General features: G+C 36.7%; 25 protein-coding genes and 3 long non-coding RNA genes across 64 annotated transcripts in view; 16 read left to right on the top strand and 12 right to left on the bottom strand.

The window, feature by feature from the left end:
- Positions 1-10,417: 10,417 nt before the first annotated feature.
- Positions 10,418-33,180, top strand: LOC115631967 (myosin heavy chain, muscle). 30 transcript variants are annotated; one of them, XM_030528862.1, is made up of 19 exons: positions 10,418-10,556; positions 11,450-11,748; positions 12,350-12,493; positions 13,398-13,778; positions 13,852-13,915; positions 13,993-14,091; positions 16,431-16,534; positions 17,700-18,107; positions 18,915-19,085; positions 20,136-20,725; positions 21,900-22,017; positions 24,132-24,395; positions 26,336-26,545; positions 26,841-27,727; positions 28,316-28,394; positions 28,694-29,869; positions 29,944-30,849; positions 31,582-31,645; positions 32,288-33,177. In XM_030528862.1, the coding sequence occupies exons 2-18, from the start codon at positions 11,545-11,547 to the stop codon at positions 31,624-31,626; spliced, it is 5,850 nt and encodes a 1,949-aa protein (XP_030384722.1). In that variant the 5' UTR covers positions 10,418-10,556; positions 11,450-11,544; the 3' UTR covers positions 31,627-31,645; positions 32,288-33,177. The 30 variants fall into 30 exon arrangements, with proteins under 30 accessions (XP_030384722.1, XP_030384725.1, XP_030384724.1 ...); XM_030528865.1 differs by lacking the exon at positions 28,316-28,394 and adding an exon at positions 27,874-27,952; XM_030528864.1 differs by lacking the exons at positions 16,431-16,534; positions 21,900-22,017 and adding exons at positions 14,335-14,438; positions 23,417-23,534.
- Positions 33,066-35,765, bottom strand: LOC115631969 (cytochrome b5-related protein). The gene is made up of 3 exons (XM_030528867.1): positions 35,352-35,765; positions 34,912-35,294; positions 33,066-33,767 (listed from the first exon to the last, which is right to left on the bottom strand). The coding sequence occupies exons 1-3, from the start codon at positions 35,763-35,765 to the stop codon at positions 33,254-33,256; spliced, it is 1,311 nt and encodes a 436-aa protein (XP_030384727.1). The 3' UTR covers positions 33,066-33,253.
- A 1,836-nt stretch (positions 35,766-37,601) lies between these two features.
- On the top strand, positions 37,602-39,956 carry LOC115631594 (cytochrome b5-related protein). The gene is made up of 4 exons (XM_030528395.1): positions 37,602-37,872; positions 37,934-38,264; positions 38,323-38,705; positions 39,314-39,956. The coding sequence occupies exons 1-4, from the start codon at positions 37,778-37,780 to the stop codon at positions 39,825-39,827; spliced, it is 1,323 nt and encodes a 440-aa protein (XP_030384255.1). The 5' UTR covers positions 37,602-37,777; the 3' UTR covers positions 39,828-39,956.
- A 1,350-nt stretch (positions 39,957-41,306) lies between these two features.
- Positions 41,307-42,858, top strand: LOC115631238 (UDP-glucuronosyltransferase 1-6-like). Its single transcript, XM_030527947.1, has 2 exons — positions 41,307-41,878; positions 41,952-42,858. Exons 1-2 carry the CDS (start codon positions 41,316-41,318, stop codon positions 42,856-42,858), a joined length of 1,470 nt encoding a protein of 489 aa, XP_030383807.1. The 5' UTR covers positions 41,307-41,315.
- Positions 42,859-44,803: 1,945 nt separating this feature from the next.
- LOC115631298 (UDP-glucuronosyltransferase 2B13-like) lies at positions 44,804-47,494 on the top strand. Its single transcript, XM_030528013.1, has 3 exons — positions 44,804-45,479; positions 45,540-45,714; positions 46,614-47,494. The coding sequence occupies exons 1-3, from the start codon at positions 44,812-44,814 to the stop codon at positions 47,337-47,339; spliced, it is 1,569 nt and encodes a 522-aa protein (XP_030383873.1). The 5' UTR covers positions 44,804-44,811; the 3' UTR covers positions 47,340-47,494.
- A 100-nt stretch (positions 47,495-47,594) lies between these two features.
- LOC115631236 (UDP-glucuronosyltransferase 1-6-like) lies at positions 47,595-49,289 on the top strand. Its single transcript, XM_030527944.1, has 3 exons — positions 47,595-48,268; positions 48,332-48,506; positions 48,564-49,289. The coding sequence occupies exons 1-3, from the start codon at positions 47,595-47,597 to the stop codon at positions 49,287-49,289; spliced, it is 1,575 nt and encodes a 524-aa protein (XP_030383804.1).
- Positions 49,290-50,618: 1,329 nt separating this feature from the next.
- On the top strand, positions 50,619-52,904 carry LOC115631233 (UDP-glucuronosyltransferase). The gene is made up of 2 exons (XM_030527942.1): positions 50,619-51,313; positions 51,941-52,904. Exons 1-2 carry the CDS (start codon positions 50,619-50,621, stop codon positions 52,902-52,904), a joined length of 1,659 nt encoding a protein of 552 aa, XP_030383802.1.
- Positions 52,905-56,349: 3,445 nt separating this feature from the next.
- On the top strand, positions 56,350-58,194 carry LOC115631016 (UDP-glucuronosyltransferase 2B15-like). The gene is made up of 3 exons (XM_030527628.1): positions 56,350-57,079; positions 57,148-57,322; positions 57,385-58,194. The coding sequence occupies exons 1-3, from the start codon at positions 56,373-56,375 to the stop codon at positions 58,129-58,131; spliced, it is 1,629 nt and encodes a 542-aa protein (XP_030383488.1). The 5' UTR covers positions 56,350-56,372; the 3' UTR covers positions 58,132-58,194.
- A 1,861-nt stretch (positions 58,195-60,055) lies between these two features.
- Positions 60,056-92,028, bottom strand: LOC115631890 (trans-1,2-dihydrobenzene-1,2-diol dehydrogenase). The gene is made up of 4 exons (XM_030528739.1): positions 91,856-92,028; positions 61,928-62,278; positions 60,649-61,175; positions 60,056-60,596 (listed from the first exon to the last, which is right to left on the bottom strand). Exons 1-4 carry the CDS (start codon positions 91,932-91,934, stop codon positions 60,213-60,215), a joined length of 1,341 nt encoding a protein of 446 aa, XP_030384599.1. The 5' UTR covers positions 91,935-92,028; the 3' UTR covers positions 60,056-60,212.
- Positions 74,388-82,827, top strand: LOC115631169. The gene is made up of 6 exons (XM_030527859.1): positions 74,388-74,412; positions 76,065-76,334; positions 78,121-78,282; positions 80,366-80,699; positions 80,745-81,992; positions 82,119-82,827. The coding sequence occupies exons 1-6, from the start codon at positions 74,388-74,390 to the stop codon at positions 82,825-82,827; spliced, it is 2,748 nt and encodes a 915-aa protein (XP_030383719.1).
- Positions 84,435-97,682, top strand: LOC115631889 (diacylglycerol O-acyltransferase 1). The gene is made up of 10 exons (XM_030528738.1): positions 84,435-84,631; positions 90,709-91,114; positions 91,375-91,503; positions 91,569-91,660; positions 91,715-91,767; positions 96,115-96,223; positions 96,278-96,421; positions 96,481-96,794; positions 96,849-97,121; positions 97,191-97,682. The coding sequence occupies exons 2-10, from the start codon at positions 90,750-90,752 to the stop codon at positions 97,425-97,427; spliced, it is 1,716 nt and encodes a 571-aa protein (XP_030384598.1). The 5' UTR covers positions 84,435-84,631; positions 90,709-90,749; the 3' UTR covers positions 97,428-97,682.
- Positions 92,313-95,939, bottom strand: LOC115631888 (exportin-2). The gene is made up of 7 exons (XM_030528737.1): positions 95,704-95,939; positions 94,735-95,594; positions 94,193-94,676; positions 93,831-94,133; positions 93,616-93,772; positions 93,259-93,559; positions 92,313-93,202 (listed from the first exon to the last, which is right to left on the bottom strand). Exons 1-7 carry the CDS (start codon positions 95,786-95,788, stop codon positions 92,450-92,452), a joined length of 2,943 nt encoding a protein of 980 aa, XP_030384597.1. The 5' UTR covers positions 95,789-95,939; the 3' UTR covers positions 92,313-92,449.
- A 162-nt stretch (positions 97,683-97,844) lies between the features above and the next one.
- Positions 97,845-102,291, top strand: LOC115631887 (aspartate--tRNA ligase, mitochondrial). The gene is made up of 8 exons (XM_030528736.1): positions 97,845-98,001; positions 98,249-98,423; positions 98,478-98,667; positions 98,736-99,233; positions 99,303-99,571; positions 99,644-100,951; positions 101,028-101,156; positions 101,215-102,291. Exons 3-8 carry the CDS (start codon positions 98,481-98,483, stop codon positions 102,025-102,027), a joined length of 3,204 nt encoding a protein of 1,067 aa, XP_030384596.1. The 5' UTR covers positions 97,845-98,001; positions 98,249-98,423; positions 98,478-98,480; the 3' UTR covers positions 102,028-102,291.
- A 739-nt stretch (positions 102,292-103,030) lies between these two features.
- On the bottom strand, positions 103,031-105,845 carry LOC115631232 (pancreatic triacylglycerol lipase). Its single transcript, XM_030527941.1, has 3 exons — positions 105,413-105,845; positions 103,725-104,156; positions 103,031-103,670 (listed from the first exon to the last, which is right to left on the bottom strand). The coding sequence occupies exons 1-3, from the start codon at positions 105,843-105,845 to the stop codon at positions 103,057-103,059; spliced, it is 1,479 nt and encodes a 492-aa protein (XP_030383801.1). The 3' UTR covers positions 103,031-103,056.
- A 5,263-nt stretch (positions 105,846-111,108) lies between these two features.
- Positions 111,109-116,375, top strand: LOC115631775. 2 transcript variants are annotated; one of them, XR_003996231.1, is made up of 5 exons: positions 111,109-111,202; positions 111,789-111,937; positions 113,378-113,712; positions 115,852-115,948; positions 116,014-116,375. It is a non-coding gene; the product is annotated as an uncharacterized LOC115631775 (long non-coding RNA). The 2 variants fall into 2 exon arrangements; XR_003996232.1 differs by lacking the exons at positions 111,109-111,202; positions 111,789-111,937 and adding an exon at positions 113,212-113,297.
- Positions 116,376-117,574: 1,199 nt separating this feature from the next.
- On the bottom strand, positions 117,575-127,549 carry LOC115631506 (inactive hydroxysteroid dehydrogenase-like protein 1). 4 transcript variants are annotated; one of them, XM_030528267.1, is made up of 6 exons: positions 126,999-127,549; positions 124,450-124,663; positions 121,327-121,449; positions 121,157-121,267; positions 118,652-119,100; positions 117,575-117,790 (listed from the first exon to the last, which is right to left on the bottom strand). In XM_030528267.1, the coding sequence occupies exons 2-6, from the start codon at positions 124,625-124,627 to the stop codon at positions 117,677-117,679; spliced, it is 975 nt and encodes a 324-aa protein (XP_030384127.1). In that variant the 5' UTR covers positions 124,628-124,663; positions 126,999-127,549; the 3' UTR covers positions 117,575-117,676. The 4 variants fall into 4 exon arrangements, with proteins under 4 accessions (XP_030384127.1, XP_030384126.1, XP_030384129.1 ...); XM_030528266.1 differs by having other exon boundaries at positions 127,073-127,549; XM_030528269.1 differs by lacking the exon at positions 126,999-127,549 and adding an exon at positions 125,477-125,533.
- A 337-nt stretch (positions 127,550-127,886) lies between these two features.
- On the bottom strand, positions 127,887-129,828 carry LOC115631429 (hydroxysteroid dehydrogenase-like protein 1). The gene is made up of 3 exons (XM_030528161.1): positions 129,477-129,828; positions 128,647-128,757; positions 127,887-128,574 (listed from the first exon to the last, which is right to left on the bottom strand). Exons 1-3 carry the CDS (start codon positions 129,742-129,744, stop codon positions 128,009-128,011), a joined length of 945 nt encoding a protein of 314 aa, XP_030384021.1. The 5' UTR covers positions 129,745-129,828; the 3' UTR covers positions 127,887-128,008.
- A 14,444-nt stretch (positions 129,829-144,272) lies between these two features.
- LOC115630968 lies at positions 144,273-162,661 on the top strand. Its single transcript, XR_003996205.1, has 2 exons — positions 144,273-145,912; positions 161,706-162,661. It is a non-coding gene; the product is annotated as an uncharacterized LOC115630968 (long non-coding RNA).
- LOC115630967 (mitochondrial pyruvate carrier 2-like) lies at positions 162,662-163,297 on the bottom strand. The gene is made up of 2 exons (XM_030527546.1): positions 163,075-163,297; positions 162,662-163,014 (listed from the first exon to the last, which is right to left on the bottom strand). The coding sequence occupies exons 1-2, from the start codon at positions 163,219-163,221 to the stop codon at positions 162,739-162,741; spliced, it is 423 nt and encodes a 140-aa protein (XP_030383406.1). The 5' UTR covers positions 163,222-163,297; the 3' UTR covers positions 162,662-162,738.
- A 567-nt stretch (positions 163,298-163,864) lies between these two features.
- On the top strand, positions 163,865-166,112 carry LOC115631129. The gene is made up of 3 exons (XM_030527795.1): positions 163,865-164,192; positions 164,446-164,517; positions 165,657-166,112. Exons 1-3 carry the CDS (start codon positions 163,869-163,871, stop codon positions 166,074-166,076), a joined length of 816 nt encoding a protein of 271 aa, XP_030383655.1. The 5' UTR covers positions 163,865-163,868; the 3' UTR covers positions 166,077-166,112.
- Positions 164,666-165,341, bottom strand: LOC115631130 (mitochondrial pyruvate carrier 2-like). Its single transcript, XM_030527796.1, has 3 exons — positions 165,202-165,341; positions 165,106-165,146; positions 164,666-165,041 (listed from the first exon to the last, which is right to left on the bottom strand). The coding sequence occupies exons 1-3, from the start codon at positions 165,281-165,283 to the stop codon at positions 164,772-164,774; spliced, it is 393 nt and encodes a 130-aa protein (XP_030383656.1). The 5' UTR covers positions 165,284-165,341; the 3' UTR covers positions 164,666-164,771.
- LOC115631128 (carbohydrate sulfotransferase 11) lies at positions 166,065-172,881 on the top strand. The gene is made up of 3 exons (XM_030527794.1): positions 166,065-166,488; positions 171,949-172,420; positions 172,485-172,881. Exons 1-3 carry the CDS (start codon positions 166,201-166,203, stop codon positions 172,712-172,714), a joined length of 990 nt encoding a protein of 329 aa, XP_030383654.1. The 5' UTR covers positions 166,065-166,200; the 3' UTR covers positions 172,715-172,881.
- A 1,107-nt stretch (positions 172,882-173,988) lies between these two features.
- On the top strand, positions 173,989-175,387 carry LOC115631783. Its single transcript, XR_003996235.1, has 4 exons — positions 173,989-174,031; positions 174,095-174,288; positions 174,344-175,170; positions 175,234-175,387. It is a non-coding gene; the product is annotated as an uncharacterized LOC115631783 (long non-coding RNA).
- Positions 175,388-175,889: 502 nt separating this feature from the next.
- Positions 175,890-176,576, bottom strand: LOC115631742 (electron transfer flavoprotein regulatory factor 1). Its single transcript, XM_030528581.1, has 2 exons — positions 176,441-176,576; positions 175,890-176,353 (listed from the first exon to the last, which is right to left on the bottom strand). Exons 1-2 carry the CDS (start codon positions 176,480-176,482, stop codon positions 176,147-176,149), a joined length of 249 nt encoding a protein of 82 aa, XP_030384441.1. The 5' UTR covers positions 176,483-176,576; the 3' UTR covers positions 175,890-176,146.
- Positions 176,577-176,619: 43 nt separating this feature from the next.
- Positions 176,620-177,431, top strand: LOC115631614 (histidine triad nucleotide-binding protein 1). Its single transcript, XM_030528418.1, has 3 exons — positions 176,620-176,749; positions 176,812-176,953; positions 177,060-177,431. The coding sequence occupies exons 1-3, from the start codon at positions 176,700-176,702 to the stop codon at positions 177,327-177,329; spliced, it is 462 nt and encodes a 153-aa protein (XP_030384278.1). The 5' UTR covers positions 176,620-176,699; the 3' UTR covers positions 177,330-177,431.
- Positions 177,375-178,261, bottom strand: LOC115631613 (rab-like protein 3). Its single transcript, XM_030528417.1, has 2 exons — positions 178,179-178,261; positions 177,375-178,117 (listed from the first exon to the last, which is right to left on the bottom strand). The coding sequence occupies exons 1-2, from the start codon at positions 178,237-178,239 to the stop codon at positions 177,450-177,452; spliced, it is 729 nt and encodes a 242-aa protein (XP_030384277.1). The 5' UTR covers positions 178,240-178,261; the 3' UTR covers positions 177,375-177,449.
- Positions 178,262-181,058: 2,797 nt separating this feature from the next.
- Positions 181,059-207,861, bottom strand: LOC115630991 (synaptotagmin 1). Of its 4 annotated transcripts, none has more exons than XM_030527577.1 (11): positions 207,812-207,861; positions 206,315-206,593; positions 197,380-197,640; positions 197,063-197,322; positions 196,910-197,005; positions 195,797-195,991; positions 195,555-195,731; positions 188,271-188,385; positions 186,861-186,994; positions 183,600-183,831; positions 181,059-183,543 (listed from the first exon to the last, which is right to left on the bottom strand). In XM_030527577.1, exons 3-10 carry the CDS (start codon positions 197,609-197,611, stop codon positions 183,625-183,627), a joined length of 1,416 nt encoding a protein of 471 aa, XP_030383437.1. In that variant the 5' UTR covers positions 197,612-197,640; positions 206,315-206,593; positions 207,812-207,861; the 3' UTR covers positions 181,059-183,543; positions 183,600-183,624. The 4 variants fall into 4 exon arrangements, with proteins under 4 accessions (XP_030383437.1, XP_030383440.1, XP_030383438.1 ...); XM_030527580.1 differs by having other exon boundaries at positions 188,271-188,379; XM_030527578.1 differs by having other exon boundaries at positions 196,910-196,999.
- A 20,924-nt stretch (positions 207,862-228,785) lies between these two features.
- The window catches only part of LOC115631645, a 3,979-nt gene continuing 3,074 nt past the window's right edge, over positions 228,786-229,690 (bottom strand). Inside the window, exon 4 of the mRNA XM_030528456.1 lies at positions 228,786-229,690. This exon is cut by the window's right edge and continues 175 nt beyond it. Within this exon, the coding sequence (XP_030384316.1) occupies positions 229,426-229,690 (265 nt within the window). The 3' untranslated portion in view covers positions 228,786-229,425.

Below are 229,690 nucleotides of genomic sequence, written 5' to 3'. Positions count from 1 at the left end.
CAGAAGCAGACCATTTGACGAACTGCTTGTCTTTACTCAGCTGCCCATTGCTAAAGACACAACGGATTTTGCACGCCAGCTTATAGAGATATAGGAGAGAGAGAAAGAGTGTGAGAGAGAGAGAGAGAGAGAAAGAGTGTGTATATCTAGTAAATTTTAGATATAAGAAATTTGAAATAGCCACAGGCACGCCACATACACGGTACAAGCAATGCCTGCTGCCACGTATTTGTGTGAACTTCTTCGCAACTAAATAGCTTTTGTTTTAATTTTAGCACACAGCCGTGTCTATATTAAACGCATATGAATGTTATTTAGATATTTGGTATATAAAGCACTCTATGTGCTATCCATACTATAACACACACACACACCAACACACACCAACACACACCAACACACACTCTCACACATAAACATTTTGTTTATAACTCGGCCCAGCATCCATGCCCATCCACACCACTGAATAGAAGTGCTTATTTTATGGAGCGTTCTGGCCCAATACATGACCCATATAGGCTGTTATACATACAGAAAATGTCTTTTACCTGGGCCCCCGTTTTTCTAAAGTTTTCTCCGTCTGTTTCTTTTGGAGTATCGAGAATGTTTTATAAATACATTTTTAGCATATTACGCTGTACATGTACATGGGTATATGATAATAAATTTAGTGAAAAATATTTTTTTTTGCAGTATATACTGAGTCATTTAAATATTGTCTATAGCTGCTGCCTGTGATTAATAAATGTACGCAGAGGCGTCGTCAGCAGGTGCAGGCATATGCGTTACACCTGTGTGGAAATTTTTGTAATTTTTTGCCGCCCATTGGTTCTAATTTCTCTGCGTTGCAAAATAATCATTTTATTTTTCATTTTCACTCATCATTAATAAATGTCTGGCTGTCCAATACGTATAGACATCGATTATTGAATTTTTGTGCATTTATCTATAAACATACATATACACGTATATACTTATGTAAGTCTATATGCACTCGTACCTGCAATATTATGTGCAAATGGTGTGTGTAAATAATTTTGGCCGACTTGCTATACTCGCGAACGGCGGCTGGCTATAATGTAGCCAACTTAATTGGGTGACAAATGCTTACAGAAATAATTTTAATGCTCCACACATCAATGACTAATATTAAATGATTCGATTTTATTGGCCAATTTATAAGCAATGCACATATAGTACATACTTATACATATAGTGTATGCATTTGAAGATATTTGAATTATGTGCGTGCGCTTTTCAATTGAGCCAGAGCCATTTATCATTAATGTCTAGCACTATGTCTGAGTTGAGCTGGACGTATCATTAAAAATTTCAGGAAATTCTCGAGACTTTCATGAATATTGAAAATACAGTAAGACATTGATTGTGTCATATATATTTCTATTCAATTCTCTTAATTGGCCTAAAGATTGTTGTAGTAGAATAACCTAATATTATTGTTATTTTTAAAGACTTTTGACTTCTGACTTCTGCTGCTTGGTTTGGGTGGCCAGGCTGCTAAGCTACTGGCGTACTTTTTTTTAAAATAATAGTCGACCATTAAAACAGACTACTTGACAGTTTTCTCGCCTGAGCACAAGTTTCTACGATGCTCTTTTTTTTGTTAATTAAACATGATGGATGGAAGAATAGCGGCTTCGTCCAGGGTCCTGCTGTTTGACAATATAAGCACATTATCTTCCCCTAACGCGTATTCTATGTGTACCACAAAATAATTGCAAAATATGGCCCCTTTTTTGGTGCAATATATATTATTATTAAGATTATTATATCCAAAGAGAGGACTATCCGCTGTGAAATAACATACAAGTAGTTTAGGTTTTTTTTAATGCATTTTAAATATGACCTTTCTCTTTCCCTGCTCTTTCCCAATAAACTGTGCACACATTTTTTATCAAGCTAAATCGTTCAGTAAGTTTGACTTAAATAAGCTTCTCAAGTTATATTTAACATCATATTTTTTAAAGTAATATTTTGTTACTAATCGTTAAAGTAAGTTAAGTAAGAAAATGAAATCAAATTTCCACACCCTTAAACATGTAAAAAAAAGCAGGCCTAAAGTTGATAATTTTTAATTTATTGTAATTAAGAACATGATTTTTTTGTAATCCTCTCATATTCGGCCAATTATTTTCAAAAGTCTGGGGTGTTATTAAAAATAAAAGAATCGTTTAATGCCATTAAACACCACTAGATAAGATAAGACGTATCTAAAAAATGAATAGAATTTAATAAGCGCGCCGATCTTCGTATACCCTGTACTAGCTTTTTTCGTATCATAGTTAAATAAAATGAATTTGTTGCACCAACTGTTCCCATTCAATATAAATTTGGTTTACACCCATTTTAATGTTACTTCTTGAGATATTTTGAAAATCGTTTCAATACCAAATTTCGTTAAGATATTTTCATTAATAAAAAAAGTTTTGGGTATTTATAGCGACTAATGGCTGCCATGTGATATATTGCACTAATTCTGATGAAACTGCATATTATAATAAGGTATTATATAACTCTTAAAAATACAAAGGGACCTAAAATTATTAAATGTCATGAAATAAAAGAAATGATAGCCAGTTTCAACATCAATAACTCATATTTATAGATGCAGAAGAGCTTAAATAAATGTTCAACCAGGAACAATATGTTATATTTTATAAATGTCTTTTTGAATTTTCTAATCGAAAATAATATAATTTCTTGGCATCCCATTGATTTAATGAACATTTTTCGCATTCCGGCGACTCAGTTTCTTTTCAACTAAATTAGGAGTAATCTGTCATTTTTGATGCAGAATATGTGGCATTTGGCAAATAGTTCTCGTCCTTATCGTATCAGATTTAAAATTTATGATGGACAGCTGTAAAAGCTCCTAAAAATGTTTCCTTGTTAATTTTATAAGCATTTTATTGTTCTGCAGACAATAGAACCGGATACTGGGCGCGCTAGAAAGCCTTTAAGTGGATGCCCCATTGTCAAAGTCTTACATAAAACATGTCGCAATTCAGGAAGTATTCATTCAATTTGTCATTTTAACGTTATTTACGGGAGAGCGCACAGCATGCAGCAGAGTCCGCCACATCGGTGCTATACCATATACCTGGTAACAGATTTGCGCAAGCCAGCGCAAGACCGAAAAGTATTTTACCCGAAATTATTCGCAATGAAAATGTGCGATTTTCACGAAAAATGCATTTGTGAGGAGCGCGCACGAGAGATGCGCCAGAGTGTGCGACGTTGACCGACGCCGTGGCTGACGATGGATATTTTTATATCGACAATTTGGATAAGTTCCAATGCATTTAGACTAGAGTTATCTATAGAATATGTATTTTGGTCACGGTTGCCACTTTTTAAATATTTTATGTACCAAGTGATGATACAATTCAGTAGCGATTTTGCGACACTTTCGAGAATGTTCGGCAATAAGTCACTGATTTATGAGGGGGGGTTTTAAGTAAGCAAAAGAATAGCTTAACAACAAATTGGAATATCTTTATATGCACTAGCAAAAGATTTACCTTGTTGCCTAGGCAGGACTTAGCCCATGAAGTTCAGTAAAGTGAAATAAAAACATCATAAGTTAATTAATTTGTAATGATTAGATCGAAATCAGAATTGAAATATAATTGAAAGTGTCTTTAACATAACAAATAAAAAGGAGGAGTACAGGGACATATCAGTCGAAGTTAGTTAAGAGTCTTTCATTGTACAACTATCAAAGTTCCAGTATTGGAAGTAAATTGATTTTGCACAAGAGAACGTTATAGCACAAAACAAAAACGATTGCCTTATATGTGTTGTTAAAACTAGAATTTTCTGTACATACAATATATATTTAAAAATTTAAAGGTATTTGTCGCTATTTATGTTATTGTTCAACAAAAAACAAATCATTTTTTTAGAAAAGGCGTTTTAGCAGATTCGTAATAAAAATATTACTTAATTAATCCAAAAACTTAATCAATATTTTGAAAAGTTATGCCTCAATAGGTACTTAATTCATTTAATTTAAATAGCTTTGAAAATTGGGTTAAAACTACGTCTTTGAAATATCAGCCAAATGTAGATTTTGACACTATTTATGGCAGCTCTAAATAAATGTATAATGAATGAATTTATAAAGCATAATTATTTAAATCTATATAGTTTGTGTTCGCCAGTGATCGTGCCGTTTCGGCTGAAAAAAATCCGGGCCCTGCCCAGCTCTACATAGTATGAACACAAGGAACTCGAAGAATAAATATTAGAACTAGAATCTTCAAACATGTGTTAGTTATTTTTTTATTTTTTATTTATTATTATTTCATTAACAAAACCTGGCTTGTCGACATAAATTAAAAAATGTACAATACGCTATAATTTCAACTTAAACTGTAAGAAAGTCGAAAAAATAGTCTAGGAAGTCGAGAAAATTCTGCAACCCAGCTATAACTCGCACAATTCTAAAATGTGTTCTCCAAATTTGGAAATGTTTTGTACACATAAGGCTAAAATCAAAACCGATTTAAATGTATGCAATTGAAAAGATTGATATTTATTGTTGGTATTAAGTATTAATAATTTTAAAATTGAATACCTAATTATTAATGCTATTCATATTTCATATATACTCTTGCATTGTGTTTGGGTTTTTTTTACTTCACCATCAAGGTTCATCCATGATATATAGCAAATCTGTTTTTCTGAACATCAATGTGACGGTATCTTATGGTCATGAAGGCAACTTGCTCCCGACTATTGCAGAACTCCTTCTTTCTTTCCTAGTTGTTCTCATTAGCCGCCTAACTAATTTTATGAGCATGCAGAATATTTTTCTCTGTTCTGTGTGCCATTTCTTTTCCCATATGCCACATGCGAATCGTTTCGAATGCCATTTAGTGTGTCTTGGCATGCGTGTGCATGCATTGCTGGCGTCGAGGGGCGTGGGGGTAGGGGCAGGCGCAGGGGTTGGTGGTATACATTGGTAGTATGTAAATACTCATGCTAGCTACCTACATACTAATACTACATACTATCCGAGTACATCAACGACAGCAGCTGAAATAGCCCATTGCTTGCAATAATTGTTGCTGTTGGCTGTTGGTGCCCCATGTGTCCCACACCCGCCCAGAAATCTCTATGGGACTATGCCAAACATCTTGACACTAAAATGCAAAATTGCTTTGCGTCAATGACTCAAAACAGAAAATCTTCTCTTTATTTTCAATTTTCGTGCAAAAAGAAGAACAGCACAATAAAGAAAATAAATTAGAACACGAGCACACATTACGAGTGTACGAGTGTATATGGCTTTGATTTGCTTTGAGATACATTTTTACTGCCGCTGTTAATGGTACTTGAATTGGCCAGGACTCGGCATACTTGTAGCTATATCTTTAACACGATCTGTTGCAGAATGGCTGCAAAGATGAACCGAAATCATCCATGCTAAGCCTCATACTAATACCACACATTATAGGTATATTATTTATGGCCACTAAATGCCTTTGTTCGCCGCCTAAAGCATGTATAGAGCCATCAAATACCTACTATATAACTATATGGGTAACTTATTGCCTGCTTGCATAAAACTTTTGTCAAAACACACATATTTTTCATGCAAAAGATTTTCGATGAGATTTCAAATTTGTGCAAATTTTTCTTCAAATAGTATTCGATGTGTTGCTTTTGCTGTTGTTGCTGTTTCATTTGCCTTTTGGCTTTAGCGTGAAATTCTTTTTGACAATGTCCGAGATTGTGTTTCAGCAGGGCACACACATTCGTGTCCGAATAGGTTTTTCAATAATAATTTAACGAATACACGCCAACCATTTTATAAAATCTGCCGCTGGGCTTTTCATGGCAAGCCAAAAAATATGTTTTCGAAAAATAAAAGAAAGAGAAAATAAAAGCAAAGCATTTCTGAATTTTTCGCGTTTTGGTTTATAAATTTTCACAAAGATTCAGTCGGCATTGTGTGGGTGTCAGGCACGATAGGCACTGGGTGGGTACTGGGCACAAAACACACAGGCGTAGATTACCGGATTGTTACATCTTGGAAAAGTATCAATAACAGACCCCTTTTATACCAGCGCCCTCGCCTAACGCCTGAAGACAGACAAGTTTTCAATATTCTGGTTGGCTGCTTGGCTGCCTGGCACGTTGTAGAAAAGCAAATAAAATTTATATAATATATATGTATGAGTATGAGGCACATAACAATTCGTTTGTCTTGTTTTTTGATCGCATAATTATTTATATATTGCTTAAACAATTTAAGCATTTTCTCTAATCATTATAACAGACATGTATAGTATGTATGTGTATGTGAGAGTATCCTTTGGTGGGTGGCGACACTTGTGCTCATTTCTTTGCAAGGCATTTTGTAAATTTGCCAAGCAGCTAGAAATTATGAATATTATTTATGTCGGCATTTGACAATTTTGTTTGCAAGACACTAAAAATATGTCTTGCAATTTTTGTGGCATTTATCATAATTTCTTTGTCAGCGCTTTTGACACCGATGCATTAAAATAGTGTGTTAGCTATCCGGAATGTTTGATTAATTTGACATTTTGTTTGTAGAATTTTCTCGCGATAAAGCCTAACTAAAAGCCGAAATTTATTACAATGCAGCAGCGTTTCATAATACGAGTATGCATCGCAAAGCTGACAAACATTTCGCCACCGTGCTACGCATCTATCAGATACGAGTACATTTGTATATTTTAGCCTTGAAACATGCGTTGCATTTCTCTGAAGGACGCCGACAACGTTAATTTGATTTGGCATTTCACAACTATTTCTGCATGTGTGTGTCTGTGTGTGTGTGTATTTTCAACAACCTCTCTTTGGCGTCTGTGGGCAATTTTGTTTTCCCCCTTTGCCTGTGCCATCAATGTTTTGAAGTTCAGATAAATTTTCGATTTGTTTTTTTATCTTTAACATAAAATAGACGCCAAGCGAATTGCTTTGACAAATACTTTGTAAGCAGCATGTAAAGCGGGCATGCAGAAAATGTTTGCTGACCGAAAATACTAAAATCATGCTATAAAGAACGATTTATATATACTTAAGTAGCTAATCGGTAGTCGGTATTTGGAGTTGGTATAAGAGAAGAGAGAGAGAGTTAGTTATCCTTGATCTAATAGTATATTGTTTAAAGTCTTGCAGAAGACTCTCTGTAGTCTATTTCAGTCTTTTACAATCAAATATTGTTAATTTTCAAATAATAAAATAATTTTGGAGACCTTTATGTTACGATTTTTAAATATTTAATTTGGCTCTATATTGAAGATCCATTTATGAACATTTTTGTTAATTCAAATTGAAAATATTTTAGCTAGTTTTTGCAGAAACTCTATCATTTTTAAAATTAGTCTACTCTGTAGTCTACTTTAGTTTTTTACAATCAAATATTGTTAACTTTAAAATAATAAAATGTTACGATTTTGAAATATTTAATTTGACTCTATACTAATGATCCTTTTTATGAACATTTTCGTAAATTCAACTTCAAGATATTTTAGCTTGTTTTTGCAGAAACTCTATAATTTTTTTAAATTATAGCAGCCCTATGAGAAAAGCCTTATGCCTGTTGTGCCGAGTTCATTGGCATGCCCATGCCCGTCCGATTCACTGATTAAAGTGATGACTAGATATAGAACAGCTGTTGCCATAAATTGTGCCGCCACTCAATTGCAGATGGCAGCGAGTAGAAGAGGCCTTGCTTATCAGCTGATCCATACACTGATAGTTAGCCATGACGTGTCTGAAGTAAATTGATCGCTAGAATATGGGGCTGGGGCTAGGAAGCTAGGAAGACACTGGCTAGCTGGTGCCTTGTGGTCAACGTGCCGTGCCAACATGCCGTCGAATCGAGCTGCTTTGATCAGAAACGCCCCCGAACCGGTGTGGCGTGAAATCAAATTGGCATTGAGGAGGCGAAAAATGATCACTGAGCACAAGACAAATAAATAAATAAAAAAAAAAGCTAAACTAAATGAAATGAAATGAAATGATATGTGAAATAAGTAAGAGCGCAAAGCATAGAAACTATAGGTAGTAGTATGTATTAGCACCTAGCGAGATAATAAAAACAACGACAACAAGATGTGCGTGCCTGTGATTTTCACAAGGATTTTCCACCTAACCAGTCGAGTTTGTCATTGAAATGGGCGCACGTACACACCCACACAGGCATGCGTACATATAGTATGTGTGTGTGTCTGTCTGTATGTGTGTGAGAGAGCGTGTGCCGTTTTCATGCGATCGGCAAAGAGCTTTTGCGAGCACTCTCTCCCTCGCTCTCCCAATTATATGTTGATCCTGCTGCTGTGTCATGCCGTTGGCGATTGCATCATAGTGTGCTCACACACACACACACACACACACGCACGCACATATATATAAATATATATATATATATATACCTTTGTGCTTGTGTGTGTGCGTGTTAGTGAGATATCAGCTATGCCCACTTGCTGTGGCAACAACGACAACATGAAGCTGCTTGCTAGACCGAAAAAGGGAGCAAGAAAATCAGAAACGTAATGAAAACAGCCACCCAGCGCATGGCCCCTCACGCACACTCACACATACACACGAGCATGCACACACACACACACACGCACATCTAGATTGCGGAGACGCAGTCACGATCGTGCCCGAGAGCTTTTCACGATTCACCCAACACAGACCCCATGGGTATCAAGTTGCCTCGTATAAAAGGCAAGTTTACCGGTTGCACGGTTCAGAACGGCTTTCGAGCGCGTAAGTGCAACACCTTTGATGTTCGATTTGATTTTTGGATATACACCCAGCTATATAGCAGCAGCCTGAACAGCAGCCGCAGCCGCAGCCGCAGCACCAGCCGCAGTGTAAAAGAGACAGCCTCCACTAAAAATCAGAAAAAATTTGACCTTTTGTTCTACAAAAGAAAAAAAGGCAAAAAGAAAAATCCAAAATTCGATAATAATTTTATAAACCGATAAAAGTGCCTGTGTGTATTTGTGTGGTGAACTACAAGAAAAAAAGAAAGAAAGTATTGCAGCAGAGTCCTGTGGCAGGACCTTAGCAAACTATAAACTATATGCAATGAAAACTGTTTTTGAAAAGTGCTAACCGATAAAGAGTGATATGGATTACGCATGAGCTATAAAAATCGCACGTAACATAACTACTGGATTATATCGACACGAAAACCGAAACGCTTTCAACTGGATTATAACTAACCCCATTTATACCATCAGTCAGCTACTATGCTAACCTTGCAAATGTCTTTCATGTGGGTCGCGTAAAGCTATGCCAGACAACTCGCAAAATAAAGGCAATAATATAGGAAGAGATAGGAAGAAAGTAGAAAATATAGAGTTATTTTCAAATGTTTCGACAATAAAAAAGGAAATAAAATGATCTTTTCACATTTCGATTTTGATCAAGTAAACTGTTCTAAACTTTCTAAATGAAAGATAATCCATTTAACATTCCATTTTCTATCATAAAATTTCAATATACTTTCAAGTTATCAAGCACTTTAGTCATATTCCAAAGTTTCAAAAATTCTATCAAGTGAAAAGGCAAAAGTATTTTTTAAGCTTATTGAACAACAATTTAAAGTTAATTTAATTATATTTAAATCTATTCAAAAGTAACGTTTTTTCGATGAAACATAGATCAAGTTATGTGTAGGGCCTGCAATAGAATTTGTAAATCTAAAGAAACTTGAAAATATTACGTTATTTTTGAAAGAATAAGAAATATTAAAATTTCCTTTAAAGTAGTAAAGAAAAACCACCCAGCAAGTAAAGATTTCGTTACAAAACGGCTATAAACCCGATTTGCTGTCTTGCTTGCGTAAAATATTTGAATTAGATAGGGACAGCGATATTCTGGCAGCTATTACTTCATCAAACACGTCTGTCTGCACAAAAGAAAATGCTGTAATAGCATTTCAAATTACTATTAGATGATTTCATACATGAATACCTGTAGCCAAAATATGCGTACACAACACACAGTGTCTCTGGCTAGCCAAGCAAATTTCTTCACATATACATCAGCGAAATATTTCGAATATGTTTTAAAAATAACCACACACATGCGCTAGAAAGAGAGCCACACACAGATATACAATACATATATCTATAGTATATAGTATATAGAAAAGGCATGTGGCAGTGTGAGAAGCATTAAGGAAAAAGCTCACCACATCACATACATATATAATGTAGTGAAATATTAGTGTGTATGTGTATATATATGTAAGGTGGTATGTGTGTGTGTTTAGTTTCGAAATAATTTCGAGAATTTTAAAAATAACGCATTCGTTGAAAGTTCGTTTATGCTTGTCCTTGTTGTTGCTGTTGTTTTAGCCGTCGTTGTCGTTTTGCCCGATTGTCGAAAATATCGCAACGGTATACGGAACGTGCTATATGCGATCATTGCGATCTCGCAACTCGGTCGTTTTAGAACAGCGATAAAGTCTCGAACGCTTGCTTGACCATATCACAAAACTAACTCTTGAGAATATCTGAACCGCACTTGAAGACGAAGTGAGTGATAGTGTTATTATGAGAAACATAAAATTATAAAAATAATGATTCAATTAATTCATAATTCGTTTAAAAAAAAATCAAGTAAATAATTCAATAAATCAAATGTTGCATTTAGCGGTTTCCGGCAATTTCGTTCAACGTGCGCGCTAGAAAATCTTTGGCTTATGTAACGCAAAAATATTTTTCGCAGAATTTTGCTCATTCACGACAAACAACGGGACCATAAATTGTATTGAAGAATTTCAAATTACGTAACAATACCAACGCCCTATATTCACATATACACGTATAGTACATATGTATGTGTGTATGCAGACTATAGACGCAGTCACGCAAGCTGCCATACATACATATATACGCCATCTACATATACATATGCATATACGAGCACATACGTGTATATAGGTGGTGATCTATATTTAGGAAACATCCCACACTCACTTGTTGTTATTGTTGTTGATATTACTTGTGTGTTTACAAAAGCTAAATCCCGATTAACTATTGAAAAGTGTACAAAATGCCAGACAATATTCGAAGAAAAATTCAAATAAAAAACGACCTACGTAGCGTATGCGCAATACACACACACACACACACACATGCCTACATACATATATCCGGTTACTGAATTTCGAAAGTCAAGCGGAAATAAAAATGCACATATTTGGTAAAAAGGCAATGGAGCGAATAAAAGCCAAAACAGATGAAAGAATATATTATTGTGGAAAATTTAAAAGAAAAGAAAATAGAAAATAAATACACTGACGGTGCCTGCGGCTGGTGTTGCTCGAAATGGGTCAAAAGTTTAATAAAAAAAATATCCAAAAATACAAAATTTGTGTTGTCTGCTGAACTCATCTTTAACTTAAATTTTTTTTGTTTTCTTGCAGGGAAGTTTTGGGCTCACACGACGCGATTAACACAAGAATTTTAAAAGTCCCAATTTATTTCTCGAGTTTTAAGTTAAAAGCGAAATTTAATCAAGATGCCGAAGCCAGCTCCAAACCTTGAGGATGAAGATCCCACCCCATACTTGTTCGTGTCTTTGGAGCAAAGACGTATCGATCAATCGAAGCCCTATGACTCGAAGAAGAACTGTTGGGTGCCCGACGAGAAGGAGGGCTATCTCCTTGGTGAGATCAAGGCGACCAAGGGTGATATCGTCTCTGTTGGCTTGCCCGGTGGAGAGGTAATGCAATGGCCAAAAAAAAGAAAACAACAACAATGAAATCAATAGCACATCGAATTGTTTTTAATATATTTAAAAGACTTAAGCTGGCTGCATGCATAAAAAGTATGCGCTGGGGTCAACAATTTGTGAATTCGATTTTGGTACTACAAGATCTGATTGACAAATTTGTTGCTGCGGCGTTACTTGTGCAGCTCTGGAAGTCTTTAGAATGTAGCACATCCTATGCTAAATACAACTACAATCATTTAATCATTCGCACACGACTAGGTAAAAGATTTCAAATCCGAGAAGGTGGAAAAAGTTAATCCACCAAAATTCGAAAAAATTGAAGATATGGCTGACATGACCGTGCTGAACACACCTTGCGTGCTGCACAACTTGCGCCAACGTTACTATGCTAAGCTTATCTACGTAAGTGTCCACAGCAAGAGTATCACTAATATTTGGGTTTCTTTTGGTCTCTTTTCTCCATAAAAAAACAAAAAAACAAACGCTAACCACGTCTAACCAACCAAATATTAAATATAACAACAACAACAACAACAAATATAAAATTGGGTGAAAATGGGTCGACAAACAAAACTAATAAAACGACTAGTCGCGAGACTTCAAGAAAGATCAGCTCCAGCAAGTGAACCCTCCAAAATACGAAAAAGCCGAGGATATGTCTAACTTGACATACCTTAACGATGCCTCTGTGCTCCATAACTTGAGACAGAGATACTACCACAAGCTCATCTACGTAAGTAACTGCCGCACCGGTATGGCAAAAAAGATCAGCGTTCTATGTTCTACCCCGCTTCACGTACATGTAACACTCACCCAATATTTCGATACATAGTATGTTGTCAAAATTTAGAAACATTATGCAGCTATTTAAACTATATATTTGTGCTTTTTATCACCAACAAAAAACTTATGCACAATTGTAGAATAGCCTAACTGCTTTCTAGTAGTTTATCAAAATATTTTTGGCATATGTATCTCTCATTCATATGTGTGGATCATCTAGCTCTTTATTTAACCCATGCTAAAACACATACCTATTGTACTGTTTGCACTAACTTGGCTTCTACTAAACAATTCAGCCGTCCAGTCAGATGAACATAATACTGGAATGAAACGGTTTCAAGCACCAATACACAAAAATATACCACCACCACCACAACCAGAACAATGGCAAAATATCGTATCACATCAACGTGGATGCTGAGCTGAATTCTCAAAACTCCAAAAAAATAAATTAAAACAAACATCATGCAAATCAACACAAGTCATTACTCTCCCCAAAACACAAAAACCAACAAAACTTTCAACAAGTATCCAACACACACATACCTACATATCCATAGTAGTTAGAGTTTCCTATAATCAACGAACACCAAAAACTGGTAGACCACCCAATCACAAAACGAAAAAAAAAACAAAAACGAAATACAACAAAAATGTAACTAACCAAATATTCCAAAAACTTTATGTAGATCTGGTTCTGAAAAGTAAAACAGTACATGTAAACTTTTTGGACCCTTCTACTGGAGCTAACATATTGGCTAACAAGAACAACTGCAACTGCAATTGTATGTATGATTAATTTTTCACTTTTCCACTCCTTTCAAACACAAAAAAAAAAAATGCTCGGAATGTAGACCTACTCTGGTCTTTTCTGCGTTGCCATCAATCCTTACAAGCGCTACCCTGTGTATACCAACCGTTGCGCTAAGATGTACCGTGGCAAGCGCCGTAATGAAGTGCCACCCCATATTTTCGCCATTTCTGACGGTGCCTACGTCGACATGTTGACCAACCACGTGAATCAATCTATGTTGATTACCGGTGAGTCTGGTGCTGGTAAGACTGAGAACACGAAGAAGGTCATTGCGTACTTCGCCACTGTTGGCGCTTCGTCGAAGAAGGATGAGTCGCAGAAGAACAAGGGTTCCCTGGAAGATCAGGTTGTGCAAACTAACCCTGTGCTTGAAGCTTTCGGTAACGCCAAGACCGTGCGTAACGATAACTCTTCTCGTTTCGTAAGTATTCCTAAAACCCCTTAACACCTTCGACCATATGATACTAACTATCTGCAATTTTGTACCTTCCCAGGGTAAATTCATCCGTATCCATTTCGGCCCAACTGGTAAACTGGCTGGTGCTGATATTGAGACCTGTAAGTATTAGTTATCTAATTTGAAAAATTCTTTTCGAACTTGTACTGAACTACTTCTACTCTTTGTTCTACTACAGATCTGTTGGAGAAGGCTCGTGTCATCTCTCAGCAATCTCTGGAGCGCTCTTACCACATCTTCTACCAGATCATGTCTGGTTCCGTGGCCGGTGTTAAAGGTATATACATAAAAGCATACAATATCATCAACCATATATACTCATTATATATCCCAATGGGACACCGAATATTGGATCCCATTATAATTATTTAGTATTTCTAGCAGTGGGTTAGGTTCTTCACACACACACACACACAGATACACATACAAAGCACTCACTCAAACACACACACACACACACACACATACAAAATTCTTAACGTATTTAAAAAAAATTTATTTACTTTCCACACACACTTAGCCACCTGTCTCTTGACCGATAACATCTACGATTACCATATTGTCTCCCAGGGCAAGGTTACTGTGCCCAGTATCGATGATGCTGAGGAGTTCTCCCTAACAGATGTAATTTGCCCATTCAAGTTCTACGTTTTGATTGTTTTTTAATTGTATTTGGTTAAACTACTAGACTTCGTAATATCTTATTATTGAGTAATTATTTGGTTAACTCTTGCTAGCTTATAGCGTATCTATATGGTATCGTTTCTGTAGGCCACACGTATATCGCTTTCAATGGCTACAACATGTTCCAAATTCGCCAAAAAACCATCCAAAAATACGGAAAATTGGAATATGGCAAATGAAAACAAAAGCTTTGTAGTAGCATACCATAATCAGCGATCATTCCCAACACGATCATAATGATTTTAACCCTCACCCTCGCACCTTGATTAACATTTTCAAATGGTCAACCATTATTAAATGTGCAATTCTCTACCTTTTCCATATATGCCACACCCGTATCATATACACATATCGTATATAAATAAATGTTGATCCCATATATCGTATATAAAGATTATTGCCTGCTTTCGAACAACATTTACGATTATCGCATTGTCTCGCAAGGCAAAACAACCATACCCAGTGTTAATGATGCCGAAGAGTGGGTCGCAGTGGATGTAAGACCATACAGAACCTGGTTACTAATATCCAACAAATTTTAACCAACCTACTCGTACGCTGACTCAAGGTGTCTTCTAATCACTACTCATGCTGATAATGGTGTTGTATCGAGTTTCGCAAAGAAGCTCCCTCAAAAAAAAAAAAAAAAAAATCCACCACACTCACAATTATTGTTCCTTCAATGTCTGACATTCCCTAATCAATACCTGAAGATATATACGTGTACTCATACATTTATTCCTCACATCGATGTGCTAATTTCGAAATCAAATCAAAATTCAGAAAGCTTATCTAGTCTGCAAATATCAATGCCGATTGCCTTTTTGTACTAATTGCGAAACTAAAACCTAACCCTAATACCAATACCTACTAAATCTAAAATTGATATAGCAATAGGAATTCCAGGGTTTAGTTGAGGGACCAGTCATAAATCACAGAAACACATACATAAGAATTGCGTTTTGAATTTTTTTCGGATTTCGGAGTAAACCTATACCATTTATTTACACTCATAAAACTAGAGATGACATTTCTTACCCAACATATCGGTGACTATCCTGGCATATGTCAGGGTAAAACGCGGATACCCGGTGTCAACGATGGTGAAGAATTTGAGTTAACTGATGTAAGTTGTTGTGCAGGTGCAGAACGAAAAAAAAAAAAAGAATCCCGAATTGAAATTCCCAACAACAAGTACTATTGTATAATATTTAAAATCTATTTTCTATCTTTTTTTTATATATGTACACCAAAGTTGAAGTTGTTTGAGTTGAAACAAACACACATACACACTCTCTCGCTCTTTCCAACTCTTTATCACTCTATCCAACTCTCTCTTTCTCTCTCTTTGTAGCTCTCTCTTTAACTGAGCTAAAGTTTTATGTAGCTAAGCTATAAATCTTGTATATACAGTTAACTTTCAATTGTTATTCCGGAATTTTATTGAGTTACTGCGCTCTCTTTCTGTATTTCTCTCCTGTTCTCTCGCGCTCTTTTTGCAGCTGTTGTCACCGCAGTAGTTTGCACCTTCCCAGTTACCTTTTATACATACACTAGCCCAAAGCGCTGGGAGCTGGATATCTCTATGATTGACCTAGCCAAGGACTTACTAAAGAAGTTCCAATTCATTTTCATAATTGACACCGGGTAGTTTGAAATGTTTATGTAATGAAATGCCATAGGTTTTTGAGAGAAGCCCGCTCCTGGCCTAGCAATTGCACCTGGTTGTACCTCTCTATATGGAGGCGCCCCAACACATAGCACAAGCCACATTGCACACACAAATGTACACACACGCACACACACACAGCAACACGCAACACACAATTCTACAAATACCAAGTCAAGTTCTCAATCCCTGTCATACCTAGACTAGTCCGTAAGTTCTTTTTTTTCGCTAAACCAAAAAACCTTCTCTCCGACTATATGTAGACATGTGCTTCCTCTCTGATAACATTTACGACTACTATAACGTATCCCAGGGTAAAGTTACTGTACCCAACATGGATGACGGTGAGGAATTCCAGCTTGCAGATGTAAGTGCCAACAGCTCGAGACGTACACCATTAATAAATATGGGGTACTCTCTCCGACCTTCGACGCATGCAAATGCGTCCGTACCTACCACACTGCCGAACTACACCCAACACACCCACAGCATTTTATGATTTCAATATATATATATTTTTTTAGTTACCCAGACCTAGTACTTCGTCTCTCTTTCGCTAGTACTTAGTCTCTCTGTGTTTTTTGGAATGCGCCTAGACTATATGTACTTCGTATTTTGTGTTTGAACAAAAACTTTGCCCATCGGCTCTAGCCCAATTAGATTTAAACAAAACAAAACAAAAAAGTACAAAAGTATGCATAATATACGAATGTTTGACTGAACTTTTAAGCCCGATTTTGCAGACCGAGTGACGTTGTGACTATTGTTATCGACAGTATCACATATTTGAATTGTGTTAAGCTTGCTGGAATGTGTATGCATTAAGAGTTATGTACAACTATATAAATATGTATATGTATCACCTGGATAGTGTGATTTGTACCAGAAAGCTAAATACGTAAGCGTAGCGTACAAATCCCTGATAGTTTTGTAAATGTATTACAATACCTTTGCATTGATAACGGCCCCACATCGACTTGAGAGCCGTGCAGGTTAAATGACTTCGCCAACAAAAAAAAAAAAAAAAAAAAAAAAAAAAACAAATTGTCTTTTATATATACTTGTAAAGCACGCACGTTCCCTGGAAACCCCTGTTTCATATTTGTCTCCGGTCTTGTTAGTTTGTAAGTGAACGATCCCGGCAATCCACGCTCTCTGTACATGTGTGCGTTTTCTATCGATTCCGGAATACTTAAGCTACAATTAAAATTATGATTCTGTGTACAAAATCTTGGTAAAAAAAAAAAACAAAACCTGTCTTGCTGTGTATCTAGTAAAATATCTAGGATTACTAATCAACTGCTTTTGAAATGCTCTGCCGTAACTGTTAAGATCGTAATGTAGTCGATTGGTTTGTGCATGTCCTGCATGTTTTATTAGTCATGTAAGCTACACTCAACAACAAACGTAAAAGCCGCTATAATATACAACAAATATAATGCTTAAAAAAATGACTACTAATCGCTACTAGTCAAAAGGAACGTAACTAATTTGTGCATATCTTAATCTCATTGTAACGATTCGATCTATAGCAAGCCTTCGACATCTTGGGCTTCACCAAGGAAGAGAAGGAGAATGTGTACAGGATCACCGCCGCTGTCATGCACATGGGTGGCATGAAGTTCAAGCAACGTGGTCGCGAGGAGCAGGCTGAGCAGGATGGTGAAGAGGAGGGTGGTCGCGTGTCGAAGTTGTTCGGCTGCGACACCGCTGAGTTGTACAAGAACTTGTTGAAGCCCCGCATCAAGGTCGGTAACGAGTTCGTCACCCAGGGTCGTAACGTCCAACAGGTCACCAACTCCATCGGTGCTCTGTGCAAGGGTGTCTTCGATCGTCTCTTCAAATGGTTGGTCAAGAAGTGTAACGAGACTCTGGATACCAAGCAGAAGCGTCAGCACTTTATTGGTGTACTGGATATTGCTGGTTTTGAAATCTTCGACGTGAGTATTAACGGACTGGGAACTTGGACTTGAGTCAGCAGTCTGGGACATATAGGGTCAGATACCCATTATATAGTACTTTACCCTTTATAGTCGCAGCTGTGGGCTACTGCTGGTAATAGTCGCCAAAGCACCAGAGGTGTTGGGGCTGGCCTATTGCCAGTGACGAGCTAACACGTCTCTCTACAGTTGGGGGTCACTTCACTTGGGTGGTTGATCAGCAGGGTCTGAACAGGTGCACCAATTCGCACATAAAACACTACCTTTTGCCCGTTTTTAATGTTTGATAAATCCATTACTATAACTTGTATATATGCTATTCCCAAATTAGTACAACGGCTTCGAGCAATTGTGTATTAACTTCACCAATGAGAAATTGCAACAGTTCTTTAACCATATCATGTTCGTCATGGAACAAGAGGAATACAAGAAGGAGGGTATTAACTGGGACTTTATCGATTTCGGTATGGACTTGCTGGCTTGTATCGATCTGATTGAAAAGGTGCTAAGGCTTGCAATAGTCAATACATGTATTCAATGTTCCGTGTCAGTGATATGTTTATTTTTGCACCAATTATGTTCTTAGCATCCTAGTTAAGTAAGGCTGGTAAATGGGAAGTTGAAGAATATTCGAAACACATGTACAGGTAACATTTTGTATGATATGTTAAACGAAACACCCATTTTATGTATTTTGGGCAACCCCTGGCACCGTCCCCATTATTGAGAAACCTTAGCACACAAATCACACGAGTTTGTTTTAAATGTTCACCTTTCTCTGCACCTTTCCCCAATCAACACAATTAGTACAACGGTTTCGAGCAGCTGTGTATTAACTTCACCAACGAGAAGTTGCAACAATTCTTCAACCATCACATGTTCGTTTTGGAGCAAGAAGAATACAAGAAAGAAGGTATTGAATGGGCCTTCATCGATTTCGGTATGGACTTGTTGGCCTGTATCGATTTGATTGAAAAGGTTCGTCTCGGTTCCGTAACAAGATCGCACAGCTCTCTAGCCCTAAGTTAATTTGTTATTTTTGCTATGCCAAAGGAATTGTGAAACGTACCGATTGAGAAATCATCTAGAACTGATGAACTCTATAGCGTACTACACATGCCTACTATATTATAGTTCACACTTATATTTATATATAAGCTATATATACATACTATATCTATATATATTTTACCGTCATACTACTTTGCATTTTAAGCAGAAGGGCGCCTATAAGCGTTATTTGCTCAGACCCACCCAACTTCTTTCTTCGATCAAAGACGGTTCCAAGCGTGTTCAAATACACACGACCCCTCCGTCAGAAAGCGAACCCACGTAACTAACCGAAAGACACACATATCCACACAAACCACAATATGCATCTGACTAACCTAAGATAAATGTTAAATATTGTTCTGTTTCCGGCAAATATAGTACAACGGTTTCGAACAATTGTGCATCAATTTCACTAACGAAAAATTGCAACAATTCTTCAACCATCACATGTTCGTTTTGGAACAAGAAGAATACCAACGTGAAGGCATCGAATGGACTTTCATTGATTTCGGCATGGATCTGCAATTGTGTATTGATTTAATTGAAAAGGTACAGGGCCAGGGCCATAACTGTCTACTAAACAGATAGCCAACTGACCACAAGATAATACACAATTGCAACAAAATCACAAAAACAAAAAAAAATTACCTCAAAAAAATCTGATCTAAAATGCACCTCAATATAATAACATAGTCGTAAGAATGCCTGTCTAAAACATCAGCTACTTAAACTAACGCAGCAAAAGAAAAGAACAACTAACGAGTGGTAAGTCATATATGCTGTACTAATGTATGTAGAATTAATGTCTAGTTTTAGTTCAGCGATATGTTGCTTGTAAACAAAACAAAACAAAAAAAAAAAAACATAGAAAACTACTTCCCTCTATAATGCGTGCTTGTTACTAAAAAATGATGGCATATGAGACGAGAGTCATATTAACGAGATTATTTTGTTTTTCTTTCTTGTCATGAACAGCCTATGGGTATCTTGTCCATCCTTGAAGAAGAGTCTATGTTCCCCAAGGCCACTGATCAGACCTTCTCTGAGAAGTTGACCAACACTCACTTGGGCAAGTCGGCGCCATTCCAGAAGCCCAAGCCACCAAAGCCCGGCCAGCAAGCCGCCCACTTCGCCATTGGTCATTACGCTGGTGTTGTATCCTATAACATCACCGGTTGGTTGGAGAAGAACAAGGATCCCCTGAACGACACTGTTGTCGATCAGTTCAAGAAGTCGCAGAACAAACTGCTCATCGAAATCTTCGCTGATCATGCTGGTCAGTCTGGTGGCGGTGAACAGGCTAAGGGCGGTCGTGGCAAGAAGGGTGGTGGCTTCGCTACCGTCTCATCGGCCTACAAGGAGCAGTTGAACAGCTTGATGACCACTCTGCGCTCGACACAGCCTCACTTCGTCCGTTGCATCATTCCCAATGAAATGAAACAGCCCGGCATGGTTGATGCTCACTTGGTTATGCACCAGCTGACTTGTAACGGTGTGCTTGAAGGTATCCGTATTTGCCGTAAAGGTTTCCCCAACAGAATGGTCTACCCCGATTTCAAGATGCGGTAAGTATGGTGGGGTCTATTATTTATTGGGTTAACACCACCATAGCACATAAATACAATATACAAGTATACTATATATATAATCTGTATATTTAAAGACATAGTCATAGTCAGTTAGTTATTTATTCTCACTTTAGTTCACTTTAGTTCAGCACATCGTCTGTACATACACAACACTACTGGGCTCTCTATCTCTCTATTATTCTATTTTATCTAACGTATTAACTTGAACTTTTATATCTCCGAAAACAAACAACAACAACAAAATGATATCAACTCTAGTTACATGATTTTGGCACCTGCTATCATGGCAGCTGAAAAACAGGCAAAGAATGCCGCCAGCAAGTGTTTGGAAGCGGTCGGATTGGATCCCGACATGTATCGTATTGGCCACACTAAGGCACGCATACCAATTCCATATGATATTTGCTGAGTTTTTAGTGTAGTGTACCACATGTCCAATCCAAATGTATAATCACATTAGTGTACTCGTACCATTGTACCACCAGCCAAAATTTCCAACTCCAACTGTATGTTTGCGCCCATGTTTTTTTTTATTTTTTTTTTTGTTGTTCTCCATACTCGTATATATATATATGTATCTATCTAGAAGTGTCTCTCATATCCAGCCATGATGTTGTATAGTGTAGGTGTGTGCCCAGTCCATGGGCTAAACAGAGCTTAGGGAATGCTAAAGCATGACTGATTACAACCTATTCACATTGTATATGCATCAACAGGTATCAGATCTTGAACCCTCGTGACATTAAGGGCATTGAGGATCCCAAGAAATGCAGCAAGATTTTGCTTGAGTCCACGGAACTGAACGATGATCTCTATCGTCTGGGTCATACCAAGGCATGATTGAAATTAAATACTCTTTGCAATTGGCTATTTCAAATTCGAAATTCTTCGTCGAACACTTTTGAGATTGAGTGGATGGCTCAAGTATTCGTAGTAGTATATAATAGTGAATGCTCAGTCAATAATTCGGTTTGGGGTGCTGGTTAAATGCCCATGCACAGGCACCCAGCACCCATCCAGTACATCAAACACAATATACACAGCCACACCAATTACAAAAAAAAAAACAGCAACTACATTCAAAAGAGTGGTCCAAAAAGCGAACTACACTTATATTCGGGTTTGTTTAAATTGCACTCTCATTTTGCAGCTATCAAATTTTGAATCCAGCTGGTATTGTTGGCGTCGATGATGCCAAGAAGTGTGGCGCTATTATTTTGGAATCCACATCCTTGGATCCCGATATGTATCGTATTGGACACACTAAGGCATAGTCTTGTTCCACAAAACTTTTGAATTATGCATTTGCGTACCTCTTTTCTTTTCTTTCTTTAAATCCCCAAGTAGTTTTTTTCTCTATCTATCTATTATCTACTTATATCCCAATACATTTGAGCGTGCACCGTTGTACTTGGTGTAACGCCCCTTCATTTACACAGCTCCTCCACTATATATCTATACAGAACAAAAATACTTCTATTTCAATAAGCTGCCTACAAAATGTGTATCAGCTGTATGAACGAAACGTTTTGAGCATTTTGGGTGCCCGTACGAAACAAAAATAAAACTTAGCTAGGGGCGCCATTATACCCTGAACGATATGAAAATCCCCCTTACACACACACACACACACACACATGCACACCTCCCTACAACAACAACCAAACATTTTTGTAGCATGGGTTGCCAATTCAGCAATTTTCAGCACGTATCCGTATGAAGTTCGAGTTCCAGTAGTTATTTTGGTATTTCGTTATCACAGGAACCAAACGTAAATAATCCTAGATATAAGCTAGTTATACTAATTATATATTTAAGCTATGAATTGTAGTTAGACACACAGACATCATTATGTTTCTTATGTTCTTTCTTCATGCATATACACATATATACTTACTATATGTTAAACGTGTACAACATATAGCTACCAAATCCTGAACCCAAAGGGTATCAAGGGTATTGAAGATCCCAAGAAATGCACGAAAATTCTCATCGAATCGACCGAGTTGAACGATGATCAATATCGTTTGGGTAACACAAAGGCACGCAACATTTTTCTATACAATTTTGCAAAAAGCAAAGCGCCTTAACTATTCAATACTTCAAAAAACACACACTTGGTCTATGGCTCCAAAAACAGATGCCCACAAACCACATACATCCATTTAGACACATACACACACCGGTACACACACGCACACACACACATTGCCACGCAGGCTGCTCCCAAACTCAACATAAAGTCTTGATATGCAGTGTGTGAGCAATGTGCGCATGATATTCTCTCTTTCTCTCTATATATCTATTTTTACTTCTCCACATCTACGTTGCAACATGTACACAAAAATCCCATACAAGGACACTGTACTTTCCAACACCATCCACATAAATATGAATCCTTTTCAACGAAGGTATCCCCCCATCCTACATCCAGTTGATATTCGCAAACATTTCGTTTCGTAGTAGTGACTAAATTAGTTGATAGTCGTATATAACCCTATTCTATTTTATATATTTTAAGTTGTAGTAACTAATTTTAGTTGATATGTTAGCACGTTCTACACAATATATACTATACTATACAAGTATATACACATACCCATCTACTAATTACTTATTTAACACTCTTGACAATAATGCAACCATTCAAACTACCAACCCATACAGCTACAAGATCATGTGCCCAAAACTATTGGTGGGCGTTGACAAAGACAAAAAGGCCACTGATATTATAATTAAGTTTATCGATTTACCCGAAGATCAATACCGTCTGGGTAACACTAAGGTATATGAGAGACAATATACTTTTAGTAGCGACAAACGCTTGCTGCACGCACCATCAACTAATGCTTCCTGAATGCCGATGCTGATGCTGGGGCTACTCTTAACTTGGCTCTGCCTAAATCAAGTCCAATAGTTGTTAGTACACGATTCTGGACATGATTTAGGCCTGGCCTAGTCAGTCTACCCGTACAGCATTTGCTTTATATGTGTTCTAGCTTAGACTACGTATATGTGTTTCATTTGCATTTAAGTGTGAAACCCTCATCATTTATTCATTCATACATACTCGTTTTCGTACTCTATATGTTGTTTGTGTTTGTATTTCTTTCCGTTTGTGTTTATTTGTATTTGTTTCTTTTCTAAATGTATGTGTACCAGAAAACCATCCTCTATCTTGTCCCAGTTCAACCTGTGAAAAGTGTTTTTGAAGAAAAAAGCTTAAGCAACGCAAACAAAATGTGAACCCCTGTGGTTCATCGCTTAGTGCACGCGCTGCTAAAGAAATTATATAACGCCGGAGCTATGATATTAATATATTATCTTTACTCCCAACACTTCCAAATGCCTGCACTCCAACAACACTTGCACAAATATATAGGTGTTCTTCCGCGCTGGTGTCCTGGGTCAGATGGAGGAGTTCCGTGATGAGCGTCTGGGCAAGATCATGTCCTGGATGCAGGCCTGGGCTCGCGGTTACTTGGCTCGCAAGGGCTTCAAGAAGCTGCAAGAGCAACGTGTTGCCCTCAAGGTTGTGCAACGCAACTTGCGCAAATACTTGCAACTGCGCACCTGGCCCTGGTACAAATTGTGGCAGAAGGTCAAGCCTTTGCTCAACGTCAGCCGTATTGAGGACGAAATCGCTGTGAGTATAACAATTGAAATGTGATAGCTCCCAGTCTGGCCGCTGATTCGATGTGAACTTGGCGAATTTCTGGCGACTCAACAGTTGCAACTGGCAATCAAGCATAGCCCTGGGCCGTCGTCCATTGTCATAAGTTGGCGCACATAATTGGGCATTTTATAATGGGCGTTGGCAGCTGCAGAATACTCGTGTACATTTTTTTAATGCATACACTATACTTATGTAGACACATTGTAAGAGCAACGAAATTTCTCGTGCGCAATACTTATGAGCATGTGTATGGGGCTCTGCTTAATTAAGCAAACTTAATACCTTCAACATTGACATGCACTTAGCTGGCAGGCCAACACCCACGCTGGTCCATAACTTGCCAGATTACAAATAGTATTTATGTATACGTATACACAATGATTGGATCGCCAAATGCTCAATCGATCCGATCCGATCCGATCGTCCAAAAATAGCTGCTGTCATAATCGCACCTAGTTGTTGAACACACGTTCGCACTCACTCAACAGCAAATGCCACATACGAGTACGAATACACGTTTCAAGTACGCAAATGTTTCTACAAACTATTCGAACAGGCACTGTTTACTCCGAAAAACGCACAGAAATAAAATTCAATAAAAAATCATGTGCCAATTATACAAACCGAATTCACTGGAACAGTTCAGTAATCAAAATTGCGTCGCACTTGGACAGCATTTAGATCAGAGCACTGCAATTATTTGGGATTTTATGAAAACAACTTAAAGGTAGCCATGCAGGTTGCAGGTTAAACGGTTCCTTTTTAATTGTAGAAGTGCGGTGTAGGGTAATTCCATATTTCGTGTATGGATAACTTTCTATGTGGAGGTCGATTCCCTTCCTTCATGAGTTCCTGCATTGCAGCTGCATATAGAATTTACATATCTGAGCTGAGTGGCAAACCATCTACTGTATCTGGCATCTATTTTCGTGCGCACAGCTCATATTTTTAAAAGCATAATTAGCCTGCAATACGCCTGCCAATTAGTTTGCTAATTAAATAATAAAAAGAAAAGAGGAAGGCAAATGGCAAACTATAAAAAATTGGCAATATGTAAGCTATATAGAAAAGCCACGCCTTTTTGCTGCAACATGGCGTATGCTGTATATGCAAATATTGAGCGTTACGCATACGTCGCAGTGGCCCAAGCCAAAGGAATCCAATGATGAGTAATAATAACCAAGGCACACACACACACACACACATAGACACACGCACACTTGCGCATTTCTAATTATTAAATATATACAACTTTAATTGAATGCTCAATGTGTGAGCGAGAAGAACAAATTACACCTGCTACGAGTCAGCACAAGTGCGAAATGATAGCAACCAATACTTGTGAATTATGAAGGCAAAAGAAGCAATTATACATGCCACACACTGCAAGTGTGTGTGTGTTGTGTGTTCTGTGTTGTGTGCTGGGTGTAGGCTCATTGGGCGTTGCTAATTTTACAGTCAACAGTTGAACGAGCGCGCGCTCAGTGCATTCGCAGCAGCCATTCCAGTTGTATTTGATCGCGTCGGGCCATCCAAACCCATAAACGCAAGAAGCACAAGAAGTTCTTAAACGATACGATTTTAAAAACGAACACTCTAGTAGACGTGCAGTTATAAGTTACCTATTACCTGGCCATAGAAGAGTAATCTAACAAAAAAAGAAAATGGCCGATGAAAAGAAATCTAAGAAAACGAAAAAGTCAACAGGGGGAGCTTCACCCAGCGCTGAAGCTGGAGGTGAACCTGCCAGCGCCGAAGCCCCACCAGCTGAGGCTGCAGCAGCTGCAGCTCCTCCTGAAGTGCCGCCACCAGAGCCAGCCGTCGAACCAGCACCTGCAGAAGCTGTAGCAGCTCCTGTTGAGAGTGCGCCCGCCACTAATACAAGCACTACCAATTCTAATGATTCACAGCGTCTGGAGGAGAAGGCCAAGAAGGCTGAGGAACTGCACGCCGCTGAAGTGAAAGTACGCAAGGAGTTGGAGGCCCTGAATGCCAAGCTTTTGGCTGAAAAGACTGCCCTGTTGGACTCTCTGTCCGGCGAGAAGGGTCAGCTCCAGGACTTCCAGGAGCGCAACGCCAAGCTCACTGCCCAGAAGAACGACCTCGAGAACCAATTGCGCGTAAGTATCTATGAAAACACTAGATATAAATTATTTGACATCAATCCAATTATTGCCACATTGGTCATAAAATATGAATCGAAATCGGAAAAGCAACGCATGCAAAATTTATCAAGTGCAATCAGGCGCAACAATTGCTGGCTATTTCGAGCATTTGGGCGCTCTGATGATCTGCGCATTTGCTAAATTTAGCTATGATCGACCACATGATCAACACCCACTCAATGGTAAATTCGTTTGCTTCTTTTAAATCCACCTACACACGCACACACACACACACACAAACACAATATAGGACATCCAAGAGCGCTTGACTCAAGAGGAAGATGCCCGCAACCAGTTGTTCCAGCAGAAGAAGAAGGCTGATCAGGAGATCTCTGGCCTGAAGAAGGACATTGAGGATCTGGAGCTGAACATCCAGAAGGCCGAGCAAGATAAGGCCACCAAGGATCACCAGATCCGCAACTTGAACGACGAGATCGCCCACCAGGATGAGCTCATCAACAAGTTGAACAAGGAAAAGAAGATGCAGGGTGAGAGCAACCAGAAGACTGGTGAAGAACTGCAGGCCGCCGAAGACAAGATTAACCACTTGAACAAGGTTAAGGCCAAGCTCGAACAGACTCTGGATGAGCTGGAGGACTCGTTGGAGCGTGAGAAGAAGGTGCGCGGTGATGTTGAGAAGTCCAAGCGCAAGGTTGAGGGTGACCTCAAGCTGACCCAGGAGGCTGTTTCCGATTTGGAACGCAACAAGAAGGAATTGGAGCAGACCATCCAGCGCAAGGACAAGGAACTGTCCTCGATCACCGCCAAGTTGGAAGACGAGCAGGTCGTTGTTGGCAAGCACCAGCGCCAGATCAAGGAACTGCAGGCCCGCATCGAAGAGTTGGAGGAGGAAGTCGAGGCCGAGCGTCAAGCTCGCGCCAAGGCTGAGAAGCAGCGCGCCGATTTGGCCCGCGAACTTGAGGAATTGGGCGAGCGTCTGGAGGAGGCTGGCGGTGCCACCTCTGCCCAGATTGAGCTCAACAAGAAGCGTGAGGCCGAGCTCAGCAAATTGCGTCGCGATTTGGAGGAGGCCAACATTCAGCACGAATCCACCCTCGCCAACCTGCGCAAGAAGCACAACGATGCCGTGGCTGAGATGGCCGAACAGGTCGATCAGCTCAACAAGCTGAAGGCTAAGTGAGTATAAAGCTACGCTATTATCGTAATGCTTAAATTTTCAGGTGCTTGACGTTTGCGATATTCACGTTGGGATGATTGCTCTACGCGAGTTTTAAGATATTATTTAATTATATTTTAATCTCGTTTCTTGCAATGCAATTTAGGGCTGAACACGATCGCCAGACTTGCCACAATGAGTTGAATCAAACTCGTACCGCCTGCGATCAGTTGGCACGCGATAAGGTAAATTGTCGGCGATCGACATATATGTGTGTGACACGCATACACCAACTTATATATATACACACACACAAGCACGAAACGCATGTTTCACACGCGCATACTCAAGAACTATGTGTGCCTATATCTCTATTACACAACTCAAACTCAAACTGCTCTTCTTATGGTCCCCATAACATATGTAATGGTTTTTTTTTTGTGTGTACCCCAACGAAATTCGCCAGTGATCGTGATATGGACAGCAACGTCGACGCGCGCCCCGCAAAGCTTCTCTTGCTCTCTCTATATTGTATCCCAAAACAGACAGTAACCTAACACTAACCCCACATGTATACATTTCTACTCTCTCTATATTGTCTAAACTAGGGCTGAGAAGGAGAAGAACGAATACTACGGCCAGTTGAACGATCTGCGCGCTGGTGTCGACCACATTACCAACGAGAAGGTATACAAATTGTTATACTCCGTCTGCGTATGCTGCTGTAAATTAAATGCTGAAAGTTTTAGTCTCTATTTGAGCAACAAAATCTTGTATATTTGATTTCGTAGAAATGAAACGTGCCCTTAGACCCCCTCTTACCACAATTTACTAAAATGACCCATTAGAGTAAATAATATGCCTGCTTTTAATGTGCCTCAATCTAATACTGTACAGCGTTTACACAAACCCAAAATGCCACACATGCCAAATGCACCAATTCCTTAAAATCAAGACTAATGCCGAATATTTGTCACGTTCTATAGGCCGCCCAGGAGAAGATTGCCAAGCAATTGCAACACACCCTCAACGAAGTCCAGTCCAAATTGGATGAGACCAACAGGACCCTCAATGACTTCGATGCTTCCAAGAAGAAGTTGTCCATCGAGAACTCCGACTTGTTGCGTCAATTGGAGGAAGCCGAATCCCAGGTGTCGCAGCTGTCCAAGATCAAGATCTCCCTCACCACCCAGTTGGAGGATACCAAGCGTCTGGCCGACGAAGAGTCCCGCGAACGTGCCACCCTTTTGGGCAAGTTCCGCAACTTGGAGCACGACCTCGACAACTTGCGCGAGCAGGTTGAGGAGGAGGCTGAGGGTAAGGCTGACTTGCAGCGTCAATTGAGCAAGGCCAACGCCGAAGCCCAGGTCTGGCGTAGCAAGTACGAGTCCGATGGTGTTGCCCGCTCCGAGGAGTTGGAGGAAGCCAAGAGGAAGCTGCAAGCTCGCTTGGCCGAGGCCGAGGAGACCATCGAGTCGCTCAACCAGAAGTGCATTGGCCTCGAGAAGACCAAGCAGCGCCTGTCCACCGAAGTCGAGGACTTGCAACTGGAGGTCGACCGTGCCAACGCCATTGCCAACGCCGCCGAGAAGAAACAGAAGGCCTTCGACAAGATCATTGGCGAATGGAAGCTCAAGGTCGACGATTTGGCCGCTGAGTTGGATGCCTCCCAGAAGGAGTGCCGCAACTACTCCACTGAATTGTTCCGTCTCAAGGGTGCCTACGAAGAAGGCCAGGAACAGTTGGAGGCTGTGCGTCGTGAAAACAAGAACTTGGCTGATGAAGTCAAGGATCTGCTCGACCAGATCGGTGAGGGTGGCCGCAACATCCATGAAATCGAGAAGGCCCGCAAGCGCTTGGAAGCCGAAAAGGACGAGCTCCAGGCTGCTCTTGAGGAAGCCGAAGCTGCTCTGGAACAGGAGGAGAACAAGGTACTGCGCGCTCAGTTGGAGCTGTCGCAGGTGCGCCAGGAAATCGACCGCCGCATCCAGGAGAAGGAAGAGGAATTCGAGAACACCCGCAAGAATCACCAACGCGCTCTCGACTCCATGCAAGCCTCCCTCGAAGCCGAAGCCAAGGGTAAGGCTGAGGCGCTCCGCATGAAGAAGAAGTTGGAAGCTGACATTAACGAATTGGAAATTGCTCTGGATCATGCCAACAAGGTGCGTACACAGTACATTTGGTTATGGAGCAAAATAATAAATATTCTTTCACTTATCTCTACCTTTCACTTTAGGCTAACGCCGAGGCCCAGAAGAACATCAAGCGCTACCAACAACAGCTCAAGGACATCCAGACTGCCCTTGAGGAAGAACAGAGAGCTCGCGATGATGCCCGTGAACAGTTGGGTATCTCCGAACGTCGTGCCAACGCTCTGCAGAACGAACTCGAGGAGTCCCGTACTCTGCTTGAGCAAGCCGATCGTGGACGTCGCCAAGCCGAGCAAGAATTGGCCGATGCCCATGAACAGCTCAATGAAGTTTCCGCCCAGAACGCTTCCATCTCCGCTGCCAAGAGGAAGTTGGAGTCTGAGTTGCAGACCCTGCACTCTGACTTGGACGAACTCTTGAACGAGGCCAAGAACTCCGAGGAGAAGGCCAAGAAGGCTATGGTTGATGCCGCCCGCCTGGCTGATGAGCTCCGTGCCGAACAGGACCATGCTCAGACCCAGGAGAAATTGAGGAAGGCACTTGAACAGCAAATCAAGGAATTGCAAGTGCGTTTGGATGAGGCCGAGGCCAATGCCCTTAAGGGTGGCAAGAAGGCTATCCAGAAATTGGAGCAGCGCGTGCGCGAATTGGAGAACGAATTGGATGGTGAGCAGAGAAGACACGCTGATGCCCAGAAGAACTTGCGCAAGTCTGAGCGTCGCATCAAGGAGTTGAGCTTCCAGTCTGAGGAGGACCGCAAGAACCACGAACGCATGCAAGACTTGGTTGACAAGCTGCAACAGAAGATCAAGACATACAAGAGGCAAATCGAAGAGGCCGAAGAAATCGCTGCCCTCAACTTGGCTAAATTCCGCAAGGCCCAGCAGGAGCTCGAGGAAGCTGAGGAGCGTGCCGATTTGGCAGAGCAGGCCATTAGCAAATTCCGCGCCAAGGGACGTGCCGGTTCCGTCGGTCGTGGTGCCAGCCCAGCGGTAAGTTGAATCCATTCTCCCTAAGCCCTTTTCAGTGATCGAATTCGTTTATCATGCCGCATACATAAAGCAATCATTTTGCTTTTTTTAGAACGATACCAATTCTCATGCGTTTTTTTTTTTTGTTTTTTGTGAATAGTTATAATAATGCGAATATTTTATATATATCTCTCCCTTTCATATGAATTGCGCGTCGCGTCTTGCTTCTACACACTGCACCACCAAAAACAACAGATCTAAAATTGTGGCACAACCAAATAAAAAAGAAAATCAAATAAAAAATAATAATTAAAAAGTAAATCTATATAGCGATCCATTATAATACTGAGAGAACAAAATGCAAAGAGAATTATAGCTTATAAGAATTATTATACAATAATAATAATATAGATGCATCATTCGACATTCAGTAGAACAGAGAATTGTATAATTGCATAAAAGAACACGCGCACATGAGAGTGAGAAATCGCTTACACGATACTCTTGCCGCCCAACGAGCAAGACAATGTGCACCAATCATCGATACCTCGATACCGATACCTCGTACCAACCAAAAATGCGTTCATTTTTTGAATTTTTTATGTGAAGAACAGCAGCAAGCAATCAATCGACTTTGCTTTCTCTACAACCATTCTGCATAAAAACAAAACAAAAAAAATATATCAAATATTAAATGCTATTCTATGCTTCTACTATTATTATTAAATATGTATTTGTACATGTGTACTGCAGCCGACAGCATCGAAAGGTGGCCGCAAGAGTGCGCTGGAGCAGTAAAAACTTTCTTGAAACATTTGTAAGTGGTGCACGTGATGCTCGTCACGTGTAACGTGTAACGTGTGCGTCAAAAACGTTGTATTGTTGTGTCTTGGTCTCTTGTCATGAACACAAAAAGTATGATCTCGATGCGTTAGAAAATATTCCCACACGCCGCACACCACAACAGATATTCCCGTTCATAAAAAAAATACGCATACTCGTACAGTCAGACAATATCGTTATCGAATCGTTACGTACGCACAAGCACAAGCGTGCGCCATTTGTTCGCTCTCTCACCATCTCTCTCTCACGCTCACTCTCTCTCTCTCTCTCTGTCTCTCATCTGTTTCGTTCGTTAGTTTCGTGCTCTCGTTTATATTACGTTTTCAACACCACTCATTGCCCCAACACTGAACGTTGTTGCTCCGAACAGAACAAACGAGCATTTGATATTATTTTGTTTTTGTAAATTCTACCCCTTGCCAACCACCCCTCCCAAGACCATGTAAACGTGATACATGCGCACAAATCTCCTCGTTCACTAGCTACTTAGTCAGTCAAACTATTTATTTAAGTGCCCTTCAACCCCATGCATGTGTTCGCTACTGAATATTTTACAATTGTTTAACAATATTTTAATTGTATTTCTTTTCTCTTTTTTTCTTTGTTTTCCATGCAGCCCCGTGCGACGTCCGTTAGGCCACAGTTCGACGGTTTGGCTTTCCCACCAAGATTCGACCTTGCTCCTGAAAACGAATTCTAAATGCCATTTCATTTTTTAATTTATTTTAAATGATATTTCATAATTATTATGTTTATGATTTTACTTTAATTTTAAACTATTTTAAAACTTTCTGTTTTAATTTAAACAAATAATAAAACTAAAACAAAATATATCGAACGACGGGAGGAAAAATGCACTTAGGCAATATGAAAGCAACAAAAACATCGGGCACTATGGAGTTAAAAAAAAAAATTGCCCAATATAACAACAACAACAAGAACAAATCAAGAACATCTCTTGCAACATACATAAGTACTTTGTGAAGCAGTTGGTAGCAGCTTGTAAGCGCGACATTTGCTTTGGGACATTTTTTGAAACCTGTATTTGTATTTATATTTTTATACAACTTTCAAAATGCATTCAACCAACACACACAGAAAATCAACAAAAAAAAAAAAAACAAACAACAAATGAAATGAAAATCAAGCAAATGAGCCCCGTCAAAATGTAAACAAGGCTAAAAAAGAGTGTCCACCAGGAAATGTCGCAGTTGAATATTTAACCTAAAAAATAATCATATACAATGTGTCTTTATATATTTTAATTATTGTATACGCATAAACGACTTGCATCCCCACATACAAACATACTATACATACAAGACGACACACACACATGCACAGACAGAACATGCAATTATACAAAATGCATACACACTCGCATCACATGGCGCTTATGTTTATGTTAAATTTTTTATTTTATCGAAAAAACTAAGATAAATGAACACTAAAACTAAAAAGTATACAAAAAAGGAACAAAATAAATGTAAATCAATTTTAAAAAATCTCCATCGGTGTACGCCTATATTTTTAGACGAATTGAAAAATTAGCTTACAAATAATACGTATACGCCACATACGCCTATTTGCCCGATCCAGGAGCTCTAGTATTGGGTTCAGTACGTAGCAGCTGCTTGTGTTGTCCTATAATATGCTCGATATGATTACACTCGCGCATCTGGGCCTTAAACTCATCCAGAGTCTCATATAGAATGGGATAGAGTTGGGGCAATATGCCGTGATCCAGCGTGGGAAACAAATGGTGGAGAATGTGATCGCCAAAGTGTGTGAGAACCAGAAATTGTGACCATTTCAAATCGCCGCGATCGATAATGGTGTCGACTTGAAATAGACCCCAGTCCCGATCCTCACGGTTTGCATCACCTTCATGATAGATTTCGGGGTCATGATGGGCCGCATTTAATCCGATAAGGCAAAAAGCAAAGCTAGCGATCGACGTCATGCTTAGCCAATAGCGAACACAGAGCAGTAGACCGGCCGATCTGCCCGCCACCAGATACATGGCTAGCGGTATGGAGAGTGACAACAGATCATGCCAGTACATGATGTTCGTGTGACGCAGCGAATAGAAAATGCTGTGGAGTGCAAAATAAAGGGTTAAGGTTGAAACACATATACTCAACAAGTTTATAATAAAATAATAACATAGTACATGTCTATACAATCTATACAAAGATTGATGAATGCGTAATTCAATGACTGATTAACATAGTCATATAACATTTTAATTGATAGATAGACTTGAATCAATTTTTATAAGCACATGGTATACTCGAATATAATATCACACATTTCGATTGATTCATAACTTAAAAGATTGAAAACTATATAAAAGGCATTAAGGATTAAAGAAAGGTTTATTTACCAGGCGTTTTGAATAAAATGTTGATCGACAATTTGTCAAAAGGGTACGAAATTGATAGATTAATTGGAAAATGCCGATTAATAGACAGACAAGATAAGAAAAAATCTTTACACGTGTTACCGTTTATATTTTGTAATAATTTTAAATAAAATATTAATTGATAATTTCTCAAAAGGGTAAGAAAGTGATAGATGAACTGGAAGATGCCGGGATTAACAGACGGAAAACATTATATGAATTTTTAAATGTGTTACCGTTCATATCATGTATTAATTTATTAATCGGTAGTTAAAGATATGTATGGACAGGTAATTTTTCCTATTAAATTAATAAAATTTGTTGCTATCTATTAAATCGTAACTAGACACAAGAGTGATGGGATGTTTCGATTTTTAAGGATTAATAGACGGTTAACATTATAAAAATCTTAAAATGTATTACCGTTTATATCTTGTAATAATTTATAGAATTTGGTAAGAACGGAATGTGTGATTAGATTATATTGCCTATGAAAATTAAGCAATGCTGTTGCTCTATATTAAATTGTAACTGGACACAAGAGTGATTGGCTGTTTCGATTTTTAAGGATTAATAGACGGTTAACATTATATAAAACTTTAAATCGTTTAAAACGTTATCGTTTATATCTTGTAATAAGTTTTTAATCGGCATTTAAAGAAATTTATGGACAGATAATTTAGTAAAAAGAAAGAACTGTGTGACTAGATTATATTGCCTTTGAAAATTAATCAATTATGTTGCTACCTATTAAATCGTAACTGGGAACAGGAGTGACTGAATGTTTTGATTTTTAAGGATTCTACACTTTTTAGGGTCCTTTTTTGGTTACTTACCGCGTGCCTATTTGCAAGAAGAAAGCAATGAAATAGGCAATGGGTTCCGTCACCCAGGAAACGTAACGCAGCATTTTACTCTTTAAATGAGGATTGGGGATCCAGCACAGAAGAGGCTCAAACATGGACAGCTCCAGATCGAAGTACGAGTTGGGGTAGATATGATGCGACATGGCGTGAGAAATGCGCCAAGCACAGAAGTTCATCATACCCATGTTGAAGGTGTACATGCGCCAATTGTCCTTGCGATGGAAATAGTTGTGAGAAATTATAACTGTCCAGCAGATGGCCACGCCCGCCAGGACTAGGGCAACTAGGCTGTTGAGCTTGACACTCGCAATGGCAAATATGTAGATGGACAGAAATATGCTCAGGTGAATGAGCTGCAATATAAAAATATATTTATAATCTCTTAATTTACAGAGTGGAGTCGGACTTACATCGCTTGTGCGCTTAGGGCTGTTGTCAATTGTCTTTAGCTTTTGACGTACGCGCTCCTTTAGAGTCTTATAGAAACCATCCTCTTCGAGGGTCAGTGTGTAGATTCGTGGTTTGGCTGCATCGCGCACCTTATATTTCGCAATCATGGATTGAGGTGCTTTGGTTAAATGATGTGCCTCAAACGCTTCGGTTATGTCCGTGCCCTTTGTTTCCCGTATCCAAAAAGGACCACCAGGATGCTTGTCTATGAATTCCGTAAAGTCATAGATGCCATCGTGTATGCGCCACAAGCCCTCGGCTTCATCATCCTGCCGTTTTCCTTGCTGCCAAGTGTGCACTGTTACCAGCGAGGAGTTGCGATAGGTGGGAAATTTGGTTGCTATTCCAGATTTCTTCCACGTTTCAATAACCATTTTGTGGCTATTTTTTTTTTTTGAAATATTTTTTAACTAGAACCGAACCTTCACTGAGCTCGCGGAGTACTGAATACAAATTTGCGTATGCGCTGTGTTTTAAAATGTCAGCAAAACCAATACCAGTCTTATATAAAAAAGTATAGAAATACATAAATAGAAAAATTTTTCCATGTTGATAAGCATACATACATACATATCAGCCCGAACTAATGTTACAGCGGCCGCCTTAATAATAAAACGCGTTTGATGTAGAAATCCCAGACCTATGTGATTGTGTGTGTATGTGCCTCTGTTTTAGAACCCAACAGTCAAGAGAACTAAGTGCGGAACTGACTTCCGAATTGATTGATACGCAATAAAATTCCTGCTATTTACTTATTTAGATAATAAATACTTCTTGCTCAGGCTAAATATTATTATATACTGATTATTGGATTTCAACAAACACGTGCGAGCTTGCTAGCCCTTTAAGAGCTAAGTTCTGTTGTGTGCTTTGAAGATAACTTGTTCGAAAAATTGAAAATTGAAGGGAAACCAGTTTCAGAAAATAGAACTAGTGCGAATGCTTCCAATATTTCTAATGTCTACTGATGGGAACAAGCTGTCTGTTGCTGCCAACAACGCTACACAAGTAGCATTTCGACTGATAACGGTTTCGTTGATCAGCTGTCAAACAAATAGCTTGGGTGGGCTGTCGTGCTTATGTACATATCTATGTATGTATTTGTATGCACGGGACTGAAACGTGAATGAAAAACATACGTACATATATAGTACATAAAGCGATAGTAAAGACACTGAAGAATTGCCAGTAAAGCATGATTTGACATTTTTTTATAGAGCTATGTATAAGTATTTGCGTTTTCAGCCAAACTTAGGTAACAGGCAGAAGAAGGCGTGGCAGTCACCATTTTATAAACAAATTTTTAAACGATCAGCATGACGAAACAAATCGGCATACATAGAGATAACTTATGAACCACTTATAACAGATAGGGACTGCAAACTTGAGGAAGTTTATTGCCAAGCAAATATAGCCATTATATCATTATTTTATAATATAACATAATTTCAATACGGCCAATCGTTGTAAAAATCAATATTTGTTAAATACCTTTTGTGTTTTTTTTTTTAAAATATATTTTTAACCGCATTTGATTTTTATATGTTTTGTAAAGTGTGTTTTTATATTCCAAGTTCATTTCAATTTTACAAATAATGGCTGTCAAAGATATGATTGGAAAAAATGCAGTCTAATAAATATATTTCCTATAATCTGAAGGTTAAAGAAAATCAGCGCAGTCAGTTTATTTTATTGAGAGGGCGGGTACAAAATATACAAGAGTCATGCTCATTTGGCAAATTCATTTTTTAATTTCTACTGCTTATATAGACAGATAATTATAGTTTTTTAGAACTGTGTTGCCATTTCACAGTTCAGACAAAACAAAAATTAAGAACTGTTCAAAATTTGCTGTTTTTTATTAAGGAGAAATTGCGTTTTAATATTGCCATTAAACTTGGAGGCGCCATTAAAACAGTATTAGGGGCCCGTCTGTCCAATCTCAACAAGACATCAGCAATAACAACAAAACTTTCGCACCCACAAAGCTCAATTAGTTGTCAAATTGCTCACGAACTTCTCATTGCTTCTTGATAAGCACGCTTCGGCAGGCGCGAGCTCTGAATGAGAATGAAGAGCAGACATAAAAAGCTTTGTTTAATCAAATTGTGACGTCATGGTGCTGTGCTTTTTTAATTGATCGAAACAAAAAGCGATGACATGCTCCACAAACAAGATCAGTAAGCAACGCGAAAACAAGGCAATAGGGCCGGCTTCAGAGAGCACCCGAGCGTCGACCGGTTTAAACTTCATAATTTGGACTTGGACTTGAACATTGAATTAATAAATTCATAGCGATTAGCGGTGTGTTAGCTTGTGGTTTGATAATCATTTGTATTATATACTATATGTTTTGGGGAAGAAAACATATAATAATATTGTGATAATGACGCCAAAACAAGAGTTGGAAGCTTGGCGCATATCGGGTATATCGAGAAAGTATCCCAGTTATCGCAGGAAACTCTTTATCAGCCATGAGAGGTATGGTGTGAGATGAACGGCATTTCAATAAGGATGATTAACAAATTATTTCGCTTTGCAGCTGGCTAGAGGGGAAAAGTCAAGATGACGAATCCGAGGGTCTCTGGCGCATCAGAGATAAGCTCTACGATTTGACAGACTTCGCTAAAAGACATCCTGGTGGCGCCTTCTGGATCGAGCGCACCAAAGGCACCGATATAACAGAGCCCTTCGAGTCACATCACATAGGTGAGAGTGCGTCTAGGCTGCTGCCCAAGTACGAGGTGCGAGCGGCCAAACAGCCGAGGAATTACAAATTTACGCTGGACGAGAACGGCTTCTACATGACTCTGAAGCGGAGAGTTCGTGATAAGCTCAAGGCATTGAACTACAAGCCGACGCGTAAGACTGACGTGAGTGGGCAGTGTATGTGATAGGGAAAACTTTTCAATATCTGGACTTTCTTTGCAGCTGCTACATAGTGGCATATTGGCAGCATTATTCCTCTTTACTTGGCTGGACGGACGCACAGATTATCTGCTATTTAAAGGACTGGCTGCATTGTCGCTTTGCTGGCTGGGTACCTCCGCCCATAATTTCTTTCATCAGCGCGATAACTGGCGCATGTACACATTCAATTTTACCCTGATGAACTACACAACTTGGCGAATTTCACATGCTTTATCACATCATGTCTACCCCAACTCTCTGCATGATCTGGAAATGTCACTCTTTGAGCCATTTTTATGCTGGGTGCCAAGTCGCCATTATGCCACCAAATTGCAGCGAATTATTTCGGTATTTATATCACCTGTGGTCTACTGTCTACTTGGCTATGTGCAGCTGATAGAACGGTAAGTGATGGAAGAAAATTAACTCAAATTTGCAATTAATAATTATAAATAATGCGATGCTTAATCAATTATTTAGTTGATATATGAAATTCAAATTGGCTGACAAGTTACAAACATTTGTAAAAAAATTATCAAGTTTGGCTAACATCGGGGTCACCAATTTAAGCTTGAAACTTTTGTTTGTTTCACAAACTTCCACCTTCTAGTTAAATATTTTTTTTGCTTAAGTCGCAGATTGATTTAATTAACTGTTCTCTGTCTCCCCCTCTCTCTGTCTCTGAAAACTTATTCTTCTTTCTATACTATTTAGTTCAACTTATCAGATATTAATTGCTTTATTGTTTATTCACTGACCAAATCTCTTTCTCACTCTCTCTCTCTCTCTCTTTCTCTCTGAAAACTTATTCTTCTTTATATACTACTCAGTGAAACTTATCAGTTATTAATTGCTTTATTGTTTATTCACTGACCAAATCTCTCTCACACTCTCTCTCACTCTCACTCTCTCTCTCTCTCTCTCTCTCTCTCTCTCTCTCTCTCTCTGAAACCCCATTCTTATTTATATACTACTTAGTTTAATTCATCAGTTATTCATTTGTTCATTACAGCATTGTTTATTCACTGACCAAATCGAATATTATGTTCTGGCACGATGTTATTGGATTTTCATTGCCGGCTTTCCTTTACCTCACTACGGACTTGAGCTTAGGCGATGCCCTGGTCAAGTGGCTCACAATTCTAACATCGGGCAGTTTTCTTTTTGGATTTATTGGACTGACCGCTGCGCATCATGATCCGCGCATTTATCATGACGGCGATGCTGTAAGACCCGATCACGATTGGGGCCTCTTTCAAATAGATACTATTATTGATCGTGGCGATGTGAAATGGTCCGACCTGCTGGTGCTCACACATTTTGGAGAACATGCATTGCATCATTTGTTTCCCACATTGGATCATGGCGTTCTGAAACTCCTGTACCCGGAGCTGCAGCAAACATTGAAAGAATTTAATGGTGAGCTGCGTGAAATCAACCACTGGGGTCACATTAAGGGTCAGACTCAACAGTTGTTGCGTACCGAAGTCAATCCTGTGCCACCGGGGAGCAAAAAATTGGCGTAGTACGAGTATAGGCAACAAAGCTATAACTGTGTTAGTATTTAGTTCATTAGAGTTAGATAAGCGGTGAATGCAATGGTGATTATAATATAAATAAAAACGTATAAATGTTTCTAGTAAAATGTCAGCAAACTTATCGTGTGCGATTAGTTATGGGTTAGTTGTCTCATTTGAACAATTGCAGATACAGAGGCCTGTTTTGATGCTATAGAACCTAAAGTTTTAAAGAAAGATAAGCATGCTTGAGAAAACTGGCCTACAGAACAAAAGATAAATGTTATTTATTTATAAATTCGTCATCTTCATTTAATTCGACAGTACATATTAAATTGTACTAGTATAAAAGCAAATTAGTTTGAAGAAATGAATAAACTGCCTAAGGTATTATTTTTAACCGACTTCAAAAAAGGAGGACGTCTGTTTTTTTTTTTTTTTTTTTTAAATTTAGTACCTCAGAACCTTCGACTGGGTGAATCGATTTTGGTGATTCTGTTTCCAATTGAAAGCTGCTCCCATTTCAATTTGGACCAGTTCTAACAATGGAATCTATGAGAAAACTACCTTTAACAAACTTCATTTAGTCCTAACAGATGATAATTTTATTCCTCAACAGCATTCAAAATCATCCTCGAAACATTAAGTCACTTTAAAATGACAAAAAAAAGCTGCAGTGAATGCAGCTTTGAAGTCGGTTTTTTTGTTGTTGAAATTTTAGTTGTTAATAATCTATAACTGATAAATTAAGAAAGATCCTACATACTAGGAATCTTCACTGAAAGAGCTCTGCCGAAGTTGGAAATTTAAAAGTTATAGAATATAATTTGATACACTTGACTGTCTAAAATCTCTTTATTCTGGGGTATTGTATTAGGATCTTGCACTCCCCATGTTATTCTGCGTAGACATTCATGTCATTCTTTATAACAGAAGTGGCGATTGGACAAGAAAATAAAACATCAGTTAGTCTGGAATAGTTCTTCAAAAGTGACCACCTAGTTCAGTGGTTATTTATACTCCAGAAAATCTCCCCATATGTTCTCTCAGAAATCTTGCACCAATCCAATACAGAGATCCAAATCACAGCTAGTCTTGAAGCTGCCAATTTCAAACGGTTGTTGATATGAGCGTAATCAAGTTTTTATTACTAATTTGTCTTTATATAGTCAAATTCTTGTGGTTATTTCAAAACAAAATTAGTGAATTTCATGTTACAATATGCCGTTGGCCAAATTTCTAATCAGCTTGTGGAGCTACTATTGAGCCAGGTGATAAGATATGTGTATGATAAGGTGAGTGCATTGATTTGCTTGTTATAAAAAGCGACGGGTATGCCGGATAACATATAGTTTCAGTTCATAGGCTCCACATTACAGTCACAAAATGCCGAATGCCAGCATACTGCTGCTCCTAATATGCGCCTTAGTCGCGCCACCCACACAAGGGGCCAATATTTTGGGACTCTTTAGCAGTGTCAGTCCATCGCATTTGATAATGCACATGTCGGTGGTGAAGGCGTTGGCAGAAGTAGGCCACAATGTCACAGTCGTGTCCATGCTAAAGCCCACAATAACGCATAAGAATATACATCACATATATGTGCCACCCACTGAAGAACAGGAGCGCAATCTCGAGGACATGATGTCTGGTATGGCCAAGCAGAAGAACTCTATTTTCTCGATAGTGAAAAAACTATTGAGTGATAAGAACGTGGTGATTGAGGCCCAATACGATTTGATGTTCGACGAGCGTTTGCAACGCATCTACGACACTAAATTTGATTTAATGATTCAGGGCTTCTTCCTTAATGAATTCCAATTGGGCGTGGCTGCAAAACTGAAGTGTCCTGTCATTATTAATTGGATGCAAGCCCCAATGGCCACAATTGATGCGCTCGTTGGCAATCCATATGAGATCAGTTATGTGCCCAACATGAACACGGTGGTAAAGCCTGGAGAAGGGATGGGATTTTCCAAGCGCTTAGAAAATCTTATAAAGCAGATTTTTGGCATATACATAAAGTCACTTTTCAATAAGCGCTCGAATATTATGTACAAGTAAGTGCCTAGATTGATATAACTTTTGAATTGAGAGCTAAAACTACAAGTATTTTACATATTATTTAACTAGACAAATTTTTGGCAATGAACCGAACTTTCCCAGCATCGAACAAATGCGACGCAACATTTCGCTAGTATTTACAAATAGTCATTCGATTAGTGAGGGTCCGATACGACCTTTTGTGCCCGCCACCGTGGAGATTGGTGGCATTCAAGTCAAGGACAAGCCAGATCCATTGCCGAAGAGAATACAGGACTTTTTGGCAAAATCAAAGCATGGTGCCATTTTATTATCACTCGGATCGAACATTAAGAGCTCGACAGTGAAACCTGAAATTGTGAAAACGATGTTCAATGTATTGTCAAAACTAAAGCAACATGTCATCTGGAAATGGGAAGATTTGGAGAATACGCCTGGCACTTCCTCAAATATACTGTATGAAAAATGGTTGCCACAGGACGATATACTGGCACATTCTAAGCTCAAGCTCTTCATTACACACGCCGGCAAGGGCGGCATTACGGAGGCCCAATACCATGGAGTACCCATGGTAGCGCTACCAATTTTTGGGGATCAACACACCAACTCTGAAGCCATGCAAAAATCGGGATATGGCCTTAAGCTGGAGTTGCTGCAACTCACAGAGGATAAGTTCAGGAGCACCTTATCAGAGGTATTGGAAAACGACAGATATGCGAACGAAATCAAAAAGTTCTCGGATCTTTATCGGGATCGTCCGCTTACTGCTAAGCAGTCAGTGGTTTTCTGGGCAGAGTATGTGATCCGACATAAGGGAGCGCCCAACATACAAAGTCCCGCCGTACACATGTGCTGGATAGCGTATTATAATTTAGATGTGTATGCCCTCATTATTTCCGTGCTAGTTGTGGGTGTGCTGTTGACTCGTCTAGTTCTGAAACTCATTTGCCGTAAATTAAGCAGTAAGTGTAAAAAATCGAAAGCCAAGCAGCAGTAACCCATAATTTCATTTAGAAGTAAAAAACAAATATTTAAGATTTCAAGTGTATTTGTTAATTATTATATATGTATATCTATAAAAGCCGCTACTTTAAGGTAGAAATATTGAAATAATTATGAAATGAAAACCACAGTTGTGATGCATAATTATTATAGAACGACATTAGAATAGCCCATTGAAATGGTTTAATTGATCAATTCATTTTACGAGCAATTTTTAATATCAATGATGAAAGATTAATATTAAGTTTATGAGTAGCCTAACACATTTTCAGTCTGAACTTTAAACATTAAATGGTTGTTATTCATTCTACAAGTAGCTGTAATTAAAACTGCATATTAATCAAGAAATATTTTTATCGATGCACAGCAACAAAACCAATTGCAGCGTCAATATTTAAGCTCCAATCGAGCTAACTTGAATACTAATTAGGTTCATAACGTTTGGTTAGTCTGCTCTCGACTCTCTCTTAAGTATTTTTCTGTTTTGGAGGGGCAATTTTTAAGCACCAGTGTAGATGCAGAGAGGATTTTGGTATTTCAAAACAGGGCTATTGATTGGTGGCTCATATCCGGGGATAACTTTAGGGTCTTATTTAAAACTTATATTTCAAACTAGGCAGGACAGTCAAAGTGGTTGTGAAGCACGTTATCTTTAGTTAATAGACCATCGGGTTTGTTACTAGACACGGTCCTCGCTAAACTTGGTCCTCTAGTTGCTAAATTAGATACCCTGGATAATATTATAATGGGCTGATTAGACTTCAAAAGGTAACAAAATTCCACTTGTTTAGAAATTGATGCGATTTAAAAATTCACCTAAAATGTAAATATTTTAGTTTTTAGTAAATTAATTTTACTATTCGTTTCTTATCTGCACATTTAATGAACACTATTATTACTAGGGTAAGTGGATATATCCAGATATCACAACTTAAATGATACTAAATAGAAAGAAGTAAATCAAAAATTATATGACATTACTCTAGTATTATCTATTAATAATAACTAGTATTGTTATATATTTTAATTATATACTCGTATCTGTGTATCAATTTTTATCACATCTGTGATTACGTAACTGGAGACCCGGATAGTTGTTTTACGTATCTGAATGAGTGCTTTCTAATCTGTTAACTCAAGCATCATGATTTCAAACAGTTTTTGGGTCAATGTATTGAACTTCCACACTCTATATTAAACGAAAGTATGGGCACATTAAATGTTTTAATGCCTATGAAACGCACCATTTAAATATATATATAAGTTTCTGTATATATTGCATGGCCGGCAATTTTTCGACTTAAATTAAAACCTTCATACACTTGAGCTCACATTAGCACAACAAAATGTTTAATATATAATTAAATTTATATATATTATATATACATACTATATACTCGTATAACATTTATATTTCATGTATAAATCGTTTAATAATAGTTTTTAATCTAAAAATCAGTTAGTTTCAATTAGTAGAGTTGTTTCTTCAGAAAACAACTTAAACCTTACAAAAAAAATTTTAAAAGTGTTTATTATATAATAAAATTTATATATTTTATATATACATTCTATATACTCGTTAATAATAATAATAATATATATACCATTTAATATGCATCGTTTTTTAATAATCTTTAATCTTAATATCAGTTAGATCGAAAGTGTAAATTATAAATAACATTTTGTATATAAATATTTTCTGCCTATAGAGTACAATGCAAGCTGACTGTGCCCGCCTAATTAATTAAAGCTTTTTGTTGTAGAGATAACACTTATTTTACAATCTTTTTTTGTTAATTTGTGGCGTGTTTAATAACACACGCACGCACACACTGACAAAAGTCTCCACTGGCTCGATCACAACCTAGTATGGGTAGATTATTCGGACCCCAAAGGTGCTGGAGCTCAGTAAATTATTCAGTAGTTTTTCGAACGCTCTCCATGCAAGATGGGGCCTCGTACTTATGGATTAGCTGTATTGCTCCTGCTGCCGTTGGCGGTGCAGCCGGCAAATATTTTGGGACTCTTCACCTCGTTGAGTCCCTCACATCTCATCATACATGTGGAGATGATGAAGACATTGATGGAGCAGGGACATAATGTAACTATTGTGACAGTCCGTATGCCGCCACATCCAGTACCAGAAGGTATACGCCATATATTTATACCGATATCTGCGCAAGGTGAAGAGAAATTCAAAAGCCTTATTGGAAAAATGTCGGAAAAGCGACTGATTTACTACGATTTCGTGTGGTATAAAGGAATTGAGACAATGATTAATCTGCAGACGGAATTTCTCGCGGATAAGCGTTTTACAGGCCTGTATGAAGAACAGTTCGACATCGTCTTTCATGGCTATTTCATGAATCTGTTCGAGCTGGGTGTGGCGGCCAAATTCAAGTGCCCTGTAATTATGAACTGGGTGGGCGCACCTCTTGATCAGACAGATCAGCTGACGGGAAATCCACCGGAACTGAGTTACGTCACACCCATCACGATGTCTGCACAGGCGGGACAGTCCTTGAGCTTTAAGGAGCGCCTGCATGTATTTCTATTGCATTGGTGTTTGCGTTTCCTAAACTGGACTTTCGACATGAAAATGCAACATCATTACGAGTGAGTGAGAAAGAAAGCAATTAATTGGGTCCTTAAAACTTACTCTAACTTTATTTATAGGCACTTTTTTGGACAGGAGAAGAACTTCCCCAGCTACGCAGAAGCTAAGATTAGCATTAGCTTATTCTTTTCCAATTATCATACACTAACTGAGGGGCCCATACGTCCACTCCTACCAAACTTTATAGAAGTTGGCGGATTGCAGGCTAAGGAAGAGCCCAGTAAACTACCTCAGGTGGGTAAAGAAAGCGTTTCGATAGTATAAAAGCCTTAATCTCAGATTAAATAACAGCTGTAGGCACTAAATGTGATTTTAATTTTCAAATATTAAGCATATTTTCAATTATGATTGATAAGTAATCAAAGGAAAATAAGTCTTGCAGACTATGCTTTTTAATACTTTTTTTAAAGAATAATATCTATATTTCTTTAATTTTTTCTAATTTTTAAAAATCAAAAGAATGGAGAACTTATACTACTAAATAAAAAATAAAAAAGCCTATAGATTTTATAAAACTATCTAACGAATGCGACTCGTTGAAGGAATATTATTCGTGGCCGGCTTTTCAAAGAATTTATTTACAGCAATACTTATGCAATGAATATACTTATTTATTATCACTTTTTTCCATAAGGGACTAACAATATTTGATCAAATCTTATTCTAATTTATTTTACAATTGTTTACTGAATTTATTGAATATTGCAGAATTTATTTACAGCAATACTTATGCAATGAATATACATATTTATTATCACTTTTTTCCATAAGGGACTAACAATATTTGATCAAATCTTATTCTAATTTATTTTACAATTGTTTATTGAATTTATTGAATATTGCAGAATTTATTTACAGCAATACTTATGCAATGAATATACTTATTTTTAACATTCTTCATTTATTTATTATCACTTTCTTCCATAAGGCACAAATATTGTTTATTTGATTAAATCTTGTTAAAATTTATTTTACGATTAATTTCTTCTTAAGTTCTTCCTATATATACTTATTTATTATGACTCTTACATCACATTTAAAACTTTTAAATTACTTAGTGGAACTTATTAACTTATTAACATATTATTAACATATTCCTATTCCTTCTCTCTACTCAATTATCTATTTTTCAGGATATTCAAACCTTTCTGGATACCGCCAAGGAAGGTGTTGTTCTGCTGAGCTTGGGCAGCAATGTCAAGGGCAGCCACATGAAGCCGCAGTCCGTGCGAATGCTCTACGAGGGCTTTGCGGGGTTGAAGGAACGTGTCATCTGGAAATGGGACGATCTAGCTAATACACCGGGCAATGCCTCGAATATACTGTACAAAAATTGGTTGCCTCAGGACGATATTCTGGCACACCCGAACCTGAAACTCTTCATCACACATGCGGGCAAGGGCGGCATTGCGGAGGGTCAGTATCATGGTGTGCCCATGCTCGCCTTTCCCTTCTACGGCGATCAGTTTGGAAATGCTGAGGGTATGGTTAAAGCTGGTTTTGGATTGGGTCTGCGCTTGCTGGAGACTAGCGATGAAGTGTTTCGATCTGCTTTAAAGGAATTGCTACAAAATCCCAAGTATGCCAATGCAGCAAAGACATATTCGCAACGTTATCGCGACAGACCCCTGACGGCCCGTCAGTCCGTTGTCTACTGGACAGAATATGTGCTCAGACACAAGGGCGCCAGACACTTGCAGACTCCCGTATTACATATGAGCTTTATAGAAAGCAACAATTTGGATGTCTATGCACTGCTAAGCATCGTGTTTTTGGGTCTGTTCTGGTTGCTGAAGAGATTATTTAGCTGGATCTCTGCCAAAATTCGTGGCAGTCCAAGAAAGCTGAAGAAGAACTAATGACTGACATTTTATCAGTGCTTACTAAAATATGTATTTGTTTACCAGCTCAGCCATTGACTTTGTCAACACTGCTGTGAGATAAGAACGGGCATGTAACTATATAGGTTCTGAATCTACAATAAAGACTGCAGAGATAATGTGATGATACGCCATTTGTTTGTTTCCAATTATTTGTATTTTGGTGGGTAGGCGAGTTGCAGAACTGCATATTTTAAAATGCATCAGTTGAGATTTTGCCTCGTTTGTGAAAAGATGTGCAGTCTTTTGTTTCTTCTATTCCTGCTCTTGCCGCTTGCTGCACAGTCAGCCAATATATTGGGACTTTTCACTGCGACCAGTCCTTCGCATCTGATCATACATGTGGAAATGATGAGGACTTTGGCAGAACGTGGACACAATGTGACGATCTTGACAATGGTGCCACCACCCACACCTGTACCGCATGGTATTCAGCATCTGCTCGTCCCTATGAAGGACGCGTATAAGGATGAACTACGAGCGGCAATGGATCAGCTGTCGAAGCAGAAATACTATCCAATTAGTTTCTTTCGTATATACGGGGTGGTCGCACTGCTTGCTCGCATACAGGAGGACATTTTGAATGATGCCCGTTTCAGAGATTTGTATGAAAATCCACATAATAAGTTCGACCTTATGTTTCTCGGCTATTACTTAAATCTGGCGCAGTTGGGCGTGGCTGCTAAATTCAATTGCCCCGTTATTATGAACTGGGTGGGTGGACCGATCGCTCAAATAGATAGTCTGAGTGGCAATCCCAGCGAAATAAGTTATGTACCATCCTCATACGATCCCATACAACCTGGCGAGGTAATGGGTTTTTCTAAGCGTTTGCATACATTTCTGAAACATTGGTACAATTCTTTTTTGGAACGCATTGTGGAAGCCAAAATGAAGCAACAATACAAGTAAGAAAATTATTTGAAAATTTTTATCTATAAAAATAAATAATTTCTTGTTGTTCTCCTCAGCCGCATCTTTAGAAATGAAACAGACTTTCCATGTTTTTCGTGTGCTAAGAGACGGATTAGCTTGTTTTTTTCCAACTACCACTCCCCCAGTGAAGGACCTATACGGCCGCTAGTGCCAGCCTATATAGAAGTGGGTGGACTGCAGATCAAGGAGCAGCCAGGCGAGCTGCCACTGGTAAAGTGATCTTTGTTTTTAAACTGGAACTTGCTCTAAAGAGTTTTGTGTTTTCAGGACTTGGCAAATTTTCTGAACACAGCTGAAAACGGAGTCATTCTGTTTAGTTTGGGAACCAATTTCAAAAACAGCTTTATGACACCCAAAACAGTGCGCACGCTTTACGAAGCCTTCTCCCAGCTCAAGCAGCGCGTCATTTGGAAGTGGGAGAACCTAGATAGTACACCCGGCAATGCGTCCAATATACTCTATAAGAAATGGCTGCCGCAAAGCGATATCTTGGCACATCCCAAGCTGAAGTTGTTCATCACACATGCGGGCAAGGGCGGCATTGCGGAGGCTCAATATCATGGAGTCCCTATGCTGGCTTTTCCCATTTTCGGCGATCAACCCGGCAATGCTGCCAATATGGTGAGGTCCGGCTTCGGTCTATCCTTGCATTTGCAGGAGTTAAACGCAATAGAGCTACAAAATACTTTAAAGGAGCTGTTGGAGAACAATAAATACGAAAGAGCGGTCAAGCAGTATTCGAAAATCTATCGTGATAGACCCATGACTGCCAGGCAATTGGTTGTTTACTGGACCGAGTATGTCTTAAGACATAAAGGTGCCTATCATCTACAAAGTCCTTGGCTGCGTATGAGCTTTGTTGAGCGTAATAATTTGGATGTGTTGGCATTAATCATCGTCCTTCTTTGCAGCTTAATGTGGATCATTAAGAAATTAGTATTATTTATAAGAGTTACTTTAAAGAAGCCAACGAAAAAATGTAAGACAAATTAAAGCTCACTGTTCTCTAGTTATTTTTTATGTATTTTTTTTTTCGATTGTAAAATAAGCTCTCGGTTGGAATTAAAAATAAATAAATAATTATAGTTCTATTAGAAAGAAATGAGTGGAACACTGATTAAGCTTAATCTGCCCAAACAAAGAATTACACTGTAGAAAGGGTTCTATGCACATCTTCTAGTTTGGTTTACTTGGCTTGGTTTACAAAATTAACACATTTTTCAAACAAATATACTATCCGGAAACAATAGAAAGCAGTTCAATGTAAATTACACACACAGTTGATATAAGCAGGTTCTAATCGAATCTTGGCTTTATTGGTTTTTATTCGTTTACTGGAAACATATGTAAAAAAATCATACATTTTTTAAAGAATTACAGAATTCGGAGACAATAGAAAGCAGTTCAATGTTCCAGCTTAACCCTATGATCTACATTTTTTGGCTTTTGAGATCATATAAGCAGGTTCTAATCAAATCTTCTAGTATGCATTTTCTTGGTTCACTGGAAACATATCTTTAAGGCTTTCAAAGCGCAAATCGCATTGGACAAGTAGTAGAAAATTGACACATTTTTCAAACCACTACACTATCCGGAAACAATAGAACGCAGTTAAATTTTCTAGCTTAACCTAGTCCTATGATCTATATGTTGTAGCTTTTGGAATCATAAGTCACACACAGTTGATATAATCTTCTAGTATGCATTTTCTTGGTTTACTGGAAACATATCTTTAAGGCTTTCAAAGCGCAAATCGCATTGGACAAGTAGTAAAAAATTGACACATTTTTCAAACAGCTACAGAATCCGGAAAAAATAGCTAGCAGCTGTTCAACGTTCTAGCTGAGCCTAACCCTATGATCTACATGTTGTAGCTTTTAAAATCATAAATCACACACACACACAGTTGAACGGACTGATAAGTGGGAACAAGAAGCTGTCTGCATGGCTGCTTATACAAAAACAAAAAAAATCCAATAGCGACGTCACAGGCCTGATAAGTCCAAATAAGCAGCTTGCGATAAGAAAGGGAATCACTTGTTTATGTCTTGAAAAAACAAACATTTCGGAAATCTGCCAAGTCAGCGCGGGTAAGCAAGTTAAAGAACATGCATTTAAACAAATGTGTTTGCCGACACGCTTTTTTTTCTCAGGGGTGCTTCCGGATATTAATTCGTTTCCATTAAGCAATTGTGAGGCGACCTGAACATTAACGATGACGCTGACGACTTGTAAGTGCACATATAAATGAAGTCCGACTCAACTCTACTTTTCAGTTAATTAAAAAGCGTGCAACCCAACGCTTAGTAGCCATCTCGTAGAATGATCAGCCGGCACCCATTTCTATATCTAGTGCTTATACAGGCTTTCGCAAAGCCTTGCATAGACGCCGCAAATATTCTGGGGCTCTACAGCAGTCCCACTTTCTCGCATTTGATTGTGCACATGTCCGTGGTGAAGGCACTGGCGGATGCGGGCCACAACCTTACGGTCGTCACGGCACTAAGCCCCGAAATCGAGCCGCATGAGAATATCACAAATGTGCTGATCCCACCGAATCCCAGTACTTTGAAAATATATAACGAAGTATTGGCGGAATTTGTCGCTGAAGAGTTTTCCATGAGCTCGCACATATACAAGGTTCTGAAGAGTTCCCAAAAACTGGTGGATACCCACTACGAGTTTGCAGTGCATCCCAAGCTGAAGGCCATCTACGACACTCCCGACACCCATTTTGATTTGGTCATATTGGGATATTACTTCAATGACTTTCAATTGGGCATTGCTGCCAAGCTAAATGTGCCTGTGATTGTGGACTGGGTGGGAGTCCCCATTGAAATGATGGACGATATTGTGGGCAATACAAACGATCCGGCCTATGTACCGCATTTAAATATGGTCCGACCTGCTGGTGAGCGTACAATGGGCTTTGGACAACGAGTGAAGAACTATCTGTTGTGGCTGATATTCAAAGTTTGCAATCCCATATTGAAACACTACATGGAGCGTTACTATAAGTAAGAACAAATAATCAAATTATTATTTATTTATTTATTTCAACGACAAACTAAGCTGTCGATGTAAAAACACAGACGAATAGATAACCTCCTCCTTTTTTTGAAGTCGATTAAAAAATAAGAGAAAATCAATACAACAGAGAGGCTAACTTAAATAAAACTAAAGCATAAAAAGCCGGCTTGGTTGAGGAATTTTATTTCCCGATTTACAGCACAGAGTAGTGAGAGACGTTATAAGATCTAAAAAAAATAGCAATAAAACGTAAAGATGAAGTATGATTAGATTAAATTTACAAATTAAAATTATATAAATTTATATAAATTCAACTTATGTACTTATGAGGGTTAAAATGTCTGTCTACCTGTATGAGTTCGAATCGTGTTCTTTAAAATGTTTAATTCTTTTAAAGCCATGGATAAAAAGATGATGTTTTATAAAGCTATTGCTGGGTGAAAAAAAAACTACTCTTAGTAATCGCTGTTTAATGAATTAGTATAATAATTTTTTAAATCAATTCAATATTGTTAAATAATTATAATATGCCTATTCTTAAAGTAAATTGTTAGCTGAAGGAAATTACTATTATTATTATTGAATTATTGCTTTTACTTTCTCACTAATTTCAGGCTTGCTTTTGGCAACGATTCGAAACTTCCGAGCTATCAGGAAATGCGCAAACGTATCTCTTTAGTTTTCTACAACTATCACTCGCATAGTGAGGGTCCTGTACGTCCTATTGTGCCCGCGAGCATTGAAATAGGTGGCATTCAAATCAAGGAGCAGCCGGATCCATTGCCCACTGATATAGCCGACTTTCTTGATAATGCCAGTGCGGGTGCCATATTCTTTAGCTTGGGCACACACATCCATTCATACCTCATAAGGCCTGACATTGTGGCGACCATTTTCAAAGTGTTCTCGTCCTTGCCACAGCGCATCATTTGGAAATGGGATCGAATGGACAATTTACCGGGCAACTCTTCCAACATACTCTACAGGCCGTGGTTGCCACAGGACGACTTACTGGCCCATCCCAACATGAAGCTGTTCATCACACACGCTGGCAAGGGCAGCATTGCGGAGTCCCAGTTCCACGGTGTTCCCATGCTGGGTGTGCCGATCTGGTGTGACCAGCCTGGCAATGCAGACGCTATGGCTGCAGCGGGTCTGGGAGTAACATTGGATTTTCTAAAAATTACCGAAGAATCCTTGCGAGCGGGTATACGCGAGGTGTTGGATAATGACACATATCGTGAGAATGTGCAACGCTTTTCAAAAATGTATCGGGACAGGCCTATGACAGCACGTCAGTCGGTGGTTTATTGGACGGACTATGTGTTGAGGTATAAGGGCGCGTACCATCTGCAAAGTCCTTGGGTGTATATGAGTCTGATGGAGCGTTATAATCTGGATGTACAGGCAGCCCTGTGGCTGGTTTTAGTCTCTGCTTTATTTGTACTGAGCTATGTAGTGAGAAATGTGAGACTTGTAATATCTTATCAGAGGTACCTTCTCAGCCGCTTCAAGACTGGCAAGTTTCCAATAACAATATCTGTTCAAAGGGAAAAGGGAAAATTGAAAACCAACTAGCATAGACCCTATTTTTTTTTAATCCGTTTTACTCCACTTGGGACTTTACGACTTCTACAAGAAAATTTTTTCCATCTAACTCTCTGTTACTAGTCGTCTGTCTGTCTTGACTGTATCCCTTGTGGTGTTGTTTCTGGGTAATTCCTGAAGGGTAGTCCCCCACCAGACTGTCGTCTTTTTTAGGTCTGCCGACCCGTCTGCTTCCTTGCAGGTGTTCCTCCAGTCTAGCGCCATCCTTAACACCGACATCGAAGTGGAGTCGTTTTGGGTTCGTTTGTTCTTGTATAAGTTTCCATAATCATGTTGTTGTCAGCCGTCCTGGTGATTGGCCAGATGCGATAGACCCTATTGCAGTCTCTTAATCAATAGAACGATTGCCTAGTTTTACGCTTAAGTATGTAATTACATTTAGAATGCTTTGATCTAGAGGTGTCATTGAATAAATAATTTGTTTAACAAGCGACTATGTTTGTCATTTGTAAGTCGAACAAAACGCTCTACGCTGTTTGTCTCTCAGCGCCAGACACTGACTATTTATAGGCAATCAATTCGCTCTCACTTGTTGCCTCATCACTCGCCATCGGGTATATAGTTTCCTGCCTTAACCAGCTGGCCCGGCATTACTCTGAATCATTCTCTCAACGATTGCGCGCGTCTCGCATGCTGATTATCGCGGGTGTTTTTGTTTTCCAAATAGCATTACTTTTTGTTATTTGCGAGCGCGTGTTTCAAGTTCATGTGTGTGAGAAATCTACATAGATAAATGTACATACATATGCCCACGTTTAGTTGTATGTGTATAGGCAAGGTATAAATGAGTACATTTGTTATGTATAAAGTGCAATTGCTTATGTGGTTATGTGCATTTAAATAAGTAAATTCAGAGCTTCATTCGCCTGACACTTAAGCCGCAATTCTCGAAACGTGTTTGCCTGTAATTGACCCCAATTAAAAGCATTTGTTGACATTCTATAGTTAAAAAAAATAATAATAATAATAATAATTGGGTAACGTCAGTTCGTTAAACTCAAAGCCAATTCTTATCTAGTTATTGAAATGTGAAATACTTTAAATAAGTTTATTTTTCGCATAGAAAACATCTCTTTAATTGTGAAATAAACGAACCTCAAACGTTTTTTATACCCTGTACCCAAAAGGGTACAAGGGTATATTAGTTTTGTGCGAGTGCACATGGAACACACAGAAGGAGGCTTGGTAGACCCCACAAAGTATATATATTCTTGATCAGCATGACAAGCCGAGTCGATATAGCCATGTCCGTCTGTCCGTCTGTCCGTCTGTCTGTCCGTCTGTCCGTCTGTCTGTCTGTATGAACGCAAGGATCTCCGAAAGTATAAGAGCTAGAATAACCAAACTTGGTATACAGATTCTCCTGAGACCGAGAAAGGACGAGTTTGTTCATTTTTTCTGATCCACCCCCCCACTCCCCCCCTATTAACGATTTTCTATAACTTCCGTAATTCTTGGAATTTTGAACTAAAATTTGGTAGTCACATTAGGTTAGTTATTATATAACCGTATACCAAGTCTCATTATGATAGAATGATCGGAAAGAAAGTTATAGCCATATAACCAGGCCCAATGCACACATACATACATATGTACAAGTACACAAACACGCATAAGGCACGATTCTGATGTAAATGTAAATGTATGTATGCATGCATGGAATATTTTATATTTAATTTAGTTAATTAATTAAATTAATTTAGTTAATTAATTAAATTTAATTAATTAATTAATTTAATTACTTTTTTGTGGGGTGGTACAGGGTATTTAAGAGTTGAGCCTGCTCGACTTTAGCATTCCTTTCTTGTTTTTTTTTAGCTTGTGACGAAAATCTGTGCATATTTAATTTTTGCATAGCGTACAGGTCTTGAATTGTGAAATAATCGAATTTCAAACGAAAATCTATTTATTTATTTATTTTTTATTTAGCTATTGACGGTTAAAAAAAAGTGCAATTAATGCATTGCATTACACCAGCAAAGTTAAGTTTGTAAATGAATGAGAAAACATAATAGAACCTATCAAATAACTTAAGTACATATGTATTTCAGTCAACAAAACTGAATTTAAAACATTTCTAAGAAGCGCAATCGACTGTATAGACACGCTGTAATCTTGAGTTTGTGCTCCGTAATATAATTCTTTATCAAGTTTTAGATTTCTTTGATTATAGGTAAACTAATCTTTCGAAAAATTATAAAACGCTAGACATTAATAAAATTAATATAATCGCTCCATCGCTTCTGTCCCAACACGCTACAATTTGAATAAATATTCTTGGCGACTATAGTAATATACTTATGAACGGTATATCTAAATTTATGGTGTATAATATTGTGACTTGATCAGTTGATCTGAAGTATCATTGAACCAAGAAATTTTATAACGAACCACCATATGTTTGTAGTTACTTTTTAAACCAGAAAGACTTTTTAGTACCTTGAAAATGATTCCACTAAGGTCGTTCCATGTTTTTTTTCTTTTTTAGCGATAGTTTTTTTAAGATAAGAGCTAAATACTTATTTATAAACGATAGATCTATCTGGTGGCTCAAAAAATTAAATATAGTATAATAGAAGTTAGTCACAAAATGAAGACTTTTCCATAACTCAGATTATTTCATAAGATTGCATTTGTGGCACTACATTCTTAAAGTTTAATTTAAAGTGCTAAATTGTTGATATTAAGAAACTAGACTTTTTGTATAGAACAGACCTTTTCTGATTTCATACTGATTCTTATATCAAAACTCTTGGCAGGTTCTTAAACAAACTTGCTATGCGTAGCAGCTTTAGATATAATCTTTAAAAGCTTCTAGCTCTGTTGGATTAAATAAGGGATAATCAAAGACATTAACAAAATGTTTGTTTCAGAAAAAAAACAGCTAAAATTTAATTAAAGACTATAGTTTTGAGTGCTGTCTATGGCTCAGATTATTTCATCAGTTTGCATATGCCTATCAGCTTTAGAAATACTCTTTAAGAGCTTCTAGCTCTAGCTTCTAGCTAGTATTAAATAAAGGATGATAAAAGACATTCGCAAAATGATTTCTTCAGAAAAAAAACAGCTAAAATTTAATTAAAGAATATAGTTTTGATACCTATCTATGGCTCAGATTATTTCATCAGTTTTCATTTGTGGCTCTACGTTCTGATGTAGCGTATGTTGAAATACTTGAAATTCGAGTGACTACTCCAACTACTTATGTATGAACAACCGATTTTTTACCTCTTCAAGACAACCAACATACAAGGTGCACGCACAACCTTATCAACCAGCCAATCATCCATTAGTCTTATCACTGGCTTATCAGACCCGGTTACTACCTCACAGCTGGTCGGTTAACTTATACTATACTATAAGTATAGTATAAGTTTGCGCGGAGCGCAAACTCGACAGTGTTATTTTCAACGCCGACGGAATAACAAAAGAAACGAAATGACGACGACGGCCTCCAGTGGATCCGTTTTGCCACTGCTGTTGGCCCTGATAACGCTCTCAGTGCACTTATCCGGGACAGATAGTGCAAATATATTGGGAGTTTTCACCAGCCACAGTCCCTCCCACTTGATCGTGCATATGTCCGTTGTCAAGACGCTGGCCGAGCAAGGTCACAATGTCACAGTTGTGTCCTCGATGCAGCCGAAGGTGACGCACAAGAGCATCAAGCATATCGTCATACCCTTGAGTGAGGATGAAGAGCGATTGTTACATGCCGGCATGTCCGGCATAGCCAAGCGAAAGCCCTCGTTCTGGAGCACAATCAGATCCATGTTTTCGTCGTTGATTTTGCTGATTGACAAACAAGTGGAAGTGCTGGAGGATGAACGTTTTACGCAGCTCTACGAGAACAAGGACAATAAATTCGATGTAGTCATTGTGGGCTACTTCTTCAACACATATCAGGTGGGTTTGGGGGCCAAATTCAATTGCCCGATTATTATGAGTTGGTCGGGTCCGCCCATGGAAATGGTTGATGGTTTTATGGGCAACCCACGTTTGATCTCCTCGGTGCCCAATATGAATGTGGCTGTAAAGTCGGGCAAGCCCATGAACTTCACGCAGCGTCTTATGAATCTGCTATCAACGAATGCCATGCGAGTGCTTTCTACTGTTTTGGATTATCGCTTTGATGGTTTCTATAGGTGAGCATTGCTTGAGATTCTCAATTCTAATTCCTAATACCTAAACAATTTTGTTGTCTGTCGCTTAGACGTTTGTTTGGCTCTGACAAGAACATACCCAGCTATGCAGAGGCCAAGAAAAACGTATCGCTGCTGTTTTGTAACAGCCACGCGATTAGCGAGGGCCCCATTAGACCCAATGTGCCCGGCATAGTGGAAATAGGCGGCATACAAATCAAGGAAAAGCCCGATGCACTTCCTCAGGTAAGTTCGCTTTATGAGCCAAGTTTGTTATTGTTTACCAAAAACATTTACACCTCTTTCAGGATATTGAGGAATTTCTGGCCAAAGCCAAGCATGGCGCCATACTTTTCAGCTTGGGTTCTAATCTGAAAGGCGAGCACATACAGCCCGAGATCATAACCAAGATCTTCAATGCATTGTCCAGCTTAAAACAACACGTGATTTGGAAATGGGAAGACCCAAAGCATTTGCCTGGCACTGCATCCAACATAATGTACAAGAAATGGCTGCCACAGGACGATATACTGGCTCATAAGAAAATCAAGCTCTTCATCACACACGCGGGCAAGGGAGGCGTGGCCGAGGCACAATATCATGGCGTTCCCATGTTGGCATTACCCGTCTTTGCCGATCAGCCCGGCAATGCAGACAAGCTCGTAGAATCAGGCTATGGCCTGCGTGTGGATTTGCTAACGCTGGAGGAGGATGAATTGAAGGCAGCCATTAAACAAATTTTGGGTAATCCATCGTACGCCGAAAAGCTACAGAGATTCTCCAAACTCTATCGAGATCGTCCCATGACTGCGCGCCAATCAGTGGTCTACTGGACGGACTATGTGTTGCGTCATCATGGTGCTCCCCATATACAGAGTCCGCTGGTCCACATGAGCTTTGTGGCCAGTAATAATTTGGATGTCTATGCTCTGATCGCTGCCGTCCTTTATGTGGTCTATTTAGTCTTGAAAATTGTGTTCAAATTTGTGGGCCGAAAGCTTTGTGGCAAGTCGAAGGCCAAAGGCCCTCAGAAGAAGAAGGTCAAGAAACAGTAGGTTAAGTTAAACAAAGACAATTGCTAATTAAGTTTCTACTTGAAATAAACGATAAAATATGAATAGGTGGTTCATTTCTGTGCTAGCATAAGATTTTCAACAAAGCTGGTGGTTGTACAAGCTAGATCACTAGTTCACTGCCGTGGTGCTTGTCTGTGCTTAAACAATTTGATTCAGTTCGAAAATAAAAACATTTCACTGAATTTTAAAGGCAACTGCCAAGATTTGAATCTTTTTGCAGAAATTGAAGGCTTGATATGTGTATACCCTTTACTGTGTTTGTTCACCTATTTGAACGCACGGGGGCGTTGAGGATATTGTTAAACCGATGACGAAGTAGGGTATCTCCAGAATTGAAGCACAATTAAATTAATAATTACTTTATTTTAGCTTTCTCCGTCCAAAAGAAGCCTGTATGCCAAGTTTTATGATAGCTTTAAACTGAGCGGGATGTGGGGATTCAAATAGACAGCTTCGTAACGTCATATACATACATACATATATATATAGTATATTATACGTACTATAAGGACTACTATGGACTACCATTATTCTTTCTGTCACTTTCAAGTGAAGGGCATAATAATGGAACACTCAGTATTTTTATCTGACTAGTTCGAATGCTGCTTAAACTAACATAGTATACTTATACTATAATATACAATATATTATACTTGTATACTGTATAGCATATTAAGTGTCACTTTTTATGCCTTTTGAATGCAATCGGGGAGAATAATGGTAGAGCTTAGAATTTTGTTTTTAACAACACAAAAATTCCAAACCAGTTTTGATGGCTTCAAGAGTGACATTTGTGCTACAGATAGTATTTGTTGTGATGACTTTTTGCAAAATTGGAAATTTATTGTTGTATCACTAATATTGCGGCAATTAAAACGCCAATACTCCACCGAATACCCAGAACAAATTGCAAGTACATATTTGTAATGTAAACCAACCTTGAAAAAGTGTGGTTGTCTGTTATTGTTTTTGTTTTGAAATATTATTTTGTATTTCCTATTGGCTTATCCTTATTTTTCATCAAAGTATACTGATATATATTTATCTTGTAATAATTTCTTTTACTGAAAATGTATCTGACATTTTGTTTACTAAGTGATATTAATGCAATGATAATTAAGACAATGTTTAGATTTGTTGGAATTTTAGTTTTAATTTCAATAAACTAATGTATCTATTGTAACTGAATTTGGCTTCATAACATTGCATTACAATTCCTAATTGTTTAATTGGCTCATCAAAAGTAAATATGTTCGGCTTTAAAAAAAGACTGAAGGTATAATATTTGTCTGATTTCCATTTGATTTCAAAATGACATAAAGTCTGTTAAGCCTTAAGGATGTGATGTATTTTAAAAATCAGTTCAATATTAATGCTTGCTATTTATTAGGTATTGGGGAGGTATTTTTTTTTTTTTTTTTAAATCCTTTTTACTCCACTTGGGAGCCTAGGGCTTCTACAAGCGCTTTTCCATCGGACTCTATTTCTGGCCGTCTGTCTAGCTGTGTCCCATGTGATGTTGTTATGGGATTAAATCCTGAAGGGTGGTCCGTCGCCAGGTCCATTTCTCCTTCAAATTGTTCTAGCCTGAATGGTTCCTTTAGAGTTCTCACGTTCCATTGTCCGATTCTTGTCCGTTTTTGCCTATGGTCGTCATCGAAGTGGAGCCGTTTGGATTTTATTTCTCTTGTATCAGTTTCGGTAATCAGTGAATTGTCAATCGAACTGGTGATTGGCCAGATGCGACTTATATTGGGGAGGTATTACTTGTGTAGGAACACTCTTGAATCAGGCTTTGCTATTGCTCAGAAGCATCAGCTTGAAAGTTGTTTATCGTCTTTAGACCTAGTTTTAAGCATTAATTCTTTTAACAGCTGCATCTTAAAATAATTGTCTTCCTGTATTTATTTGAAGTTATTTCTTTATTTATCTAACACTTACATATACATATGATAAGATCCATTTTCTAAGTAGCTATTGTATTCTAAAATGCACACATAACAAGCTCACTTACTGACAATTTTGAAAACCTTGCTGCTGAACGCCACTATTTTCTATTTTTAGTTTAGGCCCAAAACTCTGTTGATTACCTTTTGAGCCCGTCCCATTGACAAATTGCTTTTCGTGGCAACGGTTAAGGAACTGCCCGACTTCTCGGCCAAGGCTAATTCTTCATCAAATTCAGTTTCAAATGGCGTCTCCCTGCCCACGCCTAGCAGTTCGTGTATGGTATCAGTAATGTTGGCCAAAAGCAAACTTTCTTTGTGGCTAAAGAGCTCGCTTTCAATCCGTTCACTAAGCACACAATTTCGAACCTCCTCCGCCTCATAACAGATGCCAATGCGATTGTGGTAATGGGTGGACGTTTGCGTTTCAGGTAGCGGAAACTCATACTCGGTGTTATTCGAGTCGAGCATTCGCGTGGGACACCAATAGTTGCGCAACTGTGTACGAGTTAAGTCAGTTTTGGGAAATTATATTTGGGTGCCAACTCACCTTTATGGAGCCCTTGGTGCCAACTATAATGGCCTCGTTACTCAGCTTATTCTCAGCGCTGACCAGAATGCGTGCCTTACGATCATCACTGAAGGTCAGCTCGATGTTGGCCATCACATCGATGTCCTCCTCATTCAGTCTGCCCGATGTCTTTATTCTGAGGGGTATCGCGCGAAACACCCACAGCGCTAGTTGTATGCCATAAACGGCAAAATCATTGGTCACGCCACCATATAGCGCCAACTTGTTCGACGGCACAACCAGCCCCAATGTACAGTCCACACTGTGCACCCGGCCGAAACAGTTGCGCATTATTTGGCGTCTCAGATAATGGTAGGCGGGGACACAACGTGGCCACATGCCCTCCATCAGGAAGAGATTTCGTTCGCGCGCCTTCTGCAGCAAATTTTCAACCTGGTGTTCGGCCATGCAGAGCGGTTTTTCGCACAGCACGTGCTTGTCATGGTTTAACATCAGGTTGCACAATTCGCAATGCAGCGGATTAAGTGGCGATATGTAAACGGCGTCTGTGGAATTAATGCATTTACTCAACGCCATTTTCGCCTAATCAAAATTCTATTTTCAATTCCGCAAGCCTACAGCATTTACTTTCGCCTTTATTAATTACAAATCTCTATTTCTATCTCTAATTAATTTATTTACTTATTTTTTTTTCTACTTAGCTACATCAAAATTGTGTTTTCAATTCCGCATTTACTTTCGACTTTAATTAAAATCTCTATTTCTATCTCTAATTTATTTATTTAGTTATTTTCTGCTTAGCTACATCAAAATTATGTTTTCAACTCCGTATTTATTTTCAACTTTATTAATTAAAAATCATTATTTCTATCTCTAATTTATTTAGTTATTTTTTTTCTACTTAGCTACATCAAAATTGTGTTTTCAATTGTGTTTTCATTTGCTATCGACTTTATTTATTAAAAATCATTATTTCTATGTCTAATTTATTTATTTAGTTATTCTACTTAGCTACATCAAAATTGTGTTTTCAATTCGGCATTTACTTTCGCCCTTATTAATTAAAAATCTCTATTTCTAACTCTAATTTATTTATTTAGATTTTTTGCTACTTTCCTACATATTAATTGTGTTTTCAATTCCGCATTTACTTTCAACTTTATTGATTAAGAATTTATATTTCTATCTGTAATTTATTTATTTGGTTATTTTTTAATTCCGCATTTACTTTCGACTTATTAACTAAAATTCTTTATTTCTATCTCTAATTAATTAATTAATTTATATTCCTACTTACCTACATCGGTACAGCGCGCCAAATCCTCATAGTTTGTATATACATTCCGTACATCGTACTTTTTAGCAAAGGCCAGCGCCTGCGAACGATGAGGCGCCACACAGGACATGATCTTGTGGTTCTGTGGCGGCAGCACACTTAAAGCTGTGGCAAAGTCGTTGGCCATTAGACTGACGGGCGCGATTCCCCAACGAAATGGGCTGACTTCTTGTCGTTTTTTCGTAAAATCAGGAAATTCGTTGACATGCAGTTCGCGTTTGTTGGCCAGAGAGAAAATTCTTGTTTTAGTTCCCGGTGTATCTAAACGTCCACCACCTGGTGTGGAGCAGGCGCGGGTGGCGTGCAGCAATTCTTTGAGAAAATATCAATAATAGTAGTTTTTCTTTTAATTATTACAATTACATTTATAAATCATATGAATATTGACATAAAATTGTGCATCTTAAAAGCTTTCTAAAAGTAAATTCATTCATTTATTTTCTTAAAATATTATTTGTATTTGAAAAGAATCTCGAAAAACCAAATTGGATCCAATTGTGATCTGGGAATTTTTGGCCAAACGGAATAAAATTGAAACTTTATTTTAACGGATGGTGACTGGTGATGAAATATGGATGACCATTTCATTAGAGAGAGATACTAACAGTCAGGAAGTTTTTCTACCATCAAGTGCTTCCAGATGGCCAAACAATAAAATCAAAATGGCCAGAATAAAACCGTCAACAATTAGACCGTTTGATATGGCTAATATCTATCTAATTCAGTTAATTAGCCCAGAAACGACCAGAACAACACACATTAATAATGACTTCGAGGGAAACTCAGGGAGTATGGCTGGAAGATTTGAATGATTCGGATCTGTCATTCGCAATGTCCAGAAAAAATGCAATCGTTCGAGGAATGGGAAAATCAGTAGGCCGAACTTTTCAGCAGCAAGGAGAACATCTTTAATGAAAAGAAAATCTTGAAACTGAATGCAAATCATTTAAAATAAACGGACAACGCATTCTTAATTAAATAAGTATTGCAAATATGGTAAATAAATGGATTTATATTTCGTCATCTTAATATGTACAATTTATCCTTGGATTTATCAGATCTGTCTTCCAAAATCACTGCATGTACGAAATCTGTATCAATCTGTTTATCAAAAAGAAAACTTAAGTTATATCTATGATTGTTTTTTTTAATATAAAGTGAATTATTATTACTGATATCATTAAGTGTAATTATTAATTATTATTTTAATTAATTTTAATAAAGATTTTGTGTTTTATATTCATTTAAAAAATGTGGTAAGAATGACAATAAATTTTTTAAAATGCTTTTCAGTTTGAAATATTAAGGTTCTTTTTCTTTCTCGTTATCATTGAACTTATTTCATTTAAATTATTTACCAATTTTCAAACGTTCCTAAATAATATGTACTTGTATATATCCACTATTAATGTTTCAAAAAATATACAGTAAATATTATTTCACAATTAATAATTGCAAACTATTTTAACAAAAGTAATAGTTACTTCTAGCAAGTTAAAGGATTGGACCAACTTTGTCCAATCTTCGCCTTTTTGAGTGAAAACGACTTTAAGATTCACATCAGCAAATCGATGAGGCTAGCAACAACAACAACAACAAATGTGGCCTCCGACTACGATGACGAGATATAGGCGGCGTAAAAGACATTTCATTCATACATTCGGTTTTCCACGAATTGGCGAAATTGCGGGTGTTGCCGTTGTGGCCAAAAGCTAAAATAAACTGGCAAGTTGGCAACCAGTTGCTAGCAGCTGCCATCTATGTCAAAATCAAGACGACAACTGCATTATGTGGCACTGTTTAGTGCGTCAGTTCCTCCATAATTAGTCATATTTGTTTAGCATCAAAGACTTGTGAATGAGTTGCACGCCTTTGCCTGCTGTTGGTCAACGGAGCAACAACTCTGCCTCGACTATTTGACTGTTCGACTGATCGACTGCTTGAACTGTTGAATTGGCCAACTATGGCTTGATGGCAATGGCGGGTTGCTGGCTTAGTTGGCTCTGGGCGACAATGTTGCGCATGTTGGCCATTAGGTTGCACATTTTATGCCTGTGCGCGTTCTGTATGCTTAAAGCTTTTCACTTTCTTTTAGAAATTTATTTCACTTTTCAATAATTCGAATGCGTGCAACAATGCTCAAAGTGTCGGCCAGGTAGAAAAATGATTATTTATTTAATTAGTTATGCGTTAAAGGCAGCGACAGCGACAGCAACAGCAACACCAGCAGTAGCAGCGGCAGCGGCAGCGGCAGCGACAACAGCAACGACTGAGGCAACAACAGGCAGTAGTTGGGCGCATAAATTTTCACTTTGTTATTGCTTTTGTCGTTGGTGGTTTCGCCTGATTTTGCATGCATTGCAGGTGCCATTGGCCGCCTATGCTCCAAACACCATAGCGTTGCTGTTGTTGGTGTTGTTGGTGTTGCCGCTTCTTGTTATTTTGTTGACAGTTTTAGAAATTCGCCTTTAACCCAAATGTGGGGCGCATTTCAAACTACTTAATGTGAGAGTTTCGTTTTGCATATCTATCGGAATTGTAATTCTAAAAGGGCTTCCACTTAAGTTATAAGTAAACAGCTTTAGGGCAGCTGCAGCATTTTCAAATTTTACTTTGGGACACAGTATAATATAGAACTTAAAGAATTAGTATACATTTTTTAATATTTAAATATTCCTCAATTATATATTTAATATATTTTCACATTTAACTTCATAAGCTACTTTTTCAATTATTTTAAATTGCCATACTATTATTAATTCTTAATTAATTCTTTTGGCTCTTTCTTATTGTATTATTTGTATTTTAATATTAATCCTACAGTCGTTATAGATTATCTTTTTTGAGTCAAAGATATATCAGGCTATGAATTTAAAAACTACTTTTAATTTGGTTTGATTTACGGTGTCACAATTACCAAAGGTTTCAACTCCATAAAACAATGACTGGTGTCGAATATGTCTTAGCAAGAAGTCTTTCTACTGCCAAGAATTCTAATTGTTTCGGGTCCATTAATGTTAAATAAGGTTTCATAAAGAGTTAGTCAACTACTACCAACTGGCTTGAATTTTCGTCCGGGGTATGATTATGTTTTCTACTTCAGGAAAACAATTAACATTATGAACCATGATTTTCAACCGATTTTGTTTAAGCTGAATATTTTTGTTAATGAAAATACTTAAATGATAGATACGTATGTACGTATAGATACAATAAGAGAAATAAAAGCACCATTTCAAATCAAACCTTTTAATGGCCACAAAGCCTTGTATGCCTAAGCAAAGCTTGTGACTTCTTACTTAATGAACAGTTTTGTAGATTTTAAATATTGTTATAAATATGTATTAGTATTAGTTCAAAAAGTTCAATATTCATTTTTAAAAAGGTTATATGAACAAAAAAATTTCCCCTGAGCCATTTATTAATTTTAAATTCTTAATTAATAAAAAAAATAATTGTCGTTTGTCCCTGTTGTGAAAAGTCGAAAAGTTCTGCTCAAATTTAATTTCCCCAATTGTTCCAGGATTGTTTCAATCTACTCATCTGCCGGCCGCGAAGGAAACATGCGCCATACTAGTCTACGGAAATGGCAATGACGTTGTGAAAAATACTGTATACTCCAGATCGCATTGTTAATTTACATAAAAACGTATCCACTTGCATTCTTTTAATCCATTGGATCGGAGCATCTTTGTAGCATCTTTGCACGCTCATAAGTAGATATTGTTTCCAGTATGATCTGTCCTGTGTTATCGTGAACGATGAAAGAGGGGCAGACAAATGTCCAATACAAGCATACAGCAAAACAATAGACCAATAATACAGATGCATAAAAAGAAGCTTGTGTTCATAAAATACAATTATACGAATACATGCAAAGCCAATTAACACAATATGTGTTGAGGAACGAGTGTTAAAGCTCCAATAATAAATTAAAAAGAACATTTAACAGCAACGAATGCCGTACAAATATACAAGTACGAGTAATGTTTCTGTATTCCTAGTGAATATTATCATCTTTTTTTATTGAAAAATTATTAATTATTAGCAAAAACAACTCTCACTGAAAACAAACGCCTCTGTGTGCTCGATCGCCTCTCCAAAGGAAAGTGCGTGCCATCTTTTATGACTGCAAATGGCAGTGGTGCAGCAGTTTTGGTTCGCATGCCGGAAGTTGTGGGTGAAATTATGTGCGTTCAGTGAAAGGTTGCCTAATTTGCTGTCATTAAACAGACACACTCACACACACACAAGCACACAAATACGCATGCATCTGAATAAAACATGCATGTGTCTTGGCCATTGCAGGCACACAAATCAAATGGGAACTGCCAACAAATTTCTGTGCGTGTTTGATGACTCTTTCCAGCGCGACATGTTCATTAAAGCGCCGCTCAACTGCCGCTTTGCAAGCTCAGGCTTGAGCTCGGACTCAGGCTGAGCCTCGGGCTCAGACTCAGGCTCAGGCTCTGGAGCATGTTCAGAGACGGGCAACGACAAAGCAAATAAATACTAAAATTTGCATGCCTGCAACATAAATCGTGGCAAAATATTAAACAAGTCAGCAGCAACAGTTGAAATCAATAAATTTATTGATACAATTTACACGCAGCAACGTGGCCGACGACCAAGGCGAGGAGGACGTCGACGACAACAGCAACGACGGCATCATGCAACGCGCCACGCTCGTGCAACATGCAACACGCCACATGCGCTAATTAAGGGGGGCGTGTGGTGGCCAACATATGTGTGTGTGACTGTGTGCAGCGATGGCGCACGACTGGCAAACTAACCAACTGACCGATTGGCGCGCGACTTTTGCTGCAATGGTGCTCCGAAAAAATCTATTGTAAATATTGCTTTAATAATTATAATAATTATTACAATTAATACCGATAATACCGAGTTTTCTTTAGAACGCAATTCGCCGCAATCAGCATCGAAGCTCACATTAAACTGTTTTGATGGCACATTGTTTACTAAATGAATTAATTAGTAATGCGAGTTACTAAAGGAAGTATCCATATATAATTGCTTCTTGTACTAAGTCTGCAAATTAAAATCAGTTAATAAGCCCAAATGCTATTCTGAACTATGGCTCTTATTTCAATGATCTTTCTAAAGTACAATTGAAAAATTAATAAAAATAAATAATAGTTATAGTAACTAAATTAAATAAGCATCGTATGATACAATAGTGAATCGAATCTATAAAGGAATTGTTAACGAAGGCGGTACTACACACAATTAATTTTGCTTTAAAATATTTAAAGTATAAACAAAAACATTATGACAAACTTTTGTAGCTCAAAAACTAAAAAGAGGTGCGCTATCCTGATTACCAAATTTAAGTCACGTTCTTTTTGTATACATTCAAAGCCAAATTAATTAAAACTGAAATGTTTCAGGTGCTATAGTTGCTTTTTTTTTAAAGAAGATTGATAAAAGTTTGATGAATAAAAATTATAAGACTCTATTTCATATGGTTTAGAAAATTAAATTAAAATTAAAATTTAGCTTAATCACGTCATAGCCATGACAGAACGCATGATTGAACAAATTTCAATGCTACCATATAATTTAATAATTGTGCTTTTAGGAAAGATCTTAAAGATTTTTTTTTTTTAAAAGTGAGAATATAAAAGGGAGCACTAACCTGATCAGGCGCAGTGTAAATTCTCATCTACTCCAACTGTAAATATATATATTAATAAATAAATGCTAATAAAGCAATTGTAAGTATAGCAGTAATCATTCCTAGTTAACCTAATTCTAATTCTAGTCCAATGATATGGGAAATTATTCCAATTACTGGCTGTCCAAAGGCTTAAAATAATAAAGTATAAAATAATTTGATTTTCTTCCATGTACATGTATTAATAACTAATGTGACAAAGTGAAAAAAAAACATATTAAATAAAATATGAATAAAGGTGAATAAAAAGGAGTAAGTTAAACAATTAAATGAATCATTAAAAAATTGCATACTAGTATGTAGAATTATCAATAACAAAACATAATTTTGAAATTTTGAAATGTTGCTGCAAGTTCGCTGCCAAAGTCTTTTGTTTTTCCTGCCTGCCAACTTTCAATAATGCATGCCATTTAATTAACACCTCAAGCAATTCAGAGGTATCCACACACACACAAACACACTCAAGCATTTGTATTTGTTTACTGATAGATGGATGGTTGTTGTTGTTGTTGTTGTTTCTGTTTCTGTTGTTGTTTATGGTTGCTTGTTGTCATCGTAAGCAATTTTAATGGCTTTACAAGCAATGCGCATGTCTGGCCGACAGCACACACCCAAAATGCCAACAACTACAACATGTGCCAAAACAGCAATAGTCATAGTACGGGTATGTATGTATGTATGTATGTATGTATGTATGTATGTATGTATGTATATATGTTCATGACAGTGACAGCGCAACCAATGACAGTTGTTGTTGGCTTTTAACATATTTTTGAATTGATGCTCAAAAGAAGAAATTTATCTTTTGTTTAAATTTCAACGCCTAAAAAAAACAACAAAATAAAATTGTGTGTTTTATGCAACAGAGGCAACGATTGTTTTACAACAAAAGCGAAAGTTGTTGCAAATTGAAGTGCAGAACAAACTTCTTGGCAACATGTTGCTAGCAACATCAGCACGCTGCAACATGCTGCGGTGAAAAGTGAGTCTGTTTGAAAGAGAAATAAAGCAACAAAAGCGAAAAGACAACAACGACAACAAAACAACAACTGCAACAACAACTTTGGCAACGAACGTGCGCGCGCTGCCGACAACGACGCATGTTTATTGATTCGCTTTGGTCAGCAGCAGCACTAACAACAACAACAGCAGCAACAAGTGCAACTGCCTCTGTCCTCTGTCTGGCCACTTGTCTGGTTCGTTGTACTAACGTCTGAAGACGACGACAACGACGCCGACGTCGCGCAGCCGACGCTTCTTTAACAGTTTCGAATTTAATGCTTTGGCGACGACGTTGCCGCTGCCGCTGCCGTTGCCGTCGCTGCTGCTTGTGCTGTTGCTGTTGCTGTTTGTTGGCAACATCAAGTTGCTGGCACTGCGAGGAAACAACGCGAAATCAGTTAACAAACGGACGCGTTTTGAAACGGATGCGCTGCAACGGCTAAACGTGAGCACATATCGCTAAACAGCCAAACGGCCAAACAGCCAAATAGCCGAATAGGCAAACAGTCGAATAGTCAAAGATTCAAACCAACAAACAAATAGCGACTCAGTAATACAATCACAGACAGTGCGGTGCCAAGCTAGTTTCCTTCTCTTTTTTGTTAGCAACCTGCCAGCCAGCAAGCCGTGCGTACTGATTGTGAGACTATCCGAGTCTTCCAGTCGTCGAGTCTCTGCATGAGTGTATATGTCTTTCGTATTACTCGGTCGTGGTCCATGCCAGACGACATCGTTGTCAACGGCCGCCGCAAAGTGCAAGCTTAAAAGTGAAATTTACTGAATGTGAATGAAATGAATGTTTCTCAATTCTGCTCGTGCCTGCGCCTGTGCCTTGGCCTGTGTGTCTTTGATTTGTGACAATCGCAAGAAAAAGGAAATGATTGCATATTAATCAACAAGCAAACCAAACAACAGCTATCAAAAAAAAAAAAAAACATAAAAGAGTGGCAAAGGATTAGACGAAATTCGATCATTCCCTCCACGCCATTACAGTTCGTATTTAAGCCCGCGTTTTATGGTAGGTTTTGCCAGTTTTCTGCCTTGATAAGCATTGTAATATGTTAGTGTTATTTCATCATGCTTTTCAAGAGTAATTATGGGGAAATCGCGATTACCACATAGAAAGTTATATGAAAGTCCTATATGCATAACAAATAATTGTCCTTCAAAGGCAATACAATTCACACAGAAAAAACATATTAAATTGGATTCAAATGTTGTTATTTTATTATGTTGGGTACTTTTTCTTAAAGTCCTTTTAATGTCTTAATGTAACCTAGCAGTATTTAAAAAGAGAGAGACAAGTGCAAGGTTATATTTAATACCAATAGTTTTATGAAGTCGTGGCTCTTTATAATCATATTATAAGTTTTATTAATAAACTAACAAAGGCTATTGGCAATTGGCTTTGCTTCTAATGCTCATATATGTAGTCCTTCAGGCATACATCCGCTTGCAAGTAATGTACTTAAAAATTTGATGGATTACTAATTTAAAAATTAATTAAAATACTTAGAAACACAATTAAATATTAAAAAGCTGATATAAAAATTGCGTAAAATACAAAATTTGTAGAACTAAATAAAATATAATGTTAATAAAATGTTAATCTAAAAGCGCATTGAAGTGATATGAAAATAAAAAAAATAAAATTAAAATAAAAGACTGGATGTAAAGTAGAATGAAAAAGAGAGTTTTGAAAAAGAATGGAAATCGAAACTAAAATAGGGATAGGTTTGAAATTAGGTCGAATAAAACCTCAATTAAATAGAAATGAGATTAAACTGAATTGAGGTAGACTACAAATAAAGTAATGTTAAATAAAGCAGATATATTTTGTTAGCTATCCTCAAAAAAGGCTCGAATCCTTTACCCTAGATTTTATATTGATTGCAGTTGGGCTGTTAAAGAAATAGGAAGCCAGAGACTTGAATAGCGTGGAAACAACCAGCAGAGACCTTTCTGATTCATTCTTAAGCACAAAAGATTTCTATGTAAACTAAAATAGAGCCTAGTGTCAAATAGAGGCATGATTTGTGTATCTCCGTAACTGACAATAAAAAATTCACTGTGTGGCTCAGTTTAACAGATATCTCCTGTTGACAAGAACTGATAATGAACCAATCGGCTGATTTACTACCGATTCGTAAATAAATTATTTCCCATTTGTTATTTATACAATTCACTTTTTGCAATGCAAGACTTAATGTGCGGATGTTGGTCATAAATTCAAGCGAAATCGAAAAGGCTTTGAAACGCTCTTGGCGCATAGAATTAACACGCTCGTTAACTTGGCAGGTAAGAGGAGGCATCGCTCATACGCCCCGTGATGCTGAACAATGCTGAAGACCTAACTCTTGTTTTAGTGTGCGTGTGAGAGTGTGTGTGTTTGTGTAAGTGCGCGCATTTATCTTTCACTTAAAGTGAAGATGACATTCTTTAAATGAAATTAACTGCCGCAAATGCTGTCGCCTTCATCCAATACTTTTTTTTACGATCGTGTCGTTTTTTTGCGCTGCTTTGGCTGCAATTAGTATTTGTCTTTGGCTAATACGCTGCCATGTTGGTATGCATCTGTGCGCTAGTTTGTTTTTGTTGTTGTTGTTGTTGCTGCTGCTGCTGCTGTTACTGACCAGTTGCAGTTGTTGTTGTTGCTGTTGTCGCTGGTGCTACTATTTACGCAGCATCGTTCGCTTTAATGCGTGGCGCATAAAAAGTGTCGCGCACTTGAATGGGCCTGCAAGTTCCATGTTGTTGTTGCGCTTGTTTGTATGTTTATCAGTTTGTTTGGCTGCGTGGTTGGTCGGTCTGTTTGTTTGTTTGTCTGTCTGTCTGTCTGCCTATCCGTCTGTGTGTCGCTTTGTCTGCCTGTCTGTCTGTCTGTCTGTCTGTTTGTGCTTCGGCTTTTATGCAGTTTTTTCAGTTTGTTCATTGATTTAACTGGCCACTTACCAGCAGCTGTCGCTTCGAGTGTGTCCCACAATTGCAGCTGTTTGGATTTGCTTAGCCATTTGTCAGTCATACTCGTATGTGGTTTGTTGCATAGTTTCATAGCTGGAGGGTGGTGTTTATAAATTTTTGTTCAAGGTGTTGACTGATTTGAATACAGAAGAGTAAAGTGAAGAGTTATGGCCCGGTAGCAGATAAGAGTTATAATAATTTATTTTGTTCATGAACGGTTATGAAGTGATAAACAGCGGTTTCGTGACTTCTACTCAGGAGCTATTTAGCATAATGCTTTAGTATCACATGATAACCAACAGGATATTTAAGCTGTAAATTATCAACGTATAATAGAGAGTTGCGTATACAGAATGACTCCTAAGAAGATGGACCTAATTTAACGCACCTCTTCGTGGCAAACAGATATAGAAAATCGTCGTAAATTAATGGGATTTCAAATATGAAAATAGACAAATAAATTAGAAGCTTTATGGACTAACATGCTTAAGTTGGTTGATAACTTTCATTTAATATTTCTAAGTATTTTTTCAGTTCTGCAAATTCTTAACTGTCGCGTTCCTTATTAGGGCGTTTGGAAACCAATCTGTGTTAAATAAATTCAATTTCATCCCTATTTTAAATTATATCTAATGTTTCGTAAAGTTTTCAAAAACGCTGGAATATACGAAGCAGTATTGTATCGATATATTTCAAACAGCTTACGTGGCTTGAAGGCTTAATTCTTGTTTAAATAAAATATTGAAAATATATATATTCTTTGCACACTCATATTTCGGGCCGACTGACTAATATGATTGACTGCCCGCATTGGTCACGCCTTTGTGCGTTAATTAATTTTGAATTTGTTAGGACTTAGTTAACGTTGCTTAAAAACTACATTATGGAGTGAAGTAATGTGCCGTTCAGCACGTGGTCTTTGTAGGACCAATTGTGAGTGCAGATCTGTGCATTTTATATAATCAATTATGTAAAAATTAAATTAAATATAAATTTTGAAAGAATATTAATAGAATATAACAGATATTTCAAAAAAATCTAGCTGCTGTATTTTTCGCTGAATGGTTTTCTTTATTTAAGGCGCAAATCGTAGTGTGATGTTAGCTTTAGTATGACCATAGTCCTGGGATTTGGTGCAATACACAGGACCAATTAAGTATATCAGCCTGAATCATTATTCTTTGAGTGCTTTTTAGAATTCGGAAGTGTCTTTACTATGACAATTCCTATTAAAATCTCTGTTTAGCTTAATCGAATAAAACTTTAAATCGTTATATAAATTGAGTAAAATTTATGTTTACAAATTCTATAAGCAAATACTCGATGTACAACATAAATAATACAATTCAATTGCATTTCTTATTGTGCAATGTAAGTTAAATAATGTTATTGGCTCGGACTTAAAGCTCTATTATGTACGTTTCTATGCATAAATATAAAATGAAATGCGCGCCGATAAATAATCCAAGTGATGTGTGAATACATATGTAATATTTTTTTTTAACGAGCACAGCCAGCAAGATCATTAAATAAGCGCAGATCCGATCGCCTTCGTTTTATTTTTCTGCATAAATAGTACGTCATGTAATTTCCTCAACTATTACGAACAATTAAATTAAAGGCCTGTAATAGCTGTGACCTGCTGGCTAAGGAAATGTAATTATCAAGCATTTCTTTTTCTTTGGCATTTTTTTTTTTGCACTCATCATTGCATACGAGTATGTATTGATGCATGTACGTATGTGTGTGTGTCTGTATGTAAATGTGCGTTGTTTTTTATGGCGCTGGCATATTTTATTTGATTTTAATTGCTGCCAGAGCAAGATGTTTGCCATTTAATGGCTTTATTTATGCGTGTAGTAATCAAGTTAATTTTTACGATTGCCGCCGACCGGCATGTAACAAGCAGCGACCACAACAACAACAACAGCAGCACCAACAGGAATGACAACAACAACCAGCAGACAGTGCTGCAAAATAAATGCAAATTTTTATAAGCAAAAGCAAAAACAAAGGCATCAAAAGATTTTGCACAAAATTTCACTTTCGACAGTCAAGAAACAGCAACAACAACAACAACCGTAACAGCAAATGGCAACAACAACAAGAAGTAAACCCCCTAAGGATATGCACAGCAACTGCCACAAAAAGAATCATCACCGCATGCGCGCATGTCGTGGCCCCTTTTTAAAAAAGGGACCCAGCAACAGTCGTTGGGCCACCCAAGTACCGCGACTTCTTTCCCAGGCTATGGCCCGACCTGCATGTGATATTATAATAAATTTTAAATGAAGTTGTCAGGCGTGTCAGCCGCACAATATACGATATAAGCCGAGCGTGTGATTAAGGCGCAACTAAAATATTTCATTCCTTCTTGCTTTCTTTCTCTTCCTCTTCCTCTTCCTCTCTCTCTCTCTCTCTCTTTCTTTCATTCGCTCTTTCTCTTCCTCACAACCTCTCTCTTTTGTCAAATTATGCAACTACATTTAATAAGCGTCGATAAGCTCGTATTGCATTGCTTTCTCAAATTATATGCAATGTGTCTAGCAGGTTCGTTGCCACAGTCATTCGTTTTGTATTTGAGTAAAAACAATTTGAGTAAACAATTTGCTTAAGCTGTAGTGCTCATTTAGTCAGTACTGTGCTTTCGAGTTAAACGTTTTCAGAGAATAAATTAAATGTATGTAGCACAGAATTCGGTGAAGTAATTAAAATTTTGTTTGTTTTAGCATTATTGTTGATCTTTTATTGTATTTGACATCAATGTGTTTCTTAGATCCGGAAAGTGGTAATTAGTCCTCAATTTATAAGCAGTTAATTAAATTAATTTTCTTTCTAATATTATTGATTAATATATAAATTAATTTCTAATATATTAAATAAATCTTTTTGTGTTATTGTTGCTAATTGAAAATGCTAATAGATATACAAAAATAATGTTTTAGGGGTCAGTCTGGTAACTCACAGTAGCAGTTAAGTTGCTTAAATTGTTCTCAATTAAATAGTCTCTTATATACCTTCAAACGAAACAGATCTTCTTTTAAATTTGTTGCAACTTGATAAACCAATAGTTATTATTTCATTCTAATAAATTATTTGTCTTTATTTATCTTAGTTTTATCATAAATTGGCTTATTTATATATATATGGCACCTATATCTTTTTGAATATTTGTAATATATATATATATATATGTAACAAAAGCAGTTTTTCAACAAAGATGATTCAATTATGATTTATTCATTCGCCATTGTTTTCCAATCAGATTAATCTTCTGCCGCTTTTAATGGCAATTGGTATACTCTTCTAGTACTGTATGCTCTTTCCTAGTTAGCAGAGACTGTATGCTATCTTGTATTCAGTTTCTAAAACTCTTTCATTCATAAAACTAATTTCCAATTAATTTCAAAATTACGTTTTTTAAAGTCTGTAACCTAGACTCATCAGCATAAATAGGGCTTTTTCTTCGAAAAATATCGCGTATTTTAATTCGTTAAACGTTTTCCAAATCATTTTCAATTAGATTTAAGTATGAATTATATGTCGGCCACTAAATAATAAAATTAACAATATGGTGTTTTATAAATACTAAGTATAAAAAACGCAGTGTTTTTGTATTTTTAATCATCTTTTTCAAGCCAATTTTAAATCGCACCGAAATAAGTTATTTTTTGAAACTTTACCATTTTACAAAAAAAAAAAATCGCCAATAAGTATTGGGGATGACAAACCATTTAGTATGTTTACATTTAAGAGATTTAAAGATTGTTCTGTGAAGCTAATTATTTGCGTATTTTGACACTGAAAAGGATATTATTTAGAATACTAGCTGACCAAGCTGGCAAGCGTTGTTCTGTCATTAAAATTATTTATATTATATTTATATGTTTAAAAAATGTAAAAGCCAGCAATGTTTATATGAAAGTTGAATTTGTTCTCATTTAACTGTTTCTTATTTATTTATAATTATTTAAATGAACAACAAATTGTAATTGCAGTCAAATATATAAAATAAACACCCCTATAAACTAACTATAAACTATAAACTATTTAGCGCAAATTCATGAAATATACTTGTAGTTCCACCTTTTTTAACAAAAATATTGCAATAAAGTACAAGAAATTGACAAGACTATATACCTTAAAAGGACAACATTAAATTCTCTTTAAAATATTATGGATTTCTTCATTGAACTAAATCAATCAATCAATGAAAAAAATTTTGGCTAGACTATAAACCTTTAAAGGACAACATTAAATTCTCTTTAAAATATTATGGATTTCTTCATTGAACTAAATATTAATCCATCGCAAAATAAACAACACCTTAACGCGACCAGTCGTGGAGACCGGCAGATTATTTAAAATACTAAAGCTTAGTATATTGAACCTGCATTGCACTGTCATTAAAGCATAACAAACGCAAATTTGCAATTGCAGATAATCCAAAAACAACAAAAACACCAGCTATGATTACCGATCGCCACAAAATCGACATTACTGCGATATTATGTGCACTGCTCTGCCTTCTCAGCTCTGCACCCGCCCCAACCACCAGCGAGGAGGTCTTCGAGGTCTTGGCCACGCAACCACAACAGCAGCCACGGCTGGGAGATATGACAACGACATCGACATCGACCACATCGCGTCAGGATGAAGTGAATGTCTTGGCGCCCAATGCGACGACCACGAAGACGACGACAATAACAGGTGAGTTGTTGAGAGGAATGAACCGAAACAAATGCCGCAAATATGAGAGATTTGCACTTTGATTTTGTTGCCTGACGAAATGCCGCCATAATTGACACGCCGGCCATGGCCACAAAGCGCTGTGCTGTGCTGTGGTGCGGTGCGGCTGTCATGTTAGGTCTCATATATATACTTACATATATATATATATATATATATATATATATATATATATATATATATATATATATATATATATTATTTTGGTTTTTGCCGGTGCCTGACTTTCGTGTTTCGGCGCAATTTTAATGGCCTGCATTAGGAGATCAAACAATTTTAACGCAATCATGCGCGGTATTTTAATGTGGTCCGCGTTCCGTGCAAACGAAAGTGAAAACGACTTGCTGGCAATTATGCAAGGATTGCGGTGAATGAGTGACTGAGTGATTGAATGGCTGATTGACGGCTGCTAGTATGCATGTAGATAGTTAGCTGTACACAATAACAAATATCAACATTAGCTTTATCTGTCCTGATAAAATTAAAACCATTAACAAGTAACTTTTGAAAAACTTGAGCTTTTCGACTGAAACACATTTCCACTGTGCACCACTCGGTGAGTGTTAAAGCAACACAATTGATATATTACCAGCATACTAAGGGGGCTGCTTTCAATCAGAAGCAATAAACCGAATCCACAAAGTAGAGAATTCAATTTATTGATTGGAATATTTAAGCCTGAAGAGGCTATTGCAACTGTCAACAAAAAAGTGGTACAACTCTTTTCAATACACACTTATTTAGATGTTAGTTGTCACTTATAGAAATAGAAATATCCATCCGATTATAGCGGCACTGTAAATATTACTAAGTTTTTTCCGATTACTGTGATAGTTTGACAATCATTTTTAAACACAACCTGCTGTGTAAAAGAATTACCAGATGATGTTACAAGTAGATGTTGCCAACCATTTGCATTATCTAACCTTATTTTTAAAACCAGTTTTCTAGCTACAATTGAAAACTTTAATTTGCTTTAAAATATTCTTAAATCTGTTTAATAGGACTACCAGATGATGTTAGAGGTTGTCAACTGTTTGCGTTACCTAAAGTAGTTTAAGAAAACAGTTTCCTAGTTTCTATTTATAAATTAAAATTTGCTTAAATATATCGTAAAATCCCATATAAATTTGGTATTGAAATCATTTTTAATAGATCTCATTGCCATTTCAGCTACGCAAGCAAGAGACTAATCCAGAGATTCCAATTGAGATTCCAATTTCAGATACGCAAGCAAGAGACTAATCCAGAGATTCCAATTGACAGATAAAATAAATTCATATGATTGTTATACTTATAGATAAGAAAAAAATGATTGCCAAGTTTAGTGGACTTAGACTTAAATAGAAAGAGTAGTTTTTTAAAAACCTTGAAAGAAAATTGCAAACTCAAGAAATAGAGCATACATACATCTCAAGAAATGGAGAACCAAGTGTTCGTTTCTATGAGTATATTACATTAAGAGAGCTACTTAAGTTCTAAGAATATAAATTCGATGATATGGTAGAGATCGGATCTGGTCGTTACATTCGTATAATTTTTCATATTAATGACCAACACAAATAATTTTGTGCAGTGTAGCTACAATTTTGCCTGCCAAAAGGCATTTAAGCCAAAGCAATTTAAAAGGCGCCCACCCGAAAATACTAAAGCAATTGGCCAAACAGCAAATCGAAAAGTGTAAGCGTGGATATATGAGCTGCATTTCCGCTTGATGTCCTCACGTTGATCTGTGGTGATGGAACAGGCGATGGCGATGGCAATGGCAATGGCGATGGTGATGGCAGCGGCCTCTGCTGGGCGCGCAGGCGCACCACTGAAAAATTCAAATGGAAAGCGATTTGTCTGGTTTTAGCTAATAATTTATCAGGCGGCTATGAGGAGCTGAAGCTGGCCAACCAGCATATAAGTTAGCTAGCCTGCCTGCCTGCCTGCCAGCCAGCCAGGTAGTCAGCCATTCGGCCATTCAGCCAGTCAACATCGTCGTCAACGTTGGCAACTGCCGCACGTTGATCAGTCAATCAAGCTGGCGAGCGCGTTGGCATTCATTTCGGAGCCACAGACGCGACTGTTTGTTGTGTTGATTGCTGTTGCCTCCACTGGCCCCAAGTGGTTCGTAATTGTGACTCTGCCGGCTTGAGTGCTGAGTTGTTGTTACCGCCAGACTGGCACCCAGGTAGGTGGTAGGCAGCTCAAGTTATGGGTGGGCGCGCAGGTCTTGGCCAAAACATTGTCTGCCACTCTTGCGGCTTGGCCTCTGACATGAGTTAATTTGGCAAACATGTCGAAGTGCCAGAGACTTCATCACGCTTTGAAAATGCACACTGCTATCAAACCTAACTAGACGCAGACACCTCCTCCAATTGTCTGGCATTAAAGCCAATTAATGCCTCGACGGCATTCGAAGTTTATGCGCCAATGGTTGAACAATATTTACATTCGACGACTTTGAGATTATGGCGAGAAATCTATTGCATCTACTTATTAGAATTTATTTTATAAGTAAGGCCAAACTTTGTTGGAAGATTCAAATACCCCAAGTGCACAGGAATGTCTCAAGAAGTGTGGTAAAAAATTAGGACTTCCACTGTCTTTTAATACGATTTTCATGAATTTTTACTTAACTTAAAAAGTTTTATATAAGATTTTAAAGGCATGATTTGAAAGGCATTTAAGAATCGAATTAATAGTATTACTTGTAAATTAAATGGTATTAAATGACCTTAAAATTGATTCATGATGAAACAGATTATATTACGTTCTGATCTGTTAACTACTTTTATTACCAAAACTTTTGGTATTTTTGAGATATTTGTAAAATAGATAGGCTGAAAAAGAGGAATATTTCAAATTTTAAAATAAATGTTGTTTGTTTTCAAACGAACTAATTTGAGAGGCATTTGAGAATTTAATTAATGGGAGGTATAAAATTAGCTAAAAATAGATTCATGATGAATCAAATAAAATTAGTTTCCGATCTGTTAACTATTACCAAAACGTTTCGCATTTTTGAGATATTTGTGATATAGATAGGCTGACAAAATGTTGGAAACTTCTAAGAGCATTTCAATTATTAAAAAAAAGTGTTGTTGTTAAACGAACTGATTTGAAAGGCATTTGAGAATCTAATTAATGGCAAGTATTGATTTAGCTTTAAATTGATTCATTATAGATCCACATTAATTTACATAAATCATTGTTTTCTGAATAGCAATAGTTTTCCAGTTTTCTTCAACATAATTAATTGACTTCTTCAGTTTATATTTGTGTAAAAGAATGAAACTAATCATTACACATTAGGGGAATGAAATAACCAGCTTCTAAGCCGTAAATATATTTAAGAGATAGGTTCAAAAGCTGCAGTACTTATAAAGTGCATTATAAATATATATTTTGGTAGTGCCATCAATTACTTAATGAGTTGCAAAGGTAAACAGCTTTTCGCTACCCATATTTGATCGTAAGAAATTGGAGTTATTTCATCAGAACCTTATATTTTTCAATCTTTGTAAGTGTCCCTTTAGCTAAGTTCTTTCCATCTGGATCATTTTTGTGAACGACACCAAGCAGAGATATTGAGAATGATTGTTTTAAAAAGTTAAAAAAAATCTACTTATATTCTTCTTAGTATAAATTGATTTGATTCCTTGAATTCGGATGACAAGTTAGGCCCACCAAGAGCTTAGAAGTCTTATAGTCTGTTATTAGTGTGTTATACACATAGTATTCACTATTCACGATATAATAACGTGTAAGCTTGTCGCATAAACTTTGTCATAGTCATAGGCCTGCCTGCTCGTCTGCATCAGGTGACGGCGCAAACATTTGTTAACACTTTAACGAGTTATGATTTGAGAGTTTGGCGCCTAGCCTGAGGTTCGATTTTGCACGGGCAATTAAAGCAGCATATGTAAAAGTAAATTGATACAAATTTCCACTTCTTTTTCTTCTTTTTCCAACACACGCACACACTCTCGCACACAAACAAACAGCGCACACAACGCCGCCTCGTGTGGACTACAACAATGAGTGGCGACCACTGGGCCATGGCGATCCATTGCAAAAGGATCCTACCTATGACTATAGCCCGCCAGCATTGGAGCGTGTGCGCTATTGGGCCGAGAATAATGGCAGTAGCAAGAGCAATGAGGCCAAGAAGAACGAACTGCCGCCGGAGGTGTTGCGGAATAAGACCAAGAGTGAGATTTTGTTGTTGGGCGTTGGCAATGAGCAGCGGGCCAGACAGCAACAATATCATTACCAGCAACAACAACAACAGCAACACTATCAACAGCCACACTATCAGCAGCAACAACAACAACAGCAGTATCGTTCCAAGCAGCAGCCACATACGCCACACTATCTGAACAGCCAGCAGGCCAAGTATGCGGCCATCAGACGCAGCTACTATGCCCCACAACAACAACAACAACTACAGCAGCCACAACTACAGCAACAGGAACAACAACAGCAGCAATATATGCCACACACCCACTTGATGCCACCGCCCATGCACTCGCATGCCGCGCCCTCGCCCATGAAGCCCACTCATGTGGATTATCGCCATAATATGGTCGCAGCTCCCTCTCCTTCCATCTCAAGCAACTCCTACCTGAACAGCCCCACGACAATGATGTACAAGCCGCACTTCTACAGCACCTCCTCCCTCACTTCCAGCTCGCCCTGGATGCATGCGCCCGGCATGTCCAGCAGCTACACCTCCAGCGCTGGCCACCCCATGAATCGCATGTCCTCCTATGCGGACGCACATCATCAGGAGTCCATGCAGCACTACAGCTTCAGTCGACCGCACACTTCCACGCATAGCACCACCAGCTATTCCCCCAATGCCATACACCCACATCCGAGTGGACCCAAGCAGATGGCACCGGGCGCACCACCACGCAAGCCCTGGCTCCATGAGCTGCTGCAAAAGGAGCTGGTGAAGCCATCGGTGAAGCCCACCATGCCGGCTACCAAATATCTGATGGGCACACATCCCTATAGGCCGCTGCCGACTTTCGGCATCAGTTCAACATATGCGCCGGTGACGTTTGTGCCGGGACCGCCCACAATAGCGGTGCCTACGATGCCCACCACAGCAGCCACTACATCTGACCATGGACACTCCATTTACATAACTCCCACACCACCGCAGCATTATGTTACAAGCTCGGGATTCCGGCCGATGGAATCGAAAGCCACCACACCGGTATATAGCAGCACAACAACAACAACCACACCCCAGCCCATCTACCACCAGCCCAGCAGTACACAGAGCACTCGTCTGCTCATACCACAGACTAGCAATCTGGCGCAACGTCCGACTGTTGCGCCCGCCCCCGATCTAACCACCGATGCGCTCTTCTCGCATTATAAGCAACCAAAGAAACCGCTGCTTGGTCCCATGTATTTGATTATCGAAGGTCATTCGAAGGTTAAGACCTATGGCCAGAACGAGTTGGATCCGCACAGACCCAAAATTGTGCCGGTGATATCGAAACGTGAGCCGGTGGTGCGCATCGCAGATCCCAATGAGAAGCGCGGCACGGTGGAAACTTTTCAAGTCAAGCATTTGCATACAAAAACCACTCCGCTAACGAGCACAACAACAACTACAACCACAACAACATCAACTACCACTGCTAGACCAACGCCCAAGGCCACAAAAACAACAACAACAACCAGCACCACCACCGCCAGGCCAATATCAACAACAACCACAATTAAGCCTTTGCCGGTCAGCTCGTCAAGGCCAAAAATTTTGAACCCTACAACAACGATTGCCACATCAACACCCGCACCACCCGCACCACCTGCAGCACCATCTGGAGGCGGCGTGGAAGATCTGCTTAGTCTGCTCGACAACATGTTTGCCGATGCGCACGACATTGTCGCTCCAACAGTTGCGCCCACCGCCAATAAGATTTATGTGACCAGCAGCACGATGAGTACGATCCTGAGGCCAGTGACAACGAGTAGCACGAAGTTGATGCCACAGCAGCCGGAGCCACGGATTGGCAGCCAGGCGGGCAGCATTGTCAGTCTGCTGGATGATGAGGACTTGGAGATGGCGGGGTCAGAGTTGCTGACCACCACTGAACTGCCTCGTGGAGTGCGGCAAATCTTTGACTATGATCAATTACCCGAGTCGCGTGTGAAGGTCGACAATGCAACAAATTCATACGAAGTCTACGACGATGCAGAAAATGCCGAAGACGATGAAGATGATGATGTTGATGATGAAGATGATCATGATGAAGCGAGTGAAGCCTTGCAAGATAGCACCGAAGACAGCCTGGAAGAAGACAAGTTCGATACTGAACATAAATTGCTCAAACGCATCGATAAATTCGTCGATGATGTGGACGATGGTGATGATGATTTGGAGGACTTGCTCGAAGGCCTATCAGACACTGAGGCTTCGGAATTGGACATGGTACGGCGACATTGACCTTGAGTCTATGTGTGTATGTGTGTTTTCTAAACTGCGCTCTATACCAAATCTATCGAGAAACTTTTCTTACTCTCAAAACATTTACGTGTAAATAATGCAGCTTTAAACAAAAAAGAAAAAAGAATCATGATGAGACGAAAGTGAAAACTTTGTATTGTATTTATTCGTTACTAGATTTAAGTGCTTCCACAATTCCCCACGCATCCATCACAGTTCTTGTGTGATGGATGAGGGCGTTACTTGCTTCGTATTGTTTTGTAATGTAATTTAATTGAAAATTGAAAAGAGAAAGAAAATCATTTGTTTTATAGTTGTTAAGTGTGCAATAAATGGCCAATAAAGACAAAACTTAAGATGTGAAATAAAGGAGATTTAATATTGGAAGAAGTCGATCTCTCAGTAGATCTCAAGAGATTTACAAGATTCTATATTCAATATCGCAGAAAGTAAGACAAAAAGGTGATAGATGGTATGATTTGTATAAAGAACTAATATTTGTGATCGAATCAATCTAGGAGAAGAATGAAAGCATCAGCTATATTATTATATTATAGATTCTTTAAATTTTTTTAACTCTCACAAGCAGCATAACAAGCCATGTAAAAGTTTATGTCAGCAATCCCTGGATCCGAATGCTCCAAGGCCAAGGAAAGAACAACTTTATGCATTTTGGCGTTACACTGGCATTTGACTTTAATACTTAGTATTCTCTTTAGATCCTTTTTAAGTCTCATCTAAATAGCTAAATTGTTCAGTAAGTTTGAGCCATAAATATAAGGAACTATAGTATATATTTTGAAACATTTATAGGCGTGTAAAATACTAAGTAAGGTAAGCTTATAACTATTGGTAAAAAGAAACCAGAAATCATGTATTTTTTTAATATTATAAAAGAGTATATATTTTAATTCATGCAACTAAACAGGTTATGATTACTAGATTTGATTAGTTTCAAGCATATATATGGGTATTTGCCGAAATAAGGGAGTGTAACAGAATATGTTTCTAGTCAAGATTTTAAAAAGCTTCAGGATGGTCCAAAAAAGAAAGAAGATTACAGAAAAGAAATGCTAGCAATCGCAAGGGGGAAATTACGGTAATTTTTCAGCAGTATTTGGAATTAATTAATTTGGAATAATTTCACACAGAATGGATTGTTTTTGTATCGAATACAATTTTGTTCAGTAAAAAGACCATTTTATAACTTTCGAAAAAAAAAGTTAAAACACTTATAGGCGCGAAAATAATAAGAAACAATAAATATGTATCTACTTTGTTTAGCAACTGCACAAACCTGAAAGCCGTAGAGCTCAGACAGAAACCAACAAGATCATATTTAACGTACTCCTCCATCCACAGCACTCATTGAAAACTCATTGAACGTATTTGAGACAAATTGTTAGCGTTGAAAACTGTGCAACCAAACAAAACGGTTCTTCCTAATTGAAATTATTTACCATTTAAGGTGTTTAAGGTATGCGTTAATTACATATTTTCAGAAACAAACATAAATGCGCGGGTCTGGCAACACTACACTGCCTCGTACTGCTAATGATGCGCCATTGCCGGCAACTTCTCCGACTCGACTTTTTAGTCTGTTCCAACACGTCGTGGATCGGAGACGACGTTGCTGGAGAAATAAAAAGAATTCGTTCTCAGGTTTCGCTACCCAACCAACTGCATGCGTCTTTGTGGGTGTGAATACAGAATACGATTGTATTGTGCGGCTTTTTATGCATAAAAGTGCTGGGAAAAGAGTATTTCCCATTTAAAGTAATATAACAGCACAACAACAACAAATGTAGGTGATTTGCTTGTTAAGAAAATTGAATTGAAAAATATTCCGTTGACGCGTAGAGTTAATCAAATAAATTCATACATTTGTGTGTCTGTTGGGGTGTCTTTGTTTTTGTTTACCGCGACAACAAACAAAAATAAATTTTAAATACAACTGCTAAAAGGCTGTGTGTGCGGGTGTGTGTGTGTGTGACTGTGTAATGACCGCTAAATACGCTTTTACTGTTTTATTTTGTTCTCCCTTTCGCTTTCGCTTATTGTTGATTCGCATGCAAAACTACAAAATAAAACAAAAACAAAATTAGAGAGAGAATGTAAAAAGATCGCTCGAAATCGATCGCTCGAAATCGATCGTGTGAAAAGTTGGTTTCAACTTTGATTGCAGAATGCGGAAACACGTGCAGTGAAAAATATTTATGACTCATAAGTTTGTAAAATGCCATAAACATTTTATGAATGATAAGTTATCAATAGCAAGAATGAGAAAATAAACCAAAGGGTATGGCAATTGTGTTAGCAAGAAAATTATATACATAGCATAAATAAGTACTATAGTATACGAATGGAAATAATAAATTAGACTGAATGACTGTCTGTCCACCTGTTCCTCTGTCCCAATGACTGTCTGTGCTGATAATAGGCACTAAATTCAACCTTGATCCGTTGTTGTGTACAATACAGAATATGTATACAATTTTATACGCACATGTGTATTTGAAGAACACAGAAAATACCAAACTAAACAACAAACAGTTGAGAGCGTAAACCGGTTCGCGTGCAAAAACCAAAACAAATGGGCAAAGCGTACAAAACAAAAAGATAAAGAGTGTGAGCAAGAGCGAGTGGAGGAACTGCGTAAAGGGTGGAAAATGCCATTTCATATGGAAAAATTAATGTATGTATGTATGTATGTATGTAGCAGACGCTTAGCGGCTTATCAAGTTCAAAAATGTCAGACGGCTCCAACTGATAAGAATGATTCCTGCTCCAGACTGATAAGACTCCGTCTAGCCAGACTTTGCCTTTCAACATCCGCTTACAATGTAAAAAAAACAAAACCATTTCGCCAATTCTGCTGCTGCCCTTCCCCTTATCAGCGGTATATTGTTAGGTATCATTAAAACCATAAACCAGACACTCCTATGTAGTATTGCCAATTTTAATGACCCATTAAATAGCCAGATGCTGATAAGCAAAGGTCCGTTAATGTGCGCGTCAATAGGCGAACATCTATATTTATTTCGTTTTGGACTGACTTATCAAATTTCAGGCTCGTATGGCAGACCCGCGACGTTCAAAATGCAAACCTGTCAGAAATGATTCGAATTACTGACCTACTTATTTTTAGAAGAAACACAACATATCTGAATATTTTTGGACCGGTTTCAGTCTTTTCTGCTTAATTTCTTGTGCAATTAACTGTTCAAGTGCTTGAATTATTTGCCTGTAAACATAAAAGGCCATCACGCATTTCAATGAGTTTCTGAACTTTGGGTCTCATGGCAATTGCTATTCATAGGTGTGTGTACAGTGACATGCCTTTATAATGGATCGATATCAGAAATAGCTGAGTTATCAATTACCATACCACATAACTTTATATCCATCATAGAAGTACCACAACTTACCTATATCTAATAAGCGCGCAATTCTTAATAGAGCCCTGCATGAGTGGAATTAATAGACTGTACAAAATACTTACTATGCTTTTAAAACGTTCATATTGAGCAAATATTATGAACAATGAATGAGTCAGTTATCAAAAAAACCTTCTTCAAATTATAAAATACAATGTTTTCGTACTAAAAGCGATGACTAACAGTGATTCCTTTAAAGTAAAGAAGTAAGCTACAGCGCGATAGGATTATTGGAATAAGCCATGGTGATATGACAGCAACACCCATCCATTTGGCATCGGTTATAATGGAGGTTTTCTAACGTTTTTTTAAGTGTTGACTTCGGATCTGAATTCTTTAAAAGGTATTTGGGGCATCTTCTAAAATATGTTCATATTCGTAGCATTATGACATTACTAATATGTTAAAAAAACGCAATGGATCGGCCACATTGAGAAAATAAGTAAATTCTATGTCACGGAGGCTGAGTATTGTAAAGGAGCACTATTGAAGTCCCATACAATAAAATGTATATAATATTTAAATTTTTAATCGATTTTTAATATAACATACTATTTTAGTACACATTCTAAATAATTATTTATATGACGTTTCGATGAATTTTTAATGTATGTATGGTCATGAATTTTTGTTTCCATATAAACATATTTCCAACACAAACAAAAGAAAACAATGAAAAGAAAATGTTTGTTTTTGCACAATGAATTATCCAACATTTTAATTTATTCATTCGGAACCCATATTCCCACTTATGCAGAGCTCACTTATGCCTGCAGTTCAATAAACTACTTGAGAAGTGCAAAGCCACAGAACGTGCTGGTCGGAAAATGCAACAAATGAAGTCGCATGAAAGAAAGGAAAAAAGAAGGGAGTCAACCACAGGTTGTCAGTCATGCGGGAGACATAAGTTCGAGTTCCATTTATAAATACATGCACATATATACATTATATAGCAGGCATATGGTGGTGACTCCATGTAAATGCTTCAGAGGGGTCTGAGCTAATCAGTGGACTCAGTCATCGAGCAGCGTCAGTGCTCTGATGACGTCTCGTCAGCATGATTCGACATTAAAAAGTACATTTACAGTACATGTGCCTACAAATATGATATATGTTAACATATAGTATACAAACTTGTAGTATACATATGTACGCAACAGTCACATCAATAATAATCCTATTGATATGTGTAGATCGTGTGCTTTATCTTCTTCTGTTGATCAGTTCAATGCACGCATTTTACTTTTTATTATAAAATACACTGCGCTTTATCACTTTTTATGAGACACTTGAAAAATGTTTGAACGCCTCATATGATAAGCGCAATATTATATATGTACATACTCTTCTTATCTTGCATATACTTATATGTATGTACATTGATACCAATTAATAATAAATGCAATTGCAATCTAAATTTTTATTTTCTGATAACAGGAAAAAACAAAATTCTTGTGCTAGTCACACAGCAAATGTATTTTGAAAAATTGAAATCTTTTGTTTGTTTCGTAAAGCATATGACGTCGATTCTATTTGAACCGGTGATAACCCAATGAAATTAATATTATTTAGTTGCCGGGTTCAAAACTATATGTACTTGTAGAACAATGTCCAATAATACCGAAAAATTCTCATAATGATTAAAAACAGAAGCTTGCAACTATCCTGTGCTACAATTATAAATATAAAATTTATTTTAAACAAAATTAAATAAATTACAAATCAAGTAAAGTTTATTAGCAACTTCTAGATAAATGGTTTCTGCTTTATCAGTTGAGAATTAACTTAATGATGCCAAAGAACTTGAAGTTTTTGTGGCATTACAAGTATACGATTATGTTTAAATCGATTCTATTCGTCGTGCTGACTATTCATTTTGAATTTATCTTCCGGTTCGCTGAATTCACTTGACATATTTGGCAAAAATATATCTTGTCACCATCTCCATTAAAATTGATTGATAACATTTAAGATTATAATTGTTTTAACGGGGAAAATGTGAAGCCACAAAAGTGGTCGTTTGAAAGTCGAAATGAATTCCTTTTTCAACTCCACAATGTTCCAACATAATCTTAAAACTGAACCGATTGGAAATCATGTCTAAATGCACAAATAATACCTTCCAAAGAAACAACATTATGACTGTATATGTTCCTTTCCGAAAGCTGTGTTGTCGTGGCTTTCATTTATAAATGTAGCGACAGTACTTTTAGTATAGTTGTGTTTTATTATTTGTTAACGACACGAGCATTTAATAAATTACGTCCACGCAAAAGCAAATAAATGTGCAACTAGAAGAAAACAACGTGTATAAAAATAGCTGCCTCAATTAATATTAGAATAGTATATAGTATCAGGGAGCCGTCACAAGTCAATTGCGCCGAAATTACTGAATGGAAATGCCTTTTGGCTGTGCAAATGAACTCACTAATTAAATAAAATATTATTGATATACATAATTGATGTGTCTGAAAGGTGTTGCAATAATATGTTTTTATATTATTTAGAGATCCAAATTTTTAAGAAAATCCTACTATGTATATATTCAAATAATATAACTTTACAACACCCTTTTTTTGTATGTACTTTTCAAAGCCTACTCTTAAAAAAATACGATATTTTTTGCTAATTGCTTACATGTATAAACGTATATTTAGTTTTTCGGTAAGAAATTTACGATTTCTTTAGCTGGACACACAATAATTTATATAAATAATAATCATATAAATATATATAATATATATATATATATATACACATAGTGCATATAGTTGTCTACCTGTTTTGAAATTTGTTCCCAAAAAAAAAAAAAACGTTTTTAAAGAATTGTGAAAAAGTAAATAGGGTTTTTTTTAAATAAAGCTTCGTTTCCAAATTTGGAAAGATTTATACACAAAGATTGGGTACTCTAACTTGTATTTTCCTAGATCCCATTCCAGAATATTTAGGCTATTGAATTTAATCGAACCAACTGCTCTAAGAATCTAAATTACAACCCTTGAGTTGATTTTGTTTCCTATATGAGCGTATTATTGGAAGGCCGTGTAAGTTGCTTCATTTTTTTTCTATCGTGAAATATATTTTCCGAAGACTGTGTGATACCCAATTTGGATGAAACACCTGCACACCTTCGTTCGACAAAATCTATTACAAATCTTAGTTACTATGTATTATAAAGCCTTATTGAAACCAAACCGAAAGTATGCGCCACATATCGCAAACGAGGGGAAGAACTATTTTGTAAAAAAAAGGATTCTGGCAAACCTTTCGAAAGATTAAGTTATCGATCCGTTGCTATACGATAAATGAGGAGCAGCTGCTCTCTTGCCATAAATGCATTTTTAGCATTTTACAACACTACAACATTTTGCATTTCAATTCAAGTGACTCTTTCAATTGGCAAAGTAAAGACCGAATTTTTTAAGCAATATTGCACAATTGGATTCCTATGTCATGATTCTGTGCTGTAGCTTCCATTCTTTTCTTCTGTAGCAGTTGTGATTCATTACCGGTTCTTGTTCGGAAATGAGAAGGCCCTAACATTTAACTGTTCTACTATTCAAATTACGATTATCAAGGGCGAGGTTAACGAGTTAAAAGCATTAATGTGAATAACCGACTACTAAATGATGTCAGTTTAAAGAGTCTACTTAAGCTAATTTGTGGGCGCACTTCTCAATTAAAGCTGAAACATACACGAACTGAGTGTGCATATCATATTCAAATAAATAACAACAATTTAAGACTTAACCAGAATCGGTCAATTACTTTTCATATCGTAAGACATGCACAGCCAGATCTGGACCTTCAGTTTAAGCACGTGTGATCGTGTGCTTGCTGTCTAACTGGTTGTTATATAGTAGCCGCTAAAATCACATTAACTGACCCGACATACTGCCCAACAACGTGAAGTTGTCAAGTTGTGCAAATTGCAATAATCAAATATAAAAATCTATGTATGTGTGTATGTGTGAGTGTGCATATGGAAATATCTATTTGCCCAATCAGCTATCAAGTTAAAACGTCTGTACGCAATACCCTACAGCCTCAACTACAACATTTGAGAACTTTGACCGCAAGCCGTTGATCAACTATTGCGGCTGTGCCTGACGATCGTCTGCTAGCTCCCATTAAAGAGTATTATTAGCAGCTATAATTTGCAGTTCATATAAAATACATACATACATAATAGTATGTACATTTGTGGATTAGCAGCTGCCGATAATGCGCTCTTATAATGGAGCCTCAGGCCTGCCCTTCAACCTCAACGCGCGCGTCTAAGTTTATTTATAAAGCGTGTTTTTTACTTTTTCGGCGCCGGTTATCAAATGCGATTGCATTTTTTAATGGCAAATATTTTTGATAAGATTGCCGGCCCACCAGCAAAATCAAACCGTAAATATAGTACAATATAAAATACAACACTTCGAAACTATTCCGACAGCCTTGTGAATACGAACAGAGAACAGAAAAACTGAGCCAGCCATGACAACCAAAGATCAAAAGGAACAAAAGTTGGCAGCCACAGCAGCGGCGTCGACGACGACGTCCACCGTAACTGCGCAGCAGCCAAAAAACGGTGGCGTTGGCATTATGAAGCGTCTGAGAAGATCCGCCTCGGCCACGGAACACAATCTGAGCGGCTTGCGCAATCGCAAATCAACGCAAAATCTTTTCGACCAGCACGGCCAACCCATAGACTTGCGTCAGTACCGCAAGGTGCTGGATAAGGATGAGAATGGGAATGGGGGCGAGAAGAAATTGCGCTATAGACGCACCCAGAGTGTGACGCGGGCCGAGGAGATTACCACCAAGGAGGAGAAACAGCGCAAAGCACAGCCAGACAAACCGTAAGTTCTATCTATCTAGTTAAGCTAAAGAGGGGGCCATTAAATAGAAAGGGTATCAAAAAGTCCGCGTTAAAAATAGGGACTCGTTAATGAACGCGAAAGACATTTAAATCCACAATAATCGCTAAGCCAAATATTGGGTTTCAATCGTTAACCCAAGTAATTAGCTTGTTTTGCAGAAAACCATCTTAACCTTTCATTTCTGATTGGCTTCTATAAAAAATAATGCTAATGCTACTCTCTTTTTCATATTTCTACAGTTGCCATCGTCCACGCGATTCACTGTTCTCATGGAGTTCCGGCTTTACGAACTTTACGGGCCTGGTCAACTGGGGTTTCCTGCTGCTCTGCATTGGCGGTTTGCGTTTGGGTCTAGAAAATTTACTCAAGTGCGTATAGCTTTGATAATTATTAGAGTGCATTTTCCTCAAATAAACCAGTAAACTATTTTCAGATATGGTGTGCGCATAAATCCCCTTGACTGGTATTTCTTTTTAAGTGGCCACAATGAGGGCGAAGGTCACACATCACTGCTGCTGATACTCTGTAAGCTAAGACCCAATTTTTTTAAGACTCTTATCACAACCGATTTTTCTACAGATTCTATGGTACACATATCACTCTGTTTGGCTGTGGAAAAGGGTCTGGCAATGGTAAGTAATAGAGAAAAGAGTAGTCTAGACTGTAATACTATAGGTATGATCAAATATACTTATATGTATTATCAATTACGTAACTCACTTTGTGTCTGTAGCGCCTTATAAGCATTGTTGGTTGACTTGGGCAACTGAGTTTTGAACGTGTTGAGAAGCTGCCACATTGTGGTTGGGGTTTTATTATGGTTTTGGAGGTTCGAGCTTGTGCCAAAGAACGTAACTGCGAAATTTGAATTTGGCTGTGCTTTAAAACAAAAAAGGGTATAAGAAAACGCATTTAGACAACTAATTCAAAGCAGTGCAAAACGTAGAAATAGAACCTAATCCGATAAACTGCTAGTTTTGTTTCATTTCGTGAAATTAAATTCTACCTACTTATTGCAACTATATTTTCAAATTGTTCCAGATCCTTTCAACAGCTTTTTAGCTAGTTGCAAAATTTTCAATATTTAGAATGTAGATGAGCTTTGAATTCTTTAAACTATCGTAACACTTATATATCCTCTTTTTAAATTAAGAGTTTTAATTTAAAAACATACATATTTTTATTGTTTACATTTATAATTTTTATCATATCGAATAATTAATTTAAAAACAATTTATGCACGGCAATAATAAACAGTGTGTTTGTATATGAGTGTGTGTGTGTGTGACGCTATGAGTTGAGTGTAAACGAAATTTAAACAATTGAAACGCCGGCTTGATCGCAATATTTCTGCAACATCTGTTTATACTCTGCATTAATCGAGCCCATCAGTGCCGGCACTTCACCTGGCCGCGCCTGTCCAAACTTTGCCAATGAGCTGGCCAAATACTTCCGCACATCGCTTACCTCGGCAACATGATCGTTCACCTTGGGCTGTGCAAAACTTAGCTGTGAGAATGCCGCTTGATAGCCGGGCGCTGCATCCAATTCTGGCCCTGCTCCTGCCCCAAAGACCTCAGAGTCTGCCTCTATGTTCACCAACTTTTCGACAGGTCGTTCGAATAAATCAATCAGTGCATGCAACAATGGCACCCAAAACGACACATAAGCTGGTGTGAGCATTTCCGGGCATTCGGTCAACAGTTTTGTGATGCCCACAGCAACCATCTTTCGTTCCAACTCTTTTCGGACTTTGGTGATGTCCGTAATGAAGACGCGCTCCAGCACCATGCCGAACATGCCTGGCTGTATGCCATCTATGAGCTGCACCAACGAGCTAGGATTCTGTTTTATCATGTAGAAGCAGAAGAAAACAATGATGCCATTCAAATACTTGGGCGTCTTTGAAAGTGATAGACGTTGGAAGAGCAGCGCAAAGATTTGTCGCATGTTCGTCTGCATTTCGGCAGCAGGATAATAATTGAGTAGATTCTGCAGCAAATAAAATCCTTCGTGATCATTAGCCTTGGAGGCGATCATTTTTTGAAAAACGCCCAGAATGCCGCCCTGCAAAAAATGGGGAAATATTAAGAAATTATCAATGACTATTTAGTATAACTTACCAATTTGCCCAGACTTTGAATTTGCGCTGAGCCCTGTTTAATAAATGCGGAGATAAGACGAATAAGTGGCGAAACATTGCCCGATCGATCCCAGAGTGGCGGCGCCAGCAGACAAGGGAAGAGCGCCCAGTATGGTTCTGGTATGGTGCCGCTACCTTCACGCACTTCCAGCAGCAAAGAGAGCATTTGGAAAACATATGGCATAAACTCTACAATATCCTGTTGTAAAATGCCCTGAAAAACTGGGAAAAGTGCCTCCTCAAAGGAACCAACCGCTGAGGCTTCTGCTTGGCAAACGATTCTGCAAACATAAAAGAAATTACAAAAATGTACAATTTATAACATTAATTTACTCACTTGATGCTCAGCGATAAGGTTTCGAAGAGGTAATGATTAAAGTGCGGACGTGACGGATTTTTGGCCACAAGTGTAAGAATTTCGGTAAGACGCGGCAAGGCTACGCCCATAAAAGGCATTGCAGCTCCTTCCAGAGAGTGGAAGCTGCGCATAATAGCTGTAAGAAAATAGGATTGTTTAATATTTTGTATTCAGTTAAGGGTAGCGCGTTATACCTTTCATAACATATTCATTTTCCGCTGATCCTGGTATTGCTAAAGTGGCAAACAGGCCGCTAATTAAAGCATTTGAATGCGGAGCCAGTACTTGTGCTCCAAATATAAGAGTCTGGTTGCTATCGCGCATAAAGAGTATCTTTTCAAGCGAACAGGCCGCATAGCTGTGCACCACAATGCTCTCGGCTGACAAATGGCGAATAAGCTGAGGCAGACAATTTGCCAGTGTTTGGGGGCCCAACAACGTGCGAAATACCATGATAAATTTAATGGCAGCTGCCTTGAGCACAGGTATTTCGTTAACTGCATGAAACGAACATAATTAGGCAATACTTTAGACACAAGTTATTTCGCTGTCTCACCATTTGCGCGTTCCAGTTCAGGTATTATATGCTGGCCACAGAATGTAGGTAACGGCACCAGCTCTGAGGCCTGTGTAATGCCATGTTTCTGTGTTCCACCGCGTGAAGCCCATGATGTGACCAAATATATGGCCGTGTCCTTGGAACGCCAATTGGCTACCGGATTCTCCTTGTACTTATTCAACAAAATTTCAAGATACTGACTGAATATGCCAAAGATCTTTTGCTCAAAGTTTTGCGACAATGTCTTGACCAAATCGCAGGCAGCACGTCGGCGTGTATCTATGTCTGAGCCCTCAATATCACGTCTGATATACTCATCTGGACTATCTTCGAACAATTCCTCGTCCGAAGGTCGTATGTCCAAATTGGGTATGACAACTTTTTCGCAAATGCGTGCCAAAATTTCGGGATTTTCAAAAATTCCCTGATAATGTTTTCGTTCAGCCACCACCGAAAGAAATTGCAGTGCATTGGACACCAACTGTTGAAAATAGTGTGATTAAATACCTTCTGATCTTTAACTTTACATTCATACGCACCGCATCAAATTTTGTGTGCAGACTGGTCTTGACCAGCAACTCCCAGACTGCAGTGACAAACTGTTCCATGTAGGGCTTAAATTCCTCATCGTATTTGCGCGCATATAGGCAAATATTCTCGCACACTTGTGAACGCAAATGTTCCAGCACGCCTGCATCCTCGTCATCGTCCGTGCGCAAGCAAGGCACATCGCTAGCCAACTGCTGTATAAATGCTCCCATCCAGGTGTTCATGTTGTCCTCAAAGAACTCGGGTAAATCTTGAGAGTTCAGCGAGAAGAAGACCTTGTTCACCAGCACCAGTGAACTATAGATGACCTTGAGGGCTTGCGCATTGTTCTCATGCACTTTAGCCAGCTGCATGGTGGCCTGCAGTAAATCTGTCAGGGGCTTAGCCATGCGATCTAGCACGAACTTAATCTCCTCCCACAGCGATTGGGATTTGAACTCGTACCGATAACGTTTAAAAAGCGAATGCGCAGTCTGTAGCACGCCATTGATTATATTAAAATCGCCGGACGCAAACTTTTCCACCATTTCATCGATCAACTGCGGCCATTTTTTGGGAAAGTCGTGCTTGCCTATAATGCTAACGGCATCGCTGAGCTGTTTTTGCAACGCTGTCGGTGAATGTAACATCAGTGAGACAATCAGGGTTTTAATTGTGTTGCGATCGCTCTGGTGTATGCGATCCGGTCCGTTGCTGTCCTCATGCGCCGCCCAATTACGTTTCACATAGTTCTTGAAGGCAATGGCGCCGGCCACGCGTATTGTCATGTCCATGTCGGCTTTGTCGATTAGGTTAAGTAATAGTACGGAATAATTTTGCTGCAGTTCCGTCGATTCGAGCAGCTTTTCAGCTGCAAGTGATACAAAATTTTAAAAAAATTAATGATGCCGCCGTTTTCCCGCGCACCTATGTACATATGTATACACATACGCACACAGGCACATTCCCTTACTACTTACCCGGCCTGCGCACATTTGGATCAGCACTGAGCGTCTGTTGCAAATAACCGGCAAGCAGTTGCAAATTTGCTTCATTGAGTTCCATGTTGCGAATTATTATATAATTGATTGCAATTGGAGTAATTTAGACTAAATATATATCACGTTTGCAGTGTTTTTAATGAGTTTATTACGAATGTTAGGCCTTCCTTTACAATAAATAACGAAATAATTTTTACGCATACAAAGAAACACGACGTCCGTGCGAATGTAGGGAATGACGAATGAAGCATTGGCAGCGATGAGGGCGAAAATGATTGCAAAAATCGATAACATGCGGTTTGTTGGTACTCGATAGCCATTGGTCGTATGCAAGTTCTTTGAACAACTTTGCTAATTCGTATTTTATTCGTTATTCGTTCTTTTTTTTAGGAAATAATTTCGGAAGGCCTGGGAATGTTTATTCAGATTACAAACATAATAGTGGTGGTTGCATTGCCTGTGGTAATCATTCATCTTAAGGGACATGCCTTCAGTTTAAGTAAGTATTGCTGAATATTTGATTATTTCCGTTTTTAATGTAATTTCTTTTAAGTGGGCGCCACAACTGTGTGCTTTTTCTACTCTGTGCTTTTCCTGAAACTATGGAGCTATGTGCAAACAAATATGTGGTGCCGCCAAACGTATTACCAGCGAAATCCTCGTGAGCGTCGTCCAAGCATTACTTTGGCAGAACTGAGTGCGTAACCCATGCAATTAAATATTTAATTCATTAATAACAAATGCGTAAATCCTTAGAGAACGGTCAATTGGACGGTGGGGATGCGCATGATGAAGCCATACCCAAGCTAGTACAATATCCGGATAATTTAAGCTACAAAGATATTCTGTACTTTCTGTGCGCACCAACCCTATGCTATGAGCTTAATTTCCCGCGCACAATGCGCGTGCGCAAACGTTTTCTTCTCAAGCGTCTAATGGAGGTGATAGTGGGTGTGAATATGGTCATGGCATTGTTCCAGCAATGGATTATACCCTCAGTACGTAACTCGTTGATACCCTTCTCTAACATGGATGTCGCCCTCGCCACTGAACGTCTGCTGAAACTTGCCGTAAGTAGTTTTGTTGGAAATATGTGGGATAAGTTGCTAATTTAATTCTTGCAGCTGCCCAATCACTTAGTGTGGCTCTGTTTTTTCTATTTAATGTTCCATTCGTTCCTAAACGCCGTCGGCGAGCTATTGAACTTTGCCGATCGTAATTTCTACTGTGATTGGTGGAATGCCAATAATATTGATACCTTCTGGCGCACCTGGAACATGCCTGTGCACAGGTGGTGTGTACGTCATTTGTACATACCCGTTGTGCAAATGGGTTACTCATCGCGTCAAGCTTCAACAATTGTGTTTCTTATTAGTGCCTTCTTCCACGAGTATTTGGTGAGTCGAAAGAAGTTTGTTGCCTAGCTTTAATATCGTAAGTTACATTTTTGAATTTTTATTTAACAGGTCTCTGTGCCCTTGCAAACCTATAAAATCTGGGCCTTTCTTGGCATGATGGGACAGGTACCGCTGTCAGCTGTATCAAAATACGTGGAACGTCGCTTGGGGCCACGTACAGGCAACATCATTGTCTGGGCTTCCATCATTTTGGGCCAACCTCTATGCATTATGGCCTATTATCACGATTATGTTGTTACCCATTTCCAGACAGCGTTCAACAGCACAATGAACCAGAGCAGTTAGAGTTGGTGCAGCATTATATAACATGATCTGTACTTAGTCTGAGTTACATACATGTATAGAAAGCAAAAATATATTGTAATTTTTAGGCCTAATTCAAGTTGGGGAAAACTTGAGCGCCCATGCCACCATACAAATAGATTTTGTAGAGATGAGCATACGTAGTACTGAGTAACACAAACGAATTGTTATTTAATGCATTTGTTAATGAATTTAAGTGTCATGTAAATAAAAACAGTGGATATTTGATAACAATAAGTCGGTTTTAAATAAATAACGTATCCGCTGGTGAGTTCCGATAGCGAACTACCCCTTTGATATCGGTTAGTTACAGCCGATAGGTAGTGGTGAGCCGATAGTGGTTCGATAGTCAATCATTGCAGTGCTGCTAGCTCTATTGAATGGTTCCAAATTTCTCCACCGACAACCAAGCCAAAACAGAGTTCGTTTTTCTTTTTATTGTATTTGCCTGAGAATTTGTTGTGTTTATTAAATTTCACTTGCGTGATTATAAACGGTGGCGAGTGCTTTGCTAACGACATATACGTGTTATTAGTCAATTAAACATACTGTTAAGGTGGGTGCTTACAAAAATTGTTCGAAATCTTTGCGCTCTGCGGCGTTTTCGCGACGCCCGGCTCATCTACGCTCTGGGCACATACATACACACACACCGATTACGTTAGTAAATGTGCGCGCGAGTGTATTCGTCAGTTTGTAGCTCGTGGTTTGCGCAAAGTGAAAAGTTTAATGAAAATTGATTGCGAAATAAATTATTTAAATGTAATCGGCTCTATCTGAATTAAAATGTTAATCATTTCCAGAAATATTTGGCGCAATCAGCGACTGCATCATTATTTGTGCAAGCAGGCCGCTGTGAACAGTGAATGTAGTGCTGTTGTTGGTGGTGGAAAATCGGCGCAGCAGAGTCTTAACAGCGTTAGTGACAGTTCATTAGCAGAACCGACAAAACCGGCAGCAGTCGCAAATAATAGTCACGTAAGTGTGTTTTCATGTCCTCATAGTGCATTTTAACAATTGTTTATCTCGCAGATCATGAGCGGACGTTATCGTGGTGGCAGCGGCGGGGGCGGCGGTCGTTACGGCAGTGGCGGTGGTTACGGACCAGGCCATGGCGGCTACAACGACTATGACAATTATCGTGGCGGCGGCGGCGGTAGTGGTGGTGGCGGCGGTGGCTACAACGACAACTTCGGCGGCGGAAATATGAATCCCTTTAACAGTGAGTTTAAACCTTATTAGATATGCATAATTGTGATGCGCACACGAGGTTCGTTTGCTTTGTTTCAGTGGGTCCGAACATTTCGGGCAATGATTTGATGCAGCTAATGAGCGCCATGGCCAGTAACTTTAATATGAACTCGCATCCACCTCAGCCGCTGCGACAAAGTTGCGGCGAATTGCGCAATCACCACTGTGGCTTGTTTGTGGAACTTTCGGGCCGTCTGATCAAAAAGCGCGTCAACCGCTTTGCCGAGTTACGCGATCGCAATGGCGGCGCTTGTCAGCTGGTCGTGCTAGAGGATAAGCATCCCCGTGTAGCGCGTCGCATGAACAACATGCCTGAGAACACAACCCTGACTATTGTGGGTCTGGTGACGCGGCGACCACAGAATTCTTGCAATCAAACTATGCCCACTGGTGAGATTGAAGTGGAAGTGCAGGACATTTTGAACATACATTTTCCGGCCACGGGCACCAAGCGTGCTGGAGACAAACGCACCTATAGCACCATGGCGCAACAGCAGCCGAACTTAGGCATCACCAGCACGGAATACAAGATTGCGAGTAAGTGAAGCATAAAAACCAGTATGTTGTTACGTAAGCACGCATGACTAATTTAAACAATCAATGCAGAGAACGAGAATATATTAAAGTATTTCGAGAACCGCGATCTAACATGCAACGATTTACGTCGAGATGACGTGGGCAAGACCGTCACACTGGTGGGCTGGATACCATCAACAAAAAATAATAAATTCTTGCAGCTTAAAGATGGTTACGGACAAACCCAACTAATGATTGAGGATCAATCCCTAATAGACACTTTTATGTCCGCACCGGAACAGCAAGTTTTGCAAATTGTGGGAAAAGTACTGTGCAGACCTAAAGCGAATATTAATCTGGTAAGTCAAACAACTCCACTACTTATAGAACGAAATAAACACTCGTACTTGTATTTTATTGAAATTGCATAGAAATATGATACCGGCGAGGTAGAGGTTAGCGTTACCAGCGTCAAGATTCTGAGTCCCGATGATCCCTACGATGGCCCCATCAAGGCCAAGGAGAAGCAACAGAAGCTATCCATTGATGATCTCGAGGCTGAAAATGCCAGTGCCAGTAATGGCGAAGCAGCAGAAGATGGCAATGAAGCCAGCGCTGCCAATGTGAGCGGAAACTCCAACGCAGATCTGCGCGTTAAGGTTGCGGACACGAACAAATTTGCCGATCGCACACACAACTGTGGAGAATTGACCTCCAATGACATAAATGAGAAAGTCGTCGTATGCGGCTGGTTGGAGTTTCAGCGCATGAACAAATTCTTCATACTGCGAGATGCCTACGGACAGACACAAGTGTTGCTATTGGGCAGGACCAAGGGTCTGGATGAGTATTTGGAAACTGGTCTGCCTATTGAGTCTGTTGTACGGGTAGAGGGCACTGTAATACCAAGGCCAGCGTCAACTATAAATCCTAAAATGAAAACGGGACACATAGAAATTGAGGCTGATACGGTAACAGTGCTGAATCCAGCCAAGAAGAATTTGCCTTTTGAAATAAGGAAGTTTAATCGTGCAGGCGAAAGACTACGTCTTACACATCGCTATTTGGATCTGCGTTTTAACGACATGCAGCATAACCTGCGCCTACGTTCCGCTGTTATAATGCGCATGCGTGAATATCTCATTAACTACTTGGGTTTTGTGGAGGTTGAGACACCGACACTTTTCAGGCGCACTCCTGGCGGTGCGCAGGAGTTTGTGGTGCCCACACGGAAGGCTGGCCACTTCTATTCGCTCGTTCAGAGTCCACAGCAATTCAAGCAAATGCTTATGAGTGGCGGCATGGATCGTTATTTCCAAGTGGCGCGCTGCTATCGCGACGAGGCCACCCGTCCGGATCGTCAGCCCGAATTCACACAATTGGATATTGAGCTTTCGTTCACCAGTCGTGACGATATTATGCAATTGATTGAGGAGACACTACGCTATTCGTGGCCCAAACATTTTCCCAAATTGCAAACTCCTTTCCGGCGTATCACCTATGAGGAGGCCCTGGAGAAATATGGCACCGATAAGCCCGACACTCGCTTTGGTTTTCTATTGAACAATGTGTCCGAGATTATTCAAAAGAGTGAGAACTTCAAGGGGAAATACAATGATTTTTCCGCCTATGCCATCGTAGTGAGAGCTAGTGAAGCATTTTGGAATGGCTTAGCACGTAGACATTATGAGGGCCTAGGAAATGACTTCAAGGGCACTCTCTTTGTGCACAAATTCTCTGTAAGTGAGATCCGTTTCACCTATCCAGAATGATAAATTTTTTAACGTTATCAAATACATGTTATCTATTTGGCAGTATGGTAAGGATGTAGTGGATAGTTTAACAAAGCTGTTGGGCAGCGATGTGGCTTCTGAAGTTATTGAGAAATTCGATTTGGAGGAGAACGATTTGCTTTTTATGGGCATAGGTCCCAAGCTAGAAACTGTAAGTACGCTTTCAAGCTGCACTCGAGTTTACTTCTAACTTTTTGGTATATTTACAGCGCAGTCTATTGGGTCGCATTCGCCTGGACTATCAAGAATTTCTAGTTGAGCAGGCAAAGGCCAAGAAACCCAACGATTACCGCTTCCTCTGGGTCATAGATTTCCCACTTTTTGAACGCAACAACGAAACAAAGCAATTGGAAAGTGTCCATCATCCATTCACTGCGCCACACATTGAGGATTTGGACAAATTTGCCACCAGCTGTGACAATTTGGAAACTATACGTTCACAGGCATATGACCTGGTCCTTAATGGACAGGAGGTGGGCGGTGGCTCGATACGTATACACGATCGTGATATGCAACACTTTATATTGGAACAAGTACTGAAAATACCCCACGATCATTTGTCACATTTACTCAGCGCTCTGGAGTCAGGCTGCCCGCCTCACGGTGGCATTGCTTTGGGACTGGATCGCTTAATAGCGATATTGTGCCGGGCTCGCTCAATACGCGATGTCATTGCATTCCCCAAATCTTTAAATGGACGTGATCCGCTTTCCAATGCGCCAGTTACCATCTCCGAAGAAGAAATGAAACTATACCATTTGGCAGTAGTGGAGGATGAAAGCAATACAAATAGTAGTGCGCACGCGCAAGAGGACGATGATCCCGATGCGGTGCGTGCACCCCCATCGCCCATGTCTGCCACCAGCGATACCGAGCGTCCCCCAGTGGATATTGAGATGAAAACTGAGGTTGAGGATATTGAACCTGAGCTACATGAGTCCCAGTTAAAGCCGCAAGATGTCAACACAACGGTGGCTGGAACGCCGGGTCGTTCCAAACGCGTTACCCGAAAGAAGCAGTAGAGCACATAATGATTTTACGCATTTGGTAGGCGGTAAAATTACTTTTAAGTTCGGCAGTCAGGCTCTTGATAGGCCAGTCATCAATAGAAGGAAGAAACAGCAGTTCATCATAAGACCATTACACAAACAACTACAAACCGTAAGCCGCAAACCACAACATTCTTTAGGCCACATTAAATTATTTGGCAATTTAATGCAATTTATATACAAACTAACTATTGTATTTAAAATGTTTAATTATACAAATCGCTTACAACAATATGATATATGATGTGTTTGTAAATATACGTGTATATGTATGTGATGATCGATTGGATTGCGCCAAGGCAAGGAAAAGGTTTACTCACAGGGCGGAAATTAATGCAAACCCAAATCACAAGTGCCAGCCATTTAAGTTGCCAGAACTATAGCGTTCTTTGCAGATACTACTCGTATATTTTGACAGATTATAGCTACATTACAGGGGAAATGCTTATATTCTCAATTTTTACGTATTTGCAGACGTATTTAAACTAAAATCTCATATTTCTAATTATTTAATAAAGCTACTTTTATCGTTCTTTCAGTAGTTGCATCTTAAAAACTAGGAATTAGTCGATAGATCTAGCTGAAGAGAATAAGCGAATATACTCGACTTATATATATATATATATGTATATATCTTAAGAATAGATAAAGGACACAGTTCTAAGCTATATAGCTATCAGAAAAGAGTTATTTTTTATTTTAGTTATTCTTTCGAATTTAGCATATGTCGTATTTCTGGCAACAAATCTGGCATATGTGATTTGGACTTAAACTAGCTTCCCAGTTAAAATTTAAAAAGTTCATGGTTAGGACTAAAAGGAATATATTCCTGAATACATTATAGTGGTCTCTTGAAACGCGTTACTTTAGAAGTGCAATTTTTAGGTGCTTTTGCCGTCTAAACTGCATTTACTGCCTTTCGAAATGCTTCCAAAGCTATATTTTACACGTTTAAGTAGGAAGAACCACTATTTTCTACTGGGCTGCACTTTACATTTACAACTAATTCACGTTGGGCATTTGGAATATGTTATTGTCTATATAACCATCCGTTAAGTTGCGTCTGTACTCACGCCAAATAACCTTGTTATGGTGGGGCGCGTTCAGCTTCTCATATAATACGCCTGTGTCAACGAGCTCGACAGGCTCCTGCTCCTCAACCGACTCATCCTCATCATTGTTCTCCAATTCCGACTCACTGAAGTAAGTCCAGTGCTCGTAGGGATCAGAGGCATAGGGCATAGGCGCCAAATTGTTAAAATTTGATGTCAATTTGCCGAACTGATCGATGTGCTGCAGCAGTGGATCGACACCTTGACGAGGTGGCTGCAATTTCATCGCCATGCTGTGTTTTTGGTGTTTCTTGGCCCCCAGCGTAGGTAAGTCGGTCCACTTGCCGAGCGCATATGGTGCGGTATCGTTGGTGCTAACCAAAAACATGCCGCGTGTGGTGCGACGAATATTATCACCCGCTTCGAGCAGATAATTTGTGGGCGGACACATGCCCAGCAGATACGGAATATAGCCACTGCAGGCCCAGCCCCAAAAACCCTTCGGAGAGCGTATGGATTCCAGAAAATAGGCGGGTGCACGCTGATGACTGCAGGCAAAGGCATCTACAGAAGGTAAGCAATAAGATTTGGGATCTCCATCAACTCAGTATAACTCACTAATTGTTTGTCCATTGCAGCCCGGTTGCATAATGCCGCCATTCATATAGAAATCGGCGTGTCCACAACGCTCCAGTTTCCCTTGGACCAGTGCATTGGTGTGTATGACATCCACATACACCGCATCGCTCGCGTCCAGCTTGTCATTGATGCTGGCGGTGATGAAGAGAGGCATGGCCGGATCCAGGCCCGTAATGCGCGGCAGCGTAAACGATGCCAAGTTACGCGCCACATAATTGGGCAGCTGAGCACCCAATGAGAAGCCAATAATGTGTATGTCCATGTTGCCAGTGTCTACCAGACGCTCCACCAGCTGGGCCACACAAGCTCCTGTATGCCGGGTATTGTGCACGGCGCTCACATAACAGGGGCCCGGCGACAGCACGCTCCAGTCCACATAAATGATGTTGTACTCATCCTTGGCCAGGTACTCTGCAAGGCCAGAAAGATATTTTATAGTATTATGTAGAATTGCGATTATTTTCAAAATCCACCCAACTCCCTTACGAATACCAGAGGGCCAAAATCGAAAGCCTTATCAATAACAAGTTTTTTCTTTCAGTTGTTCGGAGAAACTGATTGCGATTGAGTCCAGTTAATATTCAAGAAATTAAGATATTCATTTGCATTTTGTGGTTCTTCTCGTCTCTCTTATTTATTTAGGACATTCTTATTAAGACGCTTTCGAGTAATGTTATCAGAGAAAACAATATAATGCATATAAAACCAGGTAATATCTGTACAGAAAACCCACTTAGCTTGTTTCAAACAATTCCAAAAAGAGTGCCGTAGCAAGAAAGTGTATCAGCTATTCTACTATCTACAATGCTAATAGGTAATACAATCACATGGGAGGAACTTACAATACTTGATTGAAGTTCTGACCAAGAGGTTGCGGACAAACTAACAGGAAAAAAAGCTTTCTTAATACTCTGGAAATCCGAGTCCGGGTGGGTGCCCTGAAGAACTCGGGTAGTAGACCGAAAAGGAAAAGAGAGATACGGGGAAACAACTTCGAAGCCATGGCAAAAGACTTTTAGGCAGTTATGATAGGAAAAGAAATCTTAGAAAATACTCTATTTGGATCTTATATAATAATTAAGAGCACTGGGATTCTACACAATTTCAAAATCTCAAATAAAGAGGACGGGCAGATTCCACAGCTTATTCCAAAGATCTGCCCAGCAATTATTATTTATTTATTTATGTCAACAAAGAAATGACTGTCGACATAGGAGGAAAACATATAAAAATGATAAAAAGCATCTTATAAGCTAGAAAAGCCTAAGTAGCAGACATCTAATCAAATTACAATAATATCTAATTAACGCCAACGACGCGGTGGGCGAATATTATTTGTCCTTCGGCTAGGTGTGGCTTCGGCTTTCTTTGGCATTAACTCTCTCTAAGCATAGATTAAGCATGAGATATACATATACATATGTAGCTTGGAATGAATAACTTGATTAATTATATTACTAACAACTAATGTTTATAAATACATTCATATTTGGTTAGAAATTGTTTCTCGTTTTATCGATTAATCCTACAAGCAAATCGTTTTCAATTTCCATTATCTTTGAAATATTGTACATATTAACTGAGAAATATTTTTTTCCCACAATAAATATTGTAGATTACATCAAAAAGTATACCCTTTTGGTACCTAAATCGTATTCTTTGCTTACCCTCGCGCATTTTCTGCAGCGGATGTAAGAACATATCCGAGTTATAGCCATGAATGATAATCTTTGTGGGATGCTCTGGATTAAAGAACGAGGAGGTTAAGTTGGACTGTTCCAGTGTGGTGTCTATATGCAGACATTGCCGATCCATCGAATTCTGACGCGTATAAATATAGAACTTGACATCGGCGTCAGGACATTGGCGTCCAATGACCCATTTACACGGCCCTAGGGTAATATCACGGTTCGGTGAGGGCGTTGGCCTGAATGTGGGTCCTGCCTCTGTTGTCATGGTTACTGGATCTGTTGCTGCTGTTGTTGCTAGCACATCGTCCTGCTGGTTGTGCTGCGCATGGAACTCGAAGCCAAACAGTTTCTTACTCTGGCATGTAACGGTTATTCTCAATACCACAAACAATAGCGCCACGAAATGCATTTTAACAAAGCCATTCATTAGGTTGCACATTCTTTTTAAGCTTATTTTTTTGTTTAATTGAGCTCAGACATGCTAATTTTAGCGGGCTCGACCACCGCTTGGTCTCGAAACGCTGGAGAAACTGAACGATGCGACATTGTGCGGCTCTACCGGTGACCACCACTTCGATTTTGGTTTAAGTTGTAATAATAAACAGGCAATGTGCGATTGTCGGATATAAACGTGTGGTGTGTATCAGTGCGTGTGTGCGTGTGTGTTGGTGTGTGTTGGTGTGCGTGTGTACAATTATAAAGTGAGAGTTCGAGCTGTGAAGCAAAATGGTAGAAAAGTGAAACGGTTAACTGAAACTGTTCAGAATTTGTTTATAATTAATGCAATACCATCAACTCGGACTCAAAGCCTCTGACGAATTTTCAATGATCTACCATCTGAAAACTTGCAAAATGATATTGCAATAAAAAAAAGGTAGAGAAATAAGGAAAATCCATTGATTAATTGTCTTTGTATGCCCTTTTCTAACGATATATGTATAATTTGTCAGTTTTTTTTTTATAATCTTTATTTGAAATCTGTCCTTAATCATGAAGTTTTATAGCTGTGCCTCGGCAGTTTTCTTTTAGAATATCTGCAGGATTGTAATGTTCGATATTCTGGCCGTGCCCCAGATGGATAGTGGTAAGATAAATAACAATTATATTTAGGTCACAAAATATATCCCATTCATATTTAGTTAGTAAACGTTGCTTTAGCTTAAGCTACAAACAATGGAAAGAAAATGAAAAACTAGACTTTTATTTAATAGAATAAAGTAATCAAGTAGAAGAATTAAAAGACTTTTTACTATATTCTATGAATTTTTGATGACAAATAGAATTGACTGTTGTTTTTATAGCTAGAAAACATAATATAGAAGACATCTATAATAAACTTAGATCTGAATGACTTTTTGACTTTCTAGATAGTTAGATTAAAGAAAATATAATGCAGTAGGAAAACACAAAATTCTCCAAAGAAATTCTTCCAACAGCACTAAAGTAGAAGAATTAAAAGACTTTTTACTATATTCTATAAATTTTTGATGACAAATAGAATTGAATCTTGCTTTTATAGCTAGAAAACATAATAAAGAAGAAATCTATAATAAACTTAGATCTGAATGACTTTTTAACTTTCTAGATAGTTAGATTAAAGCAAATATAATGCAGTAGGAAAACACAAAATTCCCTAAAGAAATTCTTCCAACAGTTAGAATACTATAACTTTTCTATTTGCCGTAGATCAAAAACGAAACCACATTTGCCAGTGAATCGAATAAATCTGAAACTGTAGGGTATTCATCAATTAAAGTAAAGCAATGCTCAAATATTTTTTGCCAGGCAAATTATTTACGAGTACACTTGTAAATCTAAACAGAAGCTAGTTAAAAATTTCACAAAAACAAAACCTCATTATTGCATCTACGCATACACACATTCAAAAACAAAAACCCACACACACACACACACACATACAAATACAGTTGCAATGTGCGCTGTACGTGTTTATTATTTTAATTTTCGTAATATGCTTTTGTTGAATGAAATGTTGCCATTGCTATCATCAGTTGTTTTTGTGGCTACTTACAATTTTCAGACACGTACCAGGCAAATGCTCGCTTCATATCTTTTACTTTTAGATCGCGCCCCACCAACTCATAATGATAATGACGTTAAGCTGTAAAGTTTTTAAAAATTAATAATTTTTTTAGGCTACCCCAACATGAAAAAATGTCATTTACCTTTGCAGCTATTAGCACCTACGTAATCACCGATTGTTATTTTTTGTGAACATCCAAAGAGTTCCTAATTGTGTGTCAACCGTGTCAATCGAGCAGTGACGTTTCTGAGTTATATAATTTAGCCATTAAGATGCAAATTATTTAATTAATTGTGTTATATAATACAATGTGTTTATTTCAATGCTTTCTAATTAAAAAGTAATCGCGTTTAATGATATCTGCAGAAACTGTAGAGATGAGGACGAGAGGGAAATCATTCCTTAATGATCAATTAAATAACCAAAACTGGACACAAGTAGTAAAATTAGCTAAATTCATTCAAAACAACGAGTAGTTGAAAGCGCACCAACATTACTCTACTAACGTTTTATTTATTTTTTATTTTTATGGGGTTAGTTTAAAGTTAAAACTAAAGTTTAAAGTTAAAACAGCAAATTTGCTACATTTATTAAAAACAACGGGTAGTTGAAAGCGCACCAACATTACTCTACTAACGTTTTATTTATTTTTTATTTTTATGGAGTTAGTTTAAAGTTAAAACTGAAGTTTAAAGTTAAAACAGCAAATTAGCTACATTTATTAAAAACAACGGGTAGTTGAAAGCGCACCAACATTACTCTACTAACGTTTTATTTATTTATTATTTTTGTGGAGTTAGTTTAAAGTTAAAACTAAAGTTTAAAGTTAAAACAGCAAATTTGCTACATTTATTAAAAACAACGGGTAGTTGAAAGCGCACCAACATTACTCTACTAACGTTTTATTTATTTATTATTTTTGTGGAGTTAGTTTAAAGTTAAAACTATAAGCTAACATGGATTTATAGCCTGTAGCCATGGCCTTAAGCTATATTAGTTTGCATTTCAACTTACAATTATATATAGTATTATTACTATTATATATTACATTGTATTATGTATATTGTTCATTGTACTATTTACATTTATATTATTTACATTTATGCCTTTAGTTACACACTATTATAAAAGCTGTGCTATTGGACTTTAATTTTTAAATATTTGCTAAACATTTTCCCAAAAAGAGGGGTGTGTATGGCCTGCACAAGAACTACGTGAGTTTGGCGGCTATTATTGGATTGCTTTAGTTCTAAAATTATATAGAGAGATATACATAGGTAAAGAAGCTATTTGCTCTTAAAAGTACTAACAACGAGCAGCAACAGTTGTTTTCTAATGTTTTAAAATGTATAGTCACTATTCAGTTCAATTACCTTCACTTTGTTTTCATCACTTGTACATTTTCTGGCATCAGCTGGTTCATTGGTTTTCACGCATACAATTTTCCGGTGACTTTGCTGTACGTGACAACACCCACGTCTGGTCATAAATATTTGTTGGGACCTAATCGCCATGGAATGCCACGAAAAGGAAATTCGTAGAAGCGAGACAAATATGTGGCGATTTTACAGAAATCTATAAATCTGGCATTCATCTATCTGTGTATACATAGTATAAAGATCATTAATTTATTTTTAGTTGGCTCGGCAATATTGTAAAATTCATAAGCAGATTTAATTTAGACACGTGACGGACGTTCGTCAACAATTATTGAAAACTGACATCTTGTTGATGAGAGAAAACATCTTTTGGTGCTGCATAAAAATGTGAAATGCATGGACATTTTTTGTGGAAATTTACAATTACATATGCGCAGAGGAAATATCTTAAAAATACATTTACTTGTCAATTTATGGATTTAGCACACAGCAAAGAGATTTCAACAATTACGCAGTCTCTTGCAAATTGATTTAATGACAAGTGCCAAGCAGCTTTTGCTTTTCCAAGTCATGGATTCTGACATGTATGTCAAGTTGTTTTTGAAAATGCGGGCGTTGCCCGCCCCCTAGATATAGAACCAAACCGCGTGACGTTATATTATGGAATCCTGTGCTGAAGCTGAACATTTGGATATACGCATTATTGCTGCAAGACTTTAAACAATTGAATTTTAATAAACAAAAACATGTTTTTTTAAACAATCGTATTTCTTTAGCCAAATTCTATTTGTAGCATTCGAATTTGTACCTGTTACACTAAAACAACAGGTGTTATTATTTTTATATTCTCGTATTTTTGGGACTAAAAACTTGTGGGCTTATAGCTATTATAGAACTTAATGAACTTATCTTGAGTTTATTTCATTTAATTTAAATTTAAAGTTAAATAACCTTTAGCTTTCGAAATTGCCAATTATTAAATTAAAACTAAGTAACCTTAAATATTTCTAATCGAGTCAGTAGTTTTACTATGGTAGGCATGACTATTAAGTAATTAGTTATCAATTAGTTAATAGTTTAATTGGTTTTTAAAATGATAAGCCGACATATGGACATATGTCTATTATTAGGATTGGTATAAAATAAATTATGTGCATGCATTGAACAATTTTTATATAAAACATCAGGGAATTAGAGTCGGAAGTTATTGCGGAGATAAACGACAAGAAAACTGTTTAACAGCTTTCCCTAACAATGCCTCTTAACAGTTTTACAGTTTAATGGCGGTAGAATTAACACTGTTAGAACTAACAGGGTAACTGTTAACAGGTCTCAGTTTACAGACACAAATTTTCGCAACACAAGGAGGATCTTTTAAATCTACTGATGTTGATTCACGAAACATAGAGACTGCATTTAATAGCATCAGCAGTTACAGAGCTTCAGAAATTAACATTAGCGCTAACAGCAAACAGCTTAACAGCTTTCCCTTTAACAATAAAGCCGTTTAACAGTTTTGCAGTTTAAAAGCTGTGCAATCAACAGCTTTACAACTAACAGTGGAACTGTTAACAGGGCACTGTTGATTACAGCCATTTTTTCCTGCACGCCGTCGTACTAGAAATGCTCGCCATCATAGTGTAGCGACTGGGAAGGATCTCTCGAAGCTTTTGAAGTATTTTCTTGTGTGCCAGTTTGCCAAACTATAGGGTTTATGGTTTTTTTTTTGTTTAAGAACATCTGCACCCATTCGTGTGGTTGGTTATTTGCTTGTTAAAATATTGCTGTCAAAAATAGAAAACAACCGCAAACATCAGCAACCTTTATATTAAGTATACGCATATGTGTACCCACATACTATACTATACTACATACATTCATACTAAAGTATAGTATGTATATTCAATGAAAGCATTGTTTTATGCTTTTTACTGTGCTCTTGCGAAATTCTCCGCACACAATTTATTTAATTTATTTTCGATGTCATGTCGCAAACCTATGCTTTCCAACTCTATGTAGTGGCATCTCATTTTCGCCAACTGCTGCTGCGCTATAAATTGGACTATGGAGAGGAACACACACACACTCACACACATACTTGCCCAGTTGGCCACTTTTCCGCTTGACAGTTTCGCCAGATCTTTCGTCTGTATATGTGTTGTTGATATATGTGCGTTATAGATGTTTTCACGCCAATATTTCAACGTTTTCTCTAAGCATTTTCTATATTTTGCGACACTCAACAGCCTTACCGGCAGACAAGTGCGTCTAGCGGTTTTAGTTGAGCCAAAGGCTAGCAGCAGTTAATAGCTAAAATCCCCACAGTCGCAAGCTAAATAAAAGGTATCTAGCAGTGATCTTACCAACAGTGTACATATATAAGCTGACTAAAAATTAAAGTGTGCCGTGTTCAAGATTATCCATAAATTAATAAAAAAAAAAACAACATATTTGGAAACGATCCAATCTATAGTGCTGGAATTATTTGCCAAGCACATATTTTTATAAGTAAAAATATAAATGAAGAAAAATCAGACGAAAACACATTTAAAAACAACAAAAAAACTAAAGTTTAATAAAAGAAGGACAGGAATTTGTCGCAGACTTGACTTTTTTATATTAAGCATGCATATCTATTTTAACTTTCATATTTTATGCTATATCTAAAAGTATTTTTATTGAATTTGTGTGTATGTTTTGCCAATTTAGATGCTTAAATATACATGTGGTTTAAATTTAAAACAAAATGATATGTGGCCATAAAATTTATGATCACATATTTAATTTGTTTTTATCTCATTTTAATTTTACACGCGCCTCTCGCACATATTTTCGTTCCGTGACCTTTGTTGCCTTTAGATTTAATTACTGGAACTTAATCAATTATTTTAATGGATCCATACATACTTCTACTTTTCCGTTCTTTTAGCAAATAAGCAAACATGAGTGAATTACAGAATTTGATGACAACTTTCCTCATCCTGGCGGTCCTGTTGTTGTTCCTGTGGATTGTATATGCGGTATTGTAGATCAGAAGACATTGACAATGGAAGTGCGGCGGTACCTATGGAGCAACAGGTGAGCTCCTATTACCAATTTAATTATGTATAAAGTTTCCGTAAATAACATTATAACACAAATCTTATTACAACTACGGATTAAGTTTTTATTGAATGCCCCCTTTGCTTCGGCTTGTTTCAAAATTGAAAACTTAAACATCTAAATTCCTACACTTATAGCATATAATTAACAATTTATTGCTGATCTGTTTTTAAATTTCACAAGTTTTGTGTTTAAATTGGTTATATTTAAAAAAGTCGAAATACATTTTTATGGGTTTTTCTTTTAATTTATTGTTATGGACTTTGGCTGCGTGAATTATTCTTGAGTTGTTTATAAATAAATTATTCAAACAAGTATTTCAATTCTAACATTGTTTGCTTCTGGAGATCCCACAGAAATATTTATGTTCTTTTCTATTTGAAAACAAATACTGTGTATTAAGAATAATTGACAGCCGTAGTTATGTCTCGTTTTATGATTAGATGCAGTGCTTTCTAGCAAGTTATACTTAAGAAGATTGAAATATTTTCATTATTTCTGTTTACTGTCTGCACCCAACCACACTTTATAAAGTCTCTAAGCTTCCTTAAGCTTTTCTAACCATTAACAATCATTTTTAAAATGATTGTAAGTCACTGACTGACTGTTTACACCCAAAAACAGATAGCTGAATCAAACTGTTGTAATGCAATGAGTTTTGTTGTTTCCATTGATGTGGTTTGCACAAATAAATAAACATGTTGCGAATATTTTGAGCAGCCAAAATAAATATTTAAGGTAATACGAAGACAACAGTCTGGCAATTTTTCTCGCCCTCTGGTTTGGGGGCTGGAACCAAGAAAGTCATGTGTGAGCCAGAAAAACCGCAAATTGTATACAAAAAGTGAAAAATATTGGCAAATAGCATAGCCACGGGATGCTGGATAATAAATGATGACAAATTTTTCTTAGGTCATTGTTAAACACATCTCTTTTTATAGACTGTGGGGGGAACAGGCACCTGTCGACGCCCACTTCTTGCGCTGCATGCCATGGAATCTAAACATATTAAGTATATATACAATCATACATAATTACATATGTATTTAGATAGCGACAACTCAAGATGTGTGCCGCGTCCAAATGTGCGCCACAACTGGACACAAACACAACGAAAGTTGTATTTTATAGACGTGTGTGTGTGTATTTTTTATAGGTATATATGTGTGTAGACTGTTTATATATTGGCAATATATATATTCTATAATTCCAACGAGTGCTGCTGTGTTGGCCGAGTTGTGGGCATTATTGTGGAGAAATATTTCGGTTGTGTTACTCAGTTATTTCGTGCCTTTTGCTACGAACGGTTTGGGTTGCAGAGACCAGACAACAAACTGTAAAGATCTTTAACTTTAAACTGTTTTCCACTTATTAATTAAATTAATGACTTGGCATTTATTCTTGTTTAATCAACAGTAATTGCAACAACAACAACAACAACAACAAATAAATCCAAAATGAATGAAGCCAAGAGTTTGTTCACCACATTCATCATCCTGGCATTTTTGCTGTTCCTGCTCTATGCCTTCTACGAAGCCGCCTTCTAAAGAAACCACCACAGCCACCAAACAAAACTAACCACCCATCATGACAACCATAACTTAGTTCAAGGAAACTTACATGTTGAATTTCAATTCCAAGAAACAAAACAAAAATATTCATATTTACATGAAATGTAAAATCAAATTAGGACGTTACGCGTTTAAGTCGCTAGCATTTAATGGATTTCTCTTAGTTCTACTTTAAGTCAGGTGAGTGTACAGAATTATTTTAATTATCTATACATATACTATCATTTTAAAATTAGCCAAAATTATGTTCGACACTCGCTATCCACTTGCGTCAGAGACATTCAAATTTTTGCGCTAGCTGGCTTATATTTTAATTGATTTTTATTAAAACCATTTCGTATAAAAACGCATTTTAGTAGACACATTTATTTAGTGCCAGTGCCAGTGCGGCCAATTAATTAAATGATAAAACGAAAACTTTATGGAAACAATTCGCAATGCCTCGACAAGCTGTGTTGTCCAATTTTTATTTTTTTTGGCAAGCACAATCATATTTTTCCAAAGTTTCTATTTTTTGTTGAACACAAAGTTGGCCGCCAATCAGCCAAATATTTAGAGCGATTAACGTCTCTGACGCGACATGATATATAATATGCTACATTAAGAAAACAACAACAAAGATAACAACAGCCGCGGAAAATCATTTTTGAAATCTTTCTCGAAATTTGTCAACCGTAGTTTTGCGTGAAATTTTACGATGCCCCTCTGAACGAAAATGTTGCTGCCATTTGTTCTGGCGCTTTGGTGTTTTTTTTTATAGATGCTCAAATTTATGTTTTGCGCTGTTTGAAGATATACAATTATTATAAACATTAATTTTCATTTATGTTTAAACACGCCCCGCTTTGAGGCCTGACAGCTTTCTGTTGATTGAGAACTAGAGTAAGTCTGTAATGCCCTTGGTTCAAAGTTAGGTTGATTTTTGTGCGCAGCTGAAGAATAATTATTTTTCTATATGTGTGACGAAATTGGGGCAGGAAGTTGTCTAATATGCCTAATCGAAAGCTCTGGTCGTAAGTAGAACGGTTCTTGTTGGGGGTTAAAAGATTTTCCAACGAGCTGGAAAATGGTTGTTGAGATATTGAAATATTTCAACTGAAACGTTTTTTGTTGATTGAAAACTAGAGTAACTATTTAATGCCCTTATTTAAAGTTTACAATCTTTTTTGTACGTAGCTGCAGAAATAGGTACATTTTCTTTTTGCATATGTGTGACGAAATTTAAGCAGGAAGTTTTTTAATGTGCTTAGTGAAAGGGTGTGGTCTTCAATAGCTCGGTTCTTGTTGGGAGCATCAGATGATATAGCCACACTATAGCGTTTAAAAGTAGAAACAGTTGTTAAGGTAAACTTTCCTAAGAGCTAATTTAGTTACAATGCAATACATTGTGTGGAAAGACATGCTTCTTATGTATAGAAGTAGGATCCAACACCTTGTCGTAGATAATGTGTGGCTCTTCTATAGTAAAGATTAGGGATTTTGGTCTGTTAGGAGCTTAAAGTAAACTTTCACGGCAAAAACGTTCTTAATTCACATATATTTTAAAACATCGGAACTTTTACCAATTGCCTGCATTAGAGTCTGACAAACACTCCTTTTTTTCGCAGATAGATGAGCACACTTAGAAATAATAATAATAACCCCAGTTAGAGTGACATAATTCTACAAAATCTCTATGAATAATGTTCCATTTATTAAATTTGCACACTGACCTCAATTGGTGTGTTATCTGTTGACAGCTGTGTTACTTAATATCATAAATAATTCCAATTTTATTTACCGCTCATATATAAATGCATTATGAACTGCGCCAAAGGCACATCAAATTGAATTCCAACAGCAAGCGAACAACAAACAACATAAATGTTCTCGAAAGCAACACGATTAGAATTGAAAAAAGAAGAAACGAAAACATTTTCCAAAAATATCATGCATAATTTATTTCGTTTCAACAACTGTGGCCTTTGTTTATGCCTTTGGAGCCACTTGAAAAAAAGAAAACAAAATGCAAATTTGAAAAACAAGTGAAAATAGAAACAACCTGTACCCACATGTGGAACCGAAAATCAATTTCTTATATCAAGTGGCACATTTCAATTAATTTTAGCAAATGGAAAACACGCGAAATGGTTTTATATTGTAAAACCTCATTAGCCAATGCCAGCCATAGGTTTTGAAATAAATGCTCATTTAATAATTATTTAACTAGGCCAATAAAACGGCCATATGTATGGCAGATCGATCAGATTGAACGATTGGTCAGCTAAATATAGCATAATAATTCAATTAAAATTTTCATTGCTCCTCTACTTGTTGCAGATGACGTCAAAGCCCCGCGTTGCCCTCGTCCTTACATCATTATTTATGAAGAGGAAACTGCTGCCTCATCGCCGCCCCTCCCGAACATTGCAATGCGGTGAGTTTTATAAATTTTCGATTTATATATGCTGTCTCATTCATTGGGCCGCTCTATTTTTGCAGCGGTGTGCCACATTTCACACGATTTGGACAATTTGAAGGCCGGGCGCTCGAGAAACTTTCTGATCGACATGGCGCATCGAATGGCAGCGATGTGGGCTGCGACGCTGCGGCGTTGGCATCATCTGTTCCAATCATAAATATTATTTTTGGGAAGCATATTTTTTTAAAATTTAGTTTTTGCAATGAAATTGTTAATTCTATGTAGACCACAATGTATAGTATAAGCAGCAAGAAACGAGCGCATTGAATTGGGACTTCAAAATTTCGCATTCTTATATCTAAGATTATATAAATAACTGCATTTTTATCATAACGCATTCGTAAATAATTTAAAAAGCAACAGCAAACAACAACCTGCAGGAACAAATAAAAGAAAAGAAAAAAAAAACAAACCTACTTTTATTCTCAAGATGGAAAATATTTTGCAAGTGAGCATTGGGATTATTGTTGGACTTATTCGAGTGATTTAATTTTTCTTTAATTATTTGTAGGATTTAAAAGAAGAATTTATAGCATCAGTTTATAAAGCATTTGTTTTTGTTTTCTTTAACTTTTTAAAACGAATGAAGCAAAAAAATAAAATAAAGAGTCAACCCGTAGGATTATCTAAGCCTTATCAAATCATTATTTTGAAGACAGTTTAAATACATTTTCTTCCATTATTTTCCTCTAATTCTTTCTTCCAATTTGTGAGATGCCTTAAGCTTATACTCTTCCTTTCATCAACAATGCGGTTCTTCCAGACTATAACATCATAGTTAATTGAAAACATTAACTATTACTATTTACTACTGCCTTAATCGATGACACGAAAAGATTATGGTTATCAAGGCTAATATTGGCATTACTGTAAGATGCCTTCAAGATTAACAACTTTTTGTTAACCGAAAATGAAAAGCAACTTCAGCTTCACAGTCTGAACTGCAAGTAATGCGGTTTGGAGTGGAAGTCACAATAAAGCTACAGTTAAAGCTCTGTATCTAAGGCTAAAGTTGCAATTTAATGTCAAGTTGCATAATTTGGGTTGTCCGCAGTGGTCAGTGATCAGATACAAGCCGACACAGATACACACACACACACACACACACACTTCCAAGCATTCAACAATGCCTGTTCTGCACTTGAAGTTCATTTGCATTAAAGTGCAACTGTGGGGCAACAGTTGACATTTTTGTTTTTGCAGCATAATCAGCTTTTTTAGTGACTGTTTTCTTGTTGGCCAAAATCTGTGTAAATGCCAAGTGAGCGCAATGAAGCGCAGCCGGTTTTGGGCTTCCGTCTGTGGAATTGCTGGTTAGTTGAATTCGTTTGTCGGTCAAAAGTTTCGCGCGCTGGCGAACCGGTTTCACGGCTACCTCTGCATCCTACCTGATATATCTTCACCTCCAACGCGTCCCCCCTCCCATCGCATCCATAGCCAGACAATGCTGCATTCATTGCGCAATCACTGAAGTGGCCATTTGTGCATTTTGGCAAATAGGCGCAAGCAACGCACTTACTCGCAAATTGATTTCGTGGAGGGGCCGGTTTTTATGCATGCGAAATACTTAAATGGTTGGAGTCGTATGTTTACATGTTTTTATTGCTATTAGTATTAGTACTAGTATGTGCCAATATTTACAAGACGCTTAGAATGTACACTTGGTTATGTGAAAGTCAACTACTATGACACCTTGTTCTTGCCCTGTGTGTTGAGGTACTCGTGACGTAGACGACGCGTCATCTCGTGGCTGATTAACATTCTCACATGCTGCGGCGCCATCTTCATTATGAAATACTGTGGATGAAGCGAAATGGAGATGTAGACTTAATTATAATAATATAGTATATGTTCTATTGTTATTAATTAATAATGTGATCGACAACTATTATCTGGCGTATTTTATGCCAGTTGATGGTGCTTTCAACTTGTCCCATATATTGATCAGTTGTTTAAAAATATTATATTGATCTAATCAACCACTGACAACCTATTATTAATAACCGGCGACTATTGTTGATGCTATTGATTATTAGGCCAATTAAAGCTATTAAATACTATTTCAATTTCATCATTGTAAAGATGAAAGAATAGTATGTTACAGACTGTTTGTGCCACTGACTATTGTTTCTCGGATTATCGGCTATATTTTCTATTCTATGCACTTTATCCTTTATCCGTTCCTTACTTGATTCTACCAACTTACAATACTATATAGATTACGATTTCATTACTATTTTAACTATTTATTGAACTATGTATTTGTATTCCTCAATTCTCAAATAATAGTTTCCTTAAGCCATCAACACCTTAGAATATCAATTGGAACAAAGTCAACTCATGAGTTGAAATGTATACTACACTATAATTATATAATAGGTAAAGTTTTAAATTACGATTTCATTACTATTTTAACTATTTATTGAACTATTTGTATTCATTAATTTTCAAACTATAGTTTCCTTAATCCATTGACTCCTTGGAATATCAATTGAGAACAAAGTCGACTCAGGAGTAGACAAAAAATATTTACTACTGCTAATATAAAGGATCAATTAATATATATAAAGGATACATATTTTTGGCTACTTCCTCAATTGTCTTCTAAGTATTAATTGAATGAATGGGGTCGAGTTTAATTTTCTAGGTTCTTCTTACCTGAAGTCCGTGTGACCAGAAACCATTGGTCACACTGGTTTTTCCCAGTGTAAAGACTGCTGAGCGTGCAAAGCTCTGCGCATTTGGTATGAGGAGACCACCTTGCATAACCGTATTCGAATACTGATTCATTTTGGTCACCACAAATAGTGGCATGACCAGCTGCACGGCGATGTTGTGCTCGGCCAGTTCCTGTTCCAGGGCCAGAGTAAAGTAGGTTATGTATTTCTTGGTCGCTGCATACACAGCCATATTGGGTATGGGCTGTAGTTCGGAGCCCGATCCAATGTTTACAATGGCCCCCTTGCCGGCTGCCTTCATCTGTGGCAGCAGCTTGCGGGTTAGCATCGTGACGGCTCCAATATTCAAATTAATAATATCCCATAAAACGTCTTCCTGCACGTTGTCCAACGAGTCGGGGTAGTCGTACATTTTTCCCACATTATTAACTGCAATTATAATGAAAATGATTATGTTTATACGATTTTCTATACTTTTCTGAGTCAAAGTCAAGAGCACACGATTAAATGCCTTGAGATTTATGAGGCGGCAACAAGGGCATGATATGAACAGATCTATGGAAACAGATAAATACGAGTATGTATAAACAAAATGTAAATTGTTGAAGCGCGTCAAAGCGTTTATGAATTTGGCAAAGGCACACCACCTTCTGTTTGTTGATGTAAATAATAGCCAAACTAAACTTGACACAATCGTTAACAATAGTACTATGTACTTGAACATCATATGTGCCACTGTCCATTGAGCCCAGCAGTGCAAGCAACAACAAAATAGTCACTATAATTGCACGCAATTATTACGAAGCTCTTTTTCAACAATCTTTCAATGACACTGTCGAAAAAAAGAGACTTTTAATTATCATTGTTGCCGTACTTGCTGTTGACAATGACCAAGCGTTGGGCTCTGAAAAGAGTTGGAGTGGGGGGGTGTATGCCCTGTATTATATATGAACTTGATTCTCAAGTGGATATTATAAGTAATTTAAATGACTTGATGATAGGCGTATGAGTACAGCAGAACGAGGGCGTGGCTGTAGCCGACAAATTGTAGACTATTGCTTGCGATAGGGCTTCGTCTAAGAAACCCCATCACTATCTAATGTTTACTTCGAGTACATACGCGTATATATTCAAGATGAAGAAAAGAGTGGTAAAAATATGAAAACCATAAAAATATGACCTGCTTGTTAAGTATGAGTTTTCAAAAGTGTAGGGGATAACAACCTTTCTGAGTAATGATCCAGAATCTATCTCGATTGAAAATTTTTTTGCTAAGGCTTAATTGGGAAATTCCTATGCTGGATTTCACTAAATTTGTCCAAATAACAAGACTATGTACATTTTTTATAATACTTTAATTATACACGAGTTGTGCTGTTATGGTTTATTTTTTATTTTATAGAGGCTTCCCAGAATACAATACATGTATTTTCTAAATTTTTTTCTTAAATCTGCGGAACATACAAATCTAATCACACCGTACTACTTGTATATATTGATCTAAAAGTTAAATGTTAAATTCAAAACACTTATTTTTTGTCTTGAATCAGATTCAGATCAACCAAATAAAAAGATAGGTAAGCACTCGGTTAACTTTTTGGTTTATAAATATATTTTAAGTAAGTCTGATAGTTATGAGTTTTCCTTATTGCCACATAATATTCTAAGGTATCATATACATAGTTGTCATAGAAACATTTCAAATAGGGACCATGCTTAGTCCCAAACTCCCAAAAATTTATTATTTATAAAACTCCTCTTCATCATATGAAGTTTTCTCAAAATAGGTGAACTACTCTATCATATAACTGCTATAAGAATGAACGTTTATTTTAACTGAACACACAAACAATTTATTATTTATAAAATTCCGCTTCATAATATGAAGCTTTCTTAAAATGGGTGAACAACGCATATAGTTGCTCTAAGAATGAACGTTTATTTTAACTGAACACACAAACAATTTATTATTGATAAAATGCCTCTTTATAATATAAAGTTTCTCAAAATTGGTGAACTACTCTATCATATAGCTGCTATAAGAATGAAAGTTTAAAGTATTTTAACTAAATGACCTTATCGCGGGAAAAGAATGTTCTAGCTTTTGTATTTACTTAAGAAAATATTAGAAACTTCATTAAAGAACTTATCCCACAATTTCACATTCAATTGTAGTTTAAAGATGTGCGCTTAAAGTTGTGCTGTTAGAATATTAGAAATGTATATTTTGAAAGTTTATTTTGTATTTGTATTTTTGTATATTTTGAAAGTGAAAAGGCGAAGTGATTATTGTTCTTCTGTTGCTAATTTGTAATTGAATAGTAAATATTAAATGCGGAGTCAGAATATTTGACATTTTTAACGATTATATGTTAGTTAAGAATACAATTGTATAGTTATATACAACAAATAAAGATTTTGTGAAAGTATACAAACAAATTGTTTGGGATATGTCTTTATATAGCTACTGTTCGTGCAAACTTACCCAATATGCCGACTGGTATGCCTGCCAGTTCCTTTACAATCTCATCGTAAACTTCCCGGCCCTTGGCAAAGTCAACGGCTATCCATTTGGTCTTCACCTTGTACTGAGCCTCTATTTAGTTAAGAGGCGATTAAAAAATATAAATGAATGTCTTCAAAAGGACAGCTTACCGATCTCATTGGTCACAGCAATGAGTTTTTCCTGAGTGCGTGAGATCAAAACCAAGTTAAGACCTTGGCGTGCCAGCTCTTTGGCGTATTCCTTGCCAATGCCATCAGTGGCGCCGGTAACAACTAGGGAAAGAAGAGGAAAAGAAACATTTAGTAGAAAGTAACAGAAATGCATGTTAATCACAGTTAAAAACCATTTAAGCAAATGCTGAGCTAGTCGTTGGCTTGTGCAAACATTTAACCAAATTAACATCGCAATGTTAATTGCTGTGCATGGCCGAGGGACGGGCCTGCAGACCATAATAAACGACTTCTTGATGTTGCTACCTCGTCGGGTCTTAGCAACTTCTGTTTGTAAACAAAACCCGCTTCGACTTCAAAACCCGCTCAGTGGCTCTTTTGCAACAAAAGTCGATGCAACAGTTTCCAACTGCCAGTGGCACAAACGCCAATGATTGACGCCAACGGCGGTGGCTGTTGGCCAAATGTTGATTGCCAAATATTTGTGCAGTGGCAAGTATTTGTAGCCAATTGCAATGCCGGCATAGGCTCACTAATATTTTGAGTAAATTTACACGAATTTCGCAGTTTGCTCGTGAACAATGATTAAATAAATATTTGAAACTAAACATCTGATCGGCAAACGAATTGTCAGAAAATAAACGAAAGCAGACAAAGCGACGCAAGGTTGTTTTTATTTTAAATAATTAGGCAACAGACGGAGAGTAAAAGTGAAAAGTTGGACAAAATGTAGAAGCACGCGACTCTGCTATACACTCGCATTTGTATATTGTTGCTATTTCTTTTGTTGCTTAAAAGCGTGCCAAAAGCATGAAAGTAGAAGCCGGTTTTCGATGCTCGAGTTGAATGACTTGATTTGCTCGAAAAGCAGCCAAACATAAACAAAGACAAAGTAGAAATAAATTAACGCCATGCTTCACTAGCATTTGATAAGCCTGATATATCTTAACAGCAATTTGGATCTCATTGGAAGTGTGAAAATTGTTAATTAATTGTTTTAATTAGTGAAGCTAACATGCATTCGGATAGATAATGCATATCTTAGGCAGCAGCCCTCTGTATTAATTAAATGCACTAGGCAACAAAAATAGGAACATTAATTTTTCACAATCAGGTTTGACTTTTTCAGTTTTACCCATTTTTTAAAAATTATATTGTAACTATTATTAACATTCGATCTCTATACTACAATTGCCATAGAAAGCTACGATGAAGAAATTGGATTAGTTCTAACAAACGGCTGAAAATGTGAAATATTCAAGAAATATGTAACAACGAAATTCTTGTATTTTAATACCTAATAACAAGAAAACAAACATATATTGGTTTTATTTTAAGATGTTAATAAAATCGGACGACTATGGACAAACGTATGTATATATTTCTTACGTAAAAGTAAGTACAGTTGTGCCTTGATTATTCTTGATCGAGCTCATTACGAATAAGATCACATATAAAAAATACATGTAATTCTATTTCATGAAATAGAGCATTTATTTAAGAAATAAAATTAGTAAATAAATGCGATGCCTTTGTAGTTTATCTGGATCTGAAAACCTTAGAAAAATATAGCTTCTAAGTATTTTAACAGAATATTGATAGGCTCTATTGACTGAACCCATATGAGTTTTGATTGCTCAGAACTCATTCTCTTAGAGTTGGTGAACTATGTTTATAATAAAGAAAATAAATCGTGAATAACGAAAATAAGTCGTGGATTAATAGCGATACAAAATCAATCGCTCAGCACCTTTATTAATGGTTGTTCCCGGTTAATAGAGGTGCGTATTATCGAAGCTCAACATACTATTGTAGTATGTCCATAGGTCAATATATGTCTGTAGAGAAGAGAATATAGCTGATAAATTGAACATTTCTTATCGACACGTAAAACTCATCATGATTTAGCAATTTCTATGCAAAAGGTTTGTATGATTTGTATTGTAAGCATTAATTGCTATTTCCAATTGCACATTGTGTTGCATCTGAATTATGTTATAAGAAAATTGCATTCTTGCCTATGGCATTCATATTTTATGCACGAACTTTTTATTAATAATGGGGGTGTGCTAATATGAAGGCATTATAACAAATTATATATGTTTAATAATCAATGTTGGCTAGCCATTGTTGATTGGCAAAGAGTGTTCATTAAATTAATTAAAGAAAATTAATAAATACATACAAGTACGTCTGGCTAACAATAATCCCAGAGAAATTGTATACACCAGCCTAGGCTTTTAATATTTTTGAGTATAAATGCCAGCAAATAAGAAAAAATATGTTAAGAAAACAAGAAAAATAACCCAATCAAAACTATGTTTCGACACATAAAAGAAATTGAAGAAATTGAAGAAAGAGCAAAAATATGAAATGCTTTGTTTTCTCAAAAAATTATACAAATAATAATAATTTACAACGTATTTGGAATTAAGTGTAGATTAACAAACATGAAAACATTTAAAACATTATGTTTTTCTTTGTGAAGCCAGACAAAATTAAAGTACAATAATTTCTTTGTTACGAAATTAAATGCCTTAAGACGACTATAACACCCAAATGCCTTTCAATTAATTATATAAGTAGTTGCTTTAGAAATTAGCAACTGTTCAAAAAAATAAAAATAAATAAATGCAAATTAAATCGAATGCACTGCAATTGATTTTAAAACCAGTTGTTATACTTGTTTTCAAAAGTAAATTAAATTTACCCAAAATCAGCGCAAAAACAATTTATATTTCAACAGAGTTCGCATTAAATTGTAAACAATTCCAAAAACGAAAGTAACTGATGAGTTCATGCCTAAAATTTTTGCTAAATGTTTGTTGTATTCATGTGAATACTTTTGCTTTCTTGAAGTTAGCTTCGTTCATAAATGTGAAAGCTTTACGCATCTGAGAGGGCCCTTTATCGATCTGAATTAAAAGTAACTGATGAGTTCATGCCTAAAATCTTTGCTAAATGTTTGTTGTATTCATTTGAATACTTTTGCTTTCATGAAGTTAGCTTCGTTCAATATGTGAAAGCTTTACGCATCGGAGAGGGCCCTTTATCGTTCTGAATTAACACGCAACTACGAGTATGTATGGAAAAAAGACTTACCCGCCCATTTGCCGTATTTATCCAGCAAGGTCTGTGGCAACTGCGGCTGGAAGTAGGGCTCCAGCAGGGCCTTTATGATGCAGACCAAGGACTTGAAGTTGTCGTAGAGAAAGGCAGCAATGGCCAGGCTGCCGACCACATAAATGGCCGTCGAAATCAGCTGCCAAATGAACGCCATGCGTAGCAATGTATAAATGCTTAATTCCAAAGCGGGCTGCATGTTTTAAAATGTTTATAAATATGAATGATGAGAATACTGTGTTGTAATTGATAAGCGGCCAGCTATCAGCAATATAGCAGCCCCGGAGTATTATGTATAATGCCTAATCAGCAGGGGACACACATGCTGCACACTGATATACAATTATAAAGCACTAGCTCGCACAATCTCTGTACTACTATATATGAATAATTTCAGACTTTAGTCAAAAACTCTACACATTTTCAAGCGGGATTAGTAGACGCGTCGGTCTTGAAATTGTCGAGCTTGGGGCACAAGCTACGGCTTTGAGCGTCGATCTCGCACTGAACATAAAGCAGTCAGCCAAGTCGAAGCCTGGCAAGCGGGCCACGAACAGCTCCCCGGTTTCGGCTTTTTCGACTCCAACATGTAAGAGTTGTAAGAAAAAAGCAACAAAAAGCAACAAAAAAAAAAAAAACATGCACTTGGCTGTGGCTGTCGTTTGTCTTCAGTTTTTTGACGGTTCATTATTTCATAAACTATATTTTTTGGGGTCTTTTCTTTTTTATGTTGGCGCTTGGCGCTTTGTAAATGTTCAGCTAAGTTTAAAGTTGGTGTGGAAATTACAAAATCGCTTAATTATTTAAGTAATTACCGTGTGGCATGGTGAACTGTGACAAAGTTTTTGAACACAGATATAAAAAGAGGGAGGAAGCGGATCACAAGACTGCTAATTTCACTCTATACGTGACCTCAGCTTTGCATAAATGCTCGACTTTCGAATCTCGCCAAAACATTTTGTGTAATAATATCCGAAATTTGTTTTTGGTAATTTGCAGCACTTACTTGATGGAGGCGAGATAATGCAAGGTGTGTCTGTGGAATCACATGCAATGTTTATTTAATTGAAAACAATTAGTGGGCTTCATCAAGATTTTTCATGTTTCTGATTGACTTTTTGACACCACTCTGATTAAGTTTCAAAAGCATGCATGATAAATTAATGTTTTTTGTAATGGAATTTATTCTTCTATATATTGTTTAGTGAGCTGCTTCTTTTACTTGATTTTGCTTTTGAAAAATCTACTTTACAGCAAAAGTATTTTTGAATGATAAACTGATATTTATTGCTAAATTTTTAATAAGTTTTTATCTGTAGGCAGTTAGTTTATTATTTGATATGTATATGCCGTAAAATCTCCCTTCAGTGGACACCAACGGTTCTAATTATTTTTCCAACCACCTTAAACTTCTGAGTTTTGAATTATTAAGTAATAACTCGATCAGTTTAAGTTCGATTATCTTCCCCATTCACGCTATTTATCAGATTTAGCCCCGTCAGAGTATTTCATTTTTCTATACTTTAAAAAATGACTTGGATGTAGAAGATTTAGCAACAGAGGTGTTGATAGCTATTTCTCATTATGTACAAGCTATTGAAAATGAAAGACGTATTGAACTAAAACAGGCAATGCAAAGAAATAAATTTTGGTGTTTTCGTTGTTAGTTCACTCGAAGCTAAGCCTGAAAAATCTGTGCACATCTATAGTATAATAATATAGAACATATAGTTAATAATAAAGAAGGTTCTCTCTGATCTTCACATAATCCTAATATTAACTATCCCTTTCTTGGAGTTTTCAGAAGCTGCACAGTTGAAGAAGAGGAGGAAAGCGTTGAGCAGCTTCTCTGCGACTGGCCAGCACTAAGAATAGTATCCAAAAAGAAATATAGCAATACAATAAATATAAAAAACCAAGTTTAACAAATAATTTTCTATTTTAATTGTGTTTCAAAGTGCCTTTAATATCTATATATATTCTAGGATACCTAAAATATAGTTTTAAATTAAAAAAAGTGGTAAACGGTTTTCTCTTATAATACCACCACAAAATAGAGTAATATAATATATAATAAAAAATAGTGAACAAATAAATTAACACTTCATATATTAATAATAAATCGGAGTTATAATTAGGCTGCAAGTCAATAAGCTGGACTTATTCCCTTTAAATTGTCAGATTAATAATGTAACTATTGCAAGCACACTTGAATTAACACTTAATTAGTATTGCACCCAACGTGTCCATTTTCCATTTTGAATTTGCTTTGTGAAACCTCAAGGGTAAATACATTGGCTAAATAAATGAAAATTTCAATGTGAATTTTAGCAAGTCGTTAGTGTGGACAGCAGCAACAAAACTAAGGAAACGATAATGAGAAAGCATTACTCGAAATGTTTACACTTGGCAGCTATAATTAGGCGTGTGTGTGAGTTTTAAAATGTATTTCAAAAGCAAACGCTACTGCCCGCTCAGCACGTCTTCAAGTGTTTCCGAATTAATTAAAGACATTATAAAGAACTTACTAGTTATACCTGCAGGTGAACTACTTATGTCACTATGTCAAGTTTATGTAAAGTTTATTTCTAAAATTTGATACCATTTGATTAGTTAGTATCTAGCGCTACTTTCCCGAGGGTGCTCAGCCGAGCGCACCTTATCGCACACTATTATTGATTTTGACACGGAAAGGCGTTCCTCGGCAGTTCTTACACGCAACTTGCAGCAGCTTTTACGATACGTCCACACACTTTAGCCGAGGCAGAAGCCAGTCAGCAGAGATTTCAACCAGCATTTAGCAGCTACTGCAACCTGCAGACGCAAGAGCAGAGCTTTACAATTAACCCTTAGACGAATCACTTTGCTTGTGATGACTACATGAAAGGGTTTTCTATGAGGAAACTAAAGTTATGAATAACTTCGAAAATTTATGGATAAGACTATCGATTCGAGCACGCTTGGTCTCTATGCAAGAATCTATAACTGTTATACTGTATGTTACGCTACCTATACAATATATTCATCTAGTAAACAAATGTTTAAAGAATCCCAGAAATAAATAATACTCCAGCTTATACAGAAGTAAAGAATAAAATTAAAATTGCCTTACATCTAGATCTTAATAATCACACAATTTCTATATTTTTTTTTGTCGGAAGTATATAACCTGTTCTGTTATATTCTGTTATAAATCTATTTTTATTTTATGAGCGATCTATTGAATAAGCTTAAAGAGTTATGAATTCGCTGAATTACTTTAAAAGAGATACATTATATGAGATAGAGTTCAAGTTCAGCAGAATTCTAAAGATAACGAACAAATAGACAGCTTGCATTTTTCTTAATTAATAGTATTATGAACTTTAAATTTATTTAATAAAACACAATTAATTAAAAATTGTATTAAAAACGAATTAATCAACCATATATATTTTAGTTTTTGATCATTAAACTATATATAGTAAAACACACAGTTGCAAAAACATGAGCAAGAAATTGAAATGAGTCTGTACAGATACCAGATGAGTGTTATAACTTATGTCTCCGGACTAAAAGTATTTCCATGCTTCTTATCAACAATGACCTGGAAGAATGTTTGCACCACATATATGCGCAAACGAGTGGGCAGCAGAGTTATGAGCGCATTCTGTACATGATGCCAGAAAAAGCCGGGCGTCTCATCGATTCTAACTCTCAGCTGTTCGACGGAACTGCGGGCATAATCCTCAGCCGATGGTATAAATAGGCCACCGCCCATAATTCGCTTCGAGTAGCTATTGATTTTGGTCACTACGAAATTGGGTGATAGCAGCTGTACCAGGATCCCATCTTTATGCGCCTCCCATTGCAGTGCTTGGGTGAGGCTGCGAGTGTAGGCCTTGGAGGCGGCATAGAGTGCAGCATACGGCACGGGTTGCAGATCCGTGCCAGAGCTGACATTCACGATGGCACCCTTGATATTGTTCTCCCGCCAGCGTTTCAGAATGTAGCGGCAAAGATGGGACACGGCACCCACATTGGTGTCAATGATGTGTTGGACGTGCTCGCGACTGGACTTGAAGAGTGGTCCGGGTGTTTCCGAAGACATGCCCACGTTGTTGACTATAGAGTATAAGTTGGATGTATATGGATGGGATATATTCCAATCACATCCATGGAAAAATGTCTATTTACCTAATATGGCGACTGGCACCTTGTCCAACTCCTTCTCGATACGGTCATAGACCGCTATGCCTTCTGTAAAGTCCGCTACAACAATTTTGGTCTCCACCTTGTACTCGTTAGCTGTAAAGGTGATAAAAGGATAAGCATTTCCAATTCTATTTACAATAACAGATTAACAGATTTCAGAGAGCGCTGGGAAAGAGATACTAATCAGTGGGGTGCGCAGCCTCTTCATGAAAATATGTAGTTGGAAGGAGCTAAGACAAAGGGTGAAAATATTGCCAAGCAAAGCAAGGGTTAAAGTCCCAGTCCCACCATGTACGAAAAGTTTAAGGAACAATTATTCAAGCAAATGTTAAAGAATGTCTGCCACTATTTAAAATAGCTCCATCAGACCTGCCCCACTGTACTTTTTCCACAATTTATTCATTCAAAAAATTAAAAATTCAAATTTTCTAATCACAGTTTAATCGAGGGTCAATATGTATAGTATATTACCACAAGCGTTACGGACTGAATTATCACATTAAGTACTGCCTAAAATGAATTCTAATTGGCGCCCGGTGGGTAAAAATAGTTCAATGGTTCATAGTTTTTGCGGATACATTTTTAAAGTTTTTTTTTTTTTTAATTAAAATACGTACATACGCCCTTGGATTGAGGCTTCAGTTTGTACTTTGTTTTGCATTGTTTTTGACAAGTATTTGCAATTTGGAAAGATATGAAAAATTAATATCGGATTAATTATTAACGATGCTCTTTAGTATTTTAAAGGCTCTTCAAATGTTTATGCGTGCAATTAATATTTAACTTCATATTCACTTCTTTTCATTACTTACAAATTTCTTGCGCCACAGCCTTCAGCTTTTCTTCATTCCTGGCTATAAGCACTATATTAACGCCATAACTTGCCAGTTCCTTGGCATAGGCCTTGCCAATACCATCGCTGCTACCCGTAATAGCTGCCCATTCTCCATATTCAAATTTCACACTCCTGCTTTCTTCACATATGGTATTCACCAATAAGCGGAGAGGCGTTCGCAAATGCTCGTAGAGATAGCAGGCAAGTGTGTAGCCGCCAATGAAGATCAACAGGGCTGTGAACATAATTCTGATTTAAGAAATATACTACTTATATATACGTCGAGCGCGTGAGACGTTGTTGCTGATCAGCTTGGTTGGCCGTACTGAGCTCCGCTTGTCAATAGCCCGAGTGTCGCACTTTCAATCGATTTGCTACGTTTAATTGAACGGCGAACTTTTGCACGGCATGCTAATGTACGTATTAAAAAGTCAAAACAAACGCAAGGCATTTCGTGCCTCATTTCGTGGTTTAACATTTCAACAATATTTTATTTTTGGTGTGCTTTCCGTGCTATGCGTGCGGTGCTTGCAGTGCAAGTGAAAACATCCAAAAGGTATCCGGAATTTTAATTGGCATATCAGCCTATGATTTGGATATTTGCCGCTTAGCTTACAAATCGACAAATTACCTCTGTGAGTAGATGGCTATAACAATAATAGTTGAGTAGTGGCTACTTTTTTTGCCTTTTGGGCAAGGTCGCCTAAAATTCAGATTGTTGCGGCAGGTCAGTTAGGAATCACATATAGATAGTTTATGGGTGTGTTGATGTTGAAATAAAGACACATTGTGAATCTGTATATTAACTTTTTACTTCAAATCAAGTACATTTTTAAATTTATGCTCACGTCAATAATAAATAAATAATAAATGTTTCTATTTTAGTTTGGGGTCGATATTCAGGAAAAATAAAACAATTTATTTGGTTTGAAAAGAATTTTTTTTTATTTATTTTTTTCGATTTCGTTTTTAGTCTGTTTTTAGCTTATACTTTAAGTAAAACAAGAAAGCTAAGCTCATTCGAGTGGGCTCAACTGTTAAATACTCTGTACCCACTCCCACAAAAACAACACTTTTTAATAAAATTAATAAATGCAATTAATTTTAAGAATATACATATATACGGCTGCAGGCAGGTATACGCTTTTACAATTTGGCTACGGGGCATAAATATGTTATCATTATGAATATAAATGCATTGGAAATTTTCAAATAATCAGTAAAATCCTACATCACACTTGATTTAAAGCATTCACACCCTTTTCTCTGACAGAATCGAGAAAAATATAGAATATATAGTAGTACAATTTTTATACCTTGTATTCGTAGAGTAAAAATGTTATATTAATACGGCTTGTACAAAGTATGTAATAGACAGAAGGGAGCATCTCCGACCTCATAACGTGTACATATTATTAATCAGCATGACGAGAGAAATCGATCTAGACAAGTCCGTCCATCTGTCCGCGCGTCTGTCTGGAAGAGCGGCTGGATTTCCTTTACCTTTTACCTTTTCATATCTATAAAGTTTATTTTATAAGTTTTGTATTAAGCGACATAGTTTTAATTGTTCCTTAATTACAAGTAGAACTGCAATAAATTGTAATCATTGCTCCAAATTGAAAGACATACGCTTTTCTTGAAATACAAACTTTATAAAAAAGTCTTAAATGCGATCACAATATTTTCAACTTAAGTCTCTATGCACATAGTTTGTTATTTTGCTACTAATATGACATCATTGAAGTGCTGGCAGACATTTCGCACACACACTCACATTCTTAACAATTACGCGTGCATTCATAAATTAGATAGCGAAAATGGTATTTTAGAAAACGCTAAGTGCTTACACACTCCAACTGGGAGGTAGTTGTTCGGCTAAGAAAATCAGGAAACGGAAATGCGGCAGGACGCTGCGAATCGAACATAGACATGACAACGACACGACATGGGTTATATATCACGGTCATGCTGAAAGCACACGCCAACACCAAAACCAAAACCCGCAGCGACTCTTGAGTTTGGTGTATGTGTGTGTGTGTGTGTGCGTGTAGTGGTGGGCAGGCATTTTTGTCTAAAATGTGAAAAATCCCAAAAATATGTGCTGCCATTTTTCGTTGTCTTGCAGCCGCCAAACCAAAAAACCGCATTTATTCAAGTGTCAAATAAATTCATAGTTTTTGGGCGGTTGCATGCAACTCAGTTGGTCCGCAAAAAGCGCTAAGCACAAAGCGCGGGCGGTTGGATTGGGTGGGCTGTGTGTGTGTGTGGTGGGCGGGGCAGCTCTGTGCCAACTAATTAAGTCAAATGGCTGTTTGCCATTCTGTATGCTGGTGGGTCCAAAAACCGCAGAAATCCCTTCGACAGCGTTAAAATTAAAAGCGCAGCCAAAAAGTATGCAATGGATTTTAAAACAAAATACGAACACCATGCATATGAAGTGGACTTGTATGGTATGTGTGTGAGTGCGAGTGTGAATGTGTGTGTGTGTGTGTGTCTGCATGCACCAACTTATGCTAATCACATTTAATTGCTTTTTAAGCGCACTTTTTGACAGTTAACTAATTAATGTTTCTCATATAAGCAATGTAAAGAGCTGAAGTGTTACTCTTAAAGCATTTCAATATATGAAGCTTAAATAAATAGCGCCGAAAAAGGAAAATATTACTTAGCTCTCTGGCGGCGCCAGGCAAAACCCGACAGCTATTGTTTTGCACTGGGAGAAAAATAACTATCATTTAGGACTGCACTTGAGTAACAAACCTTTCATAGTAATATTAAATTGCATTTTGTTTTATTTCTCATTTTTAATTACGATTTGCAAATGGCACTTGTTTAACAGAAATGGTGCGTTATCGTTCCAATTTGTATTCGTCAAATAGGACTGGGGCTGTTCCATGATGCTCCTAGTAACAACCAGTAGTCGGTCGTTATATAGACTCGAATAGCCTAAGAGCGGCTCTTCAACTGTAGAAACTTCAAGAGCCTCGAGCTTGCTGACCTCAACCACGGACTTTTAAATTTCTGAAAGTTCTTAAAACTTGCCATATCTCAATTTTAGTCTACAAATTTGCTGATAGACCTGATTTATAAGACGAATTTTCTTATTGCTGGCTCATTCGAATAGATCCCTGATCCCAAAATTATAAAAGTGTTTTAAAACAAACTTGTTCTTTTTTCACGGAAATCTACACAAATTTAAGCAAAATCAATTTTAATCCAATCTTCGCTTGAGTAATATTAAATAATATTAATATTAAAAATATTAAATATTAAATAACATTTGTTATACATAGCTTGAGTGCGTTTTAATTGTTAGAGTCCAACATAGGACTGTGAAATGAAAATTTGTTATAATTATAATTTTCCATTTACAAATAACAGATTTTAGTTCTGCAAAGCGTTTTTACTTATAATGTCTTAAGGTACCATTAGGTAATGGCTCAACTTCTAGGGAACTTTTCAGAGTGTAATCACATACACATATGCTGCTAAGATAAAAGCACTTGCAAGGATTCGAAGTGGTGCACTCATAGGACACACATACACATCCTCACTGGCGCAGTCATTGTCAAAAAGTCAAACAATTTGAATTATGTTTTGCAATTTGTACATCCGCCTTTGCCTTGGCCCCACACACACACACACGCACACTGACACACACACACTTGCCTACACCCAACACCCACGCACTCTCAGCACTTAGCCATGAGTTGTTGAGCTTGAAACTGTTGTTTTTTTTATTATTATTATTTATTTGGAGACAATCATTGTTTGCTTTGTTTGCCGCCAACGCCGCTGGCGGTCTTTATTACATGCCCAAATGATATTTTTATAAAATTGTATAGCAGTTATTATTGCATTTTTACACAACTACGGAAATTACGCTCTGCTCCCCCCACTCCACATATGTATGTATATAACCGAATTGTTTGTCGGCCAAAATATTGCGGCTCATTTGCGCTCATTTTCATAATAGGGCCAATTAATTGCGCTTGGCGCTCGTTATCACTATAAGCCCCTTAATCTCTCTGACATATCGTTAAATCGCATTGGCGGCTGTTTTGGATGTTTATGGCAACACTGAATTTTAAGTAGTTCCACGAGCTCGGCAACGTGCCGCATAGAAAGAGTTGTCAAGTGAATTCGTGACAGCCGTAGAAAAAATTTGGAAGTGCCAGAATAGTGTCTGTGCGACTCTAGAATACCCTGACTCAGAAAGTTGTAGTTCATTGTTTATTAAAAAAAATTATTTTTATAATCAGTTCTAGTTAGTTAAAGCTGAGCATAGCAAGCAGAAAGTGACCAAGAAATATTAAAATTTCAACACAAAGCATTATAATTATTTTGATAATCAGTTCTAGTGAGTTAAAGCGGAGTATAGAAATCAGAAAGTAAGCAAGAAATATTTAAATTTCAACACAAATCAAAAAGGTACAATAATAAGTGAGTTAATTAGAGATATACATATGTATGAGAAGCTTATGGTTAGTTGGAAAATCAAAACTTATTCCATACCAAGTCCTGCGACTCTACTTGTAGTTGTCAAACTTTCTTGAGGTTCTGAGGTTACAAACAACAGCACGAATGCATAAAGCCATTAAAGTCTTTAGCTACAGGGTATATATGTGGAAAGAAAAGTGGCAAACTTTCGACGAATGCTGAGTAAGTTGTAGAAAAAAGTGACTCTATCCAAGGGATGCTGGAAACTCAAAGGCTGTGGCCTGTCTGCTTGGCGGCTGACAAGTCTGCAGCGCACTTCAAGGCAGACCTTAAATGGCGCATGAAAATTAGCAAGTTGTCTGCCATTATGCGGCACACTCTGAATGCCAGCGATTTGTTTGCGGTTATTTTTTCTGTTTGTTTGTTTGTTAGCTTTCTTTTTTTTTTACATATCCCTGATGGTTGGCCATAACATTTAACGCTTAAGCAGCGTAAGTTAATTAGCAGTTAGTTGTGTTATCATCAAATAAAACGACTTACATGTATAGCTAAAAAAAATATATAAAAAAAAAATTTACAGTCAGCAAAACTTTGGCAATAAAACTGCAATCAACAGAAATCACACAACAATGAGAGCAGGAATAGCGACAACAAACAGCATCCATGGTGGCCGCCACCTGTTTGAGCTGCAGGCAATTCCTGGCCAGGACAGACTTGGCCATAAAAAATGACTAACTATGCGGCAGCTGGCTGCGATTAGGCGGCAAGCAACAAAATACTCGTGTACAAAAAATTTCACAAAATGTGAGCAAGTGTCGTTTTGAAAAATTCAAATCTCGTTGCCAATAAAAGCCAATAAAACTCGTAAAATAACTCAAACAAGAACTTGGGCAAAGCGCTGTCTGCCTGCCTGGTATTTGCTGTTGTTGGTGCTGCTCGTTCAAGTGTTTTTGTGTCGCAATGTTGCGGTGGCCATAACCATACCAAGTTTGATAGATGTAATGGCAACTGCTGCGCTGGTTGACTCAATTGTGGCTTCTGATATGGCAAATAATAGCGTGGAGGATGCTTAAAGGTTGAAAAAGATATATTGGAAGTTTGAAAACTTGGTATTGGAATTTTTAATCTATTTGGTTTTAGTTTTAACTACAATCATTTGGCGGTACTAGCAAGATTTTGCTAAGAGTTTTCTTCTATTGTACCAAGTTTTTGTCGCAATTAAAGACAAATTGAACCTGTTTAGAGGTTGAAATTCCTGGCCCAGTTGTTTCTTAATGAGACAAAACACAATTCATTATCAAAGTTCATTTTCTTAAATTATTACTGTACAACATAGTGTCTTTCTCTTACTCAACAAAGTTCCATAAGGAGTCGCTCAGCCACGACCAAAGAAAATTGCTGGTACTTGCATATCTCTTTGGTACATTACTCAGGAGAATGCAACCTTTTTGGTTGCCAATGATTTGTATCAACTTAGCTATCTGTTTCATCTTTAAAATCCCCATTTTTGCTGCTCCATCAGAGCTTCAGAACTACACTAGGCTGTGGACAATGTCGTAACTCCGGACCCATCCATTGTTAGTCTTATTAACAATTTTCTATGAATTATTAGAATAAGCTGGCCAACAATAATTTCTGCAACGTATTGGAGGCGTTCCTACATATTTATTCATATTCATATCAAGAAACATTGACTGTCGACATAGAAGGACAATATATAACAATTATAAAAAGCATCTTATAAGCTAGAAAAGCATATGTAGGAGAAATATAATCAAATTACAATAATATTTAATTATTGTAATCCTGTTAAAGGCCTTTTTAGGTTTTCCTAGCTCTTAAAGTTATTTGTAGTTATTTTTAGCTTACTTTCGAGCTAAGAGAGCACTTTAGAAATATTTTATAATTTAAAAAAAAGCTTACATTATTTAGCTGCTTATTAATAAATTTAAAAAATATTTAATAAATAGTAACAACTGAAGAAATTATTCATTCAAGAAGTTGCAACTAAAAATTATGCTGCATTAGATGCGCGATTTTCCAGCTACACTCTGTTTTATTTATAGTGAAGTCAATGTACAATTTTGCACACTTCTTCCACATACTTGTATAAATAGCAACAGCAATCGTCTACACCTGTTCCGAATATGTCGCCAGCAAATGTTGGCTTACACCGACATAACATGGACACAAATTGGACTGATCTGTAGCAGACAGCCATGGCCATGCTGTCAGGATTCTTTGGCTGACCTGGATCATTACTTGATTCAATCATAGTTTCGTAAATCATAGGATTTTCTGATGCCTAACGCTCAAGTCGATTGCCATATGCTTGCAGATAATTACCTACAAGTAACGTAGAAGGTGATTATTTCTATAGACACTCTTCTGTGCCAATATTTGAGTAACTCTAACAATTTTATATTTGCCGTGGTTTTTGTTGAGATAAGACTAAAAAAATTAACAAATCAATGTTGTTTTATTCAATGAATTAGAAAAGTTTAACAGCCTTGATAAGTGTGATTATTTAAGCTATATTATACATTTGTTTTTGTTAATATTTTAATCTTATTTGTTACAAATGTAGTAATGGATAAGAATATGTATTATATAATTAAAATTTTTAGTATTTTATTTCTTTAAAAATGTTCTCTTATGAAATTGTTGTCATTTTAATCGATTAAATGATTATAAGGCAGCAGAGTTGAGTTGGGGATACGTTTCATACTGCCATGATGATTCATTTTGGAACTGACTAAAGTTATATATAAATCGTTCTCTGCTTTGCTTAAGCTCCATAAACTAAAAGTGCCTTTCATTCCAACTAGAAATTAATTTTTTGTAAAATAATTTTCAAAGCTATAGTAATCATTGATTCATTTAATTTAGTTTTGATCAATTGTTTCTAGTTTCGACTCCTACTTATATAAAGTGAAAACTCCCCCTGTTATCCGAATAGTTTTCACTGTATGTTCTTCCTTGAATTCTTAAATTTTTTGTACTTATTGAAATAAAAGCTAAACAAAAATTGATAGCTAGATTCATTTGGCAACTGATTGCTTAAGAAATGCACAAGAGTTAGTGACTATTTAACAAGACTTCACCGACAAGTGCTCTAACACTCTCGTGTGCGATTCCAATGGCACCAAAGAGTCAATCGTATACCTGGCTCCCACACCTAATGGAAATGTTGAACAATTCGAATAGGATTTCCATCAATCAATCAGCAGTTAGTGTGGTTGTTGGGGAAATTTCGAACAGTGCGCACAAATCAAAGGTTTGGCAGGCCAGCCAGCGACAATGAACAGCAACAACAACAACAGTAGCAACAACAACAAATTCGATGACAGTTAACTTTCACAATTTGTTTTGCAACTTTGCCCTGATTTTTAAACGAACGGTTGATAGATAAAGCAACAAAAAAACAGAAAAGAAAAGAGAAAAAATGAAAATGTTGCAGGCGCAGCATGGAGCGTGGAGCGGGCGTTGCATGCAAATTTATTTATTTAGTCGTTTAGTTTTTCGCCATAAAAACGCATTTCGCATGCAGATTTCGAGCTAAACACGAAAAGAAAAAGAAGAAGACTAAGAAGAGGAGGAGAAGGAGGAGGAGGAGACTAGGCAGGCACGCCTGCCACTCAAAGAAATAGAAAAGCAGCCTCAAGTAAATGAAATTAATATGCGCGCAACGTTCTGCTTTGTAGTTGCTGAGCATTCTTTGACGCATTGGCCGATATTTGAACTGCATTTTATTTAGTTGGGTTCAAGACAACAACTAGCCTGTCCTGTTGTCCGGGACCCCTGTCCCCAGCACCCCAAACAATTTGTTAGCCAGCGACATCGCGATGCCAAATGCGGGACCAGAGCAAAAAATCGGCTGCTCTTTGACTTGACAATATTTAAACGCAAGTCTGCACATCCTCAGGATGCCATCGCAAAAACAATTTTGTGCATTTAAATGCCAGCACACACACACACACATACTCATGCACACATATAGCTTGGCAATATTTTCTTTTATGGCTGGCAAAGGAAACACAGACGTGGCAGAAGAAAAAAAAAAGTACGAACTAAAAAGTTATCTTAGGCTATGCCAAAGCTATATGCCCTTTTTTGAAGCCTAAAGCTAAGGCGGAAATATCGTTATGTCAATAATCTGTATAGTCTTTTTTAAGCTTCATTTTTCATATAGATAAAAGATTTTTTATCTGAATACAGCTTTTTACCCTTTTAACATTAATAGTTTCAAAAAGAAAAAGAATAGGTTGTCAAAAGACAGATTAGACTTAAAAAATAGTTGCAGTTTGCTTAATGATTGATTTGAAAAAAGGCCTTTTAAAAACACTGCCTTTTGGAAATTTCTAAAAAGTTTGAACGTTTATAGAGCAGGTCTAATAACTTTTAAAATAATCTATTTAAAGAATGCTCTTAAAATATTTTCATATACACAACAAATTTAATAAAACAAAATGTTTTTGATTTTTTTGTGTTTTGTTAGTCTCGTTCCACTTCAAATAAAGTGGAATTGCTAAAAAAAACTGTTATCTTCATTTTAGGATGCTGACTTAAAATAAATCTGTAGTTATACTATATACTCGTATATATATGGCTTCCTTTTAGCAACACGAAAGTCCATAGAAAAACATTATATCACGTCTAGACAAGTTCTTTTTGAACAGATATATCATACTTTACTGGAACAATCCAAGAATTACAAATATTAATTAAGTCGATAGATTCATTAAGCCCCGTAATGTTTCCATTCTGTTTGATTTAAAAGTCACGTAGATAGCCCCAGCAATTGGTTGTACAATTATTTTTATTAAATAATAATAAAACGGTTCTAGTCTAATTATTATTTTCTGAGCTTCAATATCGACTCTTCTCGTCACCTTCGGCTTAAAAGGGAGATGCGTCCAAACAAATATCTTGAAACCTTCGATTATCAAATCCAATATACCATTCCACTTAAGTGTAGGGTATAAAAAGAAAACAATTCGTATAAAATGAAAGCTCTCCACTGTCTCTTTGTTTTGCACTGTGAACGGCGAATCTAACAAAACACATAAATCAGAGCATATGCGTATTAAATTGGGCATTTCTGGTAATGTATATACATATAGCTACATCTGTCTATATGTATAGTTTAAGTGTGTGGGACAAGTTCTTGCAACTTTCAACTTTAATTGCTGCTGCCACTTCAATTTTCAATTGTTTTTCTATTGGCATTTTCCGGAGTTGCAGCGTTAATTTACACCTTCTGAGCTTCAGCATTTGGCTGCCGACAAACTTAATGACCCGAAAACTTTTCGATAATGTGTAGGTAAATGCTGGTGTGCGTGTGCGTGTGTGTGTGAGTTCATTGAAGTGCGGGCCAACATTATCAACTAAACCGGTCCTTGCACAAAAACCAAAAAATGAATGGCGTAATTTTCTAGGCAGACGATTAGAACAGAGCAAAAAGTGTAACAGCAAAAACAAAAGGCTTAGCTTTAAATGGTTAAAGCAGCAAAAGGGGGGCAGCAGATAAAAGCCAGACATACCTATTGGGCTAAAGCTGCAAAGGATTCTTAAGGGTTATGTCGAAAAGGGAGTGACATAAATTGGTGAAAATGTCTATTAGTTTACTTAAATAAAATGCATTTTTGTCCAAATTTCTGATGTTTTTCAAAACGCAATCTTAAGAATATTTATGAAACATATGAGACCAGGTATATACCTGGTGTTAAGTTTTTTTTGCAAGGAATAGGACTAGTTAATCAAGTTAGGATAGTTTCTTTTTTAGAGAAAATTATAAAATATATTTGAAAGTAATAATTACAATTTCAAAATTCTTTGTTTCCCCATAAAAATGAGTTTTTCCTGCTTTTTACGATAGTGTTCTATCATACGAAAACATAGTTTTGATAGAATATGCTGACTTCGTCATGAAATAAAATTTAAAAAAAAATTATGTTATTTGCAGAACGGAAAAATCTCTTCAGTCACTTCAATAATATGCAGCTTTTAAATAATATTAATATTTGAGTGAAATTTTGTATTATTATTATAACTTTTTTTCTTTTTGCAATTATAAATAAAATCGCCTTTTTTACTTGTGTAAGAGTGTGCGATTATTTGCGCTTTTAAGTAATTTTAAAAGCAGTTTAGTGATGGCCTTAAACTGTACAGGTACAGGTTCAATTTTATTAATCACGAAGATTCTTAATAAACCTTAGACTTTATTTATCATTTTTAAATACTTAAAAATGTGAACATTTTGAAGAGCTTGATTCGTTAAGTTTAGAAAAAAAAAAAAAAAAAAAATCAAAATAATGCGGTACGATTCTGTAAACAACTGATAAACTTTTAAAAAGCCTAATTTTTATCTATAAGTAAATTACGTTTATTTAAAAACATTCTATTGTTGCTATACATTTTTGGCAATCAGCTTAAAACTATGAGATGATCTGCTGAAAAACTTTTGGGAATTGCAGAGGACAGCATATTGTCTGAATTTGGACGTATTGGTAATCAATTGTAAATATTAAGCTCTGCGCTTACTAGTTCCTGTATCTACTGGCATTCCAAATTATTGTAATGGACCTCTCAAACCGTGTAAGTACAGCCCTTTTTGTTGGGTTCGTCACAGCCACGTGACTAACATAAGCAAAATAAAGTTAACTGCGGCCAAGAGCAAGTGCTCAAATGTTTTGTTTGGCAAAAATCAAGTCGTTCTCCAGCTACCCCGTTGATGTCGCAATTTCGTTGTTGTTGTTACTGTTGTTGTTGTTATGAAGCTCCTGCTGCTTTTTTGCTGCACACTGTCCACACAATTTGGCAACATGTCGAGCAATACGCTGGACTGGTTGTTGGTTGCTGGCTGCTGCCTGTGTTTATCTTTCGCCTGCCCTTTGTCTCGCTGAAGTGGCGCTGTGTGTGTGGTGGGCAGGAGGAGGAGGGGGCGTGGCAGGCAGCTGTTGTCCTTTGGCGCTGTTTGAGCAATAAATAAACGTTTAGTTGAACGCAAGCACGGCGATGGCTATAGCGATGGCGACCGAGCATAGAATGGTTGTGGAGGCTCGTCGGCGTTGATCTCGTGTTTTTGATTTTTTGCTTCTGTTTATTTTCGTACTGAATGCACGTGCTGCTGCGGTCAACGTGTGACCACGTTTGTTGTTGCTGTTGCTGTAGTTGTCACAGTTTTTGTTGCATTAACTAACTGGGCTGCGACCATTAATAGCCCCATAATCGACGCTCAATTAACACGCCTCCACAGTTGACCTTCCCTCCAATTCGCGTCTCTGGCTACATTGTGGCTTTTATTTAACATGCATTTATTAGAAATTTATTAGCGAGTGCAAATTTTTACAACAAATTTTGTGCTTGTGCATAAAAACTTTTAACAGTGGCGCCACTCGTTGCATAACTCACACAAAGTAACCAACCGGGCACACTTACTCTGATTGGCATCGCCAGGATGGCAGTCTAACAGGACGACTCGCATCTTCGTCGACCTGTTGACCATTTGCATTCATTAAGTTGGCCAGCCAATGGGTCCTTCCACTCGAGTCTCTGTCCTCGAGTCGCTTGCCGCTTGCACTTTTTACAGCTTCATTTAAATTCTAATTTTATGACTGCGTTTATGTTTTCGTCGAAAGCGCACATATGTACATGTATACGAGTATACAAGTATATGTATGTATGTACACTTTATCTGTTCAACGCATTCATAACTGTGGCTTGTCGGTTCACAATTGTACAAGTAATTCTGCGTGCTTTCGCGATTGCTATCGAGCACCTTGCTGAATTGTTTTCTCCGCGAAATCAAATGACAAAAATCTGCCAATCTGTTTCTATTACGCTTGAATGCATATTCATTCAGATTGCCAAGATATCGAGGCATATAGTATGAATATGTCGGCAACTTATGGCATCATTTAAATATGCAAATGACTACTAACTTAACTCCAAACTGGCTCATCAAAGTGCGATTAATTAAATGAATAGAAACAATTAAATCTATCCAATTTCATGATTCAACGCATTTAAATCGAATAATTTTCCCTTCCAAAGGAATGTTCTTGTTTGGAAAGGAATGTTCTTGTTTTGGTCTCATCGGTCAGATTTGATCACAAAACTTTAAATTTTAACCACCAACTACTTCACATATTTAACTGATTTGGCCTCGGGTCACTATAACCTTCGGGCGATCTAAAATACTCCTTTGAAATGGGCCTTCATCGTCAAAAACGTTGTATTGCGGGGTAAATCTGTTGATTATTTTCAATAAAATAAATGAGATCATTTTTCGTAAAATCAAATCTGCGCTCTTCTTTAAAAGAGTCCTGTTTGGATGCAACTTGAATGTATAATTATTGATAATCATAAGCATTCAAATCCCGAAATATAAATGTATTCATACTATAAATAATGAAATTAATGAAGAAAATTAAAAAATATATTGAACGACAGATTATGTATCAAAAACGTATTCAAATTTTATTTTGCATATACAATGCCCGAAACTAGAAATATAATAACACTAATAACAATAAGTTTTGAATTTGTAAAAATTTAAGATTCTATGCTTAAGAGAACATTAAATTCAACGTACCTTTAAACATTTATTCCATTCATAGCTTTTTGCCTCTTCATTTTGATTTTGAATATTTAAAAGAGTGAATTAATTGGGAAGAAATCACTAACTAAGGAATACTTTTTTCTTTGAAGAACCTTTCCAAATTTGTACTAATTATCTCTTTAAATAATATATAAAACAATTGGGAAACTAAATCTTAGATTGCCACCTGGATTCAATCAAACAATATATATAAATTGAAAAATCGTTTATTATTTATAAGGAATATTGGAATCTGAAGCTACCAAAAATAAGCAGGATGTATAGATTACAAATAAAAACAATTGCGTAATGATAACAAGTGAAAAGGGCTAAGGTTGGTTGAAATATTCTGTAATTATTATAATTTTTTTAATTAATAAAATTTAAAACAAATTTTGATCTATTGATCATACAAAAATTAAATAAACTTGTACACATATAATTCACTTGTGTGCTTTTATAGGCTCTGATTTGTAGGTATTCATATGGACATACGGGCAGACAGACAGGGCTGAATCAACTCGTTTTGCTTGCCACACCTCCTTCTGCCTGTTACACTACACACTTACTATATAACAATTTTAAATAAATAAATTAGGAATAATACCTCTACATAAGAATTGATCTATCATAATCTGTGCAAAGCATTTATTTCCACTATTTGGACATTACTACAAGTAATAAGTATTTAAAATATAGGAATTAAGTTGAATTTATTATCTTATACAGCATTCTCTTCACTATTAATTGTTTGGTGACATGTTGGCCCTAAAGAAGACTTTACATATACATGTATACATAAGTATATAATATTTTATTCTATGAAATAACTGAATAAACGATTTTAGTGGTTTTTGAACCGTGCTGCATCATATTCTCGTGCTTGCTGCCCCATTTTCTAAGTAGTTCCATATATGATTGTTTTGAAGTTCTGCGAAGTTCTGTAACATAGCACGTCCATACATACATATATCTATGCTCTAAAAACTAACCGTTAAGTTTGAAATGCAAAATGTATATACGAGTATGTATATTCCGAGTTCCATTTCAATCTAATTTGGGGGCCCACAGTACTTAAGCCATCTGCGCACATAAATCTACGAGCAGTGTCTGAAAGAGTTCCAATGGGACAGAACAATATCTGAGCAGCAATTTTGCGCGGCAAACATCGGCAGCACATGTAGAAAAAGGCGGGGGGCGGAAAATTGCGTGAAATGAGCAGAAAAGGAAAAAAATAAAATAAAAACGTTTCAAAACAGAGAAAAGAGCGAGCACGACGACACTGACGACGGAACGGAGAGGAATCGGGCGAATGAGACGATGTTGGACGAGGGCCGACGAAGGCCAACGAGCGCACTGCGAATGCAGGCGACGTTCGTTGTGGGGAGTGGAGTGGGAAGCTGCCGCTTGGAGCGCAGCCAGTTGGAATTGCAAGCGACAATGGGTGACAATGGGTGGTGGGGAGGTGTGGGCGATAACAACGGCAACGACAGCGACGACCACGACGACGGAGACGACGACGATGTTGATGACGACAAAAAAGTAGCAGAGGTAGCTGCAGCAGCGGCAGCGGCAGCAGAAGCAGAAGCAGCGACTACGACAACGACAGCATTGAGAACGTCGATGAGACGTCGACGTCGACCGTTTTTGGCTCTGGCTGGCCACGCTGTTTGGCAGGCCAAACCAAAACGTAGCGAGCAGTCGTCAGTCAGTTGGCCAAGAAAGTAGTAGCGGCGGTGTTGTGAGCCAACAAACTGCTGGCTGGCTGGCAACGGAATGTGTGTGTGCCCTAAGGGGCAGCGCGCACAGTGCCGCCATTGCCGTTGTGCTTGGATTGAGTTTGAGCGACGCGTAGCCAGCCAAGAAAAGTGGCCAGCGAGCCAAGTGCGACAACAGCAACAGCAACAACAACAACATCTCTAGCAACAACAAGCTGTTTGCTGGCCACAAGGTTTCCTTCCTTCGTTTCCACAATTTTTTTTCTGCTTTGGTTCCACATTTTTGACGAGGTGGTGATGATGGTCCAAGACGCAGCAGCGCCAGCGCAGGATGACAGACGAGACGCAGGCCAGGGAAATTTCCACTTGTTTCACCCCCCATTTGGCTAAGAACAGGGCCAAAAAACAGTTTGATTAGCCAAGTCAAATAATAAGTGGCGGGCCAAAAAGATGTGCGTCCTGGCCAAGATCAAGTAGCAGCAACAACAACAGCAGCTGGATTGGAGTGCAGTCAATAGAAAATGGCCGTCAATCGACAGCATTAGCGGCACACAAACACACACACACACACACAAACGCACACATGCACAAACAGGAAGTAGGGAGTAGCAATAGCGGCTAAGGATACGTTCGTCTCGACCATACAGCTAACAATAAAGACTACAACAACAAACGCAAGTGCCGCACAACAACAAAAACAGCAACATTAAGAAAAACGTGTGCTTGTGCGTGTGTGTGTGTGTGTGTGCGTGGTACGACCTTTGAACTGACCAACGTGCGCGGCCAACTTTGGACAGTGCCAAAAAAGACGTGCGCCATCAGCAACTGGCGCTGGCCCAACCAACAACAACACCAACAGCAACAACAGGCGGTCCATTGTTTCAACTTCGTTGCCAGTTGCCCCCGCCACATCTGTTGCCACCACAACACCACACCACACCACACCAGACCACCACCACCATCACCGCTAATGATTCAAGCGCATCGAAATTTGTCAGCGGCCCATCAAGACCAGCAGCAGCAGAAATGCCATCAATGGCAGTGGCGGCCAATTTTGTCGACCACACGCGTGCGAAACCTCAAAGGACGCACAACAGCGTCCGAGTTGCTCGCACGTTCGCCAAATCTATCGAAAAAAAAGTAATGGATATTGCGCATACGCAACGTGTGCCCAGCAAATAAAAGGCAACTACTAACTAATCCAGCGAAGGAAGCAAAATGTTGCTAATCTAAGTGCTTCAAACAACAATTAATTATATAAAAAATAATCGCATCAATTATTATAAACTACTTATGCAATAAATATTTGTCACCTTTTTAAAAACGTAGTGCAGCAACAGTTAAAAAATAAATTGAGAACACATATAATTAATCATTTCAAATAAATATATACATACAAGTAAATTATGCAAAAATAATCCCCCAATAAATACTTAGTGGAATAAAATATAAAAACTACGCATAAATAAAAACAATTAGAACAAGTAAATATGAACTAATTGAAAGCACTCGTAGACAATTTTCATGAAAGAATCAATGCGTGATTTTTTTTAATGCCGCGTCACCTTCAACAGCTGCAGCCGCCACAGCCCGAAAGGAAGAATAATAAAAAGTAGTTCATTACTGAATTATAAAGGAAGTTACATTTCGGTAAGTTGCAAATTGAAGAAAATTTAACTAATTATTTAATTAGTAGTAACGATTTCGTAAACGTTTTTACGAATGACTGAGTGGTAGAGATCTAATTTAAAAATTAATAGTTAAAAGATGTTGGAAAAAATTGCATGTTGAGAATTTCTTAGAATGCAAAATAAGCAGAAACCGGTTTCTAATAAAGAGAATAAACTAGTATGGAAACCAATATATATATATATAATGTTGCGAGCTTACGTTTACTATTCCCGAGTGTTATATAAATTTTAATACCCTTAAAATAAAAACTCAGCCATGAAAAACTATTTCATCGTTACATTTTATTGCAAGTAAAAAGTTAAATTTTATTTATTGTTTCTTCTCTTTGTGAGCCATGCATTAAATTCTCACTCGTAAATGCTTAGAAATTATCCCCCCGGTCGGAGGAATATGTTATTTACACTAGAGGAATAACAATAGTAGTTGATTACTGAATTATAAAGGAATATATTATTTACACTGCTTTTAGATGTGGTACTGGACTGTTATATAATTTCTCCTCAATCTTGAGTGCATTGCTTGGAGAGTGAGTGAATAATCTAAGTAATAAATGCGAAAACATACTGGTTTATATCGGTTTAAATTCTTAATTTTTTAAAGTATTTTGAGGAACAAATAATTCAAAAATATCAAAGTACATTTTAGTAATAATATACATACAGCTTGTGGAAGTAGACATAGAGTGTTCGGTTATACTCCCATTTAAATTCTTCAATTTCCAAAAGAAAATCAAGCTCCTTTTAGATTTGTTAATGAAAGCATCATTCAATTTAAAATATTTTTATAGAACTGTAGAAGTAAATAATAAACTAAAGACGACTAGCAGAATTTATATTTATTAAGGCGATTTGTAAATAAGATATATACACTACAACTTTAAGACAGCTTTAGAAAGTGAGGGAAATGAATCAAGTATAAGCTTCATTAGTTTATATTTTAGAGATTTTCGAAAAATGTACCACAATAAGTTTTCTGAAGTACGTAAAAGTTTAAATGTCATCTTCTGCTCTAACTGATAACTCGAAACATATTTTATTCATTTAACATCAATCAGTGAACTAGAGAGCATGAACTGAATGAGTTTCCTTTAATAATTTAGACATATTTTTGTGGATGCCCAGCTTTAAATTTTGTCAACTTGTTGTCATCATTGAATCGATTAATAGTGTTTAAAAAATACCAAAACAAATGTAATTTTTATGTATGTAACTCCATTACAGCTTGTTCAATTCGAAATGAATATTTAAAAGCCGCACAAGTCGAACCCCAAAACCAAACACCCGCATCAACACAAAGCCAAAGCAAAAACCAACCAAGTCTGGCGCCACATAAATAAGAAAAATGCAGCAGAAATGACAACATGTTAAATGCTCGTTGGGGGGGCGTTACAGAGTCATAGAGTTACAGATATGCCAGATATGCTAGGAAGGCTGGCAGGCCGGCAGGCAGGCAGTCAGCCATGCAGTCATTCAGCACAGCACGGACTAAACTGAATTTATAGGCTTAGAGCAAAGTTAAAGCACAATGGAAAGTGGAAATATATACACACACGTACATATTTTTATAAAAACGCACAAATTGTGGAGCTTGCAAGCCGTTGATTTCACTTTTGGTTCAATGCACAAACAAACACACACAACACAAACACCCACAAATACTTGCATGTTTCCGTGTATCTAGAAGCCTAGGCGTTCCATTTGGTTATCCAAAGAACACATAATACTCTGGAGGTCACCGCAAATAGCTTGAAACGGCAGTCTTTTGAAATTATGAATTTTCCGTTTTAATGGTCGGAGCACTGCTAAATAGGAAATAAAATAACTTCTGCTTCCAATATTCAAAGCCATTAAACTATTTGTGGCAAATTGAACAAGCATTTGCTATTTGTTGAACAATATTGCATAATGTTCTCCAAAAACTGAATATCCCGGGTTTATTGCTCGATGGACAGTGGTACAACAATTTAAATAAAACAATCTGTTTGTTTGCCTTGTTACAGTTCAAGGAAGAGTTTGTTGGAAATGCAAAGAGAATCGAGAATGAACCCAAATTATTTATTTTATTTGATACGTTTTCGTAGTTTTCTGATGACCCATGTTTTTTTTTTTTAATTTTGTAAGTTCAAAGAATTGATTGAATACAATATAATTAGCATCTGAAATCAAGTGTAAATTTATTTGAATGGTCTGCTTTTATTGGTCATAATTTGTTTGATGCCCTCCTTTTCCGTTTCGTTATACGTTTGTTTAAAATATATTTATGTTTCTAAAAGATTTAAAGTTAGGAACAACAAACTTCTTGTACACTTAGGCTATGTTAATCCTTAATAATTGTGTTGAGAGTTCTTACAACATTTTAAATATTTGTATATTTTATTTTCTTTCATTCACAAATTTTTAGTATATAGTTGCAAAATAACTAAAAAGAAATATGTATTGCCATTAAAAGTTATATAAATGTTAGTTGCCTTGAAATTTAAAAAGTTAATTCAACAAAAAAGAATATAATTGATAATTAAAAATTGAATAAAACGATTAGAACGTTTAAATCGGTCTATACCAATCGCCTCTTTTTAATGTGTAATAAGGCCATAGATTTGTTTGAAACTTAAGATTATATTTAGAAAACTTTTAATCACCAATGATATCTCTATAAACAAACAAATAAGAGCCTCATGATATATTGCTCCGATTTCGCTGAAGCTGCACATTATTATGAGGCATTAAAAAACTTATATAAATATGAAATATTCCCTAGATTTCTTCTATAACAAAATAGTTCTTGGTTCTTAGAGTATTTTAATAAAAATTCTGAATATCATGTGCCACTATATAAAGCATGTAAATAATATTTTCATATATAAACAAAAGAGTTATTCTGCTAAAGATGATTTTTGAAGATTCCTATGGCAGCTATATAAAATAATACGGCTTTATAAAAATTTTAATAAACTAGCCTTAATCTAATCAGAAGACAAGATTTCGCAGAGTATTTCACCAATCCCCAATCCACATGCCGTATGCGTAATGCATTTGGCCTTTTTGCTTACATATACTACATACTACATACATAGATATATAAAAATGTTCATTTAATTTAGAAACGGCAAATCACAAAGTTTTACAAGGCAAGAAATTTACGAGCCATTAACACAATTAACAATTGCCAAGCAGTAGCAGCAGCAGCAACAACAGCAACAACAAGTTATGCATTCAACTTAATTAGCCGCGGCAAGAGACACGCCATGTAAATAAAGCAAACACGATCCCCACGGCTCTCCCCCGCTTTCACCCAACAATAAAACTAACACGAAATTTAATTGCGCGAAAGCGTTGCCAACGACAATGCACAAAAGAAAAGGACACCAGGCGCAAATTCCTTAATGTTTTGGCATTAATTTTGCACTTTTTTTTGGATTTGGCAATAGCTGTGAGTTCTTTTTTTATTCTTTTTTCAAGTTGGCATTCATTGCTTGACAAAAAAATAGAAAAGTGGAAAACAAATAAAGAAAAAAAGGAATTTGTTGACACCAACAATGTTTCGGACATCCTGGCAAATAATTCTTTGCGCTGCACTTCTTTTTTACTTGCCTTCCATTTTGTTACACTGCAATTCAAAGAGTAAAGAGCATTTAAATGGTCAGTTGGTGACATTGATAGTTGCATCTAATTGGAATGATTACTTAATCTGATTTATATAGAAAACTGTTGATTCTAAAAACTTGGAGACTATATCTATCTCTCTTTATACGGATATAAGCACTTTCTCCACAAAAGTTAAAAAATTCAGTATTGCATTGGTTTTTCTTTTTATTTAAATCTTAAAAATCTTTTTCATTCTAAGGAAAATAGTTTCAACTGGCATTAAACATGAATAATAATAGATTGATTGTTTCTTTAATAATAGATCGAAATTAAACTTAAGAAACATATCGCGCTTTCTCGCCCACATTATCTTTCTACTAAACAGCAGACATTTCATTTTAAACTATAATGTGTTTTTAATTGTCTTGCAATATTGAATTATTTGATAATAAATGCAGTTCTCTAAAGATGCTTTCGATATAAGGCGATATAATGAACTCCAACTAGGATAAAACACTTCGAATTTTTTCGGAAGAGCTCAAAATCTTGCACAAAATTCGAGGGCTATTTGCTGAATGTTTCTGGTAGTACGCTAGCTTTATAGTGTATCCCTTGGTCGACTGCGCTTTTCTATATCGGCTGGCCATGTTATTTTTTCAGCTTTTCCCGGAAATTGGCAACTATGTTGGCGCTTTCCTCTTGACTGGCTGCATATGTCGCAAGTCCGTCGCTGGTCAATGTTCGCACTTCCTTTGGCCGCTTTATCATTTCCGCGAGAGTGAGAAATAGATCGGGGGTTATGCTTGTCTTTTGCATTTGGGTACGATTCAATGAATGCTGGCAGATTTATGGCCTGGCATTGATTTTATTGATGGCGGCGCGCGCTTTAAATAAATCGAGATTGAAGGCAGGCCAATTAAAATTAATTGCAAGCAACTGCAGTCCGCTCGCTCTTGCTGCCCAGCGTTTAATTCCTCTTTGTCAATAATACAAGGCAGGCTTAATGCGTTAAGAATATTATTTGCAACCTTCCCTCCCCCCGCCAAACAGTGGCTGTCTGTTTAAATTATGAGCAGGCGCAAAAGTCAGCGGCCATAATTTTAGGTGGCATAGACAAACAAAACAAGCAAACACACAAACAAACAAATAAATCGCCAAATTATTATTTGTGCTTGACTGCGACAAAGGCTGCAGTCGTCGCCAATTTTTATGCGCTGCAGCATTAAATACATAAAAAGAATAATAAGGAAAAATAGGAAACTTTGTCTGCCGCTTCTGTCCAGTCCAGTCAGAGTCGGAGTCAGTAATGATTTACTCTATTTGCATATTTTTGCACTTATAAAAATGCACAAACGATTTTTCATTTTCTTAAAACTTATTAGTGAGCAGACGCCGAGCCTTTGACGGGACGTTGAGTGGGCGGCCAAAGGCAGTATCTTTTCTTTTTTCTTGCTTTTTTTTAATGATGGACTTTGGTCAGCGGGGGATTGGGTGGGTTATTTATTTGTTATGCATGCTCTCGAATTTTTTTAGAAAAAGTTTTTAGTTTACGTAAGGTTTTGGAAGTAAAGTGCAGGACATAGGTAAATAGTCTGTTGGTTGGACCAGCTTTAAAAAATAAGGACAACTGACTGAAAAGATTCGAATATAGTCAGATTTGTAAAAGAAGGGGATGGTATTAGTTAATGAAAATCCTTTCCTTAATAAATGTGTAATTAATTTTAAGATTATAAATATTATAATTGAGCAGTACTTTCGTATTAGGTTCATATTTTGGAATGCAGAAGAAATATGTTGTGATGTTTTGTAAATTCAAATAAGTGATATATTAAATGTAATTATACTTGACGGGGTTTATTCCAAATTAGTATTTAATGGCATCTAATATTTCTTTAAAATTAAACTATACAAAATTTCGATCTAAATTTTTGTATATGTTCTGCCGAAGCAAGAATTAATTGTTAACCTTCTCTTTTAAAAAAAAATAAAAATAAAATAAAATTTTTGTAAATAATGACAAATTTTTCCAACGATTTAGACAATTGTTTTGTTTTACTTATGAACTGTTTTCAGTGAAAATAAATTAAAAGAAGAATAAAATAAAGAAATACTCATCTGTGAGAGTGTTTAATATTTTCCAGTTTAATTTGCAAATAACAATATTAAGTGGCACATTTTTCTTACAAGTAGAATGTTCTTAATAAAAATTGTTCCTTTTTTCTTTTTATTTATTCTATTTTTGTTCTATCAATTAAGAATGAATTACTGTTTATTGTTTTGTTTGTAAAAAACGAAAATAAATTATAATAATTGATAGCCAATAGATCGAATAGTTTTAAAAAGCTTCAATCGATGGCAACAACTTTTTCTTAGTGTTTTTTATTAGAGAGGTATTGTAGTTTTTGTGAGCGAGTGCTTGTTTTCTAGACTCATCTCTGAGCTAGTCTTGCTTGAAGCTAGTTCATTGACACACCCAATTAAAAACAATCATTAAATCTAATTGAATGGGTAACAAGTTTTGTTTCTTGTAATTAATAATAACTCATTTTGTCTAAAGACTTAGCATCACATATAAACCTATTAAACGCTGCATTCAACTTCTTATTGCGGTTACAGCTGTATTACCTTTCTGAATATCTGCTATCCTTAGAATTTTATAGGTAGTATGGAAAATTAATACAACCAACAGGTTTACAGAGATTGCAATTTCTCATTTATTGAATTGAATTCTGCAGATGCAAATTATGCTCGAACCTGAAATAAAACAAAAAACTGTGCAGCACTGCGTTTGCGTATTTTTGAATAAATAGTTATTAGGTAAGAAGAGCGTAAAATTTGTTGAGCAGCAAATAACTTGTACTAACGCCTTTTACGCCTTTCACACTGTACAACTCAGCGTATACGCAACATCGTGCAACGCCATAACGCATACGCCCCATTGCACCGCAAAGCGCTCCTATTCGTTACTGCTATCGCATTTGTTTGTGCTTATGTGCACATAACATGCATACATATGTATATGAACGAGTAACTGTAAGTTATGTCTGCAATTTTCAGCGCCTATAAGTCTGCTGCAGCAATTTTCTTGGCAGCCGCAGCAACCAACACTTAACAAATTCAGCCATGGCTAGATGGAGACAAGCCCGGCCAACGCAAATAGAGAGCTGCATTTATTTACTGCTTGTCGTACTGCCTTCTATGGCATATAACGTGTACGCACGTTTTGAGCTGGAAGTCGGCAGAAGCGAACGCAACACACAAACATAAATAAATAAACAAACAAACAAACAGAGAAGTAGACACGCCAACTGCTTAGTGTTTTTTTGTCTTGTTCAGTTGGCTCGCATTTTGTTGGCAACGCATCCTTTGGAATGTTGGACGCGTGGCACTTGGCTGGCAAATTCATTTGGCTGCTGGCCACTGCTGGCGCCTCAATGGGGCAAGCAGCGAGGGGCGAGGGGGGCACGGGGCACTCATTATGATTTTAATTGCTGACGCACATTTTTGACGAGTTGCCCAGTTTGACAACGTCATCGTTGTAGTTTGTTGTTATTGCTGTTGATTGTTTATTGGCTCGTTGGATACTTGGCCAGCAGCATATTGTATGTACTACATACATACAACATACATACATACATACATACGTACATATGTGGGGGCTTTCCCGCCTCAGTGCCAACAAATTGCTCCACAAATGGCTTGCCAGACATTTGGCCAACAGGTGTCACTGTCTAATTATTGTTATGATTATGTTTATCACATATGTATGTATATACACATACATATACATATGTACTCATGTGTGTATATACTCGTTTGATTGGCTGGCTTTTGGCCACTTCTTGGCAAGGCCATTGCCGTTCAATGCTCGCGCCTGTAAACATTTATTGGCCAATACACAAGTGGCATTTCGCTTGCCAATGTTGCCGCATTTTGGCAGCAGTTAATATTCAAAGTTCTCTATCTAGGCTATATTACATCTGACTTTTGCTTCGCCTGCCACGGATTTTGATTGACGTTCAGTTGTTGACAAGACGTGGCCGGTGAAAGTTCCTTTTCAAGTACATACTAGTATATCGTAACTGGAGCAAATTCTATATAGCTAATTGATGTTCAAATCAAATCAAATTGCCAGATGCGTCCACCAGCACCAGCACCAGCTCCCGCACCAGCAGCGACCACAAAAACAACAACAGCAAACGTTATCTGGCTATTTAGTATATAAACATGGATGCCTTTTGTTATGGTTTGAAAAACAGGCATTAAAAATTTTGCGCACAAGTCTTTAAAATTTAAAATTGTTTTGCATTGCAAAATTGGGAACATATTGTTGTTGATCGAAAGGTAATTTTAATATGTGTGTGTATATAGTATATTGTTAGTAAAAGTATGTGAGTGCATAAGTAGGTATGTATAAAAAATATGCATATATATATTAATATATTTGTGAGCTAAAGTCATAGAAGCTGGTGTTTCTTGTTGTTCTTAAATGCGAGTATGTGACTTTCTTTACAATACTAAAAAAAAAGATCTCTTTTAAAAAACTTGTGTTTTTCGCCTCTTCAATTATTTAACTTCAAAGTCTTAATCACCTTGCCAAGACCATATAAAATATTTTTTAAAAAATATTGAAAAAATAGTTAATTAAAGAACATCGTGAAGAAGAAATTTCTCGCACTTTCAAAATAAATATATGCCTGTGTTATTTATTGACTGTTGATGAATGAATGCCTAATGGTTGAGCGTTGTATTCAACAGAATATAACAAAACTGATTACTTTTAATTAGGAATTAATAAATATGTTGTCTTACGCCGATGACTAGTTTCAACAAAAATCAGAGATACTGTAATTGTAAAACTTAATGTGAATACCAAGCGAGCAATTTCTTAAACTATGGACATATTTATCATGAATTTAATATCAATCAACAGTAATTGAAATTCCAAGCAAACAACTTTTCTGCTTCAAAAAATTCGTAAAATTCGTAAAATAAGAAAGATTTTTTGCGCCCAGCTGTCCTGGTTTTTGAGATATTTGGGCAACAAACAAAAAGGCTTGGGAAATCGGTATAAAAAAAAACAATAACTATCATTTCACTTCCGAAACGATCGGGATGTGAGCCATGAACTACATATATCTGTTTAGAAAATATCTAAATCTTCATTAAGTTAACCTTCACTGGCCATTTTCAGACGGAATTTGTTTCGATATCATAGGCAAGGCGTTTAGTTTTGTTTTTTGATTGGGTTTCTTCGTTTTTTTTTTTTGCGTCTTACTGCAACTCAAGGCTCATTGCCTAAATATAATTAACGAGCGGAAAATGCAAAAATTCTAATTAAAACAAGCACTAATTACAATTTGTGCCGTCCTATGCACACCGCCATACTTGTTCGTAGCTAAAGATACAAAAAGTCGAGGAAAAATAGACGACATCGATGCTTTGTATTGAAAAAACAAGCGAATGAAATAAAACAAGGCACACGAAATTGTGAAAACTGAAATAGTTTAAGCAAAATATACAACCGGTATACATATGTATATGTACATATGTATACATACGTATGTATCTCTGCATCTATGTATCTGTGCTTGCTATATGCTGCACAAAAATAGATGCAGCGACAGTCTCGGCGCGAGTTTTTCAACGCGTCTTTGCTCGCGTCAATTGCGCGTCATCGCCTGAAGATCTGAAGAGCTGAAGAGCTGAAGGTACACATACTCTTATATATGAGCGGCAATATCTAAGATATAGCATACACACATGTACATGTCTTCCAAATACTATTTATACATAGGCATCTATGTACGATTATGTGACACAGAAGGGATGGCGACAGTTCTGCGCAATTTTTTCTGTTTCTATGCCTTGACGGTTTTATCGCCTTTCCTCATGCTGTTGTTGCTGTTTTTGTTTTTGTTTTTGTTGCTGCCGGACGATCTTTAGCAGCGTCAAGTGTATACAAAAATAGTCAGACGTATGAGCAACAACAACAACAACAACAACAAAAACAACACCAACGAACAGAAAATTCAGTTAAGCAAAAATCGCGCTTTCAACTGCTAGGAAAAATAAATAAAAGCGTTTGTGCAAAATGAAAAACAAGCATGAGAGCAAAATAAATCGTTGAAATTTGTTTAAAACGTCAAAGACGATTCGTACTTTTTGCGTTGTCCGTGAACAGTTCTATATAGTTGGGCATGGGTATATAATATATGTGTGTTATGTAAATATGGACGGCACTATAGCAGAAAACCAAATGAACAGTAAACACTCAATGATAGAGAAAACAACGTTTCAACGTTCAATTTTACACTAGAAGTACAGAAAATACAGCAGAAAAATAGATTTCGTAATGTTTAACAGTTTCTAGTCAGAGTTTTACAAATGTAAAAGATATTGGGAATGCAATATTTTGGATTGGAAATAACAAAAACAGAAGTACAGAAGTACAGAAAATACAGCAGAAAAATAGATTTCGTAATGTTTAACAGTTTCTAGTCAGAGTTTTACAAATGTAAAAGATATTGGGAATGCAATATTTTGGATTGGAAATAACAAAAACAGAAGTACAGAAGTACAGAAAATACAGCAGAAAAATAGATTTCGTAATGTTTAACAGTTTCTAGTCAGAGTTTTACAAATGTAAAAGATATTGGGAATGCAATATTTTGGATTGGAAATAACAAAAACAGAAGTACAGAAGTACAGAAAATACAGCAGAAAAATAGATTTCGTAATGTTTAACAGTTTCTAGTCAGAGTTTTGCAAATGTAAAAGATATTGGGAATGCAATATTTTGGATTGGAAATAACAAAAACAGCAGCTCAGAGCTGTGTGTTCGAGCCAATTGTGGGCCCTAAAAGAACTACTAAGGTCCTAAACCTGAACTTAAAGCCCACTAGGCGCCAGGCTTGGCATTTCATCAAATGATTTCGGGCAGAAGATGTTGGGTTATAGTCCATTACTAAGACTTTGACTTAAGCTCAAATAATCTTACGGAAATACATAAAAAGGAAGGATGGGAGAAGGTGGCGCAATAAAAATCAAAAGGGAATATAAGGCATCATAATGGATTTCTTGGGCCTCATCACTCTATACTAATCTATTTGGCCTTTAATATGCAAAATAAGTTTCTAATAAAATACTTTTGACTTGCCCGCATGCCCCAAAATTCTTGAATAAATATGCTGCTTTAATTCGAATTAGAAAGCATGTTTAAGCTTAAAGCTTTGTTTATTTATTTATTTATTTTATCGACAAATAGAGCTGCCGAAAAAAAAAATCAAAATAATACAGAACTTATACTAAATAAAACTAAAAAAAAACAAAGCCTATAGAAATAACAAAAATTTCTACTAACGAATCAGACTCGGTGGATGAATTTTATTTGCCAAACGGCCAGCTATGACGTTATTAGACCTAAGAAAAAAGAAAAGGTGAAGAAAAAAAGCAAACAAATTTAAATATTTAAATAATACATAAAATATAATAAAGATAAAATAAAATGTGAGACCTTATTAATTTGCTTTAATATTTTTCTTCTACAAGTATGTATTTTTACGCATTTTTCATAAAATAAAATTGTTTTAATTGTTTTAGAAATATTAAACAATAACCGGGTTTTTAAATAAAACAGATAATTTCAAAAAATACAATTTTTTTGTGGAACTTTGATTCATTTCAATTTTAATATATATTTTATTTAGAACACAAACCAGTCGAATTGCAAGGGAATTTCATGAATATAGTTTTTCTTAAAAAAAAAAAACAAATACGAGCTCTACACTAAATCATTTTATGTATGCTAAAAAATAAACAAAAATTTGTGTGCAAACTGTTTGCAATTTTAACCTGACTCAAGTTTATTTAACTTTAGACCTTTCTGAATATTTATTAATAAACAATTTTAATGTCATTCTTATAATCAAACGGATGCTTTACTGTTTTAATGCAGAGAACCTTCGCTTGCTGATTCATTTTTCATGGTTTTTATTATTTGGAATGCGAAAAAGAATCATATAATTTGATTTTTGTGGCTAAAACACATATATACGTAATATGTATATAGTATAGGATTAGATTTATTTGTCTGCTGAAACGGCCAAATAACATTATAATTATGTTTGCTAACTTGCCTTAATCCATCAAAAGATAAATGTGCTCTTTAAAAATGACTTTTCGGTGACAATATTTTTTTTTAAATAAGCAAACATTTGCTTTTGTTGCAATACATAAGTAACTGTATATTTGAGTATCTAACAAAAATATAGTAAGTACTTGGTGTACTTTAGGCTATTGCATAATTATCTTGGGCAGTGTCAAAATTGTCATGTCACATTTTGACAAGAGATGCTGAACTATTTTTAGCAGATTATTTAACATAGTGCCGACAAATTGAAAATGTCGGCTCTAATACACATAGGTCTAAGTTTTGTATATAAAAAGAAGACAGTTCCTAAAACTCGCAAAAAGGTGCTAAAATACATATAGCTGGGTATCTGCTTGACATAATCTTTGCACTGATTAACTTTAAAACAAAGGAATTAAATTAAACAAATTACATTACAAAAATCTTTCAAGTTTGTTAGTATGTGTCATAATTTTCTTAAATAGTTGCTGATTTATGTAACTTAAGATAATGACATGTATGTCTTTATTTATTTTATAGAACGACAAATAGTGCTGTCGCTACAGTTTACTAATATTAAGTTATAATTTAAACTTTATAAAGTAGAAAGCCTCTCAAGAATAAGTGTGCAATAAAGTCTATTAATGCCTCCGATACGTTGGGAGAGTTTTATTTTCCATTTGCCCCGATTCACAGCCAAATGTTGCCAGAGACATTATAAACCTAAACAATAAAAAAAAATGATAGTTGAGGAGAAATCTTAATTCTACTTTAGAGTTATCTAGATGAAGTACGGCAGAAGGAGAAAAATTAAGAGAAAAATCTCCAAACCGGTGTGGGAAAATTTAATTGCCAGTCCGTCCATCTATCTAATAGCATTAAAAGTTCCGACCACAATTAATAACAATTTTATAATTAGACCTAGTTCGGATTTTACACGGTAGATTGATTCCAGAAAAATTCATATAAAAAAAACGTGTAAAAAAAGACATTGATCAAATGCAAAACGAATAGTGCTAAATGGAATAAAGCCGTGTAACCATACAAAACATTTTAAATTTCCAAACCGTGTTAAATCAAAACCATGTAAAAATCGTGTAAAAACAGAATAAGGTGTATTTATTTTATTATCATTTTATATGTGTTGTTTCAAAACCTTTTCATTTTACTAGTCCTGAGAGCAATGCTTCTAATGTAATTCCGTTTTAAAAAATAAATAATAACCAATTAGGTTACAATCCCAAATCCCATTTCTCTAATTTAAATTGAAACCATGCTCTTAAAGGCCAACCTCCAGGAAACCAATTTCATATTTCATGCCATTATTGCTGTTTCTCCAAAGAGCTGAAGAAGTTATTCCACAACCGAGAAGTGTGCATTGAGGGTCATAAATCTATAATTTCAATATGCCGAGCATATGGTCAAGCACTAGTTAAAGACAATTAAGACCAATTGCTGCACTCTAGTACTTCTGGGCCAATAAATCAGAGCCCTTGCACACATAATTAACACGTGTACGCCACATTGTGCGGGAGGGCGGGAGCGGGGCTGGGGCTGGGGCTGGGGGTGCTTTGGCAGGCAAATTGTCTGGAATGAAAATATCTCGTGCTGTACAATTGGCAGCTGTTCAATAACACAGTTTGGTTCGTGACGTCACGACGCCCTGACCTCCGTCAACACATAACTGCGAAGTCATTAAGGCATGAAGTGTACAAGTATGTGTGGAAAATGATAGTGCAAGCGAGAGGGCATGATCGGTGCTCGCCCCATTGACTTTTAACAACAAACAAGAAACAACAAGCAAGAGGCAGGGGGCAGCGGGCAGGAGGCAAGCTGGCGGGGCACGGCCAGGCAGACAACATGTCTGGGTCTGAGTCTTTCAGCTGCTGGCGGCGTGCGCCAAGTTGGGAAAGAGTCCAGAAAACTTATTGGCAAAACTCCATGATCATAAATTACTTTTGCAAGCTCAGCGCACATTTGTGTGTTTACGTTCGTGCAGGTGTTGCCTCCGATGGGGGAGAGCGTTTTAATTACAAATGCCAGCATCCTGCCACATCAGCTGCCAAGAAATTGGCGCACATTACGCAACAACAATCTAAAAGTTCATTGCCTGAATTCTTTTTTCTTTTCATTTTGGAAGCGAGCGTGAGAAAATTACGCATTTTCCTCAACTCTTTCATTTTTGGCAACCATTTGGCGACATTTGGCAACATTAGCCGACCGAGGCACAAAACTTGGCAATGATAACCGAACGTTCTGATTAATGACGTACTATGCCTAGTTGTACAGTGAATACTACCAACTAGTATAATTACAGGCTATACACATATATTCTTATTACATAATATTTTATACATATTCTTATTACAAGGTATTACATGTAGGAATTGTTGCTGTTAAAAGAAAATAGCTTGACATTGTTCAATTTTTTTTTTTCACAACTGTTACACAAGTTTTTAGGCATTTTTCTGAAACGAATTCTATTTTCGAGAAAAGTGCCTTTGTATTGTTGTTGCTCCTGTTGTTGTCATAAGACTTCAAATATTTCTGCCTGAAAGATGTTTTCCTTTCACAAAAAAGACCAATTGCTCGTAAATCGATTTATTTGTATAATTTGTTTTTTTTTTTTGGCTTATTATACCTTTTTAAATATCCTTAAGTTTTTTGAATTATTTCGAAATCGTTTGGAAAACTATTGTAGTTGGCGATATGGCACCCATTTTTGTTTTAAATAATAGAGTATGTTGTTGTCGATCCAAAACTAAAAACTTCGTTTTGAAGTCAGAGATGCCTCCTTAACAAGCCTAATAAACCCTTCTTTCTCTTGATAGTTTCCAGAAAGATTTAGTAATGCTTAGAATGGACATTGAATAAATATTAAAATGTATGCCAGCTTTTATATAGGAGTCTCTTCGAGATATATACGAAGAAAAACTATATACAGTATTCCTCAAGAGCCATGATTTATTTTTTGTTTTCAACTTGAAAAACTTAAATGAAAGAAATGCACTGATCTTATTTGTAAAAATGATAAAAACATACCTATATACATAGGTATAAAATAATAAATACACGTTCATGAAATTTCTTTATGACCACCAAGAATTTCTTTAATAGAAATAAAGAAGAAATCCATTGTATTTTCTCCTTATGAAATTATTGTAGACTATAAATATATTAAACAATAGCATAGTTACGTCTGAGACCAATAAATGAAAAATCATAGCAAATCGGTGGACAAAATAAGGAGTACTCTTGTATTCTATTCTAATTATTGTTCATTATAGGATTCCTCGAATACTTAAGTAAATCGGTAAGTAAAAGTAAATTCGCAAATGTTATAGATAAATGTAAAAAAATAAGGGAAAGAAATCATCGTCAGCATCATCAGTTTGTACGTGTGTATAAATAAATATAAAACGACAACAGGTATATGGGCAGAGGTATTATTAAACGAAAAAGACAATATAAGAATTTTAAATAAATATAACAAACAGTTGTGTAGAGTTCTGAATTTGTTTAAATATCACAATTTATAGCTCAACAGAATATTCAGAAATGAAGAAGTGTGGAGTAGTGTGGCTTAATAAAAATAATACATACATAAGAACACTTAGAATTGTATGTTGAAATAAAATGATAATAAAATTGAAATTGTGCTAAAAGTAATCCCGAATTCCCATATACAAAATATCCAGATGCGTCTAGATATATCGCGTCATAAATTTATTCAATGCTTAAGGTGTTTAGCTTCATGGAAGAATATACTATAATATAGTATAAGTAGTATTATTCGTAAGTATCTGATCGAAGTTAATGCAGCTTGATTTGATGTCTCATTAAATAATATTATCTTTGTAAATATTCCTTAGTCTATTATATAAGTTAGTCAGCCAAAATGGAACGTTAAAAAAATTGGCATTCATTAGATTAGTTTTAGCTGCAATGAAAACTTTTGGCAATGTTGCAAACTACAAAACTAAAAAACTAATACTCAGTAGCTCTTTCTCACTCTCGACTATTCTTCTCTTTGCAGCCTATGTACAATGCAGACAGAAGGAGCAGAAGGATAAAAGGAAGCCTTGTTGTGCCAATTGCGCAGAGACCGTGAAAGCTACACATGGCCTGACCAACCAATGGCAGCTGAGCGGCATTCAAGCCAGACCAGTCAAAGGCAATGCAGTGCACTTGGCAACAACAACAACAACAACAACAGCACACACACACTCGCACAAACACATCCACATACATATGTATATATGCACTTGTACGAGTATATAGTGTGTAGATGGAATTTTGTTGCGGCAACATGCGCATGAAATGTGACAATAAATCACGACGCATACGCCTGTTGGCGCAGCAGGCTGTGTTTGTGTGCGACTGTTTGTGTGTTTGTGTGTGTGCGCCTAGCTGTATGCCATAGTTTGCCAACTGCACTGCGTGGCCTTGTTTGGCAAGTTGGCTATAACGACGCGTCCTTTTTTTGTGCAAAGTGCGCATTGGCTGCAGAAAGCACGCGAAGAGACGAACCAATCAGGATACGACTCGCGACTTGTGCGCACTATTCGCTCCCTACGTCAGTGGCAAGGATACCAAAGTGTCGAAGGAGGACCTGCAATTTTGGCAACATCCTCTGAGGCGAAATGTGTTTTGGCTGTGGCTCAAACGGCGTTAAAACAACACTTGCATTGTTAAGCAGCAAATTTTGTATATACAATGTATCTCTATTTACATAGCGTTCTTATAGTTTTTAATTCAATAATATACATATGTACTTAAAGTTAGACACATGCCCATAGAAACGAGTCACGTTTGAAGCGCACACGCCCACAAACAACAGCTGTGGGCGTGGCTAAGTAATAATCATATATTAGAGGAAGTTTAATTAAGCGTTTGATGATGTGTATGCGATGAAGAGAATTGCAAAAAAATGCGTAAGAAAAAACAAATAAAATTTCGTAAAGCTTCAGAGCGGCACGCCAAAAAAAAACATTCCGTTTCAAGCGATTTATTAACAGTTCTGCTATATTTTTTACTTGATTTTAACTGTAAATATTATATATAATGTTCTACCATTCGTCTTCCATGGGTGACGGAAAATATGGATGTTTGTACTCCGCCTTCGATGCATTTTCTCGGCGCCATTTCAATGCCTTGTATACCAAAAATCCTTGGGTTAGAAATACCACAACGTTGACTGATAAAAGGCTATAGTTCTTGGGCACAATGACCACAGAGTAACGGGACCATAGCAGGCCAGTGGTGGCTATAACCGCACACTGATTCAACGAAATGTTCTGTGGCGGTCGATTCAAAACATCACTAAATCCAGCCGCCACAAGGCCCTGTAAACCAGCCAAGTATAATGACATAACATCGTACGACTCCTGCTAAACGAGGCTTACCCATTTGAACAAAGGTGCCCAAAAAAAGACAGTTTTTGGACCTGCTGGTGATTCCCATAATGGTGTCAGTGGCGCTGGAACCACCTTTCCAACGTTATTAATAATGGAATTATACAAAGTCGACAGTGGTCCCGTACCCTTGGACATGTTTGGTTAATGGAAGGACGAATTTGTTAAAATCTATTGACTGTTAATTTTGTTGTGTTCCCAAAACAGGTTTTGTGTTGTGTAATATTTTAAAATGTGTGTTGTTAGCCCTTGTGATTGAGTGAGTAGTAGGATGCTGGGTTCTCAATCTGTAAATTTCATTTTCAGATTTAACGTGGTCTGCCCATATCTACCCGAATATGTATTTGGATATAGGGACAAATCATTTTCCACTGTTTTGTTGTTGAAAGCATTGATATCGGTGGCGTTGCAGAATTTTTACCAGTTGTTGAGAACTTTGAATTGATATTACAATGATTAAACCATTATTTTCTCTTAATACTCTTATGTCAACAACGCATTTACTTATAATATAGCTCAATTGATGAATTAAAAAATTTGAAATAAAACCGCGTTCTGCAAATATAAGCAAACATGAACCAGCTCCGATATTTTCGGGGAACTAGCATCGAGAAGTAATCGAACTGGTTTTTGAACCGCTTTCCGTTCGCAGGAACCAGTTTGTTCACGAATCAGTTAAAACAGCTGTGCCGCGAATCCGCGTCCGGCTTTTCTGGCTCTTTGTTGAGTACATTGTTTGTTTATTCGAAATTATTCTAAATTGCTCAATTGATACTAAATCAATTATGGACAGACATCGAGGAGAACGTTGGCATCGCCACCAACAACCTGAAACCTTGACGTACCGCAAACTGAAATATATGCCGGTGAATCTGCGCAAAAAGGCGATCAGAGAGGCGCGCAATCGAAATGAGCCTATAGTCGGTAAACGACGACGTCATGGAAGACGGAAAACAAACAAAAAAGACGAAGATTTTGAGCGCTGCGAGCATAATGCAATGTTGGCAGCAACGGCCGAGGAAATGAAGCAAATCTTGAAGCAGCCAGAGTGCGCGGATCTCCTCTCGGATATTCCGTACGACGTTACGACAACAGAACTATTGGGCGAGGTAAGTGGCCATGACAGGCAGTAGCAACCACCATTAGCCACTTCAGATTAATTTGCGCAAATTCAGCAATCAATTAGCATGTTGCGCGGATGGCTCTGCCTTCGTCATAATCGTAGCAAAGCTAAATATGTGACCTACTCTGGAGCAGCTGCTAATTGATTTATATGAATTGCTAGGCTATTGATATTATGTATGCAACGAAGCTGTTACCGTTATGTTCTCAATAACAGGTTTGTATATTTCGTCATTTTAGATCGCAATCGCCGAGGGTCGAGCAACAACGATTTATGTGGAGCGGGACGGTCTCAGCACACTCACCATTGTGGTTTGTAATGCCAATTGATGTGCAGCTGCCTGCACTTGTGTATACATTTCGATTCATCAATCACTTTGTTGTATCAGTCCGATGGAGGGGCTATCTATCAAAATTACTAGCCGACAGCGGTGAAATTTTTGTTTGTTTATGCTGACCGTTATGCAAACAGAACCAATGACGCCATTTAATGTTAAACGAGTGCCAAAAGTTTGTCTACACTTATGTATGTAGGTATTAGAATTTATAGAAGTTTCACTGGCCTCTTAAATCCAGTAAAGCAACCATGGTCTTTCGTAATTGACCTCTGTCGTCTGGACGCTGTTGTCCTTTACCAAGGTACTGCGATAGAGTTGAATGGCTTGCGAGAGAAAGAGTGTCAGATTAACAGCTAGATAGTTGTAATTTCTAGGCTTGATCTGCACGGCCCAGCGGGACCAAAGCAGGCCGGTAATGGCTAACATAGCACACTGTTCCCTGGCTACGCTCTCCGGAGGCCGATGGTACATGTCAGCAATTCCTGCCAATACCACAGCCTATTTAATAGATACTAATAATTAGTTTTGTTGTCTTTGATACTGCAATGTCTAAAGAACATACCCATTTTATTGTTGGCGCCCAGAAGAATATCGTACGCGGGCCTGAAAATGTACATAGCTTGTATGCTTGATAGCCTTATATGTGAGTGTTACTTACCCACCGGTGAATGCCAAAGTGGGCGAAGTGCTGCTGGCAATGCCTGATCTACTTGGTTCAATAGATAATCGAATGGTCCCATAGCTAAATCAGGCGATTCTGCTACATATTTTTAATAAGACTTTGAATTACTTGGCTAAGGTTGTAAGTTAAATTTATAAAATGTATAAATATAAAAGAATATTCAAATATTATTATGAAATTGTAAACAAGGTATTCTTTCTATATTATTCAATATTTATGCCTTAATAGATTAGATTGGCTGGCTGCAATTATTGTGACAAATTTTATCAGGTCCCTAGCCGGAAATTAAATATTCATTCACTAATTGGTTTATTGGGTAGCCGACCTGCAAATCTTTACATTTAGCAGAAATAGTTCTTAAATCCCATTTATCATACACAAATTGCTGAAGCTCCATTCAACACGTTTTCTAATTTTCTCCCATTCCTCAGCTCCATCAAGAACAGCCCACTATTGCCAATTTGAAGCACGCGATCGGGGAGATCTCACACGCTCAACACACACGAACACAACGCGATCGACACGAAGAAAGACTCAGACGTCGTGGAATAACGAAGACGAAGCAAGCTATCGACGAGCTCAAGAGTTGTGTACCACAACAGGTTGACTCCATGCCACCACGATCGACGGGCGAGTTAGTTTGCTCATCGCTGCGCAACGGACACGAGCATCGCGCGCACGTTTCTTGGCGTTTTCTATGGAGGGCATTTACGCTCTTCAACGTGGATACAAATCAGCCGATCAATGATGAAAACGGGCGCGCAACTTTAACTGATTTGGGCATCGAGAACGGAGCCACGCTTAAGTTCGTACATCGTGTTAAATATTTTGGGCGGAAGCGTAAGAAATAAGCGGCATTGCATACCAGTACTACCAAATGGTCCAACTCAATAGTATTGGTAGCAGCAACAACAACAATAACTATATATTTCAAGCACGCTGCATTTGTAAGGCTTGCTTTAAACAGCGCATAACATGACCCACAATAATCAACTGGTTTACATTTCACTGTGGCTCTTGTTAACTGTATTTCGTCCCCTCGTCGGCGCCACCTTTGAGGATGGCAACAACAACAATGTCAAAATAACCAAACAAAGTCTGGAACTCACACAGACAATCAATATGCAGCGCCAGGAGTATATGCAGCGACAATGTGAGCTCTTGGAAAACAACACCCAAACGCTAGACGATCTAACTGAGCTCCAAATGGATCACATGATTGTGGATCGGGAGCACAAGCTGCTTTATTGCTATGTGCCCAAGGTGAGTGAGTTCCTGCTGATCGCCCGGTTCACTAAACCATACGACTTTCTGCAGCGTCAGCTCAAAGACTGCCCAATTGCTTTTTAATACGACAATTTTTTTGCTTTCTTTGCACTGTTCGTCCATTTGCTTATATAGTATGACCACCATGTATGCAGATACATACCACATTGTTCATATTTATGTGTAGAGACATGTGCGCTCAAGTTGTATTTTTCACAGCCAATTTGATTGCCTTGTCAGACATATGTCCATCAAAGCGACCGCGGCCGCGACCGCCCCCTTCAACGCCCTAACTCTTGGGGAGTCTGCCCAAAAACTCAGTACGAGCAACAGACCGACCCAGTCTGTCAATTCTTGTGGCTTGTTTACACAAACTCGTTCCTCTTCTATTTTCTCTTTCGAAACGCTGGCGTTTGATCGGGCCGTGCCACAGCTTTTGTTATTCTAGCAACTTGTTTTGTGATCCCATCTGATCTGCCTCTCTGAACACTTGAACTCCTTTCACTGGGGCTATTGAATGAACAAAGGCAACAGCCACAATGAACACCAAATAGTTTTAAAATTGATTTATTGAGATGTTGATAATAACTGCGCAGTAGAAAATTCTTATATAGAAAATGGAATATAATAAATGTATAAATTTCAGTTCAAAAAAAAAAAAAAAACACAATAAAACCAATATATGTTATTTGGGAATATACGACTTACTATGTAAACGTGGTATAGAGAATGATTTCCAAACCCGTATAACAACCACTTGAATGCGTTTCTATACAGTGCGTTCGTATTTCCGTTAGCATTGCAAATGAATAATTGTTAAGAAATTGAAAACACAAAACGAACTATTGGGAATGATGTCATTAGTCATAAACAAATATACGGTACACAATAATGCCATGAATTGCAAGAAATAATATTTAAATTACATATAAATTCTCTTGAAGTCAGAATTGAAAGTGGTTTCTAAATAATACACAATAATGTGGGTCTCTTGAATACCATGAATACCTTGCAAGAAATAATATTTAAATAACATATCAATTCTCTTGAATTGAAAATCTAAAGGAAGAATGGATTTATAGGGGTTTGTAAATAGTTCTAAGAAAGCTATGACTAACGAACAACAAAACAGAAGTTTTTAAAAATTATGACCAACAAATAAATCGATTACATTTCTGAATACAATTTTCAGTATTCCGATAAAACTAGGATTGACTGTAATCCTAACTAACTTCAATACTAATATTGATTATCACTTTTAAGAGGTCTTCGGATTGATTAAGGTATACAAGTATATAAGGAAAGGAAACTATAAATCAGTAGTCTCGGGAGTAGTTTAGTGAGCAGTTCGATCAGATCGATCAATCTAATCTTGTATTTATAAAATTGCATTAAATCACCGTAATCCTCTTCTATCTAATATTATGAAATGATAGCAACCCGGATGGCTTAGTCTTCAAGAGTCCCAATATAAATGCTTGTGTAAACCATTGAAGACATCGAGTATCACTTATCAAAATTGTTGTAAATGGACACTTAAGCTTGGAAAAACTTGTGCCGTGCCAGTTCCCTATGAACTGAAATTCCTTATCTATCATGCGAGTATAAATATCGGTGTATTCTATTACATAAAACACACTATAGAAAGCTTAGCTGGGAAATGCCTGTAAATATTTGCCTGGCATATTTTCATCTGAATGCAAAATACACTTTACGATCGTTATTTAGTGCCCTTAATTGACCAATGATTATAGGTCGTTAGCAAGTTTTATATCGATTAGTTAGTTGCTATGTAAATATGTATGTGTGTATGTTTGCTAAACAACTTAATTCTTTGTTACGATTTCAAGCTGCGTCATGCTATTTAGTTAATGTTTTACGATTAGAGGAACTTTCAATGCCTTTTGACTTTGATGAGATGTCTATCAGTTTTATTATTAATGGAAATTAATTAAATGGGAAATATAGTCATTTGCATTTAGATAAGACACTAATTTCGGCAAATTTAATTAGCTAGAGCCGCCACTTGAATTGTCAACATTTCCCATGTTCTTCGATTAGTGCTATAAAGGAAAAGAACTCATTGAAAAGTATTAGACGAACTGTTCCCGATAAGATACGACAAGTATATGTATATGTGTGTGGTGGAAGTGGGAGCAGCTGCGTTTGTCGGCATAAAAATAGTTGAATGCCTCATAAGGGAACTTTAGACCAACATAATTATCAGATTGTAATTCTTCGAATGAATGAATGAAAGAGTTCTAGCTAAGTAGAATGACGTATGGCTTATATAGTATAGGCTTCATTCACTAAATGGAATGTAAATCTAAAGCACGCACAGCCGTTTCGAACTATCTTTATCGGCAACCAACATATTTTGGCAATACAAAAATTCTGTTGCATTCTGATCCATAGGCTTCTGAAAACTAAAGCCGACTATAACGTCGAACAGCTCATTTATTCAACACGTTTTCTTTATCAATTCTTATCGCGGCCTATCAATGTCGGCTATTGCTGTTGCTCGGTTGTACAGCAGGGAGGCGCGAGCCCCATTTTAAAATTAAAGCGTGACTTTCTCAGACAAACACTGAGAAGCGTTAGAGCTTCGCTCTATTTCGCTGACCTCACATGTTCGGCAACATCGCAAACATCTCGTGTGTTCCTTGAAGTCGTTAAAAGTTTGCTGTTTGCTCATTAATTTCTTCTCTTGGTACCCCCCTGCCTTCCCCCCACTCAAGTTATTTTTATATAGCAACTACCTGAAGTACTTAATGTGACTTTTATTGCTGCCGTTGTTGAGTTGTGGCTGTTGCCAGTAAGTTGGTTTTTATGATCGCTTACGTATTGAAAACATTTTTAAAATATGCACATTGTTGCTACTTTGAACCTTTGGCATGATTTAGTAAGTGCCGAGCCGCACAGTGGGCTGAAATTGTGGGCCGGTCCTAGAAATAGTTATGCAAATAGTAGCATAAGTAGTTGTGCAGTATTTATGTGTAGCTCAAATAAAAAATCATAAGTTCAATTTCAAATTGCTATTGAGCGTGTCAAGACAGGTTCAAGCTTATCAAATAAGAGAAGCGAATAGTCTCTCTGTTCTGAACAATATAAAAACATCAAACAATATACCAAGTCTTATTTAAGTTAGCTTTCTCCTTCAAGTATAATGTGCATATTTTCCGAATTTCTTGCAATAATAAAAATTTGGGTTGATTTATAGCATAAAAGAACAGTAGATTCAGATTTTAAAATACATATCTTGCTCATCAGAAAATGTGGCATGATTTATGGCATAAAATATCAGAATGTTTAAATACATACCTTAATAGCTTACAGATAAGAAATATATAAATAAATGCTCTATTCGACTTCCTCCGAAATTCCCGTCTAGAATTTAATTGCAGGAATTATTGAGAAACTTTATTTCTTGCGAACTATAATGATGCTAAAATCTTTTCCAATTAAGACTGAAAAAAAGCTAAATACCCAGTAGTATTTGTAAGCCTCTTTCTTTCCGATTTCTTCTTCTTTCAATATGTTTTTTTTTATATATAATAAATAACTCTACCTAAATCTTTTTGTTGAGGGTTAAACGGACAAGAATTTTTAGGCTGATTAAAAGCTCTTTAGGTTTATTTATCATTTTAAGTGGGAGTCCCCCTAAGTATTTATTTTGTAGCCAGAAAAGGGTGTGAATCCATCCCCCTTCATCTAACAAGCTATTCCACTGTTCTAGATAAAACCGCAGACTTTTGGCACATTTTGTTGTACAAGTATTTAGCATTTGTTGTTGTATAAACAACTGTTTGTTTTTGTAATTTGAATTGTTTTAGCTGCTTTTAATTACTTTCGACATTGTCGGCCTGTCTACTTAAACACTGGCCAAGCTAAATGTTTAAACAATGTACGAACACACACATACATACATACATAATAGCACATGCATATAGTACTAGTTGTACTTGTAAGTATGTATGTATTTATGTGTGCTATATGTATGTGTGTACATATGTAAGTAGAAAGGCTGCAATTGCTTAACTTGACTTATTATTCCATTTCAAGTGTCGGTTGTGCGATTCGAGGCGTTGCGTTGCGTTGCGTTCCGTTCCGCTCAACGTAGCTTAGAGAATGTATTTAAACAATTAAACAAGCTATTCATTTAGAGAAAATTATAATTTATGGCCATTTGCAATTACAAAAGTGGCTCAACAATTTGAAAAGATTGCATTCCGGTTAGAGACTTTTCTTGTTACGATCAATAATCGTGTGTTGCATAAACATTGAGCTGAAATGAAAGAAAACTGATTCCATTTCACTGCGAATATTTGCCTCTCATATTCATAATTGGAAACCTTGGTATGTCGAGCTATTTAAAGTGTGGTACTTAAATTAGATATCTGTTTGAAAAATGAGGCCCAGACAATGGTCAGGTGTTTGAAACGTATGAAAATTTGTCATGAAAGACTAAAACCTGACGAATGGGTTGCCGAATATGCTTTGCTTATCACAAAATCAAACCATTTGGGGCAAAGTTCGCTAAAAAGCTATATGTTTGTTTACCCGATGTGAGTCAGTGGGCAATGCTTGGCCCAAGCAACAACATTTTTGTACAAGTGTATGCCAATAACAACAACATGCGAAAAATGTTTCTATAAGGTTTCCCTTTCCTTATAGAAATTGCTTTTGCTATTGCTTTTTTCTCAAAATAATTTCACATTAGTATTATTGAATTGGAAAACAAATGAGGTGGTATTCTCGCAAGTCTATTAGATTGCCATTGTCGAACGACAAACCTTCGGAACACACAGTATCGACTTCTAATTGAAATCCAGTGGATAGCAGATTTAAATTTAATTACGGGGAAGGGCGGATCTTTGCACCCCTGTGGTTTAATTGCTTTTAGGAAGCAAAGTACATATCTAGAGAATATATGTACATAAAACAAACTTAACTATTCCTTTTCGTCAACTTATTTACATGTACATATGTATGTAGATTCAATTTTGTAAAAGCATTCTAAGATCTATAAGTTCTACAAGTTTTAACACATAATGCAAAAAAATATTAGGTTTTTTATTTAGATTTGTAGACTGAACAGATAACAGTTTGTAGTAACTCCGTGTTTATTGCGGATTCTAGATTGCGTCTAAATATATCTATTCATTATCTTTTTTCATGTCTATTACAGCATTTTAAGGGGCAACATAATTTTAAAGCTCATAAAGCCAGACAACCTTAAGTAAAACGCCTAATTACTTATATAATCACTCGGAACTAGTCAGAAATTCGCAGCGAAGCAAATTTTTGATCCTTTCAAAATAACGTTTCTCCATAAACTTCGCTCATTAACAAAATGTTTTACAACTTTTAATGAATCAGAATATATCGACAAACAGATTTATGTATATCATATCATCTAAATCTATAACTTACTGGTCACCCTTTGAATTCTTGCAGGTTGCTTGCACCAACTGGAAACGTGTGCTTATGCTGCTCACCGGAAAATGGCAGAATGGCACAGATCCCCTACAAATTCCAGGGTCGCTGGCACATTCGGTGGGATTGTTTACAAAATTGTACGATCTGACCGATGAGGAACGTGCTCAGGTGCTGGGTGAGGACTATACGCGGTTCATATTGGTGCGACATCCTTTCGAGCGTCTGCTCTCAGCATATCGGAACAAACTAGAGGGGGATTCGCCCAGTGCGCGGTACTTTCAGTCCCGTGTGGGTCGTCAGATAGTGCGGGAATTGCGTCCGGGCGCAACGAACGAGTCGTTGGAGCTGGGCGATGATGTGCAGTTCGGGGAATTTGTACAATATTTGCTTACGCCGGAACTAAGTCGCAGCAACCAGTCGGCCTATAATGAGCACTGGGAGGTTATAGCCAATCTCTGCAATCCCTGCGTCATGAAGTACAATGTTGTGGGTGAGTGGGAAACTAATATATAGATGCTATATCGCTTGTTGCTAATTAAAAGTTCAATTCGCAGGCAAATACGAAACACTACTGGATGATTCTGCCTTAGCTCTATACTTGGCAGGCGGCAAGAACCTTACATTTCCCACGGGTCACAAACCCTCCAGCACGCGCGCCAATTTGCGCAAATATTTTGATCCATTACCAATCGGCGCGATACGTCGTCTATATGAGATATACGAGGAGGACTTTCGACTGTTCGATTACGGTCTCGATGACGTTTTAGGCTTTGAATTTGGTTGAATCGAGAAGGCCAACTGTGAATGCACTTCTATTTCCATGTCATCATTGCAAACTCTATGAAAATGCTTTCCACACTGGGAAACTGTGATCTTAGTCTTAGTTTTTGTATGCCCTAGTTTGTATCATTATCTTTGATAGTATAAATGGTTATATGTGTAAGAAACGTTTTTAATGTGTTCGCTTGACATTTGTGAACTTATTTATTATCAGCCGCTGGCCGTTTTTCTAGTACATTACACTTGAGTGCAACTGCTAGAACTTCAAGAACGCACTGTTTACTAATCTATTTAGAAGAGTCCAAAAGATTATGTTTCAATGCATTTCAAAGCATTGTCATACCATTTACTTGCTGATATAGCTTGATTTCAAAGGAACTTTAAGAAATGTAGCGTTATTTTTATGAAAGTCGTTTACTAAAAACGGTGCATGGGATATATTTAGTGCCATTTTGAAAGAGTTTGGAGTATTTGGATGTATTTTTTATCTATATATTCCTATTTAATAAGCTGGTATGCCCAATTAATAGCTTGATATGATTGCTTTGGAAGCATGCCTCGATAAGCTTTATATGCAATTATTTTGTGCTTGTGAATCAATCGGTTTTCGTTTTTGAATGATAATGCGACTTTTGTGAGCTGATCTGTTGTACTTGGATGGTTTCTGCATATATGCTAAGGTTTCCAACGTTGAGTAAAAGACATGGTATCATAAATTAATAATTAAAAATGGTTAAATACAAGTATATGTTTGTAGAAAATGAAAATATGAAAATAATGCCATTTTGGTTTGTATCATCGCAAATAGCTACCTGAATATACATATTTGTTGGTAATGACGTAAAATTGAGTTCGTTATGCCGTAATTTTGTTGAAGACTTTTCTTGAAAATGGAATAAGCAAGTTTGGGAAGTTTGATGCCATTTTGTGTCGAAAATAATAAATAAATTATTGTTTGTTTTATAGGTTGTGTGCGTTTTTTATTTTTCTACATAAATGCGATTTTTTGCGCACATTTTCCATATCTTCTCATATTGTTGTTACAGTTTTAAGTACACAACAAAGTTCACTTTGGAAAAGCGTTCTCTCTTATGACTAAAGAAATTCAGTTAGTTATTGTACCTCGTCAGAGGTAAAACAAAATTCTTTTTTCCTGAAATTTATGTAATTGTATTCGAAACAGTCAACTTTGTAAAAAATTTTGCACTTACAATTATTTTTTATCGAATTTCGTTGAAGAATATTCAGGTTTCAACATTCCTTGAAAAATTGCGAGTTATAATTTATTTGACCATTATTAAGTGTAGTTGGTTTTTAAAAGGTACGTTGTCTTTGAAAATTAATCAATTTTAATATATTATCATTAATTGTTTTTGTAAAATAGTAACACAGTTGTCTTTGGAAAAGCATTCGTTTGTGGTGAGACAATAAATTCAGTTATTGTTTTCACTGGATCGGAAAACAAACTAAATTGTACTGTAAAATTTCGGCATTTTGTAATAACAAATTTGAAAAATTTTTGCTCTTCAACCAAGTCGACATTGAAAGTCTATCAGCCTTCAGGGACTTTTCAGTTCGGTAATTTATTTTTATTTGTGCAAAATACCTAATTTAATAACTATTGTCTTTCAAGATTCGAAATCGTACGTATTGATGTTACTTGTATTTATTGAACATACTCTATTGACCAAGGAGATGACAATTAAATATGCATAAGTGTTCTGAGTGTAGAGCAATCCGGAGTCCAGTGCACTTATCTAAAGGTTGTTATAATATGCGACCTCGAATCACACAAATAGAAAAATAATAAGGACGCGAAAGGATTTGTCCGCAGCTTTTGTATTGGAACGATTACCGCCTTATCTTCCTTTTCGAGTTAAGCTGGTCTGGACTTGCCAATATTGTCAGATACTGGTGAATTCTATAACCGGCATGCGGACAATGCACGAGTAGTTAGTCCCCGAGTGCCCAAGTGGTCCTTTTCATGGTAATTCATCCGAGTCCTGACTTTGTATCGTCGCCCCAAACATGGTGTTTCGGTTTTGGAGTCCTCTTGCGCTGTTTCAAAATCACGTCTGTGCAACCAAATTGGAGTCAATACGAAGATATGAACAGAGCGGACTTCGCCTCGCCCTTCGACTAGAATTATTAGACAGACCGGAAAGAATTGTGATATGTTGATGGGCTACAGCTGTATTCCCAAGTTAGTGCGGCGTTGGGTCCCGTCATTGAGCAAATTTCTAGGGGTATGCAAGGATTTCTTGACAGTGGTGGCTTGACTTGGGCCGTGATTCGGACATAATTGTAGTTTGGGACGCTCGAAACATTACTGGAATTAGATCGAAGAAGTGGCCTGCCTGAGCGAGTTGTCTAGGCCGTAATTATAGAAGCGATGGAATCTTGAGTCTCAAGATTTCGTCCATTTTGTATTATTGGTGTCCATTTAATTATAAACCAAAGGTAAAGTTGAGAAAGTTTTCCCCAAAATTGTCGACGATATTTTCTAATTATTGTATCATTCAGAACTTCTAGGTGCATCGAATAACTCAAGACATTCAGGACTTTCGACGCCTGCCTTCTCTTTGTAATAATTAAAAAAACAACATTGATCTTATTGTAAAAAAATTTAGTTTGTATCATTATGTATGAATGAATAAATTATTATAAGTATTTGTAAGATTTGTTCGTTTGACTTTTGTGAACTCATTATCACTCGGCGGCAGCTATTTTATAGTGCATACGCTTTATGATTCCGATTCTGTTAAAGATCCAACAGTGCAATGTTTGCTGAGCTTTTGAGTGTTGAAAAGCTCATGCTTTGCGCTTAATTACGACAGAGCTTTGTCGGCTTGCATCAGCAACAAGAAACCTGTATAGTACAATTGTTTATAACATACACATTGACAAGAACGAACCGGCCAGACGCTCAACGGTCAACAAAAATTTAAATACGCATTTTATTGTCAATAACAAATTTGACGCCGTCAAACGCAGCCGAGGCAGCGTCTATAATTTGGGCAAATATATTAAAATACTCATGTATTTATATCGAGGCAATATTTTGGCATCAACAACAAAAAACAGCACATGATACGGGGGTCACCTGCCACTCCACCACCTGCCTCAAAGCCCCAACCAATTACTCAAGCGCAAGCGCTCAAGGTCGGAAGTCGTTTATGTGTTATGTTGCTTTCATGTTATTTAATGACTGTTTCTTTTTTTTTATTCACTAAGTCGTTTTTTATCAACAGTAAATTGAAGTTAGACATTTTGAAAAGACATTCGAATATAACAAATATACGCGTATTTTAGTGTGTGTGTGTATGTTTGGGTGTGCAAATGTTTTGGCAAACATTAAAGCAAAGGCATATTTCTGTCTATAAACAATTCTCTCCACCCACAGTCCTTGAGTTATTCACTTCCGCCCAAGCAGCGCCTACTCATAGCGTTGCTTCATGCTGCGGTACTTCTTTAGCGAGTACAGCGCCTCCACTTCCTTGGCCAGGTAGCGACCTTGGGCCACTAATGCCATAATTCTTTTTGGATCACTTTCATCCTTGTTCTTTACGAATGCCTCACGTATTTGTTTACGGAACTTCTCTGGCCCATTTAGGCCGGGATACTCGCGGCCAAGGTAGATCAACTGGAATTAGTTACAATTTTGTTTACGCAATTTTCTTGTGTGCAACTGCACGTGTCTTATGCACAAGAATGCATTGTGCGTACTTACGTGCTTATAGAGATTAATAACTTTGGAGCGCAGCTCTGACATCACCAGTATTCAACAGAATTTATTTTCTTCCGACAAATGCGAATTAATACTACGTGAGTATTGGGAGCTTCGGCGCCGCTGCCTTCTATTTGTTCAAATGACCAATTGTGACTAGTGATGATAAGATGTGCGGTAAAGGCACAGCTTTTAACTATCGACAGTCGATAGCAGGCTATCTGGTGCAGCTGAGAACAAAAATCGATTTTTGAACTAGTTCATGGTGGCCATGATTGTGACAGCCGGCCGGTCGCTTGTACGGAACGTTTTGTAAGTGCATGGATGAAGATTGTATTATTTACTTGTTAATTTATTATAATTCCATTGCACAGTTATCGCACCTTTGCTACAACGAACGCTAAAATGGCGAGCGAAGTAGACAAGGCGCAGCACGCAGCGCCCTCTGAAGACACTATCTTTGGCAAAATTCTACGCAAGGAAATTCCATGCAAGTTTATCTATGAAGATGACAAGGTAAGTTCAAAGTTCTCGAACATTCACACATACACGCATTAATGTACATACATACATACATACATATGTAATGACAATTTTGCAATTATTGCGCAATTGATTGCAGTGTGTTGCATTTAACGATGTGGCACCACAAGCTCCGACTCACTTTTTGGTCATACCAAAAAAACCGATAGCGCAGCTCTCGCTGGCCGAGGATGGGGATGCCGAGCTATTGGGACATTTGATGCTGGTTGGACGTAAGGTTGCCAAGGAAGTAGGCCTCGAGAAGGGTTACCGCGTGGTCATTAACAATGGCCAGCATGGCGCCCAGTCTGTCTACCATTTGCATTTGCATTTCCTTGGCGGTCGCCAAATGCAGTGGCCACCCGGCTAAGGCGCCAGCAACCAGGATTTGTTACCCAATGAAACTAGAATCTTGTAAAGATTAATGAATAAAATAAATAACAATGATATAATAATATAAGTAATTATAAAATATATAAAGTATTCTATTTCAGTAGCATCGCGATTTGAGGGTTGCCTTGTAGTCAATGACCTTATTGTAGAATCGACGTACTTTCGCAAAATTGCGCGAATCTGGAGCCATGCTGCTGGCATCAAGACAATTAAGGAATAGTTCCTCCGCCTCGCACTGGTCGGCAATTCCGCCAGCACGTCGTAGACGACGGCTCGTGAGTAAATCAACTCTGGTGCCCACCACCAGCATTGGCACATGGCTGAGATCACGGCTTCGGGACAACTCCCGCCTACGATGGCCGCACAGACGAGGCTTTTTAGAGTAACGCAACGGCTCATTTAGCCAATCATGTAGATTATCGTGCGATGTCATATCCATCATGTTATAAATCAGTATAATACCATCCACGCTACGATAAAGCAGTCTCCTTTTCTCCGGACACCTCAGCGCATTACTGGTTAGCTCATAGAGTTCTATAAAATATAAATTATCGCAAGTGTCATTGCATGTTGACATATTTGAGGAGTTCGATGATGAAGATGTCCATGGCGGTGTCGGAAACTTGGGTGTAGGTGGCTTATATTTATTACAAGGACACTCATGCAACCCCACCTTAACCGTCCACCAGTCAGAGCCGGTGCTTTGCTGTGCTGATTCCGATATTTCGGATGCCAGCAAGTTGGAGAGACTTGTTTTGCCAACACCTGCGCAACAGAAGAATTCCAGAATTGGAAAATGCTCGACAATCGATTTTTGAATGCGTACCTGGATCGCCCAGCAGCAATATACGCAGAGTGGCGATTTCTTCGACACGTTGCTCATACATTGTATATCAAATATAGTATTGCGTATTTGGTTTAATATGTTTTGGGTTGTGTGATGCTAAATGCAGTGTTTACTTGATTTTCGACTTTTTTGACAGGAGATGATAAATATGGCTGCAGCCATGTTGCATTCAAGACGTTCCGAAGAGATGATTTAAAATCGAATTGGAAAGATGATTTAAGGTGAAACAGTCAAGTCGTCATAAACCAGAATTAGCCGTGTACCGATAAGTATATTCCGTTTTATAATACAAGCCCCTTAAAACTGATATACATATGTATATAGTATTCTTCAGCTGAGTCCATATAGTTATGTTCGTTTGAAAGCCATTGAACTGAAACTGAACTGCACCCAGACTTAGAATTTGAATTTGATAATGGAAAATATTTCCTGATTTGGTGGAGTATAACTACTTGTCCCTGTAATTATTTTCAGAACTGGTATTTCAAGTAAAATATAATGTTGAAGCAGTTCAATATAAATTAAATAAAACAATTACATCACGCTAAAGTCGTTAAATTTAATGGGTAGCTTTTCATGACTGTAGACTGATTCGGAAAACTATCTCCTAAAGCGGATATACATATTTAAATTTTGCTCTATAAGTGGGACCATCTTATATGGAATAAAACAACTTTTAGTCAATATTTAATAGTTTTCAAACATTTCTTTTTATTCTTTAACTTATATAAATTTTTCCATTTCTTCTCATTTGTATTTCACGTTTTCAGTTGGTTTTAAATTTCATATAGTTGGTTTTTATATTTCATTATTATTATTATTATTTAGCTACAGATGTTCTTTGTTGTTGGTTATCTGGCTTTCTCACGCCATCGTCTACATCCTGTTCTTCTCTTGCTTTTGTTATTTGTGTCATTTAAATTCATTTTCCTCGGAAATAAAATTATATATTTTCATTTGCAATACAGTTGCATTCTTTAGTATGTGTGTGTATATATATATGCAGTTTATTTAATAATATATTTAATTCTTTTCTTCTTTCGTCTTCTTCAACATTCTGTTTTAGCGCTATTGACGCTTAAGCAACAGTTATTCGGTTTGAATTCATTTTTTTAATAGCTTTAAAACATATAATTACATACATATGTACTTTTCTGTTATCTCTGTTGTTGCTGTTTTTGTTTCATATAGTAAATATAATTTATTTAAAATTCAAAAAACGGCTATAAACAGTTTTATTATAAACAACGAAACTCCGAATAAGAGCATAATGATCAGTAGATTTTTTGTTTTCCTTTATCGAAAATGTTTTATGAGTTGAGTTGAGGTTTAGAGAGGTGGAGAGGAACGAGCACAAAAACCGCTAAGCTGTGCTCCAGCAATGCCCCAGCAATTGATGTGCGACTTCGATGCGAGTATACATATAGTATATATGTAATATAAAGGTGAAAGTTCAGCTATTATGAATGCATGTGTAAAATGAACTTATTATGAAACAAACTCCAAGGCAGGACCCAACCGGAAAAGGCAACAAATCCAAATTGGAGCGAAACATTGAGAACCCAACGAAATGCTGTCTGAGAATGCTTTATATCCCCACAATGCGGGTTCTTAGAGTTTTGATTCGTTTCGATTCAGTTCGGTTCGGTTCGTTTCTTTTCCGTTTCGGTTCACTTTGCTTGTATTCCTGGGCTTGAAACAGTTCGCATACTCGTATGTTCAAATGTTCACTAATTCGTTTTGTGATTATGTATCGTAATTATATATAGATCGTATGTATGTATATATGTATATGCATGTTTTCATACTATGCGGTGCTGTGATGATTATGTATAAATGTTTACCGTCGTATATATGTATGTTTATGTGTATATTTATATATAAAATGATTTGCCTTGTTGCATTCATATGGTATGTAAATATGTTAGTATGTATGCGTTGCCTATAAATATGCTTGCAAGCTATGTGGCCAATAACTCATTTCAACATCAAACATTGTCCTATATATACTCGTATCTGTAGCGTTTTGTATGCCTTTACCTACATAAGTACATACTATATATACTTTTGTATATTTTTGTGTTTCCTTGGGTTTATTCATTTGCCTAGCACACACACACACAATCCTTGTGCAATTATTCATTACAAGTAGTTATGTATAAGTAGTTATGATTTTCGGTTGCTAAATGCATATATGCCTGATTTATCGAATATATAAATTACATACATACATAAATATCTAAAAAATAAAAATCCAAAGATCCAGCCCACTCAACAAATAACGATTCGGTGAGAAACGGTGAAAATACCAAAAGATATCAGATGTTGGTATTTTTTCTACCAACTCACTTGATCAAAATTGGTCGAGTGAACAGGTCTTCGGTACATGGACTGCTACAGTTTTTTGTTACTTGTGTTTTTTTCTCTGCATAATTATATTTGGTTTTCAAGTTTAAATCTATTTTGTTGTTTCCACTACTGATTTGTGCTTTTCGTGATGGCTTGCGCTGCTTTGACTGCTGCATTTGAGAAAATTTCGAAACTAAGATTTTTAAGTTTAGAACTAACGGTAATTACACATGTATCTATTATACAAACATACATACATATGTTAAGTACTCTTATTTATGCTTTGGTCAGTTCGCGGTTTGGTGTGTCATGTGTGTCTCAGTGTGTGTGTGTGTGGGGGTGTGTGTGTGTGGTTGAGTATGTACATGTTAAAAATATACAGTGTATATTATACACCATTGCACAAAATATTGAACTTCAGGCCCTTATTTTATTTAATGATGCCGGGGTTGTCCGGGTTTTGAACAAATTAAAATAAAGTAAATAAAATTGAATTGAATTTGGTTGTTGTTTTCGTATATATATATAATTTTTTATTCATTCTCAGTTTAAATCAATAATCAACATCATTCATATAATTTTGTTAAATATGCAAGTATTTATGTATATATAGTTGGTTGTTGTTGTTGCTGCTGTTGGTGTGTTAGATTTCTTGTCTGATTCATCTTTAAAATGTTCATACATATGTCTATATTGTTTAGAATACATATGTACTTGTGACTCGTTTATTAATTTACAGCAATTATCTGGAAAAGGAAAGTACATAGTTTCTTCTTGTTGGGTTTTAAATTTATTGAACAATACTTGTAATTTTTTTCTCTATAAGTTGTTTGCTTTTGAAACACGCATTTGTTTGTTGCTGTTCTTTTTCATTTCTTTGCGATATTTCATAAATTTAGTTGAATTATTTTACATAAATATTTAGATTGCATTTGTGTGTGTATTTTTGGTGAACATAACTACAACGGTGTAGGTGAGGCCATTGTATGTGTGTGCGTGTGTGTGTGTGTGTGGGTGAATATACTATGTAGGTATTTGTTTCTGGGGTAGTTCTACACATACACACATACAGCCCGAACTATTAGCATTATTATTTGTATTATACTTTAAATATAAGTATCATTTGCTTTCAAATATTTATACAGGACAAAAACATCTAATTTAGTAGTTAATTTCTTTTACTTGCATAATGGAAAAAATCAAATAATTATTATTGTTGCTGTTGAGTTGCTGCAGCTGCTGTTCCTTTTCAACAAATTTAGCTTATCTTTTTTCGTTTTTCGTTTTTTTGTTTTCATTTTTCAATAGCATTTTTGTTGATCCTTTTGTTAAAAAAGTTCAATTTAGTTACGATCGTGCAGCCTGGCACAACATTTTATATTTATATATATACGTGTATGTGTATTGTTTAGATGTCATACATACATATATATATTTACTTGAATATATAATATAAATAGTAATAACTATTATTGTTCTTAATATTTCTTTTTTTTTTTCAACATTTTGCCATAATCGTTTAGTTAGTATGTATATGTTCGTTATGACTAAGATGTTTTGTAAATCAATGCAAAAGGACTGACTGACTAACTGATATAGAGGAGTAGTCGTTAGAAGAAATTGGCAGAGGAAGCATTTAGAGAAACCTTTAGAGCTTTAGAGAAAGCAAACTAATGAGAAAGACAACTGTTAGTTAGCTGGAATGAAAAAAGGGAGAGAAAGTTGAAAGCCAATCAAATAAATGCAACTTGAGATGAAAAAAAAAGATAAAATAAGTAGTTTGGCGTGCCACTGCTTAAAATGTTCGTTAATTTTTTAATTTTAAACTGATGATATATTTCATTGAAATCACGATTTAAAGTTTAACTTTTGTTATTTGCTTTTGGATTTGTTGTTATACTTATCGCTTCATCTCTTCCTCTTCGCTTTTTTAATTTTGTTTGTTTTCTGCATTATCTGCCGGTTTGCCAAAAACTCAGCACTGTGTATACATAACATTAGTCTATGTAGGGGTTATACATAATATTTATACATATATATAAATATATTATATATATATATATTATATATTTACTTTTTGTGTGTGTTTTATTTTTCTCAATATGTATGTCATATGCAGTTGCTTTTTGCGTTTGGTTTTGGTTTTCAATACTTGTATACATATATAAATACTTGTTAAAGTTAATTTATTCATATACTTACACAGTTACAGTTAAATACATAATGCTCAATAAGTAAACAAATTAAATAATTTACATAACAGTTTATGTTGCATTTATGTTCAGTTTATATAAGTTTTATTTTATTAAATTATTTCTAATATTTTCATTGAATTCTCTAATAAACTTTGAACAGCTTGTGAGAAAATGAAAGACGAAAAAAAAAACAACTTGGACTAATTTGTTTTTATAATCTCTGACATGCTCTAATTAAATAATCGAATGAAACTTAACATTTTAAAATGATGATCGATTTGAATTCATCTTAAAAACGTTCCTTTGAGTATATGAATTTTGTAATATTATATTATTTAACATACTCAAAATTTTGTTAGCGATTTCAATTGATTAACTTGTCAAATTTCAAGACAACAACAAAGTTCCAGTGTTGGAAACAAGGGCTTGTATGAGTTTCATGGGACTTCTTAACACACTAATTTAGGCGATGCATCAAGTTAGGAAGAGAAGCGGAACATTGCTTTAAAGAAATCCAAAACTTAATCATTAAGTTACGTTTTTACTGCTGCTTTGATTGATTTGTCGTAGAAGAAGTTGTTGTTGTTGTTTTTGTTGGAAAAATTCGTTACCAGGTTGTACGACTTGCAATAACTACGATATTATTAACTGTGTGGGGCTAATTTTATTTGATTGTTGGTGTGTTGTTGTTTGTTTCGGGATCAGCTGATGATGCATAAATGTGATAAATATGTTGACGGTTCGCTTGAGAGTTCTTTGGTTGTTTCCATTAACGTAGATTTGATAGATGTGCTGTAAGTCTAAAAAAGATCTGCATTTACTACAAATAAGATCTATTATTGATTTGGACAACAACCTGCGATTTTCAGCCGTGTAGCGCTTTACTTCATATTCTTCAGTATCTCATCAGTTTCCTCAGGATCCTTGAGAGTGTGCCATTGTGCAATGGGTCGACGAGGTGAGGCCAACATATCGGACCAATGGCGGAGCTCAGTGCCAGTGCCCATGCAGCCAAGTATACAGCGTCCAATGGGTTCAGAGGTACCAATACGATCGTAATCCACAACGGTAACAACAAGACAGATTTTCTAGACGTTGTACGATGGGAGTTTTCATTGCCAAAGAATAAAACAGTTATGGATTAGTATAAAAGCTTAACTTTCTTTCACAATTACAGTCTTGGGGTGGGGGGCTTGCGACTTGAACGTAGAGTTGAAGAATATTTTTGTAGTGTTTTTGTTTCTTAGATTATTTCTTCATTTACGTGTTCTGTGGGGGGAGTTGTTAGTATCAGGCAGACATACTATAACTACAAAGCAAGTTACAAATATATATAATATTTGACAACTACTGGAGCTAGTGTTGAGTGCTAATTAGCATTTACAGGAAGATCCTTTTTGCAAGAACTTCGTGCGTTTTTACAGCTGTGGGGATAGTAGTTTGTGGAAGTGAAATGAAAGAATTCGCTGACTGCTGTTTTCATTCTGGTGGTAAAGAAAGGAGAAATATACAATCCAAATAAATAAATATTAACGATATAAAGTTATTTGCTACACATCGTCAATTCTCTATTGAGCGCTGAAACATTTAATTTGGAGCTAATAGATCATCAGGGACAATGACGCTGAATAGGAGCTTCAAAGCAGTCAGCTTTTGTATGGCAGCATGTCGTGAACAATCAGAAGCTTTTAGTGTATTTTTCAACACTTTTTGCTTAATGCTCTTATTAGTGTTTTATGAGGCGTTAGATATTTCCAACACGGTATGAATAAATTCTAGCTCGGCAAATTCTTTTTCTTTCTATGACACTGTACAATTAAAAGTTTGGAAATATGGAGTAAATGCTGTATTCTGAGGACTCTGAATGCTTTTATTTGGTTTATTTAGGGTCGTCGGCGAACATAGGGCACATAGGGTTACTATACAGAAGGGCTTGTTTCTTGTTTCCTTGGAACATTTCGAAGTTTCAGTACGCAGACAATTAGAGAAAAGTGGCATATATTTCAAGCATTACAAAAGCTCCATTAATTATAGCACTAATATGACACAAAGGTAAGAGTATGAGAATGTTGGTGTGTTCAGGTTGGCACAAAGCAAGCATAACATGCAAATGTCTTGAACTTTAAGCTAAGAATGGGTAGCACTGCTAAAAAAAATAAACTAAAATTCTAAGCTCGGAAATAAAAAGATTGAAGCGTGGCGGCGTATGAGCCTATTATTATAAATTTAATTTGATAAAAAGCTGATGATTGGCTCTGTATTCGCGTTGTTATGTGGCTGAGTGATGAGTAAGTGTATGGAGAGCTCATACGGTTGTACACATATAGTAGTATAGGTAAAGATTTCTTTTTCTTCACCTTTGGCTAATGAACAAATTACTTTTTATTTGATATATATTTATAAGTATATTGAGACTGTAGCAAAAAGAAAAATGTTCATTAAATACGTGTAAACGAAAATGTATAATATTCAATCCCATTTGTCGTTACTCTTTCAGTTTTGTTGAATTTGATTTTTTGGGGGTACGCAGCTGTTGCCTACTTTTAGGGAACAATCTAGCTTTTTGGTTAGAAGAGACACACGTATAAACCGATTTGGAATCTTTATATGTAAGTACATAGTTGTAGGTATGTATGTATAGTATGTTGTATGTATGCTGATTAGAGTTTGCGATACACTATACTTCTCTTTGTGGCTGTAGTTGTAGTTGTGTATTTTTGTACTGTAGTTGTTGTTGGTGTTGGTGCATTTTGGTTTTTCGATATCAAATCAGAAGACAGTGTCAAAATAATGTACCCAGTGGTGGTGCATTATTGACGCCGCTGAGAGTTTGCGATAGTTTGTATTATGGAAAGAGTAGTTAGGTAGTTGTAGTTGTAGTAGGTATAGTGGCCCTCTAAATTGTTGCTAACAACTTTAGAGAAGGAGAGAGAGAGAGAGAGCTCTGAGTTTTGAGTGTGGAGTGCGCGAATACGTATTTCTGGGCTGTTGCTGCTGCTCTAAACACGCGGTGAGTTTTTAAACAGAAGAACAAACGAGCAACACTACTGTGCCTCCCTTTTGTAGTTTCTATTGCAGTGTATGCAGTGTTGTATTTGTGCGTGTTGTTGCGTGTCAGCTGAGCCAGCGTTGCATTGGCGCGTCTGTCGATTGCACTGCGTCTGAGTCTGTTTATTTACTTTTTGGCTTTTTGGCTTTTCGGCTATTTGGCTTTATGGCTTTTTGCGTGTAGTGTGGCAACTACAATAAAGACAAAATTGCGCGAGGATCGCAACGAATTTGTTTTTTTTTTATTTGGCTTTTTTTTTTGCATGCGGTAAAGCGCTTTTGGGACACCTATATTAATTTTATATAATAATCAACATAAAGTAATTTGAAATCAAATGAATTTAGCTAAGCACATTGAGGTCTTTACGAAATCAAAACATATATATTGAGTTTCACAAATTTCAACTACACAAAGTAAGGCAAATTAAAAAAAGTTGCCAACGACTTGTTTTTTTTTTTAAATATATACAGCCAGCCAGTGGGCGTGGCAGTCGTTGTGCAAAGTATTGTCAAACCAAATAATAAAGCATAGAATTGTTAAGTTTAATTTACAACATCGAACATTGAATACGTTTTGTTTTGGGTATTTTTGTACACATAGTAAGTATGTAGTAGAGGTAGTAGATTAAGTTGTTGGATTTTAGTTTTTGGTTTTTGGGTATTACGAAAAATGTTGGCACTAATGTGTTTGAGTTGTTTGTTTGATAGAGTTCTGTTGCTTATTTTCGGAATACGAGTATTCAATATTTGCATATAGTTATTATATAAACAACAACAACAATTGCACGAAAAGGGCTAGAGTATGTGTTGGTTTTTAGTTTTGGGGGGGCAGGTTTGTTACTCAAACTGTTAGAACATTATGTTTGGCTTTTGGTAGTAAGTAGTAGATAGTTCAGAAGGGGACAGCTTTTAGTAACAGTAGTAGTAGTAGTAGTAGTAGTAGTAGTAGTAGTAGTAGTAAGTAGTAGTAGTAGTTTGTATAGTAGTAGTTTGTATAGTAGTAGTTGTAGTAGTAGAGTAGTAGTAGTAGTAGTGGTTTTATAGGATAGTATAATACATTCTCGCATACTTGTATTTGTTCAAATGGTACTTCAAATGAGAACGACTCATTATAGTAAGGGTTGAGGGTGCATTTTTTGATACTTGTCTTCTTCTTTTTCAAACGTTTGCCATTTTGCATGATTGCAATTTTCACATATGGATCTATAAAATAGAAAAAATTGAAAGAAAGAAAAAAGAACATTTTTATAATAACAAAGTAAAACTTGAAAGTTGATGAGCAGATTTTTGTTTAGCTTTGGTATTTTGTTTATTAACAATTGATTTACGTTTTTCGTTGCATTTTTTTTTTTAACACACATAAAAAAATATGAGACACAAAAACTTGATATATTTAAATACATATACTGGTTATCAATTTAAGATTTACCATTATTACGAAAAAAAACAACGGTTATATATTTGAGCAAAGGAAAGTTTTCCATCTTTCGATGAAGCTTTCATTTGTTCAATTTTCAAAATTCGTAAAATTTGATTGAACACAGAAACTTCACAACTCAAGGCATACAAAAAGTATATAATGAACTCAAAAATCGGTCAACAGTTTAACCTCATTATAATAATTTTGTATCGAATATTATTAGAACATGGAAATATTGAAGAGGCTTTTTGTTTGTAAAAGCCTAGAAGAACTTTGAATATTCAGGTATTGTTTTTTGTTTTGGATATATTTGGCGGCAACGTTTTTGGGCTCTCGAGAAGCCGCATTCATTAGTCGGCCAAAAATGATATCAAGTGAGTAGTTGAGAAAAAATCAGTACGTACATGCATAGGTGAAGCTAAAAGCAAGCGATTTTCATGGTCAGCTAATTTAGCAAGAGCCCGGAATTGTTATTATTGTTATTGTTATTATTGTTGTTAAATGTTGTTGTAGTTGTTGCAGACAGGCATGAGTAAAATAGTGCGCGAATTTGTAAATATGGAAACGTTGCCGAACCAAAATATATCCATGTAGTACATAAATGAATTCTTTACACGAGTAGCGTACGCAATTCAAGTTAAAAATGCAAGTTGAAAATTTGCACTATTATATTAGTTGGAAAAAACGATTCGAATAAAATAATTGAAGAAAAATTGTTCGGTGTTAAGTATTAGCAAACGTTTTGTTGTTAGCGCTTTTGCAAACGTTGCCTTTGCGTTTGCATTTACATATGTATGTAGTTACTAGCTTGAAGAAAAGATACGACAAAATGATATTCGACTAACACAAAAATATACACATACATATACAGAAAAGAAAGATTGTAAAAAACAAAAGAACGCGCACACATTTAAAGATAAAACACACATATAAACGAAAACGTTGCCAAAATTTGGCAATGCTTGTGGCCTTTGTATGCAAAATGAAAATATTGTTTGCCGATGAGCCACTTGAGCATTGAGTTCGTTTTGGCAACGCATTGGTAGCACGTTATATTACCAGACAATCCACCGACGTCCATTTTCTTCAGATTCTTGGCCTCCAAGATAACAACGGTTAGTTTTCCAGCGGTCGGCACGTAACGCAGAGAGAAGCAAATGTCACCAAGCTTTTCCTGTTCATAGTAAAGAGTTGGGATAAATAGGATTTGTGGTTTGGATTAGCAACATGTTGTAAGATATTGGGGGGATTTCGTTTAACAAACAAGAAGTCACATAAAATCTAAAGTTACATTTAATTAAATTTAGTTTTTATATTCACAGGGGCGGGCTAACAGCAGAAGTGCGGCGCAGTTATTTCAAACAAATAGTATAGGGGACAGTAAAGTTCGTTTTCTCAACTGAACAATTGAGTGTTTTTGTGAGGCAAACCTTAGCTTGGCAGCTCGGACAGAGATTTTCTATAGGTTGGCAGCATCGAATCCAATCAGAAAATTAGTTTAACACAAAATTGCGTTATTAGATTAATAACTTTAAAAGCTAAGAAAACGAAAATGTAAACTGGTTGTGGAATTTCAGAAATGTGTACTCATTTAGAGAAATAAAATATGGAAACAGTATTTACTAAATTGAAGAGAAACTTCATATTTTATTGCCAAGTTGGGAAAACGATTCTGTCTTAGTTATTTCGGACATTTCATTAAATGTACTAGAGTGTTAGTTATTCAGAATTATTTGAATACAGGTACTGACACTGGGGACTGAACACAAAAAGTGAATCAAGTAAGCCTTTTTATGTTCTCTAGGATACACATACACCAGCTTTGAGGGAAACATTGAGGGGACATTTTCTTTATATTTATATTTTAATATATTTTCTAATATCCCATTTTCCAAGCGTATTTAAATGAAAACGGAAAATAATTATAAATATCCACAATTCAATAGTAAGACATTATACACCACAATCAGAATACCGAAAAATACATAAATACTGCACGGGCAAATTATAGTCTGTATACATTACGTGAGAAATTGATACATATAGTATTAGGTATATAGATATATGTATGTAATTTCATATACTCGTTATACATATGTATGTATAAGTAGGTAAACAGTGGGTACATATAGTTTAGTTTAGTTACATAGTTGAGTATTGACACAAAAAATAAACATTAAACACATTTACTGCACGTCTTAGAGCTTCGATTTGTTCAGTGTAAATAGGAATAGAAATCAAAACTTATAACTGCGAACAGAGAACTGAAAAAAGAAACCCAAGCAACTTAAACATATTTATTGAATTTGTTTGCGTGTTGTTATTGTTATTGTATTGTATTCGTTGTTGTTGTTATTGTTGTAGTTTCTGTGGCTTAACTGGAATACTGAGACGTGTTCTTATTATTTTGTTGTAGTTACGAGTAGGCACGACACAAACTTACAGTTTAGGCCATGTATAGTATAGTTTCAATGGGATATTGCTTATAAGGTTGGGTTGGTTGGCTCTTCAACGAATAGTCAAGTACTTAAGATTTATTATAGTAATTGCTTTTATAGATTAACTTTTTCTATGACACCCAGCTCAAAACCAACTGCACAAAATGCAAAAAGATAAAAAAGATTTCAGTTATTGTTTTGTTTGCTGCACAACCTAATTATTCAAAAACAAATACATATGTATGGAACAAAATATAGTATGAGGAGAGAGTTGAGAGGATCCAGAGACAGTTGGAGTCAGTTAGTGAGCGCTGCTAGAATGATCGATCGATATTATATACAATAAGCTGAAACTAACTAGATTTCTCTGAGGCCTGGGCTGTCGAAAAATGAAAACAAATATATATATATATATATGCAGGTATATGTGGGTTTAATAAGACTACAGCTGCCAGCGGCGCTCTAGTATTGAAACCAATTGACAAGCGCTAAATACTTAATGTCTAGGCATATCAACAAACATAAACAAGTTAAATATAGAGAGCATTACAGAGCATATTTTACAGTTCAGTTTCAAAATGAAATCTCTAGACTATTTGGTAAGTATTGTATTGTACATAAACCCTTGGTTGGTTGGAACCACTTGCAGCTCTTTGGTGTATATAGTCGGTATATAGAGTGGGTGGAGCTTCTTCCTTTTTTGGTTGTTGCTTCATTCCTGATCGTTGCACCAATCCAATGCCAATTGCTTTATACACTACTCAAGTCAGCAATTTGTACTAACTAACCGGGGCTTTTAGTTATGAAAGTCAAGACGAAAAAAATTGTTTAAACTATTTTTGCTAGTATTAAACGTGTTTTGAATATTAAATAAAGTTGAGAGCGAGCGAGCGAGCGATATAGAGCGAGCGTTAGATAGTTATAGTAGTTAGAGATTCAGAGAGATAGATAGAAAGAGCGTTTAAGTAGTCACTTACCGAAACTTTGATTTGTTTTTTGAATTTGATTTTTAATTGAAATTGACAATTGTATGGTCTTTGCTTATTTTGCTTTTTTTTTTTGTTTAACCTCATTTAATGTTCTGGGGGTGATTGTTTTATGCTAACCAAAGTATAAATCATAATTAACTTTAAAAACTCAAAACGAAAATAATAGTGTTGAGCATTTGTTTTGGTTTTTTGACTGTTATCGAAGCTCTGCTTAAACATTACAGCACACAAACAAGTTATATGCAAAATCATAATTTAAACACATAGATATATATCGTATGTATATCGTATATATGTATAAAGTTTTGGGCGAGACAGCGACAAAGTGAACACAAAAAACAGCAACAAGGAAAATGCAATTATCCAAATTTAAGATACCAATTCCTGGCTCTTTTACAATACGATTAGTATGTATGCATATTTATGCATATTTTGCTGTAATTTTGTTTTGGCGAAACAATGGAATGGAACGGAATTGAATACAAACAAAACTAAAAGGCAAGGGCAAAGGCAAAGGCAAACACAACACAACACAAACATAACTGTAACACATTTATGACGACAACAACATAAACAATAACGGTAATTATGAATTGTCTCACATATGGTGCGAGAGCTCAGACTTATCGGGTACTTACATGTGACAGATCGGTTACGCAATGGTTCCAGAGACGACGATAAATGCATTACGATATGAGTCAAATTTTCAAGTAGAGTACAGTTTGTTTATTGATCCAATTGTGGATTAATTTGTTATTATCAAATTGGTGAATTTCGAGACGATTTTGTATAGTTTTTGATTGGATTTGATTTATCATAGCGATACGTAAAAGGTAATTAAAGAGAAAAATAAAGAGCATATTAAACATTTTTGATTTTCATTTGAATTTAGATAAGTTGGCAAATTTCAAAAAGAAAATGTTTACATGTAACGAATTTTTTGTTATTTTTCCGTGTACAAGTTGCTGGTCTTGTGTGGTACGTGTCTGAATGTAAGTGTGTGAGTATTTCTAATACATAGTGTTGCATATACATAAGCATATACATATGTATTTATATGTATGTATGTACTTTAAAATATTGCATGTCTTAGAAAAGTCGAAAGAGTATAAGATTTGTTAGCAAAAACATGCAGTAGGATTGGGTTAATCATATTTGCAATGTAGTATGTGAGTTGCTAAACTAAAAATATCGGAATCGAAATAAATATAATAGTTCATAATTTTGTTGAGTAAATTCTTTGAATAAAGTTGGCAATTTCATTTTCATTTCCACATCCATTTCCATCACAAAATGCATTGAATTTCATTTACAGTTACTGTTATTAAGTATATTCATATTCATATTTTTATATTTAGTTTTTCTTTCATACACAAGCTTAATGTAAAGCTTCTTCTTGTTTTCATTGTTAGAGCATGTTATACATTCGTGTGCTTGTGTATGGCTGTGTATGTGTGTGGGTGTGTGTTTGTTGAGTTGTGTAGGCCTGTTTGTTGGTATTTGTTGCTTTGCTTATGTGTGGGAGTAGCTTTTGTGTTAGTTTGTTTTTTTATTTTATTAACATTCCTTACATCACTTGACCAATATTTTGAATGCCCCGTACCCAAGCTAAGCTATTGCAGAGATATTAAATGGAACTAATAGCGCAGGAATTTCCAAACAAAGGTAAACCACAAATTTCAACTTTAAAGAGAATTAGTTTCTAAAATGTTGATACTATAGAACGTAGCAGAAAACAGACAATTTGCGAAGAACTATTGGGCATAGAAGCCCTGAAATAGAAAATATGTTTCTCAAATCAGACCTAGACATAAAGCTACAGTTACTTCTGTATCGATTCCAATTGGCTCACAAAAGGATACAAAAATGTAGACAATTTTTTTAATTGTAATTTGATATTTTTTGTATTCATATATTTGGCAAAATTCACGCCATTCTTTTAAAATACTTCGACGTTCTTATAGGGGTTTTTTTTTCATAGGAAAATTCATTTTTCTGAAAATATTCCTAACGTTACGATACAAAACCTATGCTCCAAACGTTTCAAAACACCAATAGAAAACACTGCTTCCGGCAGTTGTTTGGCGAGGTGAAATAAGTTCCCGATTAATAATTCCCTTTGAATCGTAGTAACATGTGATTTCTTTTCTTGGTTGGCTCATCTGGATCCTTCCATTCAGCACTTTGATGCTTAGTTTCAAGATCGTATTGAAAACTGCACGTGTCATTTCCAGTTACAATAATTTTCAAAAAGTTTTGGCTATTTTTAGACACCCTAATAATGTCGGTTTTGAATGCTGAATTTAAACATTTTGGAGCCATTTTTGTACCGGCCTTTATCATACCGATCTTCATCAAATGTTGACGGGATGTTGAATAATAATGAAGTTAACTAACACTGTAATTGGTGATTCCATCAAGAATGGAAATTTTGAAAACGTTCTGCTTTTTGGCTATATTTGCAATTTTAATTTTTCATTTATTGGGCACAGAGCATTTCATAGTCGTGCATATCCGACAACAGTTCTCCTACTTATTCAAAATATCGTGAGTCTGGTGTTTGTGTTTATTAGTTTGTGTATGTGTACTTGGTCTAGCTGTTATACAAAATTTTGGGTGCACAAATGTAACTACTTTATACAAATTATGCAAAACAATTCTTATTCAAATTGATTTTCGAGCTCAATTCGTTCAATTGAAGTGCAAACAAAATTAGTATTTTGCGGCTTTGTGTGAGTAGCGGTTAGTGTGTTTTGTATCTGTGCAGTGTTGGGTTCAAAGAAGGTGTTGGAAGGTTTTGTTATATATTGGAAATCGGTTTGTATCAGCATGGCTTGGAAGTTGCAGGGAAATCAAAGGCCCTCGGTTTTGAACACAAAATGAGAATAGATCGAGTGTCGGGTATCAGGGAAAATGATAATTTTGTAGAGCTGCAGACAGGGTTGCATATATATATTTAGTATGTTTTATTTGCAATACAATATAACACATTTGAAAACACTTCACATAGCCATGCTGATCAGTGTTTTGCAGCACATTATCTTTTATATATGCATTGTATGCCACAAATTCTCTCAACAAAATAATATTGCAGTGTGATTATTTGCATTTGCGATGCTAAACAATTGTTGATCTTCATTCTTTGCAAATAAGAAGGTTCATACATACAAGTAATGTTTGTATAAATATTGAATAAATATATTCTGGATGTTTGATAAATACAAAAATTCAACTACAATATTAATGATGCGAGAAAAGATGCAGACATAACAAGTAGTAGTACAGGAACAATCGCTCAAGAACAACGCGCACAGAGTTTTGATTTTGGTTGATTAACGTGGGTTACTTATCATGTAGGTAGTATATATAGTATATAAGTAGATAGGCAGGTATAGGTATATATAGTATATGTGGGTTGGTGTATTGCTTGATGCCATAAACAAGTTCAATAGATATTCATAGTAGTATGTATAGGATATATTTTAGATAGAAATGTATGGTAGTTATGTGTACAAGAGCGACAGTTCAAATAGAGAGCGAGATATATATAGAGACAGAGAGACAGAACAAGTTATATAGGAAAAAAGAACAAATTATATATGCAAAAGTGTAAAGAGTTTTCGTTTTTATTTTTCAATATTTTCTTTTTAAAGTTTGAGTTTTTTTTTCATTGTATTTACCTTCTACAAGAGTTCAAGAAAAGAGTATTTTTTGTTTTGGTTTGTTTTTGTGTTCGAAAAGAATTCGAAACAAGTTTATAAAAGGGGGGAATTGGAGAAAGAGAAATTTAAGAGTTTAATTTTTTGTTTTTGTTTTGGTAAAACGTAGGTTGTAAACAAATATAGATAAGTAGTAAATACTTTAGTTTGGGGCGAAGACATATGTAGAGGGGGATTGGAAAATGAAACTCGTGCGTAATATTTCATTAATACTATGTGCGCGGATTAATGCTATATTGGCTCGAGTTGGTTTTCAAAATGTTGTCTTTGTTGCTGTTGCTGTTGTTGTTGGTTTTGGTTGTGGTTTTGGTTTTGGTTATGGTTATGGTTTCGGGACGAGCAGGGGATACAGAGCGTAAGAAAAGTTTATTTAGAGAATTGATATTTAATTTGTTTTGATTGATTTGCATTTTGAACTGGGTGTGTAAAAGTTGAATAAAAGTTAGGCACTTTGCTGTCTGTTAACGCAGATGGCTGTTGTTGTTGATCTTGTTCTTGTTGTTGTAGGTATGCTGTTGTTATTGTTATTGTAATTGGTATTGTATTTGTCTCTGTAGCTGTTGCTGTTACTGTTTCTTGTTGTTGTAGTAATTATAGCTTTTGCTTTACAATGCTGCATTTTAAACAACTTGGGCAAGGGGGGCTTTACTCTTCATTATTGTTATTTATACTTAGTATTATATTCTAACGATATTTAAATATATTTATAAACAAAAAGGTATCATTGCAGTAGTTGGTTGTTTGTATGTTTGTTTGTTTGTTCGTTTGTGCTTTGTAATGTAATTACAAAAACACACAAAAACACACACAATTTTTGAATTACAGTGTAGGTTACATAAGTCAACAAATTCACACTTCTTGTATTTGGTTGTATAGTATTAGGTTTGTACTTGGATTGTTTTATTTTGGTAAGTTGTGATACATTGTTTGTTGTTTTTGAACTCATAAGCCAAGAGAACGGAAAAACTGAACTGATAAGCAACAAATGGTGGGCATAAAACACTTAGAGGCACATTTATTTTATTTGTAATTTTTTTTTTTTTTATACATATAGAGATATATATATATATATATATATGTATGTGGAGAGCCGCTCTCGACAGAGCGATGGACTCCTTATTAAATACATAGTATATAAATATAAAAAATAGAATAGATACGAGTATCAAATAAGGAGCAATTGCAACCTCTACATACCTGTCCACCTTCACCCTCAACGCTGACCAGATCACGCCATTCCTCAATCGTTTGCGCCAAATCGATGGTACAGAGCGGCACCTTGACTTCTCCAATCTGGTCGTGTTTGGAGAAGCGATCGAAATCGAAGATTGCGAATACGAGCGTCTTGTTCATGGCATCGGCATAGGGTAAACTCTATGTGGCAAAATGTATTAGTTGTGTGTCCGCGTAAATATCAAATATCGTTTATAGCTGCTCACCTTGAATGTAAACGTTTCATTAAAGACCGGACTCAACGTTTTGCGATGCACTTTCGTCTCGAATTTTTTCTTTTTGTCGGGCAATAGATAGACCTTGACATAGGGATCCGAAGTTCCGCCCATATCGAGCGCGGGCAGCTCCTCAGCTTGTATGACAGTGACGGCCAAACTGTTCGAGTTGAAGTCGTATTCGAGCTGCAAGTAAATAAGGTGACAAACAAGAAGAGGAGTGCAGGGGAGCCGAGACAAAAACAGAGAGATTTGTGTTAGTAAACGTTTTATAAAGAGTTGTTCATTTCCTCAAAATGTTATGGCTTGTGGTCTGCATTTGTTTTGCGTTCTAATTTGACAAATAATATAGCAATTTGTGTCCAATGTTTCATGTAAATGCTGTGAGCGAACTGTATTCGTTAAAAAATGGCGTATTTCACATTTGAAATCAATTTCTATAAGTTTATTTTGAAAATATTTGAAAATTCTTTTCTTCAGCTACTCTTATGCTTTTTCAAAACTTGAAATCAGCTTAAACCCTGAATTGAAATATTCTATAAATATTGATTTTTGATTCAGATTAAATCTCTTATTCTCCTTCCAATAAGTTCACCTATTTTAAAAATACTAGTTTCTAATTCTAATTGACATGTCAAATAATACATTTTTAGGACTGTTCCAAAGAGGCTTTGAAAACGCTTCATATTCTACAAATTATTTAGCTTTGACGATTAAATTCTGCTAAATTTTAATAACATTGAAATTCTCTGTATTTAGTTCGTTCATTTATTCAAAAGAAAAATGTTTGTTTTGTGAAATTCCGCTGTTCTTTTCGAAACAATTGTTAAATAGTATGTACTTATGATGATATACGAGTATATTGATTGTAAAGAGTACAGCAAAGTCTTAATAGTTGGCACATTTTACACTGCGATATGTTTCCTTTATAAAAAAAAAAACCAAAGTTAAACGGGCAGTGCGCACATTTAGTATTTATGTAGTTAGTTAGTATATTGAATTAGTTAAGTTGGGTAAGAGAGTGTTTGGCCTCTGAGATGGGCGGCAGCAACCACAGCGTTTCTGGGGAAGCGGTTCTATTTGGTTATAGCTAGACCAACTCACCTTAAAGTTGAGTCTCCCCAATTTCTGCTCGCTCTGCTTGTCTTCCTCATCGCCTTCTTCGGCATTTTCGGTGAGTTCCTCCATATCAGGCTGAACCTAATGCATACCAGAACCCAATAACTACTAAGATTTGATGGCGTTTCAGATACTTACTTTCTCTTTGTACGCTGATCCTAATAACTGTACCGATTTCATATCGACACCCTTCTTACCCTTTCCATCTTTGGTTCTTCGCTTCTTCAGGAATCTGCGCACACAGAAGAATATGATACCAAAGACGACGAGGAATACGAGTATTATAATGGCCACCACGCCCCATGTGGGCAGGCCGGTTCGTTCGGCTATAGCTTCGGTGACCACCTCACCGGCATGTTCGATCTTTTTGATCACGGGCACGGAGGTGGTGGCGGCTTCTAAATGAATCATTATCTGTTTTATTGTTCAAATATACATATGTGGTGTGGTCTTACCCTCAGCCTCTGTTGTGGTTGGTCTTGGCGTTGTTGATTCCACTTGTGAGATTCTTTGACTTTCTGCGGCTGCAGCTGCGGCGGCTGCTTCTTCCTGCTGGTCCAGTTCACGGAACTTGTGATGCTGGTGCTGTGTCGTTTCTTCAACCTTTTGATTTGCTGTCTCCAGCTCCGCCGTTGTCTCAGCTGCTGGCGCTGGCGCTGGCTCTTCCGCTTTCGTATTTGGCGGCATTTTGTTGTTGCTGTGTCCCCGCTGCCGTTCTGAAGAAATGAGAATAAAAATATTATTACAAATCGAAATTAGCGATACACTATTAATTGTATCTTCTTCACACATCACAATAGGTTTAAATTTTTCATAGAGCTTGCATAAAGGTTTTAGTATTTAAGAATGGCCTGTCAAAAAAGGGGTTTTCTTACTCTTGTGGTACTAACATGTGGACCACACATTCATTGCTATGGCGCACTATTTCACCTTACAATGGAACTGAGTTAGCATTGTTTAAGTTTTTTCATTGAACATATACATAAATTATTATTTAAAAGCATCGTGCATTATTTAATTAAAATTTTATTTTTTGGCACCCCCTATGGTAAAGTTATGCGTATGCCCTTGGCGGTACAAATTGACACATTCAGAATATTCCTGTTTACTTAGAAATCCTGATCCTGCCTTAAGTTAACATTCAAGTTTCCTCTTCATCTGCTAAATAAAATCAAAATCATGTCTATTTGATCGGCTAAATAAAGTAAAAGTTCAGGAAATTGTTGTTCAATGTCCAATGCCTGAATGAATAATATTTGTCGCCAAGCTTGACTCTGGCACGCATTTGAATAAAGTAGAGAAATCCTACAAAATTTGTTAGCAAATTGCTTGGCGCCATATCCTTGAAACACTTGAAATGCGCCTTCGGCTACGACTACAAATGAGGGAGAGCGCTACCAAGTAAAAGTACTTATGAATGACTTAACAAGGGCACACGCAGCCTGCCCACGCAGTACGCATTACACACACAGTCGCACCCACACACACACACACAAGCACACGCGAACTGAGAAATCGCCGCACACCCACAGGCCAGGTCCTTAGCAGGCACCCTAAGCATTTACTCGGATTTTTGCCCAACAAAGACACGCTTTTTTTCTTCTCGTTTTTGTTGTGCTCTGTGCTCATCGTATTTAAAATTGAATTCATTAACATTGTAGAAGGAGACAAGTCCCTCGTTATTGTTGTGGTTGTTGCTTTTGTTGCCACGCTAGACGTTTCCTGCGCATATCTAATTTTTGCAATTCTTCCGCTCAACATATTTCTTTGCTTTTCTCCCTTGGTCTTGTTTTGCATTTTCATTGGATTTACTAAATTTTGAAAGACATTAATTAGCATGTGCTTATCATGTCCCGCAGCTATTTTTGCCTAATTATGAATAACCTTCGACCTTTAAGATTATTTGCTAGATTTCCTAAAATTGCGCACAATTCTGTTATGAAAATTGTGGGAAGGGATTTGTGTGTTTATTTTTAGATTCGACCTTTTCCAATTTGTTTTCTTTTAATTTTTATTTGGCTCTGCTGTGACACTGCCAAATCAGACAGTGATCCATATACGACAATGAGGCTGTCCTTGTTTGCGAAAGAAGAGAAACTGAAACTAACTCGAATGTTTCAAAAATGTATTCAAGCTAAATCTTTAGCCAGGTGTACTGATTGTGAAGAGAAGATTGTGTTGACAACTGTTCGATTTATTTATAACACATATAGTAGTTGCGTAGGTGTATCTGATCAATTGCTGGCAATTTACAAACAAAGCGACAGCTGCCAGCTGGTGTCCATGGAGATAACGCAGGAAAGAAGAATCGATATCTAATCAATAGGAAATGAGTCCTGACAGCCCACACAACGGTGAGCTTAATGTTATTGTGCTTCTTTCAATTCTATTTCAACACCGCATGTATCGGAGTACAATGGGACGCCAACATAAATAGCTTTTTATGAATGTTTAATATGTATTCCTTATATGCCATCAATTTTCAATATCTTTCTATTTCAATTATTTCAAACAAATTTACTTTGTGGCTGTTTAGAAGCCACCTCATCGAACAATCGTAATTAAAACATTATTAATAAATGAAAGCGAGCTTTTATCACATATTAATACATAATATTTACACTAGCTATAAATAATTAAGCAAACAAACCAATTTGATTGCATTATTAATTAATTAAAACGTTATTAATAAATGCAGGCTAGTTTTTATCATATATTAATGCTAAATATTTACAGTAGCTATAAATTATTGAGCAAACAAATCGATCTCATTGCATTGTAAATCTGCTGCCCAAGTGGCGTATGCGCAATTTTTGCCTCACAACGCTGCTGCGGGAGCTAAGTTGCTATTACTGCTGCTGCTGCTGCTGTTGTTCGCATCAGGGATTGACGTCAAAGGCCATCAGACATACACCCACGCAAATATGTACATATGTATATACCCGTATGTATGTATATTTATGTATGCAGTGTGCTCAGGATATGTGCTGCTGGAATAAAAGTTACCCTCGGGCTTCTCTACTAAATATGCGGAGAGACTCAAATGGTGCACAAAATTTAAATATAAATGCCTTGTTTACTTAACGCTCGAAGCTTCAAGATGTCGCGCGAGAAGGACAATTTCTACACACAAACACGCAAACACATAATTTGCATGTAGATGTGCGCGTTTATTTATAGTAAGTGTTGACTCAAAATTTGCTCTGCCATTGTTTATTTGGTACACAACTCTAGCTCTGGTCTATGTCCACGTAGCATAAAACAATTCACAGGTCATAGCCATGAGCAGGCATTGTCTTAAGTCGGCTTTGAGCCACGCCTTAAAGCCGCTGGCAATTGAAATTGAAGTGTTTGTCCATTGGCGCCAGCGAGGCGTAGAAGCAGGGCGACTCAAGGAAGCAGGTCGGCGCCTCTGAGCCACCAGTGCACAAAATTTCCGCAGCGTAAATCAATAAAATTTAAATGCAAAGCCAACTTGAGCTTAAGTGTCCACGAAGCTGCGGCCAGTGCGGCATGACTTCATAGCTACCCAGAAAAAAGCCATCATCTCTTTTCTCGACAAATTCGGTGCTTAAGTCTGAACAAATGATGGTTGGAAAAGGCTGGCAGAGGTCCATGGATGGACAAACTGATAATCTGATTGGTTCGAAAACTGAATGGTTTACCAGACAAGGATCTGGTATAATATATTTTAGTTGTATTGAGATATAAAACAAGATCTTTAAATTGATAATTTTACCATACATTTAAAGTGAATAATTATATTCTATATAATTAATATGTGTATCGCCACTCTTGCAACCATTTTTGTGCTATAGTTTGCATTCTTCTTCTCTAACTCTTATTAGATAAAATTTAATATTTGCAGAATTTATGTCTTATTACAATTATATAGCTATTTTGCAAAAAGATACTTTATTCATATAATAACCTATGTTTGAACGAAAGCTTATTGCTATTGTTTAGAGAGAGGTCAGTAGGGTGAAATATTCAGAGAATGAAGTTAACCAACCAACCTAAATCGAATCTACTGTAGATTATAAGCCCCTCTATTTTCCTGTGAAGGCTGTGGCACAAAAGGGAGGAAGGGCAAGGTACAAGGTGGCAATTTGATTGCTGCCGGTGTGCCTCGAGGCGATGCTAAGTGCAATTTGCAGTTGCTAGGATATCGCAGCTGAACGTCTTTTGATTAGGGAAATGGCAACAGGCAGTAAGTGGATTTGTTTGATGAATTGAGCTTATTATTCAGGAGCAAGCTGTGTGTACGCAGCATGTCCTGTCACAGACAAGTTTTCGCAATCGGCAAACTAGCTGTTGCTTCCTAACAAATTGCTCGCATTCAGACTCGTATAAAATATTTATGCTGCCATAAAAAAGATATGGGACTTCTCTCTGTACTAGTATAGACATAAAATTGAATCCCACGCAGGTGTGTGATTTTTTATTTATTGAAGCGAATAAAGTGAATAATACATCAAGCAAGCAATAACAACAATAAGGATGAAGGATCGGACTCATGTAATACAAAAAAATATAGTGAGAGCAAGTTTTATTTGTGGAACAGCTACTGAGCAGAGAAGGTGCTGTGAGAAAAGTATAAGAATGAATTCTGAAGGCTAGTCGAATTATATTCCAAGCAAATAAAAAATTATTTTTTTAATATTGGAAATGTGGAATCAATAAATTGATAAAAAAAAAATAATAATGTTTTCTTTATAACTGAAAAGTCGTGACATATTACAGGAGAAGTGTTGATATTTATTGAAAAGCGCGACAATTAAAGCCTCTTGTTTGTTTTGTTAAAAAGCCATTTATATAACAGAAAGCGGCAATGTACAATAACATAATGGCTTATGAGCTTGGTCTACATTCCAAGTTTGATGTCATAGGTTTTTATAGCGGGAAAATAGACAGAAACTTTTAAAGTTTGATAACTTTTCTATACTTTTACACTCTATTGTTTGTTTGAATAATCTTTGTTTGGAAGATAATGTTAGGGGAGTATTGTTGTCGACAAATTATTCTGCTTTCAGCATTTTGCCTAACGCTTTATCCAAGGAGAATAAAAGAGTAGTTTAGTATGAATGTGTACAAAGTATATATAAATTCTTGATCATTATACAGTTATGTGTGTCTGTTTTTTTAACAGAACATGAACACCATTCATGATTGTAGAAGTATATGCTTGCAATGCAATTAACACTCCCACAATCGCATCACATGTCCAACTTATGGTGCTCACTGTTATTTCAAGTGGGCAGTGCAACCACAGCTACAACCGCCAACGCCACCGCAGCAGAAGCTACCAACGTCATAATTTCCACATACATACACTAACTATATAGCATCCATGTGGGAATGTGTGTCTATTTTCGCACATACGTGTGCAAGCAAAAGCTTGTTGGCCACCTATTTCTGTTGGCATACTCGTATAAAAAACGAGCGCAAACCATTTTTGTTTCCTTTCTTTCATACACACACACACACACTATACAATGTACGTGTGATGGTATTAGTCGGCACAGAGGTGTTCGTATGTGTGTGTTAGTTTTATAGAATTTTTGGTGCCCATTTGTCTGGGCGACAAGAAACCAACGCAGCTTTTAGTGGCCACAAATAAAAGTGGCAGCGCGGCATGCGGGACATTTGTAAGGCATTTGTTTTTATAACCGGAACAGCTGTTGGTGTTGTTATTGTTGGAGGCACCAATTATGAGCGCAGTTTGTTCAAACGCTTGTCAAATTTTATGCCAACTGTAGTTGCCTTTAGTTAGGAAGTTTGTTAACAAAAATCACTAATGCAGCCATAAAAAGTGATAAAATTTTACTTAAAATAACTAGAAACTATAAACTAAAGAGGGACTTATTAAGGCATCGCTTCTAACAAAACAAACATACAAGTAGACTGTCAAATTGTAGGTAACATATACATTCAAGTAAGTATGGTGAAAATGATATCAAAAATTTACAATCAGAACTTGACATGTATCCAAAATTTAATCTATTTAACATTTCTGCAGTTTCAATTTGTTTTTATAATTGCTTTTAAATAATTAAATGGAATTATTGAAAAAACATGTACTATAATTCATATTTCTGAGAATATAAATGATGCTTGCTGTATATAAGATATCTTTACAACGTATTTGTGATAAGATTTACATTTATTGTTGTAATTAAATGGAAGAAGCTATTTAATTACTTATAAATAATTAAATGGAATTATTGAAAAAACATGCTGATAATATATCTAAGAATTTAAATGAAGCTGTATATAATATATCTTTACAGCGTGTTTGAGATAAGATTTACATTTATTCCAGTTGTGATCATTTTAGGTTTAGGAACAGATGTTCATTTTGTGCAAGGAGCGATTAATGAGGGCTTGCTACACTCGCAGTATTCGTATTAGACTAACAATTCTATTTAGTATTCTTGAATTTAATTATCTAATTTGCCTAACCATGTATCAATTAGTTGAACATTACTTTCGGCCACATGATTCTGCCCCAACCACACAGAAATAACTTAGATTAGTCCTTAGCGGGCAGCAAATGAAAAAAGTTTTTTGCAATCGGAAAAAATTTGTTACCGTCAAAGTTGTATCATTGCAATAAAGTTTCTGCTGTGGGGAAATACTGTTGGAATAAATCAATGTTCGTGTATATAGTATTCCCTAGATATTGACCTCAATTAGGAGCTCGCCGGCCGATTTGAATAGGGTTGCTCCAAAAATAGCAACAATTGGTTGTTGCTAGATTAGTGGAATTTTATTCCACGATAAGATAATTTCTTTGTACACGAGGCAATCGCAGATAATGAATGGGAAGGGAATAAAATGAGAAAGATAAAAAGTGTAGCATACATTACGGCGCTCTAGTGAGTGACAGCAGCCAAAAAGTGGCCAAAAAGCAAAAAACTGTAGCAACGTCGGAAACTGACAATCAAGCTGTCAAAACAAATTAGTCTGGCCATGAAGTGCACCGATGGGGTGTGTAAGGAGGCGGGTTTTATTGGGCCAGACATTGATAGCATGTTTGTTGGCTTGCTACCGTGCAGGTGTACCAAACAACAACAACAACAACAACTACACTATGTAACACGACAAGCGGCAACACAAATTGAAATAGAAAATTGTGTGTGGCACAATTGTGAGTGTGGTTGCAGAACCCACGCACGTAACAGGAAGAGGACACTTCACACACGCCAAATTCAAGCGATGTTACTTTCATCCCTCCACCCTCCCAAAAATCCGACAAATCTAAGCTCGATTCTCAATTCTGCCTGAGCATGAAACGGTTAAACTTTCATGTATGCTCAGTCGACCGCGCTCTCAGCAACTCTCCATGCCAACTCATACACACATACGAGTAGAACATAGACAGACATGTGTGTTTGGCTCTCACAGTTGTGCGCACATAACCCAGAGAAGGCAACAAAATAATAGCGAAACGATTATGGCAAAATGTCCGAAAGCGAAACGTATAAAAGGCAAGACTAGTTAAGACTAGAAGCCACGAGTCTGTGCTGAGATAGTAAAGAAAGGCGACAAATATGTTGGAGAAGGCACGAGGGAAGAGGGGGGGAAAAAAACTAATTTTCCACATCATTATGCTTTTCGCTTTCGTTGCGAATGACGGAAATATTGTGTGTGCTTACTATTGATTAAAAAATAAAACATATCGCATAACACGCATTTGTGCAATCAGCGAAAGATGAGCGCCAGACCAGCCACTCATACATTATAAGCCACACTCATCTCACGTATATAATAGCTTGCGCTACATAATGGCCAAGGAAAAAATGACAGGGCGTCGAGAGCCATTTAGATGGGCTGGTAGGGAAAAAAAGTGCGTCTGCGTCTGTGTGTATGTGTATGTGTGCGTGTGCCGCCTGTCGTGTCACTCAAGCTCCTCATATATTTACATATATGCTATATATATATTCTTTTGTGCCATTTACTTAGTTGCCTATCGCTTGAATATTAGCAATTATGTGCGGTTTTTATACGTCTTTCTCCCACTTTCTCTCCGCGTTGGTTTCTGCTTTGACCTTTGTTGTTGATTTGCCTTTAATGCTTTCGCATTTATAATTTGTGCTAATAGCATTGATAAAGCGGCCACTAGCTTATGCATAACAGCTGCTAGCTTAGTGCTTGCCAGTATTTGATGCCACTTTGACCATCCTGTGGGCCAATGCTAAGCTAATTAAGAGTGGAGCATGCCTAATTGAGTTTGAGCTGGCATTAAGTCAAACAATACCACAAAGTACACAATATAATTCAGTGTAAGAGGATGCTAGACAAGTTAAATATTCCCGCCAGCAGTTAGTCGCAGATAATTCCGTTGGCTGCCGAATGAAAGCGAAGTGCGCACCAATTAGAAGAATAAAAGTGCAATTCAAAGAAAAATCCGCTTGAGTAGTTGTGAAAATAATTATTTACACATACGAGTATTAGCTGTCTGTAGACAATTCTTATATACTATAAATCCGTTTGGTTTTGTTTTCAATTAGCCATTTTTAATGAAAAACGTAAACTATATTTTGAGTATGAAAAATACAAAAATTCCTGAGCCTTTTCAAAATGGTAGGTAATAGGGCTTGTAAAAAATGTTCAGCTAAGAAAATTAGGCTTGCATTCCTTTAACTGAACAAAATGTCAGCAATGAAGGGTATTTTTACTTAAGTCAAGTACCTATTGTAAGGTATTAAGGTTGTCCATAACAGCTGTTTTATATAATTTCAGGTGTGTTGGCATCTTATTAACATATTAAAAAAAAACTGTGTAATAGTCAAGCCTGTTAAAAACGTTGGTTTTGCTTTCCCATGATTAATTTAATTTGAACTAGAAGTTAGAAAGCTTTTTACGAAGGTAGTCTACCATAGATGAACTAGCGGTTTTGTATTTAATCGAGAATGATATAACAATATTTGTGGGCATCTTGATTGCCAGCTATAAAAGTATATGAAATTCTTTTAGAGGTAGACTAGATAGATAGTCATGGCCAAGAGTTTCAAATTTTAAGGTGTGAGAAACTATTTAGAATATTAGTTACATATGATTATTTATTGACAACACAATAACACTTGTACAAAGCGTTGCTGGCTTCAGATGATTGGCATCTTGTTGTTCCAACCGCAATCAGTTGAGTTCAACTTAATTACAAAGGGTTTTAAAATTTTCATAAGAAACTAATGTTTAATGAAACTTATATTTCCCAAATTTAAATAAATAAATAGCTAACAAGAGCTCCCTCAACGCAATTTATAATGGAACCAATTAAAAAACTTATGTTTAATGAACGGCTAGGAGCGATTACAAAGGATTCTTAAATGTTATATGATTTCGCGCCTACGAGCAGGCAACCCTTTTTGAAAAGGAAAAACTTACCTACTGTTTAAATAATGTTGCCGTTTCTGTGAACCGCAGCCAAAGTAATTGAATAACTGTGCTTGTATTTTTTGTTATTATATGTATTAAGTTTGGCTAAGTTAGTAGCTGCGTGTGTGGGACGTCTGGCGGGCGGGCTACGCTGGGTGGCTTACTGGCTGTGATGATGCACAGATGATGATTGGGAACTTAGAACGCGGCTGGTTTTGTGGCAAGTGACGCCGCTGCTGCTGCTGCTGCTGGCTGCACGCGCTGGTCTCACATGTATTTGGAACACTTCTAAATACATGTACGCAAGGAATCAATATAAACGGCACGGATAACGCGTAAGGACACAAGGATGATTGGTTCGTTGTTTGTTGTTTAGCGCGTGAAATTTAATTTTTTTTTTGGATTATTATTTTTTTGTGTATGCCAGATGCGAGGCAATGAAATGGTGACGAGAGCGCGTGCGAACAGAGTGGGAGAGAGAGAGAGAAGAGAGCGTATACGTAATATTTAATACAATGGTATGCGTAAATATTGATAGAGCGAATTTAGCAGAGTAGCGTATGTGTGACTGTATAGGTATGTCTGCGTGTGTGTGTGTGTGTCTGTAGGCTATTGTGAGTAGGTATGTGTGTGTGTGTGTGCGACTGTATGGGTTGCTGTGTCCGTGGTTTTGAGGGAGGGATAAAATTCGCTTTTTGTGTGGCACGAAGACGTTGTTGAAAGCAAACTGAGGATAGAGATTTTCTTCGAGCAATTTTCTTTTGTATGTTTTTGTGCTTTTCTCTTGACTGCTTGCCACAGAAACTTACATACACATACACGACCACTCACACTACACTAATACACTTGCACTGCAGACATTGCCTTTAAACTTTTTGTTTTTGTAAAAATGTTTGCCATTACTTTGATTAATTTCTTTGTCGGTATCATGGACAAAACTTTTGAACTTCTTGTCTTGTGCTGGCCTCTATTTGTATGAATGAAATGCGCCCCAACGCTGTGGCATGCCGCGAAATTTTATGTGGAAAAATCAATATTAAGCCATGGGCCGCGCACGTTTCACTTTCAATAGATTTTTAGAACGGAACTTGACTTGCATTTAAAAAGTGGTTTTCATTGCGTTTTCATTTCACACGCTCGCCACACGCAATTTTTCTTTTACATTGCTCAAATGATTTTGCGTAGGCAATGCCAAATTCTGATACACAAAAAATTTTCTCCTTTTGGCCAGCGCGTGCACACACACACACATATACACACACAGACACACACAGGAACACACATACACATGCAGAACTTTTTGGGGCTTTTGCTGGCGTTTTGTTTGTCACTTGGTGGCTGTTTTATGTAACAATTTAACAACTTAGCCACGCAATAAATGATTTATCAGCAACATTTTCTGCACAAGGATAACCATTTAATAATTTTTCAGATTTTTTTTGGCTGCTCTGGCACTGCCAACCACTGAGGATATAATTTTTTCCTTCTGTAGATTTTCTCATTCACCTTCAGCGCAGCGCTTGGTACATGCAGTCAACTTCCACGGTCGATGTTCATTCGCGTTTTGGGCAATACAGTCAAGGAGCTGCGAGGAAAAAGCACAATCGCCGTGCCATGCGTGCTGTAGAGAGCATTGAGAGCGTCGCGAAACGGTTAGGCATCGATTTTTGTTGTTGGTAGTGGTGGGCAGAGCTTTGTGGCAGCAGCTGCTGCCGCTCCGTGTTGCACAGCTTTTGATTGTGTTTTGTTGTAAGAGTGCGTGTGTAGAGATTCGTAATGTTGAGTGAGCCACAGCTTAAAAGTCCTGTGCACAAGTGGATGAAACATATGATCGGTCTAGATGCAGTAAAGAAGTCTTAGAATGCCAAAAACAAAAGAGCAATACAAAATTATACAATATACAATGTTCAATAATAAATATATCCTATATATGTTAATTAAATACTTTTTACTTAAAAGAATATATATTTTGTAAGCAAAAAAACTGAATAAAAATATTGCCTTTACCAAAAATAATAATTTATTTAATAACCAAATTTAAACACTTCAAGGAAACCTTAAAAAATGTGTTATTCAATTAAATGATTATGAAATGAATTGGCTATTTATTTATTTTATTTTTTTATTCTAGTCTTTCTGCATGAGAATCTACCACTCAAGTCTTTCGTAAATTTAGGATAAGAGTTAAAGAAAAATAAAAGGAATTCCTTGCAAAAGCTTGCTCATTTAAACATATGACAAGGAGCCACATGTTTCTAAACGCAGGAACTTTTGTAGAATCATGTCGGTGCATGCGTACTCAGCTCTCGCCTATTTCTCAATGACAGTTGTTTGCTGGCGGCGTTTTTAGGTGTCGCGCAAGGACATTGTGTGGGGCAGTTGTAAGCGCTAAAGCGCTTTCTGCGACAAAGCTAACGTAGTAAAAGCATAATAATACGCTAAAGTCACATAAAGCTTTAAGCTAAGTATACAAAGCTAATTGTATTGCCGTTAACAATACATAGGTGGCGCCTCGGGCGTTTTTGGCACGTTTCAGAACTCATTTAAGGCTCGAAATTGAAATGCACAGCATCATTAATGACAACAGCTGGATGAACGTGCGTCCAATTGCATTTCCGGTACGCAATTAGGCATGACAAACACAAATCAAAAACCAAATGCTAAATATATAAACATTTTGTTCGGAATTCGGGGAATGGCACGCAATGCCTCTAGGGAGAAGCGTCAATTATAAATTGCATAATCAAATAAATTCACCAAATAGTTTCAGTAATTTTCCGAGAGCTACAATGAAACGGATAGAGAGAGAGAGGAGACAAGGCGCGGGGACAAGAGCTAGTTATGGCCGGCCGGACCGGACGCATTGGCAGCTAAACTTTTGAGCAAACACAATCACAACAACAGGGTCTACTGTTTGCATTTCATAGGCAGGACATTGGCGCTCTGTCAACAAATTCAAATCAAATAAACTATAAATGTGCCTGGGACTTGTGTGCCGTGCTGGGCATGCCGAGCAGACTTGCCTTACTTCACTTCCGCTGCTGCTTCTATTGTTGTTGTTGTTGCTATAGTAGTTGGTTCGTGCTGATATCATTATCCTGTTACTTGTCATTAATTCGACATTTTGAGCACGAGCCTACGAAATCATTAACACTAGCATACATTTCAATAAGAACAAAACACACCGATTTTTTTTTTCATTAAAACGAATAAAATTTCGAGGCAGAAGTGCATTTTCAGAGTAGGTCCTCAGTTAGAAAATTATTATTTTCGCATTGTTTCTTTTTGAATTTGAGGTTAGTAAGGCTATTATAAGGAATTCTCAGGCGCTGCCAGCTTCACTCTTTACTTTTACTCTAATCGAATTGACGATATTGATTGAACGAATTAAGAGCGCTTTGGCTGTCAGTTCCGTCGCTGTAATTTAATGAAAATTGCAATATAGACATCTGCAATAATATGACTAGCTAATTATATTTTATGGATACTAATTGCCCAGGTCTGTGGGGAATAAAACAATTACAAGAGGTAAATTGTATTATCAAATCGGGCCAACATATTTATTTAACTAAGAGCAGTTATCCGCATCGTTGCATTAAGCTGGAGTTTCATTGACTATCGCTTTCTTTTAGCAAGCATTTGGGAATCTGCTCGGATTCATTCTGAGTCTTTAGGTCTGTTTTCTGCCAAGGCTATACATTTTTGTATGTTTAAGGTCTTGAGGCTGTATATGGTATATCTGATTATTTTTGGAGAACACAGTGAAGGTTAGTGCCTTCAATTTTAATTTCCTTTGTTATAACTTGTATTCACGAAAATTACGGATGAATATTTTCGTATTAAATTTAATGTTCATCTATTTCATATTCAAATCAAATATAAACATCGTAAATTTGACTAAAAACATATTCAATTAGTGAATTTAATATGAATAATATTCAAAACAAACTGTAAAACTTCGTTATTAAAGTGTGCCATATTCAATCTAATGAGGAACTATTTTAAATATTAATATGCACACACTTCAAAAAACAAATAGTTACATTTACTATATTCCATAGTAAATTATAATATTTTTCTAAACTTTAATTTGAAGTTTTTTGTAGTCGATTTAAATATACTAGAAATATATTAAATTTCAATTGACTAGAATTCTCAAGTCGGTTTTCAGCGGTTGTGTGGTATAAATACAAAGGGTGTCAAGTAAGTGTTATCCAATCAGCTGTTTCTCACTTATAATATTAATATTGATCCAAACTATATCCGTACTAAGAGGCATAAAAAACCTTCAAAAAAATTTAATCTTGGATAACAAACGAACTTTAAAATTACTTTTTGCTAAAAATGTTGGTTCTATAGAAAAAAAAAGATTTATATAGAAATAAAATATGCATCATGGAAATGTCAATATTGAAAAGAGTTAAAAAAAAAACCAGTAGCGTAGACCAAAAAGTGGAAAAAATATTTTGTTATTATAAAAAATAAACCTTTGGCGTGACGTGTAAATATTGAAATTTTCGTGCTGGTTTTTATCAGTGTAAGTTTGGCTAAAAGTTTCTAAGCTGTTTATATAGATATAATAAAAATATTTTTTATTTAATATGTCAATTGCAGAATAACGAGAAATAGATTTAAAGTCAATTTTGTGATATTGTTGTGATATTGGTGCTTTGAATTGTTTTTTATGCCTTTTCACAATTGAAATTTGTGGGCTTTGGCGCACTGCTTATTGCCCGGGAGTCCTCTGATTTATTCATTAAATAATGTGCGGCTCATATACACGGACAAACACACAGGCACACACATGCATGGTCGACCCACTTTGATCGCCTGAATTGGCATCATTTTCTACAATAAATTGATTTCTGTGTACAACATTAATTTAATCGTCGTTGTTATTGGTGCTGTTGTTGCTTTATTATTATTGCAATTGCCATTGCCATTGTTGTTGTTGCCACCGCTGTAGCCATTGTTGTTGCTGCTGCTGTTGGCCATGCTTGTTATATGTGTAATTTGATTTCAGCCCTTGCATTGATATTAAACATAAAATCGTTTAATTGCATTGCAACATTCGCATTTTTGCGGGCAATTTCAATTGAATGGCAACTGCTCAGTTGTTGAGTGTGAGCTGTTTTCTTTAAAATACCTATACAAATGGTATATATACAAATAGTACTAGTATATAGGAATCTGTCATCGTGGACGTGCTTGAAATTCTGCATTTTATTAATGAATCTGTTAACAGTTGGGATATTTGTTATATTTGTTTCCATAAAAGCCAAAAGCCATTTTGCAATTCGGGAATTTCGATGTCAACAGCCAGCGATTGGCCATGGGTTAAATATTTTTATAATATGAGAAAGGAATTTCAAAAAAGTTTAAAATAAGTGTGGTAAGTGGTAAAATGTTTTTGACCGTTGCCGCCTCGTTTTAAATTTGTCCTTAGTGCTTAAAAAGTAGTTGCCTGAGAATTGTGTTTTAAGTCGTCTCTAGAATCTAGCACTAGATTTCATCTAATTATGTTGCTTAAAACAGTAATGTGAAGCAGAAAGCCGCAATTTTTACCGTTATTTCTATTGATAGTTTTTGCTGCTCGGCTTTACACAATCAAATAATTGAAGTGATCATATTAGTGCCAATGCCATCAAACGCCATTTTCATAAAAATTTGTAATTTTAAAAATTAAATAAGTGAGTTTTGTGTTTGATTCAGGCTTAGAACAGTAGATTAGATTATAATTTACCATAATTTTAATAGCAATGACTCAAAGCCATTACCTTTTTGATCAAGAAAGAGCTAAAACTCGAGAAACTGGAATGGCTTTTCGTGAAATTGCTACCAAAATACAAAGGAGCTTTTTACTATACAAAAGTTTGTTTTACATGTATCCTGTTTAAATTTTGCAACAGAAGGTTTTTATGGATACTTGGAAAAGAATTAAAAATGACATAATTATATTCTGAGAAGAAAAAACTTACAGTTGATTTAAAATATACAAAAATGAAGCACATTAATAATGAACCACTTGCTTTTTTAAATGTGTAATTGAAGGTTGTTTTGGATCCTTGAAAAATAAATAAAATGACACAATTAGATTCTGAAAAGAAAAAACTTACAGCTGATTTAAAATATACAAAAATATTCGCACATTAATAATGGACCTCTTGCCTTTTTTCATTCTCATTCTCATGAGCTGCAAGTAAACTGATTTTTCGGAAAGCTTAATTATTTAATTAAATTGCGATTAGTTTATTTAATATTTCGTGAAGTATTGCTAAACAAATATGAAGCAAAAATTGTTGCATATTCCTTAAATTTTCTGTACAGCAACAATTTAATCAATCTTTGTTGCGTAGAACAAAATGCTTTGTAGAACACAAATCTGGCAGATAAAAAAAAGACGAGGACTAAGGAAGAAAAGACATGTGTATATATGGCGAAGTTTTATTGCGTAAACTGATAAATCCTTTAATGTTGCACACACGCACGCACACACAAGCCTCAGTGACATACAAAACCTACGACAACAACAACAAAGGCGGCAACAACATAAAAGCGGGGGAAGAACATAAATAGGCTGTGGATCGAGGGAGCGGAATAGCGACAGGGTGGTAACAATGCGTAGACGAAGTCAACTTTCGATTTCGTCGAAATAAATCCACTTTACAGATTGGACGGCTAAAGACGTGGGAAATTCAATTCCTGCTAAGTACGACAATAAAGTCATTGAGCGAAGACAAACACGTGCGCACGCACGCCAACACACACGCACACATACAGAGACACTCACACACACACACATACGTGTACGTATAAACATGACGTGCTCGTATAATTGAATTCATCAAAGTTAACTCGCACAATTGTCAAATGTTTGTCAGGGCGTGCTTGCCGAGTCTGTATGTTTATCCGAGTAAACGCCCGCTCGTGTGCATGTGAGTGTGTGTGTGTGTGTGTGTGTGAGCGCGCGTATTTGTGTGTTTGTTAAGTTAGTTTTGTAAAGTTGTTGCCTTTGATGATGCCGCTGTAGCCAAAAGAATGGCAAACGGCAGCGAGAGCAGCAGCCACGCGTATAAAAAGATTTACGAATTGACAAAGTGCAAGTAGGTTTCGGGCACAAGCGGATGGCAGCACTGCGCCGAGGCCTAGACGAGAGGAGGTTAGTCAGGCGGCAGGTGAGGAGGGCTGTCGGGCAGGCAGTGAGGCAGGCAGGCAGACATGTGCGCCTCTAAGGACATCCGCAGGCAGGCACACATATACACTACAAACAACTTGAAAATCCATGTCAGTGTCACGTAGCTGAGTACTTTACAGCAGCATCAACAACAACAACAACAACAGCAACAAGAAAACAACAACAATAGCTACAATATCTGTTAGGGCGCTGCGCCTTACCCCAGCCGCCTCCTCCCTTTCCTACAAGAACTCTCATTGTCGGTTTTTGTTGCTTTTGCTGATTGGTGCCTTTGTTTTTCTTTTAGCTCGGCATTGTTGCTGCTGATGTTGTTGTTATTGCTGTTGCTCATCATCATCACCATCAGCATCATCATCATCATCGTCATCATTCACTACATTGGCATCTTGAGCATAGTCTTCTTCGTTGCTGCAAGATGCTTGTTTGCCTCGTTTTGTTGCCAATGTTGCTGCCGCTGCCGCTGTTGCTGTTGTTGCTACTGTTATTGGCATTGCGTATACGCCACGTTTCTTGCTCTTGATTAAGTCGTTCGTTTCAATGTTTAATCAATTATGCCGCGTTTGCAAATTTTCGTAGCATGCCAGCTTTAACAGCTATAGTACTTCTGCTACACAAAACAATATTGACTTGAAGAATGTAGCACAAATATTCACTGTTTATTGAAACTATCGTGTTTAGCAATTCATTCAATTAAATTCTTAGTAGCTGTTAAAATAGACTGTAGTTTTAAAGAACGAATCGGGATCGTTAGGTTCTTTTGAGCGACATTTAATAAATCAATGAAGGTCGACTTACGTTGTATTGGTAATTGAATTAGTTACACATAGTCAGCATACTGAAAACAGTCTAAATAGAAGTAATTATGTTTTTAAATACGAAGAATAATTAATTAATAATTAAGGCTTCTATGAGATTTATTAATGGAATGGAATTTATAGACTGAAGTATAATTAAAGGAATGATGTTCGATGTACAGATAAATTTCAATAACAATTATATGATAAAAAGCAGTCACCTACTCGATCGAACTTAAAATGAGTGCTACCACATGACAAAGATTTAACTAATATTTATTTCATAGACATTAATTGCGACGTCTATTTGTGTATGCATAACAATGGACAATCAAGACTCCCAGTCCAACTTATATCAAAACAGAGTAGGAAAGTTTAGCTTCTTCGCTTATAATAACAAAACTTAGCCAACAGAACTGAACTAAATGAGTGCGAGATAGGTATTTCGAAATATTTTACAACAATACAGAGACTTGAATAAAAATAACTAGTGCTGTCTGTATGCACTTGAATGCCTTGAATGAAACTTATATTATAGTAAAGATTAGCAAACATTTTAAATTGAAATAAGTGTATCAGAAGTAGTTGGTTAATATTGATCGAGGCATCGTATTTTGGGATATTTATATTGATTATTTTACCGACCAATTAAACTTTGACAGTTTGTTAGAGTTGGAATTTAGTAAAGAAATCAAGACTGAAGGCAGCATTTGATCGAATCAACTTATTTTGGGATTATTTTATGTGATTTATGTTGATTATGTTGTCAATCAGTTAAACTTTGATAGTCTGTTGGCGTTCAATAATGGAATCCAGGGATGAAGTCAATAGAAAAAGCTGAATTTGGAGTAAGAAAGTGTTTTAATTTAAATCAAAGCTACCCATAAGATCATACATCACGTGTAGGGACATAGCTTGTGGGACTGGCTAATAAACCATCTCCCAACGCGTCAGTGATTCTCCACTTTTCGATATTAATTGTATTTTATCTTTTATTATATAAGTACATTAAATTTAATTTGTTATTTTAATGTAATCATACTTCTCCTTTATTTTATTGCTATTTATTTATTTTTGTGAAGTCCAATAACGCCTTTGGCTCCCCGACTTGGATTAGTTATTAGATATTTTTTAAACTTCTATTAGCTTTTTTGTTCTCTAGCTTTGTTTAGTTAAATATTTATTTTACTGATTCTTTCTGATAAAAATGAAAATGTGAATGAAAAAAGAAAATGCATCGATTAGATTTCGAATTTGGAAGCAGAAAAGAGGTAGAGCTGGCGAATAATGTTAAGAGCTCGAGGATTTTCCAGCTTTTGCATCTCAGTCACTCCCTTCTTCGAAACACATAATCAACCTCTTACCTTTCTATCGAGGATAATAATACAATTGCTTGATAAGTATTAAAATCTTGAAATGATACGAAGCTCGCAGTTAAAGTGTTCACATGATTTCCCCCCACATTACCAAGAAATTTTTTACGACTCTAATCACTGATGCTACCTTAGTACTCGTGCCTAATACATCGCAGCTTGTGCGTGTCTGATTGCTTCTCCAGCCACGTGACCGAGTGCACTTCATTCAAATGGGCCTGGATTACAGACCCAAATGGCAGGTTATGGTTGCTAGCAAACATTGCCCCTCTGTGTTGCTTTCCCTTTAGCCACCCAGCTGCAGGTCATTTTTCATTTTGATGAAAATATTGATTTTGGACTGCGCTCTTGCGGTCGACGTGATGTTGATGTCTGTTTGTCAGTCAGTTTGTGAGTCTAACGATTGCGTTCCGTTCCGTTTCACTGCGCCTCGCCTCTCCTCGCTTTGTTTGCCTGCCAGGTAGAGCCGCATCGAAACTTTCGCCGATTACGTCTGGCGTCGCAATGCGCACGCAAGATTTATGAGTTGTCTGAGTTGGCCTCCAGATGAAATATCACCCTGGACAAATATTTGCTCCAACCTGGAGCGTCGTCGCGCCCGATTTGATTGTGCGGCGCAAGAAGCCAACATTGAAATCAAAATCCAAATCTGCGTCCAGCTGTGGCAGTGCAACTTAAATATTTAACATGACCAGGCCAATGGTAAGGTAATAACTTCATGAAAGGAACCTGCAAGTCTCTCTGATTGTTGTTGTTGTTGTTGTCGTTTGGCGTTCAACACCGTCGCACGACTGATTTATGAAGTTGCACGCGCGTCCTGTGGTCAACATGGGCCAGTCAGCTATTCGGCCAGCCAGGCAACCAGCCAGCCATGACAACTCAATTGACGGCAACAAGCATACGCCACGTTCTACACACTTACATGTGTATGTGTGTGCGTGTGTACTACCTAGATGGTTGGATCCTTGCTCGGTCAACTTGCTTCTTCATGTTTTTTTTAAGCTCCCTTTTATGCTGTGCTTTTTGTCGCTCGTGAAGCGATTTATAAACGTTACAAGCATAAATAAGCAAACAGCTGCTCGGAAAAAAGTATACAAAGAATTAAGTAAAAAGGACACAAAACGTGGTCTTCGACTGCTTCCGAGTTATAATACCCTTCCCCCTACGATCTTCACAGAGAAGCCCTATTAAAGAGAAAGCTCAGGGAGTATTGATTTTAATACAATTTGTTACAATATATCCAGCAGTCAAATCATTGGGAAGATAAAACCAATACTCAAACAGCATGAAAAAATCTATAATTAAAAATTTGTTTTTACGCAAAACTGCACATTGCCTCATATGGAAGCAGATTGGAAACCCTTCCTCAGACTCTGGTGTAGAATACGCATCACAAAAAACAAGGCTTATAAGTAAGTTAAAGATACCCCAATTCATTTCGGCATGGAGTCAATTTTGGCTTAAAATACATCTTCACTTACAGTGTAGGGTATACAGGGTCTACAAAGATGCTGAAGGGGAGGGAGAGGCAGGCCAAGTTAAGAGTGTGTGTGTGTGAGAGATTGGCAACATGTGCTGCTTCTCTTGTATTTATTTACTTTTTGCTCTTTTATAAAATATTTTTTAATGCAGCCACCGCACAGTGTTGCCAATTTGTGCAGATTTATAGAGGGTTGTCGCTGCTGTCAAGGGAATGTGGGCGAACCCTGGCACAAAAGGAAACTGCGCACAAAACTGTTGACAATCGCCAAAGGAAGTTGGCCAAGCGACAGGCACTGCAGCTGCTCTATATTGCTGTTGTTATTATTTTTGTTGCTACTGCTCGCTGTTGTTGTGCCATAAAGGGTCATAACTGATTGCTGCAAACACTTACGCGGTTGGGGGTGTGCTATAGCCATAACCATAGCCATGGCAGAGACTGCTGGCTGGACACGCGAACGAGCTGAGTCCCCAGCACTCAACATGCAGCAGAGCAGCGAGCACAACTTGTGGCCAAGTTGGTGTCATTAAAGCATGAGGGTGGACCAGAAATCGTAAATTGTCGCGAAATATTGTGCATTTGCTGGGAACAGAGGTGGAAATGTGCCTACTTATAATTGCGTTCAATAAAATGTCTATAAATCTTACAACATTTTGGAAATTAATTGCAGGTAAACCATTTTATGGATTGGATGTAGATGTATTTCAAAAAGAGACATTTTTAAAATGCTATCAGTTCAATAAATATTACATTACTTCTATTAATCTTTGTTTGGTCTTGTGCCGAAAGAATTATATAAAATACATATTTAAGTACATATTAAAATTGTTTGGCACATTAAAAATGTAATAATTTTTAATTAAATATAAAGAAGTGGTTTTTCAAATAACGAAATAAAATGTAATATTTTCAAATTGCCATTAAAAGCAACAGTTCCGTAGGATTTGGGAAATCGGGCGATACATGAATAATTAACGGCATTTTGATAGAAGCCCTGGTCTGGTATCACTTCTATTTAATTGATTTACTTACACCAAAATTAAAGCTTACCGCTTTCAAAGAGATATTCGTTGCGAGTCAAAGTGTGAAGGGATTGTCGGCGAAGCTGTTTGTGAAAGTCCTGAAAATTATTTATTATAATTGTCTGTTAACTTTAAAAGGTATAGTATATAGACATTCTTATTAAATAAAATAATTTGTATTAAAAATGAACCCCTATAGCCCTCAACCCCTCAGAGTATTAAATAATTTACTGCATGGCACAACAGTTTTATTTCTTTGTTTTATTTATTCGTTTTTGTTTTTAATGGTTCATTTTCAATGAACACAATTAACTAGTCTTTTGAAATAATAGAAACCGCCTTAAGTGTATTCAAAGAAGGTGCACATAATAAATTAAATTAAATTATAACAACATAAGTATTTATAGCTATTTAAAATAGCCATTTAAAGTTTCTAATTTTCTTGTAATTAGAATCCTTGAGAGTATTTATGTATATGATAATCATAAATGTATTTGTTAAACTCTACCATCATCAAGCAACAAGGTTCTATTGTTGTTGAAACACCCTATTGTGCGCGTCATTGTCATTTCCTTCACATTGGGGACCGAATAAAAAATTGGTTTTGTCAATTTGACAGGATAATAGATTTAGTATGTTATGCTCGTCGTTTACATGGCTGTGTTGCCTGTTGTTGTTGTTGCTGCTGCTATGCTTGTTGCTGTTGTTGTTGTTGTTGCTGCTGCCGTTCAGACTGCAATTGAATTGGTTTGACCGCCGTTGCTGCTGCTTTCTGCTGTTGCCATTGCTTTTGAGGCAGGATGTGGTGCAATTTGTGATAATGTCGTTGTTGTTGTTGCCTCCTACTCTGCCCCCGTGTCTACCTCTAATGCTGCATAACTGGGCGTAACTAGTCTGCCATTTAGTCTGTCAGCAGGTCTGCCAAATATGAGCACCGGAAATTAGCACAAACGTCCACGCCCAAGGGCACAAATTGAATGCCGGCGTCCAGTGCAACCAAGCCGTGTAATTACTTTTGGTCAATAGGCCGCTCAATGCGCTCCCCTTAGCACAGGCATGTGTGTCAGTGTGTGAGTGTGAGTGTGCTTGTGCGTGTGAGTGAGTTTATGGCCGTCGCCGGTTTAAATTAACAAAAGGCCGCCAATTAAAGGCTAATCAGACACTTGACCCAAGCTCTAAACTGTACATTTTCGGTACGTACCAGCTGCGATTTCTTTGGCACGTATGTGTGCGCTCAAAATTGAAATATACACACACACAACTACACATATTCCTGCACGTTAGGTGCTTGAAACTTCACGCGTTGCTGCGCTCCTTCCCAGTCCCTGCCCCATCACCAGTAAATCGGGCGGTGCACACTTGAGCCTAAACTTTGCACTGATTCGTTTTCTATGCGTGCACGAGAATAAAAAGTGGAAAATGCGCAAAAAAAAACATGATGCTGCAAACTTTAGCAAGCAGCCAACTACGTTTGGTTTTGTGTTCCATACTTTTGTGCTGCTACTTCGTTTGCGCCCATTTGAAATTCATAAATGTATGTGTATGTGGGAGTATGGACGATGGTGTGTGTGTGTGTGTGTGTGTGTGTGTGCTGCATATATTAGCGTTGCTTCAGCTGCAATTTTCATGTGTTCCATTGCACACGCATGCGAGTGGAAAGTGGAAAGCCAGAGAGTTGCTGCTGCATACATTTAGGCGCACGCAAAAGAAAATCACACAATTGCTTATGAAATTGAGCAAACAAAATGCAAAGCACACACGCACACAAGCATCCATATATACCTGGGCACAGGTTACAAGTCAAGGCATGCAAACAAGTTGATTTTTTTCGCTTTCCATTTACAATACATGTACGAGTACATTCCTTTTCTTTTTTGCCATTTGTTCTGCCTCGTTTGTGGCAACAGCTAATGAGGCACACACAAAGGTTAATTCGCATTGAAAGCCGAACGAAGCGAAAGTTGCATGTGTTAATTAAGATTGCGTGCCTGTCAAGGCACATGCTAAATGGTCCTTTAACAGCAAAACGGATGGATGCACACTGAACAAAATATTTTTCAAGTTTGTCTTTAGTTTGTCTTTGGCATTGGAAGCTGCTGCCAAAATAAAAGTACCAAAGGGATAGCAATTATTTCTCTTTTGTGCTTTGTGGCTGATTTGTATGTTATTTACATTATTCGGTGCTCTTCATATTATGTAATGACAAGTTCCCCGATCTTTTCAAATATTTAGACAGTAAAGAATGAAGAATTAACTCTTTAAGATAGTAGTAGTTAGATGTGTTTCTTCTTTTCGCCTTGAGAGAATATTTCAATGAATTTTTGCCTATTCAATTGCTTTATGCTGCCGACTATATCTGATTTACAATATTTTCAATTGATTTATTTTAGTATATATCTTATTTAGTAGTTTATTTATAGTTTTTTGAAGTTGCTTTGAAGCTTTTTGTTTCAGTGCCAAAAATGTTGCTTATAATGCATACTATTAATATTCATTTGTGGGTAATATTTTAAAACAATAATGTAATTTCCTTCGTTATTATTGAGCTTTTACTGAACCAAATCACTTTTTAAATTATAAGTACTACTTTTTTAAGTGTATACATGGAGATAGTAAGTCAAACTTATTAGCGTTTTAAAAAAAGAGAAGTCCAGAGAGCTAGTCAGTCAACAACTTAAGCCGCAAACAAGCCAAAAAACAGTTTACAGCCAGCGATCGGACCCATCTGCGCGCTTTGCTAAACATTGGAAAAAACAGCGAAAGATAACTACAGCAACAACTACAACTTACTGAAAAACAAGTTGGAAAAGCAAAAGAAAAAATGAACTGACTGCCGGCGAAATTGAAGGCAAATGTTTAGTTGTAAGTTTGGCAGGCAGTGAGGCAAGCAGCAACAGCAAAAAAAAAAACGTGTCCCACGGGCGCTCTTGGAAACAGCGCCAGAACCTACACCAGTGACGAGTGTCCTTGCCGATAAGCTGAAGTCGTCTCCTGTCACTCCCATCCACTCCCCCCTCCCTCGCCACTCTAAGAGAGGTAGTGTAAAAACAGGTGCAAAAGTGGCCATGTCTGCGACTATTTGACCGTCTGTCCCTCCGTAAATGGAGCATGTGTGGGGAATGTCTGTGTGTGTTTTTCTGGCTTTCTTTTATTGTGGGTGTGTGTCTGTGTGTGTGTGTGTGTGCGTGGGCATGTAACTGTGAGTATGTAAATTGAAAAAGGCCAAATGGCAATGAGTGCGACTTTATGTGCATTAAATTAAAAATTAAGTGTCGCTTGGGAGGATGTATTGTCAAATTGTGCGCGTTGCCATTGGCGACAATTGCAAGATAAATGTAATCTGCTGGCACAAGGCAACTCCAACGACTTGACACTTGAACACACGAGGCCCACTTTTAAATATAATTGCGTATGTGTATGTGTGTGTGGGTGTTTGTAACTGAGCCTAAGGGCCAATATAAAGAGCAGAATGCTGCGCAGTTGATTGCGACATTTGTGTTTTGTTATTTAACAAGTGGAAATTGCGAAAGCTTTTGAATTAATTGCGAACTGAAAATGATATTGTTGTTAATTTGAGCTTGCATTACTGAATATAAATTAGTATTACAAGTATTCTAAAATGTTTCTACTCAGTTCCAAAGCAAATTGGATAATTGTTGTTATTAGCTTGGAATTTTTGAAATCATTGCTATTGCTGTTTCTTTTTGCTACTCTTGCCCAGGGTCTAAGTAGGACTACTATTAGTTTATTATTTATTAGAGCATTGCATAGTTCCAGTCACTGATATTGGGTGCGATAGTAAAGCATTGACTGACCCAGAAGCTATTCTAACAGAATCTTAAGATTTTGTTTCTACGCTCTGGCTATATCTGGCTCTTAACCTCATTGCAACATTGTAAGTAAAACCATAAGTAACTTTTCTATCATAATCCCACAATATTCTTCAAGGACAAAGAATGTTGAAAAGCCTAAAGTAGATATGATGAACTGAACATAACAGAACTTAATCGATATGATAAGTGGATGGGGCCTTGTTTCTCAGGGAAATTAGAGTGCAGCGACGTTTTTATTCGGAGTTTGAGGACAACAGGCTCTTACATAATAGAGAATACATCCAAATTGATTACAATATATCGATTTCTGTCATGAAGTATTTATGATGTAACGAACAAATGGAAGTCATACTAAGGCACATAATACTTACGAAAATAAGGCCATTTGGGCAATTTTCTTTAATTTTAAAAACTAAATTAAATGAGATTTTTGTTTGATTTTTGCTCGCTTTCGAGGATGAAATAAGACTTTGGGTTGTTATACTACAAAGCATTTCAAAAGAGAGCAGACCTCTCTTAATTACAATATTTGAAAAGTGTTTAATTATTTTCATTCTGTAAACAGCAAACAACATCGTATAATCCAGATTGTTAATCATCTATTAGTATTAGTCTATATTTTTTCAGTTCTTAAAGTTGTTGTACGTATTGAGCACACAAGTCTCATTTGTCTTGGCAATTTATTCTGCATGTAAGAAAAATTATATGATTACATTTGCAACTTAAAGTTGAAGATATTTAATACGTAAGAACTATTAAACTCACAGCAAACTTAAACATAATTATACATAGTTTCCTTTAAATATATATAACCGGCTACTGCCGCACTCTCTTATACGCATTGCTTGGCGTGTGTTTCACTTGCAAATGATTTGTTGTTGTTGTTGTTGTTGTTGTTACATTCTACATGGCAATATCCAGCACTTTGCCTCTGTTGGTGCTCTTTGCTGCAGAGTAAATAAATTAAAATCTTATTTGCAGCATGGAATTGGGTTTTAGGAGGCAAGGCGTTAAAACTTTCAGCAGGTGTAGCAACATTGTCGCCGCTGTCTGTCGGCATTGTTGTAGTTGTTGCTTCTGCTTCTGCTGTTGCTGTTACTGTTGTTGTTGCTATTGCTGTTGCAATAACAAACTCATGCTAATTGCTTTGCTAACAACTGGCAACGACAACTCGCACTAAGACCAAAGCACAGAAACAACAACTATAAATATCACTAAAATAGCAACAACAAGGACTAAGCACCATGTTCAAGTCCAAGTTCTTGCCCAGGCTACCTTTAATTACGGACACAGGCCACGAACCGGGCAGGTCGCTGCCCCGGTGCTCGCCATGGAGCATATCCAGGGCAGCGACGCGTCGTTCAAACCACTGCACATGCACATCCAACTAGTTGCACACTCGCAGCCACACATAAGACACACACACACACACACACACACATGGAATGGAGATGGACGCGTGACTCGCTCTAATTTAATTGAAGGCGATTACACAAGCACTTGCAATATTTTGAAGCGAGTGTTGGGAGAATTCTCCGAAAATTGGTGTTGAAAATGTGTTTGTGAAGTCATTTAGCTAATTATAGTGAGCACCTGTGTTTATTATTTTTGAATTTAATTTCGAATTTAAGCACTTATGAAATCTATAAAAATTCATTATTTCATTATACTTGTTTTCTTTATTTTTGTGTTTGTGTAGAAATAACAGCAATTATCATATTTCAAACTGAATTTAAATACCAAACTTCCATGAATTCGCTTTTGTACGTTTTGAATGTATGATTTTAATGTGCTATATTTAATACACAACTTAAGCTTAAATGTGATATTAATGAGTTCAGGCGTACTCTCTAAAATTCTTGTAATGAACTCGATTGATCTCGGGACCCAGGCTCCTCCAAGCCCTTCGGTGCATTATCGCATTGTACCAGTGTTTTTTTATTTTTTTATTTTTTAGCAGAATTCGTTGAGTTAAATCTGAAGGAAAAACTCCCAACCACGACTACTAACCAATAGGATTATGGCACCATATGACTTCCAGAAATCATACATACAACACCAAAATAAGATACTTCTGATTTAAACAAACTTGTGCCAAGATCTCTTTATAGGATCGGCCTGAAAGCAGCACTCATGAACTATCGGAGGAAAGTGTAGCAGCACTTCTCATTTATTGAATCATAAGAGACTAGCAATAAGTATTAAAACTAAACTTTGTTTTAAATTAAGCAAACAATCTTTGACCGTATATGTGTTGAACGGCTTTGACAATTTAATGTTAAAGTCGATTTCCCGTGTTAGAAATTTGGCAAGTTAATTTGATCGCTTTTTGTTATGCTACTTCTTTTTTGTTTTATAAGCTGTAGAAGTTATTTTAGATCCTTAAAATATTTATATTGAATAAATTTACCCATTCAGACAATCATGTTTCACGCGGACACATTAGTATCGAAAAGGTATATTTTGCTCTATATGTTTTAAGGTTTTTGAATGGACCACCATCGGTCCATGGACCTTTTTGTTTATATATAAAGTTAAGTTATCTAAAGTTTTTTGTTTATGTTATTCTAAGAATATGTATACCCTTTTCGCAATATTTATAAGGTCCATGGACCTTTTTGTTTTGTAAATATATAAAGTTGTTTGTTTATGTTATTCTTAGAATACGTATACCCTTTTTGTAATATTTTTAATATTTATTGTATATTTATTACTTAATATTTTATTTTTATATGTATTTAGATTTAATTAACGAGAGCTTGAGAGTACTTGGCTTGGCTATATTTCTCTGTAAATATCAATATATGTTTTTCCCGTAGAATCATAAATCATAGGTTTTCACGACCGCTTTTGTGTTGTCGCAGAACATTTAAGATGAAAGTTTTCGAACTCACACTTAACACTGAACTAAAACAACTAGGCGTTGCTTTAAATTTCTAAAAAAGATTTAAGTATAGTGTCATAACCATTACGACTTTTGTTTGCCTTCCAGGTTGGCCTTAACGTTATTACATATAAAAAATTTATTATGCAACTAAACTCGACTCTCGACTCGAAATGTTTGTTACTCCTAGCACATTTAACTGCTTGCCAACTAACAAACACTTGTAGTTCTATATATTTGGGTGTTAAATTTTTAATTACTTGATAATATAGTAGAGTACGTTTTTCCTGGATTTGGTAGATTTAACGATTTTAGCTACGGGTTTTTATCACCCATTTCCCATCTCTATCGTGAAAGGTGCATAGCTGACACTCCGATTGACCTTTGACTGAGCCGAGCAACGGGCATTGAGCACCGGACATCGGACATCGGGCATCGGGAATCGAGTCAACATGTTTCGTAGCTCGTTAAACTCGAGCCATTGCTTATAAATTTGCGCACGAAAATTGCGATAATTGCCGGGAAATGAAATAAAAATGCAATTAAAGTCAGCGTTTTGCACGCCTGGGGCGACACTTGAGCGGCGCATGGGGCACAGTCCAAATGACTATTCAATTAAAAGGACAGCAGGAGCAGTACCAGGAGCAGGAGCAGGAGCAGGAGGAGCAGCAGGAGAGGCCGCTTCAACCTTCAGTGGCATGTTGCCGACGAGTCGTCGGTACTCACTGTGACTGCTCTCTGGGGTATACACTTGATGTTGTTACTGCGGATGTTGCTGCTCGTACTTGCTGGTTGCTCGGCAGTATTTATAAAATGATTTTTATCTTTATCAAATTAGAAACGACAAGAGCAACAGGAGCAGCAGAGCGGCAGAGCAGGAGTAACACCAGCAGAGGGAGTCGTAACTACATTTCGTCCAGATGTCTGCAGTGTCATAGCAATTAAAACTGTGCTGTGGCGTTGTCCAGATTAAATCGTTGCCTTGTGCTTGCCCCTAGTTGTCGCCTACAATATAACAATGCGAGGAATACTGGGTCAGTAAACGCTCTCAAATGCTTCGGAGTTACAGCTGTCGTCGACAAATGGTAAACAAGTTACAAATTTTGGGGATATGAATGACACGGAAGGATACATACAAGAAATTTGCTAATTTATTAACTTACCGTTCATGGCCCAGTGTCTATAACAAAGATTTGGATATTTTGGGATTGGAAGTAAAGGGTTAAAATTGTTGCAAATGCGAACTATAACAACATTTAAATTACTTATGCTTTTTCGGCTGGAACATTTTAAACCTGAATACACATAATATTATATATAAGTGTAAAAGAAAGCTATACTCATTAAAAATAAATGTATACTCTTAGATATCATGTAAAAGGCATTCAAAATACTTTCAAATTCAACAATGAATACCTGAGCATCGGACGTAACTCAATGCGATTATTTATCAACGCATTTATATACATTTGAGCCATTTTTCTACTTTCGTCTCCAAATACCAAATATGTATTTGAAATCAAGATATCTATTGTTCATATGTCTGTCTATGTGATTATTTTATAAACTAAAATCTGTTGTGAAGATGGAAGTTTATGTAGTTTTGGATTACGGTCAGTATTTAATAAATTGTGTAGAGGAAGCAGGAAGGTGGCGAAAATCCAAAAAACAAACTAGTGTAGGGACTATTACTTCATTCCATGATTGGTTAATGGGGGCTTATAGGTTCTGAAATTCTAGCCTAGATAGAGTTGTCTCATTATACTGTAAGTCAACAAAAAAGAAACTCGTATTGGGACTATTACTACATTCCATGTCTGGTTTATGTGGGCTTATAGTTTCCGAAATCCTAGCTTAGATAGATTTGGCTCGTCATGCTGTAAAAGGATATACAAATAAAATAAACATACATAAGATTTCGCATTAAAGATCATTAACATCGAAAAATTCATTTATTCTTCAGTTAGCCTAAGGGCTCAGAGCTTTAGCTTTTTTCTTACTATTCATATGTCAATTTCACATCGCAAAAGGAGCATTTAATAAATAAATAAAATATAATTCTTCAGAATTCATTTATATGCATTACACCATCGCCATATCCGATATCCGTATCAGAGTAAGCTATTTATTTCTAATACTCCTCGATGATTGTTCAAATAAAATTTTGGATATGTCGTGAGATTATGCTTCGTTATTCCAATTCGTGCGAAATCGACTGCATGAATTGTTTCAGATCCGCCCACCTAAGGTCTTACATTCCCCCATAGCCAGTTGCCGCTTGCCTCCTTAATGCATTCGACTCATTTGCCGATGGGTTTGCCTTTTGGCCCAAAAGAAATTCAGTTGGTTGCATTTCGGCGGTTTTGGTGTTGTTGGCGCCTTCATGGATTATGCAAAAAGTTTTTCATTAATTTTGGATTTAGATATTTTTCACGCTTTGTAGCAAGTCGCACCGCAGGCTGGGATTTGGCTTTCTCTTGCTTTTACTTTTTTCAGTTTTTGTTTGCTCTGCTTGCCTGTTTGTTTGTTTGTTTGCTCGTTGTTTGTTGTTTGTGTTGTGCTCGCGTGCTGACAACAAAACTTGCCTGCGTCCCAGGATACATTAACTTTTGTGCATCACACAGTGCAATAAAACCAAAACACCAACAACAGCAATAGTATTGTAGAAATAAAACGCACTGCGAGTTTGGTGAGCTTTTTTATTTTTAGAAAAGTTTTTGCTTATGTTGGGACAACTATTTTTTTTTTTTTTTAAAGGGCAACTATGTTTGTATTGAAAGACACTTTTTTTACAGTTCAACTTTCAGTTGGCAAGCGTATTTGTGTTATTTGCATTGGTGATGAGCATAGTCTATTTAAAAAAGCAATTATTTACTTCATCTTTTCAATTTAGTAAACTGCGGTGGTTTTAAGGAATTTACTCAAATAACGCTTCGTGGAAATTTATTTGACAGAAGCTTTAGAAATATAGCTTTACGCTTCTCTCTATTTATTTTTAATCGCTTGTTTTCTATATCCAAAGTAGTATTTTAATTAATTTATTTTCTCTCAGTGTAGCTGCAAACTTTGCAAACATAGACGCATATAGTTTTTTTGTGTTCCAAGTTTTTGCTTGCAACATAACTTGGGATCTGGTTTTTTTTAAGCATGTAATTTTTTTGTAGCTGGTTTTTTCGGAGACACTCTTGCAGTGCAAATTGTTGGGTTTTCCCGTTTACGGTCTCCTTTCTTTCTTTTTTCCTCTGTTTTCTTTTCGCCGTTTTCGATTTGTCTTTCTGCGGCGCGCGCCTGTTAGCCGGCATTTATTTGAGTGTGTAAACTTTTGCTACTTGAATTTCGGGGATTTTCCTGTGGCAATTTCACGGCTCTCCCCATCATCCACATTGCGAAAACTTTGATAGTTTTGTCAAAAGTTTTTATTGCGTTTTGTTGCAAGAAGCAATGCCAGAGACAGAGACAGAGGCAGCGGCAAATGCAACTCGTGTAAAAGTAATGCCACAAAAGAAATCCCTTATTGATAATTTTATGGATGATGAGCAGTAGCGGCATCCAACAATTTAAGACGGTAACATAGTTTTTCAATCGCTCAATGGCCAGGTTTTAATCTGAAAATAAAGCATATGGCCCTTTGGCTTACTCGAATGTTTAGCCCTTAATACTACAAGAGCTGATTTTCCGAGCAATGGTGTCTGTATAAATAATTGAAAAATTAATTTACCTTTAAAATTCTAATGAACATAAATAAAACTCAATTTTTAAATTATTTACATACATATTTTACTTATCGGGAAACCTATTATCTTTACAATTATAGATCGTTACATGTGGTCTAAAAAATATATTAATTACCTTATACATTTTTAATAAAACGACCCTGATTATAAACATAGGCGCCAAAATTTAAAATATGGTATAGAAACAGAAAGCGATTTCACATAACTTGTTCTTCGCTTTTATTTTTATTTTTAGCATTAAATTTAATTGGAAATGCGGTTTAATATGTTTAAGGAACCTTAATTGGAATCAAACTCGAAACTCGAATTGTATAAATCAGTTAAGTTTTGGGCTTTTAATCTTTAGATTAAGTCAGGTTAAAGTAAATCTAACAATCAAAATTTTGCCCCTACCACGTATTTTTAGATACATATACTATATAGTATAAATTTGTCATCACGGGTTTCCTTCTGATACTGACATACAATTAGAAACTATACTTGAAGGTAAAAGTGTAAGCCGCTTGTTTTGTTTAATGTGTTTTCTCTTTCCGCATGTAATACAAGTCTATAAGCGTGGTCAGACATGCAAACATTTGTGTACAAAATTGAATTCTTTCAAGCAAGAGATCCAGCCATTTTCATAGTTTCATATACTGTAACTTTTAAGGATATTTTTATTATTTTATACCTTCTCATGGCGTTCTTTCAAAATCGAATAAATTTGTGTGCGAATTATTTGCACGGCCATAGTTTTGGAGCGAAATCGTTAACCGTTTTGGTATTGCATATAACGTTTTGAATAGTGTCTGGCCAGTAGAAGTTTCTATTTACTATCACAATGCTCGATGACCACTACATCGCCGTAATTAGGTGGCGGGGTTTCAGGACGTGGTGGATTGGTGCTGGGACCATTCTCGCTCACATAAAATTGGGATGTGCTTGCCGGAGGTGTCGCGGGGCTGTTGGGCTCGCTCTGACGATTCGTGAACAGATTGCTGCGACTCAGACGACGAATGAGCGTGGCCGTGTTTTGATTAAGCGTTCGATAATATTGCTGACGTGCCGGACGTCCGAAGAGGCGTGACACG

This window comes from Scaptodrosophila lebanonensis, unplaced genomic scaffold (assembly GCF_003285725.1).
Source record: "Scaptodrosophila lebanonensis strain 11010-0011.00,11010-0021.00 unplaced genomic scaffold, SlebRS2 tig00001412-arrow-pilon, whole genome shotgun sequence".
Taxonomy (NCBI): domain Eukaryota; kingdom Metazoa; phylum Arthropoda; class Insecta; order Diptera; family Drosophilidae; genus Scaptodrosophila; species Scaptodrosophila lebanonensis.
Note: the sequence above shows the minus strand (reverse complement) of the source record. Positions and strands in the feature narration are given on the sequence as shown.

What these genes read in the sequence shown, in the direction of transcription:
- LOC115631967 (XM_030528860.1), top strand. Translation starts at nt 11,545, where the DNA reads ATGCCGAAGCCAGCTCCAAACCTTGAGGATGAAGATCCCACCCCATAC. An exon ending in CTCAACAAGCTGAAGGCTAA is followed by an intron (nt 27,728 to 27,873) that starts GTGAGTATAAAG and finishes AATGCAATTTAG; the next exon opens with GGCTGAACACGATCGCCAGA. An exon ending in ATCAGTTGGCACGCGATAAG is followed by an intron (nt 27,953 to 28,693) that starts GTAAATTGTCGG and finishes CACGTTCTATAG; the next exon opens with GCCGCCCAGGAGAAGATTGC.
- LOC115631969 (XM_030528867.1), bottom strand. Translation starts at nt 35,765, where the DNA reads ATGGTTATTGAAACGTGGAAGAAATCTGGAATAGCAACCAAATTTCCC. An exon ending in GCCCTAAGCGCACAAGCGAT is followed by an intron (nt 35,295 to 35,351) that starts GTAAGTCCGACT and finishes TTTATATTGCAG; the next exon opens with CTCATTCACCTGAGCATATT. An exon ending in TTCTTGCAAATAGGCACGCG is followed by an intron (nt 33,768 to 34,911) that starts GTAAGTAACCAA and finishes TGCACTCCACAG; the next exon opens with CATTTTCTATTCGCTGCGTC.
- LOC115631594 (XM_030528395.1), top strand. Translation starts at nt 37,778, where the DNA reads ATGACGCCAAAACAAGAGTTGGAAGCTTGGCGCATATCGGGTATATCG. An exon ending in CTCTTTATCAGCCATGAGAG is followed by an intron (nt 37,873 to 37,933) that starts GTATGGTGTGAG and finishes TTCGCTTTGCAG; the next exon opens with CTGGCTAGAGGGGAAAAGTC. An exon ending in TATGTGCAGCTGATAGAACG is followed by an intron (nt 38,706 to 39,313) that starts GTAAGTGATGGA and finishes TGTTCATTACAG; the next exon opens with CATTGTTTATTCACTGACCA.
- LOC115631238 (XM_030527947.1), top strand. Translation starts at nt 41,316, where the DNA reads ATGCACATGTCGGTGGTGAAGGCGTTGGCAGAAGTAGGCCACAATGTC. An exon ending in CGCTCGAATATTATGTACAA is followed by an intron (nt 41,879 to 41,951) that starts GTAAGTGCCTAG and finishes TTATTTAACTAG; the next exon opens with ACAAATTTTTGGCAATGAAC.
- LOC115631298 (XM_030528013.1), top strand. Translation starts at nt 44,812, where the DNA reads ATGGGGCCTCGTACTTATGGATTAGCTGTATTGCTCCTGCTGCCGTTG. An exon ending in AAAATGCAACATCATTACGA is followed by an intron (nt 45,480 to 45,539) that starts GTGAGTGAGAAA and finishes CTTTATTTATAG; the next exon opens with GCACTTTTTTGGACAGGAGA. An exon ending in AGCCCAGTAAACTACCTCAG is followed by an intron (nt 45,715 to 46,613) that starts GTGGGTAAAGAA and finishes TCTATTTTTCAG; the next exon opens with GATATTCAAACCTTTCTGGA.
- LOC115631236 (XM_030527944.1), top strand. Translation starts at nt 47,595, where the DNA reads ATGTGCAGTCTTTTGTTTCTTCTATTCCTGCTCTTGCCGCTTGCTGCA. An exon ending in AAAATGAAGCAACAATACAA is followed by an intron (nt 48,269 to 48,331) that starts GTAAGAAAATTA and finishes TGTTCTCCTCAG; the next exon opens with CCGCATCTTTAGAAATGAAA. An exon ending in AGCCAGGCGAGCTGCCACTG is followed by an intron (nt 48,507 to 48,563) that starts GTAAAGTGATCT and finishes TTGTGTTTTCAG; the next exon opens with GACTTGGCAAATTTTCTGAA.
- LOC115631233 (XM_030527942.1), top strand. Translation starts at nt 50,619, where the DNA reads ATGATCAGCCGGCACCCATTTCTATATCTAGTGCTTATACAGGCTTTC. An exon ending in TACATGGAGCGTTACTATAA is followed by an intron (nt 51,314 to 51,940) that starts GTAAGAACAAAT and finishes CACTAATTTCAG; the next exon opens with GCTTGCTTTTGGCAACGATT.
- LOC115631016 (XM_030527628.1), top strand. Translation starts at nt 56,373, where the DNA reads ATGACGACGACGGCCTCCAGTGGATCCGTTTTGCCACTGCTGTTGGCC. An exon ending in CGCTTTGATGGTTTCTATAG is followed by an intron (nt 57,080 to 57,147) that starts GTGAGCATTGCT and finishes TCTGTCGCTTAG; the next exon opens with ACGTTTGTTTGGCTCTGACA. An exon ending in AGCCCGATGCACTTCCTCAG is followed by an intron (nt 57,323 to 57,384) that starts GTAAGTTCGCTT and finishes CACCTCTTTCAG; the next exon opens with GATATTGAGGAATTTCTGGC.
- LOC115631169 (XM_030527859.1), top strand. Translation starts at nt 74,388, where the DNA reads ATGTGTTTCTTAGATCCGGAAAGTG. An exon ending in GAAGACGACGACAATAACAG is followed by an intron (nt 76,335 to 78,120) that starts GTGAGTTGTTGA and finishes GTGATGGAACAG; the next exon opens with GCGATGGCGATGGCAATGGC. An exon ending in ACGAGCACAACAACAACTAC is followed by an intron (nt 81,993 to 82,118) that starts AACCACAACAAC and finishes TTTGCCGGTCAG; the next exon opens with CTCGTCAAGGCCAAAAATTT.
- LOC115631889 (XM_030528738.1), top strand. Translation starts at nt 90,750, where the DNA reads ATGACAACCAAAGATCAAAAGGAACAAAAGTTGGCAGCCACAGCAGCG. An exon ending in AAAGCACAGCCAGACAAACC is followed by an intron (nt 91,115 to 91,374) that starts GTAAGTTCTATC and finishes ATATTTCTACAG; the next exon opens with TTGCCATCGTCCACGCGATT. An exon ending in CATTACTTTGGCAGAACTGA is followed by an intron (nt 96,422 to 96,480) that starts GTGCGTAACCCA and finishes GTAAATCCTTAG; the next exon opens with AGAACGGTCAATTGGACGGT.
- LOC115631890 (XM_030528739.1), bottom strand. Translation starts at nt 91,934, where the DNA reads ATGTGGCAGCTTCTCAACACGTTCAAAACTCAGTTGCCCAAGTCAACC. An exon ending in GGCGCGCTGTACCGATGTAG is followed by an intron (nt 61,176 to 61,927) that starts GTAAGTAGGAAT and finishes TTAATTCCACAG; the next exon opens with ACGCCGTTTACATATCGCCA. An exon ending in GCACCAAGGGCTCCATAAAG is followed by an intron (nt 60,597 to 60,648) that starts GTGAGTTGGCAC and finishes ACTCGTACACAG; the next exon opens with TTGCGCAACTATTGGTGTCC.
- LOC115631888 (XM_030528737.1), bottom strand. Translation starts at nt 95,788, where the DNA reads ATGGAACTCAATGAAGCAAATTTGCAACTGCTTGCCGGTTATTTGCAA. An exon ending in AAATGAATATGTTATGAAAG is followed by an intron (nt 93,773 to 93,830) that starts GTATAACGCGCT and finishes ATTTTCTTACAG; the next exon opens with CTATTATGCGCAGCTTCCAC. An exon ending in ACCTTATCGCTGAGCATCAA is followed by an intron (nt 93,560 to 93,615) that starts GTGAGTAAATTA and finishes TTATGTTTGCAG; the next exon opens with AATCGTTTGCCAAGCAGAAG.
- LOC115631887 (XM_030528736.1), top strand. Translation starts at nt 98,481, where the DNA reads ATGAGCGGACGTTATCGTGGTGGCAGCGGCGGGGGCGGCGGTCGTTAC. An exon ending in AAATATGAATCCCTTTAACA is followed by an intron (nt 98,668 to 98,735) that starts GTGAGTTTAAAC and finishes GCTTTGTTTCAG; the next exon opens with TGGGTCCGAACATTTCGGGC. An exon ending in TCTTTGTGCACAAATTCTCT is followed by an intron (nt 100,952 to 101,027) that starts GTAAGTGAGATC and finishes TCTATTTGGCAG; the next exon opens with TATGGTAAGGATGTAGTGGA.
- LOC115631232 (XM_030527941.1), bottom strand. Translation starts at nt 105,845, where the DNA reads ATGCATTTCGTGGCGCTATTGTTTGTGGTATTGAGAATAACCGTTACA. An exon ending in GCTGCAGAAAATGCGCGAGG is followed by an intron (nt 104,157 to 105,412) that starts GTAAGCAAAGAA and finishes CTGGCCTTGCAG; the next exon opens with AGTACCTGGCCAAGGATGAG. An exon ending in CTGCAATGGACAAACAATTA is followed by an intron (nt 103,671 to 103,724) that starts GTGAGTTATACT and finishes TACCTTCTGTAG; the next exon opens with ATGCCTTTGCCTGCAGTCAT.
- LOC115631506 (XM_030528265.1), bottom strand. Translation starts at nt 124,669, where the DNA reads ATGCAGCCCGCTTTGGAATTAAGCATTTATACATTGCTACGCATGGCG. An exon ending in TGCTGTGACCAATGAGATCG is followed by an intron (nt 121,268 to 121,326) that starts GTAAGCTGTCCT and finishes TTAACTAAATAG; the next exon opens with AGGCTCAGTACAAGGTGAAG. An exon ending in CATACCAGTCGGCATATTGG is followed by an intron (nt 119,101 to 121,156) that starts GTAAGTTTGCAC and finishes TTATAATTGCAG; the next exon opens with TTAATAATGTGGGAAAAATG.
- LOC115631429 (XM_030528161.1), bottom strand. Translation starts at nt 129,744, where the DNA reads ATGTTCACAGCCCTGTTGATCTTCATTGGCGGCTACACACTTGCCTGC. An exon ending in GGCTGTGGCGCAAGAAATTT is followed by an intron (nt 128,758 to 129,476) that starts GTAAGTAATGAA and finishes TCACCTTTACAG; the next exon opens with CTAACGAGTACAAGGTGGAG. An exon ending in GGTGCCAGTCGCCATATTAG is followed by an intron (nt 128,575 to 128,646) that starts GTAAATAGACAT and finishes TATACTCTATAG; the next exon opens with TCAACAACGTGGGCATGTCT.
- LOC115630967 (XM_030527546.1), bottom strand. Translation starts at nt 163,221, where the DNA reads ATGTCCAAGGGTACGGGACCACTGTCGACTTTGTATAATTCCATTATT. An exon ending in GGGCACCTTTGTTCAAATGG is followed by an intron (nt 163,015 to 163,074) that starts GTAAGCCTCGTT and finishes GCTGGTTTACAG; the next exon opens with GGCCTTGTGGCGGCTGGATT.
- LOC115631129 (XM_030527795.1), top strand. Translation starts at nt 163,869, where the DNA reads ATGGACAGACATCGAGGAGAACGTTGGCATCGCCACCAACAACCTGAA. An exon ending in CAACAGAACTATTGGGCGAG is followed by an intron (nt 164,193 to 164,445) that starts GTAAGTGGCCAT and finishes TCGTCATTTTAG; the next exon opens with ATCGCAATCGCCGAGGGTCG. An exon ending in TCAGCACACTCACCATTGTG is followed by an intron (nt 164,518 to 165,656) that starts GTTTGTAATGCC and finishes CCCATTCCTCAG; the next exon opens with CTCCATCAAGAACAGCCCAC.
- LOC115631130 (XM_030527796.1), bottom strand. Translation starts at nt 165,283, where the DNA reads ATGGGACCATTCGATTATCTATTGAACCAAGTAGATCAGGCATTGCCA. An exon ending in ACTTTGGCATTCACCGGTGG is followed by an intron (nt 165,147 to 165,201) that starts GTAAGTAACACT and finishes GTACATTTTCAG; the next exon opens with GCCCGCGTACGATATTCTTC. An exon ending in GGGCGCCAACAATAAAATGG is followed by an intron (nt 165,042 to 165,105) that starts GTATGTTCTTTA and finishes TCTATTAAATAG; the next exon opens with GCTGTGGTATTGGCAGGAAT.
- LOC115631128 (XM_030527794.1), top strand. Translation starts at nt 166,201, where the DNA reads ATGACCCACAATAATCAACTGGTTTACATTTCACTGTGGCTCTTGTTA. An exon ending in TTTATTGCTATGTGCCCAAG is followed by an intron (nt 166,489 to 171,948) that starts GTGAGTGAGTTC and finishes GAATTCTTGCAG; the next exon opens with GTTGCTTGCACCAACTGGAA. An exon ending in CATGAAGTACAATGTTGTGG is followed by an intron (nt 172,421 to 172,484) that starts GTGAGTGGGAAA and finishes TTCAATTCGCAG; the next exon opens with GCAAATACGAAACACTACTG.
- LOC115631742 (XM_030528581.1), bottom strand. Translation starts at nt 176,482, where the DNA reads ATGTCAGAGCTGCGCTCCAAAGTTATTAATCTCTATAAGCAC. An exon ending in TTATTAATCTCTATAAGCAC is followed by an intron (nt 176,354 to 176,440) that starts GTAAGTACGCAC and finishes AACTAATTCCAG; the next exon opens with TTGATCTACCTTGGCCGCGA.
- LOC115631614 (XM_030528418.1), top strand. Translation starts at nt 176,700, where the DNA reads ATGGTGGCCATGATTGTGACAGCCGGCCGGTCGCTTGTACGGAACGTT. An exon ending in TCGCTTGTACGGAACGTTTT is followed by an intron (nt 176,750 to 176,811) that starts GTAAGTGCATGG and finishes TCCATTGCACAG; the next exon opens with TTATCGCACCTTTGCTACAA. An exon ending in TTATCTATGAAGATGACAAG is followed by an intron (nt 176,954 to 177,059) that starts GTAAGTTCAAAG and finishes AATTGATTGCAG; the next exon opens with TGTGTTGCATTTAACGATGT.
- LOC115631613 (XM_030528417.1), bottom strand. Translation starts at nt 178,239, where the DNA reads ATGTATGAGCAACGTGTCGAAGAAATCGCCACTCTGCGTATATTGCTG. An exon ending in ATTGCTGCTGGGCGATCCAG is followed by an intron (nt 178,118 to 178,178) that starts GTACGCATTCAA and finishes TCTGTTGCGCAG; the next exon opens with GTGTTGGCAAAACAAGTCTC.
- LOC115630991 (XM_030527577.1), bottom strand. Translation starts at nt 197,611, where the DNA reads ATGCCGCCAAATACGAAAGCGGAAGAGCCAGCGCCAGCGCCAGCAGCT. An exon ending in GATCAGCGTACAAAGAGAAA is followed by an intron (nt 197,006 to 197,062) that starts GTAAGTATCTGA and finishes GGTATGCATTAG; the next exon opens with GTTCAGCCTGATATGGAGGA. An exon ending in ATGAAACGTTTACATTCAAG is followed by an intron (nt 195,732 to 195,796) that starts GTGAGCAGCTAT and finishes TTTGCCACATAG; the next exon opens with AGTTTACCCTATGCCGATGC.